Consider the following 288358-nt stretch of genomic DNA (forward strand, 5'->3'; position numbering starts at 1 on the left):
CACTCCAGTCTGTGCTCAAAGGGGAGTCTGCAACTTTTCTTACCTCTGGAGGGTGGTGACCACCACCTGTTTTGAGTGAATCTTGACTATATTAAAAGAGGGTAAGGGAGAGGAAAATGCTCTTGGAGAGAGGTTTATGAGACTTTGTACCATAAACTGAGACTTCATGGTGAAAATATGCATTTAGGGAGTGTTTAAAACTAAATTTACATAAAAGCACAATGATTTTTTTTAATGTCTGTTATAGGCCAATTAAATTCTTTATGCAAACATTTCCAAATTCAAACAGAGATGATCTGGGGCATTCAGAGCATGAATCACATATATTCCCCCTGAGGGCTTAGCCCTCTTTCTGAAATACCCAGATCTGTATCTCTAACTAGTGTCCTAACTGAGACAAAAGTAAATCAACAACGTTGGAACAATCGCCCTCAAATTATCCCCATGTGCATCAGCTTACCCTTCAATCAATGCCCAGCCATTTAAATCAGAGAGGAAGGAAGACTGTAAGCTGAAAATGGGTCTCAATGCAACTGCTGGCTATGCATTGGCTGGATTTATACTGGCAGAGAGTTCAACCCTTATTCAGATTCAAAACTGAATGGTTCTTACAGTCTCTGACTGGGCCATGAAAAGCTGGCATCACCAGTGTGATCCTACTCTCTGAATCCTCTGCAACTTCCCCGTTGCAGAGAAGGCAAAATCTCTGGTACAGGTTCCTTTGGAGAGGGATGGAGACAAACTTAATTTCTGTCACATACACAGCATTTGAGTGCACAACCAGTTTATTTGGGAGCAAAATAAGCAGCAGGTGGCAAGTTGTGCCAGTCAGCTTCAACATCTGCAAGATGAGTGCCCAGCTAGTCTGCGTGAATATTTCCTGCTGTTACCCTGACTTCAACCTCCCCTGCTCTCGTTCATCCGGGGGTTACGTCCGTCTTTCCGATACCCGTTCTGCAGAGGAGGAAACAGGCTGCTGCTGCAGCATCATTAAGGGCAGGGATACGGATGCGAGGAGGAGCTCTGCAAAGTCCGCATATCCCAAATGACACGACTGGGTCCTTTTCAACTCGCAGCGAGCGAGTAGTAGCCCTCCGAGCTGGCGGTTTCCTGTCGACCTTGAGCCTCCTCGCCAGCCCCGGTGCAGCTCCGGGCGGGTGCCTGCGCCCGGTCCCCGCCTCGGAGGGAGGCAGGCGCAGGGATCCGGGCTGCACGTCGGGGCTGGCCCCAACGCGCTAGTGGTGGGAGAGCCAGACCTGAGAGGGGCTGGCCTCTGGCAGATGATTGACACCAAACTGGGTGAGGTTTCATGTTAAAAGGAAAAAAAAAAAAAGAAAAAAAAGAAAAAGGAAAGAAAAAGGGCGAGAGCAGGGGAGGGGGTGACTGTGGGAAGGGGGAGAAGGAACTACTGTAAGAGTAAGAAAGTCCTGCCCAGCTGTTTGCGAAGTTTAAGATTTCCTGTTTCCCCTGCAGCGCCGAAGTGAAGTTTCAGTGAGTCACCCGCGGTCCCGAGCAGCGGAGCGGCGCAGCCCCGCTCCCCGCCAGCCCCGCCACCGCCGCCGCGGCCTCCCCGCCGCCCCCGCGCCCCGCCCGCGGCTCGCCGGCCGCGCCGATCCGGCTCCGCGATGACTCCCCGGCTGCCGAGGAGCCTGCGGCGGCTGCTGCTGCGCCTTTCCCTCTGGGTGCTCATGGGCAGCTCGGTCCCCGCTCTGCTCCGGGGTAAGTGCGCGCCGGCCCGCGCTGCCGCTTGACAGCTGCTGGGGCCGGAGCGGGGCGGGAGGGGACGGGGGCAGGCGGCGAGGGACAGGCGTCCGCCGCGGGAGGCGGGGGACACGGTTGCTAAGAAAGTTTTGAGGCTGGAAGCATTTCGGGAGGGGGTGAGCGTGTTTGTTGATGGCCCTGCGGGAGAGTAAGCGGGGAAGAAAGAACTAGGAATCTCAGGGTTGCGCGGCCAAAGCTGGCCAAAGCTGAGGTCCGTCCGTGGAGGGAACAGCGGGAGAAAGGAGCGGGTTTGGCAGGAAATCAGCAGGGTCTGCTCGGGCCGGAGGAGCCCGGAGAGGGCATCTGCGGGGCTGCCTGCGGTGGCCGGGGGAAGGGTGCAGGCCCGGCCCGCAGCTGATGCGGCGGCTGCGGCACCTGGTGCCGGCCCCGTGCGCAGGGCCGGGCCGGGCCGGGACCCCGCGGCCGCCGGCAGCGCCCCCCGGGCCCGGCAGCGCCGCTCGGCTGGGCACCGGCCGTGCTGCACCGCCGCGGCCGCGCGGCTGGACGTGCCCTCGGAGCGAGGGCCTGTGCGTGCCCACAGAGCCCGCGGCTGCGCGGGGCTGCGCTTGGTTACCAAAAGCTGGGTTTCGTGTGAGTCTCTGCTAAGAGCGGAGTTCAGCCGTGGCTGTGCGCAGTTGGACTGAAAAGCACTCATTCCTCTCTGCACATGTTGTTTGACTCACTTTAAAAGTGACACTTTTTACCCTGCTTCTACCAAGACATCCTTAGATAGGTTTTTTGGGGTCTGCAGCTTGCAGTATTCTTCGTGTCATAATTTATAATGTACTATGAGCTTAAATTTCCGCTGCAAAAACAAGATTCGTGCCCTGAGTGGCTTTCCGTCTCTGTCCTACCAGTAGTTACCCACATCTGTAAATTAACATCTGTAATATCAAGCTTAGGCCCTAAATCACGTTGCAGAACAAGTGATGAACCTAAAAAGAGAACAGGATATTGCAGCAAACAGCATCTGAAACACTTGTGAAGAATTAAGTAGCTTTCTAAGATGTCTTGTAATGGCACATCTAGTTTTAGTCTTCAGAAGGTGTGCAGACACCTGGGCTTCTACAAACTTTGCCCTGGGCCCTCTGATTCTCCTGTCTGGTCCATTCATGGTCAGTAGTTGATCCCAAATTTCGGCTGAAACATAATAACATAAAGTGGGTAACTCTTGAATAGCCAGTGCCTTTAGCTATGTGCAGTTTTGAATAACTTCATGCTTCATTAACAGCCCTGTCAAAGTCAACAGGTTTTGCATACCTGCAAAGTTACTCATGAAAGCTTAGGGCAGAAGAAAAGAACAGTGTAAGAATAAGACACAATGGTGTCCCGCAACTCAAAGTTATATTAAATTTGAGTTGTATAGCTTCTTTTAATTTTTTTATATATATTTTCTATCATTTTTCATTAACATAAATCATATTCAACTAGTGATGGCCTTTATTTTGACCCCAGCCTCAAACTTTTGCAGATTCCCATCACAAAAAACTTTAAATGGAGAGGCTCAGTTTTTGTTAATCTTGATTATGTTATTTATTATTATACTTTTTTTTTTTACACTCAATCAGTAATAGACAGTCTCAAACTGTCTATTACAGTCTCAAAAGCAGGCACGACTCAAGAGTTTTTTCTTCTTTCTTGTCATAGGTCCAGTGAGGAAAAGGAACATAAACTGGTTACAATTCCAGCATTTTTCCTACTCGTCTTCATCTACACCCTACAATAACCAAAACTGAGTAGATAATCAAACCAAAACTGTTGTCAGATAATCTGTCCCATAGCTCCAAAAGCTGTTTTGATAATCACCATAGGATTCTATTGTGCCATAGAATTCTATTATGACAGGAAGAGTTAATCAGAAAGCAACAGTTCTGTGGAGCAGAAAGTGTGAGGTTTGGATGTTGGTAGTTATTTGGCACCAGAATGAAAATTAGAGCTGCCAAATGCTTGGGGGAAAACAAAACAGAAAAAAAAATTAGCTGCTTATTTTGTAGTAATTCATCAGTATAGTGATGCTGAAAAAAAAGGAGATATATCAGTCTCAGAAGAGCTCAGTTCCCAGGTGTGCCTACTAACTAACCAGATGGCTGGTTAACAAAGCACCAGGTAAAATTTCATTTTAACGTTATTCACAGCAAAATATTAGACAAGAATGACACATTCCCATAAAGATTCCGGACAAACCCACAAATTCATGAACAGATTCAATAGGAATTATATGCTTTGAAAAAGATACTCTGATGTCCTGTACTACATGGAAGTAATTGACTTTTTTTGGCTAAAGGGGCAAGGTGTGATTTTTTTGAATGGTTTTGAATGATTTATTGAACATTTTATCAATTAATGGCAGTGCAAAACAGCAGTTGCTCACATAAGAAATTGGTGTTAGTGTGTTCAAGTGAACATGAATTTTTAGTTTGTCTTTGGGTTATCATAACCAGAAATTTGTTCCTTGGAATCATCCACATAATTGTTCATCTCTGAACATCAGGAACTTAATATTTCCATTCAGCCAAACTCTATTTGCATTATTGTCTATTTTTTTGAAAGCCATATCAGAGTTAGTTAATTTTATAGTATGAAAATCAAATTAGAGCTTCAGATGTTTGCAAAAGGGAAGTAGGAGCGCAAACATCTTGTAATGGGATGGAACATGTTTGTCACAAGATTGAGTCTAAAATGCATTCCTGCCCCCCATTAAAACTGGCATTTTTCCGGGTATTTCAGGTGGGAAGTAGGGATATATCAGAGACGATATTTCATTTTCTTCTATTTATGGAGTATCCTTGAATTGTGAGACTTTTATACCTAAGACTTTGAAAAACACTTTTGTTTACTTGCTATTTTTAGTTCATTGGCATTAACATGCTTCTCTAATACTCAAGTGGTGAATTCCATATCACAATGGTTTCTATTAAAAAATTATGAGCCAGATCTTAAGCTGCTGCAAATGACTATAGTTCCATTAGCAATAGTAGAGTTATACAGAGTTATAGCAGGTTTCCTGAAACAGTTTCAAAAGTAATTCCAAAAAAAAGGGCAATGGAGTAATTCAGAGTTTTTCATATTTGTAGTATTTTTTCACTCATATTTTATAAACACTTACTCTTATATGACCTATATTTAGTCAAACAACATTGCTTCAAAATTAAATACTCCTTTCTGGGATGAATTGTTGCAGTTTGAAAGATGCAGCATCCTATAATGTGCCTAATAAAGTTGTCATTGTGACAAGGTTAACTCTGACCATAGGAGGAAATATGGTGTCAGGCTGTTACAAGAAGGAAAATTCCTCGTGGTTTGGTTTGTGGGGGTTTTTGCAATTTTTTTTTTTTTCAAAGACTTTTAGAAAGCATTTGCTCTTTTGAGGGGAGAAAAAAAGAGCATAGTATCACGGTAGCACCAGTTGTTGGAGTTTCCGATGCTTATATTTCCTCTGCAAGATATTTTAAAGTGATACTTTGTTGTTTTCTGGGGTTTTTTTTTTTTTTGCATTTGTGGCATAGGAACTCTTCTCAGTAATGTATGTATGTGCTATGTGCACTTTGCTAGCATTCACTGCCACTTCTCCGACCTCAGAAGAGCTGTGTCTTACACCCAGTACTGCCAAAATGAGCAAAACCAACAGGTTGTGCCCAATCTGTTACTCTTGGATCTTGCATAACAGGGTGCATTTATATCAGCTAGGTATGAAACATGCTCACTCGTGCACCGACAGATTCTGAAGAAAGTGATCGTGCAATCTCCACCCTGACTGGCATGGCTGCACTCCAGCCCTCAGTGCAAGGCAGGGCTTCCAGCCACCTCTGTGATCCCGGGATCAGCAGTGGGAACATGGGCTGCTACAGCCCTCATTTGCCCATGGTTCCCACAGCCCTTCTGGCACCTGACAAGCAGAGGAATGAAGGGGTGCCCTGAGGCAGGTGGTGACAACAGCGTCATTTCCTTTGCCACAGAGGAGCCTTTTGACTCAGGGGAAATACCCAGGTAGGCACATCCCGGGAATATTAGACATTCTGTATTGCCAGAGCATTGCAAACTCACTAAAATTGACTGAGGTATCAGCCTGTGAAGATGTGGAAGAATAGAAGGGGCTCCCAGCATGAAGTAGTGGAGAGCCAGTCCTGATATGAAAAAGTTGGCTGAATCCTAGTCTAAGAGTGCTGAGATTTGGGTTACTTAATTGGTCTTTAGCTTTATATTCTGTTGGTGTTAGAGGGGTTTCTTGTTGTTTTGTGGGGTTTTTTTTCCTATGGGATAATGGGAAGTGATTTTTAAACCCTTATAAAATAGTTTCAAAAATAAAAGGTGAAGAAAAAATACTTGCACTTTTCTATGAATTCTTATTCTGGAAGGTTAAAATAGACTAAAATAAATCAGAAAGAGTATGTCTTGGCTTTGACAGCCCAAGTCCTTTGGAAGTTTAATTTCACTGGCAGGTGTTGTATTAAGAAACAGCACAGAAGCTTCTTACTACAGGGGATAGATTGCTTTTACAGCAAGGAGTGGGCGTACACACTGGGACAGGGCAAATGCCATTGTAAGCAATGGGTTGGCACTAAACATTTGCAGAATTGGGTTCTCAGTGACCCAGCTAAGTCTTCAACAGTTGTTTTTCATATTATGTCTGCACTCTGGCATAGCAACAGAGCAGCCGCACTGGCATTTGTTGAGTACAGCATTTTATATCCTACTGCCTGAAAGAACACAGTTTTTAGTTGTGTACAGATGTTTAGAGTAAGATATGTAAAGAGAGCAAATTGCTTCAAACACCGTTGACTGATGGAATCTCATCCAGAGGAGTAGTTAGAACTAACAAATCTCACCAGGAATTACTTAACTGTATTTTTTCCTGGTGACAGCATGCTCATCATTTGTATGTGTCCATTAGCTTCTAGAGATTTAAGCAGAATTGAAATTGAAGCATGTTTTAAGGGCCCTGCCCAGCAGTTCATATAGGCTAATGTCAGCTTGTTTGCATTGCTGCAAAGCTTTAGCAGCTGTTCTAGATTTTAAGAAATGATAACATTAACAGTGTCAGGGGAAATACTAGTTGCTGATTTGTCCATGTTCGTGCATATTTTTTTAAATATGCCATTTCCTTGCTCTTTCTCTTGCTGTGAATACCATTGTAGTTGTTACAGCTGGAACTACCTGTCCTTTTTTTCATAGGGGTTTTAAAGCCTTTCCACCTCTGGGAAGATCGTCTCAGGAAGAAGTAGTTTTCCCTTGCTCAAACAACTGGTATTTAGCAAGAACTTCCTGCTGGCATTCATCCCTGAGTTAATCTGGTTAGAATTAGACCTGGTTGAGAGTTTTTGACACTGTTTTTCATGGGAAAATGCTGATTTGTCAAAACTGAGACAATTTGTGGAAATGTACCAGTTTCCATTAAAACTTTCATCAGGAAACATTTCCTTTTTTTTTTTTTTTGTTTCTTCCCTAGTCCACAGTAGAATTTCTGATACAGAAAGATAAAAAAGTCATCATTGATCAATAACTAAACACTGGTCAGTGGAAGAAAGGTGGGATTAAGTGCATGGGCCTGACTCACAAAATGCACGTTTGAAACTGGAGCTCCCCCTATCCGCTCTCCCCAGGATATTGGAGGGCCGTCGCTCTCACTGGGCATGCATACGTAGATGTCCCCATATATAACACCTCAAGTGATTTTGGTTTCACTCTGTTGTGAATATGAAAATGTATGAAATGTTGAAGCACTTTGTGGGGCAGGAAAAACATTCCTCTGACAGCCTTTTTGAGGTTGACCTGTAGCCACGTGTTTGTTTGCTCCCTCTTGGGTGGGAATGGCAGTGCTCTGAATGGCTGGTGACTTCTAGTCTTTGTTTCATATTGTAATAACAAGCTGTATTCAGAAATTTGTGTCATGCAAAAGAACCACAATTTTGATTATTAACAGTCCTGTTAGTCTGATTTCAGGATTTCAATTCTTTGCTCACCCAGAGTAGTGTTTTGGCAAAAATTGGACTGAAATTAATTTATTTCAGTAACAGAGGAGTCTGCTTCCTCACGCTTGAAGTACTTGCCTCAGCTGACAACCCAACAGTTACATCCCTACAGTGACACCTGGGATTAACACTGTGCCTTTGCAATGGCAATCTGAAATCAGAGGTATCAGAAAGCATCTTCTGTTCCTACTGTCTTCTGTTTGTACCCAAGCACTTCAGCCCACACCCTCAAGTGAGCTGTTTCCCTGTTCTCTTAAGTACATACCTGAGGTTTTAAGGTAAAAAAGAAAGATTTTATCAAGCAGCCAAAGCTATACATTTAGCCAGTGATTTGCAAGTCACACCACATTCTTTGTAGTGTGTTTATAGTTACCAGTAACACAAGTTTTGAAAGATCAATTTTGCCCTCTCTGCAGCTGATCAGTTCTTCCAAAACATTGCATTGATATTCCCATGGGCTTCATTTAATGTAGTGTTAAAGCTCAGTTAAAAAAACTAGTGTATGTAGGGGATATTAGAAAATGCATATTTGTTCCCAAGGTCATGGTGGCTCTGTCAGGGCTTAGAGACTTTCTTCTGTGAATTTGAACAGTACACCCAGAGAGCAGCAGGAAGGTCTTGCGGTTCTATTCCTCGGAGCAACATTTTCCAAGCAAAGATCCGAGCGTGGTTCTTACGTGCCTGGGGCACTTTAACAGGTCTCTTTAAAAACTAGCATTGTGCAAGTGGAGCGCGTGCAGCCAGACTGTCAGCTGGCATAAATCAGCTTCCTCTGTTGAAGCCCAGGAACCTGCCCTGATTTATACCAGCTGGCAGAATCTGGCCACAGAATAAATAATAGGCAACTGTATGTTATGAGGCTGTAATTCCCTCGAGGGGGCTTTTGTGGTATCAGTCTTACAGGAGCCAGAGTGATCTGGTTCTCTTTCTTGGAGCTAAAGAGTAATTTGACTGCAGTTTTTTGAAGTCCTCAGAACATTAAGAATGGGTGATTTCAGAAAGAGAACACTTCCAAACTTCTTGTAAGGTATCATTAATGATTTTTGCCCAGGAAGAGTCATGGTAAGGGAATTTGGGAGGATGCAGATGAATTGATGTGGGATAGCTAGTCCCAAAAAAGGATAAATATCTAAGAAGGATGATTTCTCATCAAGACCAGGCCTTTCCTTTGAAAACACTTGTGTGCATTTCCTAAGATGTATGAAAACTTAAGCTCCTTCATCACTGATAAGCTTCTATTGCTGATGCAGTTAATAAGGAAGAAAAGTGGAGAATGCAAAATGAGGACTAAAGAACAAATGCCTTCTCAGAATATGGATGTGGTTTTTAATTTTGTTAAACATTTTACCCAGAATGATCATAAGTGAGCTGGTACTCAATTTATTGACTTAGCAAGAAAAGGGGGTTCAGTTAGATTTATCAAGTGTTGACCTGTAATTCTCCTGGATCTAAATATTATAGATGTGAGATGCAGGTGAACCATCTCCCTCCAGTTTTAATTCTGCTGTGGATTCTGCAGCCCAGAATGGGATTAAGTTCATCATGCCTATACATCACCTGTTGGCATGGTTTGATGGTGCCTGGGGCTTTTGGATGATAATGTAGCAATTTTGTAGATTTCATCTCACTAACTAATATAAGAACATCTTTAATGTTGCTGTACAAGGGGCCGAACTTTGAAGCAGACCACAGATGATTAGTAATGGGTTATCTCTTCTGGTTATTTTCAGAGAAGAAAGCAGAAGCAGCTATCCAGGATTCTTGTGTGTCTTGAGATACTGATCTGGTTTGATCCCTGAGCCTAATTAGCAGCTTTAGATACTGCTGAAAACTTGTTATATAAAGTTGCAGTACATCAGTGGTTTGGATAGCACCACTTGGGCAACAATTCAAAACAGGTCTTAGTTCTCAAAGGAAGATTAAATTTCCTACCATTTTGGCTGGCCTCCTAATTTTAGGATTACCGGGCTGTCCTGACCAACTTCCATATGCTTTGGGAGCTCTGTGGCTGGAGCAAATGTGAAGTCATAGTTACAACAGCACTCCAGCGTACCTTCGAGTGCTGGAGCCAGCAGTGTATGTGAATAACTTCTGGCTGCTGAAGTCCATGCTTGGGGAAATAAGATACATGTAACTGCATCTTTTTCCTTTCCCAGCTTTTTTCCTCCACCTGTCTAGTCTCTTAAAATATTCCCTCTTTATGCAGTTATTATCCACTGTGCAAATTCAGGCTCCACTTAGGATGCTCTCAGTTCTGTAGCTATCTTAAGCTTTCCTTTAATGTGACTGGGTCGTGATTTCAATGTTCCATTCTTCTTGAGAAACTTACAGAAAGGGTGAGGGAAGTAAGGAGTAAATCTTTGTGTGTTTCACTAATGGGAAACCTTTCATGAGATTTTGAAAAATTTTGAATAATCTGCAGTCAGGAACCAATGGAGAAGAGCTGTCATTTGCAGGTGGTGGTTGATCTTTTATTCCCTTTGACCAGTTCTGCCCACCAGCATGCAGCAATTACCCTTCTCATTTGTCTCTGGCATAGAAGGAGATCTGTGATTCTGCAGTGACTGTGCTGTGGCAGGAGGCCAGCTGCCCTGCTGTGTACCTTCTACCTCGCCACAGCTCCTATTACCAATTTTCACGGTTGCCTTGCCTCCTTTTCCAAAAGCAGTTAGAGCTTTTGCCCTGAAAGTGGGAGACCCATGGTCATGTCACTCCTCAGCCTGAGAGTATCTAAACTCCATCAATGAAAGCTCTAGGATGAAGGATCCTTGCTGGCTGAGACAGGGGAAGGCTTTAGAGGCAGCACTTTGCAGAAAAAGGGTTGACATGTGTGTGGGTGGTCCCCCAAAGCATGTCACAGGAGAAGAAAGCCTGTTCCCTGATGGATTCATTCATTATTCCAGCCCCTGCAGGGTGACTGATATTCTCTCCGGGGAGTTCACAGCACAACAAAGAGACACTCTACATACAGAATCTTTTTTCATTTCTAAACTGAAAACAACCATTTCTCATCCTCATGAAAAGATCAGAGGGGACCATGTAATAGTCATGACTTCGTAAGCTTCTTTATTTAAGCCTTCACAAAGTAACTAGGTCAGCAATACATGCTTCTGGGCTATTGAATTTCCCTTCTTCCCCTCAGCCTATTCTTCCATTTCCTCACCCAGCTTTACCACAAGGGAATGCCTTAAGTCAAAAATCTGGGAAGCTGATCCTTTTATTGCATTTGTAGTATTCTCATCTGGTAAGTATGGTGCCAGGCCATGAGGCTTTCAGAGCTATCATAACCCAAGTTTGCATGTAAACAGGAATACCACACTGTCTGGTTGTAACTAAAGCCATATCTGCTATCTCTTTGCTCTGGATAATAGATATAGGAAGACATTCAGCAGGAAGGAATTGGTAAAGTCTTCTGGAAAAGAAAATACAATCAAAATGTGTTTCCTTTTTTTTTTTTTTCCTCCATCAGCTTCTTGCTCACACACTCCTTACTTCTCACATTTTATACTTTTGCCTTAAGATTTCTGGCTGGCTGGGGGCTTTGCTGTTCTCACTTTTCCCTGAGGCCACACTGGCATATTTATTAGTTCAGGAGCAGCCTAGAGATTCTTGTACATATATGTCCCTTGATTTTAATGTTTATGAAGGAAAATAAAAATGTGATTCCAGCTAAATCACCAATATTTAGGAACTGGGGTTCAGAATGAAGAATCAGCCATATCCTGTTATTTAAAAAAAATATTCACTTGACCCTAAAAGAATTTCAAATTACCTGTATTAGACATGAAAGTTCATCCTATACAGACTGGAAGGGATTAGAGGCTCCTTGTTTCACATGGGAGAAGGAGACAAGATTTGTTGGTGACTTACAATAATTTTTGCATCTAAGCCTATGGTTAAAGCAGTGAACTAGAAGATGAGAAGCCTCTTAGAGATTCAAACACAGATTTCCAGCTTCCCATGATTTCATCCATTGTATTTTTGAGGCCATAATTAAACTTCAGTACAATCATTTATATTAGTATTTCCATAGTTCCAGCTTGTGTTGTTTAATATGTGGCAAAAAGTAATGCAATGATATGTTAATTACAGTTTCTATAGACAGTTCTAGAAGTTATGGGAAACGAACAGAGATTGTTTCAACACTTGTCTATTGTGATTGGGAAACTGAGGTTCAAAGAGAGTCATAACCCATGTTCTTTCTCTACAGAAATTCTGTATTAAAGCCTTTAGAGCATCCAGAAATTCTCAAACACTCTCAAGTTCAAGACAGTCTCAAACACTCTGTCAAGTTCAATAATATATTAGCACTTTTTTTCTCCCCTATTTTTCTCAGGTTAAGAGGCTGTGTGCCAGGAGCTTGGTGAGGCACATGGAAGCTTTGATAACTTTCTTCTGTTTGACAACTGAAAGCCTAACTTTTCTCTTGGTTGTCCACATATATATTATTCATGGTTCAGCCAATTTGCACATTCCCAAACCAGGCTTTGTTCTTCTGGTGGCTTATAGTATGATTATCAGGCATGTACCTACTGGTGGTTTGAAGGCAGAAACTCACTGGCCTTCTCATGGGTGAAGGTGGGTAGCAAATGCTAGAAGCAAACCACTAATTATTTGAAGTATCTTACTCTTGAATGCTAATGACAAGGCACATTTACCACTATCATAACCACATACCTAGAAATAGCAAGCACTGACACCTGCTTTTCCAAGCTGTTGCTTAGCATGGATACTTAGACTGCCCATACAATTATCACTTTTCCCTTTATAAGGTGGATTTTGATTTAAGTTTCCACTGTGCTTTTGGAAATGAGATATAGTTTGCTTTTACCAGGGCGTCAATTTCTACTCTATTGTCCTTAGCCTGCAGTGGGTAAGGAGGGAGGAGGTGCTGTTTGTTTGGAACCATGCTGTCTTTTTCACATTTTCAGGTGAGAGTTTAATGTTAATAATTTCCTGCTTTTTCAACATGATGGATTGTTGTGGTTTTGGGCATAGGAAGAGCTAAAGAATTAGGAGTAGTACCCACAGCTGCTGTTCTTTGGCTGGATATGAGATATGATTGGTCAGATTGGTCAGATATGCAGGCACTTTGCCATGCCTTGTAAAGTTACCATAAATAACATAAACACCATTAACTGGGGTAATTTGCCTTAAGGCACAGTTAAGGTAGTGCAGCCTAGCTAAATCTGCTCTGCCAGAATGCTTAGCTGTATGCAGCAGAGCTCACATGGAAGTTTGCCACAGTTAGTTGGTGGAAAATAGGGTTTTAAGCTGTGCTAACTTGATATTTTAGACTCCATGGGGGAGGATATTATGAAAGGTGAAAAAGCATCCGTTCTGAAAAATGGAAGCTGTAGGTGAGTGAAACCACCCCAGACACAAGGTGTGCATTTTTAGCAAACAGGATGCTTTCATTATTAGAGTACGGCCAAGGCATGTGATGGACTTTCCAATATGAAACTTCAAATTAAGACAGGCTTTGGCTTGTTAAACACATACCCAGGTAAGTTAGGACTTTGCAAAACTAGCTGGGTGGAATAGCTTCACTTTCAGAAGGCCAGACTGGAAATACCATCCATAGAGTCACAGAACTCTTGCAACCTTTTAATCTTTGATGCAGCAGGTTTCCACCACCAGGCTGTTATCACTCACATCCCTGTCAGAATTAAGACTAGCATCTCCAGAAGTAACAAAACAGTTAAACTGCTCTGCTAACTAATGCTGTACACGGATATTTCAAATATGCATGAGTTATAAAATTTTACATGCAAGGAATTAAAAAAATGTCTCTATTGCTATGGAATACTTTCCTCTGGTATAGTCTAAGCTATTACTGTGTTGGGAAAGCTTGGAATTGTTTTGCCTTATGAGCACACTTTTAAAAACAAACAGTGTTCTACATGAGTGCAGTATTTGTGAGAAATGCCAAAGTGACGGGTTTAGAGAATGAGCTGCCCATGTCACTGAGCAGTTTTGCCAGAAACCATAACAAAGCATGTAACTGGCTCGTGGTGTTTAAAGGGATGCCGAGTGGCTCGGCTGCTATGACCATGTTATGCACAGCTTCCTCAATGACAGTTGCTGAAATAGTATTTTCATGATGTAATTATTAATCCACTTGGCATTTGATTAAAAAGATCAAGGCATTTCATAGAAGCCCTTAGACATCCTGCAGACTCCTACTGATTTGTACAGTTGAATAAGTGCACTCCAGATTAAGGATGGCGATGACCAATATCCAGAAACATTTGATGACTTTAAAATATTAAACATCAATGAGTATAAGTTGACATAGCAACATGCAGAAATCACAGCATCTGGTGAAGATCTTATCATATTAAATTTAACTCCTGTATGTGACAATAAACATTTTCTGTCCTGCAGTAGCAGGAATATTATGTAGTAGGAGAGGAACATAATGCTGTGCCAGAAATCAACTGCACAATTTAAAAATTTATCAAGTGTCATTATGTATTGCTTGTCACAGTTCTTAGTTGTTAGGAAAAAAAAAAATAGTTGAAGTAATTGGATGAAGTTTGAGGTATTCAGATGGAAATTGAGAAGTAGTGGTGGGTTCTGAGCTGCTGCTTGGCACACTTGCTCTTTGATTCTGTCTTATCTCTTCCCAACTTTCTCTTCAATAGAAGAAATTGTTTTTTAGAGGCTTAAATTAGTCTTTTCCTTGCAATGTTTCTTTTAAACAAGCTTGCTGGTGAAAGATTATTGTCTTAAGAATTACTGAAGAGATAGCTGGAGGGCTGAAATAGTGGATTTAGAGTAACAACTATTAGGTAAAGCAACTGGGAGGGGAAAACCCTGGAAATCCAACTTGATATGTACTTTTCAAATTCACAATTATATTCTACCTCATAATAAATGACATGTAAGAGCCTGCAGTCCCTCACACATCTTCAGGCAGGTAGACTGAACACTTTAGATTGGCAAGTCCCTTCCTGCTGAGCAGGACCTAATGTGGGAATGTCCTCCCCTTACATTGTAATGCAAGTCCTGCTGGGGGCTGGCTGCTGCAAGCAGTGAGTAATGTGTTGTTGTATGGAATGAGAAGTGTTGTATTCCTACACGCAGATCTTCTGGTGTCCACAGTTTTTTTTTTAATGTAGGTGGACCATGAATTCATATTGATGCAAGTGTCCTTAAAATACTTAGTTTTAAGATATAGTGAATGAATTCTCTTTGCATGTGATTTAGAAATAATGGCAAAGGTAAGAACCTTTCAGTGGAGTTTCAAGAGAGGTATTTAAAGGTGAAAGACCTATTTATTTCAGAATGGGCAGGTTTCACTCATGGCTTTTATTTTCCTTTAAGGCCAGTAAAATTTCAACCTCAAATAGAAATGAAGGAGCTGATCATTTGTGCCCTTATTTCAGCAGGGTGGTATTGCCAGCTAGTGATTTACTGTCTCAGAGGTAACTGGGGGAATAATTTGCAAATGCATAAAAAGAAACAGCTAATACCTGGGGGATATGTTTGGCAGACAAAGGAGGTGCTGCTTTGTTGAGAGAGATACTTCTTTTACCAAGAAATCTGATAATTCACTAACAGTGTGCCACAGCAGTAGGATCTTTGCAACACAAGTCTGAAAAATAAAGTTTTCCTAAGGTTGAATATCATTGGAAGTGTGTAGTTTTATGCATATGCCCTTTTCTCAATAGTCAGTATATAATTCCCATTAATAGTTGTGGCAGTTAGATGCATCTATCAAGATAGCATGTCCCCAGGGTATTGAATTCTGTTACTCTGCTTCTTTGCATGTAACTTGACAGAGACAAATATAACCATCCAAGCTACTGAATTTGAGAAGGATATGTATTTTTCTTCAAATCTATTCAAAGTGATTCTACTCCTAGGGGATTACATTTGTGTCTAACTTTCCTCTGATTTACTATTTTATCTGAGCTGATGGATTATGAAAGAGAGTAATTTCTTTTTAATACTGTTTTCCTGAATCTGTCATTCAAAACTTGCTGTGTGGGGACAGAATGGTTCATAAGCACCATTTTCCTGAAGGAAAATGGCTTCTCACAGTGAAAAGGAGCTCTGAACAGAGCTTCCGCATAAGCATGTTTGCCCATCAGTGGCTGACAGAGGAGCCTCTGTGTGTGTGTAAAGGATGAGGACTTGTTAAATGAGTCTTCTTATTTGGAAACAGTTTTTCAAATAGACTAGCAATGATGGGTTATATTCAGGTCTAGAGAAAGAAATTGCATAGAATTCTGTCTTATCATAATCAGTAGATTATATTGTAAACTAGTACCATAATAGCATCCTCTAGTCATGGAATGTGCCTTAACTTAAATTCCAGATCTCTCAAATATTCTTCAAGTTCAGAGGTCTTCAAAAACCTAAATAAAATCAGGTCTTTCATGCTGCTTACAATAGCAAAATGTCTTTTTATATTAACCTTAAACCAAAATCCCCAAGTAACAATTTTAGAATTATTACTACAATTTTTGTATGCATAACATCCTTGTTTTTGTTTTGTTTTCTTGTTTGTTCATTAATGGCTGGGAGGGACAGATAGTGGCAGTGAATTCATTTTTAAAAAATCCCGCTAATATCCTCCTTTTATCTGGAAAAACAAATATTTATAAATCCCTCTGATTTATGTAGCTGTGTAACGATTGCAAGTTTGAAAGAACAGTTGTCTGGTTAATCCATTTAAATGCTTATTTTGATTGGGCAGCTGTGAGCCTTTGTGTGCACACAGCTTTCTCCCCACTCTTACTGGAGTGCTGCAAAATACCACAGAAATTCTGGTTTGGTTCAGCAGCAACCGGTGCACACACGTACAGCTTTCTGTTGTACAGATAGAGACTCTTGCTGTGCAGACCTCGTCCTTGTTTAAGGTGGCCTCAGGAGCTGTGGCCGAAGCCAGTTTGCTCTGTCAGCTCCAATCCTGGCTGTACAGGTTGCTGAGATCATGCGTGAAGAATGTGGGTTCTGGTTGGAGGCACGAAGCACCCCTAACTCAGGGCAGCTGGCACAAAAGGTGCCAGTGCAGAGGCTCACTATGGAGCTGTGCATGGAAAGAGCGAGAAAATTCTGTTCAAATATCTCTGCCTAGGTGAGAATAGAACCCTGAATGGCAGGCCTCCAATTTATGTGCTCCAAACCATGCCATTGGACATAAAAATTTTTAATGTCTTAGGCATGCTATTTCTGCCCCTTGTGCTTCATAATTCTGCAGTATTTCCTACTTGTAAATATGATGCTTAAACTGGTATTTGAACATCTGCAGCCCATTCCAATTACTGTGTTATATTTTAGGATTGCTTTTGATTTACTTTTTTAAAATTTAAATCCCAAATCCATTATTTGTGTTTGGCTTTGTTTGACTTAATTTTGTTCATTGGTCCACAGGATTTTGATTCCAGTTTAGAGAAAGGAATTGTAGTCAGAAGCAGGATATTTGAAATCAGAGATACAAGTTGCAGTTCAGCAGAAGTTTCAGAACAAAAGGTGAAACTTTTGTCTGGGTTTACAGAGTGTTTTCCCAGACTTGTGGCAGTTTCAGGTAAATATTCATCATACTTCTCCCCTGAAACAAAGCAGAATTGGGGTGACTGGTTGAACTTTGTTTTATGTGTTCACATTACAGAACTGCAGCAAAATCAAATTTTTCATGTCAGACAGACGATATATGTGCTTCACATACTCTTTCCCTTTAATATCCTTCCTCTTGAAAAAATTCTATTCTAAAAACAAGACTGTTCTGACTGTTCCAGCATCCTATGAAGAGGAGGCATCTGATAGGTCTCTGTACTGCTGAAGAAACAGTCACAGAGAGTAGTACCTGTCTTCTCAAATGTCTCCTGTAAAATGTTAACTTGAGACACCAGAAGTCCTTTTTCTATACTTCAAAATCAAAATAACCTTGAATCCACTTTTACAAGTGGATTTAAACTATGAGGCCTGAGGTGCTTTTGCAGATATGTCTGGCAAGAAGCATCAGTCCTTGGAATGCTCCCCAAAGCATCGTAAGCCATGCTGATGAGTCCTAAGCAAATCCCATCTGGCCTTGCAGTGATGATGCCTGGCAGAAAAGACTAACTGCAGAGGCCCTGTTTCCTCTCCTGGAAGGGCTGTGACATCTCCTGTCTCAGGGTATGTAACATTTGAAAGCAGACTGTGGGTTGGAGACAGCAGCAGAAGGCAGGTCCCCCATGTCCCTGGTGTGTTGACAGGCTGACCTTTCCCCAGAAGTAGCTTCAGCCATAGATCCACAGAGACTTTTCTCTGCCCTTGCTGCTGCAGCTGAAATATGCAGTTTTGCCTTACCCCAGCTGTGGGTTGCCACTCCTCATACCACATTCTTCATTATGTTTGTGTTGTCAGATAGATGTCTAGACTGGAGAACTCTTCTGGGTCAGGCTGGCCTTTGGAGGGGGAGGGAGGTGTGGTAAGGTGCGGTCTGATTCCTCTGGGAGGCAGGAGAAAGTGCATTGGGGGGTGTGAACACATAACAAGCAGGGGAGCATGACTGATGTTTTTTGCAAAATTCTTTGTGCAGATATTCCTCTATGATCTCACTAGAGAAAAAGGGGGAAAAGGGAAGATCCATTGTGTTCACAGTGCTTTAGATACAAATTTGTCATTTTTCTGAAAACAGTCTGAGGATTTCTCCATGAGGCAGACAATTGTTGTTCTCAAAATATGTTGGTTTTTTTTCCATCAGAAAGGAACACTAAAATCCAGATGTCAGATGTGTGTGTGAGCTGGCCTTTGCAGTGGCATCCGCAAAGGAGGGATCTGATGAGGGCTCTGTAAAGCTGCATGTGGCAGGAGCCTTTCAAAAGGGAAGATGGGTATGGCTTTCTGACTTCTAAACCTGTCAGGAAAGTGTGTGTCAGTAGTTTTTAGGGCATGCTAGTAAAGCTAATAAAAATGAGAATTAAAAGTATAAAATGGCAAATACAGGAGTGATACTTTTTCTGATTCACCAAGCAACCTGGCTGTATCAAAGGGAAGCTGTGGGAGTCAGACATAACTTTGAATTTCCTGTTTTGTGTGATTTGTCACAGTCTTTATGTCTGTGCTTCATTTTCAGTACTTTAAAAAGCAAGCAAAATTCTTCCCCCAAAGTAACCTATTCTCATAATGTTTCCTGAAGGCAGGTCTCTGAGACTAGAGAGGGTTTGGAAGTGCCTGCCAGTCTTCTGGCAGTGAACAAACAGTATTAATAAACATCTGCCCACCTGTATTAACTCTTGTCAAGCCACAGCAGCTTCTGTTTATTACTTTCAGTTTCCTCTATGTTTTAGTTATCTTAGTGTGCTCTTTTGAGTACAGTAGAGGATACACATTTGGCAGAAGTTTAGCTGTAGCAAGGGTTAACTAGAGAGAGTTAACTGTAGTTTCAGCAGAAAGATTTGGCTTTTTGCCACCTGAGTTTCTGTATGCTGCCAGTGTAGAGAACAGTCTTCAAATAATTTCCATTTTGCATTTGGAAGAGATTATTTTCTGCTATCTATCCAGCCTTTCTTATTACTGCTGAAAATGCTGCAGATAGATAATCAAGTAACACAAAAGCTTTTTGCATACACGGAATTCAGACCTCTTGAGCTTATAGCTGATTTTAAAGTAATTGAATAAACCACAACAACTTTATGTGTGGTAAGTCTCAATTTTGAGTCTGACTAGACTTGTTCCTAATACAACCTGTATTGAGGAAACTTAACAGGATCCAGCTTTAACAGGATTTGATGAAAACTTTAAAACCTCCCCTTCTTTAATTAAATGCAATAAACTTGTGTGATGGTGTGTGTGTGCCAGGCCAGCGCTTAGTTACTTGTGGCCATTCAGAAAGTTAGGCAGGATGAGGCCTTATACAGCAGGAAGCTCCTAACACTTTTGAAATTTGCTTTTTTTGCCTGTACCATGGATCCTAATGTGTTCTACTGCCTGGAAGTTTAGCAGAAGGTGAAGTCCCTTGACCTGAGACATAGCCTTTCAAAACTTCTCTGCTTTCCTGTAACCTGTCCAGTGAGGATGCAGCTAAAAAGCAGACCAGATTGCCTTTGCATTCAGCAGATATCCCAAGGCAGGCATTTAGAACTGCTTGTAAGTAAGAAAGTGATGCCTCCCAGTAAGCAGCACTGTTACCTTAAGGATATGATCAGTTTCTTTTATGATCTCATGGGCTTTTCAGTTCACATGTGACATTGAGCACACTCAGTAGCCTTGCAGATAAACTGAAGTGCCAGGGTGTGTCTCTATGGAATACTTCATGGGTAATAGAAATAGCTTAGCCATAACATTTTTAGCAAATAAATTCTGTTCCACCTGTACTGGGTGGGCTTCTGAATTTCCCTGTTGGAAACTGGGGGTTTAATAAATAGAACCTTGAAAACAGGGTAAATAGCTCTTTAAGATGGATGTTCCTCATTACTTTTGTCATAAGAGACATAAGGGGAAGAAATATAAATTCAGCTTTTGGAGGCAATATGTGCCTCCATCTGGACAAATGATTCACCTTCCCCGTTGCTATTATGAAGAATTAAGAGCTCTATCATACTTTGAAGCAGGCAGGCAGTGGTGTGACTACTGAGGGAACTGGAGTGGAGAGAAGCAGGTTAATATAAACAGGCTTTCTTAACTGCATGAAGGAAGAGATGCAATGGGTTCAGAAACTCCATTCAAGCTACACAGAATGTTTGTGAAACCTTGCATGGGCAGGAACCTTGCATGGGCAAGGTTCTGTAGCAGAGAGTAGAGGCATATTTGTGTTTTTCTGAGTCAGAATTGTTCCTAAGTATATATGTTCTAAATGTTAGGGGGTCTTCCACAGAGACTCATCTGTCATGAAAAAATATCACAGAAATAGCTGTATTATGCTTGAATGACTGCTGTCTATTTTCAGACCATATAAGTTGGAAAAAATAATATTTGTACAAAGCTGAAGTGTTTATACTCTTTCAGCTCTGTTTCAAGTGAAGTAATGACAGCTTTCACTGAGCGGAGGAGAATACAAAAGGAGGTTTAGATGCAGAATATGCTTCTTAGTGCACAGGTCAGAGTTAGTTATGCAAATGTCAGTTCTGAACCATGAATCATGCTTATTCCAACAAAGCAGGAAAGCTGTTCTTGCTAATCTTGAGAACCAGATGAACATTGTTGTGTTCCATGTCCATTGTATATTTGAAGTCCCAGGAGGGGTTAACCACTGAAGACAACTTCCACTAAATTCCAAACTCCATGCATTATGCAGGAAAAAACCTAGACCCTATAGTCATAATAAATTGAATAAATTTATTGAATAAATTGAACTTGCTGTTATATCACACATAACTTTGTTAGGGAGGCTGTGGGTTAAAGTCAGGAGAAGATGAAATGTCCATTTCAGTGCCCTATGGGAAGCCATCATTTAGATTTTTTTTCAGCCTCTTTGCTTGGAGACAGTATTCTTTTGTTCTGCCAGCCATGGAGTGCTAAATAGTGGCCAGAAAATGTGCTGCAAGTTAAAGATCCGCAGGTGAAAATCTACCTCATTATTTGAGGCATCACAATAATGTTTTCAGAATGCTTTCACACTTCTATTTTAAGTGCTGAGCTGGAGTCTTCTCTCACCTGCACTGCTGTCAGTCAGAGTCATGACAGCGAGCTCTGTTCTTAGGCATGTTTCAGGCACTGCCATGCCCTGTACCAGAGAAAAGAGCCTAGCCCATGATTAAAACTGCTAATGATCACTCATTTTGGAAATACTGGATAAAAATAGTGGTATTTTAATGCTTTAAATACAAAAATTATCATCATCTTTAGGATCTCCAGTGTGCTGTTCCCTCTCTTATTTTCTCCGGTTGTGTCCCCTTCCCCCAGCTCCTGCCAGATTTGATTCTGTGTCTGTGTCAATGCCTGCAGCAATCCCTACAGCAAAGTTTTGCCAGTTCCATTTGCTGTTAAAAGCCAGGCACGTCTTCTGCAGAGGCGAGTTAAATGAAGTTTTCCAACTCCTGCTCCTTTTCCTTTTGTCTTCTCCCTCTGCATGTACCTTCCTCTATACTTTGCCTGCTGGTAGATGAGAAATAGTGGTTTCCAAAATTCATTGCAGTTCATCAGTACTTTTCTGGCTTTCCTTTCTTTTGCCTTGGCCTTCCTTCTGCAGGGGTGGCTCAACTACTCTTGCCTAGATCTAGCTGGTCAACATGGCTTACCTAGTCTGCTTTCTTCTTTCCTAGCAGACTTCTCAGTCATGGCTGGAGAGCCAGTCACACAAACCTCAGAAAAGCCTGTGGGCCACACCAAATCGTTCTTTGGTGTGATAGGTGTGACTTGCATTTTTTTCACACGATGGGCAAAAGCCTTTACATGACAGGGGGAAGCCATGAAATGCATCTCCTCCAAGTAGTTCACAAAGTACTGGCTTCAAGCAGGAAGTTATTTTAGCTTTTCTCTATTGCTGAGCCCCTGAAATTTGCAAAAGTGCAATCAGTACAGTTAAAGGCACAACTTGAACTAATGACTAAGGCAGCTGTTGTGCTCTGTGGTAGTCAGTGATCTGTGACTATGTATGATAAAGATCGAGGCTGAGAGATTCTGCAGAACAATCCATAGGAATGTGGTTTCCTGGAGTCCTGCCACAGGGGTGGTTAAACATTCATGGAACCTGTTTTCCTCTGACATATTTTAGTTGTACGTAAAAGATAGCACATGTTTGGCTTTACAGAGGCTGTCTCAGCACTCGTGATAATCACTGCTGTTAATCTTAATAGAAACAGTCAGAAAATCATAAAAGTCCTGTACCCATGGTAATCCTGCTGGGGTAGCTCATGGTTGAGATAAAGGACTGCACCCAAAGCAGTGTCCAAGATAGTGTGAACATTGTGAGCTCATACTCACATGGTGAAAATAAGAGTATGTAACACTCCATTTCAGCTCAGATGACATTAAGCTTAGAAATGGCAGCTGCAACTGAAAAACTGAAAATACATATTTCATAGGGTTACCCTGAATAACCCTATGAAATTCTACCTGTTATGATGGGAGTTACTAGGTGATCTGCAGTATTGCCAGCTCCTGTGATTTTATGATGAGTAATAGAAATACAGCTATTTTTCTTGAAGATCCACCTCCTGGATCCCAGTGATTTATTTTCATTTTGTCATGTCTTTTTTTTCTAGTTAGATGGTAATTCCAACCCTCCTACTCATGGCCAAAGTTTCAAAACATCTCTCAAAAAGCACTCTTAAGAGTACAGCCAGCAATGGCAAGTAAGGGAGAACCCAGCAGTTGTTTTTTTGGTTGCTTGGGGTTTGGTTTTTTTTGTTTAGGAGGGTTTTTTGGTTGTGTTTTTTCCCTTCCTTTATTTCCATGGTCTGTCTGACTAGTCTTGTGATTTTGTAACTCATGATTTATTTTTTTTATCTTTAGGATTGATTGTGTTTCCATCTTCACTTCCTTGTATTACCACACTGGACATAATCAGTATACTTAAGAGTAGCCATCAGGATATACATCTAGGTCTTGAAAGCAAAACTCAGGTCCTGCATTTTCCTTGACTCTCTCACTCCTGCAATTAGTTCATCAATATGTGTAAGGCAAATTTAATGAAGCTGGCAGTGTCTCCGTAACTGTCAAAGTTCCACTAGGGCTGTAGATCATGTGCTGGGGATAGTAGTCAAAACAGAAGTACCTCCTGTTTAGTACAGTTCCTGGCAAAACTTGATGTCTTTCTGTTGGATGAGAAGGCAATACAGTTTGGATGCTCTTCAGAGCTGCTACTGTGCTTTCCAAACACAGATATATGATGTCATGGAGCTATGCTCTTTGGGAGAGCAAGGACAATCTGCTTCAAGGCTCTCTGATAAAGACATTGTCCTCCTGGCAGATTTCCATGATGTAGTGGAGTGAAATCTTCAAATCTCTCCTGTCAGGTGGAATTATCTCACAGCAGCTGAGTAGTTGAGTTCCCATCCCAATGTCTCTCTCAGCTTTTTTTTTTTGGGGGGGGGGGAAATCTGCCTGCTATTTTATAAGTGTACATGTGCCAGAGACACTGGGTGAGAGAACAGAAGTGCTGTGGCAGGATTTTACAAGATAGGAGTAAGAGAAATCGGCTGCTGTTTCTGAAATGCATCCTAAGACATAAAAGGTTTTCCAGTGTAGATAATTCCAAAAAGACAGCATGTTATTTTGGGCTTTATTTAATGCTGTTAGCTTGTGAGAATTCTGTAATTATATTAAAAATAAGAGAAAAGTAAGCTACAACGTTAGGCATCAATAGAAGTTACATATCTACAGACAACAGATGCAAAGCAAACTACTTCAAATAGACTTTGGGTGAGGTGTCCTGTTTATGATGTCCTAAGAGATCATAAATAAAGATGTGAACCACAGAAGAGAAGTGATATTCTGCAAGCCCGGCTCTACCAGAATCCATGGAGTGGACCTGTCTAATGTGATTGCTCTAGTGTCTCTTCCATAATGTCCAGCCCACATGTTGGCTTGCATGTTCTATACATTTTAACCACAGTGGCTGATCTCTGCTGAACTGGTTGGCTGAAAGTTTCATAGCCAAGAAAGCACAGTCTTGTATTTGGATACCTCTCTATGGACAAAGAAGAAAGGAAAGCTAGAATTAGGCTTCCTGTAGAAGTCAAAATAAGAAAACTAACATTAGACAGTGTGTGGCAAATTTAAATTTTTGGAGACAAGCACACACTTTAGGATGGCTTCATTCACCTGTGCAAATCTGTGATTTCTCTGTTAACTTTTTCATTATATCCACTTTTTCATTCAAATCAAAGATTGCTTCTGTCCACAGTCTTCAAGTGACTTTGGTTTTCTTAAGAGGAGAAAATCTTGAGGAGGTGGCTCATGTAGTATGAAGTGTGCAGCAGGATAGTCAAATATTTTTAGAGGTGAACAATTAAGTGACTACAAGAAGAAGAGCAATCTGCTGGTCCTGAACCACTCCTTGCTTATGAGTCCCTCAGGGAATGAGTGAATACACTTTCCTAGGGAAGAATCCAACCAAATTGTCATTCTCCAGGCAGGACTTTGTTGATTAAAGATAGGTGTGATTTCATGTGACTTGGAAGAAGACCCATCCTTTCAGGGTTTCTAAGTTCTCAGAGTCTAGTAGCAGTCTGTAATCAAAATTCCTATCTAACTCCAGATTTCCTCTCAGGCCATCTGCAGGGTGTGGTTTCAGCATCAGATAGAAAAAGTCAAACATGGCTTTAGTTTGGAACTAGATGGGTTATCACAGTGGACGAGGCCAAGGAGTAATAACAAACAATAGACCAACATCTGCTAGAGCGTTATGACAGTCTTAGGGAAAGTAAACTGTGGTCTCACTTTAAACCAAATGTTGAAGCATGGAATAAAATTTGTCTACCTGGGCAGTTTAGACAGTTTTTGAACTGCCAGAGGCATGAATAAAGAGTCACTGATCTGTCAGCCTCTGTTAGAAGAATTTTGGGGAGAAAATACAAGTGTAGTCAGTTCTGGAAGTCCAAAAACCCCATTATCTTTTGATAGTAATTAAATCTGATCAGAAATTACCTGGTCCTAACTGGCCAACATTTTGCTACTGTTGCTGGTCATGAAACTAATGCCTACTGTAGAAACCTAAGGTTTGTGACCTTACAGGGGAGGGGATTGCTGCTTTCCAGATGGCTTTTTTCTTCCTTTTTTTTTTTTTTTTTTTTTTAACAAATAGTTTGGTTTGGATATCCCTCCTTGGAAGAGGTCCAAACATATTTATTTTCATCTGTTTGTTCAAGTGGGTGAGCCTTGGCAGAACCTGGCACAGCCAGGGACAGCACAGGAACCAAACCCTTTCTCTCAACAAATACAATGTGCTTGAAACAGTTTACCTAAGGACCCACCTTCATGTGGCTCTTGGCTCCACTGCTGTGGGCACTGGAAGGGACTGAGTCATGTTTATGGCACAGGCATCCATCGTGCCACAGCTGCCATGTGAGCTCAGAGCTGAAAGCAGCATAGATGCAGCTGATTCCTTTCCCCCATGCTCAGTTGTGAGATGCTTGGCACCCCTGCCACAGGCTTCCTGTGTACATTTGGGTGAGTCACTTCACCACTCCCTCAGTATTTGTCTCTAATTTTTGTTCCAGGCTTTTGGGACCATGAATCGGTTTTGTTTTTTCTTTCTGGGTAGAGGGACAGTCCCTCACTATCATGTTGTTTCAATCATTACTGCAACCTAGATAAGTTGTGACAGCTATTAGTTTCTCTTCAGCACGTGGTAAGTAAGAAGAGAAGTACACCATCCAGAAGAGATGTACCATTTGCTATAGTGAGGATTATGTTGACACATATTTCATAGAATACTACATTCAGGACCTTCTGAGTTCTTACCACACCTGCTTCAATGAGGCTTTGTTCCTCTACACGGCTACCGGGAGTTGTTGCAACACATGTAATTAAGAACAAGAAATGTTTACCTGGGGCTTAAAATTCTGCCAGCCCATAATATACTGCCAGTGTTCTCCACCCATGTAAGAGCTCCCAGTGTTGCAAATGGGGTGACACTTGCCTTGGAAAAGTTGCAATGTTTATTTTGACAAAATTTGATAGTAAATGTGACAGCGCTATAACAAGCTTTGATGGCAACATACACTTGGTTATTTACTGCATAGGGGACAAGGTGGGACAAAACTGTCAGAGACACCCTCATGTTGAGTCATGAGGTTCAGAAGGGACCCCCCTCACATTCTCAGGCAGTTTCCAGGTGTGTCTGGATCCAGACCTAGTTGCAGGCTAGGAACTTAAGTCTAAAGGATTATATGTGCACAAGCAGTTCCTTTATCTCACTTAGCTAAGATTTCAAAGTTTCAGCATGCTTATTCCCCTTTCACTTACTGAGTATTTAATGCAATAAGGATTCTCGCAACCTCAAGAGGTATCTCTGTTCAAGGGGAGATCCTGGCATGCAGCCCACAGCTGTGCAGGAGAGCTCAGCAGACCCTGGGCTGTTCCCTATTTATGGAGTAAGATGACTGACTTATAGTGGGATTTGCATGCCAGCTGTATTTTGGTTGGCGCATGCTCAACTAGACCTCAGCTGCTGAGTAAGTTTTATGGCCCTCAGCTATTGTGTTGTTATCTGTCTTCCCAGAGTCCAGCTTTAAGCCAGGTGCAGCCCTCACAACCACCCCTGCTAGCTCTTGCTTGAGCCAAAAGCAGGGAGGAGCGCACTGCCACACCCAGTGAGCTCATCCTAACCATCCCCTCTGTGTAGCATCTTCTTCTATACCATTAAATCATTGGAAGTTTTGCCACTGACTATAGTGGCTGTTAGATCAGAAACCTTAGGTCAGTACCAGAGCATACTTGTGATGAGAAAGATGTGTGGTTTGGATGAAGAGAGAAGACCTTTCTCTCAGTCTCACAATGGTTCAGAACTCAATTGAAAATGTTAGCAAGAGGCTCTTTTATTTCCTCCTGGAAAAATCAGGTATATTTATTTCCTGTAGTAAAATAGTCTAATGGTAGTAAAAAGTGAAGTTCTAGAAGGAAAAAATTGATTTCTCAGCTAATTGAGTAGAGAGGGGGAAATTATAAATCCCTGGTTGCCTATAACAGGTTGACTAGCAACTTTTGGCTCCAGAAAGCAATATGAACACAGTTTTAACATGCAGGTGGCTACAAGAGAAGGGCTGTGCTGCATGTAAGCCCAGTATCTCCTCAAAGTGGTTCACCCTACTTTTCCAATTATATTGCAAAGTGAGTCAGACTGAAACCGTTGTTGTCTGCTCCACTTCAGATAGTTGCATGTTCGTTTTAGCTATAGAAAGAATTTTGTGTCAGCATTTTCTGTTCCTTGTAGTTACACTGTCTTTTCAAAATAGTTTTTGAGCTAAAAGTATGTTTCCTGAAGTTCAAACACTGGCACAAAAAGTATCTCCTTAGTGCTGCCACACTGAAGCAGATGGTAAGTACTGAGACTCGGAACCAGTAAGCATGTAATTATTCGATTTCTGGGTGCAGAAAAGTAGCTGTTGGGTCAAAGTAGGCATCTACAAGACAGGCTGTCATTGCAAGTTAGTTTGAGTTCAAGTCCCCTGCAGTTAGCCCAGTTAGACTCCTGCACTAGATCACATGAGCTGCACAGATGCCTATTGCATTTCTGGCTTGAGTTTCACCCACATCCTCTGGCAGACCATCTACCTGAAGCTCAAAGTCTGTTCCAGCTCTGTGATTTTTATGTGTGAACAATAATCAGATTAGGAATGATGCCTAGGTTGTGCCTCAGGTTAGTAAAGACAAAATGGCAAAATTCATGCTGATCCATGTTATAATGATGTCACACAGCTAATGTGCATTCTCAGTGTGGAATCTGCAGTTACTGTGGCACACAGACCATGATGCAGTGTTACACATGGAGCACAGATACATTGCCTGTAAGCAATGGGAATAGCTGAGTGCAGAGGAGCTATTTCAGTGCCAACTGGTTTCAGAAAATGCATAATTCTGCAAATTACGAGGCAACTTTTGCTCCCTCTGAAGTCAATAGAAGTTCATTTCACTTTTCAAATTCACTTTGATTAACCTGGTCTTGACACCGTGCCACTTACCTTGTTGTAAAGAAAATTGGTAGCTGTGAAAGATCAAAGATTTTCTAATTTAAGGTAAGAGGAAATATTTGCTCCTGATGAAAACCTTATCTTCATAATAAGCAATAATGCAATCTTATCATCTACCATTATTGAGTTTCCTTTTTTTTTTCATCCTTAAGCTGAATTTACATCGCCTGTAGAAAGAAATAAGGAAGGTGGACTGAAAATGTCAAACCTATGCAAATTTTGTGATATTAAAGTAACAACCTGCTCAAACCAACATCGGTGCAAGAGTAACTGCAACATCACTTCTATCTGTGAGAAGAGTAGTGAAGTCTGTGTTGCTATATGGTAAGTTATTTCTTCATACAGGTGGGGACAGGAGCACACCCTCATTCCTCACTCCTTAGTACTTTCCTTGATTGCTCTGATATTCAGAATGTCCCTGCTCCCTCACCAGGCTTTGCTCTCCCACTTCCAACTCATATCTCTGCACAGCACACCAAGAGTTGCTTGAGGTTAACAGTTCTGATATTAAATGTTCTGGGGACTTGTTTTTTTCTAAAACAGTCCTATTCCAGCTTACACTGTTACTGGAAAAGAAGTATGGTTTTGTGCAAGCCATTAAGCTCTATCCACCCACAGCACTCAAGATTAGAAACAAATTTGAGGCTCAAGAGAGGATTGTAGTGACAGTTGCTGAACAGAGACAATTCTCTCTCAGGTTTCAAGGGAACTAGATTATGTAGATTTATCACAAGAGGCTTATTGCCATGTATAGGTAGAAATACTTCCTTTTAATGGGAAAAAACTTCTGTGTAGGTAGAGACTTTGATGTAGGCATGATGCTTTTTATGTAGCCTCTGTCTAGATTCAAAGAAATCAAGAATTTATGAAAATGAGCTGTAATACTTTTTTAGGATTTATTGCTTTAAGCTTGTGTTCCCTTGGGACTTCCCTTGCTTTTCATAAATGGGAATCCAGTCCTACTAAAGAAAGCCAGAAACACTCTTAATGAGCTAATAACTGGACTAAAGGAATACAACTGAGTGTTTGCAGCATTGCTGCTGATTTAGTAAAATAATTACAACCACTTACAGGGGGACATAACTAATTAATGTACTGAGGGATTAGTTGTGTCCATTGACTTGAGATGTTCAGCATAATTGGAAGTAGGCATTTCAGTTCAGGATCAGTCCAGTGTGCTTTTCCATATTTCTCCTGTGATTCTTTAGTAAGTCATCGGTGTCTGTTATTGCCATAAAAAGGAGCTGTTTACAATTTAAGATACATGTTGGATTTTTCATAACCTTTATCTAAAAGACAAGTAAGTTGAGAACTGTAAAGTGCTTTTTGCCTATAATTTTTTTTGTCAATGAAATTAAATCTGTGAACCAGGCAAAACACAGGAATATGGTCCAGATTATCAGCTGTAAATATTTCCCTAGCTGTGAGGCAACTCTAACTTGCATCCGTTTTTATGATTAGTATTTTGCTGGGGTGTTTTTAGTTGGTTGAGGGGGTTTTTTTGTATATAACTCCTTCAGTGCACAAACTGTGCTGGTTGTAGGCTTCAAAAGCAAAATGAAAAGACCAACTGACTAGAAATTCTCTGATTTTGAGGAAATAATTCAGTTTTTATCATAATTTCCCACAGATTTTTACTGTCTGCTCAGTGACCACAAAAACCAAAAGTATGTTCTGAAGTTCACAGGAGTTCATCGAGCATTAGCTTGAATAATTCTAAGTGAGATTTTCAGAGGCACTCTTGTGAGCTTAGCAGCAATATGATACAGGAATAGCTGTGCCATTGTACAAATATGAGGAGCCCAGACAGTGCCAAATTTGCCCCATTCAGGAAAGACAGAGAAAAACATACGATGCTCCTTAAATGCCATTTATGTTCTCAAAGGAGGCAGATTTTGGCCGGGCATGGTCCTGTCTGCTCCCTTTATAAAATATTCTTTTTTTGATTTCAATTTTCTCCTTTTCATTTTTAGGAGACAGAATGATGAAAATGTGACATTAGAAACAATATGCCACGATCCCCAGGAAACACTGTATGGTCACTTTTTGGATGACTATAAATCAGAGCAGTGTTTGATGAGGGAAAAAAAGGACGATGGGGGATTGATGTTCATGTGTTCCTGCACAGGTGAAGAATGCAATGATATGCTCATTTTTACATCAGGTAGGTTTAATAATTTACTTACTTTTCTTGCAAGTAGTATTAACTGTGTGGATATTAACTGCGTTAAACCAATGTCCTTTGGAATTGCATTTTGTGGGGGAGAACTGGCAGGTGCTATTTTAGTCTTTCTTGAATCTTGCAAAATCTCAACCTTTCTTTTCTGTGTTCTGAGTACCCTCAGAAGTTCTTCCTGCCAGGCTGTCCTCATTTTGAAGTAAGTCTGATATTCAGCTCAAGATACTGCACTTAAAACCCGATAGAAGAAGAAAGAAAGATGTTTACAGTTGTTCTATTGGCACACCAAAATGCAACACATGCTAATTATGTTATAAAATCTAAACTAAAGGCAAATGCCATTTTTGAGATCCTACCTCTTCTAAAAAGGCTGTATTGCTGTAATGTGTTATCTGCAAATAGAGATGTTACTGGTAACCTGGGATGTGAATTTTAAGTCAGCTTCTCTGGTGTAACTGACCATCTGCACCTCTCCTGTGGTGGGTGTGAAGAAGCTGGGTTCCTTCTCTGGGGAACATGTTCCCTCACACCTATATGGCACAAGGAAGTGTACATGAGTTCAGTTAAACCAGGGAAATGTGAGTGCAGACCAAACCACAAGTGCATAACCCATCCCCATCCTACTTTGTGAGCTCTGATGGGGGCCGCTGCAGACACAGTGAAGGCAGTGCAGGTGTGTGCAGTGCTGGTGGACCTCCTACTGCACACACAGATGTGTGTAGCTGCACACACCCCTTCTGCTTTATTTTGTCCTACCTGCTGTGATTATTTTACTGAGGCAAAGTCAGGTTTCTCACAGGGAAGAGTGAGGTCTTCTATTGAGAAATTAGTGTATTCACACTTCTAAAGGTCTTCTATTGAGACATTTGTGTATTCACATCCCCATCACCCATAAGTTCCTCAGAAAGTGATGTAATTAAGTCCTTGTTACCTCAGATAACGAAGAGTTGGGATGCTCTTTCCACTCCTGGGAAACATGGTGTGTGACTGCACTGAGGTGAACAACTATGTGAGCAATTGTAGCTCTCCAAGCCTCCAAGAAGGCCAACTAGTTTAGGTCACAAAACCCCACCAAATTAGCCAAGAGCAAGCCAGCATGTCTTTGCTTCCCTTGGCCCAGACTATCCCTTTCTGGTGCCACCCCTCATCTCTGTCTTCCCCATCCCCTCGTCAAGCTTGATTTGAAACCAGACAACCTGACTGCTGATCCATGGTTGTGTGACCAACCCTTACTTGGGTGATCTTTAAAGGATTTGGAGTATATACTGGTATTGATATGAGCACAAGTGGTAGACCCAGTACCTAATTCTAAGAGATTGTTTGGTTTTATTGAAGAGAATGTGTCCCCAGAGAAGAGATCTTAATCTGTGTCAGCTGTCTAGTGTTTTTTTACAACATGAACCACACCCTTGTGGATTTTGGCTAAATTTTTATGAGTTAGCCATGTTATAGCTGTTCTTCCTGGAGCTATGTAGCTGAATGCAATCACTGATAACTGTGTGTCTTTGGTGTGTATGATTATGAAAACCATTCTAGAAATTCAGTACCAAGTGCCTTCATTCCTATGAATTCTGCAGCTCTCTCACACTTCCAGATCAACTACAAGGAGGAGTAGACGTTTAAACCCAGTCTTTTTACCCAAATTCTTTCCACTCTTCCTTGTGGAGCCTGTCCTTTTAGGTCATGTGCTGTGAGCACTTCAGGTGACTCATGAAAACCACGTGCTGCATTCATATGTATTAAGTGAATAACTACAGATAAAAATTAAAGTAATGTAAAACTTCAGTTCGTAACATTTCCATTTCATTCACAAACACAGGCATTAACTACAGTCAGGAGGGGGGAGAATTGAGGCTTTGCCATTCCTTTTTTATTGTTGTGGATTAGTGTTTCTTTTAAATGAAAACAGCCCCTTTGGGTTGCTTGCCTGGTTAGCCATGGCAGGAAGACAAACGATTTTTACAGTATCAGACATGCGGTTTCCTGTCTGTGTTTAACTTTGAGCAGAACATCACAGCCAGCTGGTCCATGGCTCCTCCAGACAACTAGATAATAGCCTGTAATAATTTTGCCTTTGGAATGATTGTCATCCAGACCTATTCTGTACATTGTTCTTGTGTGGTTTTTTTTTTTTTTTTCCTACATTTCTTGTACACCAGAACAAGAATTTTTTGCAGTGGTTTTGCACATTCTAGTTTTAGAGAGCAAGATGAGAGCTACTCTAAAAAAAGCCTGATCAAACAGTGGTTTTAATAATTTATTAGCAGAAAAGGAGATAAAAAGGATTGCAATTTTTCACCTGTTGATCACAGTGTTTCCTTTCAAGCTACTGTTATAAAAGACTAGTGTTTAGTGTTTTACCTCTTCTTCCTGTATGCACACTTAAGACAGACCAGATTTAGTTTGTTTCTGATGTTTCTGAGGTAAGAAAGAAAACCCTGGTTAAAGCAACAAGTTCTAATTTCCACCAAAGGTTAGTCACTGAATTCCAGTGATTCACAGCTGAGCTGTTATTGCTTCTGGAAGAATTGGTGTATAGCACTATTGGCTTGCATAAGTCTTGACTGTGAAGGGCAAACCTCCTGACTCCATTTTTAGACACAAACATCTAAAGGTTTTGGGTATTGGAGGTGTTGTGACTCACTCAAGATTGACTTTGGAAATGTTTGAAGTAGATACATCAAAATAAAATGCCTGTTTATTGTATGGATTTTTATTTAAATTGCCAATCTGCAAGATAAGCAAGACAAAGTCAAACACGTGCCTAAATATGCCTGTAGTTCTGCTGTGTCAGGGGCCTGACCCTGATTCAGATCCCTGGCATTCCAGGCCACAGGCAGCTGGTGGAAAATACTGAGTGCAAATCGCTCCAAAGAATATTCTGTAGTTCTTGGAGAAATAACATGCAGGAGACAGGTAACCATTGTAAATCTGACTACTCTGTGTTTATTTTTTAATCGCTCTCTTTTTTTGCCAAACAAAATTGTGGGTGACTGGCAAGCAGCTTTACACCCTTGTGGTGGAAAAATGCTTCTCACAGCAAATCTCAATGCCAGTGTTTTGTAATTATTATTTATTCAATAGTCTAATGTTAGTATTACCAGAAGGCAAAGCCAGGGAGCAAAACCACTGGAAAAGATTAGGCAGAATTGGGGTAAAAGGCCTGGGGTGGCTAGAGGTTGGCTAGGTGGCAGACAGAGGCCTGGCCCTTCTGTTGTGGAAAAAATGAGAGCAGGACTAGACTATGAGGGCTTTTTGCACCCTGATGTCTGGTTGTGTCTGGTGAATCTTCTGAATCTTGCTTTACCTTCTTCTACTTTGATCTGCTGGGATGAATCAGGTCTGTCTGTAGTTGTTTGCACAGTCCCAGTCCTCCCGTGGTGTTTGGGCAGCTTTGTTCCTCAGCTTTCCCTTCACCACATCTCCCAGCCATTAGCCAGTGTGAGCATGACAGCTGCCTAACAAAGCTGGGCTTTATTAACAGTCTCAAGTTCTTTGACTGAAGTTAAGCCTGGTTTACCCCAAGAGACCAAGCAGTACTGTGGCCTTTCCAGCCCCACATCTGACCTGTTTTCTGTGGACAGAAATGACAAGGTACTCATTGTAGACAGGAATATGGGATTTCTGCATGTTACTTAGTGCATGACCTACCTATGTGGTGTGCCTTGGAACTGCTTCCTCTTGTGCAGCTCATTTAGGCACAGTCATTTATCAGTTTGCAAACCAGCAGTGTAGACTGCAAACAAGAAAACAAGTCTTTTAAATACTGTTGTCGATATATATGCAGTTGTTATCCTGGGCATCAAATTCAAATCCAAGCAACGGTGCAGAGAACTGAAAAGTTGGAACCAGGATTTCAACACAGTTCTGTTTTGTTTGTAGTTGTTTCATTCTAATAACTGACATGGTGGTAATTTTTTATCCTCACCTGTCTCTATGCAAGTCTCTATGCAGCTTGCAACCAAGGTGTCTGTGGGATTGTTTAGGTAGACTGTGTTTAGTGCTCACCTACTGCAAGATGAAGTCATTATTTTGGGCATTCCCACCACGCCCAGATATGAGAGAAACCTTAAGCATCAACTCTGAACCATCCAGACAGTTGCCATGAAATACCAAAACCTCAGTGATAGAGAAGATTGACAGGTCAACAAGAGTTTATGAGAATAATGAAGCTAATTGGGGAAGTGTGTCAAGGGAGGGTGGGTGTTGTGCTGCTTTTTAGCAGTTTCTTTTTAACTTTGCATTGACCATGGTTTTACAGAGTTGGTTAATTGAGAGTGTTAGAGACATGCCTATTTGATTAATCAATTGTAGCTGAGTCATTTGCCTGAACAAATTACAGCCTGTGGATTTGCAGTGCTCCAAGTGCTCTGATTGCTCACTGTGTACAGTTGTTATCTGGGAGAGCTGGTGCTGCTCTGGTGCCTGAATCACCACAAGCATGCCTGTGTGATGCCTTGTCCTGTGCCCGGACTACAGGAAATACGGATAATGTTTCAAAATGTCCTTAACTTTGTACCTCTCATTTGTCTCTAACATGTTGATCCTGTCTTTTCCTTTCTTTCTCTCCTGTTCCTCTCCTTACTAGAGTCAAAGTGTTAGTGATTTTACTTGACTCCATAGAAGGATCTCAGACTTAAGATCTGTGTGCAAACAGTCACCAGCCCATAAATACTTATGTGATGAGTTGTCCGGTGCTCAAGGAACATCAGAAGGGAGATGATTACAGCTGGACTGCTTCCAAGTGAATTTTAACAAAGGCTTTCATTAATCTCTCTTTCTGTTATCCAACTAACATGTTCAGAAGGTAACTGTCTTCCAGCTGCCCCATAAAAGAGGTCAGTAACATTACATAACATTGCACAGAGCCTCACTGCTTGTATGTTGGCTTTGTTCTCTGTTTCCTCTTAGGTATTTGCAGGCACTAGAGTCCCACCCAGTGCCTGCAGCTGTGTGTAACCAAAGGAGAGGCTGTGTAATGCTGAACATCTGATTCACTTAATGGGATAGAAAGGAAATAGAATGAAAAGAGGCTAAAGGAGCCAAAATTTTGTTTTGCTCTGTATTATTTATATTGTTTGCTTCTTAGGAAAATAACCATGCTCAGTTACAGATTTGTGTAAAAACAAACTAGGCAGTGCTGTTCCAGTCTGGTTGGCATATTTGTTACAATTTGCATCACTTGAGAGCTTAATAAGTATGGGAATGTGGCCAACCTTTTATCAGGTTGTCATGGAAGAGACTTTAATAATTACAGACAGAAACAAACTGTAACCAACACTGGCAACATAATATTTTGGGAAAGGTTGGAGGGTGAAACTCAGGCTGAGAATAAAAATAGTGGTTAATGTGTGGCATCTGTTGAAACATATTGAAACTGGAGAGATAGATTTGTTCCAGAAATCCACCAGCAAACAGCAGCAAACACCCAAGCCCACAGAAACACTGTCACATCATGTAAAGTTAAAATATGTTGGCTTTCATATTGCTGAGTAGGAAAGCTCAGCTGAAAAAATCAAAGTGTGTGAGAGATGCCATGTACACACAGTGAAGGGACCTATTAGAATGGGAGAGATAAGAAGGGAATGCATTAGTGGGGTGGAGGATTTTAAGCAAATGGGTGCTGTGCCAGCAAACCAAGGAATTACACTTTCTAGCCAGCAGAGAGGGAATAAAAGCAGCAACAAGCTATTTGTTCTGTCTTAGAGCTTAAGAGTTTCTTAGACCTCCTGGGTGCTGAATAGCATACTTGGCAATCAGTTGAAAAATGAAATCTTGCTTACAATAGATGAAATATCCATTAGGTCATTGCTGCCCAGCCTTTTTGCTGAAGTAAGCCACCCAGAGGCAGTCAAGTTGCCTGCCTCCCAGCCCTGTGACTAAGATGCAGTCATTCCCATCAGGTGACAGATGTATATGCATGACTCTTCCAACATGTAACACATCTAACTGGGGATTTTCCCTGGGCATTACAGAGAAGTCTTGAGTCCTGATCCCCTAGATAGTTGTGTGCCAAGGCCAAAGCTGCAGGTCTGCAGGGGAGAGCAGCAGTGGGTGTGCCACTGGTCTTCAAAATAGCTCATGCTTACTACCTTTCAGGAAAAGAGATAAGTAGTGGCACTGAGCAGTGACATGCATTGAGTGCTCTGAGAGCTGGGTTTGCCAACCATTTTTTGACTGCAGAGAACATTTAGGCAGTCAAATACCCAAAAGAACAGATGAATGGGTTCCCATACCTTTAAGTAAACCCTTAGGGCACAAAGTGCTGGAACCTGCACTTGGGTCACAGCACCCCACTGCAATGCTGCAGGCTGAAGGAAGAGGGGCAGGACAGCTGTCTGGAGGAAAAGGACCTGGAGGTGCTGGTCAGCAGTGGCTGAACACGAGCCAGCAGTGAGAGCAGGTGGCCAAGAGGGCCCATGGCATCCTGGCCTGTTTCAGAAAGAGTGGAGCCACCACAACCAGTGCAGTGCTTATCCCCCTGAACTCAGCACTGCTGAGAACACATCAAATCCTGTGGGCCCTCACTACAAGAAGGACGTTGAGGTGTTGGAGCATGTCCAGAGAAGAGTGGCAAAGCTGGGGAAGGATCTGTAGCACAAGTCCTGTGAAGACTATCTGAGGGAGTTGGGGTTGTCTAGCCAAGAGAACAGGAGGTTGAGGGGGAACCTTTTTTGGCTTTCTACTACTGTCTGAAAGGAGGCTGTAGCAAGGTGGGGGTCAACCTCCTCCCCTGAGTAAGAAGCAATGGAACAAGAGGAAATGGCCTCAAGTTGTTCAAAGGATGTTTAGATTGGATAGCTGGGGAAATTTCTTCACTGAAAGCATTGCTAAGCACTGGAACAGGTTCCCCAAGGAAGTGGTTGAATGAGCATCCCTGGAGCAATTTAAAAGCTCTGTAGATGTGGCACTTAGAGACATGGTTTAGTGGTAGACTTGGCAGTGCTGGGATAAAAGTTGGACTTGATGATCTTTCCAACCTAAACAATTCCATGATTCTATAGCAGGCCAGGCAGACCTGCCAACTACCGGAGGTGGTGCCTCTCCAGGAGAGAGATCTTCTTTTGGATACCCGGGTAATATCCTTTTCAGACTAAAAGCTGAAGACATGCAGCTCAAGCACATCTTACTTGGCCTTGACATACTTGGTTTACCTAGTCCAAAAAAAGATCCTGTCAAATACAGGAACTTGCTGAAGGAATTCAACTTTCAGGAAAGTCTGCAAGAAATGCCAGGGTTTATTTTCCACTGGATAGTAATATAGAGCCCACTCTGGTTTTAAAAACTAGTAATCTCTCTTCTGCCATGAGTTGGTTCAGCATAGAGCTGAGGGAGGGCTGGAACTGCACAACAAAACTATTAAATTGGAAAAAAAAATTGTCTCCAGCAAGTATGAAAAATTAAAATGTTTCCAAGAAGCTATCATGGTAAAAAAAAATGCAGGTTAATTTGAGGTGCAGCATTTGAATTTCATTATTACCGAGTCTTTTTTTGTCAGGATGAGCCATTTTCCTAAGGAAACACCCTCCACCCTGAGTAAAAATAGCTCCCTACCCCCCATCTGCAAACCCCCTAAAACAATGTCTGTAAAACCAGCAGAAATTTTTCAAAATTACATCAACTTTCAGAGCACTTTTGTCCTTAAGATAGAAGTTTCAGGGAAAAGTATAGGAGTATCAGAAGCAGAGTTTCTGATTGAAAATCAGTATTTCCCACCAAAAAATGTTTTGCTGAAGATTTCCAAGTCATTTTAATTCTAAAAAGGCCAAAATCAGGAATGTACATGAAACACTGAGCTACAGAATTTCATTTCCACTTTAGGATTCTGCAATAGAGATAAACTAAATTACGCCAAACAGCTGTTCAGAGTAAACTTCATGTCACTGAAAGTGAAGCATTTTATGGAGCTAGTTTTCATCCAGACAGCACTAAAGAGATGGGCAGGCTTTTCCATATTTTGTTGCCTAGTGCCTTGCTCAGAAATCACTACACAGGCAAGGTTCAAACTCCCATTTTGTAAAAAGCTCTCTCTTGATTCAGAGCGGGTCTTGAACTTGAAGCTGCTGTACCCCACCCTTACCAGTCCGCTCACTGCTGGGGATTCAGCACTCACATACATCTCTTGCCAAACTGCAGCATTTGAACAGAAATTCTGTTCAGGCAAAAGCATTCAAAAAGTGTTGGTTTTCATTCCAGTGTGGAATTCAAATCAAACTTTGAAACCTCAGAATTTCTACAAAATGGAGTTTTCCTCCAGTCGGCTCAAAGGGCTGCTTTGTGTCTTGGGATCTTGCAAAATAACTAGATCACAGTTCTGTGTCTGGGACCATGTTTTGTGACTTTCTGTTTCTGGGAATTTTTAAGACACTGCACAAGCTTGCAATACATCGGTGCTGATATATTTAACTTGGGTTCTGCTAATATCAAATATATTCTTTCTCTGCTCCGTGGCTTTGACTAGCAGTTGAATAGGCAACAGCTTTAGAGCTCACAGGAGCAGCAGACAGCAAGGAAGTAGTTCTGTCAGTACTGGCTGGGTATTCTGCTGCCCTGCCATTCAAGTGTGTGTCCTCATTTCACTGCCGTTGTTTTACTTATTCCTTCCAAAGTTCAGTGACACTAAAGCTGTATCAAAGGCATGAAAACCGACCTAAAGAATTTGCAAGTTCTAGGGCTTTGAAGCTCCCTGACTGAACAGGGGCTATACAGTGCTTCCATTTTCCTTGGCACCTGAGCTCTATTCCCTCAAGGCTTGGGTAGTGTTAAGGGTTATGCAGATGGTTTGTGCTTAGTTTAAACCACATACAGGAAGCTTTCTTTTAGCTCAACTTCTCCATTGTTATGCTATATTAATAGGCTCTTTTGAAGCCTAAGAAAGGACTGATCCACCCAAATAACAGTTGTGGGTGGGTAAAGTTATTTAGGAGCACGTTTGCAAAACATGAAAGGCTGTTTCATTTAACCATTTCCTTGCCTATCTGTGCAGCCAGGTTTTGCTCATTCCAGTGCTCAGAAAGAGGAAGCTGCACTCCCATTTTTTTAAATTATGAGGTTTCAGTCATAGGTATTTATTTATAAGTCAACATATTTATTCTTAGATTCCTCTAGTCAAGCCATAAAATGTTGGCTAGCCACTATGCAAGCATACAGGTGTGCTCTGAATTTTGATCCTGTCCTGATTTTGTACACAGATTTTGCAGAGAAGTACCCCATGCTTAGTTTGTGCTGGAATGGCTGATTTGATTCTGCTTATATCATTAGGCAAAATCAAAAGCAGTTCCAGAAGTGACTTGCTTGGGACACACCTCAGTGCCACCAGCTCTTTGCTCTTGCTGTCCCCTTTAATTCTCCTGTCAGGCAGCTTGGTCCCCTCCTAAGCTTAGAGTTCAACCTTGTCAGTCCTGACACTCAGTTCTCCCTGATGTGTGCTCATTCTTGCGCTTCCCAAACACTGAGTGGGATTTACCTAGTGTCTTAAATACTGAAAATTAGCACAGCCTTTGTCCCTGCTGCTTTAGGTGGGGTTGTGCAGCTCAATGTTTTTCACCCCCTGCTTCTCTGCTTCCTCCAAGTGACCATGCCAAAGCAGATGTGTCACTTTGCAGCAGGGCTGCAGGATGATACAGTGTTCAGAGGGAAGTGGCCAAAATGCTCAGCTTCTGCTTTGATTAACTTTTTTTTACATTCTTTTTCAAGTAACATTTGCAACATTGACAGTTTTTTCCCTTCTACCCAAAAATTCCCCTGCACCGCAAGCAGAGCTTTCTCTTGTGCAAAAAGAGGAAGAGCTGAAGGAGCTGAGAACTCTGCTGGAGAGTTCTCAGCTGTAGAGCAAAATAATACAACCTGCTCCAGGACATTGTAGGAATGACTGGAGATCCTCACACAGGTAGCCATAACAGTAAAGGAGCATGGTGTGTTTCTCCTCAGTTAGAGCTGAACATGCACCCAGCTACCTTCAGCTGCTTGCATTCAGGGGGAGCAATTTGAAAGACAACTAATGCATCTTAGGGCTTTTGTCACTCATTTTGAAAGATGTTTGTGTTTCAGATATCTGGTCTACATACTGCAGCTCTGTGGCAAAGAAAAAAGGACTTAAAAGGCTGTAAAGAAACATTTTCATCTTTGTGAAAGAGTATGATACAGATGACATGTTACTCATTTCCACGGGCAGAGTCCAGACTTAAGCATGCTTTTCTGTGGTCAAGAAAAAACAACAAAAATCCCAAACCAGCAAAACAGAACTCCAAATATTCAATAAAATTACTTTCTCTGATTGTTATAGGTCATGGTTGTGTCACATAGTTGTGACCTGCTTGCAGTCAAAACTCCAAAACAGCCATCCCACAATGCAGTCAGTTCTCCTCCATCAGGGTGTTTCCCAAGTTCTTAATAAAGCAGATTTTCTAGAAGCAAAGAATGCACAAGGGAATAAGCAATGCAAATCTATTTACTGACAGTGACATTTGACTTTCTAAATATATTCCTCCCGTAAGAGCCATACAAACACAGCATATTTTTTTCCCCTCTTCAATATGTTTAAAAGCAGAAGAGTTGGCTTTAATCTGTGATGAACTTTTAGGTATTGTTTTGATTTAAAATGTAATAATTTTAAAAATTCTAACATTTTGCTGTTAAGAGAAGCTACTGGAGAACAAGGATTTGTGGTTTGCATAAGTCTGGTAGAAGGGATTGCCTTAAGTTCTTTTGCATAAATAAAGGAAATATGTTTTTGTAGGTACTGCTAGTGCAAATCATTGACCTGTGCTAGGCTGGGAATGACAGTGCTAGAAAGGCACTTCTTCCTTGAAACCCTGTGAGGGAGGCTAGGATTTAATTACTCACTTGCATCTGGTTGATGAACCTTTCAAATAGAAGAAGCACATCCTGGTTCAGGATGCAAGCCTTTTTCCAGATAAAAAGAATATACTTTTCAGATGTCCTATCACCTGCCTTTGAACAGCTGATGGCTCCTGCTAATTGCCAGCTGGATTTACAATGGATTAGTGATTACAAGTGAAATTGGAGGGTCAGTTCTAATTGCTTGTTCTAATTGTAGACTTTTTACTCTTATCCGTTTTAGCATTGCTCACCTTTGTTTTGAAAGGCACAGAGTAGGGGAAACAGAGACTTGTGGCTAATGTAGTCAGTGACAGCTTCCCTTCAGAGCTTATTAAACTTTTCCTTTTCGTATTGACTTATTTGGCCTGATGCACAGAGCCTGAGTCAATGACATGGCTGTAAGCATCTGCTAGAGCACCGTGCTGCCACCACAAGCCACTTGCTTAGCTGTACCTGCAGCTACATTGGTTTCAGTCTAGGTTAGGCTCCCAGGACTTCTTCCAAACAATTCCCTCCCTCATGCAAAGATGATACAGTACATTTTATCAAAGGAAGAGACTGAGAGAGTAAATTTCCATGTGCTCAATCAAATCAGTTTCAGATATAAACTCTGGCCCTCCTTTAATCTCTTCTTGGAATTAAACTGTTCCCTTTTAAACTGGTTGTCTTCCCTAAGAAATACTGAACTAGAAGGTAGTTTTTAGAGGTGACAGGGCAGCTCTTACCTGTAGGATAATAATCTGTACTCTTCCCAGAACACATCCCTATTCTAGAATAGGTCCCTGTTGTTCTTCTATTCTCTATATGTTCCACCTAAGAATATGTTGGCGTGTGCAGTGCACCAGGTGTGGAGTTAGGAATGAACATCTTCATCACAGCAGAAAACCACTGTACAGCCCACAAGGAACTCACAGAGGAAGTTTTTCAATACATAAATCCATATAGAAGTACCTGGAGGATGGTGGTGGTGACCGTTCTTAGCCTGTTTACATGCAGGTGTTTGAATTAGTTCTAGCAACATTCACATACATCAAAGCATGAGAATGAGTTCTGATTTTTGAGTCTGTATGCAAGTATACATATTTGTGCCTAAATATTTTTGTATAGTGTGTGAACAGACTTCCTGAAGATGGCTTTGCAGGGATCCTACTAAAATATACTGGATCTGGAGTAAATGGGCAAGTGGGAGTTCACAGACTTCATTGTCTGTTTATCTATAGAAAAATTAAGGTATTCTAGTAATTAGTGGTTAAAGGAGCAGTTCTGTCAAGAATACATTGACAGAGTAACTACAGGAGACTTTGGCTATTGTATTCAGGACAGTGAGGATTTCATCCATTATGTATTAAAAGTCAGAGAGGAACAAAGCTACTAATTACATTAGGATCTTACTTGTTCAGTTCTAGCTTTTTATAAAGTAAGCAGGCAGGGAAGTCCTGGTAAGCAGAGGCCTACACACAAAACAACATTTTGAAGCAAAAAAGCAGAGACAATTTTTATTATTTGCTGTTAGTGGAGAGGATAATGTATTGCATTCTGATAAAAATTATAATTATTGACGGCCTTCTGTACATATGAAACTATGAAATAACTTCATCATGCCCTCCTTCTGTTCTTTGCAGATGACCCCCATAAGCCAGAGGAGAAAGATGAAATTTCCAAAGTCACAATCATAAGTCTTGTCCCATTACTGGTGATTTCTGTTGCTGTGATTGTTATCTTTTATGCCTACCGCACTCACAAGAAGAGGAAAGTCAGCAAGGCATGGGAGAAGAATGTTAAGCCCAAAAAGCATAAGGATTGCAGTGATGGCTGTGCCATTATGTTAGATGATGACCGCTCAGACATCAGCTCCACGTGTGCCAACAACATCAACCACAACACAGAGCTGCTGCCCATTGAGTTGGACGTTGTTGTTGGCAAAGGAAGGTTTGCTGAAGTGTACAAAGCCAAATTGAAGCAAAACACATCAGAACAGTATGAAACTGTGGCAGTCAAGATTTTCTCCTATGAAGAATATGCTTCCTGGAAAACGGAGAAAGATATTTTTTCAGATGTAAACCTCAAGCACGAGAACATACTCCAGTTCTTGACAGCAGAGGAGCGTAAGACAGATCTTGGCAAACAGTATTGGTTGATCACTGCCTTCCATGCTAAAGGAAACTTGCAGGAATATCTCACACGGCACATTATCAGCTGGGAGGACCTCTGGAAACTTGGCGGGTCCTTGGCCCGAGGGATTGCCCATCTGCACAGTGACCACACACCCTGTGGTCGTCCCAAAACACCTATCGTACACAGAGACCTAAAGAGTTCCAACATCCTGGTGAAAAATGATTTAACCTGCTGTCTCTGTGACTTTGGGTTGTCCCTGAGGCTGGACCCTTCCCTCTCTGTGGATGACTTGGCTAACAGTGGGCAGGTAAGTTAGAAGGTTGAAGTGGGGGGCGGGTAATGTACCAGTTGGTCTGTCGGTTTGTGGGCTGAAAAGATGGAAAAACTGCAGGCTTCTATGGCAGCTTTGACTAAAAATAATTCAAAATTAATGTGAATGGGTTTGTAAACAAAGAGGCTCTAAACATTAAAGCAACAACGAGAGGAGTGCAATGTAGGTTTTGTTATGATTGGAGATCTGCATGTGTGTGTGATGCAACCATCCTCTCACTTGATACCAAGTGTGTATGAGCTTTTTAGCAACTGTTCATGGTGCTGCTGCAATGCACACACACAACTACAATAAGGATCTGCTTCATGTTGTGAGGTTTTGACACAATTTTCATGCCTGATGGCATTACACTTCTGTGTGACTTGACCCAGTCCTGGTTTACCCCAGCATAAGTGAAGTCAATCATGCATCCTCAAAAGCTGTAAGCACGTAACTACAGATAGATAATAATTTTAAATTTCGAAAAAAGAGACCTCTATAATGAATGAGTACATTCTTCACATGTAAGCAAATACAAGGATGTCAAATAAAAATACTTGTCCTGTTGTGATTTTTCAACTAAGGGGCATGGATAATATTCATTTACTTGACAGGGATGTTTATGAAGGTGTTGAAGATTATCTACATAGTGTCTCTTTTAATGAAAACTCCCATAGTATAAATTCAGATCATCTGTTAACTTAATTCCTAATAGTTTATGTATTTATTTGTGTATTTCATATTTGTATTTTTATACATAGGTTACTCAAATCTTGTCTATTTAAACTAACTTTTACCTCACATGGAACAAATATTTTAGCTTAGAATATTTTCAGGGACGGATCTTCCGTCTGTGGTGTTCTCTTGAGTTCACAGGAGTTTTACTGTTGTAAATCAAATGTGGATATGCCTTTGGAAGACTCCTTATTGAGAAGCAACTGTCCTGATCTCATTTTTAGAAGATCTATTAACCAGGGCCAGGAGTGAATGTTAATTACTGGAGCCATTCTTAAAATACTACAAACACCACTCTGTTACATATAGTTTCTCTCCAGTATGCCAGATATTTTTAGAGTTCAATGAAGTCATGCCAGATTGTCAATCATAAGACTGGTCCCATTTGAAGCAAGAGAAGGACTCTGAAATTCATCACCCACAGACACTTTGCTTAAAGCGGACCCTTATTGCGTGCTGATTTCTCTGGTATTGCTCAGAGGCACTTGGAAGCAGGAGGATACTGCCACTTCCACAGTCCACACCAACACTGGTGACAAAGTACAGGGCTGCCTAGATCAGGTTATGGCTTTGGAGTTGGTCTCCTTGGACACCAGTTTGTTTAGCTTCAGTGAATCTGTTTGGGGGTGACCCAGCTGATGTCGTTTTTCTCTGTGACAAAGGAGTATGAGTCAATTGATTTGACTCCAACCTCTGCCTTGTTCTTTTTGGGCTCACAAGAGCAACCCACTTTAATTCCCCAACATGCCAGCTTTAGTGCTGTAGCTTTTATTAAAGAAGTCTTGCACCAAGTTTTGCCTTATGCATAATTTCTAAAGTTTACTCTTTGATTCAAACCCTTGCTACCAGGAGATTCAATTTTAAAACTTGTATAATGGAGTTGACACAATTTTTAATTAAAGAAAAACTCAAGCTTTCAATGAAATAAATAAGAGTGTAAGTATTTAACTGTTTTTCTGGTCATCCTTAGGCACTAATATTGAAGGCAAGTTGTTGGGATTACAAAGCCATCTTCTTTCCAATCTACCCATCTACCTTCCATATCATGCAGATATAGCCATTATTGACTACAATACCAGGCTGGAAACCACCTTTTTCCCCTACAGAACCTTTGCAGTCTTTTGAGTTTGGTCATCCATGATGGTTAATATTTGCAGACATTACTTAATGTGACCGTATAAATCTGGACCTTCTTCCCACTGTGTTCAGAGAACTGGTAGGTGGCTGCAAGGCCAGCAGTTCTATACCTCAGCAGCATCAGATAAAGAGAAATATATACTGCCTCTCTGACTGATACACCTCAGGGCATGAAACTTCTCTCAACAGCTTGAAAGAAATGTAAGATCTCCAGTAAAAAAAGATTCAAACATCACAAAAATGAAGCGAGATGGTCTCTCACTAGAAGTTTTGGAAAATCAAGAACTGAAAGCAGACTGGTATCTGCAAAGGAGAAACATATCCAGACCCTAGCGGGGGCAATCAGCTTGGAATTGCCAGAGTTCAGATACCTAAAAATGCCTTTGAGACTCAGGAGTCACTTGTTTTCAACATACAGAAAAAGTGTCTTTGACCAATAAACGTGATAAACTAAAATGCAGATAAAACGACATAAGCAGAATGAAATACATGATAATTCTAAGCAGGAAGGATATAAGATTGGCTTGATAGCATTCTTCAAGTTAATTTTTTTTTCTACACTTTCTTCTGTGCATTTTAGTTGTAGGCCTTCATCCTCCACTGTCCTGCAAAAGTGCAGAATCATTTTCATTGCTGCAAAGAGTGTGTTAAATGCCAGACAAGAACAGAACTTTGTGGCAATGTGAGGGACCTGTGTTTAGGCATCATTAACTCTTGTTAAAATCTGCAAGGTTTGCAGATGTTTGCCCATGTGCACAGGTAACCTTCTTAAGCTTTGGGTGGGATGGCTTGGAGAAGAAATCATGTGCTAGAGAGTTAATGGTGGGTAGCAGCAACCTCTACTTCAGTGTTTCCATCTGTACATTTTATGTGGGGAAGGGAGTTGGTGCTCACCTTGGTGGTGCTGAGACATGACTGTCCCAAGTATCTGTTCAGTGTATAGCTGCTATTCATATGCTTGCCCTTAAATTCATCAGTGTCAATGTAGCAGGGAACTTAACTTTGAGACTGCTCACACTGAATTTTTTTTTCTGTCCTCTGTTTATAAAGGCTTTGATCCTACAACCATTCGGATATTTTTGACACAGAGATTTTCTGCTGTTGCAAGGTCCTATGACAAAGCTATGTTCTTGATCTTTCCTTCTTGTTATGATACTTTCCACTTTTTGTGGAACATCTTCCCACTTGCCCTGAGCCTGAGGTGATAAGACATGTTTACAGAAGCTTATAAAAAGGGTGCCCATAGGGCTCTCTCAAGACTGCACATTTACTATGTGGCTGTCTGCAGTTGCAGACCCAGTAACTGAAATGATCTTTCACAGCCCTGCTTGCCTCTGGGCTCTGGAGTGATTGCTGTAGTGTAAACAGCTCGTTTAAATCATATGTCCTACTGCATCACCCACTTGTGTTTGTTCATCCCTGCCATTAAACAGTCTTCAACTTGAATCTGTCTTTGCCTGATGAAAGACTTCTGTTTGCAGTTTTTCAAGGGGGATACGTTATTTTTGTGAAGAGTTTGTCATTTGAGAGCAACTGTTGAGTGATCCAAGAATTCTTCCTTAAATCCTTTCTCATGATAAAAACAGACTTTTAAACTTCACTTTCTGTAATGCAAAATCATAATCTAGATCTCAGCAAAGCTGCTAAAGTCATTGCTGAAAATTGCTCAGTATGAATAAAGTTTATGAGAACGTTTTTTCAAAGGGCAGATTTTTGGTTTCAGTTCAAATGTGTGGTTCTGCATTCAGCATTTGTGTGTTTTCTTTCTTCTCCCAGGCCTGCATTTACTCTCCTTTTAAGCCTACCATGAAAAGAAACAGCTAACACTGTAATATGCTGTGCAATATAATACAATGTTTCTTGCTCATCTGAAAGACACTTGGTCAGCAGCAATTGCTTCAGGCCCAAAGGCTGGAGTTTATCTGTGAATAGCCAAAGAGTGAGAAAATTTGTCAGTGTCAAAATTATTTGCTTAAGGAAGTAAAAAGGGCTATTTTTTTTCTTCCTCACCAAGAGAGGTGCAAGTAAGTTGGTAGTCAGGACAATGCCAGATTCCCCTGGCAGCAGAAAATATGGCCTGTGCCAAGTATAGCCTGAATTTTTGGATACATGTCAAATGGCACTGTTTCTGTGAAAGCTGAAGTTAAATCACAGTGGAATCCAAAACATGAATTGCAATTTCAGTTTGTGAGCTCTCCCCAATCTCTTCTCCTGTAGGTTGGCACAGCAAGATATATGGCCCCTGAGGTTTTGGAGTCCAGGATGAACCTGGAGAACATGGAGTCCTTCAAACAAACAGATGTGTACTCCATGGCTTTGGTCCTCTGGGAAATGACATCTCGCTGTAACGCTGTCGGAGGTAAGTGCCATCTGTTTTCTTCTCTCTAAAAGTATGTTGAGACAGACATGCTCTCATGGTTGTCTGAGGAGAGGGCGATTCTTTTTGCCTATCATAAGGTTTTCTAGTGTATCTGGATGCTGTAAATTAACAGTCCTTCAGTAGTGTGAGATGCACATGTGCATGGGCAGGCTTGCACACTAAGCACTGAGCACACGAGTAAATTGATGCTCCAAACTTAAGGATAAGTTTGGTGTTAGGCAGGTCACTTCTAGAGATTATTAAAGTCTGGTTTCCCTATGACATCTTGGGTAGCTATGGATTGACTCAGTCTGGTTGATCTCATTCAAAATAATTGGAAACATAAGTCAATTTGAAATATTAAACTGAAGAAGTGATAACTGCTTTCTGTTTACTTGCATGGAATGTTAATTCTCAAACCTAGTAAGGGCCAGTTAAGTGTCACATTTACTAATTGGTAATTTCCGTAAGAGGCATCATAGTGGGATGGAAAGTTTGCTGTTTTCCCAAAGTCACCAGCTGCTGCACATCATGCTTTGTGATTTTGCAAGAGATCATCCATATGAGAAACCAAGGGATGTTTGCGGTATAAAGTGTAGTAACAAAATAAAAATGATTGGAACTGACTATCAGAACAGCTCCATGAAAAGCTGCTATGCTTGTTCATGTTCGGAGTTTCTTCTGAAACAAAACCCTCCATTTCTGCTTTACCTAAAGTTGACCCAAAATTCCAAGTGTGCAACACTGGTATGTGCTAGAAATCAGAAAAGTTGCTGTTGGGATATCTACAATACACATTGCCATGTTTTAAGTTTTTCACCTTCCTTCAGGAACTAAAATAAGACAAAGTTGCATGTCAGATTCTTCAGCTTTCTGGAATTGTCTAAGAGTCATTCTAAAAAATATTGCTGCACAGTTCAGGGCTCACACAAGCAGTCTAAGGAACAGGGCTGTAAAAGGTAACACTAATGTGGATATTACAGTAGATATGCAACCGTGATTTGATTTGTTATCCTTCTTCCAAAACCACAGAGGCTCCCTTTTCATTGGACTTGGCACAGTTCCACCTTGAAGGGCTGCCATAGACGCAGAGACAGGAGAGTCTTGCAGGCTAGAGCACTGTGCTATGAGGAACACAGTGTACAGGGGGGAAACCAATGTCCCAGGGGAAGGTGTGCATAGCTGCTCCTTGTTTCTCTACCAGCATCTGTGGGATACCACAAGGGAGGTCTCTGAAGCCACTCTGCACAGTGACTGTGTGGCTGCACCACGATGTCCATGTGCAGAAGGGAGGAATTGCCTCCATCTCAGTCTCCTGCTCTGTCTGACCAGCTTTTGGTCTTGCTGGGTGGGCTGCATTGTGGGCAACAGATTTGCCCCTGTTTGCACCCTGCCAGGAAAGCTACAAAGCGAGTATGTGTGCTGAATGTGCTAGCATAAAAGCATGAAAAGAACACCAAATGCTTTTCTAGTCAAACATTTAAGGGTAAAACATTTAGTGCTTCAGGAACTGAACCTCAGTCTGACATATTACAAGGCAAACCTATCCATATTTAATGGATCATGGTCATGCCTGTTTCTAAGTGCATTGGCACAACCTCAGCCTTTCATTAGCACTTTTGTAAATGTGGCAGAGGAGATTTAAAACCTGAAAAAAAAGAACTGTGCCCTGTCTCTTGATCTGTCTCTGTTTCTTGCATTTAGGAACTCACCTGATTAGTATAAATATGAGCTGTTCACTGTGGAGTCTTTCATCTTTGGTGATGCCTGAGTCCCTTCCTGTTCAGATTTGCTGAGTAGGGCAAAACGAAGATTGCAGCAAAAGCAAAGCTTATTGCTGCTGTTCTCAGAAGGCAACTGCTAAAAGAGGATATAAAGGGAGTTTCATAAGGAAGGAAAATCACCAGCATGTTTAGCTAGAAGAGATTGACCCATTATAACCTTGAGAAGAAAAGCTGAAGTCATTTCAGTAAAGGGAAATATTTCTCTGGCCCGGCATCCCCTTTCAAGTGATGCTTAACTGCCACCCACATCCTGATTTTCCCTATTCGTTTCATCCCTCAGTCATTCTCATCTCCAGAAACACATTTCTTGAATTTTATTTCCCTATTTCAGTCATCTTTCCTGAGGTGAGGTCCCCAGCAAAACCCCAGGAGCACTAGGCCAGATCTGTAGGGACTGGAACTTGCTCTTAGCATCTCTGGCTAAAGCACTTAAACACAACTCCCAGGATGTAGATCCCTTAACTTGTCACTGGTACTGAGCTGCAACAGCAGTGTACCATTACTCTAATTTCCTTCTCAGATTTTCCCCTGGTTGGAGCAGTCTGGTTGTCTTTGCAGCCAGCTGGTGAAATACCCTTACAGTGATTCATAACTACAGCTCCCCCTCTGCTTTCCTTCTCCATCTGTCACTTGTGAGACTCCCTCCTCTCCTCACAGCCTTCCTGAGGAGCTGCCTCTGCTCACGCAAACCCCTCTTTTACTCCTAGACTGTTTGGCAATGAGAAAAATGTCTTTGCATGTGAGGCAGGGTAGGCTGACCTCATTGTAGACAGTCTCTTCAAAGGAGCCTGGAAGATCGAGGCTCTGCCTTTGCAGGGCAGGCTTGGCTGTGGTGTCAGCTCAGGGCAGTTTTTAGGGCAAGAGTGGGGAGTCTTAGCTGAGACAACAGCATTAACAACTTTATTTAGGGAGGGAAGCATGCAAGGAAGGGGGGCTAATTGCCATTCAGCCACACAGAGGTACAGGGACTTATTTCTTTTTCAAAGGGAGCTCTCGGGATTCATTTGTCAGCATGCAGGTGTTTGGTGGGAGGTGATACAGGCAGGTCCTTTCACTACAGATGCTTTGTCAAACACAGCCTCCACACTATGCCAGGCCCCTTCAGTCAGCAGACATTTAAACAAAAATACCCAGCAGCACAACCCATACTGTGAAGCTGCTGTAGTAAATAAGCAGGTGGGGATCGGCTTTTGTGAAAGGCCACGCTGTTCGTTGTTACTTTGTTGTGCTAAATATGGAGAAGCAGAAATGGGGCGCAAGGGAAAGGGAGACAGAGGCAAAGATCGAGGTTGACTGATTTTTCACTGGAGTATAATTTAAGAGGCATATTTAGAAACTCAGCAATACTACTTTGGGGAGAACTTCAACTGTTCCACGCTGCTGTTAACTTGGTATTTCATTCAGCACAACAGCTGTGCACCAGATGCTACACGTTGCAAGAAATATAATTTTCATCTCAACCACTTGCTTTCAGAGTGACACAGCTTTGGTGACTGTGACAAGTGTAATTTCTCTGACAGGCTCCTAGAAAGAAAAGAAAACCATCTGGTTTGAATCGCAACTGCTATGGGTGAGGGACTATTGGGGGTGGCAGGGGAGAAGGAGGGGAAAGGAAACTTTAGGCTGCATGGATTTGGTGAAGAGGGAGAAGACAAACCCCTCAGAAAATGGCGATGTTGCTCGTGCGGTATTGTACTGCCTGGAGTGGTGGCTGGCTTCAGTGTAGTAGCAGAGCTTTGTTTAAAATGGCAGCCTTGCTTTACCAGAGCTGTGTTTCACGTGACTAAAATCAGGAGTAATCTTATGCTTATTTGGGAAGAGTCAGCCAAGAGCCACAGTTTGGCAACTAAACATTTGTGCATCCTGTACCTCATGAAGTGCTCAGCTTTCATCACACTGACATGGAGCAGTGACATTCCTGGCAGCAGGGAGCAATCAGATGGCCTGTGCAGCAGGGCTGTGCCTGCCCAGTGGGCCCTGAGGTGGCTGTAGCTGGGGGCTGATTTAAAGTTCTTCTGTGAAGCAGAGCCCAGTCAGGGCGTGTGTGTACTGTACTGGCTTGTAGTGGCATACAACCCTGCTAGGTAGATCCACACAGTGCAGTGTCACCCCATGACAGGCATCCCTGTCCTGGAAATTCTCCCAGTGTCACCACAGTGCTACATGTAAGGTAGCAAGTGCTGTCCTTCAACAAGCCCTTGTGGCAGTGGATAAGGTCACTGCACCACACCCCGTGTTGAGCACTGATGTGCTCTGTGTTTGCCACTTTCCCACCTCAGGATTCACTGTGCATTGGCTGAGCAGCTCCTAAGCCTACAATGATGGCAGAGCTCGTGCACTCCCAAATCTGTAGAAGGGTGATTGTGTTTTTGATCATCAGATGTGAAGTCACTTAGGAGGTGTGTGTGCACTCATCCCAATGCATCCTTCCTTCAACAGGCAAATCTAGGGAAATTTATGAAGTAAGCATTTGACAGCATCTTAAACCTGGCCATGAAACAACTTTTGGGTCTCTGCTTTGGGCATTATTTTCCCTTTGTGCAATCAGTGTGAGTTGGCAGAATCACTACCCAAATTCCTCTAGCATGAAGAAAGACACTCTCTGAAGGACTCTTACCTGTGTTTGCATGAGCTGTCACAGTTGCTCCACCATCAACTGATTTATCCTTTCTTTCCCCTCATAAGCTCTAAATAAAGGGGCATTTCAAAGGAACCTAGAAGTTCCCAAACACAAGCTGACTGCTGTGGACCATGCCTCACAGTTGACTTCTGCTGGCCTTTCACCTCACTCCTGCTTTGATTCTACATATAAAACATCATCCAGCATGAGAAGTTGTCCCACTGAAATCAGTAAGACAGATTACATAAGGGAGTGTCAACAGGGTTTGTGGTATGCTCTTCTGACCCAAAGAAAATTTCACTGCAAAAAGCTTAGAGTAGAAAAAGACCACAAGTGAGCCAAATTTTCCAAGCTTTCATCACACAGAACAAATAGATTTTCAGTAATGTCTCTGTTTTGGGTTAAAAATCAAATCCCAGCCTTTCTGAAAACTATAGCTAGGCCAATGTCAAAAGAAACTAGAGGTACAGCAATTAGTAGTGCAAGTGAGCTCTCAACCATAAAGATTAAATGGTGGAGGTTAAAGTTGAAGGAAGTCTGCAATTTTTGAATGCTGAAGGTTCTGTAGTTCGTGGTTCCTGATGTATTTATGGTACTTCATCCACTTGTCATTTTTGGTGCCCAACCAGTCTAAAACCAATGAAAAGAAACATATAAGGCATGAGAAATAGAATCAGCATCTGTGTACAACCACACACAGGCATCTAGCCACAAACATCTTAACCTACCTCAGAATGACATCTGTTACATCTACTGCAGCACGTAAACATGATCCATGAATAACACCAGCTATTACTGCAAAATGTGTCTGACACTTGAGATTCCACAGCATTAGGATGACTTACTGCATGAGGATTTAATGGGCTTTTTTTACTTTCCAAGGGAAAGAGAAGCATGATAATAAATAACAAAGAGATGCCACATGCTTTTCAAACTGAGGGAAGGCATAACTGTATTAGTAGAAAGTCGTTACAGTGAATTGGCATTTGGCCTAAATTTCTCTTTGTTTACCATAAACAAAAACAAAGCAACAACAAAAAATCCAAACCTGAAGAACCTAGTAAATCCTTGTATTTGGAAGAGGAATGGTCATAATTTAAAAACAAATTCTCAAACAGAAAAAATGTATTATGAAGCTGTCAATTCCCAGGAAAGGTTTTCTGTTCTCCTGCTTGAACCATCTCATTAATTTAAGTAACCTTGAGATTAAATTAGTGAGAGGGAACAACAAGTCAGCACCACAGCACCAGCTTCCCTCTGTTGGCCATTGAGACTCTTTTAATTCCTCACCCTGCAAGATCTCAGAACCTTGGCTGGTGTCCATGACCACTACCACAACTGAGCCATGACTGATGGAGATGGTGCAGGAGATGGCCATCTAGGTCATGTGATTAAAATTCTCCTGGTGAACTTTAATATTTTTGTTAGCTTTGAACATACAGGTATGTATATTCACTGTGCATCTGCTGCATGCTAACCCAGGTCTGACTAGCAACATGGGAACTTCCCAATTCATTTCTAGGGCTAAAGTCTTCTAAATTTACTTTGTCTGAGTCAGCTCAGACTCAAATTAATGTGGGTGAAACTGGTTTGCATTCTTGTACAGGAAAAAAAGCAAAGCAGACTTTGGCCCTTGGGTCTTAGGAGATGGGAGTTTTGTTTCTGGACTATAGCCATTCTCCAGAGCATCTTGTGGAAAGTGGCCAGCAGCAGATGGCTAGGGAGAAGGAAGAAGAGCTCTGCAGGAGGCATCTGTGGGGTCGTCTGCTGCACTGCACACAGTTGTTTGCAGCTGAATCTCTAAATGCTGAGCATTTGAAGCAAAAGGTTTAATATCCCTTCCAAAATGTTGGTTATTGTAACTTGGCTATTCTTTTTAAGCATTAGCCTGATAAAGTCTTCATCTCATGGCCATCACATACAAGTGGGATCTACAGCTTGACTTCAAGGCTTTGGAGAAAAATCCAAAGATATTTGTCTTCAATACTACCTTGCTTTTATCATGAGATGTGACAGAAGGATCTGACCTGTGTTGTCTTGATCCTTAGTTTTTTTCAGTAGCATATCATACGACCCCATCCTTACCTTTCTCTCCCAAAGTAAACAAATCCAAGTGTTAGATGTTCTTCCCATTTCTTCTGGGCCTTAAATCCTTATTCATATTTCTCAGCACTTTTTAGCCCTTTAGAGGAGTAAGCAACACTGGGCTCTGCAGTTGAACTTGGTTGTAGCATCCTGCAGCAGTGGTTTGTCTCTCTGCTCATTTGTCTCTGTTCACACATCATCTGGGTATTCACATGCTTTCTTCAGACTGCTTTGTAGATTATACTTCAGTTTTTCTTGCCCTCAATTAATTCCTAGAAAGAAATAAGAGGCAGCAGAACAGGCCAGCTTCATAAATCTTTTTCTGATAGCAGCAAGTCATTAGGCCTGTGAGTAAAGTCTCCATCTGTTCCCAAAGAAACCACAGCATTTTCTACACTGTGTCAGCATCTACTATAATATTTCCGCTCTCAGAGATTTCTTGAGTTTTCTCCAAAGGTCCCATATGTCTGCCTCTTCCTTTCTCTCTCCAAAGAAAAGCAAAGAAAATATGCAACATGCAAACAAAAACTAGAGTGGCAGCAGCCCCTTCAGAAAGCTGTGCCCCTGTATCACAGGCCAAAACTGATCCATTTTGGGAAGGAAATCTAAAATAAGAGCAGACTACTACTTTCTACAAAAGAATGCAGTTCAGGAGTAAACAAGGGCAGTATGGCAGCTTCCAGCATTGCTTCTTAACTGTATCTTTGCCCTTTCCAAGCAACAGTTTTGTCCTAGCAATCCACACATTCACATCTACCATGACCTAGATAGATTTCAGTTTATATTTAACCTGATAAGTGTGTGTGGACTCCAGGAGAGCTAAGGGTGACCAAGTGTTCAAAAGCTTGGCTCATGCAAAACTCACCTTAAACCTCCTGTGCATTTTACCTCGGCAGAGATTGAAAGGCTCACAAACCATTATAGATTACTCTGCTTCTTGAACTGTTGCTAATATTATTATGTACTCAGGAGTTTAAATGAGAATTGTTTTGTTGGCTAGGAAACAAAAGGGGAGGGAGGGAGTGTGTTTGAGAAACACATTTGAAACATTTTTGAAAATGCCAACTGGCTTTGCTTTGTTTGGAGCTGGTCAAGCAGAACAGTGGCAGCGAGCAGCTAATCAGTAGCTCCTACTCCCAGAGAACAGCCAGCTCCCTTCACTCTTGGCACCAGCACAGCCCAGCTAAATACCCTGTGTTTGCTTCTTTCCCAGAAGTGAAAGAGTACGAGCCCCCATTCGGCTCCAAAGTGCGAGAACACCCCTGTGTGGAAAGCATGAAGGACAATGTCCTGAGAGACAGAGGGCGACCCGAGATCCCCAGCTCCTGGCTTAACCATCAGGTAAGAGCACCACGCGTGGGCAGTGGGAGCTGCATTGTGCATTTAGCTGCTGCCTGAAGCCTGAGCCTTACCTCAGTGCCCTGCCCAGCAGGCTGCACCTGTCTTTGCATGGAGAGATCTGTCACACATGGAGAAACTCCATCGCAGAGAGGCACTGGTGCTGACGTGGTTCAGACACCACAGTGCTCTGCAGCATGCCTGCCCCAATGCCCTGGTATTCCTGCTGCACACCAGTGTAATCTAAAAGCAATCAAAACACACACATTGGAAGCCTGAGATCCAAAAATCATCCAGAGAGCCACGGAATATTTAGGCCCTTAAAACACACTGTGTGTAGGCTCTGAAAGGGCAAAGAAAACAACTTCACACATGGGCCTCTGTTGCAGGCAGAATGGGAGCTTCAGACAAAATTTATTAGAGAAGCCCTCCTGTTGAGTCATGAGGTACAGAAAGGATCCCTTTGCTTTCTAAACTCCTTCTCAGAGAGGTGTCTAGGTGTGGCTGGGCTCAGTCCTAGCCACAGATTTTGTCAACAGTTTACATTTTAAGGATTACACAGGTGCAATTGAACCATTATACAACTTTGTCCCACATGATTAAGGATGCCAAACTAGTTATAAAAATATAAATTATTTATTATGATAATGACTAGACTAAAAGGTCTTAGAGTTATATACTACACAGTATAGGAGCTGTAACTACTCGTATGGTGTGCACTATGAAGCAATATTGAAGCAATCATATTAAAGCAACTATACTAAAGGTAGCAAAACCAATGATTAACTTAAGATTGATGTCAGCCACCCATGCCAACAAGCTTAGGAAAATCTCTTCCACTCAGCCTCGAGGAGTAACCTTGAGGGCATGGAAGTAACCTTGAGGCATTGGACCCCTCAAGAGGAGGAATCTGTACACTTTCTCCAAGAAGGGTTATGTTAGAAGATGCTATTGTTAAAAAGTTGGACTGGGCTTTCATAATATAAAGCTGACTGACTGTCAGTCAGATGTCTCCAGGCCAGCTCAGTCAGCTCAGCAGCTTTAGATAAGTTATTAATAGTATCACTTGTTTGTTCCTTTGTTGGGCAGTTCACCAGGTCTACCACATTTTCACCTCACTATCAAGATGTTTAACTTTGATTCAGGCTGGTTTCAGCATTATTCAACACCAAAAGCAGCGTGGTGCCCTTCTCCATCCACCACTGGTAGCTTTGCAAACAGGGGACTGTTCAATTTGTTTTACCCCATTTCCAGGGAGACCATCCTACTATATAGGATCTTCAGCAGAGAAAGCAAATCTGAGTACTTTACCATGGAAACCAGTCACAGTTGTATCCCAGCTGTTGACAGGTTAAAGGAAATATGAAATTAGTCTTCAGCAAGCCAGTCTGGTTTTATTCAGGTTGTGCATTAGCAGTCCGTTTCCCTTGCATATCACAAAGTACGTTGTCAGCTTCCTCCATTCACGAGCACCACGGTTGCACTTCCTAGGCAATAGCAGATTTTTCAGTAGATGAAACTGAATGGAAACAAGCCAAACACATGCATTTCTTCACCTTTTCTCTCAATAGTTTTATCAGTAGAGATATTAGAGAAGTGAGGCTTGGTCATTCCACTTCTCAATGAAATAGTGGTCTTTAGTGACAAAAGAAAAGTATCACAATCGTTTACAAAAGCCCAAGCAGCCAAGAATATCATCTACTATTTCCTTCAAGAGCAATGTAACACTCCCTTTTTAATTCCATTTGGGAAGTTAAAATCAGTCTGACAGCTACTTAAAAAAGACCAAGTGAGTGGCTAAAATCAATCATCTTTCCAACCAGGAACACCTGCCACCTGATGACTATGGCAGAATGCAGCCCCTTCCTGGACTGCAGGGACTTGCTCCTTATGTACTCAGCTGTGAGGAGCAGGGCTATCAAGGAGGAGCATTTAATGAGGGAAGAAAGTTGAATTTTGAGGGACACCTGGATATCTAATACTACCAGCACTAAAAGCCCTTGACAGCAAGGCTGAGTGTGCAGAGAGCTGCAGCTTGAGGTGCTGGGGTAGAGCTGTAGGATACACTGTGGATTTCATCCCCTCTGGGTTTATAAAGCAAGTAAAATGATAATGGATTTGAACCTAGATGTCCTGCATTTGACTTCATAAGTTTCTTCCCTATATAAAACCCACACCTTAAACTTCCCCCAGCACAGAGCACCCCACCAACTGGGAGGGCCATGCACTTGTGCTTAAGTGTCACCAGAACGAGCATAGCTGGTCCCAGCAGGGTTTAGCTGAGTCTAAGGAAGAAGATGCCTGATAACATGCTTAGAGGACATTTAATGAAGGTGGATTTAATTCCCTTTGCCTGAATCCCTTCAGCGTTTCACATTGTGCTGTCTAAGATGCAGTGATGCATCAATTTCTGCAGGGCTATGATGGTTTGCAGCAGCTGAGGATCTGCTTTGAACTCCATAGAAGTTGTTCTTACTGTAATGGCTCTTCCATATTCATTTCCTTCCTCTGCAGTTGTGTTTTTGTAATGAACTCATTATTCATCATGATAAAATTCTGGAATGGATTTACATATTACAATTACCCCCACACCCCCCTTAATGAGATTTGTTGCACTATTGATTTCAAGTTAATGTTTAATATTTAATTTAATTTACTGCTTGTAATTTCAATGCCAGCAGAAAACTAATGTTATTTGTATACAGACAGTAACATTCTGCTATTAGCATTGACATCAGTCAACATCACCAATTAGGTAAATTATACAATTAATGCAGTGTTGTGAAATGTTATTTTTTTAAATAAGTTTAAGATAAATCCTACCTAATGGGCTTTTAGTGCCATAAAGCAAAACACAGTTTCCTGGCAAATACTTCATGTTTATAAAATTCATTACAGAGATGCAACTGTTTTTTTGCTCCTGCAAACATTTGCATTGGAATTGAAGGTTAAACAGTTACAGCTGTGAGTGATGTGCTTAAGTGTTCATAGGACTGTGGCCCATATTTGCCCATAGATTTAGGTAGTCTACAAGAAATTAATAAAAAGCTGATGTACAGCTCAATAGTGCTGGCAATCACAATTTTTTTGTTTGAAAAACTGAAGCACTGTTCAGGCTTGCAAGGGCATGGGTTTAACAGGAGGTCAAGTTATCCAAGAATTTTGATCATATTTATTAAACAAAAACCCCTGTTTGATTCTATATCACAAGTCCGAAGCATCATTGTTCTTGTTACAACGTATCAGACCACGTGCCCAGAAATGACAGTTCCAATTACAGTGCTGAAAATATTGTAGTAGGGTTTCTTTAAAACAAAACAAAAAGAAAACAGTGCCCCCATGACAGAAGCAGCAGATCCCATAAAGAACCCCCAGGACACACGTGAAGTAACGCCCAAAATTCGGAGGGCACTGAAGCAGCTCTCTGGGAGAGGCTTTGCTGGTGGCTGGCCCCCTCACGGCTGCTGTCTCTGTGCTCCCTGCAGGGCATCCAGATGGTGTGCGAAACGCTCATCGAGTGCTGGGACCACGACCCCGAGGCCCGGCTGACGGCGCAGTGCGTGGCCGAGCGCTTCAGCGAGCTCAAGCACCACGACAGGCTCTCGGGAAGGAGCTGCTCGGAGGAGAAGATTCCCGAGGACGGCTCCGTGACCACCGCAAAGTAGCGCGTGCCCGAGAGCTCCGGAACGGAGGGAAGTCGCTCCTCGACGTGTTCACCTTGGCAAAGGAAGAAGTGCCTTGACTTGCTTCCTGGAGGACTGAGGCTGTCACTACTCCCTTTAGGCTCCAGCTCTGGAGAGGGAGATGTATTCTGGGAATTACAAGCTGGGGGAGTAGCAGTCATACCCTAGCACTGGCGGCCAGCATCATGTCGTAGGAGGAGCTATATATGGTAGCACTTCCTCAGGAAAAGGATTTGAAAATAGCCAATAACATTATGCACTTTATTAATGCCTGTATATAACTATGAAATTGCTATTTTTATATATATATATACACATATATATATAAAAAATGTGTATGTATGTATGTGTATATATATATATATCTATATATATATAAAGAGCCATGTCCTGGGAAAAGAAAAGTTATTAAAAAAAGGGCTTCCAGGAAATTACCAGTGCATTAGAAATCCCACCCTTTAGGGAAGGAGCCTGGGGAGACTGGTATAGCACCACACCAGCAATTGTGCACTAAGCGTTCTGCCAAAAAATAGGAATAATATGCAATAAGAAGATGACTTTCAAAGCATGACCTGGCTGTTATCCTGCTGTTCACAGTTGCAGGAGCAGTGTCACAGCAGACAGGCCAAGTTGACTTTGCAGTTGTACTTGCATGGTCCTGTCTGCAGCACATTGTGGAAAGTTCAGGAATACCTTTTCCCTCTCATGCTAACCCCAAAGTCCTCAAAGTGTTCCAGAACAGGCATGTGAGGAGGTTTGGTCCTTCCCACATGAGTGTTTTGTTATCAATTTCATTAATGTTGTATGTTTATTGTTTTGAATTTGTGCTGCTTGCAAACAGGTTGCAAAATTTCAGCAGGATCAGTTTTTCCCTCCTCCCATCCCCACCCCCAAACCATACAGAACAGGACAGGGTCAGCAACAATCCAAGCAGATGTTTTCTATTTGCTGTGCATTCTGAGTGTGGGCAGCCCTATTATTTTCCCCCTGTCTTTTACCTTGTTTGTTTTGCTATAAGAACAAACTTTTTTTTTTTCCCTGTACAGTGTGTCTAATTGCTAGGCAAACCACTGTGACTGTTCCATGCTTTCTAAAGAAAGAGGCAACAGCTGTTGCCCTTATTTTTGCAAAAAGACCTTGGAGGTGAGGGAAAGCTCCATAGCAGTAGGTTAATGGCATATCCTGCCCTCAGCATTGCTTGCATTTAGGGCTGCCTCAGCAAGTCAGCAATTCACAGAATGTAAAAAAAAAAAAAAAAAAACCAAAAACAAAGAAGGACTTTCAACAGGATCTTTCAGACTTTGCTTACATTTTTTCAGTTCCCCAAAATGCTTGAGACAGTTGACATCACATTGGACTTACATGTATAACAGCAGTGTGTTTAAGAAGTGCTAAAAAATTTGTCTTTAAGTGTTTTACAGTGGTTTATCCTCTTTTCTCTTCCTCATGGCATGTCAGCAGGCCTTGAAAGTTAGAAATTCAACCAGCACAAAACAGTCACGGACACATGTATCTGGTGTGGCTTATTAAACACCTTTGACAGATAAACATCAGTATTTGTCTCAAAAATGTTGCCATGCAAGTTAATAGCAATCATGCTTATTCAAATAGGAGTTAAGATTTATGACGGCAAATACTTTATTTGAAATGGTTTTGTAAGTGCCTTTTTTTTTTCATTTTAACCAAACTGCTCGGAGATGTTAAAACAAAGTGGGGCAAAACCTCCACACCTACAGTGGAACTTAGCAGATACTATGGCATTTTTGTAGGGGTGGAATGTTGTACATTCACAGGGCCATAGGCAGAGGTAGGAGATGTGGGTGGGGAGTGCATCCAGGCAGGTGGAAGGTCTCGGCCCATTTCTCTTCCTCCATCCACACAGAAGGTCAAGGAATGGCAACCAGTAGTTCCTGACAGTACTGACGTTTTTATGGGGGTTTTTAACACTACATGTAAAGGAAAATTTTTATTCTTTTAAGGAATACTTCACCTGTACATCATGTATGAAATAGGAATGTGAGCAATATATACTCTTGTATATCAAAAGTTTCAAACACTTAACTTGCTTTGTAAACTGTTTTGAGGGGGGTTTTGTCTTGTTTTGTTTTGTATAAATCAAATGTTTATTGGAGCAAATAAAATAACACCAACACAAGTTCGTCTCTGGAGCATCCAGGCTAGGGAGAGGCCTCTTCCTAAAATGAACCCTATCCTAAAATGATTCAAGTCCATTTCTTCCCACTAGGGGCCTGAATGTCATTCTCAGTCTGTACTGCGTGCATGTGTCCTGCTTTGCTAATGACTCCTTCCCCGAGTCTCCACCCTGCCCTTCAGCAGAACAGCACTAGCAGGTGGCCAAACTTGCTGGCCCCTTAGCCCCTGCGCTGTTATACCTTCACTAGTCTTGAAGGGACGGAGAAAAGGCTTACAGCTGGTGCTTTCCTACTTCTGGATTGCTCAGATTTCAGTGTGGATGTGACTCTTCCAGACATGGTTTAATTGTGGATAGGCAGTTTAGGGTTAGTGGTTGGACTCTGTGATCTTAAAGGTCTTTCCAGCCTAATGGATTCTATGGTTCTATGATAAGGCCAGAGTTAGACCTCAGTCATTTTGATGCTGATATTGAAGTGAGCCAGAAGACAGCACACTAAATCTGTGTCACTGAGAAGTGTGTGATTAATGTGCTTGTGCCTTACATCTACTGCTCTCCACAAAGAGCTTTCACCTTTTTAAGGTAATACCCCTCCCATGGAAAGCATGCAGAACACAGATCAAAAAAACAAAAGAGCAAGATACCTCCCTCTGCCCTCTTCAAATTGTCTTGAATGTTACTTGGGTTGAAGCTAAGCCTTTGCACAGGGTGCCATCCACCAGAGTCTGATACCGGCATTTGAGATGCTCCAGACATCACCATTTTTTTCATAGATTATATTTTAGTGCCAAAACCTCCACTGACCCTCATACTTGGCTGCACTGAATATCTCCTTTTGACCCTTCAAGTGTGGATACCTCAAAGAGGCACCCACATCATCTTCGTTCATGAGTCAAGCCAAATCACAGAATAACTGAGGCTGGCAGGGGCATCCGAGTCTGTTCTGTTCTTGTTTGTCACCTGGCCCAGGGTCATCTTCAAAACAGGTACCTTAAATCAGGTTGCTAAAGGCCTTGTGGAATTTTGAGCATGTCAGTGATTTCAGTGCTCTGAACAGAACAGCCCACACAGGCAGTGTCAGGTGCACAAAGGACAGTGGCCACATCTGCTCTAAAACTGGCAAAACGAGGGCTTTGTGGGGAGGCCTTGCCTAGGTGCCCCTCAAGCAGACAGCCACAGGTGAGCAGCTCTTCCTTCAAGCCAGCTGCCCTCTGCCAAGTGCAAGAACAGCTCTCAGCTTCCCAACAGGATGCAAAGGCTCACTGCCCACACCTCTGTGGTTTCCAGCAGTGTTTGCTGAGCCTTGGCAAGCCAAGCATCCCTGTGGCTGGCCCTAGCGTGTGCCAGTGCACTGGTGGCAGTGGCCACCCCTCAGCAGTCCCCACCACTGGCCACATATTGGCAAAGTCCTTCAGGCCCCGACATCCTGTTTATTCTGGCTCAAAGTCTGAGTCCTTTTGGCATAACACAGCAAGCAAGTGTTGCAAATGCCTTTTAAAAATGTAGCAGGCAAATTCCACAGATCTTTTGGTCTTGAAGTACACGATATCCTTGAAATAAAGTATATACTTCTAATTCATTTTTTCAGTTAAGGTTTTCCCCACCTTTCTTGTCCTAAATATTGTATTGTACATCCCACTGTGAGCAGCTCTTAATTAGCATGTCGGTCAGCATTTTATCACCAGGGTGCACAGCAAGGAGGCTCCAGCTGTGCAGTGCAGAAAGCAGTCCTTGGCTTTGCTGCTGAACCTTGCAGTGGTCTCTACTGGATAAGGAAGTTTCCCAGTGCAGCCTGCCTCTGTGCCACCAGGTCACATAATTTCCAGCACAGTGGGGATTTCACCCCCTTCTAGGATATTCCAAATTGCCACTGGAATACACATGAATGATAAAAGAAGGAAAAAATCATGACCCAGCTTCTGAGGAGAAAAAAAAAAAAAAAGAAATAGAAAAGCATTAAGACATCGTTATTCCGAATGCACCTGGAAACAAACTGGCCCACATGTAGAGCACCTGCAGTATTGTCCTCTTGTCAAGCCAGCTGTACTGGGACCCAAGGGCTTCCTGTGCTCCCAGAGGAACATTGATTAATTTGTTTCCCAATCCTTAGTTCTCTCTCTGTCTCCTGCTTGCGGTTTTTTTCGTTTGCTTTTTTTTTTTTTTTTTGGCATTATGTTTTTAATAAAATTCTGCCCGTGGCAGTTTTTCCCTCTGGCCACAAAGAAGATGGAGTGAGTTCAGTTCCAGACTGTCTGCCTGTTCCTGAATGCAGTTTCAGTTTGGCTGCTTTCATGCTGCTTATTACTTGGCAAACACTCCTGCAAGTCGGTGCACACCACGTGTGTGTTGAGAAGGCTCTTGCTGTGGGGGGGATGGCAAAAATTCGAGTCTTAGCCTGGGTCAATGTAAGTGATGCCCCTCATTGCAGGATTTTGGTGCTTTGTTGTTTTTTTTTTTTTTTCTTTCAGATACCTATGTCCTACTTGGTTACATTTCCCAGCATGACCCACAAGACTCAGTTGGCTTGAGCCCATGGTGCCCCAGCCTGGTCATCTGGACCCCATTTCCTTTCCATGTCTTGACCTACTGGCCACTCTCAGCTACTTTTAACCTCTGGGTGCTGAATGGTGCTTCTCATGGGCAGAAAGCTGGAGACAGTCATTGGTTTGTTGAAATACAGCCAAATTGTGAGGCTCCTGAGACAACCATGCCCAGGAAATAGATTTAAAATTCTTGACTAATGAATGCTTTGAGCACCATTTAATCACTTCATGAAGAGGCAAAGGCAAAAGGCAGCTCATAAATTATCTGTTGTGAATTATTTGCTCAGCTGTAATGGTGATAAAACAATCTCTTCAGATAGTTTCATTTAGGTAGCTAAACTCCTAAAAAGATTAGACAGTCACCTGATCAAGTTTGGCATGGTCAAGCCCTCACTGGTAAAATGTCTCTCTCACAAAGACGTTGCCATGTGAAACCAGGGAGAGCAAAGATCCCTGGCATTTCTTCCCAGGCTGACCCTGTCCTGTGTCACAGGGGGGAGCACTCACAGCTGAAAACACTTCTCTTTCTCCTCTGCTGCAGCAAGGATTTTCTGTGGAAAAAAAAAAAAAAAGAAAAAAAAAGCAATTCACCTTGCTCTTTGTTCTTTCATCCATGGCCTCAAGCCCAGGCTGCCGGCAGCCCCTCCCAACCACTCCTCTTCCCCAGCACCTTCAGATGCCCAGCAAGGGCTGCACAGTGACCTCCCTCTCCCCCCGGTTTTGGATCAGGGTGCTGGTCTTCCTCTCACAAAAACTCTCCTCTGTGTTTGTGTTTCAGAAAAAAGACCTGCAGCAGATATTGCATGACCTCCCAAAGGGCACCTCACCTTTGTTGCTGATCAGGCTGGAGCTGTGCCCTTCCTCCTGCACCCCTCTATCCCCCAGCCCCATCTTTACCCCAGCAGAGACTGCCCTGACCACCAGAGTCTGTCCTCCAGAAACAGGCCCTGAGCAAGCAAACCCACTGCATGCACCTGTTCAACACACTGCCCCTTGGCTCTCTTAGGGCAGAAGCCGTACAGAGGAAGCAAAGCCCAAGAGAACCACACATTGGATGTGTTTTTAACAGGCTTGCACAGACATGGTGATGAGGTTTCTAGCCAAGTTTGCTGTCTTTCTGCTCCCATGAGTGGTTGCATGAGGCTCCCTGGCCCACAGTTGTCTTCTTTTTCTGGAGCAGCAGACAACCACATAATCTGCTCCTGGTACTGCTGGGGTGAAGCTTCCATCAGTTTGTAACACACATAAGCAACTTGCATTAGGTCCCCAACCTCACTGTCAACTCTCAACCCCCTCCCCATGAATCCCAGGTGCTGAGCCAGAATGAAAACAGTCCTACAATGCTTGCAGGGTTTCTGGATTTTACAGCTCAGCCGCCTGCCAGTGTAACATAAGGCTCTCTGAAATGTCCCAGTTTTTACAGAGTGCTTCAGCCACCAGCTGGCAGTGTGTGGGGCATAGGCAAGTGCTTTATTTTGGATGAACTGAACAAGCTTGAGATGCAGGACCTGTTATCAGAGCTGTATGCTGAGCTACAGAAATGGAGTTTCCCCTCCCCCATCTCAATAAAGCCTGTGCCACACAAAGAGCTCCAAAAATAGATCCCCTTCCGTTAAAAATATGCCAGGATCTTCATGATTCAACCTTTCAGGAGACTATTTAAGGTTAGAAATTTTTTTACAGAATCTATTGATTGCATCTAATTCCTGCTGTTGCTTGAAGGTGAAAGCTGTCTTTCTAGTTCTCAAACTGAAGCCAGTATAAACTTCTCCTCAGATAAACATCTGTCTATCTGTGGCTGCAAATGTTCAGCTCTTAAGGCTGGGCTTTATCTGACTTCCTTATACATGTATGTGAGTGCTCTGCACTCACTGATCAAAGCTGTCTTTGCTATGACTACTCAGTAAAAAAGGATTTGAAAGATATCCATATTAAATTGGGAATACATTGTTTGGCAACATATAAGAAATACTTCCCCAGAACCAGAAGTGCCAAGGGTTGTTGCTTCAGTGATTGAGATGGAAATACAAGGCCTATTCTGGGGTCTCTCAGAGCATTCTCACGTGACTTTTTGAGAATCATTTCAAGTAAAGTACTGTTTTTTGAAAGAGCAAAGCTTTTTGCATGCCTAGAATGACAAAAACCAGTGTTTCATCTTTGATCCAACAAAACTGAAATAAAGGCTGTCAGGGAAAGGATCCAGTGAAAGAAAACACAAAGCCCATCTGCTCAAAACTGCTGCCACCAAGGAGAATTACAATTTGCAGCACATGGGTTAGCAGACAGCACATTCAGGAGCAGACCGTCAATAAGACAGGCACTAAGCAAGTTAAAAATAATAACTGCTGATACTTGAATCCAGACATTTCTGGAAAGATGAGGTTTCCTCCTTTCATCAAATTAAAGTCAAGCTACTGATTCTCTTCAACAAAAATACTTGCTTCCATAAGCCATCTGGTGCTTCTGGAGGCAGAAGAAAACAGGCTATATCTTTAATTAGCTAAAAAAATTTAGACAGGACATAAATCTCATACCAAGACTTTTATTTTTCTCATTGGTAAGTCCCGTACAATTCTACACAGACTCACTGATGTACTTTGGCTACCACCCCTTTTGCTCATCTAATCTCCATGTGAGCAGCAGGAGCAGTGTTTCTGTGAAATCACTGACACTTCAGCCCCTACACTGAGGAAGAGTCTGCAAAAGCAACCTGCAGGGGATTGGATAACAGGAAGAAGTTCTTCATCCAGAGTGTGATTGGTCACTGGAACAGGCTCCCCAGGGAAGTGGGCACAGCATCAAGCCTGACCGAGTTCAAGAAGTGTTTGGACAATGCCCTGAGGCACAGGGTGTGACTCTTGGGGCTGTTCTGTGCAGGGCCAGGAGCTGGACTTCATGATCCTGATGGGTCCCTTCCAACTCAGCTTATTCTGTGATTCTATGATTCCAAGTATTTCTTGTAATGCTTAGAATGCCATAGTGGAATGCTCCTGTGTTTTGAGCATAAGAACATCTCCCATTAAGCAGCAGGTTGTTCAGCTGGTGTACATCTGGAAAGGACATGTAAGCCTTATTAAATAAGAAGGATGGGGGGGGGTAATAGCCACCATAATTTCATTTTAATGTAAGAATGTTAACATTCATTTTCTTGCCTTGAAATAATTTCTGGAATAGTTGCTTTAAGAACCTCACCTTATGAAAGCTGTAGGAAATGGAAGAAAGAATTTAAATTAACTTGTTTCAACATTTCTCAATTGTTTAGGTTAATCACAGTAAACCAAACAGGATCCAGCCATACTTAAACACAGCCTTTGCACAAGTATAAACTGTTTACTCTAGCCATGACACACAACCAGACAAAATTAATTCCTGATCTGGAGAAGAGTCTAATTTGCTTTTATTAGGTCTAGATGAAAACATTTTGGCAGAATAAGGTTTTCTTTTCAATGTGAAAGATTCTCAAAATGTCCGGAGAGCAAGCAGGCGATGCAGCAGTGTCATCATCCTCACCACAACATCAGCTTCGCCCAAATGTGGCTCCTGTGGCCAGGTTGGAGCAGGGATGTGCAGGGAGCCAGGGGCAGCCTCAGCATGGGCAGCAAAGGGTCCCACAGCTGAAGCTTGGAGAGGAGAAGCCTGCTCCCTGTGCTTTCATGGGGGTGGTTTGAGATCATCCCTTTGGTTCACCAACACTGCTCAGGTCAGTAGAGATTTGACTTCAGCAATTTGTCTTTGCATGCAGGCAGGTTTTCAGGACTGACACCATGCTTTGCCCACCAACACGTGGAGGGTGCTCACAGAATAGCTTAAAGACTGGCTGTTCTGTCCTTTGGAGGCCTTCACATTAGTGCTAATAGTACAAAGTATTTAGCTCAAAAATACGAACAAGAAATACAATGGATTTTTACAAAAAAACTTTTGACTTTCAATTTTCCAATGTGCATTTTGACAATGCTTGCTGAGGCCTGATTGCCACATGGGATGGCTAGGCTGGAGCTCTATTTTTGCACTACTTGTCCTGATGTTCAAAATCAAACATATTAGCTTCTAGAAGAGATGGATTTTTTTTTTTCATGAACAAATGCATGAAATAAAGTTTGGATACAGGGTCAGAAAGGTCAATGCTGATGTTCATATTTTTCATCTCCTTTTCCATGTGCACAGCCAACACATTAGCAATAGGAATGTATGAATGCTATGAAGTGAATACCTTGTCTTTACCATCTAGCAACACACTTCCTGCTTGAGCTACATATCTTATCAATCATAAAATTATTAACTTGAGGATATGTGCTGGGTATGGCTGGGGTAATTTTCTTCCCAGTGGTTTGTACAGAGCTGTGTTTTGGATTTGTGCTGAACACAGGGCTGACAGTACGGAACGTGTTTGTTGTTGCCGAGCAGGGCTCGCACAGAGCCAAGGCCTTTCCTGCTCTCCGTACTGCCACACGGGCTGGGAATTTGGGAGTGCATGGGAGGCTGGGAGGAGACGCAGCTGGGACAGGTGACCCAGGCTGACCAAAGGGATATTCTGGAGCTTAGGACATCATGCTCAGTTTATAACATAGGGGAAGAAGGGGGAAGCAGGGGACATTTGGAGTGATGGTGTTTGTCCTTTTAAGTCACTTCCATGTGATGGGGCCCTGCTCTCCTGGGGATGGCTGAACAGCTGCCTGCCCATGGGAAGCAGTGAATTAATTCCTTGTTTTGCTTTGCTTGTGTGTGCAGCTTTCACTTTCCCTATTAAACTGTCCTGGTTGATTCTGGCTGGATGCCAGGCACCCACCAGAGCTGCTCTATCACTCCCCTTGCCAGCCGGACAGGGGAGAGAAAATGCAGTGAAAGGTTCATGAGTTGAGATAAGGACAAGGAGAGACCATTCATCAATTATCATTACAGGCAAAAGAGACTTGAATTGGGGAAATTAATTTATTACTAATAAAAATCAGAGCAGCATAATGAGAAGTAAACCAAATCTTAAGACACCTTCTGCCTACTCCTCCCTCCTTCACAGGATTTACCTCAGGATTTACACAGTGGCACAGAGACAGGGAATGGGGGTTACAGTCAGTTCACCACAGGGTGTTCCTGCCACTGCTCAGGGAGAGGAGTCCTTCCCCTACTCCAACCTGAGTCCTTCCCATGGGCTGCAGTTCTTCACAAACTGCTCCAGCATGAGTTCCATCCATGGTGTGCAGAATTGCATTTTTAAATGACTGCTTTAATTGTCTTCCAGTGGTAATTAAAATGAAATCATAGGTATTGTGAGCTGCATGTTGTGCTTTCATTAAGACAGTAATTATGGGGAAAGAGCTCTTAATTGGGAAGGGGAATGGCTTTTCTTTTTTAATGCCATATCTCCTACCGTATTGTCTCATCAGGTTCAACACTCCAGGTCCAGAGCAACATTTTTGTCCTCCAGTTCTAAAGAAACCTAAATAACTAAATGCTGAGGGTATGCTTTATGAAGAAAAACATTTTAAAAAAATCAAAAAACACACAGAAAATAAAAACCACCAGGAAGAACTGAAAAAGAGAAAAGTATCTGGAAAGGTCAAACTGTTTTGTACTTGTTTGGCTATATTAGTCTTCCCTCTAGCTACAATCAGACAACAAATTATTAATTTTCGAAATAGCACAGCATAACAAGAAGGTGAAGAATGCATAGTGTGTCTTATTGTTTCAGCCTGACTGATCTGGGTGAGATGCATTCTCACAATCTCATACCCAGCCACGCTTCTCTTTGACTACTCTGACATTCATGCATAAAATGAGAGTATATGTCTGTCTCCAAATCCAGATGCATGTCCCAACCACATCATGACTCTGTATCAAGGCAGGATTCCAATGTTCCCTCATCTTCCCCCTCCCACGACCTTGCTTTCCCATGGAGTCAGCAGCCAGGCACACGGCCTCAAAGCCCTTCCTGCACCTGCCAGCCCCAGCTCCATCCACACCCAGCCTGGGGTTCAACCACTTCAGGAACAAATTCTCCAAGCTGCACCATGCCCCCAGATGTGCAGCTGCACGTCTTACTCCCATGTTGTCCAAGGGGCAGAGCTGCTACTTGTCATTTGAAAGGGTGCAAGAGGAGCTGGGGAACCCATTCAGTCCCTTGTATCTCAGATAATTACAAGGGGTGGGAAGGATCAATTTATAGACAACTGGAAACCAATGAGAGAAGAATAGGAGACAGCATGGATTTAGGCAGCATTTGAATATGGTTCCACAGTGACTCTAATTCTTATCCATTGTTTTAAATAATAGCCTAGGTGATGGACAAAAATATCAGCTTATTAAATATGCAAACTGCATCATGCTGGGGAGGCTGCAATTGTTCTGCAGGACAGACAGACTGACAATTTGAATTGTTCTTGGCAGATTAAATAAATATTTTGAAAAGACATCATTCTCTTTAGTGGAAACACTTACTAAAGACTAATTAAATGTACAGATATCTAAAGGGGAAAAGCCACTTAGAGCAGTTCACCAAAGAAGCTCTAATTCCCAGGGAGGATCACAAACCTGGCAAGAATCAATCATGTCTTGCTGTTACGAAAGAAGGTGAACTGTGAACTGTTTAGCCACTGTGATGGCTAAACAACAGTGGTTGCTGAGAGATGTACAGAGTGATCCTGCAACTCTTTTAAATCATGGTAAGGTTCCAGGGGACTCCTCTGTCTTGTTTTGGACATAATAATCAGAAGATTTTAAAACATGGCCTCTGAGGAAACATAAGAGCAATTACTAAAATGCAGGACCAGACAAGAAGACAATTAAGGATTAATAAGATTAGAATCTTTGATGATGTAGAAAACACAAAGGGGGAAAATACTTGTTGGCCCTAATCATGGTGGTTATCAAGGATGTAAGAAAAAATCTGAAGCATCCATTACAAAAACCTCATGGGAAGAATGCAGATTTTCCAGAATTTTTGGTTATGAATTATAGACTAGGAAAAGGTTGGACACTAGTTCTCTGATATCACTGATCTTGTTTCAGGATGGAGGTCATATTTTCTCAATGAGATCTTGAGATCTTTTCCTGATGCAGATGTTCCAGGGCTGTGTTCAATCAATGCCTCCAAATGTCTGAGTTCAGAGTGGCCAAGAAGCTGGAAATTTTGTTCTGTGGGAAATTGCAAAATGTTCTGGAGCATGGGGGCAGGACATCCTCTTTTGCAACTCCCTATAGAACATTGATATTTCTCACGGAAAGGAAAATTAAAAAAACCCCTGACATTTGGATTGCTTCAGAATAAAGGTCCTGCACTTCTCTGTACTGGTGCAGACTCATCTGCAGTTGTGGGAGCAGATTTGGTCACCACAATGTAGAGAAGACATTAATCTTTTAGAGAGTGTCCAAAGGAGAGCCACAAGGACAGTGAAGAGTCTTTAGCGGAAGTCTGGTGAGGAGTGGCTGAGGTCACTTGGTCTGTTCAGACTAGAGAAGAGGAGACTGAGCAGAGACCTCATTGTGATCTTCAACATCCTCAAGAGAAAAGAGGAGGGGCAGCTACAGATCTCTTCACTGTCATGACCTGTGATAGAACTCAAGGAAATGGCATGAAGCTGGCTCAGGAGAGGTTTAGGTCGGATATCAGGAAAAGGTTTTTCCCCCAGAAGTTGGTTTAGCACTGGAACAGGCTCCTCAGGGAAGTGGTCACAGCACCAAGCCTGACAGAGTGCAAGAAGTGTTTGGACAATGCTCTCAGGTACCTGGTGTGACATTTGGGGTGTCCTGTGAAGGTCTAGGAGGTGGACTTGATGATCCTGATGACCCTTCCAACTCAGCTTATTCTCTGATTCTATTATAAAATCAAGCCTGGAAACTGAGCATTCTGAAGCCATAAAACATCAAAGTGGTTTGTAAACTCCTGAATTCCTTTTTTTTTTACCTTGGTAAAAAGCAAGGGTAAGGAATTACTGCTTGGCTGGGGAGCTCAGAATCAGGGAAGTGAATTTTTCATTGTTCATTTTGGTTGCCTCAAATGCACCAGTGTCATAATGGGTTACAAGCATTCTGGTCACTACTTAGGCAGGATAAAAACAAGCAATCACAGGTCTGCATATTTTCCCCCAAAGTCCATCAAAATACAACGTTTTTAAAGGAGACTGCCAAAATCAAAGCAGCATTTTCTGACAAATCATTTTTGCCAAAAAAATCCCAAGATATTTCACTTCCACTCCCTCCTCATCTGCATGTGGGAGGCCCAGGAGTGCTCTTTGGAAAAGACCCCCCGGGTGTGGTACAAGTGGGTTACCAGAGGATACACCAGTAAATGGAGCACATGACTCTGCAGAGCCATGCTTTAGCTCTGTAGCGCCAATCAATATTTTCACTATTCACTGCTCACAGCTTGATGTACAAAAAGAGCTGGACCAGCCACTGAGCCTGCTGCCCAGCTCGAGTTTCCTTGCTGCTGTTCTCCAGATGACATGCTAGGTCTGCTTTGATAGCCACTGAATTTCTTGGCTGAGTTACTTTATTTACATGTCATTTAGGCTTAACTCATACATGGCTTTTTATTCCATCATTATAGTTATCTTCATAATTTTCTGGTTTGCAGGTGTTTATTTGTCCTACCTTAAACAAAAAAAAATGCTTGCTGCTTTTGCAAGTCCCCAAAGATTCTGCACTTTTTTTTACTGTCTCCTCTGCCACACATACTTAGAAGTCACCTAGTTCTCCGTGTACATCGAACTCTAAAATTTCCAAGAAAATTTCATCAGCAAATTTTGTGAACATATGTCTGATCTTTCTGGAAAGGTTAGTGATGACAGTATGAAGTTAGATTGGCTCAGAATCAATACCAAAGTATCATTCTGTCCCCATTACTCATCTTTCACTAGTAGTCCTACTCACTTTACATTTTCAGTCCTGCTTCCCATCTTATGTAGATTGTCCCAAATGATAAAAAAGTAAATACTTGAAGAGTCTAGTCTAGAAAATCAACTAAAAATAGCTCTCTGGCTAGTCTAGCAGCACTCCCTCTCCCAAGCCCATATCAGAGTATGCCCCATTTTTCACTCACTGCTGTCTCCTGTTAGTGACTTCTTCCACAATTTTTCTAAAGCTACGGTACAAGTTTTTGCAAAAATAGAAGTTTTAAGTTCCTTGTGTATCATTCATCTGTAAAAGAGGACAAGTAACATTTCTCTCTGTCACTCTTTGTCTTACTCAGTGTCTCAAGGCCAAACTAGTCTCCCATGTGAAGTCTTGATTTTGGTGATACCATAGTTCCAGCAGAAGCTGTGGCTGCTCATCATCTGAGCATCTAGACAAATCCATTACTGGAAAAAGGAAGGCAAAGCATCCCACCAGGATAACCTGAGCACTACATTTGCTTCAACTTTCAATCTTAGCCCTTATGCTACTCTGACATTTTTCCTATAGCTCCAAATACTGAAAAAACCCTCTGAAAAATAACTTTACAGGCATGAGAGAGGATACAGAACCAGAGAAAGAATAAAAATCCATATCAACTGGCATGAAAAGAAGGGATAGATAAAGCTGCCAGTGTCAGTGCCTGACAGATTTAAGGAGTCACTTCCCAGAATGACAAGCTAGCTGAGAGTTTTCTTAGAAGAACGGTGTTGCAAAGTCCTAAAGAAAAATGTTACTTTCCATGGGTCTGTGCTGTTTCATGGCAAGTGCTTTCATCATACTTTCAATTTTTAAATAGCTTTGTACAAGTTATAAGAAATAAATTACTGAATGAAATCAGAGCATCTGTGTTTGACAGAATTATTGAGTCCAGATCTTTCTATTCTTTGCCTTTGTCCTCGACAAAATTAAAGATTTTACAAGTTTTCTTTCATGAATTTTAGAAATGTGATCTATTGTTCTTTAGTTACACATGAGGTACCAACGCTGAAAGTGGTCCTCTCTTTTGGACTTTTTAAAGATAACCCCTTCAGTGTCACTTTTCTTACTAAGACCACTTTAAAATGAACTTTACCTTGATACATACAAAAATCATCAATGTACGACAGCGTCCAGACTTCTGGAAGGGCTTCTTTAGGATGTTGGATGGGCCATGGCATGCTGGGGCAGATTGCTGCAGTGCCAGGGCAGGTACAAGTTCTTTGATGACTCCATGAGTGGAACAGGTTCCCTGCTCTGCTCCTGCAGCACAGGCACACAGCAATTCACTTAGCAGAGGTCAATCATTCACACAGCCATTCTGTGGGCTTGCCTTGAAACCTTTGACATTCTCTTTTTTATTCCTCTTGCAGAACTAATTTCCTTGTTTTGTTTTATTACTCAAAGTAATTTTTTTGTTGATTATTGTGCAGTTATAGAATTACAGTAATAACATCTAATTGTATATCTGAAGAAAAAACATGTAATTGTGGGAGAGTAGATTCAATTTAAAGAAAGAAAACCCCTCCACCAGAGTTTCTTGTGGTGTACACAGTGCATTTGCCAGGCAGTGCGGCTTTGATTGCATCTAACCAGCAATTAGCATGAGCAATTAAGACAAAATTAACCTGTGCAATTGTATTATTTCAGGATTTAACAGTAGCAACATTTAGCAGTTACTGCACTAGATGCAGTGCTCATAAGCTCAAATAATTACTAGCATTTACCAGTTACACCACAGAAAGGAGGACAGGAATGAGTGGGCTGTACCTGTAACATCTGATTTCCAGCAATTGATTTCCCACACGTTACTCAGCCACTGAAAAGCCCTGAAAGTAGCCAATGGGGAAGAGAGGCTTGGCAGATGTGGCACTGTAGAAAATGTGGGACTCAAATGTCACTTTTAGCTCACTTTTGGCTTGTCACAGAACTCCTGTGTGATTAACAGAAGAGATCAAACTCAACATTTAGTAATTCTGAATTGTTCTCCTCTGCCTCCAACATTTCATATCAGTTTTGTAAGCCCTATCACAACACTTGGAGATTTAAAATAAAAACCACTTGAGCATGAATCAGTGCTGTGGCCTATCTGTATGAGGAAGCCACATGCACATAACAAGTTTTTACAAACCCTTACTTGGCATTCTGGGAATGCAGCTCTACCAGTTCTATTAGGCTTTTCTTAAAGAATATTTCTTGTTCTTTAAGGACAGGTCAAATGATATTTGAAAAGCATCTTAATGCATCACTGAAGGATACAAATGAAAGTACGCTTCAATTCAGTCTCACAAAAATAAAGATAAATCTGAATTTCTAGGCATGAACATAGAGCAGATAAACTGAGGTGCTCAGAATGCCATACTGCTGTTGAAATGAGAGATCCCAGTGGTAAGACTTAGGGTCCAATCCAGCAAGGGCTTCCAGTTAAATCAGTGGGATTTAGAAGAACTAAAATCATATGCAACCAGACTGTGATGATTAGCACTCATTTATCACAGAAAATCATAATAGAAATCCTGAGACAGGGACTGCTGACCCTAGGCACAATAATTTATGTGGATGATTTTGCATGTGGACCCATAACAAAATGCCCAAAGTTTTCACAAGATGCAGCCAGACAACCAAGAGTAAAATCTACCTCTGTTTCCCTTCCAAATATTTACTTCCTTTTCGATTGACAAAATTATTAGAGGTAGAAACAAGAAATTACAGGCAACAAATGGATCAGCTTCTATACTGATTTATGCATGCACCTCACTACTTCCAGAACTTTGTTTAGCATCCTGAGTGATGGAGCTTGCCAGTATAAGAGGGAGCTCGTGGGCCAATCCCAGCTAGCTAGAATAGCAAAAAATAATAAAAATTAAATGTCTTTGCACAGACAATTTAGCTTCTGCATTTGAAAGCAGGAGTAAGATAAATTGTGACATGTTTTCACCCAAAACGTTTATTAAAGATGATGTGGGCACAGCACACAGATAAACCACATCCTGAAGCAGGCTTAAACTAGGTTTCACATTTTAAAGCTGAAGTGCTATTTATCTGGAGTGCTTAGAGGTACCTTCTGTGTTTGTATATGCAGTTTTAGATTGACAAATGACAAAGACAGCCTGTATTTATAAGGGTGTCATTTACTTCACTTTTTATTAAAATCACCAGCTACAAAATAGACATTTTGTACATACTACTCCAACATAAGCAATTATGAGAAAATTACATTAGTCCTGAAATGAAACCATCATATTGTGCACCTGGGACATGGTAAGAGGTCAGAAACAATGGAAAATATATGGAGATTGGATAAAGTACTCACATCACACTGGAAGGTTAACTAAAGCTTCAAAGAAATCAGTGCACATGTTGATCAGAAACTTATTTTCTTCAACTATAAAAAAGTTCCAGTTTAAAATTTAAACTCATTTAAAAATACTATAGCCACTACTGCTACAGAAAGGAACTGTGTTACTTCTGCCTGACATGTGCCACAAATGTCACAGTGTCTGGAGAACAAGAAGAGAAACAAGACAGTAACACTTTTTTGATAGTGGTGGTGTAACAAAACACCACAGACCAAATTCTTAGCTGATGAAAGGTGCTATAACTTCTCCATGAATCAAAAAATCAGGTACTCACCAAGAATCTGGACCATAAAAAAACATCCTGACACTGTATTCTGTCTTTGCCTTCAAGGTCAAAGAAAGAGAAGGAGAAGGGGTAATGGTCCTGTCTAACTCAAGATGAAAGAGCAAAGTTGTCTCCTTTATGCAGCATTCCTTGTGCACTCTGCACTCCACCCAGAGTGACTGGGAGGCAAAAAAAAGCCTTATGGGCCCTGCATTTAGGCTTTCCAAGATCAGGATAACTGCTATAGCCAGAAGCACACTCCGTCAACAAATGATGGAGTGATTTGTAGGTATTGAAGAGCAAAACCCAGGGGCCACATTGTGATATTTATTTTATTATCAACATGAGTTTTGCTTAAAGTCTAGTGTGTCACAATGATAGCACAAGTATATCCACTTCCAGGACACTGCTAAGGGCACCTGTCAAGGGCTGCAGGTGACCCTTGCTTTTAACTGCTGCTCTGACTGTGTGACCCCCTTGGTTACCATGACCTTGGTAAGCTCTGCACACCATCATCCTGGAGACTGGAAGTAGGAATTTCATGCAATATTGGATCCTAGTACAATGTAGGAAATGAAAACAGGGAAGCTTTGTGTTTATAAACAGCTTTCAGGAGGACAGAAAACATTATAGCAGGAAGGTTCATAGTGGTCAGTGCTACTTCAAATACAGAATAAGGAACAAACAGCAAAACATTAACGTTGAGCAGATGTTGATTACAAGGTGAAAGACATGGCTGTTTCCACTGGTTTGCTGCAACAATTTCATCACAAGAAATACATTTCTATCTTTATAAAATGTATTATTTTTACAGAATAAAAAACAGATGAAAAGTATATTCTAATTATTAACACAAAGTGCAGAACTTAATTTTGTAATTTAAGATTGACCAAAAATGTTCAAGCTGTTAATACCCTAAAATCACAGGAAGACCTTCTCTGATCACCACTACTGTAATAGCAGAGTAAAATTACAGACTGATAACATAAGATTGTGTCATCTCAAATCTGTAGGAAAATACAATGACAAATAAGCAATTTTTCTATATTATTAACATAAAGAAATCATGCATAAAAATAGGTATCTTCCATGTAAATATATCTTTTTTCTGCGTTAAAATTTTAAAGTGCATCTAAAAGCTTCTAAATAAATCTTTACACTTTAAAAATAGATGAAGGTGAACAGCAATTCAGAAATGATAGGTAAGTCCTGTTGACAAAGAAGTAAGAAGCTCTAAATGTTATTCCAATATTTTCAGCTCTCCTAAAGTGGTGATATTTTAGATGGGCAGCACTGGCAAACACTGACTGGACCAAATGACTGTGTTTCATAGAATCACAAAATCCTATGGGTTGCAAGAAACCATAAAAGGTCATCTGACTCAGCCTGCTCCTAGCAGGGTCAATATTGGTTACTCAGGGCTTTGTGCAGGAGCTTCCTCCTGGTGCAATGACTGCACTGAGCCTCATTTTACTGACTGCCTGTGCTCACAGTGGAAAACCTGGCCAAGGCACCTAGTTAGGTAGCCCTGAGGAAACAATTTCACATGAGTTCACAATTTCCAGTCTTATCATGTTAATTACCAAACTAAAATATTGACAGAGTAGATAAGAGAATTAACTAGCATATTAAGGCTCACTGACAAATCCACTTGTAACAGCAACTTCAGAGGAATTTTGCCTGCATGCATAAGTGACCAGTTTGAGCTACACTGTGCACAGGCACCCAGTAAATAGCTGCCTTTCCTGGGGCATAGACACCATTCTCAGAAGCACTCCCTTCTTGAGGAAACACTTCCTGGAATGGCAGCAACTGTGCTGGAAGCACCAGCCTGCCCCCCAGCCCCTGTCAGCAAATGCTTTTCTGTGAAGGGATGTTCTACCTCCAGAGTTCTCAACACCAACCTGCAAAATGACAGTTTCCAAACTATAAGTCAAGCTTTTTACTACCTTTCAGAAAACAGCACCAGAATGCTGCTGCCACTCTCTCCATAAACATCACACCTGAGCAGCACCTGATGCTGTGGAGCTACAGCTACAAGTCCTTAGCAAGAAGCTCGATTTCATCCAGCAGGAAGTCCATGTCCTCTCGGCTAACTTGTGGGCTGATAACCACCTGGCGGAAGAAATTGACTTTGCCCCAGTGAGGCTGGTACCCAAGCATCATGCTGCCCTTCTTCATCATCCTCTCCTTAATTATAGGAGCAACCTAGAAGTAGAGACAAAAAAAAAAAATTGTTTGGTGTCACACTCAGAAATACAGCATGTTTGGGCAGGAATTGTATTTTGTGACTTACAGAGTTTTCTGAACTGAGTTTTGCACTCCTTGCCTGACTTCCCTGCAGCCTGCCCCAAGGAAAGCCAAGCCCAGACCTGCAAGTTTAAAGCACTGAGACCCTTGTGTTCTGTAGTTCCTGAAAGAATTGGAGCAAGATCTAAACCCTGGTGCTTGAGGCATTCATCAGTGACCTGGGAAAGGCTGGGTTAAGGTCCCTACTCTTCCTCCTTTAGATCAAAGGTTTGAACTCAGGAAGAACATCAACTGCAGCTGGTTAAAAGCAGGGTTTTTCTCCTTGTGCTAAGCAGGTTAAGCATGACTTCTTGCCCTTGATGACCCTTCACCACCACATCTGCAAAGCAGCTGTTCCTAGAGGACATTCTGCTTTGAACCCCTGTGAAACTCAAGTTGCCAAAAAACTCAGTGTGATGCAATATTAAAGGACAAGGCCTGATTCTGGCACATAAGATTTCATCTCGTAGATTTACGATGTGAGTAGCTTTTGGCTACACCACTCTTGTGTTGCATGGGATGAAATCTTACTACAGAAAAAACCCCATGAGAGAGACTGGCAGTCAGGTCCTATGGCAAAGAATTTGATCTCATCCCAGCAGGGCTCATGACTTTGGCCAATCAATCTTGTGCATAGCTTAAATCATGTGAGTAGTTCTGCATTGTCACGCTTGAAATAGGTCATAAGCTTAAATGCATTGCTGGACTAGACCTTGGAAGGCAGAACTAAGTATTCTGACAGGAGTATTTTTTAAAAGAGCTTGCATTTTAATATATTAGTAATAACACCAAAGCATTTCAGAAGAGTGAGTTCTTCTTCTATTTGTGATTATTTGACTTTGAACTAAGAAAATAGGTGTGTGACCTAACCTTGCTTTCTGCATTAATTTATTTCAGCTCTTAAACTTTGTGCCTGATTTGCAAAAGAAAAATGAAATGCCAAACCTATCTAATAGCTTTATTTTTACATTACATATTTCAGTAGCTTTTTTGCTCAGACAGAAACAGATTAAGTTCTCAACACTAATAGCCTAGCTTTACTGTGTTTCTTTAGTGGCCAAGTCCCCTGAGAATGGGTCACAGCAGCAGAGGAGCAGCTGCCATTTCCTCAGAACAACATCCCAACAGCACGGACATGAACTGCAGCTAGTTACTTCTAAATGTATTCATCTAGTTTGCTTGTGGGAGTAGCATGCAAATTAATAACAAATTTAATTTAATTTATTTCTTAAAAAGCAAAGTAAAATCCTCTCCATTTCAGACCAAACATATTCCAAACTGCACTACACCAGTTGTGTCCTGACATTACCTTGACACTGTGACATCGTGCCCCAGAGGTGGTGTGCTGGGCACCATGTATACACAGAAAAGAAAAATTCCTCCACCTCTGTCCTTGACAGAGCCCCCGGGTGACTTCTGCTCATGGAATAAAGACACTACAAGTGCAAGGGGAGAAGTGAATTCTTCTTAATACACTTTCTCAGGCTCTTCTTTAAGATTCAAATCCCTATGGCAGCTTTTAGCCTTTATTGATGTTCCATCACAGTTATTTCATCTTTTGTATCACACTATTGATTCTTTTCATCCCAACACCTGATGCTCCATAATCCATCATCCCAAAATGTGCAGTAGTACAAACAGAGGCCATGAAAGCAAAAACATTTACAGCTTCAATAATTTGAGGACGTAAATATACTGCATTTCTGTAGGTCTTCTCTCATGGTAAGGAAAGGTAGAAAAACCTCATTTACATTATCTCATTTATTATCTCATTCATCCTCCATGCTATGAATCTGTCCTCTTAATTTGAAATGTGTTCATCCCTTTTTGAAAGCAAAAAAAACTCTTCCTACACAAATAAAGCAAAAAAAAAACCTACCCTGATTTCTAAGCTTTTGATGGGATTGGTTTTGGAAAGACTTTCCATCACATATTTTGCATGTACTTTTTGCTAAAGTGGTGCAGTCAGTGTAACAAAAGTGTCAAGGATCCTATCCACAGAAAACAATAAGGAACAGAATCTATGTTCAAATGTTTAAGCACATGTCTCACAAAAGAACCATTAAATGATACCTGCATGCTGAGGCTGGGACTTGAGTGGCACAGGGTATGACTGCTAACAGAAGGGAAAGGCAGCTACCACTTTGCAGCAGAAAAAATAGACCTCTAAGAAACTAATTGCCTAGTGAGGAGTTCAATGAGTTTAATTCTCACTGAAGTCAATGAGAAATGAGGATGCTCAAATATCAGAAAGAGCTGCACAGTCCCATTCAGGATAGGCTCCTTGGAAAGCAATTTAGTGAGAGTGAGATTGCTTCACGAGTCCAATTATTTTCCTACGGAACTTTGTTCAAATTGTAAATCTAATTCTTTATGTGGCTCATCCGTGGAGCAGTCTCAGAATTTTAAGTGTAATATACACTAAACCTGAAGGTCTCTTCTCTCCTTTGCTCCCTTCACTTCTTCCTTCCCACTGCTAGTCTCCCCTGCTAATCTGCCCTGGGGATTATTGTTTCAAACACTCACTACAGCAGAGTAAAAGCTATCAGACAGGTTCTTCTTCCACCTCAGAATGTGGGGAGGAGGTGCCGTGTGTGCAAGGCCATTCTACACCAGAGTTTCCCACAGCGCACTGTGCAGCCAGAGCCCAGGGAGCTTCTCCTAAGGATTGATGGGTGCATCACAGTCTGCTGTGCAGAGCTACACAGCTGCTGTAACAGCTCATACTTCCCTTTCTCCTGACAGCAGAGCTTTTTAAAACAGGACAAAGATTGCAGAGTAGTTTAGCTGCTTCTCTACCTACTTGAGTGACAGGTTAATCTCTTTTCCCACTCTCAGCCAGCACTCAGCCACACTACCAACAATAAAAAGTTTTAGCCCTAAACTTTAAGCTGTTTCTATTAAGAGTCCAGACCACAGCTGATCCTCATACATATTTACATGGAAGATGTCAATGCTTCTTCCCAGCACATACACACACAGAGCAGTATGATAAGTAGCTGGGATCAGCTTAGACACTACAGCTGAAGTATCTAGTGCACCACAGGGACCAGAAGAGCAACAGATGTCCTTCTCCATATCTCAAGTATCCTTGAGAAAAGTGATTCTGCACAGTCACACCACAGTGCAACATTTTTTTTTTACCTTTAAACCACTGTGTCCTACTAATTGATCCATCAATGAAATTTAATCCAAATTTCTCCAACACTTTAAGAATCTCCATCAGGCTAAGGTTATAACAGCATAGCAAACTTCAGCAACCACCATTACAGTCTGACTCAACAAAAGGATAGAGCACACTCTCACCAGGAGAATCCCATACCCAGTGTCTCCAAGAGTTAGCTCCCAAATTTGGACAATAAAAATCTATTCAGAGGACTTGATGAAAGTCCTATTTGAGAAAATTTCTTTTTCCAAATAGCAAGTCCTCCAAAACCATTCTCACCCTTGGTCAAGCTATGCAAACCTTTTTCTTCGGCCAAGAACATGGGTTTGTTGTGCAAAGGGAAAGAGGCAGAGCAGCTCTGTTAAACAGGTAATGTTCTCACTCTGTTAGTCATGGAACAGTATTATGTTTTGGAATTCATTCACCATTATCTGCCTTTTGGTGAACATTATGGACATTTGTAAGAACTGGTTTGTAGATTTTATTCTAATAACAAAACAAAAAAGAAAAATCACAGTATAGGTAACAAAGTGCTTAATTTGTTCAAAGCATATAATCTCATTGACTTCGGAAACACATACCCCACTATCACCAGTTTGTAGTTCAAGTTGCACACTTGGTCCAAAATGGCAGATACCTTCGGATGCGAAAGAACAAAACAGAGTGACCTGGCTCCTTTGTTCACAGGAGGTAAATGCACCGAGCCCCCAGCCCCAGCTGCACTGGTGCTGCTGGGCATGGATAGCTAAATAAGTTGTCCCAAAGAGAGGCAGAATGCCCCAGAATATGCTATCTTGGATTTATTTTTTTTTTCTGAAGCGAAGAAATCAGCACCTACTGGTTTTAATTAACCCCCTACTTTTCTAAGTTAATGTTGCCCCTGGCAATTGCAATTAACAGATATGCTGAACGTGCAAGAAATCTCAGGCTGGACAGCTGCAGACTGGCTTGCTGATAATGGAAGACCATGTCAACCTTGATTATAAATTTCTTTCTCTAGTATCCTCCTTTAATGTAAGTGACCTCATTTTAGACCTAATTGAGTAATTTCAAACTGTCCCATCACAAATTATATTCCCTGCCCCTGACACATCTGTTACCTGGATGCCACCAGTTACTGCTCTCATTCTCACAGACTCCAGCTGGATTTCTCTAGTCATGCCTGATATTACATATCACAACAGTTTTTCCAAGCTGTAGGCTAGAGGCTATAAGCTTTAAAAACAACATTACGTTATTTTTTTTTTTAACACTAAGGCAAAAGGAGTGAGTTGAAAAATTCCTAACAATGCTGGGTAAAAGTATTCTGCTAAGCAATGATTTTATGAAAATATAGTGCTTTGGGGGAGGAAAAAAAATGTGAGTTTGAAAAATAGCCTAAGATATAATCAGCCAGAAAAAATAAAGAAACCAGAAAAGACTAAACTTTTTCTAAACTTTGGAAACAAACATATTTTGAGTATTTGTTTCAAAATACTGTTTTCAATTAAAACTTAAATTCAATTGAAAATTGACCCATTTTTATTAAAGCCCGTAGAAAAGGACAGAGAAAATCTAAACTATGCGAATTGCTTCATTTAGCTTGCCTGAAAACAACTTTCTGATCAACTCAAACCAAGAATTTCTTCCAGTTTCTCAATTCAATGGCCAAGCAAAAAAGAAATTAATTACTTGTACAACCATAAGTATGTGGGATCAAAAGTGCTGACACTGCTTAAATAAAACATCTGCAGAATTGTCGTCCCTCAGAAAAGAGAAGAAAGTATGAGAAAACTCATGGGACTGCCCATTACGTTGGCCAGACCTGTCTGGACGTCCCCTGTGAATAGTTTTGAGTAGAGTGGATGAGTCTAAATGTGCTAACCCAGCAAGGACTGCAAAGACAGAACGCCTACAAAAACTAGTGTTGATATTGGCAACTGCTATCAGAAACATTTTTCCAAATCTTTTGAATAGTTCCCAGGTGGCTGAGCATCTCTGCTACATGAAGCTGAAGGGCTGTTCCCGTTGCTGCCAGCAGTAACTCACGGGACCCCATTCTGCTTCCCCTGATATTAATTTCCAGAATGCCATGGACTTCAATGGAAACAGAATGCAATTATCTAAATTTCCTGCTTAAGCCTCTGCTTCAGGTGGCAGTTTGCAAACAGCTTTCAGCTTTTTCTACAGAAAGCCACATTCACAGTAAATCAATAACCTTTCTAGGGATCCATAAAAGCAGGCTAGACAGCTTCGGAAGAACAGGAGCATATCAGCAGCTCAAACTATTTCTCTTCCTCAAATACAGCCTTGATTAAATTTTCCAAGGTACAGAACACCACATGAGGAACTGGCTGAAGATTCGTAGCTAAAAGACAAAAAAGCTGCCCTTTTGACAAAATGGAAAGATCACATTCTCACGATTTCACAGATATGGGAAACACATTTTGTGTCCTTGTCTAAATTGTTCCTTGCAATGGAAGACAAGTTTATACAGAACAGTCCCTCTCATCTGACCACAAAAATCTATTTTGTCTCCCCCAGAAGGGGCAAATTTTCATTTGGAAGTTCATGATTTTTACTTTAAAGGCAACTATTGGCTGTTCAAAGCCTGACAAGTTATTCTTTCTGCTAGAAATGACCAGTTTGAATTCATGCATATTAAGAACAAAACAACTATTGTACAGCAAATGTCACCAAAAAATTAAAAGTCAATAAAACCCCAATTTATGAAGTATTTTGACACAATCTTAAATTTTTACATAATGATCTATCAGTTTCAGGGGTTTTTCACAATACAATTTCTTATCTTGCTTAAATGATAGAACAACGGTTTGAAGTACTGGATACAGATTCCACAAATAGGACTGGTCCCAGACCCTGCCAGAGGCTGTTTGGACAAATTACTACATCTCTTTTGGGTAACACACTTCTTTTTTCCTATATAACCATTCTTCATTCCAGTGAAGTCTTTGTGTGGTCATACATTGGTGAGGGTTGATCTCTTCTCTCAAGTAACAAGCAGTAAGACAAGAGAAAATGGCCTCAAGTTTTACCAGAGGAGGCTCTTAGATGGGATATATTTGAAAATTTCTTTACTGAAAGGGTTGTCAGGCACTGGAGGAGTCTGCCCAGGGAAGTGATTGAATCACTATCCCTGGGTGTATTTAAAAGCTGTGTAGATGGTTTAGTGATGGACTTGGCAGTGCTGGGTTAATGGCTGGACTCAATGACCTAAAAGGCCTTTTCCAACCTAAATGATTCCATGATTCTGTGATTCTGTCTATTGAAATTAGCCAACCCACTACACCATGATACAAGTGGGCAGAGCATTCACAAGGTATGATACATGCATTTTATAATTTCTGTGTTAAGCAGGTCTCACAAAGACCTGACACAACATGCCTGCTGCATTTCCCAGCGTGGCTGCAGAGGATAAGCTTGATATCAATTACCAGTCAATATCATGTAAGAACAGTAGCTGACATTTTAATATCCATCACTGGATGCAATACAAATGAACAAAACACTTTTCTTGGTTGGCTGTAATCACAAAACTAGCTGAATAGTATAAATATTTGGAAATTATAGTGCTTTCATCATATTTTAACACCGAGGAAGTGTATTCCCCACTGTTAAATATCTTTTCTTGCCTTTTGCTGCAGCATCAGTTGCTGGCTTTAAAACAGGCTTTTCCCCTCCTGGTGATAATTAAAAACAAACTCAGACCATTTTTCAGCTGTCACAGCAACCAGGACAATCGAAATACCAAATATTTGCACACCCAATCACAGCTTTGTTCCTGTAGCCAAGGCTCTCTGCAAAACCCAAACATGTTTTTCTTTTGTCTAGAATTTGTTCTGGGCCCACATCCCTAAACCACTAATAAATTATTGCCTTACACTATTGCGCCAGTGTTCCCTTGTGCCACACCACGCAACAAAAGCAGAAATAAGTGCATTTGTCAAAATAGCACTAACCACTTCCACGTTCTTTGGGCAACTAACATACCAAAGAAGAACAGATGCTGCTGCATTTTTGTCCCAGAACCAACATTCTCTGTGCACCTTCGACTCACACTCAGGGCTGCACACTATGTCCACACTACCATACATTGTACATCATCTTCCCATCCACTGCTTTTTGCCAGAGGACTTGTTATAAATCCCAGAAGTCCCTGAATAATAGGAGATGGTGGGCTGGCTTCAGATTTTGATTGTCTTCAATGACTTCTTTAGGCTGGTCATTTATAAAGAGATTTATACATAAAGAGGCAAGAGAAAATAGCCTTCAGACAAAGTATTGGCCTCTTAAAAGGAGGAGCCAGGACAAACAGCCCTCAGAACAGAATCAGAACTTGAACAAGTTTGTGTGTGTTTTTGCTTGCAGCTAAAAAGTACATTGGTGAGCAACAGGTGCATAGTCCCACGTCTGCTTCTGCCTGAGCACATGTGGTTTTTCAAGACAATTCACATGGAATTCTTATTATTTTTCTGTCATTTCTGTGTTGCTTTACCAAGATCTTATTAACAAGCCATATAGAAAGTGCAGGCATTAAGATAACACCAGAAGCTAGCACACAACACTATGATTCCAGTGTTCTGATCTGTTCAAAAGAGTTGAGCACTACTGGTTTTATAAAAGTAATTATTTTAAGAGCTTTTGAAGCTTACACAAGGCTCTTTGTGCACCATTTTATTAAGTTCCCATTTTAGTGACTAGGATTTCCAGTCTTTCAACCCTGCCAAAGCTCCCCTTCTCCATCCAGGATGAAAGGGTACCATGTCATCTTGAAAGCAAGAGTAACAAAAAAACCTATCCTTTTGGTTTACACTCACAGGGCTGAGATTCCCTTCCACTCCATTGAGGGAATAAAGAAATCATAGTGCAATGTGAATGTCTGGGGCTGGGAGAAACACTTTACAACAGGAGATGTTTGCATTACGTGGTGACACAAGTTCAGGAACTCAACATGCTTCTAGTGTAGAAAAAGTAATGTCACTTCAGAAACTTGGAATTATTCCTTGCTGTCAAGATCTTATTTACTATTTGCACAAGTCAGCTTCTGGTATAAGATATCAGCACCTTCTACAGTAAGAACTACAGAGCAGAAATGCATATTCTTTAACTAGATCTAAAGACCTAAAATTAGGTAACTTTCATACCTTCTTTTTTTCTCCCTAAAGTCATCATACTGACTCTCAGAGGCTGCATGCAATTCCTTGGGGAGCATGAGGGATGGTGCCTACCATGACCCAAAATGCTAACACAAAAGCAAGGTAGTTGTCTAAATCAACAATTAGGTAGTCACCTAATTTAATATAGCAAATGATCCCATTTTCCCCTCCACACAGTGAAATACAAGACCAATAATTGTTAGTTATCAAAATTGCTTTTCTACCTGTGACTCCATTTTGTGAAGCCTGATATGGCTGTGAAATAAAAGCCACTGAGCCCTATCAAAGTCAACACAACATTTTTCCCATGTACATCTTCCCCCCAGACAATGTTCACTCCAGCTCAGCCTTGCTCCTCTCCTCGTTCCCAGTGAGCTGTTTTATCTTTTTTTTTTAATCCCCAACTGAAACCCAACATATGTTACAAACCTCTGTGATTAATGCATGGACAACCAGGAAACTGAAAGAACAAAGCAGGATCTCTAGGGTGTCAAAATGTGCAATTCTATTGCAGTCTGAAAGGGTGAAAAATGAAAGGAAAATAATGATTTGCACCTATGAGTATTTGCAAACTAAAGACTCACAGTATAGGTAATGATGATTAATAACAGTCTGAGGTAAGTAGAACTAGACTGCATTCAATCCCTAGATAATTTAAGGTCAGTTGAAGGGGGAACAGCAGACTGGGCACAAAATTTAGAATCCATTTTCCAAGGATTTGTTACCTCAAAGGAATACACGAAATAAAAGATAAAAGATCTGCTAACCTTGGGCCTAAACCCTTAGAGATATAGATATAGCTCAGTATTCAGAGGCACAGGTGAAATTTTCTAGTCCCGTACACCAAATTGCTCTGAGGACCTTATTTTTTCACCAGTCTGACCAGGTATTCCCTACTTGCCATGGCAAATGACACAATTTCCCTTAGTGCCACATCTACCTATAAATCACACACAATCAGAAAGAAAATAAAAGCAGGGTAAAGTACTTGCATGTTTTTGTCAAGGTTCTGCACCAGCATACATAATCTTACAGAGAAGGAGAGAGAGCAAGAACAATGTTTTGAGTTTTGAAAGCAATTATGATCTGCTATACAAACCTTATCCATTAAAGTCTGATAGATTCCACTTCTATTATTGAAAAAGTTCTGCAGAACTCAACAAATACAAATAGTGTTCCTACAAAAATTTATAAATTTTCTGATTGGTCAGTGTGTCTCGAAAAGTTTCTCTACATTAATCAACATTCACCTACAGAATTCTGCTATTGAAGTCACTGGGAGTTTTATAGCTAAATTCACCTTTGATAGAGTTAGACTAACCTATGTTTCCTTATTAATATCAACTACTAAATTATCTATTAAATTTGAATGCAGGGTCTAAATATCTGCTGAATGGATATCAGTCTCAAGGATTTTTAACTGGTTTAGAGGAATGGTTCTCAGTTATAATTTTTTTAGACTTGTAGATATTTCTAACCATACTGACCCCTTTGGAGCGTAACAATAAATTGCTCCCTTGTAGGCATGAAAAAGAAATATATTCCATCTCTTTCCTCTTGAAACTCTTACACCTAGAAAGGAATCTGTGCTTAAATATCTGAAGCACAAAATGAAATCCGAAATCCTAGAAACAACTTTGTATCTCAAAAGGAGCAGGATTGGTATGAAGGAGCAAAATTTCCTCCCACTCAACCCCAAAAATATTTTTGACAGCACTCACATAACACAAGTACAAAGACTGCTTAATCATGCAGATGATGCAAGCTGTACACCTTTTCTGTGGCATTAATAGTAATTGATTTTTTCTGAACATTTCTGAAATTTCTTATGAAGCAACAGCAAGGAAGGACAGTTTTATGAGAAGAAAGGACAGTTTAGGGCCCAGATCCTTTTTCTTCTATCTGCAAATTCAATGTTTACCTTCAATTCCTGAAATAAGTGTTTGATACAGAAGGAGAGAAGTGCAGCTGCCCTCTCCTCCTAGTGAAGTTGGTGATAGGAAACAGAAGAGTGCTAATGTAATAAGTAGATACTAATTTAAGTGGACACAAGCTTAAGATTTATTGACCTGAGAGCAAGAGGTCAATATTTATTCAGAGAACAATAAATCTTTATACTTTGTTCTAACAGATGTTAATCCAATGTATTATTAAATCCATCTTATTAAAGTTAATTAGACTGTGTGTCCTCTTGGGCCTTGTTGCCAATAGTCATTACTATTGCATGGGTCATTATTACTGTGCTTTGATAATTAAATCATATAATATTCAATAAAATTAAATGTATGGGGATAGAAATATTTTTCTGTATCATGACTATTTTGTTGCACATTTCATTAGGTTCTCCTTAATGCTGCTATAGACCTTTCTTACGTTCTTCTGTCATGTTCAGCACAATAAAGGAATCAAAGGTTCTATTTGAACTACACCATATTTTAAACTTTTTCATGTGTCTTAAAAACCTGATGCTCTTAAAGCCACAACCATCTACTTGTCATGCTCTAGGCAGGTAAGAAGGAGAGACACAAATCAGTAAGCGGCTACTGCTAGGGAAAAGAAAAAGAGAAAAGGAAAAGGAGCCATAGTCCTAAGTATAAGTGAAAAAATCCTTCTATTTTGGAGTTTTACAGTGCTTTCCATCCTCACATTTCAATGTACTTCTTAGATAAGAAGAAATACTATTATCTCCACTTTAATCTCTGAAAGGAACTGAGTCACACAGAAAGGAAATAATGACTGAGATCTTAATCACAGCTCTATACCAAAGCTAGACATCGCTCAGGTACACTAGTGAGCAGGACAGGGTATTTTTAGTGCAAACTGGCCTTGCAAATATTCTTGCAGAATGCACATAAACTCATCCAATTTGGGTCAGAGAGGTTTTCTTCCTGGAGGAACCTCAGCAGCAGGATGCAATGTAGAGTGCCCCCCTTGCAGTGCAGATGCCAGCACCCCACAGCTCACACCCAGGGCTGCTGACTGCTGTGAGCTTCACTCTCAGTGAAGGTTTAGTGAGGGACCACAGAAAATCAAATCCTGGTCACTCCATCTTCTTTATACCACACACATCACCAACACAGACTACTATTTCCCAAGTTCCACCTCTGTATATTGACTTAGATTGATCTTTGACAGTATTTTTCCTTCAGGACCCACACTGTTTACAGACTGTAGCTGGTTATTTTTGTAAGAGCCTTGCACATAAGGGGAGCTTGAGAGGAAGTGTTAGGTACATTGAACTTTACAACATGTTACCCAGAGACACAGCCTTCAGCACTGAAGATAAAATGTGGAAGTAGGATTCTATTCCCATCATTTTGGCAGTGCAAAGGTTAGACATCTAGCCTATACTAGCCATATAGGCTTTGCCTTTAGTTAAGGGAGAAAAAGAGGCACTGCTAGGGAGCGATTAATCTCATCCTAGAATAAGACAGATGGGCTCAGTTTGGAAAATCTTCTCTCCTCCTACATAGGCTTCAGCAGAAGACCTCTGCCTAAGTTTTGCTAAAGCAAGGTGAGATGAAGTCCACGCAGACAGTTTATCTTGAATCAAAGCTATATAAAACCCATGTTCCTCTGCTGTTCCCAATCTATGGTGGACTGCCCCAAAAGCTGCACTGGATGAAACACAAAGGGAGGATATCCAGAATACAAGAAGATTCAAGGGGAACCAAGTGTGAAAAATGCATTATGCAATGCTTAGGTGAAGAACCAAAGGTGTGAACAGAGAGAGGTCAGGAGGTCTTTTCTGACCTAAGTGATTTTGCACATTAAAATACAGGGAAAATGAGCAGATACAAACAGACATATGGTCAGCACCCTTACCTATCTCAATCCTGCACTTAATCATTGCAGACTATCCTTTATTCTTATTAAATCAAATTTCTTTCTTCTGTGTGGGTGTGTAAACATTAACAAACTCCAAGATGGACAAGCCAGATAGCAGGACAGGAGGTCTGAATACCTGCAACCAAGGTGTCAGCAACTCTACTCAATTTCCAAAACCAGCTACTAGAGAGATGGGAATATACGTATATTTCAAGACTTCAGTCCTTACCAGCTGAAGAGAATATGATTGTTTGCAGTGCCCATGTCTGTATGATGTGATTTTAGATGTGTTCATGGGGATGTCAGTAAAGACACTGCCTTCTGTGCTGATCTCTGCAGCCAGCTGCGTGTATATCATGTTTGGGTTTGGTTGGTTGTTTTTTTTTGTGTGTGTGTGTGCGCACACGTGGGCACCACTTGGAATTTGTGTACTTACTGGACTAGAGGACAGGGAACCACAGTGGTCTCACACCTACTGGGCTGAAAAAGGAGCAATGTTGCTGGGCCCAAGGCCAGCCACCTTCTGATATTGTACTGAATTGCCTCTGCTCTCAAGTCTTTTTTGTGGCTGATGAACCAACCCAAACCATTCTATGACTCTGGGGTTTTCACTGAAATGGTAGGGATCTGTGCTTTGAATAATTTTCTGTATATAAGAAACAATTTGCATTTTATCCCAGGGGCATCCCATTGGTACCACAAATGCAAACTGATCATTAGAAAACTCTGGGGTGGAGCTTCATTTGGCATGAACTTGAAATGGAGCTTCAGACTAGGATTAAATCCACATATGTTTCTACCTCATTATTTTGGCATATGTTAAATTCTCTAAGATCAAAAACTTAAACTGCACAGAATGAGGCAATGTGAGGTTTGCATTTCTGATGCTGTTTGAGCAAGAGCCATCTTTAACCAAGAACAGTTGTGAGAATACGTGCAAACACCATCTAAGGGTGTGCCTCAACTCTCTTGACGCTCTTTCCTTTCTATGTTTGGAGCCAGTTTTTATAAATTTAGCATATATGAATTCCTTCGGTGCACTACTGCCAAGCTGGCCATGTATACATGCAAAGATCAATTTTTCCTGAAACCACAGATTATTTGCATGCATATGTTACATATATGTATACATGCAGCTGTGAAGGACCAATTTAGAATGAAAGCCAGGGTTGCAGTGGACGCCTCCAAAAAACACAAACACAAAAAACAAGCCAAAGGAAAAGCTCCATCTTGTACATGGAACAGCTCTCCAACAGGCTGCAGAGCAAATGACTCTTACATCTAGCATGGCTATAGGCTACTGCCCTCCTACGAGCTTCAAACTGTGGTTATTTTACTCCACTCAGATGATTCTCATTATAACTGGGATGAGTGCTGAGTGAAAAAGTCAGTCTATGAATCATTTCATCAATTCAGATGTCTGGAATTCTGCTTTTCCATGCATTTCCTCATTGCTACACAGATCACCAGTGTAAAACATGTTGTAGCTGCATCAAATTTCCTTTTGCTCTTTTAACCCTACAATTGCCTGTGAGCAGATATGCACTTGCTGCTATCCAGCTTCCTAATCACTGATGATCTGTGCCTTCACTGCCTGCCTCACAGAAGTCACAAAGAGTTACAAATATTTACACAGAGGTTAAATCCACGGGGGATCTCTTTATCCAGCTTCTGGGCTAAAGAGTCTGTACTGAGTGTCTGTGTTCTGCTCAGGAGGAAAAAAAAAAAAGAAGAAGGAAAAAAAAAGACTACCCAGATGTTCAGTGTAAGCCTAATTTAAGCCATGCCATTGCTCCGTGCGCCATCAGATCTCATCCATCTTTCCATACATGGAGGTGGCTCCAGAGCACTGCATCTTCTGCCATAGCCATCATCCATGGTACCTCCTCCCACACGGCAGAAGAATTAGGGTTCTTTCCACCAGCTTTTAACCTTGCCAGAGGAAGGATGTATGCATGTGAGTGGCTCTGAACTCTAGTCACAAGACAGGCTTCTGCTTCCTTACAGATTTACACAGAGAACAAAAAAGAACTTTTCCATGCTATTAACATTTACTGTTCATGTGACACTCTCCCTCTTTTAGTTGTTTATTTGAACTATATTTTTTGGCACATAATAGCTATAGTACAGTCCAGTGTGTGTTGTACATCATCATCTTACAGTCCTGTGTTTTGTACATTTCCCTCTTGCTATCTAAACACTGCACCACTGGTATTTTCTACCTACAGTTACTCTGCACTGTACTGCACTAGATTTCCCCTTGTCCCAGATCTATCTAGGTCCACCTATCAGCCTCCATTCCTGAATATTATACCTTGCCTTTTCCAGTAAAAGAATATTTTTGACTGATTCCCTTCAGTGGAATACATTTTTTTCCAGCTACAGAGTCCAAAACATGTCTTGCAATCTTCCCTTGAAGCCAGTAGTAATCTGAAAGTACAGAACTAGAGCAGGTTTTATAATTTTAGGGTGGGCAGTACAAAAATTTTTTTTGCTTGGTTCGTTTTTAATCTTATAAAAGACTGTAATCATGTTTTCAGAAAAATGCCCTCCTGCTTTTTCATTACTACCTCATCTTAGCCAATGGTAATCAACCTGTACATTCAGAGACTTAAGTTTCAGTCCATAGCAATTATTCCAAAACTAGTATATCTGAATTCCTTTATTATGGAAACAACACTAACCCCAGCTTGAAGTTATGGAATATTTGATGAATGTTTTACGATCTGACAGAGAGAAGCATTTCCTACACTTTTATCCAACAACTGATTTTTAAAAAATCACAGAACAGGACATATGAATTTAGCAGCACCTTAATCTCTAAGATGATTCTACTAAGTAAATTTATCATTACTGGACAGCAAGAAAAGTTTAAAAGCTTGGTAGGAAAAACTGTCAGTCTTGTGCTTTCATTTTCCAATGTCAGCTGTGATTTTGGGAAGAGAGAACACAACTTGGGCTGCTTTTGATCACCATCTAGTGCATGAATTAAAGAACTGCACAGTTTTAAGGACTGACTGATTTAAAGTTAAGCAGCAGCAGGATTAACAATTCTTTTCATCATTTCTAAAAGACCTCAAATAGGCTTAGTGAACTTGAAAAAGCAGAAATTTCCAGATGCCCCTAGCTGCCTGATGAAAGTCAGTTGTTTCATGAAAATACTGTTTTCTAGTAGTCTTGACTATGATGGTCTAAGGACATAAAGAAAGCAAGACCTGCATGGTGAAATAGTGTCTTTTTCAGTCCAGCTTACTTAGTGAAAAGGAGCAACGTGGTTTCAATCAAGGAATCCTTTCACCAAGCCTCTTCCATATGTTTAAATGCTACATTCATTTCACTGTTTTCTGATTTTTTTTGTCAAGTCAGAAACATTATTTGTAAAATTCTTCACTTACAAAAATTAACTGTGTTCATTGTTACAACTAAAGCCCAACATTTATCCATGCAATGGGGAGGACTTCAAGCCTGGTAAATCAGCAGGATGACTGGACAGAGGAAGACTATGACTACCACTTTGGATAAAAGCCCCTGGCAGCTTTAGGTGTTGACCATTGCATATAACTCAGGACAACTTGGACTACACTTTTCAACAGTACCAGCCAACCAAGGCCAATTCTTGGACAACAGACTCACTTTTCAGAAGTCATACTGTGGCTCCACCCACAGAAACTCAATATCTTCACCCTCAGGAACTTACTTAAAAAGACCAAAACAAAACTGAGAATATGTCTTTACTAAAACAGGCTTATACCTTCAAGATTAAATGTTAATACTGTGAATTTCCACCAAAGATTAGCAGGAGTTTCAGGAGACACTGGGAAGAAGACTTTGCCTGCACACAGCAGAACAGCCTTCTTTTTAAGGGAAAAAATGCTTCCTTTCCCCCATTTTCTTATGAGGCCAGGTGAAGGAGCAGTCAAAGATGCTTCAACACCATGACTGACCAGTAGCCTACAGACACTGTTATACAATATCTAGCCATGCTAATAACCACATACACCAACAAGCCAGAAATAACTTCTATAGGTATCCCTTTACATCTGAAATTCAGACCATCAGCTGAACTCTCAGGGAAAAAGGAAAAAAAAATACAAAAAAACCCAAAACAAAACAAAAAAATAGCACTCAACTACTGTCAAAAATGTATACTAAGTCCTCAAATATTACTGTGTTCAGACTCCATATAAGGCACTCAAATGCCTAGGAAGAACAGTAAAATCCTTACAAGTTTCATATTTTATTAGACACTGATCTCTCAATGACAATTATTCAATACATATTATTCAAGGTAAGTTTTTGGTCTAAACCTTGCAAATCAAGATATTGATATCAACTTTAAACAACGGACTGAAAGGGAGGAAAAAAAATAGAAAAGAAAAGAAAGGAAAAGCTAGTGCTGCCGGGAAAGTAGGGGATAACTCATGCTTGCTAGTTTATTCTTTAACAGCTCATGCCTTCAAAATAGAGCTTGCAGTATTACTGAGGAAATTATGTTGATTTAAGAAATGGAAGAAATTTCTTGCCCCCCTCAAACACAGGGTTTTTTCCACGGCTGAGCCAAAGAGACATTACCAGCAGCCTGAGCACTCGCGAGCAGCTCCGGCGCATTGCTGTCGTTCTGGTGCCCCCCGATGGTCACGGGCCCTGCTGCTGCCTGCGGCTGGAAATCCTCCGGGAAAGCCGCGCTCCAGAGGTGAGCCCCAGCTGCACGTGGAGCTCCGCAGCCGGCCGGAGCCGAGCCCTGAGCCCTGACACAGCTACGGACACAGCACAATTCCCATCCTTGCGATCCAGAGCGGGGCTTCCAGGGCAGGTGCTCCAGCCAGGTCCTAACCACCATCCCTAACCACTTCCAGCAGAGCACCTTGGCAGCTTCAGCAGTGAGTCCTGCACTCAACACAACCACCTCGTAGCTATTGTTGATTGTGAAAAACAGCCTGATTCACAAGCACAAATGCTACACAGAATAGTCTGAGCTGACCTTTCAAGGTCATCTGGTCTGATGATGCAGCAAGCAGGGAAACATTCAACTACATCAAGGTTGTTAAATGTCCCATCCAGCCTGACCCTGAATCTTTCCAGGGATGGGATAGCTGGAGAAATCTACATTATATTAATCAAACTGAGGCATCATTCAAGCAGCCAAGACACACGGATACCCAGCACTGGCCTTGTCTCACCTTCCTTCCCCAGCAGTCACCACATCCTGTTACCACACATGGATCCATCACATCCACAGACTCTAATTTGTCACATTTATATTTTCTGAAAAATCCCTTTGCCCAGGATTTTTCTCCTGGGAAATTGAGATGCCTCAGAGAAAAAAGAAAACAATTTTATCTCATTTGCTTCTCCTGTATTTTCCTCCTTTGGAATGTGGTTGGAGATTGTTTATCCAACAGGTTACTGTTTCATTAGTTTCTGGTGAGAATTATTTTGAGTTATTGGCCAACCAGGGTCAAGCTGTGTCGGGACACTAGAGAGAGCCTTGAGTTTTCATTATTATCTTTTTAACATTCTGTAAGTATCCTTTTTGTATTCTTTAGCATAGTTTAGTATAGTATTCTTTGATATAATATAGTATTATAAAATAATAAATTAACCTTCTGAGAACATAGAGTCAGATTCATCATTCCTTCCTTCATGAGGGCACCCCGCAAATACAATACTAATTCATACAACAATCAGTTTTGCACACACTGTCCCGACTCATCAGCAGACCCAGTATGATACATCTTCATTTCCAACCATATTGTGGCCCAAAGAAATTACTCACTGGTCTATAAATCAGCACTTCCCCCTGTGAACTCATCACAACCTAACTATACTCAGTGAAGCCTAAGGAAAAGGATGGTCACAATCACAAAGACTGCTTTATAGGACTTAATTTCCAAAAAACTTCAGGTGGAAAAGATAGATGAAGGCTTAAAGCTCTTTAAGAAAAGATTAGATGGCCAAAAGCTGCAATCCTTCAATCAAGAAAGAAGACAGCTTTATCTAAAAGCCCATCCCAATTTATTGGCAAGGGGAAGATAGCAAAGCAATATTTAACAAGCTGAAAAAGGGAAGCAGATCAGATAGCAATCAATACAAATGTGACATGAAGAAAATTTATCAGAAGGAAAAGAAAACCTTGACTGACAGGACTAAGGAAAGAAGAAGAAGTTTAGTATGTACATTAGGGATGGCTGAAGCCCTATGCATGGTTAAATCATTAAAAATGCAGGCAAGGCAGAAACGTTCAATAAACTTTCTCTTTCTGCTGGGAGGGATTCCTACCACAAATCTGATGAGCTTTCCAAGCCATCAGCAGCCATCAGGATGTTAAAGATCTACTGAAGGGAAATTTTTAGGTCTATAGGCCTGGATGGCTAAGATTAAAAACAGCTCACTGAAATTTGTGGATAATTTTTGAGGATACTGTGGAAACTTCAGAAAACAAGCACTAGTATTAGAAGTGGTAAGGAAATAGACCTAGTGAAATAAGGTTGCTTAAGTCAATGTGAACCTGAAATTAAAATGAAAAGCTCGTGCTGGATTTAATTTATAATGAGTTAAAGATAAGAATACATAGAAATTCTAAAATTTATAGAAACAGATTCAAAATGTAGTCTTTTGTGTTCAGTTATATTTATATCTTTGCCAAGCACATTTTTTTTGGGTCAGCCCACCTTCATTATTTTGCTGATATTCCAAGTTTTCTTGATGATTTATTTGCACTTAGAGCATTAATAGGAAAGCCTTACACAAGCCATTTAAATGAAAAATAGCAGGAACAATTCACACAGGAACAGCACAAAAAAATCGGGACCACACAACAGGAATGCAGTTGAACCAAGCAAAATCTGAATAACTACAATATCTCTCACACAGGAAAAACAAAATGTCAATCAAACATTACTGCTAGTGAGGCTCCACAGAGATCAGGATTAACCTTGATGCTGATCCTCACTGTTGGTTTTCTGAAAGTCAACAAATGACAGCTGATACCATTTGCAAGTGAGAGACTCACGAAGGGAGAAAAACAAGGAAGATAAGCCATTGCACAGACCTGGACTGCTCAAACTCACTCAAAAGGTAAGTTATGCATGCAAACAAAAAACCATAGACAGCTCAAAATGGATGACTACCCTAAAAACAGTGACTCTGAAAAGACTGTAGCAGTCAAAACCAAAACAAAATTCATATGAGCTTCCAGGTCACACATCAGAAGCCAAAAATCCTTCCTGGTAAGAAACTGACTTCTCTGCAATTGTTTTTGCTCTATACCCAAGCCAAAATCAGCTTTTAAAAGTTCTGTCAAGAGGCAGACTACAAAGTTTTGTAATTAGGTCATTTATGTGAGTGCTTTAAAACAGTCAAGACTGCTCTTAAACAAAGATTCATAGATCATAGAACCACTGGTTTATCTGGGATGTCAGCTTGTTTTCCTTAGGCCAATGGGAAAAATAACCCAAACCACCCAAGATGTCTTGACAATTTATTTTGTGCACAAATTAGTAATTTATACACACAAGAAAACTTTTCATTTCATCATTCATCATCTATACATATATGTATGTATGTATATGTATATATATTTTAGAGACAGAGCCTCCCAAAGAAATACAGTAGAACTAAAAATGTAATATGACCCACAATTTTATAAACAAGTGCACAGGCCTTAGGGAGACAATTTTATCTCCACTTACTGTAGTGGAAACAGAGGTGCTGGTAAGCAATACATAGTTCAGATGTTTGTTGGGGTTTTTTTACAAGAACGAAAAATGGGAAGGATGATGATGACAGCCACAGAAATAACTCAATGTCTAATGAGGACCTAAAGATATTAATGTATTTAGTTTATAAATAGAAGAATGAGAGGTGACTGGATGATAACTTATGAGCAAAAGGGAAAAACACATTAGAGAAGGCTATTTGAGTGTGGATAAGCTTTTTTTCACCACCATTTTGTACAGGAAGGCTAATTAGCTATTGAAAGGAGATACCAAAGAATGTGTTAGTTTTATCATTCCTTGATGTTTTCCAGTCAAGAACAGATGCCTTTGTAGAAGATGTGCTTATACAAAAGTCACTGGTCTACCCAGAGTCCCCAAAATACAGAGCTGGCCAAGCAGACAATGACCATACCCTAAAACAGCCTCTAAACTATTCTTTTATTGAATATTTGTGACCTATAAATTATGACTGCAATTCTTTTTTAGAGATGCTGCATTTGCCCAATTGCCCACATCCTTTGAAACTCCACTGACATGGGAGTTCCCCACTTATGTCTCATATAACAAATAGAGTGAAATATTTTCCCAGATAGGCTAAGCCAGTGGTGAAATTGTCACCCTATTTCAGACTACAGTGGAAGTTTACCTTTACTGCGAGGCAAAATAAAGACTTATTCTGTTCAGCAGCTGCTCTTTTCTGGCTGATAAAGCAGAAAAAAATCTTATTTTCCATCAGACACATAGTAACTCATGTTGTAGCAGTCCATTAATTAAGGGTGAAACTCAAAGATTTTATTTTCCTTCTGTCTAACTCATGAGAAAATGACCAAAAAAAAAATCACTATGTTATTTATCTTATGATCACTATTATTGCAATATGGTCAATTCACTGCTGTTATTTATTAAACATCTCAAACCCAACAGAATGCTAGAAGACACTTGTTTCATTCAGAAACCACAGCAGGTACCAGCTGGCAGGGCTGGTACCCCCACCAATACCACCAGAAAGATTTGTAACCAGAAGAAACTTTAATCAGTAGTGTGGAAATGGTTCATTTAAAAAATCACTACCAACTGACCACACTACTACTCACTGTCCATCCATCCACCTGCAACTTCTGATATTCAAGTACCTTTATATCTAAAGCACTCAGAGAAGGTCCTGTTACCACACCCTTGCAGAGGGAAAGACACCAAGAAATGGTGCCTTCCATTCCACCCTGCAGTTTAACTAGTGCAAAAGCAAGACAAATAATGCATTAACAATTAAACAACTGCTCAGAATAATTTTTGCTTGGCCGTGCTCTTTGCTTTCACTCTCATTAAGATTCCTCCTATGCACAGGAGCAAGGGGAGGGGTAGATATTACTGTTATCCTACACGTACCCTTCAGCACTGAAATACCAATTATTAGTGAGGTTAATGAGTATATATAACCATCATAAAGAAATATATATAGCCATCATGTATCAAGCCAGTGGCTTGGGTGGGCAGTTCCCTCACCAGTCCCTAGTGCACCCTAAAATGCTCACCTAAAAATCACTTCAGTCCTCCAACCCCATTCAGTTCAAACTCCCATTGTAAAACAGATCCTCTGAACCATGTACCAAAATCCTCCCAGGGCCAGGGAGTCACAGCTTGGGCAGCTGCAGGAAGGCAGCTCTAGGAGCAGCTTACAGGCACAAGGTGAAACAATGCAGTGAAAACCTGCTGGTCCTCGAGGAGCACCATTAAGCTCCGTAGGAGGGGACTGACCTGGGCTGCAGGGCTGCCTCGCTGGCCCAGCCCCAAGGGCTCCAGATCAGCCAGCACAGCCTGCAGCAGCCCAGTCCTGGCACAGTCCCACATTGCAGCCCCAGCACACCAGCCAGGGCGTGCCCTGTAATACTCAGTCAAGAAAGGTTCAAGGGTCTCAATCTTGGCAGGATTCCTACAGTTTCATCCCAAGTTTTTTTCTTTGCCAGGGTGCTAGAAAAGTCAATCTTCCTTCTACCACATTTAAATAGGAAAATAATTTACCCCTTGTGCAAACCACAGAACAGCAAGTCCACAAAACCCTTCTGTTACTGCTGTTTTTCTGAGACGAAACTATCCTCACCATACCCACACAGTACCACCTGTGCAGCTTCAGGCTTGCAAATTATTGCTTTCCCATCACCAGGAGACCAGTAAAGGATCCTTCAGAGAGCCCCTGAGGCTTCTCATATGAAAGGAGTAAATTCAGAGCTGGCAGACAGATAGATCAGCTTCACAGACCCAGAGAACATGTTCAGTGCTCCTGAGGGACCATTCTGCAGACACCAAGGACAAAGATGAGATAGCCATGAGTCAAATGTACTGGAGATACTCTGAAATGCTAATGTCTCTCAAGGACTGTTTTTCTCATTTGCAGAAAATTAGGAGTTGGAAGGGGCTGAAAAAGGGTTTATTGTTCCCCTGAACATCGGATAAAATAATTTAAGTCAGTGCATTAAAATATTATTAAAAATTATTGTAAAATAATAGATGATAGGGCTTTTTTCAGGTAAAAACAGCACAGAATGAAGCTTCTAGGGACCTCAGCACTCCAGTACTTAGACATTCCCAGAATGCTTCAATTATTGAGTTCCCCTGTGATATATACTGGGTTTCATCTTGATCCACAGGCTATTAAACATGATCTATGATAGTTTCAGAAAAGCAGTAGTTTGGAGTTCAACATGTAACTTGAACTTTTTTTTCTTCTATCATTGGTTATTAATGTGCATATGGCACCGAGAGAGCAGAATGAAGGGGTGCACAGATATTCAGGAGCACAGTGCTGCTTTAGGAGAGCAAAGTCCATAAAGTCAGGCAGAACAAAATGTGTTGATGCCTTCAAACTCCTCTTTCTTGCTAAAAGCAGTACTCTTCACAGAGAGGCACAAAAGGGCATTTAAAATATTAGCCAATATGTTCTAACTCCAAAATGAAGCAAAGGAAGTGTAATTAGTACCATTTAAGCAGAGGAAAATACATGCTGATTGGGCAAACAAGTGCTAAGTAGTCAGGAATCTGAATGTAGTTTTTCATTGTCAGGGTGATGAAACACCTGCCCTGGGAGGCTATGGAGTGTCTAATCCTTGGAGATATTAAAAAGTCACCTGGACATTGTCCTGGACAACAGACTCTAGGTGTCAGGAGCTCAAAGACCTGCAATGTTCCCTTCAAACATCAACTGTTCCATGATTCCTTTTACAAGTTTTTTTTACAATGAAGTTACTTGAGTAACACTATATGTTATTCCATCCTCTCCCTTTCAATACTAATTTTCCTTTATATGATCCCAGGGGGTTAATATGCACCCATATACATGTATGCATAGGAACACATATGCATTTACACTGAAACACTGCATATGGACAGTTCTAAAGAGTTTCACAGTGTTGCATTACAAAATATGAATTTGTTTTCATTTCTATAGCAGTAATGAACAAAAATGCAATACTGTTCTGTGGAGCAACATGACTCCAAGTAAGAAGTACATATTTTTGTTATGCTATTGGGAAATGATGAAAGGTACAAACAAGGATGACATTGAAGTGCTCTTAATGCAAACAAACAAACAAACAAAGAGACATGATAAACCCTTACATTCATTACAAATTCCCTTTTGTTTTCTATACTCAGAAAATAGTTTAATATTTGCTTTTTTAAAATGCCATAGTTGACATAATTTTCAGATTAGCTTTTTCAATTGTGCCCAAACACAGAGAAAACAATTTTTGTTGCCAACTAGCTGCTTAATTTCTATGAATTGCACCATTTTCACATAGTCCTCCCAAACATTTACCTTTCTGGAAAAGAAATGGGGTTGTTTTACCCTCTTGGTCTTTCCACAGTTTAAGAGACGCTTAACAATGGGTGCAAAGCATCTGCTGCTCTTGGTAACAGGTTGTATCTATTTGAAAGCCATACAAATTAAAAAGTACTGTCTTTGTTCACACAGAAGCTCTTATGCAGTGCTTAAGTGCCCTTTAGTAAATTGAGTCTGTGCAATAAAGAAGAGAATGCAGTTCCACTGAATCCCCACCACCTCTGTCAACCTATGAGTCACAAAATAAGACTTTTTAGAAGCTTCCTGTATACAAACAGAAAGATTCATTATATGTGAAGCTTTTAACAATGCAAATATCGAAAACAGGTTATTTTCAATATCTAAACTAAAAGCTAGAATGACGCTCAGGAGGCAGCCTGCAAAAATTGTAAGACATTGGACAAGTGGAACCCATGTTTTCCCTGTAAGAAAGGATTACACTTACACAAAACATATACCACCACCACAGGTGACTGTTCTGAAAGAACAGTCATGTCAACTGTTCCTTTTTTAACCTGAATTAAGTACCATGTTTAGCCTGTGGCCATATGGCTCCTAGTACTTGAGCCAGCTAAGGTATCATCACAGAACATTACACACCATGATAGAAACACCTTGTAGTCACCTCCTTGGAAGGTTTGGTCCCTTACTTTGAATCTGTGGGTCTCTTGTGATTTTATTTCCTAACCATATTTCCTTCCACTTTGCCTACTGCCCCCAGCTTCATTTCATGCCATTATGTCTATTACCACATGGAGAAATTATCGGACCCTCCATTATCCTTAAAAGCATTTCAAGCAAGAAACTACTAGTGTGAAACTTACTTCATCTCAGGAGATCTGAGCAATCTTGCTCTGCAGGTGGCTTGGGGAAGATGAAATCCTTGTTCAGGTTGAATGCAACATATGGAGTTGCAGCAGACTCCCTCCCACCAGCTTTGATCGTTTCAATAGGCTGAGCACCAGGGATCAATAGACCTCAGTCCCCAGTGTGCCTTGAACACACACAGCTCAATGTTAAGTCCCTGACAAAAGCTGCCCTTCACTCTCATCTGGTAAACCATTCAGCATCAAATCATTGGGGTTTCTTCTCTCTCTCTTTTTTTTTCCCCAAGAATTGAGGTGTAGTTTTAGCATCTGTGCAGCAATGCTTTTAAAATAGAGTTGTTTGCTGACAGATGTATTATTTAGCGACGTTGATTGTTGCCTATTTGCATCAACTGAGACAAGCACCACTGGCCTAACATATGTAAGGATTTCTGCATGAATGGGACTGTCTTTCACTGGAGCCCAACTGCTACTACACATCCCTGAAAAGTCTGTCTGCAATAAAGGATGAAGTAGAAAGCTAGGACAGAAATATGTCTGAAATATGTCAGAAATATGACTGTCATGTCATGAATTACTACAGTATCACTTAGGACTATTACAGAAAGCACAGGTTGGAAGCAGTTCACAGCCTTGTCTTATCTTATTACATCTACTGTAGTTACAATACAGGCATAGAAATATACTTCAGTTCTAGCCCCATACACACACCTCTGACATCCCACGAGACAGCAAGTATGGGATCACATCACTCTCACACACCACTATAGGTGGCTGAAAGTTAGGCAAGTGTACAACCTCACCAATGTAAAATATAAACTGAAGTGCCCCTAACACCTGGGTGGAGTCCTAAGGTGAAATGGGCACTGTCAAGTGCATTGACTCCTACTTCTCTTGATGAAGACTTCACCAGCCAATTCAGACCCTTAGACTAACACCACTACTTCAGTAATCAAGCAAGAATAAATACAAAAGAGAAAAAAACCCCATAAATTCCAGTTATAAGCAGCTACACACTCAGAAGCCAAAATATTTTACTTTGAATTAACATTTTTTTAAAAAGCATGTTATTTTTATATTCTTATAACCCAATTCTATGGAGAATACATTTAAAACAAAGTAATGTTAAATACCCTGTTTAATTAACAGCTACAGTCACTTTTGTACTGATGAGTTATATAAAACTGCAGAAGAAGACACATATTAAAAGGGAAAGTGTGCAAATCCCTCATTAACGAGGTACTGAAACACTGCTATAATTTTTCTCTGCTATTATATTATACTGTACTATTTCGTCTCATTTATCAAAGCTTAGACCTTTCTTCTTAACAATAACAGTCATTTATATGCAGCCAAACTACAAAAATTTTATTCATCTGGTATGGTATATTATGCAGTATTAGTTGCAAAATAAGAGATGTTGCTACTTTAAAAAAATCATGCCTATTTTATTATTAAACTTCTAAGCATCACCTTCTACTAAGGAATGGTCACACTACAACCTAAATCCTGATTATTATCTTGTTATTCATTCTGTGGCTTTAGTGCTTGTTGAGCCTCTTTCTCCTAAGGTCCTTGCCTGCCTCCATGGGGCCTCCTGATCTCACCTCTCCTGGAACGCTGCATTTCTGCCCCTCTTGAACACAAAGATGAGAATGTGGCTAGGTCCATTCAATCAGGAGGAGGTTTTGCAGCCCTTCTCCCCAGAAGCCTGTGAAATAGAACTCTAAAACAGCACACAGCATGCTGAGGATTTAGTGTTAGGTTCTTTTTAACTGTATTAGAAAGAACACAGCCAATCAGGGGTCGTGGCACCTCTTAGGTTCCCCTTCTGAATAATGAAGTCTTTCCCAAGGGTGCTTCTGACTGCAGGTTGCCTAAGTCATGATCTGGGAGCTTCTTTCTTGTTCTCTGTGTTAAAGATGGTGGGAAACCAGCTAGTTCCTCAAGCAGCTTGCCTGGGTAAGTGCCTTAAGTTTTACAGAGTGAATCTGAAGCTTTTGTTCACCTTGATTTCCCTGACAAATCAAATTTCTTCAAAGAGCCCCATCAGAGGTCTCATCTGATATGCTGAAATGACAATTCACCAATCCCCTGTCTAAAAGAAAGATTGCCAAAGCAGTCTCTTCCTCCTGCGGATTTTTGTTTCTTGAAGTCCACAACAGATTTGAAGGGTACTTTAAGAGAATCAAAGACCTTGAGAGACGGCACCAGTGAAGTGCAGATGGACAACATCCATGCCCTTTCCTTCCTCACTAAGCTGGTCACCTTGTCATGGAAGCCAATGATTCGGCCAATCTAACTCCTGTATCTTTCTGTGTGCAAATCTTACCATTTGTTTTCCTGTCATTTGCTGTGGCCCTCCACCAAAACTGGTGTCAAACTGAGCTAGATGCTAGAGACAGTAGGCTACTCACTACCATAAAAGTTACTTAGGTAAGGAAAGTTCACAGAACCCTGTCTCTGCCATTACTCTTCAAATACACACATTAAAGTATTGTTTGTTTCCTTGTTCGAGTGTAAAAAAACCTCAAAGTGTGGTGCACAGGGATGCCAGCAAATAAAATAACATTTTGCACACAAATCCCAATCAGAAATACACTTGTAGTGACATATATAGGACCTTTCTTATGCATAAATCTGACTTCACTGCATTTAATACCGTGGTTATAACTTATGTGGTTTTTGTCTTGTTCTTCCAAAATGCAGAGGACAAACTTTGTCAATATAACCAACTGGAGATATTGTTTTCCCTTCCTATTCAAATCTTGTATCATAATCAATAGGTATTTTAAATACATAAATATTGCTGAATCTGGTCCTTGATTAGGTTTCGGGTTTTTTTATTTATGTTACAAAGACCACAAGATTCAGGGGTTGCCAAGGCAACACTTCTTCAACCTTCTTACATTTATGCTTTGATATGAAATCTCTCATTACACAAATGTATCACACCATTATTCAGGATGACAGGATATTTTACAAATATGCTTTCAGATAACAGATACATTCTTCTCCTAGGTAGGAGAGAAAGACTGGAATAAGGTTACCTTTCACTAAGGTGAAGAGAGGAGGGGCAAAATGGCATTCCAAGCTATACAGGCTTTAGTAGGACATTACTACTTTAATATGACTTTGCATCCTGAGCCTTCTATTACAGCCAATAAATCTTGTATTACTTGACCAAAAAACCTCAAAAGAAAAAGAAGGAAACAAAACCAAAAAACACCAACTGCATTACAGAAGTGGAGTCTGAGATTCTAGAATCTCAATTACTGAATCTAATAACTGTGTATAAAAGCTTTACTGAACCACTGGAAATCGAATACTCCAGCATATGATTTTTAGAACTACAAAGCAGGCAAAGTTTAGTAAATCACAACAGGCTTACTAGGAACCTACTGCGGGTTTTGAACCTAGATTTTGAGGTCTAAAGTGGCACTTAGCAATAAACCACTAGCCTTCTTTACTGAGCAGTATTCATTACATAGTTACCTACCTACATTCATGCTCCAGGATCGTTTGGCAAGGCCAGGATCCTGCAGGAGGAGGGGTCTGTTAAAACAATTATTTTTGCGTTGTCTTTTAGCCTGCAAGACCAAAGTCTGAGTTTCACCAGACTACAAACTGGTCCAGAATGAGTAAGACATGGCTAGCTGACTGGGTTAGCAGCAGGACGGCAACAGGACAGTTCCAAATGTATCCCTCCAAACTCTTCCTTGTGCCCTAGCATTCCCTGCGCTGCCAGGAGGCTTTCCAGAGATGCTGTCACTAACAATCAGCTAATTCTACATCATCTGCATGCATTTCAGTATAAGGTGAGAAAGCTGACTTTTCTAAAGAGAAGACTGTTACAAGAATATGCATGGATATTTGTAGGTATGGAAAAAGCACGGAAATTTAAATGATATCTGCGTATGTGCTTTTACTTCTTCCCTCACTCCCATTTCTGCCTTGCAATTCCGATTTCAGCTTTTCTCACCCTGATTCCGTGATACACCGACCATTCTCAGCAGTAAACAAAATAAATCCTACGGTGTGTCACCAAAGGAAAAGGAGCAAAATTCCCACTGGGGGGCGCATACAGTACTGGCAAAGCCATCGCTCCTTCATCCCGACAATTATGCCAGCTCCAGGTCAGAGGCAGCAGTCCCCAGTCTGCATTGACAAAATAACACTGCAGACAGATACTTCAGTTGGCTCTACCAGCAACTCCTCAATTACCACAGAGGGCCTGTTTGCAGGGTTTCTACAAGAAGAAATCTCTCTTCACTTGTGAAGCATAGCACTGGAAAACGCTTTACAGGGGATCATTTATGGGCTATACCGTCTGCCTTGCCTCAGCACGCTGCTCAGTGTTCAGGGCATGGGCTGTCTTGGACCATCTGACTGCATCCAAAGCCTTGCTGCTCTGTTTATAGAACTATAGCAAACTGCTGCTGTAATCCCAAAAGATCAAAGCGGTGTCAGACTGTGGATGTGCACAGAATTCCCAATTTCACGCACAACAGAGGCATGTACCATTCATGCTGTTCTTTACTTCCCCCACCCTGTGTTGTTTTCTCACTCCCTAAATTGTTCAGGTGATTAATCAAATGACCAGTTACTGGCTGCTCCAAATCCTTCAGGCTTCTATCACCTTTCTGTTTTGAATGTAGGAGACTCCAAAGAGCTCAAATTTCACAGCTGAAGGCTCCAGAATTTAAAACAAACAGCTGACCCCCCAAAAAAAAAATAAAATTAAGCTTCTGAGACACACATTCTATGTAGGACAACAAAAAGGCTGACATCAGAATCAGGTATCACGCTACAATCCAGTCAGTCCTGACACATTTCCATTTAAAATGGGCCATGGAAACTGGAGAAGAGCCAGGACAGCAGAAAACCTCCAAGGTTATTTTGCATAGGACTATGCAAATTCTTCACAAAGCTGAGGACTTTAGATCTGAACAATTTGCTTATCAACTTTCAGCAGCACTAAAACTCCTATAACTAGCTTTAGAAGACAGCATGCTATTTTGAACAATATTGCTGAACAAGTAGTTGAATAAAATCAATTACTTGCCCTAGGGATTTTTAAAACATATGTTTCCTTAATTATTGTCAGTTATGCAGGTCAACAAAAAGGAAGATTGATTTCTGGATAAACAGAATAACTGTGATATTAAAATGTGGTGTGAAAAGAGAAATTGTGAATGAAAGCATTTTAGTGACATTATGGGAATATTCAAGAACTGCTTGCAATCAAGAAACTGTCACAGCCCCATCTGTCAATCAACAGCACCATGTAACAACCTCTCCAGCCTTAATGCTCCTATCATTTACACCTTGCTGATCAGGATGGATTCCTTCTTGTCCAGCAATATATTTGTATTGATTAATGTAATATAATGACCATGCAGACTGGATCAGCTATGCTAAAACATATTGATCTTAGCTGAAAAAGTCAAGTCATTCTTATTTTTTCTGAACCAGTGCTGTCATCTCATCTGCTCACTGATACATGTTGTGCCCCAAACTGGCCCTCAGCATCCAAAAAGCAGAGTAACCCCAGACCTATCCCTGTAGAGAATCGGGAAGGTGAAATAACATGTTATCACTGTGAAACAGGCTCACTTCTGTAGTGTCAAACTACTTCCCAGCAGTGGCAAAATAACGCAACTAACAATAATCATTTGTTGTTTCCTCCAGGAGAGAAATTTGTGCCATTTCCTAGGGAGCTTTTGTCTGTTTTGCACTAGATTTTTTTTCTTTCAGGCTTTTGTGGGGAAGACTTTATGTCTTAGAATTTGGGATTTCTTAGCTTTTCCTCAGAGGAGATATAAGAATCAAGAAAATGTCACCTTGCCCATGAAAAGAGTGGGCAAGGTGACATTTTGAGTTGAGATCTGCAGCAGTGGTCAGTTCTTGGAAGAAATTGCATGCAAGCTTCTTTCCCTCCAAGTTTCCAAAAACACTGGCTAGGAAATCTGTATTTCCAGAATCAATCTATCCATATTGGTACATAAAATAAAGGCAGGTATCTATTCCCTACCCTGACCAGAAGCACCATAGAGCAACAGAGCAAAGAGCCAGTAAGTTACACTCCATAAGCCACTCAAATATACGTGCTGAAAGCCATTTGTTGTGCTTCGTCCTTTCCCTCCTTGGTCCCATCTGTAGCCACATAAATCAATCAGTGACAGTTGCAGCATTTTTTCTTCTATGCCTTCCAGTCGCTCATTCCCAAATCCTCACTCTTCCATGAGTAGATGAGCTATTATAAAGCTCTGTATACATACACACATGCACATATATACATATTCACATATAAGCCTTCTACTCTGAGGAGAGGACGGGAAGACCCAAACAAAAGGAACACAACTTTGTGAAAGGATGGTAAATGCCAAGCCCTTGCATCCATACTATGGTGGATGTAGATCCATACGTGGCTATGCATGGATCTGGACTACAAAAGTATACTTTCCAAAACAATACACATGGAGTTAAGGAAGATATTTCTCCTAAAGACAAAAATTGAAAGCAATTCCTGTGAAAGCTGCTGAAATGAGGGCAGATGTTACAGGAAGCATGTATATAAAGTATGTATGCCTATTTACATAGTATGCAGATGATATACACATCATTCTTCTAGTTTAAACTTCTAGTAGCAAATTCTATTAAAAAATAAACACAGAACACCACAGCTCTTCCAGAGATGAGCAAACAATGAATTCAATTCAATTCCTCACAGAATAATTTATTCAGTAAAACATAATACCACAATGTCTAGCGGTTTCTTAATTAAGTCTTAACTAATGATTCTCCACTTGTAAATTCAAAATTTGACTGCTGCTTTTTTTCTAAGATGTTCATGATTTTCTATCAGCATGTCAAAGAGTTACTAAAACACTCATCTGTGAAGCTTTTCCCACAGCATTTTCCCATTGTATTCCTGTTGCCATTTATGTTTAACATCAGAAATATATTCTTAAGCACTTCCTTGCTTGCATTATTATAGATTATCACAGATAATGCAAGCCAAGTTCCAAGGACAGCACTAAGTATATGAAACAGGTAATGAATAATCTGTCTAGACAAGAGATGTGCCAACACTGTTCCTCTTCTCTCTGTTCTGCCAGCTGCTAACAGCTTGGATAGCAAGCCGAATTACTTGTTAATGCTTACATCTCTTATAGTAAGAAAAAAAAAAAATTAGATTTGTCTAAACTAATACAAAACTTAAATCTTACCAACATCTACTTAAGAATTAAATCTCTGGTCTACTGACTGATTCTAATGGTAAGCAAAGCCAAGGGCTATTTCTTATTCTTACCTGGTACACAGATTAATAAGAAAGCCTCAGGTAACATGGGACACTCACCTGGTGCAGCTTTTGCCAAAATTCAGGTCCATCCTCCATTTTTCTTAAGCTTGGTGGAATGTACCAAAAGCAGACATTTGCATACTCCGGCTAAACAAGAGAACAAGTAAATGTTTATAAGATGCAATAGGGACATATATCACAGCTTTTCAAAGAGTTCTGCTTTATTTTCTGTGGGTGTGAAACCTTTGAGTTTATACCCTTTCCTTTAAAGCTTCCTTCTCAAAGTCACCTTTTGTTTCTTTTTTTTTGAAACTAGAAATAATTTTTCATATCATCCATTCCTCTTCCTGCTGCTAGGGGCTCCTTTTTAATTTCTTCTTCCTATATCCATCTTTAACTGTGTTTTACTCAGTAAAACACTTTGGCTAGAAAAAGTATAAGAGAGGTGCAGGAGGTAAGTTACAGAATTCATATTTGAAGCAATTTTAAAGAATACAATTTCTTTTTAGTGTTTTGGGGTTTTTAAATGGAAATTTCCAATTATACCGTTTATACAAAATATAAAAACTCAATGTTTGTGGCCATTTAAGACTTTCTCACCTCGTCATTTTTCTACTGAACAATGCCAATCTCCTCTCATATCATAGAGCAAACTATACAGCACTGGACTTAATGCTGAATTTCTCAATTTACACATTTTATAAGAATTTCAAGACCCCTTGCAGGGTATGCACCATATCCTGAATGTATCCTGTCTAATATCTAAGCAGGCCTTTTGAGCAAAGACTAAGACTTCACATGTCTGTTTCTCTCCAGGGAAATTTTGCCTTTAAACTCAGCAGAGTTAGCTGCAGGGCTCCTAGCAAAAGTGGCTGTTCACCATGCATTATAAAATAAGGCATTTTGTGCTTATGAGGTTTCTGTATCACATATGATTGAGAAAATGTTCCCAGCAGGCCAGCCCAATGTCTCTACATTTCCTGCTAATTTGGAACTTTTTTTTGTTTACCTGTATAGAGAACAATAATATGAGTAAGAGATACACCTTGCGATGCCATCCCACACAACCCATAAATCCCTAAGTCAATCTTGATCTCCACTATTTGCAGCACAGCATTCAGATGGCAACTAGATTATAATATGGATTCTGATAATTTGGATTGTGAACTCACACACCCCACTCATCTCCCACATGCCATCCTCATCAGTACCAGAGGAAAGAAAAAAACACTGTTAAAAGGGAGCTAGGTAGCTGAATCACACCATCCCTTTGCCCCACTGTGGATGTGGCTACTATTATAATCCCAGGCAGTCTCCTGAACGAGGAGATCCCACCAGCTGAGACGTTCTTCCATGAAAGGCCACTGAGAGCTGCTCATATCATTTTCTGCTTCATTCAAAGAATGCATTAAAGACAGTGAAATCATCAAGAGGAATATCATTGTCAGCAGGAACTGAGTTGCAAACCTGCCGTGTGCTGCTGCTGAATGGAATAAAGATCAGTTCTTAAAATCCCATTTCTTCCCCCAAAGAGCTTGCTTTGAGTACACATGTAAACACAGACTCTGAAAAGGCAGTGCCTTCCCCATAAGAACAAGGACAAGCTCAGTGTTACAGGGTTTATTGCAAAATTATTTAACTATTTAAAACTATTTAAAATCTGGCAGGAGCAGACAGATGGCATACATTACCATATTGCCATTGCCTATATTGCCTTCTTGATTATCTCAGTTTCCTTTCACGCATCAAATACATCATTGCCCTCTGAAAATACCATTCATCCTAGAAAACTACCCCCAGCTGTGCTTCACACTCTATTTCTGGGTATCTTGTCACAGGTCTTACTCAAGCAGGTAAGCAATTTTACCACAGAAGAGTTCAAGATGACTCAAGCACAAGTGGCAATTCCAGGCCATAGAGCAATTCTCATTACAGGTTTTTCCTCACTGCATGAATCAGAGGATCATTTTCCTAAGATCCTTGTCTGAAGCCCGTCTTCCCTTCAGAGAGACCTTGCACAGCTGGGCCTCTCTGCCTCATAGCATCTCTTCTTTGAATTCTCATTGCTTATCCCCTGAACTCCTGAAAACTTTCTTAACCCTTTCAACTTCTCAACTCACAGAAAAACTCATAGGATTCAATAAACTCAACTTCTTTCCCATAGCCCATACTACAACACTCCTTTCAAAACCACTTTAAATCCAGGTGCCCCATTCCTGCAGGAGCTACACAGCAGCCTCTGCTCTTACCAAGAGTTTTCACAACTACAACAGATCTGGGCTCGCTTCTAAGGTCTGCAATAACAAGAAATGGACAGCTTTTAACAGAGTTGCCACTTTACTGACTCCATCCTGTGCTGCTGGCCTAAAATTCTTCAACTGATCAGCAGTCTTCAAAGTCAAAGTTTACATTGTATGAATAGTATAAAATATTTTTCATATTTTGTACCTTGTCTAGCCTAACCTGGAATGTTCATGGTGGCACTTACTCCATTTCCCATCCTTCTCCATGTACTCCCTTCCTCCTGATCCCACACAGCTGCCTGTCTTTCATACAAGCACACTTCCAACAATGCAAAGGTTTTTATAAAAATGGCAGGTCTTTGCAACATCCTCCAATATCAGCCTCATTAACCAAAAGGTGAGGACTCAAGCTCTTTTCCCTTCACCCACTCTCCCCCAAGCAAGATCTCCTAACAGGAAATAAGCTGACAGGTTTAGTAAAACAAGTGAAACACACAACTTTCTGGGTAGTTTTTAGGAAGATGGGAGTTCAAGTAGAACTAGGAGAAAAAATATGGACTTTAATCATGAAAAGTCCATTTCTAGGATCAAACTATTTTTTCATCCAGCAGCCAATCTTATTTGTAGGTCTGACAAGCACCGCTTTTTTACAGCCAGCCTCTTCACTCTCACAGAAAAGGGCCCCATCTACACCCCCTGAGGCAATACAGGACCAGAAGCTTAGAAATTAGGTAGAATGATGGTAGAGAACACAGCACATGTTATGTGTGTTGAATCATATCTGTGGATCTCTAATACGTAAACTTACTGGATTAGATACTTTAAAGACAATTTGGTAATTGACTAAAAAGAACAAAATCAAACAATTGGGGCTTCCTAACAATAACAACAACAGTTCAGTTCTCATTTCACTTACCTCTAAAAGAAGCTGGAATCCCTCTCTTTTTTTAATTTCCTCCACTAGATATCTGTAATTTAAAAATTAGGGGTTTAAAGCATAGAACAATACACGCAGACAACAGCAAAAGAACAGGGTCCTAAACGTATTCCTTTTTCAGGTTGGTTTTTTTTGGGGGGGTGGTTTTTTTGTTTGTTTTTGGTTTTTTGTTTTGTTTTTTTCACACTTAGTAAACAACAGAAGTAAACCTCATTTCTACCTGCTGTGAAAATGCAATAGCTATCAGTTTCTGGAAACAAAAGAAGGCTACAGCTAGCTAAGGAGCACTAAGGAGAAGCCAAATTCTGTCCTCAGGCACAGATTTTCATCAGAGCCACATGTCACAAATTGATCCTATTTGTATCAGGTTGTGAACTTTCCCACTGCAAATTAATACCTCCATCCTTTGTTCTCAAGTGCCAATGCTGGGCTGCCATGTTATTTCATGATCACTCTGACACATCTTGCATTCTACTACCACCAGGATATCTTAGCTTAGCCCAGAATTTAAAAATTTGAATATACTTCAAACTCAGCAATTTTCCCAGTACTGCCCACATTCCATATGGTACAACAGCACAACTTTCCATTCAGTGGGCCACTGCTGATGTACAACAATCCTTGGACCTCCTATGCTTACAGGGTATTAAAATGGGAATTTCTTTTCTTTCTCACCTGCCACATGTGAACGACACAGAAGCCTTCAATGGAGAGGTGGGTTTGAATCAAAATTTTGGATACAAACAGCTCAAATTTACGGAAATTTTTTAAAACATGACCACAACTTTGCCATGACACATATCACACAGGAATTCTGAAGCAAAGAGGACATAGATGGGAATTCTCTCTTTCCCCCTCGCTCAAAGCCTTACAAAGAAAAATTTCAACAAATTCACTTCAAATTCACACTGCTTTTCCATTCCAACAAAATTTTAGTCTTTTACATGAAGATATTGCTGTCTAACATTAATAAACCTGACACAGTTAAACTACTGAATGTGCATAAATCTGAATGTGTTCTTCTTTTGCATTCACTATTTGTCATTTTCCTGTCTGAAACTGCATTACTGCTCATCACACTAGTAATTCTTTTCGGTGAGAAATATTGTGAGAATAACCTCCCTTGGTCCTACCCACACACCTGACACTTGCCCCCAGCAGGGACACCCCTTGCACGGCTGTCCCTGCACTGCCTTCTCCTCAGCAGACATGCTGCAGGAAGGCTGGCTGGGTAGGCAATAAGCAATACCCTGGATGGCACGCATTTTTGCAAGCAGCGCCTGGGGAGTTGTCACGCTGTTTGTCATTGCCAAGTGCTGTGCCTGTGACTCACTGCCTGCCAGCACACATCCCAGCACAGGCAGCACTGCGGTGCAGGGCCAGTGCCCACAGCACACAGCCCAGGGGTTGTGCTGTGCACTGGGGAGGGGTTTCCTCTCCCTGGAACAAGTCAAGGTTCTGGTCCTTTCGGCCATCACTGTTCAGATCCTCCTGTGTGCACTTGTTTGTTATCTGGCTGTTAATGTCCACACTACTGCTTAGGCTGAGAGACGTGATTATCTGTAAGGTAATTATCTTATGTCAAACAAGCTTGCTGCTTCTGTCCTGTTTATTAGAAGATGCTTGTCTGTGCCATAAAACCAATATTCAACAACATCAGCAGGCTATTCATATGGCAGTGGCCTTCAATTAATTTTTTTCTTTTAATAAATTATCAAAGCAAAACCTATGCATAATCACTTTCCTTTTTCTTCTTTTTTTTTAAGGTCTGGAATTGTTAGAGAAATTTGCAATGCTTAATATCTTTCCCTCTTACCTCAAGTGCCTTTATTTTATATTCCTTAGGTATAAAATCTGACATAGGCTACCTGGTGTCAGTCAGGTTCACAACACTGTTAATCATGTTCTTAACTACACTGCCAATAATCTAAGAAGGCAGCTGTTAGAAAATCCATTGCCCATGATTTATCTTGCCAGGATCATTTGATGGCAGTGGAGCAATTTACTTTGTGCATCTCTCCACAGCTGACAGTGAAGTTTTATTATCATGTCACAATTGTAGTATGTTAGAGGGGCTTGAGTCTTAGTGAAGACCAAAGTACACAGAGAAATGTCATTTGCTGTGATTAAGCCTTGCAGAAAATGAGGGGTGGAGATCTGCCGTGGAAGTAGACATATGTCTGCTAACAGTGGGTGTCAGAAGAGGAAACAGGCAGAAAAATTCCAAAGAAGATGAAGCATAAAATGCAGAGGTGCTTATGTAGTAACTATAGCTGTATTGTAAAAGCAGTTTACGTCTCTTTTCTTTTTAGTGTACTTTATAAAGCAACATCCCTACATCAAAGATAATTGGGGGGAAGAAAATATGCAAAAAAATTCTGAAGCAATCAGCAGGATGCTTTACTCTACATATTTAAAAAGCTGGCCTTTCCAAATAGACAGCATCACAATGTTCCCGGGATATTCAATACCCTGAAAGCATGATTCATCTCCAGAACAAGAAGATACTACTGGAGCAGCCAATAGGCAAAGTTTGCTGCATCAGAAATTCATGCCTGCAATTACCCTAAAACCTTTGCAGCTCTGCTTGACTACAAGCAAAAAATAAATAAATAAATAAATAAAAATAAAAGCAATCTTGCCCTTAAATTCTATAGTCAGTGGACTAATTCCAGAATTAATCCAGGTCTTTGTTCAGGAACAATGAAATACTACCCTTGCAATTGAAGTAACATCTAATGTAACAAATGAGGAGAAAGGCTGCACAGCTGCACGTCTGAGTAGTTGGTAAACCTGGTACAGTGCCCAAGTCCATACAAACTCAAGATGGCAATGCCACCACTGTGAAGAACTTATTTCATCAGATAATGTCTAAAAATTAAATTTCTTCCTAATGGAAAAACAAACCAAAACCAGAAGAGACAAGCCAGTCACTCCTTAGAAGTGTTACCATCTGAATCCTAATGTAGAACAGAAATATTGATCCCAGAAAGGTCATTAATCACTACACAGTCAGTCAAACGACCTTGGCCAGTGACCTTGATAAGGCTGAATTCTCCAACTGATAGTGGAAAGAATTATTTACTCTGAGCAGACAAAGAACAGTACAATGCTTTGCAACAAAAACAAGATGCAATTTAACCAGAACATATTAAAAAAGACATAGCCAGCCAAAAAACCGAGTGGCTTTAAAGAAACCAAACAGAGAAAAAGTCACAATTTTTTTGGTTCCACTTGTTCTGTTTTTTTTCTTTTTATTCCTTTCAAATCCACTCTGGGTTTAGGCTGAGGCATTTTTATATTTTTATTTTCTCTTTAAGTAACTTCATTAGAGTCAGACTATTCCTTTAATTTTGATTGAAGTAAACATTCAATTCTTTTCTACTTGTTATTTCCTATAAAAGTAAAATGTCAATACCAATTATTTGACTTAAAGCAGTGTGTATCTAGCTTGGCGTAATTTTCATTGTGCTTTGTCTTGTATAAATTCTGAACAAACATTTTACTTAAAGTGAACTTTTTTTAATGGGTCGTTATCTTACTTCAAAATTATTTCCTCTAAGAGAAGAGAAAACCACCTGTGTATGGAAGTCTCTTCCCAGAAACGAAGACATCACAATCGCTTTATAAACACCTTCTACCAAGAATTTTGCTGAATTCACTTGTGAAACTCAGTTCTGCAAGACCAAAAACTTAATGAAATTGAAGAGCTCAGGAGTGGGGATGATCACAAGAAAAAGCTGTTTCAGTCCCTAACAGAACATACTGTAAGCATTAAGAACTTCAGCAAACTTGAGAAAAACCACTCAGTATGTCAGAAGAATATTGCTTACATACTAGTTCCTAATATTAACATAGTGTCCTCGTATGAGTTTTTCATTATCAGTTTTTTGCATTTACTCTTTCACAAGGAATGACATGAACAGCAACTTTGGTTTCTGCCAGACACAACTTGGATTCTGGCACATAGAACTTCTTTTACACCAACACCAGAACACATAGTTGAACTGAAAAGAAAGTGTTTTAGTAACTCTGTCCTATGTGTGTAGTGCAGGTGACATAAATGCTCCACAGTACAGACTGAGAGCCTAATTTTGACTTCCACGTTTGCCAACATTTATGCTTATTGCTAAAAGCAATAACTACTATTAAATATTGTAGCAAATGTAATAACATTAATTACTATTGTTATTAGTTCCACCTATTATACACAAACAAAAGGATAGAGGCAAAATGTAACAATGGGGTCTCTTCCAGGATATGGAGCATGAGCAGTGCCAATATTTCAAACTAGACATACTTAAAACTGTGAGGTGATACCTTGTCAAAGCCAGTGCCCTGTTCACTCTCTCCTCAAGGCCTGTAGTTCCCAACGCTTTCCACATCAGCCAGAATTTGAATGCATCCGGACGCCTGCTGCACTGGATGGACTTGTCACCAGTGTCGTAGCTGACATCGTAGAATTTGTCCTGCTGGAACAGGTAGGCAGCCTCGGCAGAGTAGCACTTCTTCAGGAGGCCCTGCAAGGAAACAAAATAGAGGCTTTTATTGGTGATAAGCATTTTCAAAACTCCTCACAAGCCAAAGCCTTTCTTTTCTTGTCTGTATCAAATGCTTATTAAAATAGATCTGGATATGCAGGATACTATCCAAAGTTTATAGTGGATAAGAATCCTGGATGAGCCTAAAGTCAGTGAATTCACACTGACAACCAACATTTATTTATGATTATTTTCTTCATAATGTCATGGAAGAGCAGCAGGTGGAAGTGGAATTTTGACTCAGATCTCAAGAAATCATGGGAGTGGGTACCACAGAAACAGTTGCCCTAAAACATATATGGATGTGAAAAAGAGAGAAGAAGGAGACACCTGTGTCCACTGCTCCAGTGTTTAGCTTACAGAATCACAGAGTTTTTTAGGTTGGAAGGGACCCACAAGGATCATTGAATCCAATCCAAGTGAATGGCTCATACCAGGACTGAACCCACAGTCTTGGCATTATAAGCACCATGATCAAGAACAACCCCTGAGAAACTTCCTACATGTTCACAAATGGAACTTCCTACATGTCCACAAATGGCTCAATCCATTCCTGCTTTGGTTAGTTGCAGATAGGGAAGATTTTAGCACAAAGACATAAATGTTTAGCCCTTACCACCAAACAGTCACTGTGGATTTAGCATAGGCTGGCTGTTTGAGCAGAAAAACCACAAGGAGATTAGTACAACCCATTTTTTTTCTCTTTCACATTTCAGACAAATGTAGCATTTGAAAATAAACCTAAGAAAATATACTTTCATATATGCTAATCATGATTTCTAAATAGAATTATTTTTATTCAGCAATCTCCAGCCTACAGCTTCTGAGGGACAACCCGGGCAGAGATGAGCAGCACAAACAGACAAAGATTAATGAGTGATGCAGCATGTTCCAGCAGAGAACAAGGCTGGGAAACAGAAAGCACAGAGGCTCTTACAGATTTAAAGGTGCAGAGTAAGAGAAGAGATACAGCACTGGCCTTTGGTTGAAGAATGAAATATCAAAATATCCTCTGTAAAACTGTGAAGTAGAGAGAAGGGCTGGTAGAAAGCAGGTCACAAGAACAGCGATGAGGGTGGCCCTATAAGAGGCCCAGGAGACAGAAAACGTGGATCTGTCAGTGCTAAGAAGAGCACAACTCATTTTCCAACTCAATCTCACTCTTCAATTTGAGCAAACAAAAAAGCATTTCTCATTTTGCCCTTTTCTCTGCAGCTGCTCCAAGTTTGATTTTAAAATGGCACAGTGTCTGATATCACTCTTAATCAAAGTGTCCTATTCCCACAACAGAGGTACAATTCTTGATCTACATTCCAATATCCTACTTATGACTTTGGGACTGGCAATAAAATGGAGTAAAAAGGTCAAGACAAAAAAAAAATTAATGAACTGGCATACACAGAATAACTCTGCCTCTCTCCTAGACTTTTCAATTCCTTCTAAAAAAGCAAATCAAATAAAAAACCCCACCTACACACGTATTAATAGAGCACTCAAGGAGAACACCACCAAGGTTTCTCCACAACTTCTGTAAGGGTTTAAAAATCTCATTGTAATATTTGATAAAAGTACAGCAAATTTTGTCTGAACTGTTTAGTCACACAAGCAGCACGTTTGGCCTGATGAAAAGACAGTTTTTATGACAGCTTGGGGGAAAAAAGTGTCGGGTGTCTACTCTCCCTTTGCAGAGTGATAACGTGCAGCTGCAGCACAGGGTAACCACAGCTGGAAACCAATGATGGATGCAGTGTTTCGCAGCATATAAGATTCCAACACCTACTTTCCAATTTTCTCAAATAAAGAAAGGCAAGAAGATAACATTAGAAACGACAGAATAGTCAAGCACTGAGTCATCCATACTTTTCCGGTTTTTTACAGCTTTTTTTCCCCTCTGGCTTGCAGCTGCACAACAAGAAACAGGAGTCATTCTGTCAAGACATTGTGCTCCATTCATTTAGACCTTCTTACCTTCACTTTCAGGAGAATAACAAGTTTACTAGACATAGTGTTTAAAAAAAGAAAAAACAAGCAAAAAGGCAGCAACATGCACAAATTTAAACTAATTGCTTTGTCTCTTACTGACTTAAAATGTTGAATGATGTATCTGCAGCGTGTGTACAGCGGGGTTGATCAATGAGGCACTACCTTCTGCCTTATCAGAATGCAATGCAGCTGCACAATAGATGTCACAGAATAGTAGCTCCCCTCCTGCCTGTCATCTGATAAATAGTAACCATTGTTTATCACAAGAAACCTAAACACAGTTGGCAATATTACAAAAGACTGAGAAGTTCACTTAAGATCACAGGACATTTGCAGAGTTACATAGTTTAAAAAAATGCTCTAGACGGAAAATCAACAAATATTTTGATGGCCCTGAGTCAGCTTGTATTGTTGGTAATGTAGTTCATTATTTAAAAAAAGAAAAAAAGGCAGGTACTGTCTTTATCTCCTGGTGCATCTGAAGCTGACAATACATGTGGCTTTATGATCCTTTTCCACCTGCTTATCTTACTAAGAATGCAACATGCTCAGGAAATCCTGCTGAAGATACTGATACTATCAATCTCCAGAGGCAAGTACAGTGACATCCTCCTGCATGTCACTAGAGCAGAGAGGAAAAGAAACAAAAATCATCCTTTGTGAGAAAGAGAGAAATATTCGAGACGTGGAGGAGAAAGAGAAGGGAAAAGAAAGGGAATAGAATACAAAAAGTAATCTCAATTTTCCTTGTAAAATAATGGAAAAGTAGAAGGAAAAAGAAAGGAAAGAAATATGCCTTAAATGTGCTTTCTAACTCAGCATTCTCAGTCCCAACAAGAACCCAACAGTTTTCCACACAGTAACTGAGCTGCTACATCTGCTCAGAAAAATGGCAAAAGTTTCATTAGAACTGCCCCATCGGACAATTTTGAGTTCCTTTCTTCAGCATCTTTTATCTTTCTACCCTTTTTAATGCAAGTTCTCAGCCTTATCGTCAGTCTGTCAAAGTTTAGGAAATGGAAATACTATTTTCATAGAGGCCCCAGTCCACTATGAAGTTTCAAAGAGCTTTTGATTTTGATGAAGTCTATGTAGAATTTTGTGTGTTCTGATTAATAGAAAATTGATGAAAAAATATTGATACTGAATACAAGAGCTCCAGTTTCATAATTCAATATATTTTTCTCATTGAAGAGACTTACCTACAGCAAGTCTTCTGATCTCTTTCCATTTCCATTGCTAGTTAAAAGTGAATTTCAATTTCATTAATAAAATATCTTTTTCCCCAAGACAAGCCTCTCCCTGATTTGCCTTTTCTGAGGCAATAAGGACAATCTTTTGACTAGCATACTTGAAAATTGTCAAAAGCAGTATAGTATTAGAGGACATTATAGCAATGTGTTTCAAGGGGTGAGAAGGAGCTCTCAGTTGTATTAAACCCAAGCAAAAGCATTGAGAATAGAGCATTTCCTGCAGCTGCTCTGGAGGGGAACCAGGGAAGTAGATATCTCTATGATATTGCTAATGACGAGGAAGAGATTGTATGTGGATGGCTGCCATCATCACCTGCACTAAAATATATTCTGCACTAAAATGAGATTTCATTAGCTACATTGAGACTTTATTCTAAACTAATAAGTAAAAATTCTGCTTATCACCTAGAACTGATTCTTAATTACCTAAACTAGTGCTTCACTCTCACGAGTCACAGAACTTCAGCACTGGTGATAAACAGTAGTTCTCTATTTATGTGTAGATAATATTCACACAGACATGGATGACAGCAAGGACAAATGGGAGTAGCTCTGTGGTTTTTAAGGGAGTATGTACAACCCAACACCAATTCCTAGCATTTTGAGGACATGTAAGACCAAAACTGGCTTCACCAATGTTTTGAGATTATTGGCCCATCTAGCTTTGCATTTAAACAGTCACTGCAATTCATGATTCAGCAACAGCAGTGTTTTCTGACTAAGACTATCTTAGAGAATTGATGAAAGTTACTCAGGGCATGGCAGTGAAAAAGGAATTGCTGAGCACTTCTTGAGTACTTTAAGCACTGAAGAACTACAGCCATTGATCTGAGCTTTTACAAAGGATTAGCCAATCTTTCTTTCCCTTTGGTGAAATTGCTTCTCTCTTCTAATCAAGTCAAACACTTATATCTCTTTTCTAGGTCTACCTTCCTTGGAAATATTCCAATTTTGTTTCACTAAGGCTGGAAGATATTCTTTTATCAGCATTTCACTGCAGTTAATCTTTTTTTCATTTTTTTTTTTTTTTAAATCTGTAAGGAAAATATTTAATTACAATGTTTCATTCTAACAAGCCAGTTGCAGTGTTAGTATACGAACACTCTAAACCCCATTGAACAAATATGGCAAAAGAAAAACCCAAAGGAAAAAAACAGCCACTATTACCTATGTTAGTAGAAAATTACAGTGTTACCAGAACAACTGAAATGTGATGATATCTTCTAAAGATTATCTTTCATACAGAAAGTATGAAAGAGAACAAAAAAAACTGAAGGGGATTAATTTGCTCACTTACAATCAACTAAGCCTAATTCTGAAGTATTCTAAATTTCCAAATGGACCTCAAAGCAAATGGGAAGATGGGCTAACAAAACTTCCTTAATCAGTCTTCCAAAGGGTAAGGTAATCCATAAATGGGACTTAACATCCATAATTAACATTTTGCTGTTTTGATTTCTTGAAGAATTCAGAACTTCAGCATCTACCTGAGGTTCCTTGAACATTCACTCACAGAGCAGTGTGTGCCAGACTCTTCCAGCACACATCTCAGCATCCAGTTCCCACTGATACATCCTAACCACAGTGTGAAGGAGCTATAGTCACATATAAACGTGTGCTTCATCTTAGACATAGGTATTTATGTGCTTTATAAGAAGTGGAACAAGCTCCCAAGTGAGAAACTGATACATGTACTTTTCCCTTCTCTTACTGGTGCAAAAATAGCATTTTTAATGGGAAACTGGATTCAGCTGCCTCTTCTGGTATGGAGAGGATCAAAGTGAAGCAACACTTCTCTGTCAAAGTGTCTCAAATATGCATTTGATCTTTTTTTCTTAAGGATTTATATTCCAGCTAGTTAATAAGAAAGTACTCAAATCTGTATGTGTGTCTGTTTGCATATAAAGACTTCACTGGCACATACACAGGATGAGTAAGAGCTGATTTTCCAGGAATTAGACACAGAGTAAAACAACCTTTCTTCCCAATGCAGACAAATCTTCTGCATTCCAGAACATGTCTCACTCTACAACAGGATCTGATGCTGTGATCCATAATACTTCTGTTTTCACCCCTCAAAGACCTAAGATTCAGCTTTACAAGTATTTCTAACACAATATTGTCTAGCTGTGGTTTAACCGGGGAATGGGATCACTCTACCAGACCTTACATTGCACAGAAGGGAACCACAAAAAGGCTGCCAGAGCCCTGAAGTTGGAACAGTGTTCATAAAGCAACTTGAAAGGCTAGGACAGCTAGAACACTTCCACCCTCTACATTTCTTTCCTTTGTCTTCCTGAGAAATTTCCACTATTCCGTCCAAGTAGCCTAATCATTACCTGGGGCGATATCTATGTACTGGGCCTAATTAGTTAAAAATACAGCATTGAAATCTTCCCAAGTCTGCAATTAAGACACTGCATTAATCTTAGTCAATAACTTTATTCTGTTTGTTTTTCAGCTCGGAATAAAGATAAAGTGATGCATGGTAACCCTGAAATCTAACCCTCTTCAATCCCACAGGCTCTAATCCAAGGAAATGAGGTGGCACACTTCTTCTTGCTGTCCTGCCAGGTCTCACCCCTGGCCTAGAGCAATCAGCTCCAAGAGAGTGCTGATTAGCAACTATGTTCTTTGGTCCTCATCAGTTCTTACCAACAGAAGTTCATAACAAATTACAAGGACAGGTAACCCCAGCAGCTGAATAGAAAATATCAGTTGTTTTGACAGAGATTTATAACAGCAATTTACGAACCATGGCCACAAAATAGTGATGCAAATCTTAGGGGCTCAGTATCATTGTGAGGTTCAGACTCCTACAACCTACTGAGTATAAGGTAAAACTCACCCATAATGGTGGCCAGTTGGCATAATTTTTAGCAGGTCTGATTTTTAAATGAATGTTGAGATAATGAACCTCTTACTGTTTGTTAGGGGTTTTTTTTAAGACAAAAGAATGCCACAAAGATGCAAGGGATTTTTGCTACATTGCAGTCATTTTGAGATCAGAGCTCTGTTATTTTCTATCTAGACCTTTAAATTAGTCATGGCTTTTGGGAAGTCTAAATCACCCTGCTGATGAGGAAGAGTTGATAGTGTGGACAGAAGGCTCAGCACCTTTACCTGCATGTGCTCTGACTGCCACCCCTCTCCCACCCTGGTGCTCCCTCCCGTACAAGGGGACGTGCAGATGAGCTCTGCCTGCCTTAACCAGACGCAGCACTGCTGCAGTCCCGATGGATGGCAGCTATTCTGAGGGCTTTGATGAGCTCAGTGTCTCAGTGTGCCAGGCCCAGGTGACAAAATACTCCATTCTGAATGCAAATTATGTGCACAAGCTATCTAGCAAGGGCACCAGCTGCAAAATTTGACCACTTGTGAGTACAGTGACTTGGATCGTTTTCACCCTTCTCTTTTATTCACCCTCTATTAATTAAGTGGTGGAAGTCAAAATAATATAATTCAGCCTTTGTACTGCAGTATAGTAAAACTGACTTTTAGCTGTTTCCTAATTATTTCCACTTTCATATTACAACAATGACAGCTTATTAGAATATTAAAAAAAAATAAAAAAAAGGTCAGGAGGGCTTACAGAATTGTCTTTCACCAGAAGAGCACAGCACTGGATTCCTGCCAACAGCATTTTATGGGGATTCCAGGCAACAGAATCAGCCCTGAAAAAATCATAAATGGAGAAAGGGAGGTGAAAATTGCATCTATAATCATGAGTACTTAAGAATCAAAAAAGACCAAACAATCCAAGCAGACAAATAAGATTTCCCATACACCCACACCCACCACAGGTTCAGAAATCTCTCCAACTACTTTTAAAAATGCAGCACTTATGGAAGCCAACAGGCCACATAAATTCCACCTCAATCCCTAGTAAATGGATTAAATTGATTTACCTGTGGATACCGTGAAGAAGTCTGCGATGCTTCCTTGATATCAAAGCTGAGCCACCCCAAGAAGCCTGTTGGAACATTTATAGAGCCAACAAATATTATTGGCATAAAGTTATTTTGATATTATTTCAACTAATAATTTCTAAAAGGTGTCTTATTTAAAACTTTGTTTACTACACGGTCAGTGGGCTACATTTTGCTTTTAGTTACATCTCCTGAATTAAAGATGACAGCCTGGGACTATGCCTGAAATAAAGGAGGTCGTGGTCTGTGCCAGAACATGAGCCACAAACCAGACTGGCCCTTCTGTGTAAGCAAAGGCAATGAACTGGAATGTCCTTGCATAGCCAGACTCACTCCTGATACCAAAAAGTGTTGCTTCCTTTCCCCCAGCCTTAAACTATCAGTAACAGCAGAAAGCCCCACTTTGCACATCTTCCTCCTGCTAGCCAATTCCTTTCTGAGAATCTCACAGGGGAAACAGTGGGCAGTGATAATCTCTGGCAATTGCAAAGGCCAGGCTCAGATTTTGCAGAGGTATGAAAAGCAAAATCTGTCAGTGGGCAATAGCAGCATTTCTGCCACCAGCAACCCAAACGAGCTTAAAATTACTTAAGACTCCCTCAGCTCATCTAAGAGCTAAGTGTGTGCTCTAAGAGTCACTTAGAACTTCTCTGTAGTGAGGAGCTCTCCACTGAAACTCCTTTTTTACTTACATCTAATCTAGACACCCATCTTTGAATGATACCTTTGGCAGATGTGTCTCCAGGGACTATAGAAGGAACCCAGACAACATATTTTTTATTACATATGTTTAATTTCTGGACAATTTGAATTGGGGAATGTGATACTTTTTCATGAATTCTGTAAGGATCATCGGCTGCTGTGACCCTTCAGCTCCCAAACAATAACATTTATCCACAATGGAAAGGTGAGATCATGCAAACACTAAACATGTCACACAGAGAATTTGAGAAGTTACTGCTACATAAATAAATATATAAAACTATTTTTAATATTCATGAAGGCAGAATGCACTTAAGCAAACCACCTATGAAGCAAGAAAAGCTCCTCAGAGACACACAAAAGACATCAGTCCACAAAACATTTGGACTCAGTTTATTTTTTTTAATTGCAAAGAAAAAGAAAATCACTGATGTAAAGATTCCTGACCTAAGTATAGAAAATATATGCTTGTTTGGTTTTTGTTCTTTTTTTCTTTCCTTGAGATAAAAATATGTGATAGCTGATACATTAATTTATCATGGGTATGGCTTCACAGGCCATACATTAGGAACGAGATCAGCCATCTCTGGGAGACAGGATGGCAAAGGCTCACAAGGGAGATGAAAGTTATTAACTTGTCTTAAAAAGGCATCCTCATTAATGCCACACATTAACAGATCACATCATATTTTACATTGTCATGCTCACAACATCCTTCCTGAGACAAGGGCTGCTGCACAGACTACAGGTGGGACCCAAGGTAGGAAATTATTTTGCCTCAAACTTCATGGCAATCCTGCAGCACTATGACTTGCAAATTTTTTCCTCCAGCTAGTCCAAATTTTCCATGCTATGGGATGACAATCAAACTGAACTTCCTATTCAGAGACAAATACTACTCCTCTCATTCTATGATTCTATAAAGTCAAAACAGGCCCTAAATTATTCCCTGATTTTCAGAAATTATAGACAACACATTTTTACAAAATTTGCATCCAAAATTTGTGTTTGAAAAAGTTGACATTCTCACATTGTTTGTGAAACACAGGACTAGAAAGGCACTTGAGAGGTCATCTCAACAGTGAGCCCCCCCAAAGGCAAGATCAGCCCCATTCTTCTCATTTCTCTCAAGCCCATCTTTTTTAGAGATTATTAATCAATGAATCAATTACACCTGTAATTAGCATTGAAGTGAAAAATGAAATGCAGAGAGACCAGCAATTGCTGCCTTCACAGCATTATCTGCCCTACTTTTTTGCCTTAAAAAAAAATACCATTGTAGATCGAGATGAGAAAAATATTACTCTCCTTGAGCCACAGTAATACAAGACGAATTTATGATCTATGTTTCTTTACCCAAAGAGGAAGTGCTTAAGGATCCAGGGCTGGAAAAAACAAACAAACACAAAAAAAAAAACAACAACCAACAGCAGCAATAACAACCAACAAAAATACCTAAAAATCCCAAAATCAATCAAAAAATCCCACAAAAAAACCACAAAACACCATGAGTGAGAAGGCATTCAAGGAGACTGAAATCACTGGCTTTGTCTGGTATTAAAGGCCACTCTAATGATGGAGGCTGCACAATTCCACCCCTTAATTTGTGTGTAACAGGAATAACACCTTTTAATTTAGAGTGTCAGTCCTAAACAATGTTACCATTTGTCAACCCCCCCCGCCCCCAGTGGTCAGGGGAACAGATTAGTTCTTTTCTTTTAGCAGCACCTTCTGAAGCTTCTGTAGACTATTACGTTCTGTTTATTTGTCTTTTCTAGTTTGAATAACATCAGTGCTTTCAATCTTTCCTCGTTGGTCATCATTTCTAAATATGATTCTGTTTATCTACATTGTTTCCCATTTTCTAATCTTTCTCCTGTAGGGCCTTCTTGAACTGCATCTTTTTATTTGGACAAAATTTAGATGAAGCAGATAGCATGTGAAGCAGAAAGAAAGTATCATTTTATGTACCTCCTTTATTCAATTCTGAAAAGTATTTAACTCTATTTGAAAATATCACTGATTTGTGAACTAGGAAAATATCTGGGCTTTACAGTAAAGATCTGCTATCTAGTCAACACTCCCCAGCCTGTCTTTGTGCACTTGATTACTGCAGCTTAGAATTCTATCTTTATTGAACTGTAGCCTAGTTTTTCCACTTTTTTCTCCAAATTGTCAAAATCCCTTTGATTTCTAATCCTGTCTTCCCACTGCCTTTGTCAGAAGTCTTATGTCATTTTCAAATTTGTCAGCACATTCTTTTTCATCCAAGTGGTTTAACAAAAATACCAGATAATTTCTACCCTAAGACAGACCTTTGAGGAATCCTGCTCAAATGTTTTTCCCCCTTCAAAGAACCACTGGTAACTGCTCTGTGGGAATGGTTTTCCAGCCAGGTTTTCACTCACTACCAGAACTGCAGCTTGGCAGGTTTCTCTGGCTTTTTGATGAGTTGACTGCTTCTCCTCCATCCACAGGACTACAGAAGGAGGGCAGATTGATCAAACTAGAACGACGCATTTTGTTTAAGACAAATCCAGCTGAGAGCAAGACAGGGTAGGTCAAAACAGGACTCTTATCAACCTGTGTCCCACACAATGTAATTGGCAACAAGGTACAAGAAAATTGCTGTTTCATATGCAACAAATCATTTACAGCTGAATGATGGGAATCACAGTGTGCACTGCCTGATTAAGCTAATTACCTAAGCACGGGCTAATAGGTCAAGCCTGATTTTCTCTACAGGCCTAATAATAGGAGGGAAAAAAATAGTCAAAGTCAGGACCACCAGGGAAAAAATACTCACACATAGCATTTAAAGCTACGTGAAGACAATACATGACAAACACAAATGCTGGAGGGCATACTGATGATACAAAACCAGTTATTAAGAAAGGCATCAGAGATGGAGGTTAAAATACAATAAGCAACTGCAATGCTGCAATGTGAACACAATAAGCTTGGTATAGCCTCTGCTCTTAGGCTTGACTGAACAGCTTGACTGCTAGGGCAGTTTGGACCTACTGGTATTATCTTCTTAAAACATTTTCCTTAACTCGCTTTTCCTCTCTGGTTTGTCTTCATGTCAGAGCTTATCTACTATTTCTGACTTTATTGAAATTTATCTTCCGGAAGCTTAGTGAATTTCTGTTGACATTCTCCCTTTTGCCCTTCCTAAGAATCACAAGCTTTATCATTTCATATTTAATGAAAAGAGTCTCCCTAAGGCAAACACATCAATTTTGGGGATCAGAAAATATTCTGAAATGAGATAAATCAGTGTAAATCTGGAAAAAAACACCACTGACATTCATATAAGATATCCTCAGTAACAGCTTGAGAGAGCACTTACAGTAGATAATCCTGATGCCTATTAATGATACATGAAAAGTCCTACATTAGACAGCACTTAACCTGGGTTTTACTCTTTGTTTTAATTGTACTGTACATTTTTTTTCTTGAAAGTTACAGCAGGCCTTAACAGCAGTACACACTTGTTAGACTGCATAATGTGTAAATCATTCAACAAGAAGCCAGGCCTTTCAGCAGACTGTAGATTCTCAAAGATTTCAAAAATATTACATTCTATCCTATAGTGGTAAGAGGTATGCCTGCTTGAAAAAAAAAAAAAAAAGGTAAAAGGAAAATCCAACTCTTCTCTGTGTTTCTTATAGTCTTTCTGAAGGGTAGAGACTCAGTCTCACTGTATCTGCTCAGATATAATTTGAGTAAATCTCTTTCTAGCAGTGCTGTGAGGGGAAAAAATTTTACACTAAGAATCACAGTCTGTTCATTTCACCATAGCACACTTGCATGTACATGTGTGCCTGATATCACCTCTGTGGAAAGCTTTCAGTCCTTTCAGTCTTTCCCTATATCTTATCCTCTTATAAATACAGCCAGAAACTTTTAACAAAAAATAGAGAAGCAGCCATCCACCCAACCCTTTATATAGTGTGAAAGATAAAGAAAATGCTGACAGAAGTTCTGAGAACCACTGAAAGGTTCATAACATGAACCACATATTAAAAGAACAATTGATATTCCAGACTGTAAACCTAATATATTACTGGACATTTGTCCTTCTACTGGGAAACAATTAACATCTGACACCTACAGTCATTTCAAAACAGAAAATAACTTAAAGATAATCCTGGACATGTTTACCTTAGTTTAACATGAGGCAAAATCAGAAGAATAAAGTTAGTTCTTTTCAAAACACTAACAAGTCACTAAGGTTCAGAACAGGACCCAGGCTTATCCCACCATATTTTAGTTCAGCTACAGGGAGACTGCTCACTGTTCTCCTACAGCCACTGGAGATGGCTCCAGCCACATCTGTTTGACTCACCTAACGTCCAACACAGATTCCAGCCACATCCCCCTTTCCACCAGCTATACACAGACACACAAGAGAGCTGTGTAACAGGAGTGTTGCACTCCTGCTGAAAATCTGATGAGTTCTCAGCAGCACACAGCCGTGAGGAGGCTTGGCAGACATTTTAAATATTAGGCCTAAATTCTGCATTTTTGTCTCCAAGAATATAAGAAAACTCTTTTGACTCACACATACAGTGACTTTATTTATTAATGTCTGTGAGACATTTATTTGAAACATACATCACTGCCTACGTGATCTTTCTTTAGATACTCAACATTATACAAACACTTCAGAAATTTAGAGCGGGTCTGGAAGTCTCCACAAATGTTGCTCCAGATTCTCGTATTGCTCCATGACTTTTAATCTAGCCATTCTGGATTTGTGGCATTGCAATTATAAAGAGAATGCAATTTTAAAAATTTGAAGTGGCCTATCTTTAGAAAAATACATTTCCAGCTAACTCTTTCAAGTCATAAAAAAGACACAGTGATTATTCAAAAAGATTCATTACAGGATTTTAATATCCAAACCAAAAATTACAAAGAATTTTTTTTAAAAAGAGATAAATTTCTGAACAGTTTAGGAGAATGTAAGGACATATACACGAAATTAAAATCTGTAAATATGAAACAGAATAATTTATGACTGGTTGAGTCAGAAAGCATACCTTTATTTTAACCTGTACGAACCTCACACCACAATTCTAATGTGTCTATTCCCCAACAGAATGTGGGGAAAAACAAAACTTATGTTTGTATATCACTCTTGAAGCATTTTTAGGAGGTAGCAAGAAGAAGAAATTGATTATAAAATAGTTTTGAAATATAACCTGACAATAACAAATTAGCTTTGGCTGCTTGTCAGAACCAAGTTATTTGCTGGCTTTTAGCATATGTAACAGAGTCAAATCAGAACATATTTCTGGTCCCTATGTAAGGAAAAAGAAATGTTATTAGAGCCCAGCTTCTAAAAAAGAAATATCAACAGTTAAATAGCAATTATAAAAAAAGCAGTGCTAAACAAAACCATGCAGTATACAAACTCACATCAACATGAAGCCAGAGGCCATTCTTTTCACAGATATCAGCAATTTTATCCAGAGGATCAAATGCTCCCAGCACAGTTGTGCCTGCTGTAGCACAGACAAGAAATGGTGCTGACCCCTGCAATAGGATTCAAAACAAAAAAAAAGTTATCATTTGCACTGCTCATCTCTTCCTTGTGTACTTGCAGAGCTAAAGTATAAAAAATATCTAGGAATGTAGGACAAAAAGTGACAATCCATATTTTAGTTTCCCAGCAGAAGGTACTGCATTTAATAGTGCTGATTTCTTTTTTTTTTTTTTTTTTCATTAAAAAAAAAAAAGGCATTTTCCATTTCTGCTTAACACCATTCCAGGGCAGACTTCTGCAGCTTCAGACTGTTTTGACAGATGCTAGTTTTGTCAAAATCAAAACATACCAGATATATGACATCTCTCTTTATACACTGATTTTCAACTCTCAGTTTTTCACATCTCACTACCATATAGGCTGTCATTCTGACTGATAAAATAAAGCAATTAGCTCAGCCAGCAGACTACCCATGCAAGGAAAGGGCTCATCCCTTTAGGGTTTCCACCTGCACTGTTCTCTGCCTGCTGAAGAGGAACCTTCAGCTAGGGAATGTGATTTGCCTTCAGCCACATTGGTGCGCACCGTGACAGGGACAGTCACCGCTGTCTGATCCCACGCCTGACCTGCAGCTCAGTGCTATTCCCTTGCTCCCACTCCTGTTTGGGAAAGAAGAAGGGCTGTAGATGCTAACTGAATGTTAGGAGAGAGACTACTGGAAATCTCAGATGTTAAGGGCAGCCAGGTGGAATGAGGAAAACTTTTGTCAGGTTGGGTCTCAGACAGCCACTGGCAGCCACCCATCTTTGCTTCCCTTCAGCTAGCAGCATTCCAGCTCACCCTTGGAGATCTGTGTTGGGTCTGCTTAGGAGCAGGAACTGCAACAAAAAGAATGGGCGGAGTCTCTAGCAGCTCAATGCAATTGGGGGTACCTGCCCAAGCAATGACTGCACAGTCTCACTGCTGCTAAGTGCCTGCTGAAGGAGCTGCTCTGCACAGATCAGCATCAGAATAACGACAGACCCACTGCAGAGGCACTGAAGGTGTTATTAAATTGTGCAAGCTGGGATCACTGAAGTTCATTTGCAGTGAATTAGATCTCTCAGATGATGTGTGTAACTCAATGGAGCTTTAGTGAAATCAGACATCAGCTGAAAAATCAAACTCCACACAAGTCTTCCATGTATCTTCACCCAGCTGCAATCTGATTTTTTTTTAAGGTGTTGCTACTTTAAGCGTCTACAGAGACAGTCAGGCTTATATCACATTTACACTCTGACAGCTTTATCCTTCTTTACAGTGTAGAGGACTGTTAGAATGGTGCATAATTATGATTTATTTGTGTTTTAGATTTTCTTTACAAATGGATAAAGCAGTGAAAAGTAACATTGGAATGAACTTAAATTAATCCCATACATTCACAAAGACTTACCAGCCCTTAATTCACTTCTTGGTCATTTATTCTGAGTACAAGCTACCACAATAGTTAATCAAATTTACAAATCAGCCTGAATCTTGAGTACAGAACACTTGCAAGTGAGGCAAAAATGTATCCAATGCACCTATTTTCTATTAGTATTCCCAGCAATTTTGCCCCACAGCTACATCAAAGTCAAAGGTTCTCAAGCAGCCAATTGCTAGCACAACTGAATACAGGGACAAGTCTCAGATATCTACAAATTCCAGTAATTGCTACCATTATACTTTTCCCACAAAGAAGGGAATTACATTTTTATTACTCTTGACAATATAGTTAAACTAATATTCCTGCCTAAGTTCTCTAAAAAGAGAACTCTTGCCTTTCATGTTCAGTGATCATTTTGTGCTTCAATCACTAGACTACATCCTGTTGTCTAGAATCATCAGAATATTTACTGTAATTTACTGAAGCATCCTTCTGTAAAAGTTGTAACAGACACAGTTGGACAGACACACTGAAGCTCTGATTAAATGAAAACCTCCCAGTACTCCTGTAACTTCCTTTAAAATGCAAGTGAATTGCATTCACTTCATGTTTTTCTGCAAGGAGAGCATTTTAATATAGAACATTTGTTTTCAAACTGCAGGGTACCATACTGAGGTTGACCTTTTTAAAAAAAATCACAAATGCCAGATGATTTTTTTTCAAATGATCATTACATGTATTGTTACAAGAGCAAACAGGAATACTGTTTTTGCAAAAGCAAAGAGATTGTTCTCCTGCAAGCCTGCTTCCCATTGCTTTATTTTATTTCAGTACCTTTTAACCCCCACAGCTTGCTCAAATGAGTAAAGTACAGGTTGTCTTTCTCAGAAAATGCAAAGTAGAGAAAGAGGCAAAAAAGAGTTTGCTAGGTCATTAGGGCCCCCATTTATCAACAGCTATGCTGTCCAGCATCAAACTCAAATAAGAGATGGTTGTTTGGCAGAAAATGTATCCAAACGAGAACTTACTGTAAGCTGTTGTGGCCATGCCAGTGCAGGACAGGACAGGACTGCCTTGGCTTTTCTATCAGCCACAAAGGCAGATTTCCCAAGATAGAATTCCATGGAAGGTATCATCCATGCCATGAACATTGCACTAGCTGCTTTGTATTCACCCATCATGGACTAAGGGCTGAGCTCTGAATTCTACTGCTCTGATGCATAAACTGGAAGTGAGAAATAGGGTGAGCTTAACCAAGCCAAAAGAGGATCCTCTTGGAAGTCACATTCAGTCCTTCAAGCTCTCTAAAATAAATTATGTTTGCTATAGGTAAGAACTATCTTTCAGATTGTGGGAATGTACGTTAATGTTGTCCAAATACACATCAGTGCCTGTCCAAATTCTTGCCTTTGACTTTCTACTTGGCAAAGCCCCTAGGGGAAAAGAGGCACATCTCTGCACTCTCACTCAAATTTAGCATTTGAAGCTTGTAAGATAGTTTTAGGGACTAAGCCACATGTACTTGTTCTTGCTCACTGCAGAGGCAATAGAGCAATAGCTGCTGTAATTAACTGAAAAACCGTTTTAAGAAAACATAGTGTATCCATTTGAAAAAGGATCGAGGGCAAAGGAAATCCTATAAGAAATGTGCTAAATACTTCAGAGCAGCATTGTACTCAGGACTTTCACCAGCAGTAAACACCCTGTGGAATTTTCCTCCCTTCTAAGAGTGTAGAACGCATAAGCCTTGGCTTGTTCCACAAGCTTGTGGCAAAGAGATTGCGTCTGGAAGAAAGACATTGTTACATTAACTGCCCTACTTTTAAGATTTTGGTCACTCTTAGTTTTCCTTCATTTCACTCAGACACAAGCACACAGTCTGCATACATTCCTCTCTCCTTCACACTCTCTCTCCCCCTCTCACCTCTTTCCTGGCCCGCTGGACTTGTTTCTCCAGTTCCTCAGGTATCATCTTACCTCTAAGGGACACAGATTTAAAACTTTTTCAGTTACATTCAAATAGGTTAGTTATGTACAGCACTACTGCATTTTAAAAAGGCTGAGAGATCAGAGTCATGGCTTTTGCTTTCATACCTTTCATCTGTTTTGATGAAATACACATTCTCTGTACCAATTCCCAGGAAGGAGGCTGCCTTCTTCATGGAGTAATGGCACTGTAAGTGAGAGAGGCAAAAAAAAAGGACACACAATTAAACAAGAGAAACAAATTCCTGAACATAGGGAACAGTGGCAAGTACAGCAGCACCTAACAGCCATGACAACAGCACATTCTAACAAAAAAGAAAACTGATAAGGTACATATCACAAAACCCATCTTCTACTTAACACACACAGAAAACTGGAGAAAATAAGACAACAAAAATGTTGTGCATCATGTTTAAAATGCAGGCTTAAGAAAAAAATTAGAAGCTCTATTTCATACAATTTTTCTTACACATTGTTCTGCATTAAAATGAAAAGTAGAAGCTTTGAAGTGTCATCAGAGAAGAATTATTAATTGTTTCAAAATGTTTTAATAGAACTGAGTCAAAAATATCAATGAGTTTAAGAGTTAGGAAATGCATGAAGAAAAGAGACTTAAGGCTCTTTAACTCAACAGCCTGGAAAAAATTAATTAGGTCTGAAAGTCCAAAAGCACCACTCCTTGGAAATCAGACCCTTTGTTAGGATGTATAGTTGAAGCTTCTATTACTTTATGCTTGTAACAATTCTCTATGCTTTCTCTAATCCTCAGCTGATGGCCACTGCCAGAGACAAGATACTCTGCTAAACTGACCCATGGCCTAATACAGCAACCCATGTTCACAGGATCAAGGAGCTCAAGTCCCAAGACCTACCAAAGCTTCAGATGTGGTAAAATGGAGATTTGCAAGGCTTTCAACGTCCTATCTCTGCAGAAAGGTCTGGAAATCATGGTGGTGTGAAGATAGTGCACGTGAATGTGAGCCTTAGAAACTACAGTGAAAGCAAGCAGACCTTGGACAGGACTTCATACTTTACTGTGGATTTTGCAAAAGGTTCCAGTGTGGACCAGTCTGCATTTTTCCAGAAAATTAAGTTACTATTTTAGCAAAGAATTTTAGCTAGGTCTCACCACAGGGACATATCTGAATGACTACACAGACATGCAGCCCACTTCTCACTCTGCACTGAATAAAGGGCATCAGTCTATGAAGTCTGTGGAGTGTAAAAGAGCATTTTAGAAATGGGTGTTTATTTAATCAGAATGTGGTAAAATGACTGAGGTGGGAATGCTATTCAAGCCTACAAACCACTATAAGCTTTTTACAAACTTTTCTCTTTTCAACAAATAGTAATGGTTTATCTAATCATATTTCCAACGTTCACCTTTATAAGGACCTGCTCTACTGTGGGTACTATTGTTCCAGCACAAGAACACTTTGTCTTATTCCAGAACAAGAGCACACTGATCTCTGCTTAATTTGTCCTCAAGATTAGCCTGGGAATTCAAGATACAGTAACCTTCTTAACCCGAAGTTATTCAGACATCAAAACTACCCACTTAGAGCAGTGGAGTCACTTTTGAGAGTACACCACATCCTACAGGACTAGACAGTTCTTCTCAGAACCAAGACCATCCAACCCTTGGATTATCACTGCTCTCCTCAAAAAAAATAAAATTGTCTCTTTTACACATTATTACTGAAGAGTTAAAATAACGCATACTCCAGCAAACACAAAGATGTCTAGAATTGCTACTTTTCATACAGGAGGTGAAGCCAGGTGGTTAATTAATTCCATTTTCTTCCTGAGAGTTCACACAAATGCAGTTACTGCAGAACATAATTATGAAAAATGTACAACATTTTAATGTGTGGGCATGAATATATTAAGGGTATTAAAGCCTGTCACGCTTATTTTGATGAGATGGATGATCTCGGAGGGCTCTTTTTCTTTTTGACAAAGAGGTTTCCCCCACCATCACCCACTTTTTAAACAAAGGCATACAATGACATGATGCTACTGAGTAGCTTTAAGAAAGCTTAATTTCTAACATGGCACATCCGCAAGGGCTTTAGGGCTCAGTCATTTAGACTGCTACAAGAATAATAACATACATAGGTGGATAATTAGTCTTACATTACATCAACAAAGGTAATAATGACTGTAAGTGACTGTGTGCTGTTCAGCAGAAGTTTGGAGATGTTTTTGACTGATGAGTGACTCACCTAAAATACAAGTTGACTCCATCACTGATTTCTAGCCATTAGTTTCAAATGAAAGGTATGAATCACCAGGAATAATCAGATCCTTCCAAACTGAGTAAGACATGCAAATTCAGTGTACTAGTAAGCAGACAATCAGTAAATTATATATTTTATTATAAACAATGGTATGAGAAACTGGAAGAAAGATAAAAGAGGCTTGAGTACCTGAGAGATTATACCAAAAAGCAGGGGAAAAGAGAACAACAGAGGGAATACAAAAACAAGCAGTCTCCAAGACAAATTATTTTTCCTCCAGAAGAACCTCCGTGCTTCTTGGAAAATTCTGTCTTTCACTAGGACAGACTAATACTACATAGACTTGGAATATGCTTTCTTTGATGAAAAAAGAGGTCTTTCAGTTATATTGATTGAAAACATGTAAGATTTTCTCCCCCCCTCTTCATTACTAGAAGCCATTATGTTAAACTGCATTGCATCATTTTAAGAAAAATATACCGAAGAGCATTTAGCAGCTACAGTCACAAGAGCACCAACATATTCACTTTTCATAGTTCCCTTTCCAAAAAAAAAAAAATACAGGAAATATCCAGATTAAAAGTATTATTTTAAGTACTGTGAGTTCAGGTTACTCTTGCCATGTCTTCCACAGTTTAGTTTGTTTGAACAAATTATTGAATCTGTTGCCATTTGTAGTAAGAAATTACCATCTTAGAGCACAAGATCAAATTGGACTATTGGTGCATTTAAGATGTGCTGCTGCACTATTTTACCTATATCTAGGCATAGTTTTCATTTCCTAATAATGTTTGCAAAGACAAGGTACTTTCTACCTGTGCTCATTAAAACAGAAGATAAATTTATGTTTTCTTGATTTAAAAAAGTTTCCTAGAAACATGATTGCATAAAGCAATTACCTTATTATGAGATTGTTTTATTACCCATTTTTGTCTGTTGTAATTTCAACAGGGGACAACATGATAAGTTAATGTTGTGTTCTCTCGCTTTATTACTTTCATGATCAAGTTGCACCGGGGAGGAATTTAGTTTCATTTCATCTAAAAAACTGCTCACTTCAGCATGTACATTTCAACTGTTTACACATCCTCTTTCTACCCTTACTTACCTCAAACTTATCAGATTTCTACCTTTCAGCTCAATGTAGCACATACTTGTGCCAGAATAAAGACTAGATGGGACTCAGATAGCAAAAGGGAATAAAGAGGTGGGCTGATATCTATAACTAGAACAGCATTTATCTCCTACAGAGCCACAAATCATGCCTCCAGAAAGTGGGATAAAACAATTACTCTTCTGCTGCTGCTTTCTCAATGGGAATCACATTGCTATTGTCCAGCAAAAGTATTACAGAGAAGCAGCATAAACAGTGTTCACTGCTTATCACCACAGCTTTGAATATTTAAGCATTTGCTTACAGGAAAAAGGAGCCTTTTTATTTCTGAAGGCCAAGCAGAATATGTGAGGATCTTGGGTGGGCTATGCATTAAATATACATCTTTATATTATCCAAGAACATACAAAAAATACATAGCCCCAGATCACATAAGCCATTGAAAGTCTGTGCATCCCCCTGCTTTGCAGCAAGGCAACTCTTTCAACTTGACAAGTGCCAAACTAAAACTTAGAGACTTTGATTTTATTTCAGCCAAGCCCTAAAATGGCACAAGGCCCTTGAACAGTCATGTCTTTTGACTCCTTATCAATATTCAGTTCATTATAGCCTCATGGCTTATCATGTCAATGGTCTTGCCTGATTCACGATGAAGATAAACCCAGGTTTTGTTTTACTTTCTGTTTGTTTGTTTTGTTGGGGAGGAGGTTGACAATTTGCTTCTCCAGGTACCTCTTCAGTTAAAACAAAACCAACAACAAAAATCCAACAAAAACAAAGGATGTTTGGATGAGGGGATTGAGTGTACCTTCAGGAAGCTCACCGATGACACCAAGCTGGGTGGGAAATTGATCTGCTGGAGGGTAGGAAGGATTTGCAGAGGAATCAGAACAGGCTGGATTGATGGGCAAGGCCAAGGGTGTGACACCCAACAAGTGCCCAGTCCTGCACTTGGGTTACAACCCCAGGCAGCACTACAGGCAAGGGGAAGAATTGCTGGAAAGGGGCCCAGTGGACAAGGACCTGGGGTGCTGGTTGACAGCCAGCTGAACACAAGCCAGTGTGCTCAAGTGGCCAAGAAGGCCAATGGCATCCTGGCCTTTATCAGCAATGCTGTGGCCAGCAGGAGCAGGGCAGCGATTGTCCCCCTGTGCTCAGCACTGGTGAGGCCACACCTCAAATCCTGTGCTCAGTTTTGGGCCCTTCACTACAAAAAAGACACTGAGGGGCTGGAGCATGTCCAGAGAAGGAAAACAGAGCTGGGGAAGGATCTAGATAGTGAGTTCTATGAGGAGTGGATGAGGGAGCTGGGGGTGTTTAGCCTGGGAAAAGGCTGAAAAGATGAGACCAACCTTATTGCTCTCTGCAACTGCCTGAAAGGAGGGTGTAGCCAGGGAGGAGTCAGGCTTTTCTCCCAGGAAACCACTGACAGGATGAGAGGACACAGCCTCAAGCTGTGCCAGGGGAGGTTCAAGTTTGACAATAAGAATTTTGTCACAGGAAAGTTTAAGCACTGGAAGTTTGCCCAGGGAGGTGCTGGAGTCACCATCCCTGGAGGTGTTCAAGAAACAACCAGATGTGGCATTTAATGCCATAGTCTTGTTGACAAAGTGGTGGTCAGTCAAATGTTGAACCTGATGATCTTAGAGGTCTTGCCCAACCTCAATGATTCCTTGGTTCTGTGATTCAAAGTTGCAAAATGTTAAATAAGACTCAAAATAAAAACAATAATAAAAGAACTAGGATTGTATGACACCAGCGCTTCTGTACTTTATCTCAAGTGTGGACTACTGATTACAAATATTCTCAATATGGCACATCCAAACACAAGATTCCAAAAAATCATCTAGCTTGGACTCAGCACAGGTGGAACTAAAATAATTATAAATTAATACGCCCATTTCCTCCATCATAACACTGAATAAACACTAGTGATCTTAGAAAATAGTCACACTATCTAGCTATTAAAAGCATCAGTTTCACAGTAACTGATTATTGAGTACTAAAGACTACGTAGTTCTTTGAAGCAAACAAAGTATTAGAGATCAAAAGCATGGCCTTACAAATAATTTACCAATCTATTTTTCCTGGTCATCTTTATGTTTTATGGTTTCGGTCTTCTTGGTGAAGCAAAGACAAAAATAAATGTATTCTGGCAGACAGTTAAAATTTGTTTTGACATGAAATTAAATGTTTGCTTATTTCAGAATAAGAAAATACATTGTAGTTAAACCATGCAAAGAAATAAAACTTTACTTCATGATGAAAGTTTCATGGGCTTCACTTCAAAAGCATTTATGGAACTTGCTTCAAACTCATTTTTTCTTCCTTAACTATTTTGAAGATGTAACATGAGGGATTAAATATGAACGGGCATGTATTTTCATACACACACTTTTCAGGGGAAAAAAAAAGAAAGCAAACAAGAAAAAGTATTTTTTGGGGGAAAAAACCAAACAAATAACCTTTATTTAGAACATGTGGGCTCAGTTCCAAAAGACATGTTATCTTGGAAAACTTACACAATGCCTTCATCCCTCAGGCTTTTTCAAAATAAGCCTCTCACCTATTTACACTGCAAACTGTTTGGAGCATAAACGTCTGAGCTAAAATTATCCTAGTAAGTCCATATTTTCTAATACAACAAGGTTCTGTGCAGGCAGAATTCTGTAGTCAGAATTTATAACAACTCTACACTAATCAAATTATAAACTCTCAAAACTGAAGGGACAGGGAAGAGAAAAAAGCCTCCAAAAACTATCTTCAGAATAAATGTATGAATGTAACTCAACTTCCCACAGGCATTTCGGATTGACATAATTCAAAAACTTTAAAAGCTGGCCAGATATTTTCAATTATTTAAAGAAAAAATGTCTAAAGGTCCAGATTTTTTTTTTCTGGGAGGCATATGGTGGGTTTGACTCTGTAGCACAACCAATCTGTATATTCAGACACAGGGCAAAATGGGAGAACTGAGAGCCATCTCACAGGCCCACAAGTACTCAGTTTAGTACAAATTAAACATGCAGAAAAAAACCTTTGACATCCAAAACCTACCTACAGTTCCTGCTAGACTTTGTGCTGAGGGAAAACAAATGCTGCAGACTTCCACAATACAGCACATGCATTCTGCTTCAGGTTTGCCCCATGAACAACCTATTCTTGTGTCAGCAGTTTTCAAAGCAGCAACATCTGTGTTTGTTTTCTGAAAGCAAGAAAGCTTCTGCAGGGAAATTTACCATCAGACTTCTCCACTTCACTCCAATATTCCACATCATACACTGATGTCAGAATTATTCTACCAGTGCCTCATCAGGCCTGTAAATTATATAATTTTGCAGCTACTGAAAAAATAAAGTTCAAAAAGCTTTTCTTTGCTTTCGTTTTACCTCTTCTGAAGCGAACAGAACTAGTCTTGGCAGACCTGAGAGCCCCTTCTCCTTTATCTCAGGGCAAAATCTGTACCTTGCTAAGTTCATAGCATACATGTTAGAAACGGAGCCACCTGCAAAAAAGGACATACAAGTATTGTATTAGCCACAGCATGAGTACCTTTCCTGCATTTGAGTGCTTGACCTAGTAAGGGAAAAATAAACCCCACAGGCATCCTGGTGATGAATCCATCACAGTTTATTTCCTCCCTCAAAGGCTACATCCATAAAATGAACCTTGGGCATGCAGCAGGCATGGAAGCAGAGCCTGTTTGGATGCTCTTTGAGGATATTTTCCTCTTTGAGGAATAAGCAGTCCTTCCCCACAGAGAAAGCCCTGCCACAGCCCCTTCCCCTCTATGCTGAAGCAGAGCAAACTCAGCTGCCTGCACCAAGCTCAGAGCCTTGGAGATCTCTTGGGCAACCAGGCCTCAGAGGACCAAGGGAAAAAAACATCTTTGGGAAAAAAAAAAAAAAAACCCACAAAAATAAACACAGTGAGTGGGAACTGAAAGATCTGCAAGGTAAGATCTGGACAAGTTTTGTTCACTTGGTTTTATTCACCTAGAAGAACAAAACCAAAGCAGTAAGAAAAACTCTTAGATAAAACTAGAACCAAAACAAGGACAATTAATCTTCTCTCAGTAGATCACTAAGTATTAAGCCAGAAATTATTCTGCAAAAGTAAGGCTTCTACCAAAAATACACATCAAATTTGATGTAAAAAGAAAAAAAAAAATCCATACCAGCAATATATTAAAAAATAGGGATTTTTAGTTTATTTATTTTTCTACTACTCATGTGTAGGCTAAAATTACTGATTTTTGGTTTTGAACTGAAATTTGTTGGGAGGGGGAGTTTAAACTCATGTACTCATTTAATTTCTCTTCTCACCCCCAAAATAGATATAAAAGCTTCACATCTATCCCAATTATTTGTTACCTGAATAATCTGTGAAATATCACCATTATGCTTCATTATTTCAGTGTCGTGGGCTGAAACACTGCCTTACAGAACATTTGAAAAACATGGATTATCAAGCAGCTTAAGAAATATATTTTGGCCTGCCTTATTGTAATGTTTAATAAAATTATAAAAATTCAAAGGAGTTAAGAACATGTAAATTCTTGCTCCTACAGTTCATAGGCAGGATACACAGACCTATGCCCCCAGGCACCATGGATTGGCATCTAGCACATAAATCAGCTCCCTGTCTGTCAGCTAAGTTGACTCCTTCCAATGAAGCTGTTGGTATTGTTAATAAGGTGAGGAAGAGCATCAGTTACAAACAATTAATTTCAAATAATTCCATATAATTATATTTAGACGTGTTTTCATTCATTCACTGGTCAGAATCACCAAATTATTACTAGAAAACATAAGCCTAGAAACAAAAATAAAATAAAACAGTTTTGTGTATCACTACACTCTTGCATGCATTTTTAAATATGCCATTTACATTACTCCAATGTTCATAGAATTAATGGTACTAGGCAGTTTATAATGACTCAGCTTGAAGTCTGAACTGTTCCTACCTGGATTAAATATACCATCCCCTTCTTCCCAGCCTATGAATTCAATCATTTTCTTGATGACTGCTTCCTCCACCAACAGAAACACAGGGGATACTTCATATGTGTATCTAAAGAGAAATAACAGCATGATAATTGGTATTAAAACTACATAACTCATGGCACAGGGCATTACTAAAACTAGATAAAGGCTTCTTGCACCTTTCTCTAGTCTATCAGCAGCTGATCACCACCAGCAGTAGGACTCTAAACTAAAAACATCATGGATCTGATACAGTAGAGCAATTGCTTAGTTTCTGGCAGCATCTCATTGACACTTCCACTCTCAAAGTGGAGTTTTTATTAATGTAGGTCACATGCTTAAATTTCAGCTTTACATTTGCAAGTGAACAGTAGACAGGTAACCATTTGCATTCAACTGTGTCCAGAATTCCTCAAAGGAATGAGCAACTAAGTCTGATTATTTTATTTTTATGTACTAAGATAAAAGTCTAAGTTTATAAGTATTGAAAAAACAAATCTCTCCTCATAAACCCCAACTTCAGCCAATCTAATTCAGAGGGTTTCCTCTCCCAAAGTCTTACACAATTCCTGCCTCTTCTGTAACACTGAAAACAGAAATTAGAAGCAAGGAAGCAAAAAAGCTGTTATTCCAAAAAGCATACTAATTCATCATCAAGAGAACAAAGAACCACACTTACACACTGGGGTTCAGTGCTTCTGTAATGAAACGAGCCACTAATGAGTAATAATCTATTCCAGCATACAGCTGATTGAAAAATCTTGGATGATCTGGAAATACAGATGAAAAACAAGTGACAGGATATACCACAAAAGGGAATACATCACACTCCTCTCAGCTGAATGCTGATCATTGCAAAGCACAATTGACTCCATTCTCTCAGTATTCTCTGGATTTGCTGTCCTTTCCTAAAGTTAGACATTCCTTTGAAAGTAAATTTAATAAGCACTTTCAAACTTCAAAACATGTCTTGAGAAATGCAAGTGCTGTACAGAATAATTGTGAGTTGTTAACAAGTTGTATAAAGCAAAAAATAAAAGGGATTGACAACTGAGTAGACATAGTGCCTTTAAACAGTGGTTTTTAGTGGCCACAGTCAAAATTTTGCTCAGCCAAATTTTGGTAAGCCATAGAATACAGGATCCCAAGGAGCTGTGCCTTTTCTCCCACCAGAGTTTCAACACAGAGAGAGAGGGAGGCTTGGAAAATTTTGCTGCACACTTAAAATGAATGAGAAGTTAAGAGAATTTATTTACCCTCCTTTAAACACTGAGATATAACTAATTTTAACAAAATTCTATACTATTGCTGACTATAAAAACAACTCCGTCCAACAGTGGGGTCACCATCTAAATTTTAATGCATAGCAGAGGATTTTTACATGCAAAATCAGGTAAAGAGTACGGCTCCATTTATATTATAACTAGGGCTTCAATAAATGTCTATACTCAAATTAAAGACTATTTGCACAGCATATTTTTTATACACAACATCCTTTCTAAGGTGACATATAATAATCTAAATGCAATTTGCAAAAGTAAGATAAACAGAACATCTTCCACTAACTCAGTAATTATATCTGCATATTATTAGTCCACTACCCCTGCAGATCAGTATCACTACTCTTCTGCAGTTTTCAAAAGCATAAGTTCCCCCTCAAAATTATTTTACAGTTTTACTCTGCAGCAACAGTGATTGTAGCAGGGAACACAGCCCAGAAATGCACAACAAACTATATCAAATGTCTTTCTTACTTAACAAAATACAGCCTGAGCCATTCAACATCTGAAATGTTGAGCTACTGATTCACAGTGCTATTTCCTGAACAGATGTTGTTCATCCCCTTTCACCAAGATTGAATTACCCTGCACACGCTGCAGAAAGGTTAGCTATAGAGAACTAATCCTGCAGAGCTGTGGTGTACTGTCTCTGAAACACTGCAGGCTCTCTTCTCATGGTGTCTGGAACAGGAATTACTGCCTATCAGTAAATTAACAACCTACAAGACTATTTCTCAAATAGAACAATAATAAATGGAGGGTAATCATCACTAAGAACATATGAGGGCAATGATGGTGACTCCAAATCTCATCACTCAGACAGCAGGAAATTACACAAAAAGGTCCTTCTCTTGCCTGTTTTGCTAGACTGTTATATCATTTGTCTAGGTGACTTTCCCAAGTCTTCAAAATGACAGAATCTACTATTAATGCAAACGGCATTACGTTAATTACTTTTGATTAGTTTGCCATTATGACACGTATTAGTCAAGCCGATAGTGACCAGAATTCAGTCAAACAACTGTTTGCACCCTTGTATAGGCAGGAGGGAAAAAAACATTCACACTCCCAGTTCTCTGAAAGGTGACAGAGGTTTGTAAACATTATCCCATCTAAGTTAGCATGCAGAGCAACAGTGCTTAAAAGCCCATTCCTACTGGTTTTGACGCTGTATTTTATAACATCACGGCAGAGCTGCAGGATCTTCTGATGACATTCTCCGGTGTCCCTCATTTCCAGGTCAAGAATCTGCTTAAGCTTTTCAGGGGCTTGCCATTCACAGACCTAGTGATGGGGAGTAGGGCAGACACCATCAGTGAACAGCTTAGCCAGGAGCAAGAGGTTATAGAGCACAAAGTAATCACCCCGTTCAGCTCTGCTTTCACAAAACTTCCCATGGCAGGGCAGCATGCCACCAGAAAATATATCCAGTAAGCTGGCCTCATGGGATGTTGGTTTTGTCATGTCTCAGGCAACACTCAAGCATAAACATTAGAGTGGGAAATACTGAAAGGGAGGAAAGAAAGAAGCCTGCAGTTCCAATTCTGTCGTTAGCTAAGGATTTGTAATCACAGCATTTCAGATGCTGTTCTGCCAAGGGGTGGGAGCAAGCAGTGCATGCCCAAAGACAAGCATGGTTTATTTGCAGGACCTCTTCCCATACACCCTCTTAAGGAGGTTCTGCAGAACCCACAGCAATCTTATAATGCTGTCCTCTCACGGTGGTACCACACCCACTTTCTTCCTTCTCCAACACCAGTGTCTCCGATGAGAAAACAAATAACTCAACCCCACTCCAAAGATGAAAAACACTACAGCTATTTGTGATCTCAAAGAAAATGACCTTTGTATTCTGAGATTTTAAAAAAATCAACATTTTCTGGCAGATATGTATGCTAATTATGTTATTGAAAGGTTTTATAATACATTCTTTATTAATTTGTAAGGCTGTATGTTATTTTGGAGCCAAGTACGGACTGTAAACAATTTTGAGGCTACTTAGAGTGCAATAAAATAGAGCTTATAAAAATGGATTTATTGTTCATTACCTTCACTACAGTCTCAACAACATGCTCTGGCTTTACCTTTTCTGTTACATCATCCGCTTTCTGGACAACTTCTTCCATTATAATCTTACAGGCCTCTTCCACAAATTTCTCTCCTGCTTTTGAGTCCATTATTGGACCATTTAGGATGACCCCATCCACCAAAACAGCATTCTTCTTCTGGAGCATCTCCTGCTTGCAAACACCAACTGTAAGAGAAATAACTCATCATTACACCAAGGATAAATAAATAATAAACTAAAAAAAAAAAATTCTTTCACTGCTGGAGATTCAGTCAACTTAAGAAAAACCTCACACGGACTTTTCACCCATACAAAAATCCTAGATTTTGGTGGAAGAATCTTTACAGACAAAAAAAACCCCCACATTATTTCAAACAGAGACTGTTATTCTGCAGGCAATAATAGCCTACTTGTATTGTATCTACTGCTTTCTCTAACATACAAAAGCATGCAAGGAACCTTCCAAACACAGAGGAAAACACAGTTCTGGCTTAGAACATGTTACAGCTGTCCAAATAGAAATACAGAGAAAGATAATAGGCATTTTTCTTAACTGAAAATGTTTCCCTCCACAAGCAATCCCTCTGCTCCCACTTTTTAATGAAATTACTTTTAGCTTTGTTTCCTGTATCTTTATGCTGCTCCTTCCCACCAGCCAGTCCTCTTGCTCAGAGTCTTCTGCATTCTTTGCAGAGTGCTTCACTGACCTACACTCCCTGAAAAAAAAAACCTTTTGATGCCACATACCTGTAGTTCTTTCTGCCCTTACCCCATTAAGTGCCCTCAGTCACTAATTACTATAATCTGCTGGGCAGATTATCTTGTTTATTCCTTTCTCCAGTGATGATCTCTTTCCCCTCCCTCACCTTTACCCAGGAGATGTACTCTCCTCCGTGAACACATTTTTACTTCCACCTCTGCATTACCCCTGAGAGCTCATCCAAGATGCTTGTAAGACACTGGCCAACAGTGGCAACTACGTATCTCTTTCATGTATCGATTTCATATGGCAAGATCAGGACTCCAGTTTTCACCAGCATGAGGATGAAGATGAAATTGAGACATTTGGAGATATGGAGGGAATAGATATTTGAAACAGTATCGCACTGAAAGGAGAAGCAGTAACTACCGTAACCAAATTCTCTGGGTTACAGACAGGATCTGTTCACTGATCCTGCTGTAGAATAGCTGAGGTCTGTAGAGCCAGGCAGCACTGCCACCACAGGTTGTCTTCATTTACCGTGAGGATGGGGCAAGGCTGAGGTGTATGGAGAAATTGTGCCCCAAACAGCTTTATCTTTTTGCTTTACTTTTGGTTCCACTTACAAAGTGGAGAAGACAGGTGGCTCTTTCACAGATCCAAACAACTGAATTTCCAGAGGACTGCCAGGCACTGCAGTCTCACACATTCATCATGCTTATCATAATTACAGCTCCTCATGCACAGGAGGACTTAGAAGAACAACAATGCTGCTTAGAAATGTGCATCACTTCAAGGTCCATTGATTGAAAGAAACCCTGCTAATCCCATGAGCTTTTGTTTTCTGGTGACTCAGAGAGGCTATTCAGTCCACTTTGACTTATCCGGAGAGATATGACAAACAAGACAAAATTCTAACATGAGATGGGACCTCACACTTCTCATAATGCTGCCAACAAAAATAACATAACCCCCCCCCAACTTTCTGAAATTACTTCTATTTTTAATCCAAATGGGCAGCATACTAAATTTTTCTGAACAGAGTGGCCTTCAGCCCATTGTTATAGGAAAGACATAAATATTCCTACTGGACACATGGAGAGCAAGCAGGCAAACAGTATTAAATCTTCAACAGGCAAAGAGGGAAAATCACAGACATCAAAAATGTCAATTCTCATCATGCTTTCCAGCACACCACAGCAGAGGCACTGTAAAGAAACTGCAGCTTTGAAAAAGTCTTAGATGTTTATCTCTGGAAACACAAGCTAGTAGGTCAGCTTTATAAGATTTAAAACCCTGGGTATTACCAGGAAATGGAAGGCATCAGGGCTTTGGGCAGAGAGAACAGAGACTAATTTGGTGTTGAGACTTAGTTACTTGATGCATAAATAGCTGCCGTAAGTACTATTCAGAGTTTAACATAAATACAAAAAAGAATTTCAACCCTAACATCACCTGGAGAGTCTGTGATCTCTATGTATGCCAAAGGTGTTTTGTTTCTACGAAAAAGAGGACAGGATCTAAAAAAAAAACCTATAATGTGGGAGATTAATATCTATTGCAGAGCACAGTTATTGATACTTCCTTTGACTACAAGCAGAATAGATGGCAGAGCAAGAGAATTCACTAACTCTTTAACTCCTTTCTTTGTTTGTTTCAGGTATTTTTGTTCCTGTTTGATGGATTGGTTTGGGGTTCTTTTGTTCTCCTTCAAACTCAATGCTGGAAGCAGAGTTGTGAAAAAGATTTCTATTGGTAACTCCCTTAGTCCTATTCCTGTCACTTTTGCACAGACATAAGACATTGGTATTTCCATTACTTTACAATGATCAAAATATCATTACAGGAATTCTGCAACAGCAGAACTTTGCATTACTTTTTCTACCAGGTCTTTAGGGAACTGAGTCATAGGTCTAACAGCTTCCTGTTGGAAGCAGGTCTGTTCACCTCTACACACAGGTTTACAGTCTCCCTAGGATGCTTTGTGGATCCTGAGGATCCACAAGAAGATATGATCTGGAAAATGGGTGACAGTCTACCCTTAATCCCCACATTTGTTTCAGAACTTGAGCACAGCCTATGAAAGAAAGGCAAAGCAGAGAGGTTAGAAGGAAGAGATCGATGACACATTTCATTTCAACAGCATTTCACCTGTGTAAAGCTCCAGCAGAGAGTTTGTAACTCTACCCATGTTTTATTTCATGGAATAATACTCCGTGCAATTATTTACCACTTCCTCAATAATTCTTCTGGTTATCACTTATAATTTCAATCTGAATTTGTTGCAAATTCTGCCCTGGAATATACCATAAGACCATCACCTGAAATTAGCAGAAACAATTACTTCACAATCAGGTGTTAAATCAAGCCCCAACACATTTTTTTGAGGTAATCTTCAGGTATCAAAAACCACTGCTGGATACATACACTTTTCTCATCCCTCATAATCTTTCTGCAATTGATGATTAACCTTCTAGTTATCTGACTTTGGGAGTTCTTATGAGATGACCAAATTCTTCCGTATCAAAAAATTAATGTGTGTCCTCTTGGTTGCAGTAAAACCCTGAAGATGAAAACTAAGTAGATGATAAACATCTGAAATTCCATAATATTTTTTTTTCTTTTTATCACATTTTTAAAAGAGGCCAATGATTAATTTATTATGCTTTAGATAGATGAACCTCCAGAAAGATTCCAGGTTCACATTCTACGTCACAATTAAATAGATGCCTTTAACACATTCTCAGAGCTCAGCATCCAAGCTAAGAAACACACACTATGCTGATGATATATATTGTGTCTTAAAAAAAAATCAGTCATCAAATGCTCACATTATTTTCCAAAAATTTTGGGCCTTTTATATATGTGTCTCAGACACATCTGATTGCACTAAAGGAACATCACTTCCTTTGATGTGGGAAATCCCACTTCATAGAAACAGCATCTTGTCACATACACCTCTTTTGTTTTCAAATATGATAGGGAAAGCATCTAGAGATGTGACTGTAATAAATGTGTTCTTTCCTATTTGAGAACACAGAAACATACTCTGAAGCAGACTCAGAAAACAGACTTCCAGAAAATACATCAAATACAATTTCAGCCAAATGGCTCCAGGCTTGAAACAGAACTAAAAATTTAGCAAATAGAAGTGCTTTAACACAGAGATTAAGAATTACTGACTGTTTAAGACATTTTTCTGCAAAAGAGAAGACTCAATACTGCTCCAGTTGAAGGCAATTGGGCATTCAGCCACTGGCTTCAGCAGCAGCAAAATCAAGCACATAATTCTCATATTTCATCCTGAAAGAAATATTCTATTATAGAAGCCTAAGTATTTCCAACCAGCATTTCATTTTTATGATCAATATTATTTTCCCAGCAGCAAACATAAATTAATTGGAGTTGGAATAAAGTACAGAAAAAAAAATTTTTTTTTTCAGATGTTTCTATATCTTAATGTAAGTCCTAAATATATTTCAAAAACCTCATCTGTTTCCGTATTTGACTGCTAAATTCTTGTACTTCAAAAAGAAACTGAAGCATCATACTTGGCTCATTCTGACATATTTGGGAGTGTAGCACGAAAAGATCAAAAAGATTTACTGTTCACAAGGTGAATGAGGAAACAGAAGGGGTTCTTGTGAAAGAGTAGCTTGTGCTTGAATGCCAGAGCCAAATCCTGTTCAGTTTACACTGTATTAGCCCCACTGACTATTCGAGGGAATGCAAAAAGCTGGCTTTGACTAAAGGCCTACTTCTGCTTGCAACAAATGCAGTAGTAATTGTCAGCATTAATCAGAAAAATGAAAAAAAATTCATTCTGTATAATCTAGTTGTGTGTCTTCTTTTAGTGTGTCCAGCAAAGGAAATTAAGTGCCTTCAGTGTCAAGACTCCACTCCACCATGTTTAATGAACTAATGTGGTGCCAGATCATGTATCAAAGCATTAAAACTTACTTGTCCCACACTATGCAGCTATTTTGAGTCCCTCGATAGAAACAATCTTTAAAGCCACTTCTGTTTCTTTAATCACTGTTTTCTGTACACATTAATAAAGCAAAGCTACTACAGTCTTAGGGCAAAAACATATTGTTTCTTCATTAACTGATTTCCCAGGCCTGTCGCCAAGTAAAGGAGATGCAGTTCTCTTAAAATCCAGTATATAAAATTACTTCTTGTCCTGGAAAAACTATCCATATGAAATAAAGGAGTAGGCATGTGTTTGGTAGGGCTTATGCAATTCCCCCTATATTACATATTCTTGTTTTGCAGATTTATGGACCAGGCCTGTGGATAGAGAACAAGGTGGGCGCTTCCCCTCAGAAGGTCAGCAACAGACACCCCCACACAGGAATCTTCTGACTGTGAGAAGGCAAATGTGACCTTTATAGAGAAATGACCCAAGGAAAACAAAAGTGCTTGTGTCTGGGCTCCAAAACCCCTGAATAGACTCATTGAACTCATTGCCAGCACTGAACAGTAACAGCACTACAAATGGGTCCTATTCTCCATCCCACACCTGAATTTCCCTTTCCCAAGGGAAGGGTTGGGAGAATGAAATGAGGAGAGGAGACCCAGAGATGAATATCTGACAGGGAATGTGAGGACCACACTAGGACAGAGGTCCTGCTTTCAGAGGTATTTCCTGAGTTGGGGAGGGACTCTTTCTAGTTGAATGCACACAACATGTCATGTTGTGTGGTCCTAGGCAGGATCCGCTTAAAAAAAATAAAATTAAAAAAAGGCAAGTAAAAGTTTAAATATAAGATTCAGACATTTTTATGCAGCCAGTCCTTCGGAACTGATGTCAATTTTTCATAACAACTCTGCAATGTCTTAACCAATAAGTGCAGGAATGATTTGTGCTGTAACATTTCCAAGAAAGGCTGAGGAGAATCAGAATCCACCTTGCTGCAAAACTGAGAAACGGCAAATGCCAACTATGAAATGGAAATCCCAACTCCCCGACCCCAGTGAGATTCTTTCTCACATGTCCTAACACTTAACACCTGCTAACAGTGTAGGAAGTATCTGAGAAACAAAACTCTTTTCATTTTAATTAAAATTATTTCAATGTAATTAAAAATTCATTTTAATTAAAAGTTGGGTATTGATGATGAACATGTAATGAACGTTCCTTTTTCAGTGGAAAAGTGATTGAATCTGCAACATTCAATCAAACCACTGTGTATGTATGGGAAAGTTAACTTCAGGAGGCTGAGTTCAAAAAGAAATTATGAATACAGGTGTGACCCACATAGAACAGATAGAATCCCTGAGACTTTTATGGTCCAGTGGAAAAAAAAAAAAAGATTCAATGAAGACCCAAATAGTTTTTTTTATCCAAATAGAAGTTTCACAACTTGTTTTATAAGGTTTCCTGACAGCCTGCAATTTCATGCAAGAACTATATTTTTAATCATAATATAAAACTAGCTTTTAGCTCCAATCTTTCAAAAATCAACTAAGAAGGCAGTAATTTACTAAAACTCAGTTTTATGGGATTCAGTGGAAGTTAAAATGCAGAAATAGATGAAAAGTCTTAATCTCATTTTAGGAAGTTTTACCCGCACATTCAAGTTCCAGTCAAAACAAGTCTTTTCCTCACACTTTTTCATATCATAAACACTTCCACATTTTCTGTTTCCTACAAAGGATTTCCAATTGCTGTTCAATAGCTCATGCCCACAACATAATTCTGAGATATGCCCTTATTTACTAACATAGGGAAGTTAGTGCATAGCTAATCAGGAGGTAACTTTCCAGAGCACTAGGTTCTCTGAACTAGTTCCTACATAGATATTCATAATTTATTAGCCTATCAATTCAATGCAAAAGTAGTTTAAAGTAGCTCAATGCACTGTCAAAATGGAGCAAGCTGCCTCGCCCAGGCTGTTATAATGCTGCTGGTCACATCAGCAGAGATGGGTCATACAGATGAGGGACCCAGCAGGGCTCTGGACACACCATTTCAAGTTGTGCCTGCTGTAGGTTTACTACCTGATTTCGGGAAAACACTCCTGAGCTGCAAGAGGCCAGGCTGCTGCATGGCACTGGCAGGTGCCAGCAGAAGACCCTGGCAGTCCTTTTCTAGAGCATTAGTCTGGATGGTGCCTCGTGGAAGCCCAGATCTGATCCTACTGTGCACGCTAGGGCTCAGCAATGGCAAGCTGAGAGACCCAAACAGAGCCACCACACTGCCTGCAGTCTGACTGCACCCAGAAAATGGATACCTTATCTTGTTTGGGGTTTGTTTGTTCAGACCATGCCAAAACTTATATCAGTCATTTGACCTCAGCATTAGCACTGCAACCAAATACCAGGTACATCCAGCATTTGTCACTTGCTCTTTCCCCTTCAGGCTGGTGCCAGAGCTTTTTAACATGATCTATTGGCCCCAAAGAGGGCTCAATAATCCCTGAACAATGGAGTAGGGCTGCTTGTGAAAAATTAGTTTAAGCAGCTCAATGAGACCCTGTAAGCTGTCTTGCAGTGTAACCAGCAGAAGGATGCCAAGCCACTTAAAGACAAGCTTTCTTGTTGAAACCCAGACATTTGCCAATGGACAAGATCATATTTATAAGGCTTTTCAGCATACATAAGATGAGATGTGACAAAGGGCAGAGATAGCCAAGCTTTAGACACACAAGCATTTCCAAATTATAGAGATTTAACGAACTACTTCACAGAGTCATTGCTACTTTGATGACAGAAGACCATGGTCACTAAGAACCACCCTTCTCATGACATTCATGGGACTGAAAAGCTTCTGATCCAGTGGCTTTTACTTTGAAAGACAATTCTATCTGCTGACACTTGACAAGTTTTTCATTAAAAAAATAAAGATCACATATACTCAAGAAATTGTAAGAGAGATGGACATTCATACATTTGAATCAGGTCAAAGACACCTTTTATTACCCTTAGATGAGGCCTGACAATAAAATCAACATAAATAACCATTAGTGATGCGCTACAAGGCAACAACAATTTGCCTTTTCAATTTATTATTCCCTCACTGCATATGTATAAAGCCCAGTAATGCTAAAATAAGATTACTTGTGTGCACAGATGGGAGAAAAAAAGGGGGGAAGTGGCCCAAAATTAGCCATGCCCTGACGAGTATCCTGGACTTATCAATGCTTTACCAACAATTACCTCTTACAATCTCTGCAGTTTGTGACACAAGACAAAGCAAAAAAGGCCATAAGAAATCTAACTTCTGATTTCTGCAAAGCTTGAAGAGGTAGTTTCTGTAAACATCTGGCATGAGCATAAAAAACTATCTCAAATTGGACCACAAAGTGGGAGGAAGTCAGAAATACAGACATGTACTTCAGTGTGTCCATTTTTTCTGTCTTGAATATGGAATAAATGCTTATGCAAATATAAATGATCTTTAAAGAAGCAGGCAGCTTAAAATAGTCAAGAGCAAGGAAATTAAGGCAAACGAAATCTAAACTGTTTAATAGGCAATAATAGCTGAATCAGTATGCAGCAAGACCTCATAATGGATTAAAAAGTGACAATTCTTGGTTGTATAAGTGACAGTTTAAAAGATGCCTTAATCAAGAAAGAAAAGTTATTTATTGAACTTCTCAAATGTCAAATTAAGCTTCTTCACTAAATGTTCATTAATTGCCAAGAAAATTCTTATAAATTTTAAAGCACCATGAATGCACTCACACAGAATGACTTTATTTGATGCAAGCTTCATTTCTTGCAAAATGATGTCTCCCTTCCTTTGATGAAGTGATATTAGAAAAGATCCAAGTACCTCTTTTATCAGATCAGATTTTAAGACACAGGAGAGATCCCATCCCCCTGCTCTGACCAAAATACTAACCTGAGTGTCACATTACCAGTGCCTTAAAGTCTCCCTAACTCCCAGGGTGTTTTATCACGCCTCACATTACAGCTGCTTGAGATGGCAACATGGCAACACCTTACACAAAATGTTTGCCAGCTCATCTCGCCAGTCTGCTGGTGGCATAAAACCACGTAACTCCCCATTCATACCAAACACACACTGAGCCACCAGCAATTCAGAAATGTAAAAGCAGCATATTGCACAAATTCTGGCTGCTCCCTTCCTCTTGTGATTTCCAACTCCGACTCTGTTGATGAGCTAGCAGCCTGCTTGAAACTCTGCTTAGCACACTCAGATTCATGTCCCACAAGAAAACACCTCACCTATTTTTGTTTTCTCCAAGTACAGAATTTGCCAAGCCATGCCATATCAACCTTGGAAAACTACCCTGATGCCAAATGACTGAAGTGTATATGCAGTGAAGATTCCTTTATGCAGCTAGGAGCAGGAATTTACAACTTGGTCCCCCCTCTCATTAATGGGATTTTGCTGTCTTTTGTGTGAATGAAAGCATAGCCAAAAAAAAAAAAAAATCCTCTTACTCATCCATGCATAGTCATTAGGGCTTCCCTTGTGGACAGTGGTGATGTCTGAGAGAAATTAGGCTCAAGTAGCAATCATAAAGATGAAATTCAAATGGTCACTTTCAGCTACACTGAGGGGGTATAAAAAGGAAAGGGAAAAAACCCAAAAAGAAGAAAAAGAACCCAGAGTGTCATCCCCTCAGAGTGCTCCCACTGAGCTCCCCACAGCAGCTTCTGCAAGTGTCATTCTCTGCACATTCAAGTCTCCACTCCACTTTGCCAGCTGCTCCAGCTGTGCCAAGCAAACACAGTGCTAGTGCTGCAACAGGCAGGTGCCTTCAGCCTCTGCACCAGATGCCTTCCAATAGGACTTTAAAAGATAAGAGCCCATAATATCGGTACTGAAAGGAGTGCACTGAACAGACCAGGTCTAATTTTAACAATGGACTCACATTTGCTTATGAAAAAAAAATAAATGTTTCAGCAGGCAGCAAAGTTTTACAACCTCAAGAACCACAGAGCCAAATTTCTACAATAACTTGAGCTTCTAGAGAAAGCTACAATGTAGCCTAACCTCATTCACCATCCCACTTAGGAGAAGCTCATGCACCAGACAGAACCTGGCAGAAAACAGCAAATCACCAAAGACAAAGGAAAGAAAGGTCTGTGAGAGTAAAGGACTCCTCATGAGAGGGAAAGTGCAAAGAAATAACAGATGCTACTCATTAATAAGGTAGAGAGACTGGAAAACCTGCAGCAACAGGGGTGGAGATCACATTACCATTAGACACATTCTGTTTTACCAGGACAAGGAAGGAAATTTACCAGGATTTTGGAAGGAAATTAGGACTTTTGGTAGCATACAGCAGGCAAAATTTGAACAAGAGCACTACTACCCAGCTAAACCACCAGGATCTCAGTCTTAGTGACTGCTGGCAACATATCTCAGGGGTTGTTTTGGCACAGGATATAAATACAAGCTGCATCTGAAGCAAATGGCTTTGGGAGCTGCTGTCACTCATACAGTACAGCTCCTGCTACTCACGTAGTTCAGCTGTCCTTACAGTACAGCCTGAAACTACTACGGGCACCAGAACATATTTACTACACACCAGAACTGTCATATAGCTTTCCAACGCTCCTTTAATTTACATCAAATAAAGAAAAAAGGGATCCACTTTTTAAAAATATTAAGTTTATGTAGTTTTCTTTCAAAAATACGATTTTGTTCAGAGTTTTTTTAACTAATATAGTATTAATAATTTGGATGACCCATGAATGCAAGAGACTTCTCAACCTAGGAATAAAAGCTTTTTCACTGTTTCGTCCATGTTTAGGGTAAAACATAAAGTAAACTTATTAGGTCTCAAGTCTATTTTGATGATTTTCACAAGAGAGTCACAAGTTGAGATAAGTTAAGAAATTCTTATCAAGAATATTGATCTTGTGGGAGAGGGGGAGAGCCATCTGCAAACACTTTTACTATTTTCCGCCTTAGCAATCAGCTTCCATTCACAACACCAAGGACTTCCTCCTTTCTTAACCTTGCAAATTTAATCTCTGCATTTTCTAAGCTCCTCCGGCAGTGTCATTATTGTATTAGCCATAGTTCATGCACAGTCCCAGCTTTTATAAACACATGGCAAATGTTCACTTTTTGTTAATGATGCAAGGCCTTCCTCTTCATGTGGGCAAAGGACTTGATAACACATTTATAAAACAGGATTAACTTCTCCCTCACTGAGGGTGCCTGATGAAAAAAAAAAATATATATTGCTATATATCACTATGGTATTCTGGTGCCTGATGAAAAAAAAATAAAATTAAAAATTTAAATTTAAGGCACCCCTTTTTAAAGATGATAACTTATTTCAACAAAAAAAACCACTCTTCTGCAATGTTTTTATGACAACTGTTGCAAAGTCTGTACCTTATTAAGCCACCCTGGCTACACCCTGCTGCGCTGTAGCAAAAGGAGGCTACAGGTGGATCCCCGGCAGGCAGCCCAGCACCTGCGCTGAACCGACCCTGCCCTTTGCTCCTGCCCCAGGCCCCTCTCCTCGCCCAGCCCGAGTTACCCGCGATGGGGAGGCTGCAGGAGCCCCGCAGGACGAGGAACGCGTTAAACGTCCCGGGCGGGGCACGGAGCGCTCCGCTTCCCTCCTCCCCGCCTGTCCCGAGCCCCTCCGCCCTCAGCCCGGGGACAGAAGGACAAGGGCTGTGTCCCCAGCGTTTACCCTCCATCCCGGCGTGGCGCTGGCACCCGAGAGGAGCGGGGGCCGCTCCTGCTGTGCCCGGGCCGCTGCCGCAGCCTCCGCGCCGCCCGGGCGGCCGGGGCCGCTATAAATACCCTCGGCACGGCCGGGCCGCGCCGCCCCTCCCGCGGGGCAGGGCGGGCGGGCACGGCTGCCGGGCACGGCCCCGGGGCTGCCTTCCTTGCCAAATCGAGGGGTTGTGGCAGTCGCTGCTTGTGATAATTACGGGATTGCTTGGCTGCCTCTAAAGCCCGAGCCGGGGCTGCGTGGCTCCCCTGCAGGCAGGCAGCCCCGAGCAGGCCGCGCCCAGCCCGGCCGGGCACCGCCGCCCGCCGAGGGGAATTTTCACACAGTTTTCACGCAGAAGATTCTGAATTGGAAGGGATCCACAAGGATCGTCAAGCCCGACTGTTAGCGCTGCACAGGACATTCCCAAGAGTCACACCATGTGCCCAGCAGTACTGTCAAATCTTGAACTTGAATGGTCAGGCTGGTGCTGTGACCATTCCCTTGGGGAGCCTGTTCAGTGCCTGATCGCCCTCTGGGTGAAGAACATTTTTCTAATAATATCCAACCTAAGCGTCCCCTGACAACTTCAGGCCGTTCCCTCGGGTTCTGTCACTGGTCACCATAGAGAAGAGATCAGTGCCTGCCCCTCTGCTTGCCCCCACGAGTAAGCTGTAGGCTACAGTGAGGTCCCCTCTCATTCTACTTCTCCAAACCCAAGTTTTAAGGGCTCTGGATGAGTTGTGTTCAATGAGCTGTTCCAGTTCATTCGAGGACACGTGCCCCGTACAGCGCAACATAGGCCTTCTTAATCCTCATCCCTTGATTTCCTCCTAATTACTGCCTCTCAAAATAAATTTCCTCCTAATTACTACCTTTTCAAAGAAAAAGGTAAACAAGCTTTGGTTTTCAGCACTGTTGTAGCAAGAAGGTCTGAAAATGTCCAAAAATTAATGACCAACGTCCCCAAAATGTTATGCCTCCCCTTAAAATTGGATCATGATTAATATTTGACAGAGATGCTTGGAAGTAGTGAAATATTCACATGTGAATTGAATATGTATTCACAGTAGTATCCTAATTTTTCTTATTTGCTGGGAAACAAGTGTAGCCCTTTTGTAGCTTAACAGCAGATTCTACCAAGCCATTAATAACTTGTACAATTGGAGAAGATAAATGTGTAGCCCAATAGATATCCTGCACTGCAAGAGTTGAGTATTTGAACCTCATTTTGATAGATAAAAGGGATTGGTAACACTAAATTAAGAGTTTGTAGTTGCCTGGGAACAAGCAATTGTGGTCTGATTGTATTCAAGATGGATAAAAGAAAGACAGCCCCAATCAAAACTATGCATTTCTGCAGCTTCAAAGAGCTAATTTCCCCAAACTGAGAATAACAGTAGGGACAGCTGACAAGGAAAAATGTATTTAGTGTGAACGTCAAAAGAGGGGCTCTCATAAAGCATCTGTTAAATGGCCAAAAGACTGACTTTGCAATCACAGAGAGCAGTAACTTTACCATAAAACCTCAAAGGTGGCAATAAGAAAGCAAATTGAAAACAAAGAGAAATTATATAAATTACAGTTGCTATAAATTGCAAGTTACAATATCAGAAATTAGTAATTTAATAGGGAAGAAAAAATATCCATGGTTGTGATAGCTAAAGACAAATAGGAAATTTCGAGTATGTCAGGAACAAAAGAAAACCTAGTGGTGATACTGGCCCATGTAGTGAATGTAGTTCATAAGTGGTTTTGTGCTGATGTGTAAAATGTAAACATGTTCTGTAACTACTTCTGTGCTACAAAAGAAACAAGTAAATCTATCTCAAGGGGATTATTATTGAAGAACTGCTCCAACCTGCTAGTAATTAAGAACTATAAGAATCATGATTTGTGAAATTCCAAACAGGTGTTAATCTTATAGCAGTAGTCAAAAAATTAGCAAGTGCATGAGAAGAAAATGCAGCCAACACTGGCACCCTAAATAATAAAGGGAGAATAATTTCATTCCAAAATATTTCAAAGTAAGTAATTGAAAGAATTCCAGTCTTTTTTATGAAGACCAGGTCTAATCAAAGTTCTCTAAATTCATTCTTCAGTGAGATTGCTTGTTGCATGCATACTGATGGTTCAGATTTTAAGTCTGAAAGAAAACATGATACTCCATGATACCATTAAAGCAGATGTTAAATTGACTAGGCCTTGCCTAGTCAATTTAACTGATGACAAAAAGCAACAAAATGTAAAGGAACCTTCTTTGAATGGGTATTTTTCTCTGAAAATTACCCCAAAAGAAGAAAAATGGCAAAAGTACCAAGCAACCAAGCGAAGTAGTCTGAATTGAGTGGCAAACTGGATCTTGTCAAACAAAATACATCTGCTATAGCTAAATCCCTGTAATGAGCCTGAAAGCTTATTCAGGTGTTGTGCACTGAGCAGGTGATGGCACTCCCTTGAAGCGATTTAGGGGCTGTAGTCACCAGCTCATCCTAAACACTGACTGTGATGTTGCTAAAAGAGGGATTGACCTGCATCAAGGGAGTAGCAAATAGGGAATATAGCTTTCTCTCTGGGTGTATCACTGATTATACCAATCTTGCATACTGCGTTCCTGCCCGTGTTTTGAAAAAAATGTTGAAAAATAGTAGAGAGGGCAGATTAAGAGCTGAACATGTGATTTGAGAGTTGAAGAAAAATGCTGCTAAGTGAGACGTAAAGAGCACAATCTGTTTATCATATCAAAAAGATTGACTTGATTACAGCATATAAGTACCTTGATGCAGAAAAAAAAATACTGGATTCTGAAGGGCTCTTTAATCTAGTGGAGAATGGCATAACAAGAAGCTGTGGTAAAACTGAAGTCAGGCAAATTCAAATGTAGCACAAAATTTTTCTTTTTAAGGTGACAACACATCACTGAAGCAGCTTATAAAGGCACCAAGAAATTTTTAATGGTTTTATGTCCCTCAAGCAGGACAAGATGCCTTTCTGGAAGACAGGTTTTAGCCAAATGCAGGCTACTGCTCTCACTGCTTGTACATATGTGAAATTTAATGACACAGGATACAGAGGAGATCAGACCATATGACTAAATGGTCCTCTGTGTCTTATTTAAATTCTTCTTCTTATGCTAAGTAATTATAAGAAGGGTTGGCTACTGGTGAGCATCTGTTCAAGATGATATTCTTTGTCAACTGACTGCAATCAGTCTGAAAAAAATTACTACCCCGGGTGTGTAGGATTCTAAATGATCGCAGCACATAAGACATTCTTGGCAAGCAGCATATGAAATACCAGAAGACAATCAACATTAGTCACCTATTTTCATTTGTCAGTGCACTAAGCTGACAAGATTTCAATTCATTTGTGTCAAAAAGGAGCTCAGAAGAGCTTGAGGAGAAGCTGAAGGAAAGGGCAGCAGTATGAATCCATTAAAAAGACTGGCCATCAGACTTAGGTAATGTGGTAATTAAACACAAACTTTGAAATGCTGGCAGGCAAACCAGACAACTAATACAATATGCAGTATTGCACTGGTAAATATACATTTTCAGTTTTAAATATTTATGGATTTCTTGCCCAGTTTGTGCATAAATGAATCAAATTACCTCACCTGAAGATATGATCCCCCATAATGAGCTGTGGTATGCAGTGAAGACTAAAAGGTTTGACACAAGAAGTAATGCCTACCTCTCTGAAAGCAGCCAGGACCACACAACTGAATTGTGTTGCACATAAACTATTGAGAACTGCATTAAAATATTAATGAACTAATGTTCTTCTTAAATTGTTGTATTTGCCAGGATGTGAACTTGCGTCTTCTCTCTGCTGCTTACCAAGCTGATATGGCAAAGTTACAACATACACTTGCTGATGTTACAAAGCTGAAAACTCTCAGCAGCCTTCCTGATCTCGTTACCCATCCCCCTGCCTGAAGTTTATTCTCTGAGCCCAAAACCTTTTCAACAAGTCAGGAACCTCCTCTAAACTATGCAGAATGCAAATTCTGTAAACAAATAGTTAACACAGAAGATCAGAATAACAATTCATTCTTTACAGAAGAAAGAAAGAATTGTGTTGAAGAGGGAAAGATAATTTTGGAGATCAGATGTAATATTTCTTTTTTCAAATCCACTACTACAAAATTCAGAACAAGGGTGCTTTCCAAGCAAAAAACTTAATTTTATCCAAAAGAGGCTCAATGATTTTGTAATATCTAATACTGGTATGCAAATTCTAATACCATGTGATTGGTCCTGACTTTTACAAATTCCTTAGAAAAATGCTAGGGCCCTTAGATGGTCTTAAAGATGGAAGCTTTTAAAATTACCATATACTCCACAAATCTAGCCTGAAAGGTGCATAAATTAGGGTCTCAGATCTTCCTCTGCTTTTCCCCAGAAGAAGATGTGGGCTTCATTTTTAGAATGAAAAAGAATTCACAACTACCAATGGAGAAAAAAAAAAAGCTGCAGGATCCCTGAGCTTGTGAAAATCAGATCCAGATCTGAGGGCATTAATAATTGACATGTCATGGTTACCTCCACTGGTGTCAACATCACCTATGGAACTCAAACATTAGTAGCCTGGTGCAGGTAACTGAGACAGGGAAGAAAAAGCTTTAAGGAGCTGAAGGGCATTCATTACCTTTTTGATGCCTAGAGGAATAATGTTGCTGTGCTAGTGGAGGCCAACCAAAGGTGAAGACTGCTCATTCTACACAGTAAAGAAGTAGTAGGCTCTCAAGTTGCAGCATCTGATGCCTTCAAAGGAACAATATGGCATTAGATGGCTGGCAAAACACATAGTTCAGAACATCAAAGCAACAAAACAGCAGCTGCCAAGGTTTGGACCCTCAGGGCATCTGCAAAGACAACAAAGTCAGCAGGAATTTGAGAGTACTGAATTTAAGCTGCAGTACGGGACTCTTTTTAGAGATGATATTTTGCAAATCAGAGATGAACAAATGTCATTCCCTTGACACAAAAATAGGCCACATGTTCTTTTGGACAGCACATCTGCAGCTGCCCAGAGGTCACCTATATAATAAAGACTGGGTGGAAGAACCAAGGGGAGCAGTTCACAAATAGCAAAACCTCCTGGATCATTATAAGGCAGGGCAAGAACATGACAAATGCCAGGTCTCAGTGGTGTCCCTGCTGGTGGTGCCAGGGGCAGGATGAACAGGAAAGAGCCTAAAAGAGTCAGAGGCACTGGAAGGACTTCTCAGCATTCCACTGAAGGCCTAGGCTGGACATTCTGCTTGGGCCTGTGGCAACCTCAGGCTGCTAGTTTTATCCAACTTACTGCTCAAATGGAAACTTACTCCGTTTGAGTAAAACTCCTTAAAACTTTACTTACTGAATAAATAAAACTCCACCTCTTGGCAAGTCTTTCATGGTTTCATAGACCCAGCTTAGATACCCATGTTGTGCATTTAAATCTGTTAAATCACATCTGTATTTTATTGAAAAAAAAAGAGTAGGGTAAATCCAAATAAGTCTGTTTATAACCTTTCAAGGCTGACTGTTGTTCATTCAAGTCAATAATGAGAATTACAGATCTGTTATTATTCCTGTGTTTAATAAAAGTAGCCATGCAACATATATTATTAAACAGCAGACTGCCTACAGTGCCTGATCTCAAAATTGAAATACTGTTTTTGAATAACTGGTATGTCTTGTACATTGTCCTTTAATCAATCTTGGCAAACCAGGTCATGTCATATCCCTTCTCTAATGTTGATTTTGGTGGGAGGTAAAAGAATTTAAAATCTCTTAGGAGGAGGAACCTCTCAAGATTTGGGAATCGGCATACAGTTTCACATCTTCATGGTGAAATAATGCTTAACAAATCTCATTATTCAGGTTTATGGAGTTGCTTGCCCCTTCTGTAATACAGAAGGATTAAATCACTCCTGCAAATTAAAAATAGGATAAGCAACCGATTAGAGCAAGGCTTCTGTTTGCCATTTGAATCAGACAAAGAGGGAACCAGCATAATAAGAAACTCACAGTTGAAAATTGCAAAAACAGTGAGGATATAAAAATAAGACACTAATTTTATCTGAAGATCTTATTGATTGCAAAGAAAATGTCTAGACAAGCTTAATTCCTATGATTTACAATATTACCGAAATCTTTTCATAGATATATAACACCCATTTTTGCCTATTTCACTGTGTTTCACTAGACAGCAAAACGTAGGGGAAAATAGCTTAAAAAGCAAGGTAGTTTCACCCTCATTATGTGTCTGTATTTGATTTATTTTAATAAACAAAAATATACAGACATGCACATGGCTTTTCTCATTCTATTTTTAATGCAAGAATCTTAACCTATTTTAAGCCAAGGGGATCACAGAGAGGGATAGAAGAAATTAGAGAAACAGTAGATATCACTCTACTGTGGTCACTGCAGCTAGTGTGGGTGTGTATGAACTATCTCTAAATTAGCAAGGTTAGGTATTGCTAAAGTATACCAAAAGTAACACAATTCTCCGGGCAAGCTGCAGACCCTTGCTGAAGGATGGGTATTTGGCTTGTGGCCCTCACACTGCTGCAGCTGCAGTGCTGCCTTGCACAGGGCAAAGGATCCTATATGCTGGCTGAACAGATCTAAGATCAGTCCTTGGGTCATCTTGGAAGTTAGAAGACAAAAGCCATATATGAATATTAGAAAAGTTGAAGATTAAATTAGTAAATAAACAGGGTTTCTCTCCTCAGTCAGCTACATCATAATTAGATTCTCCCACAATGTCTCTTTTCCTAATTTTTTTATAGATACTGTTGAATTCCTGAGGCAATAAACTCTGAAGGGCATGGAAGTAGAGATAGTGAAGCATCATGGAGAAGAGGCAACCCTCCATTTTGATGTTTTGAAGGGTCAAGAATCTTAAGAAAACCTTATATACACATAAAGTAACTTACATGTTTATTCCACGCCTAAAAAATAATCCTTTGTGGTTTTCCAAAAAAAAAAAAAAAAAAAGAAGCTGAGAAATTTTGAGAAGGCTGAGTACATGCTACCCTGAAATACCTTTGCAGCAAACGATGTAATTTTCACATTAGCAAGCCATAAAATAAAAGGCATGAATATTGTTTCTAGAATCAAATTTATATCCTTTGTAACATGCAGCCCCCAGAAGGTAACACAAGTTCAAAAAATGCACTCAGGTCTAGCTCTCCATCCAGTACAGCTCGTTGTGTGGAACCATTTGGAAGCAGACAGACACACCAGACTGTAAGTGAAAGACATCCATTGTCTTCCAGAGCAAGTAACCATGCTAAGGAGGGTTAATGCTTCAGCTCCCACCTCTGTAATCTCCAGGAAAGAATGAAGTTTATATCAATTCAAGACAGATTTTACATGAATTCTCTCCTGGTGCAAAACAAGAGTCACAGACCACATAACATTTAAAAAGGATGCAAAGCAGCAGGCGATTTCAGAACCACACTGAGCAATGTTATTTAGCAAAAAACTAGCCTGTGGGTTCTGCAAATGAAATTGCTCCCAACTCGCACTTCCATGGAAAATGTAGAATTCTGTGTACAAACAATGCACACCAAGCAGCATGAAACTGCATTTGAGGACTAAAAAAAAGCTTCTTTGAGCCATCTTCAAACCTGATTTGACCTTTGACAATTTCACTGCAATGAGCACAATTTCTTCTCTTCATGTGAACACCCGTTTGGATAAAGAAGTCTCAGGTAAAATGAAATTGCTGCATGCAGGGATTTTAACAGTTGATGTCATGGCTGGGATACAAAGACTGGGAACAGACAAGAAGCAAACAGCTGTCACCATCCCACACCCAGAACAAAGAGGTTTTTTAATGGTGGCATGTTTTAGATAATGTAAATACTGCATGTAGATTAGAGAGACAGTTTCAGTTGAGTGGCTTACTGCTTTTCAGTCTTCCAGGAGAAATGGAGCAGCAATAGGGAAAAGCATAACTTCAGCATAGTATTAGCTATGTGCAACCAGAAGGCACTTTTGGCTCTCCAATGCTAGCACAGGCAGAAGTATTTCAATGGCTCCTTTTTGTCTAGTACACACTTTGTTAAAAAGCACAGCTACACCACACAGTGCGATTGTGACAACTAAAAGTGGTTCTGATGTCTAAGTCCCCCATGCAGAAAGAGAAGTGACCACTTATTTCCAGTGGACACACGTTCAACTGTGATTCAAATCTGTCCTGTTGCATCTGGTTTTCACACAGCTTTCACAACACTGAGCTGTATCCCTGGTGCAAACAGGTAGCATATACAACAAGCTGACCTTGCAAAATCAGGCTTAAGACCAGGAAAGAGATGACTGGAAGCTGGACACTGTACAGTGCATATCAGTAATATTTGCAAATGTTTTTGTTGTTGTTGTTGTTATTTTTACAACAGATTTTTACTAGCAAAGGAAAAGGTTAGTTGGTGACAAAGCATCTTTTCTGAGATCAAAGAAGATAAACAAGAAATAAAAGCCCCTCTCAGGCCAAGAATTATGCTAAGCAGCTCACTCCTCTTAGTATTCTAAGCTCTTATATAACTTTAAAAGTCCCCTTTGTTAGAGTAAAGAAAACAACCTTTCATGCAGCCAATACAGGGGACAGGAGAGTCAAAGCAACACCCATGTGTTGCTGGAAGTTAACTACTATACTCCTGAGCAGTCAAGGATCTGAACTCCCATCTCCTGCATCCCTGCACATGGAACACATTTCACACTTTGAGCTTGGGAATGAGCCAGTGAATTTACATTACGACAAAATGGGGGAAAACAGAAGTGGAAATCCCAGCCCCTAACTAGGAGAAAAGCCGAATTCTTGTTGCCAAAACACTATAATCCCTCTTTCTGCTTCTCAAGGACTCAGAAGACCACGTCTTCCAAAGAAAACACCATGGAGAGTGCCAGATGCTTCTGCTGATGGAGCTGAGGCAAACCTGGGACAGGTTTACCTGAGGAAGGTGCTGATACAAGATGTGGCACTTACTGAGGATAGCACAATTTTATTCCTGGACTGTATCCTTCTGACATGGATACCTTTAGAGACCTTTTGTAATGTGAACATTATATAAATAAATTATATAAATAAAAAAGAAACTGGAGTTTTTAGGCAGAAATGGCAGTGTAAACATGAGAAAATAGAAAAATATTGAATAAAAGGTTGTTTTCACTGTTTTCAGCTCCACTTTCAATTTGGCAAAGACACAGCTGAAGGGCTGAACTGGAGCCTGTGTGCTGCCATTTCATTCTCACCAAATGCTTTTAAAGCACTCTTAGATATTAGGATTTTGTGAATTGGTCTCCTGAAAACAGAACTTCATACAGTGGTTTTGAGATTTTAGGGAGAAAAATAGAAAAAACTTAGCTGAAAAACAACAACTGCAACTTGAGGGAAGTGTTTTAAAATCCTGGATCTTTTAATCATGTAGAATTCTTCATGAGATGTGCTGGTATTAGGCTGCTCAGGCAGGAAAGAGGAATCATTATTCCCAATACTATTTTTTTTAATTTAATCTTTTAGAACTGATTTTCTCCTTAGACATCATCCATTCAAACTTTAGTTGCATTCTCTGCCAAGACATCTTTTCTCTTGGGGTCTCTCTGGATTGCACAGGTAAAGAAATGCCAGTGACTGCTCACTCAACCAGTTGTACTAAAAATAGTAGAGATGACAACACTGCACAGTCTTCTGTACTTGACAAAATGGAAGAATACAAAGACTTATTCTACAAGCACATCAGAAGGAAAGGAGACAAATTAGTCACAAAATACAAGGCTTGTCATCAGTGAAATGGAAAGAAAGCAAAAAGAGTATTTAGAATCTTTTAGAAAAGTCCCTGGTAATATTTTACAACTAAACTGAACTGTAGGGAATATCTGACAAATATATAAACCAGGATGGCAAATATATAAATCAATGTATAAAGCAAACACTATTAAGAATTAAATAAAGAGAAGATGCATAATTTTAACATATTCTTTCAGTACTACTTACATAAAGCAGTACAGAGAAATATATAACACATTTAGAGAGAAACACCATTAAATTCTATACTTCACAACCAACTATAGCACATTAAACCCATTGCATTCCCTTCTGCATAACAACTACCCTCAAACATTTAATACCAAGAGCAACTTAAAACCAAAATATGTAATTTTACATCCTCTGTATTGCATCCTGTACAAAAGCAACCCATTTTGAAAGGTTTGTCTAGATACACTTCTGGTGTATCAGTGCAGCAGTTCAGACACAGAAAAAACCAGCACAACCACTGAAACAGATTCTCTTACCACTGGTATTTAAAAGTGTTAAATCACTAGATTAGACTAGCACATTTTAAAATAATTTCTTTTAAAAGGAAGCTACATATATTGACACAGATAATGCTTCTTAATCATGTAGATATTTGATTTCTCTTCAAAGGTCAATCCCTATAGTTTAAACCTTCTCAATAAATAGTATAGCTCCCTAATATAAATTGGCTTATTGTAGCAAAATTAGATATCTCAGATTACTTTCATTTTTACAAGATGACTCTTTAAGGCCATTTGCTTTTTATTGCAGTGTTTGGCCATCATGAGATAACACTGCTAATATTTTTGACCCTTCTCTGTAAATGCATGAATATACTCCTTAATCCTAGCCTCTTGTAACTCAGTTCATTTACAGGGGCAGAGTGACAATGAAAGCTTTTGTTCCATTCTGGATGTCTTGGTTTCTTTACAGATGTCAAACAAATTCCTGAGTATTCTTAGTATTGGAATGGATGTAGCAACTGTGACATTAGAGTTTTCAAGAAAAACCTCCATTGACAGCAAAGAGGACTTTTTGCTTGATAATCCCAGCCCTGAGAATCTTGCACACTTTATCGTTCTCATTTTCTCAGAGGCTAATTTTAAGAATGGGTTTAATGAAAAAAATATCCCAAAGAGTACTCTCTTTTCCTTTCCAAAGCATATATATGTTTGCTGGAAGAAATACCTAAATGTCTGACCCAGTCCAGAATCATTGGGGAAAACCCATGTTTATAATTTTGTTACTCTGAGGCTTTTTTCAGTGTTCTAATTCTCACAACAATAAAAATTAGACACTAATTTGTTTCATAATTAGGCAAGCTATCAAAAATTGAGAGAGTTAATTAGTATTTCTCCCTTACCAGTCCAAGAAAAAATTCTAATAAAAATGTTGCAGCTCAATGATAAATAACAGAACTCCATTCAGGGAGTTTCCAGATTCTAGTCAGCACTAAAAGGAATAGGGAACTTTTGGTATATTGAGGCTTTATAAACCAAATCTTTCCCACCTGTTGGGAACTATGGATGAGACTTTTCATAGGTTTGCAACTCAGAGTTGAGTTTGTCTGTTTGGAAACTACCTGGTGATTTGTGTACTGCAGTGACATTTTCTATCTAAGGACAGCATAACTATTAATGCCTCTTTCACAGTCTCCTCTTCTCTGAGTCCTGCTCCAGAGTGCAATATAGAACCTCTTAGTTTAAAGAATGTGCTGAAGCTTTTCACTTGATTTCTTGTTTACAATGTCAACACTTCTGCTTTCTTCTCTTTTGTTTAAAGGCTAGAAGCATATGGCCCTTAGTGGCCCTGAAACCCCAAAGGGTAATTTTAACAGACATTGTCTATGATAGAGACTCTAAAAGTTAACCTAGTTTGACAGCAGCCCCACCTGAAGGAGTTTAATTTATAAAAAATTTATAGGAAAGGACAGATTTTTCATCTGATCCATGCTACTGTAGACAACAAGAGAGAAAAATAAGACAGATGCATAGAGTGACAACATGGGGAAACAAGCCTACAAGACTCCTGTGCTAGTCTCTAATGAGCTCCTTCTCCCTCACCCTGCAGAAAGATCTAACAGAAAAACAAACAAATATTTTTAAAAAAAGAAAGAAAAGAAAGAAAGAAAAAAACCAAAAAGGTTAGCTTATTTTCAGAATATTATCTTTACGAGGTTTGACACAATCTCTCTAACAGTGGACCAACATAAGATGCATCTGAAAGTCTGTGTCCAGTTTCTTGTGTGTCTCACTATCACTGTATCCAGGATCATCAATACTAACACAGAATCTAATTAGCTGTCTCAGAAGATAGAGGCCAGTAAAAACCAAAATGGACATGGAGGATGAACAATTGTCCAAATCAAGATGCATCTTGCTCAGGCACCAAGGGTTAAACTGGTCCCCAGGAATGAAGCCAAAAAATCCTTCCAAATTAGATTGGAAAGAAAGGCTTGGAAGGTTTTGGTCTGTATCAATAACATGATGGATTGTTTACTTTGTAGGACCTTCTAGACTTCTTTAAAGGACAAATTCTCCTGGTACTTTAGAGTCTGAACACACTGCACTGCCCCAGTCTCTTCTGCTTTTTTTCCTGTCATGTGGTGTGTTTTTGTGTTTCTGCCTTTTATATTACAGCCTTTTGTTAAAACGAGTTTGGGGGGAAGTTCTGTGGCTCCCAGGATGTACACAGAGTAGCATTTCTGTGACTTACTTGTATTAAACATTTATCACAAGGCTGCCTGCTACTGCAAAGGACTATATTTGATGGCTGAGGTGATTCCTTCAAGATTCTTCTTCCTTCAAGGTGGTCTTTACAGATTATGCATTAGGCAACTTACTGCGCAGCTCAAAGGGAGCATACTGCAAACCCACCCTGCCCAGCCAGCAAAAAGAAAGCTAGACAGTCTCCAGAGCCATCAACACAACATAAACTCAATATTGCTGTTAAAATAAACAGCACAAACAGAGATTTTTTGGTCTGACTGCAGCTGCTGCTGCTTCCACCATCTCCTTTCTTACCCCAGGGAATCAAACTTCGCACTGCAGATATTTCTACAAAATATCCTCCCGCCCAGCTGCCTGGTGTTTTAACACCAAACTCAGAACAACACATGGTCTCCATCTACCTTTTTAATTGGGTGATTGTAACCCTTTGGCTTCAGATTTTAATCCCTTCCCTCCTGAAATTTACTATCTTACTTTACACATTTTTTCTCCTCAAGCTGTCATTGTCACATGCACAATTCCAGAGCCAGTGCTGAGGGCAAACAGCATAATCAATGTGCTACCTAGATCCTGTCCTTAACCTCTTCAGGAATTACAAGGAGAAATGCTGTCCCCATATGAGTAAAAAAAAACCGAATTACTACTAACTCTAACAGAGTCCGATTTTTCAGCCTTCGTTACTGAAGCTCCAAGTAAAGCACTTTATACTGAAAGCTTCCCCTGTGGCTGCCACCAGAGGACCTGAATCAATTAGCAAGATATTTGTAGGAAAATACAAAGGCAAAAGTGGATCCACATTCATACACAGCCTCCTTCATCCATTCTCCTTCTCCAAACCATCAATATACCTGACCCACTTTCCAACTCCCTGTTGTTGCAGATGTTGCTGATGCAAAGCCTGCTTCAGCTTATTGGGAAGATACATTCATCAGAGAAATAATGCAGTGCAGCACTGTCTTCTTTTGTCAGGAGCAGCTGGAATTATTGCTTATTTGGTGTCACCCCAAGGCATTCATAATTAGGAGCAGAAGATGTGTGTGCCAAGATAAGCTGTAAAAGACACATTTTATGCCAAAAGCAGGTTGGGAATGTCTTTGAAAGTATGGCAAATGGTTTAATTTATACCTTAATGAAGGCAGTTTTCTTGGATTTCATTTTTGCCATTTGCATAGGAGAATTTGATCTGCTGCAATAAAGATTCAAGTAGCATGTATCTATGATGGCGAAGTACCAAAGTTCATTATTTCAGTCTGCAACAAATTCATAATTCTATGGTAAAGAAAAAAAAATCTCCCTAACTGCTCACAATTCTTAGTATTTAGATATGAATCTGAGGATTTAATTTGACAATGAAAGAGCATTATTTTACATGATTTTCAACTAATTTAAAATTAATTTCAGCATGAGGTGTATTAGTTTCAACTCTGCTCAAAAAGTTTAAAAAAAAATCCCATGACGTCCCAACGCACCTGATTGTTGGCAATACCAAAGGACATGTGTTTTCACTAAGATGGTAGACTGTGGATGGAAATGGCAGAGGCATGGATACACCTTTCTTTTTGCCAGGTTTGCCACTGCAGTAGTAACTGCTGGCAGAGTAGCAATCAGCAGGGAAACTATGAGATCTTAAACCTCTGCATCTGTTTTCTTAGCAGTAAACTTAGTCTTAACTGCAAACACACAGTTCTATCAGCCTCCAAACGAGTGATAAACTGTTATCCTGTCACATTTCTTTGCTTGGCCATGATCTGAGTAGAGGTATCTGTGAAAAAAGGCTGCATCCAGCTCAGGCTCACCACCAGGACTGTTCTGTGTGGTTTCCCAGTGGGACACCTTCCTGTCCTCTTCTCTCCTGAGGACAGGCTGAGTAAGCCAATTCATCAGTCTCTGAACAAGCCTGTCAGGAGCCTCCCCACTCTCAGAAGGAATTATTGCTACTTATTACTAAACAAGTCCTGCCAAACCTCTGTCCAGGACTATCCCCATGCATCTGACAACACCAGCCATTCCTGTGAGCAACTTAGCTGGGAATACTGTGCTGCAAAAGTCTTCAGTGTGACACATTGCAGACTACTGACCACCAACCTTTTTAGTCCGAGCCTCACTCTAGTGACCCCTTTTGCCACCAGTCACAGCCAGGAGCTCTTTGGCATAGTGTCTTGGTGGAGGGCTCTGCAGAACGCTGGGTGAGCATCTCTGCATCATCTGCATGTGAGAGCAGACCAGTCATACCCCAGAGGTCCAAGTGTTGAGTTTCATTACTTAATACACAAACATCCCCCATGACCTCAAGTGCCTCTGTACAGTACTCAGATAAATCCCTCTGCCAAGATCAAGTTGCAGGGGCCAGAGACAATCGCATACTACACAATGCCATAAAAAGCTCTTTTCTCATATCTCTTCCTAGATAAATAAAACTTAGACTCCAAATGATAAAATATTTTTAATTTTTTTTAATAAAACAAACAAAAAACCTATATATTTTAAATATATTATCAGTTTCATTCTTTATCAGAAAGCCTTTTAACGGGAATTTTCCAGAAAAAAAATATTATCTGGGATTCCCAGATGACTTTATATTTTAACCCAACTGAGTGGATGACCATTATTCTAAAAGCAGAAAAATAAATTAACAGTCACAGCACAGAGGAAGAAAACACTGATACATTTTGACACTTACGACTTGCAGATCAGAGACCTATGAAAACAGTACTGTACTGTCAAAATTTAAAAAAAATGAACTGGATGAAGATCACCTACAGAATTCTAATTAGACCTATGCTTCTCTGTCCATCCCTGACATGCCACATGTTGAACTTCTGCTTCTTCCCTCTGCAATTGAAAGTGAAAAAGTGGAATGTCTGACATTTGTTGCTGGGCTGTGCTGACCATTAAACAAATAAATGAGGTGACAGGAGATGTATTTGTTGGGTCACCTTATAACTGAGATGAGACCCGTGCATTTTTAGGGATGAAAGGGAAAGCACAGGATTATGACCACATGATCAGGGTTGTACAGGACAGAATACCTTGAGACAAAAGCCTGAAAGGACTTGGCTCAGAGCAGCGATGTGCAAATGCAGAGTTTCCATGGGAATAAACTATTTTGGCCCAAAAAGAAGCTACTTGGAATTCAAAGTGGGGCAACCCTTCTAAGGCAAAAGCACCACAGTTTTTTCTCCCTTGAAGGAACAAATTTTTTCCAATCTTACTCCACTTCCACATGCATAGTCACAGAATATGTAACAATTTCAAAGACAATGGACTTTGTAAGTGGACTAAGTGTTCACACTTTCACAAAGTTTCCTTACTATTGCTGGAAATTGTTAGGCTTTGATAGCAAAAGTAATTTTCCTTGTTGGTCAGCCTTGTTGCTAATTTGCCTCATTGTGGCACTACCATCACAGTGATCATCATTACAATGTGTTGCAATGGAACATAAAACACTCAAGAAGTTCAATCATAATAACTAAATACTGTAATATATAGACAGAATAAATTCTTTACTGTTGAAGCTGGCCTGGCGCTGGACACATTGCCCAGAGAAGCTGTGGATGCCCCATGCCTGGAAATGTTCCAGGCCAGGTTGGATGGGACATTGACCAAACTGGTCTAGTGGGCAGTGTCCCTGCTGATAGCAAGGGGTTGGAACAAGATGGTCCTTGAGGTCCTTTCCAACTCAGTGCTGTGGTTTTTAGCCATGTGAAAATGAGCTAAGCTACACTACCCGGCCCCAGCTTTGACTAGCTTTAGAGGCACTGCCCCAGCACAATATTCACAGTACTGTGCAGCAGAGTCCCATCTTAAGGCCAAATTGCTGAACTAATTGCCACCTGGAAAGCCCTCTGCATTTGTTGGTGTTGAATCTAATGACAGAGAGGGGAGCTGACCTCAGATGCATCTTAGGCTTTGCACTACTCTTACAGGTGTGCTTATCTACCAGATGAAGAGCTCTGAACTTACTCTGAGCTCACTGAGTCTCCTCACTGAGAATGAAGCAATTTTAATCATTGACATGTGGCCAAGAGGGTCTATTTTTAAAAAAAGTTTTCTGAAATAGAATAGGTATATATTTAGGTGTGATAAAACTAGAACATTTTTCCAACAATAGAAATCATTTGACACTGCTCACAGAATCTGTAAAACTTTCACTGGAAGAGTTCAGATCATCAAAGTTTAGTCACCAATTTTTTTTCTTTTTAGGAGGAAGAGAAATAAAAATAGCTGTTGTATTTTGGAATCATTAATGACCTCATGTAAATTTTTCCACAATGTTTACTCCAACAAGGACAATTTCAGCTTCAGCAGTCTATGCCCAAGTGCAATGGATGTGAATATATAGTGGGTTTAAAAACAATAATAAGACATTATATAATAACATATAACTTAACATATAATAAGATAACAGTATCTCACTGTCTTGTTTTGATTCATCTTCAGGATATGTTCTCCATATGGATGTTTTCCTAATGTTACAACTGAATCAAGGGCCTGTAAGACATTTTGAATTGTTTCAACATCATCAAGTAGATAAAATGCTGTTGAAGTTGGCAAAGTGTAAAGTTGCATGAGATATTAAATTAAGAACAAGAGAAAAGGAAGATGCTGAGTACTTGGGAAAGGAAATGGAAAAAAGAACATTGAGACCAAAATTTCTCAGAGATCTCATTCTCTGCAATATCAGTGACCTGTGCAGATCACAACTAGGTCAGAGTCCCTGCAAAACTAGAGGACAAAAGATGAGAAAAATCACAGAGTTCTCACAGAGCTCTCCTGAGCTAAAGGCAAGTCTCAGGAAAGAAGAACATACCCTACAAAGGCTAAAGGCCAAAATAATAAAGCAGAGGGACAGTTTCGAATGTCTCTGCCAAGAATCTAAAAGAGCAAATTCCAAGTCCCAGAAATATTAGACAGCAATCCCTAAACAGAGATACCAGTTTAGAGCATATAAGGACTGGGTATGTGCACACAGATGGAGAGGCCAAGATCGTGAAGTTCAGAATCAAATTTCCAGAATTCAGTGTTTAGGGTATCAGTGCTCAGGTATAATAGGAAAGAGACATGGTCATGAATCAAAGAGCCTGGATTTAATTTCCAGCAGCTAACTGGAGGAATTCAGGGCCCTCTGCATTACAGTCTCTGGACTTGAAAAAAAATTTTTTTTTGAACTCTCATACATCAGAGAAGTCTGTACAAGATCAGTTTACAGAATGGAAATATAAACTATATTCTCTATAATAGAGATAATTAGCAGGGATCTGTACAAAGGAGATTAAGGAAAGACCCTGGCAAAAGGCTCCTGAATACTGGATCTCATGAGAGGGCATAGCTGTGTTCCACGTAGTGCTGTGGCCTTGCCTCTCTACCAAGCCACAGGTGCCACAACAGGCACACTGCAGGTCACACTGGTCATGCACATCCTCCACCAGCAGCCTCCACAAGGCAGGAGAAAGGACAGGGTGTTTCTAGTGGATGGCTAAGGCGATGGACAGTCAGGTGAGGAAAATGAGATGCAGTGCCATGGCAGGAGCAGGCAGGAGCCTTTGAGCAATTGTGAGATGTGACAGGTCTGTGATTTTCTTAATGTAAAATAAAAAGAACATGTTATCCTTTTAGGAGGAAAAAAGCTTGAGGCCCTTAATCACAGTGACAATCATCCTAATAACATCCTAAAAATAATCCTAATAACAAACCACAATAACTGAAAGGTCAAAGAAGGATTGCTGCTAGGTTTGGCTAAGGAAATTCTCTTGTGGTTTTAATTAATCATATGCAACTGGCTTAAAAACTGTTATTTGGGCTCTTTTCAGCATGTCTCACAACACATTCACGGAGCCTTCCTATCCTAGACTGCAGGAGAGGAATTTATGATTGTCACTGAAGAGTTAAAGGTGCAAACACCAACATAATGGGTCTGCCTGAGCTCCTAAACTTGACTGTACCCCTCATGTATGTGCAGCTATGGATATTGTGGGGGCTGGTTCTCAGTTTCTCAAACCACTTGCCAAGCAGGAGATAGTTTCAATGAAGCATACAAAGAGGAGAAACCAGGACAAGAGGTTTCCTTGATGGAAAATATCTGATCAGATTTCTCCAGTATCAAAAGCATACAAACAGATCTTTCCGTATTCATCTTGTCAATAATTTACAGTTAAATTAGCATATACTTAAAATCTCCTACACACAGATGGACTGGAAAACTTCCATGAAGCATTACACAATCAAGAGGACAAGTGGCTGTCAGATTCAAGAGACCAGGGATCAAAAGCAGGAAGCTGCAGCCAGTACAGACAGAAGGGTCTAATAAGAGACTCACACTAACATTGACTGAAGCTTCAGCTCGCAGCAGAGAGCAGCACGAAGCCACCACTGAATGGAACTTGCTTTCTGAACAGAGACAGCTGACAGGGCTGAAATGGGCTCTGTCACAGTTAAGGGACCAACTTTATTCTCCCACTGGTGCTATAAATATTCCCTTGATTTAACTGTTTTCCAGCAGTTAATGCACAGACATGTCAAGAGAGAGATAATGCTTTTTTTTTGCAGGATTTCAAAATTGCAGTCTCAGTGGCTTGCTTTTAGGGGGGCACATAAGTGTCAATCCAGATTGGAAAATCATGTTTCTAAATGGCCTCCTTTGATGTCCCACACTAGAAAATAGCACATCTTGACAAGCAGAAGAGAATTATGGTATTTACTAATGTGCAAAAACTCACAGTTGCTAGAAATATGTATATCAACATTTTTGCTTTACAATGTATGGATGGAAAGTGAAAAATGCTAGGCAGTGCTCAGTTAGCCTTCTGCACTGTGAAATGCACTGTGGCCTGTTCTGTGTTCTTGTGCATAGCAGGGTAACAGCTCCCCAGGCAGAGCACGGGGGATGTTCAGTGCTGCCTCTGACATTCTCACCCGCCTTGCACATTTGAGTATGCGCTGTACTGACCCTGCTACAACTATTAAAGATTACAGGAAAGGTCGTGTAGACTTTTATAGTGACAAATTCAAAAATAAGTCTGATGTAAGAACCATGTGAAGAGAAAGAAGTCAAATGTGAAACTTTCTGGCCTGCAACAAAGCGGGTTCCAATATCCAAAGCACTGTGCACAAGCTGGAGCTGTCTGAGGAAGTGCTGCTGGATATTTCAACAACTTCACTAGAACATCAAAGCTTGCATCCCATTAAAAATAAACACCTGTCTCAATGCAATCCACCATGTTTTCAAGCACTGCACTGTTACAATCTGGAATCCTACTAATTAAGCCTTGCAGGTGAAAAAAATAACCCCCTGCAGAAATAAATCAGATCTTCTAAACTTTCTTCTAACTACTTTTCTTTGTGTAACTTGTAGAGCTGGCACCAAACATATATTACTGTGGTTTTCTTGGCACAAAGCTGCAATGGCAGAAGGCCATGTTGTTCAAGTGAAATAGATACTAAGTACCAGATGCACAGAAGGGCTGGGGCATATACATTTCACTTCTCTCTGTATTTACCTCCCGACCCTGAAGCCTGGATACGTAAAACTGCTGCCTGTCTCCTTCCCTCTTGGCATATAAACCCTGAATTCCCTCAGGGGACTTAAGCGTAAATGTGAGCGTTCCCTGAGTCTCTGGCAAACTTCTGGCCATGCACACAGATACTTAACATCACTTGGCAGTCGAGTGCCAAGCCCTGCTGGGCTCCACCAGTTGTTGTTCCATCTGAGGGGTGATCCAGCTGGTGGACTATCAGCATGTCTAAAGGAGGAGTGTTATTGCTGCCTTTGGAGGCACAGCTAGCTAGTAGCAAACCACTGCTCCCACTTCTGTACCACAATCTAGTGGTAAATTCAGCAAGTGAAAACATAAATTTACAGCCATCCTCTGCCGGATGGGATTCAACTGGCCCCTCAAAAAACTTCTCTTACCACAAGTGCTTGCCTGTTTTATGGGGCAGAAGTCCTTACAATCTCTCTGGCTGTGTTAGCTTCAATTTGCATGAAAAATTAAAAGCTCGTTGAATGAAGGAAATTAAGTTAATTCTGTCACCTAGTGGTCAGGATTCTCTCCATGGAGTTTGCAGCCCCAGGTCAACAGGAGTGATTACAAATTTTGCAATCAAAACTTACAATAAACAGACAACACTGGTGAAGGGATAATGTCCCAGAACTTCACAAAGGGGAATCATTAAATACAAAGCATACCCCTAACATCTTTCATTATTTAAAAAAAGCCAACAAACAACAACAACAACAAAAAAAAAAAACCCAAAACAACAAAACAAACACTAAAAAGACAAAACAAATTAGGGAGTGTCAAACAAGTACCATCCCTTATCCTCAGACAAGGACAGTTTCAGTGAGAAAGATGAGTTACATTCCACTCATCAGAGCAGAACAAAGTGCCCCAGTGTCTCTGTGTGCTGGTTATTGCCTCTGAGCTGTTTTGCTGCTGTCTCATTCTTCAAACATAAAGGATCAACACAAATCTAGGCTTAAGAAAAAATGCATCCTGCAAGCTGAAGGGTGGCTGAAACACAGCAAATCTCACACTCTCACAATGTACAAATTTGTATTCTAGCACTTGTACCCAGGGACACTGGGAGCCTCTGAGCTTGGTTAGTTTGCCACCCAGCAACCATTTTACAGGTGCAAAGGACACCTGGAGAGTCACTGTGCTGTTCTGTTTAGACAATCATCTTCTGCTTGTTTTTTTCCACACGGAGAAATCTCTGAGTCATCAGCATCATTACTGCCTCCTTTTTGCTTACCTAGCCTCATTAAGAGGATTAGACAGATCAGCAAGGGGCAGCAATTTAACCAGTACATACTTTACAAACAAAGCTACACCAATTTCTTCCACCTCCTCTGATATTTTTTTGCCACATGAAGAAACACTGTGGCCTGATTTTCCCTATGCAGGACTTCTGTTCTTGAAAAGGCAGTGTTTTTTATTTGATGTCTCAAATAAAAAAAGGCCCACATATTTTAATTCTTCCCATCAGTCTAGCATCTCTATCTATATTAAGCTGAAGATGCCTATCATGCTATTGTCCAAGCAATTACCCATACACAGCAGAGAACATTAAATGCTCCTTAAATCCCATTACAGCCAGAGGAAGATGAGTCACTGGATGGCAACTAAAATAACCATGGTATTCAAGTTGTTTTCAGTGACTGTTGCACAAAGACTATGGAAAAAGTCAGGATGAGTGACATCAAGAGCCTACTGGTAAAATCTGCCTCTTTTCAAAATAAGATAACAGTGGTTGAGATTAATGTCTTAAGGATCAGAAAGTATATATATGCTCACACCAAGGTACACTGCAAATATCTGAAATACAGGGAAAGCCACTTTGCAAAACGGTCACAGAGTCCAGAGCAGTGTTAGGGGACATGAGTCAAGTCTTATACAGCTGAAGGATAGATTTGGCCAGGGAGCATTAAAGGTGAGGCCTATTCTGCCTCAACAATAAAACTGATGTAATAGTTATGGGCAACGACAGCCCTTCCCTCCCCTTCAGTAGGGAATTCAGTCTAATTCTCTTTCTTACTCTGCTAGGGCAGCGTTTGATGCTGGCCAGGAAGGGGGAGTATCACCTACTGCCCTTAAAAGCACCATTCCATTTCAGATGAAAATTATTTTCTTGCCAGTTTGCTGTATGAGCAGGCACCCTGCCTGTCCTGCCAATTTACCTATAAGCAGCTTGTAAGCCTGGTGTGATACCAGTGTTTATAGCTGAGGACAGGAGCAGAGAATTCTTTATCTGTGGGTCCTGACTAAGCTGATACTTGCTACTCTTAAGTGAATGCTGAAGTCCTTATTCCTCTCATCTTAACAGGATTTCTGCAAGTGAGGTATCAAGGCATAGGGATGCAGTTCTCGGGGTTTCTGCTGTTCTCAGCTGCATCTTAATATTCTACAGTTATTGTTAGAGAAAAACTAATGAATAAGACTTGGCACAAAGTAACAGAGCAAGCTTTAGATCTTCTGTTTATTGCATTTCATTTAATGAACTTCCTTACATGGGATTAAAGATTTGGCTTTCTACAGCAGCAGCAAATATTTTGATTTCTAATAAAAAAAAATCATGTTGATTATTCAGGCCAATGGATCCACAGCAACCGTGACATTACTTATGACAAGTGATGGGAAGAGTGGATATTTTTCGCTAGAGATAGTAAATTGGAAGACAGCTGAAAAATGGAACCAGCACTGGAAGAGATTAATGAGGAACTAAATGATTTACAAGTACCATGTCCTCATTTGACTGGGAATTAGATAAATTAACCAAAAAAAAAAAAAATCAATGCATTAATGAAGTTGAAGGGCAACTCCACAAATATATTACAAATGGACTTGGAGACAAAGAGAGGGGAGAGGAGGGAAAAAGCAAGCAAAGGAAAAAATGACAGCCTACATTAAAATGTGCTTAGCAACCCAGTGGAAATGGGAACAATTCAAGCAGAAGCCCTTAGTGTTGTTTCCTGAGGGTGACAGACAGGGAAGGAGAAGCTGGTATAAGATAGTTGATACGTCTGTTAATAAGAGGAAACTTTGTATGTGGGGAAATCTTAAAAGATAACTGAGTCATGCTACCAAAATGATAGCAGAAGTTTAATTTTAAACATAATAAGTTGGATGGATATAGTGTTGTAAATGCCAGAGGTAGAGGGAAATTTAGCCTATATTACGGAACACACGTTCGAGGATCTTTCAGGATACATTCCTCTGGCAACAAAAAAATGCAAAAGCCATGTAACATGTCCTACTTCAGCAGACTTCCATAGCCACAAGATGAAAAATATTGATTCTGCACCAAAAATAAATTCTATATGAAAAGGAATACTTCTTGGGAACCCGAAAAACGTTACCACATAGCAGGATTGTTACAAAGGAAAGAGCAATGTTGTTCTTCAATAATTATCATCACCAGTTCCATTACTTGGCCACTGAATTCAATCTTATCCTTGACAAACCAGAAAAGGGGCTACAGCTCAACAGAGAATGACCAGTTATTTATACATTAATGGTCATCCCTCCAGCCTGTTGTTTCAGTAACACAATTTTCACTGACTCTTGAGCTGAGGGCTGTTCATACTTAGCCAGCTTAAGCATTTTAACAGGCCTACTTATTGGTTTGCTTCCAGCATTCGGGTCCCTGGAAACTGGGAAAGGATTCACAGGAAATTTTTACAGACCAGATTACCCCTGCAATTCATTAATGTAATCCAGTTATGTCTTGGTAATAAAAACATCTATAAGATTTTACTCCCACTCCTTTGGTGAGAGTTTGCAACTGCAATAGCCATGTTTGCATAATACACTCTATACTGTTTCACCTGCTTAAAACTTCCTGCTCTAATGCTTAACATAATAATTAATATGTACATTACTAAAAGCATATTCTTCTGAAGCTTTGCTCATTTATGAATAAAACTGAAAGAAAATCCAATTTTTCTGGTTCATATTCCAAACCAAGAAATGGGAAAAATATTTTAACACTAATGTATTTGTTTTCAATTTGAATATCATCTTTAGCACAGACCATATCCAAATATTTGCTTAACCAGAGAGGGACAGTGAAAATTGCTCTGTATGGCTTCAGGCCCTTTTGTAAAGGAAGCTATCTGGCTTGTCTCATCTGCTGCAATAAATGTTTCTGTATTATGCACACTAAAAATATTATGTCAGGAAGAGTCAACACCATCTTAGAGGTGGCTAACAAGTGCTGTTTCAAGATGTGAGAACCACTGTTGTAATTTGGGCTGAACCTAGATTTAACACTTCCTCATACAAAGTCCAAGCAAGAACCACTGGATTTTGGGCTATTAATGGAGAATGGGATGATACCTTCCCTTTCTTTATTGTTGTAAGCTCCCTTCTGAATGAAATCTCTGATTAATGGTAGGGCTTGATGATCTTGGAGGTTTTACCCAATCTTAATGATTCTCTGATTCTGTGATTCTAATCCTGAAAATACTCATGTTTAGAAAATATTAGAACTATTCTTGTGAACATTTTCATCTCTTCTTGTTAGGCTTTGTTGTTGTTGTTGCAGCCAACAGAATTTGCTGAATTAATCTCAAATTCAAATATTGTTCTGACCAACAAAATACGACCTATTTGTCATTGAAGGAAGGAAAGTAGGAAGCAGGCAGTGTGCAATTTTGCTCTGGGTAAAAATATTTTATAGGTTGTGTATGTGTAAAAAAAGGTTAAGGACAGGTACCATAAGATGAGCTGTCCTTTTAGTGTGACATATAGCAAATTTTAACAGCATCCTTAGAACTACTGGAGAATGAAATTCATCTCTGTGTAGAAAATTGCACTTAAGCCATCAAAACAAGGCTATAAGTGAGAGATAATGGTCGTATATACCTTTTCCTGGCTCATGAATGGAGCTGAATTTCCTCCCAAGAGTTTAGGATAAATATGAATACTCTTCTGAAAAACTGCAGAAATGCCACAAGTAAGCACAAAAACTTTGTTTTCATGAAGGCTTTTAGTGAAACAGAGAGGTGTTGTGAATTCCTGCACTCTTGCAGAAGTGCCCTTAGTGTACATGATACTTCCTGGTAAGTGTGCTCGTGCTGTGCCACTTCACTGCTTGGTAGGCACAGCCATAAAAGCCATGTGGATTTTTTAGTGTTTACTCTTGAGGATTTTCCTTTCTATTCAATTTCACTGCTTAGGTGGTACAGAATGGAAACACACCAAAAGTATCATGTGTTACTGGTAATATTTCAAAAAAAGGGCAGTTAAAGAGAGATTCCTCATTTGGTTAAAAAGTTATGCTAATTTTGCTGGACATATAAACATAATCAATGCTTTCAGTGGGGCTTTCTAAAAAGATTCATAGATTCTCTAAAAGTGAAATCCAGTTTTTGATCCAATCATCATGCAAGCACATTTTTTTTTTCAAGGATTTGAATATCAAAATAATGGTGTCATGGAGCAGCTCAAAAGAATATTTTCCCTAACATGACATCGAGTGCCCATTAAAATCCAGTTTTGCAAGGCAATGAGTAATCTGATGAGAGCCTAAGTTGTCTCCATGCTTTGCATAAAGGTTCTCAGACTGCAGCAGAAGGATCAAATTGAAGGAAAAACAATACAGAGATGATAAGAAGAGAAGAAGAAATACATTACCCTCCTGTTCTGCCTTAAAGATATTTGCTATCAATGTTGATAATGTTGCAGTGAAATTAAATCTATTCTACGATATCATATACTCAAAACAAACAAGTTTCTCAAAACAAACACATATTTATTTATCCTCTTCATAGAAAGTGTCATGCCTATCTGGAAGAATCAGAGTTGTAAAAGGAGTGTCTTCCAAAACACAGGGAATGCTCTTCCCACATCTCCCTGAAAGTACACAATAATCTGAACTCTTGGTCTCAGCAGGCAGGCAGTGAAGGAGCACTAAAGCCACTGCTCCTGTGGTAAGGAAATTATTGATCTCTGTGTGCAGAGGCAGCAGTGCCTCCTCCTTGACGAAGGAGCTCCACCTGCCAGGACACACCGGGCAGGGAGCAAACGCCTCCGACACAAACACCACCAGGTGGGCACTTACTGCATGTGAGGCATCCCTGGGGCTGCTGGGGAGAGGAAACACCGGCAAGAGAACATGAGTGCATGTGAAAAGGAAGCAGGAGGAGGAAGAGGAGAAAGGACAAGGTCATCTACCAGGTCAGAGGTGTAAAAGGAGAGATGTTTGTAGCTTCCCTGGGAATACTTCTGTGATTCTTTCCACCAAAACCAGCAGGACCAAAATGTTTCCTGGTGTAATACATTGGAGGCTGTGTGAGAACCCTCAACATGAAATTGCTCTGTTGGACTAGTGAGCTGTACAAGAAGGAAAATCATGTTCTGAATGAGTGAAAAGCTGCAGTTGCCCTGCCATCAATATGCTAAATGAGCCATCCTTACTCTCCACTGGCCCTGGGACAAATGACAGACATGCTGGCAGATTCAGAGGAGTGCCAGCCACACATAACATACACCTGTGACTCCTTATCCTGTGGGGGACTCGGGACTAATCTCTGCACTACTGGGTGACACTGCTGAAACTTCATAAACCAATCCATCTCAGGACAACAATTTTTTAAAACAAAAACAGAGATCAAGAGAAGGAGATCCCGAGGACAAATTATTTGAAGTATTTAGGCACCCCACTGAATTCATATTCTAATGAAGATCACACACAATATTTGATGGAGCAACCAGAAGTGCCAAAGTGTAAAATGTTCACTTCGCTATTAAATTTTAAAGATTTAATTATAAAAATATCTGACCAAATCTAACTGGCACCTTTACCTTTATGGTAATGAGAACAAAAGCAATGGAACTTGAGAGAATTAACTACTCTTTCATTTCTTTGGATAAAGGCAAAGGCATAAATCTTGTAATTAAGAGAGAGTTTGAACTGCCAGTGTTTGAGCCAGACAAACTAGATCTGTCTTGCACGTAAGCAAGGGGCTTATAACCTTGGCATGATAGTCAGGGCACACACTCATTAATGTCTGTCTAGAGCTATAATATGAGTATTCCTTTACACATCTGTGCCTTTCATTCTCCATTCACAGGCTTTAAACTAGCTTTTTTTGGCTTGCCACCTGCCTTCTCATCTATTCAGGAAACCAGCTCACTTTGTGGACTCAATGCCAACTTCACGCCGAGGGCTGGCACATGGTCTGTGGACTATTTGAAGCAGGAAGGGAGCTCAGATCATACAGAGTCCTTGTACTATTTCTCCAAACACAAACAACATCAATCCGTTGTAACTACACCTGAGAGAACACTTAGAAATGTTCCATGTAGTGGAGCTCAGGAATGCAGTAGCAGCTGATGGCAGGTGTGTCCCAAGGTCCTTCCTGCTGGAATCCTCTCTCTGACAGGAGCCAGAACTGGATGTTTAAGGAAGAAAAGAACAGAGATAACATGTAGAGAAACCATCCAAAAGTGGATGGAAACCATTAGCATTATACAGCTTCCTGAACTATTGATCACACATTTTTATCGTCCATGCATTTGTCCTGTCACTTCTGAAACCTGCACAGACTTGCCAGGTACAGAATGACACTTTGCCTGGGCAGACCTAATTTTTACCTAACTTTTGTTGTATAGGTCGTGAATGTCTGGTCTGGGGCAATTTTTCACGTTTCTCTATCAGCTGGGAAAAGCAGGGTTTTCGGAGGGAAATTCCACTCATCATTAGATTAGTTATTGCAGATGCTGGGGATGCATGGAGATGTTTTGCAGATGCTACTGCATGGAGATGTTTTTTCCTCCATTAACTTAGGAGAGAGCCTGATGAAAGCCTCACTTCTGACAGCTATAGCTAGGTGACAAAGATGCATTGCCCAAAGCATGCTTCTGGAATGCAAAGACACTTTTGCTCTAAATGGGTGAGCCAAGGAACACAGAAAATAGAGTTAAAAGAAATCTTGAAAGGGTCCCTTTAACCATACAAAAACTCTCTCAATATCTCAACTGAGTGATGCCATTGCTCTTTAGGATGGAGCTAGTTACTTGAATGACCTACTCACAGTATGTGTTTTCTTAATAAAGTCCTTGGCTCTGACACAATGAAAACTGAAATTAGTACAATATTTGACAACATACTTGACCTTTCCAAGAGAATGCACTAAATAACAATAACAAAAACAACAATAAAATGTTTCAGAAAAGCTGAATCTGATTATGCAGTGAACTGCTAAACAGGAATCTGAACAGAATCTTTAAAGGGGGGAGATAATTAGGCAAATGTTCAAGAGACAGATCCTCATAAGAATGTCAAATGTCACAATTATCCATTTACTTGATAAAACAAGTGCTCTGTTGATTAAATTTTATTGCTCTCACTGCTTCCTGCTTTAAAGATTAAAACATCAGAATCAATTCTAAAACACCATTTTTTGGGGAAGGGAAAGAAGATGACTGTGTCAGCAGAGGTCCTCAGACAAAATCTGAGCCACTCCTGAGGGCCTGTAGTACCTGCTGCCTATCACAATCACAAAACCCTGAGTTCTGTGGCCTGTGCTTGTGGGAGGGACTGCAGTTTTGGTTCCATCAGACCTTCTTTTGGGAAATCTAATCACCCACCAACATCAACCATTCAATGTAGCAGTCCTCACCAGCCATAAAAGCTGGCCACTGCAGGAAGCCAGGTGAAGAACATGGCACTTATACTCTGTTTTTCTGGTTCACCAACAATCATCTGGCTTTAGGCAAACATGAAAAAGTCACAACCATTTGTGTTCCAGTCTGGCTCACCATGATATTTCCATCCCAGTGTAATTTTATGCATCAGCACAAACCTGGACTGACAGAGGAGTTATTCCAGACCTGGCTATTTAAAGTTTCACAGAGATGAGCTGTTACAGTAGGTCTGTTTACATGAGAAGAGGGACATTGTGATTTACAGCTCATGACAGAATTTGGAAAGGCCAGCTGCTTTCACTCTGTATTACACTATCGCTGGCTCTAGCATGAACCTGACCATCAGTTTTGGAAATCCCTCTGTTTCTAGACAAGACTATTTTCACATCTTGCTAATCATGTGTAGCAGCAACAGCTACTGCCTCTGCCACCAAATCCAGATGCACCAACTCCAGGCTTCTCTCCTGCTTGGTCAGCATTGTCACTGAGCTATGCCCTGCATGGTGTGGAATGGTGCTGTCATACTACGTTGTCTCTGAGCTTCTTGGCTCAAGCTTTCAGAAGCAACTTCAAGCTTTCTCCATCTCTACAGTGGAAGAGGAGGAACAGTGCAGCAATAGCAGCTGAGCAGTAGCAGCTGCAATCACAGTATCTGTGGGGATGCCTGGAGAGATAAAGCAAATATAAGGAAGGGGAGGGAGAAATTAGGAGTTCCTTCAATGGAATCATCTTTTGATACACCCAGATGCACAGGAGCTGAATGATGCTCAGCCTGATATGTTGGTATTACGAAGTATCTGCCAAAGGACAGTGAATAACATTACCTCTGCTGTGCTAGGTTTAGTCCTTAGCAGCACAGTTATAAACTCCCAAAGACTTAGGCCAGTTTTCAGAAATAGAAACCTGAAGTTAGAGCTACATTTAGACATTGGCATCAAATGGTGAGTGGCAGCTCTTGCAGGCTCAGAACTTTTCACAGTTAACCCACCCATGTCTCAACATAAACTTAGCTGCTCAGGTCGGTGTTTCTATTACTAAAATCCTTGTGTGGTGAATCCACTTTCACCATACCCCAAATCCCAGCCCTGCCTGCTCATTAGCTTCTGATTCAGTAACCTGCCAACTAGCCTTGTGTTCACAATTCTATCAGAGCCTGCTATCCCCTCTCACTGTGATTTCAACTGCTGAGCAGATTAACATTCAGAGGACACAAACAATAAGCATTTTGCTTCATTACTTCTAACAAATAAATAAAATGGAATCTAGAAGTCCTCCCAGCCTCTTCCTCATTCTTTATTGGTTTTGATATACCTAAGCCACAGTGTCTCAACCATGGCATATTTCTCTTACATTCCGCTTACTTCACCGTGAAATGACTCAATTCAGCCAAGAAGATTTGAAATACACACTAAAGGCAGTGTAAAACAGCACCCTTACCAAGTGTGAAAAAAGAAATATAGTTCATAAACAGACTAGAAAGCATATTTAAAATAACTTCTAATGAACTCCAGAGGCAGCAGAGCTTGAACCAGACAACATACCCCTGACATCAGCATCGGCTTTCAAAAAAATCACATTGTCCACAGGTCATATATTTCACTGCATCTCTGAAGAAATGCTAAATCAATAAAATAGCTAAAGGTTGACGATGAATCAGGCAGTGTTCTATAAAAAGCCAAGCATTATTGCTGCGGGGCAACTTAAGAGCTGAAGAAATATTTGCAAGGAAAAGGCCATCCCTCCCACTGGAGCCCATTCATATTCAGTTGTTTGACACATTCCAGCGGACAGCAGTGAGCAGTACCAGGAGCTGGAGTCATGTTGGCCTGCTTGCTCTGCTACAGCAGCTTTTCTTGATGGTGTGGGGGTCCTTACACACTGTCAGTTTGAGTGTTGCCCCTCCCTGAGCCTGGGTTTTAGCACCCTTATGAAAACTCAAGCTTGCATTGGCAACACATTCACCAATTAATGTGTATGTTACCTCAGCACCCATATGTCCAGATTGAGCATTCCATACTCAGCCTTCCAAGGCTGAATTACCCACAAAATTACCCACACCTGGTAATTGTGAAATCAGAGCTGGGACCTTTTTAACAATTCACAGTACATTATTGGTTTAGTTGTTTCTGTATAGGCCACAGGATACAAGTCATCTTCTTGCTGAGGGGAATATACAGAGGAGAATAAAATATTAGGTGAAAGTAATTTTGATATTCTACTGCAAACCTAGAAACTAAGCTTGTTGGTGTCATAGACTACTTTTGTTTTTTGTTTCCTTCATGTGCTGACATCCATCTTACGGAGTGGAGCCCTTAGAAAATCAGACTATCATACTCATCTCACTCAGTTTTCATAGAAGTAAAAATAAAGGTCTGTGTCTATTTCCTGAACTCATGCAGAACACTTTGATCTTTTTAGACTATCAATTTTAAACAAGGGAAAAGCAGTCTAAAAGCCAAATCAGTGTTGATAGGGAGGCTAAGAACTACTGGATCTAAGATTATCTTAATTTCATGCAAAAGCTGGAACTAGAACTTTTATCTCTCAGTGTAAACATTCTAAAAAGTACTCTCTTTTCAGCCATGGGAACGTACGATTTCTGCAGTAGTTTCAGAAAATAATCATCCATTCCAGAAGTATATAGTACATATATCATGTCTTGGTGACACAGTTCTCTATTCTGCTTTCCTGTTGCTAAAAATAAAGATTTTTCCACAACCATACTTTCAATATGCATTTAATATTTACATACAGGCTGTTTTTGACAAAACAGGGCTTTTGGATAAGCTTCAGTGTGCACTGTGTTCAGCTCCATTACCTACAGTATCACAGCCCTCTGCAGATATATCCTCCCACTGTTACCACCAACACTGACACAAAAAAGGGGTCCTACTCTCCTCACAGTAACTCTCCTGAAAGCTTCACAGTTGGAAAAGGCCAACCTCACCCATATTTCATTACTCACCTCAAAGAATTTGAAAGTGCAGGGCAATGTCAGAGAGAATTTAGGCTTTAGGCATGTTTTACTCATAAATGTTGTTCAAGTTTGGCCCTACATCTATACCTCTCTTCCTCTACATGCTTCCATGCTAGATTCACTTCTCATAGGCACTCAGCAATGGCAAAGACAACATTTTCAAGCAGATGACTTTGTGGGTGACCAAATGCTCACCAGCTAAACACATACCAAAACTGTTTTCCTTATTTTTCAGGAAGGCAGCCCAGAAAGACTTATGGATTCCAAAATGTTTACCATAATGTGTATTTCAACATTGTGCTTGCTGGCAGATGGTGATTAAAAACTTATTTTCAGCTACCAGTTCTGTGGAACACTTATTTACATCAGTTTGTTCTTTCTCCTGTGACAGACCCACTGGATCCTCACAATGTATGGGTTACAAACATTTTCCATTTCTTTATACCTTTCTGATATTAGACTCTGAGATACTGGACAGTGAGAAGTAATGTCAGACAGTATTTGCCTAATTAGTCTCCTTGTAAATTCATCAGGCATTTCCATTAATCATTGCTGTGATTTTTATCCCCTTGAAATTATCTGTTTGATTCCAATTGCTTTCTATCATTTTCCTGAGCAGAGCATTTTTCTTGTAATAATTTTAAATGTGTTTCTGCAAAACAGTTGTCCTTTTAGCCCTAATATTAAAAAAAAAAATCTTCTGCTGCATAGTATTTTTGTCATTATGCTGTATCCCTTTTGTACAACACTGATTTCTTTTTCATATTCAAACCTGACACAAATGGCATAAGTGGGTGTGATGATGAGCAAAATTCAGTCCATGTATCTTCAAGCACAGAAAGATTAAACCAAAAATTAATTAGGCCTAAGTAAGTAAAGCTGTACTGCAGCAATGACAAAGCAGAGCATCTCAAATGTTGAATACATTTCTTACAAGTGAACATTTACAGATGCAGAGGGTACAGATACAGATCTTTTCTTTTCCACAAATTCTGATTCCCAGAATGTCATTAACAACACAACTCACTAAGTTTAACAAAGATAGATGTTCTTGTAAAATTCTCATCAAATGTAACATTTATATCCTTCACCCATACGAGTCTTTAGTATTAACACAATAACTATTCCCACAAAATAATTGCAGATTAGTTTGCATTGTTCAGCATTTATCAGGCTCTAAAATGAGCACAGAACATACCTAGAGAGAGACATTTACCCCTCCAAGTTTTTGTGGAGTGCATCTTGTGGGTTTTATTGTGGTAGAAGGAAAAATCTATGGGGAGCACCTTAAATATTGTATTTTAGATGAGCACTATATATATGAACAAGCTCCTAGCATCAGGGTGAATCTTGCCACTGATTTCAAAAGCTGTAAGACAAACCCTAAAAAGTGCATTGAACATATTCCCATCTCTTTCTCATGAGTGCAAATAATGCTGGGCACAGCATGACTCCCCCTGCTCGGGTGTTAAATGGAGGCTGGAAAAAGCAGATGGCTTTTTGTTACTGGGATGCTGAGGGTACCACAGGGAAAAGACAGTTAAGGATCCAAGTAAATCAACATTTCTGCAGTAAAAAAAATGAGCCAGTGGTAGAATGTGTGCAACTTTTATAGCATTATTTGTGTTTCTTTAGGCTTGGGATATGGTATTGTAGTGGTATCACCTCTCTGGCTGAAGTGTGTCAAATCTTAAGTGTACATGTTCTGAAAGAAACAGACCGTTTAAAAAGATATATGAATGGTGAAATCTTTAAACAGTTGATGACTATGCCTACAAGACCTTTTCAGATGATTTATTATGGCATGTATCTCCATCTTTTTCTCCCCATACTATTCAAAATGTTAAAACTGTCTCTGATTATGATTTGTGTCTGAGCTAAGAATACAGACTCTGATCAGCTACAGATGCTTTATCATACTTCTCAGTAGGTGTAAACTGAGATGTTTCTACTGTATTTCTCAGGTTGAGGTTTGCTCTTTTCAGCTCTACAAGAACACTGGCTTTGCAGCTGGTGACTTGGAAACCTGCTGTGGTATCAGGACAAGGAAAACAGTTCACAGTTGCCAACCACCAAGGACTGTCAAACTTTGGACCCTACTCTAGGAATGAACCGCCCAAGCTCACACACTGCTCTACTGGACAGGCCACTGAAGGCTTGGCTACCACTGGACTCTCCCATTAGCTCCCTCTGATGTGAGCATAAGAAATTAAGTGCTCCAGCACGTTCAGTCAAGCAAGGTCAGAAAAAAGGAAATTAATGTCACTTTACATTTGATCTGGTGTCAGCAAAGTTCATTTTCAATAGAGGTTGTGTCAGTAGGACTCAGGTTATTGAACTCCTCCAGCCACTCCTCTTGTCTGATTAATTTTGCTTATTATTTGATAGCTTTCAGGTGTGGTGGAGTTTGCTGAAATCCTCTGGCCACTGTGGAGTAGAATAATGCACTGTAATTTTGCCATTTCATTTTAAATCTCAGCTGAAAACCAGCTGTTCCCCAAGTCTATAATTTGCTGTGGCTGACTACTCCTTCTACTGTTATTTATCCAGGTAGCTATATTATTTAACTCTGTGAAGCACATTGGAATACAGTTTACCTGGGGAACACTACTAAGTAGAGAATGAAGTGGGACTCTTAAATCAGATTTCACTGATGGCTTTGAAGAGGTTCTAAAAATTCTCACCTGGTGCTTCCCAATACAGTCATTCTTTATACATCTATTCCATAATATGACATGAAAGGAATTTCCAACTTCAGTCCTTCTACTTTCTGACTCCAGCAGCTCCTGAAAATCTTTCAGATCAAAGAACCAATGGCAGTTTGTCATCTTTGCAATGACGCATTTTTAAAAGGTACAGCTGGTGCAAGAAGTTACGTGTACCTTTTCTGCATCAGTGCATTTTCCTAATTAAGTAAGATTCCCTGTTTCTGCAGGCTTGACTGGTCAGATAATGGACTGCAGTGAGATATGTCCTGAGCTGAATGCTGCAACAGGGACAAAATTAATGCTGGGAGAAAAATTACATGAGAAGTAAAATTAAGCGGAATGATTGCAGTGCAACTATATAATTCACTTCTAAATTGTTAGAAAAATTACAAAAGTGTTAATCTTTTAGCAATTAATGCGCCAAATTAATCCCCAGTTTTTATAGTCTATTAGAATCTAATAGAAAAGTGGAAAAAAAATCTTGTGAAGAACCTTTCTTTAAGCAAGCTACAGAACTTGGTTGAAAATTATATCCTTACTACAAAACACCACAGGATTTTTTATTCTTAGGGTATAAAAAAAGGATACATTTTATAATGCCATTCTGTTGTTGCAAGGCTTTCATATCTAGGGATTTCTAGCCAACTCATTCCTGCCTTGTGGAGATGGGATCTTTATTTGGACCCTGCCTGCTGGTAGCGTACTAAAATTCTGTCACTGTCTGCAGTGTTTTCCTTTCTATCCTTCAGATACCTGGACAATTCATATTGAAAATGAGCCCAGGACTGTCACTTACTGCATGCATTTACAGTAACAAGGCAAGTGGTGTGCTCATTGCAACTTGTTCTTTAGTTAATTTTCAGCAGGGATTAAAAAAAAAAGAGAAATGTGAAAAACCATCTTAGTTTGACTTTTACTTTGGCAGTGTGGGGTCATGATGAGTAAATTGATAAAGTAGGAGAAAAGAGATGGGCAAAGAGATGCAGCAGAGTAACCAGTGGCCATAGAATCCCACAAGTGTGCTACAGAAAGGCAGGCTGCCCAAAAATCCTGGTCAGCTTTCAAGCTGGATTTCAAAGTGCTGTTTCAATTTCAGTGATGTACCATGCCCATGATAGCAGACCTTCTGATCAACCATGAGGATCAGTAGCTTCTCAGATACGTAGCAAGACACAGATTTAAAGACCTTATAAGGAGCAAAGGGTCTTACTTAAATATTCTTTGTGGGAAGGAAAAATGCAAATGAATGAGTCACGGCTTCAATTAACATCAAGTGCACTCTAATGGGCAGCTTCATTCTCTCTGACTCATCATGTACCCCTGCAGAATGTATAACTAGGGGTTTACTAGTGCAGTCACTCAGCTTGCAGAGTTCCTCTGCTGGTTCAGGATGTGAAAGTACTCTAAACCCACGACTGCCATGACACACCAAGATTCAGGGTTTATACTTACACAGTGCAGCACTGCATCCCCAAAAAGTCCTGTCCAGAAAGATGTGGTCATGATGGATAACTGATAAAGGTAGTCTTACTTTGAGAAAATAAGCCTCTTTGCAAGAGTCATAGAGCAGTGGAATGCTATAAATAGAAAGAGAACATAATCTACATAGAGAAAGGTTCTCATTTAAAAAAACAGTATAGAATTAATTAATACATCTCTGATCCTGTTATCCACTTACAGTAAGGTTTTGATATTGAGGCAAGGTCCGTACTCTGATACTGTTGACCATACTCTGACACATATTAGACTATTTCCTCTTAGCAATAAACCAATTATTTTAGATTAACGATTAATGAACTTCAAAATATTAAAAGCCATAAGATATCCATTTCCTAGTTACTGCAGCAAGACCAATGATTGTGTGCAATTGAAATTGAACAAATCTTTCAAAAGAAAATGTTGAATTCTGATTTTCTAAGTTAGAAATTTTCAAGAACCCAACACTATTCTACATAAATTATTTCCAGTGAATAATTATTCTCCTCGTTAGAAAGGCATACCTTATTTCTCTGAATCCCAATATCCACAATCACGAATAAGTACTACAAAATTATCCTTTTTTGGATCATTCCAGGATCAAAAATAAAGCTAGAAAAACAATTGATATCTGGTATGGACAAAAGAGATCCCCACACAGCTGATAACATGTACTTATACCTAATGTCTAAACTGGAGATGGGAAATCAGCTGCTGCGATCTTTTTCTTTCAGGAAGGAAGATATTTTTCTGCTCTAAGGAGCAAAACATAGTGACTGAAAACCTCAGGTTTGATTTTATTTTTAACCAGCAATTACTCACAAAACGGGACAAAGCTGAACACAGCACTTGAGTACCAAGGAAGGGCTAACAGGTAAAAATGTACAGATCCACCACAAGGAGAAGGCCTGATTGAAGTGATGGGGACAGATGGGAATGGATTTTGAGTATGCTGCTTTTGAGGAATGCTCTTACAAGCCAAAACACAACACTAAGAGACAACGTACATGTGTATATTACATCACATTGCAACAGTTTGCAGAGCTATTCAACCAGATTATATGCCAATTTTAATCCCCAGCATTGACTGCAGCAAAGATATGCAAGCTTCCACCAGTCGATGCCATAGCTCATCTTCTAGAAACAAACAAAAATTAAAATGTTTTCAGGTACTGCATTAACATTGAAAATTACCATCCTACCTTTTACCAGACCTAAAATTCTTGAGCATTATTTGTGTTTCTGGTTTTAAAATCTGTAAAAAAAACCAAAAGAACTTTCCTTAGAAGTAAAAGCCATCCATGGAGAAAGATCAAATCTGAGAAAGAGAATGCTCAATGGGGAGCCAAAAACTTCCCTGTTTATCCTTGGCTGATGCTATAGTAATAGGGAATATTGAATGTGTTGGAAAACTGCAAGGATCACTTCCCCTTTGCTGAACCTCTTCTCACTCAATGGCCAGCTAAAGGGATACTGTCACTCCTTCATTAACACTGCTGACAATCAGCCTCTGCTTTGGATGAAAAAGGCACAGGGTTGTGCTAAGGGGAAAAAGGCCATTTGGATCAGGTTTCCAAATCAAGAAATTCATAAGAATCACTGATTTTATCCCAGGCAGACATACTATTAATAAACTCCAACACTCACATTTATTCATCCAGTTTCTTTATGGACTTCTCAAGGATTCACGTGATAGGAAATCAGCAAGTAGTCACAATGAAATCTACTTTTAAAACAAGTATTACTCCTCCTCAGCTCCTTCCCACTTATCAGCATTTTTAACCTGCTCAGATACTCAGAATTCAGAGCAATCTGTTTTAAAAACAAGATTAATTCCTTTATTTCACATTAGAAAAAACCAAGTTGTCAAGCACAATCAAAATATTCTTCATTTTCCAGGAACAATAAAGCCAGCCTACCTAGATTCACATTGTTTTGCTTGTGTGAGATCCAGAGGGGCTGTCTTCCACCTTTGGCATGGAAATTCCAATGCATCCTAAATTTTATTAACACACGAGACAGCAAGACATTGTTTGTGGCTAAATTCTGCTAAGATCTCTGCTGCTAGGCAACCCGCCTTAAGCACAGTGTGAATAAGGTCAGTCAAGTTTCTAGGTCAGCAGGATGTATTTTCTGTGAGCAGAATTTGGTGGCAGACTTGATCTCACTCTTGAATCCAAGTTATCCCTTACTTTGCATCCCTCCCTGTCTTGTATTTGGTCAGCTCTTTATCAGCTTTGAAATACAGCAAGGATCAGACACCTCCTCACACAGATTGGTGCTCTGACTAACACAGGCATCATGGGGGAGGCTGGTTATTGCAACCTGGAAACCTGCTGAACATTGTGCCATGCTGAAAACACGCCTTGCAGACCCTGGGCAGATGCTGGGACAGGGAATTAGTAAAATATGCTACGTGCAAATAGAATGGCTGCAACGGCTATGTGATTACACCTCTCACACCAGGTCACGTCTGAGGACAGGCTGGAGCCACTCCAAGCCAACAAAAAGCCTCTCTGTTTTTTCTCCAGCTCCTCAGAACCTCCGAGTCTTCAGGAATCCACAACTCAGTGCGAGGAATACGTGCAGTGCCACTGCCTTGGCACTGGCAACAGAGAAATTAAGGCTTCAGTGCTGGAGGCTCAAGAGCCAAAGGACTTCATGTTATGGGCCCAGATTCACCACAGCTAACTTCAGGTCCTCCACTGAGGCATCCCATCCCTAGGTTTCCTCTGTACCTGCCTTCAGGGAGCAGCTCAGACGGTGTCTGCAGGCAAGTTAGGTGTTTTAGCCCACGCGCTTCAGCTGAGTGTCTCTGATGGAATGGGGTGAACAAGGAGCATGGATCCCTTGCCTGATAACTGAGCAGCTGCAGGGGTTGCAGTAACAGCTCACTACAGCCTCATTCAGTGGTGACATGATGTCCCCTGACTCGACTAGCAACAGTTGTAGGTCTCAGTTGCTGGATAGCTAAGAACCATGTCCTGTACTGTATTAGAAAAAAACCTAAACAACAGTTCCCAGTTTATATGCCATATTTTCCAAAACACATTTGTCCTGAAGCTATGGATGGTTAAGAAAAATGGATTACCTGCCAAAATCACCCAAATACTTCTTTATTTTGACAGTGGAACTAGACAAATATTAAGTAATGAATACACAGCATATGAACATATATATGGTTGAATAGTAAATTTTGCTACTGTGTGGCAAAATTCATCAAGGAGATTTTTGATCTAGCTTTAAAAAGTGCAAGCAGTGAACTGTGTCTGTGCATTTTAAATAGTCTGAATGTATAAAAGAGTGAATTTTTTTCCATTATTTCTTATATGAAAGACAGGTGAAAGGAACATTCATATAATACATATGGTGTGGGGGGTTTTGCCTCATGTCATATTATGCTATGAATAATATGTCTGAAGTTTTAGTCAGAGTTTTTGCCACTTTAAACAGAGTTGTCAGATTCATGTTTAAAATAAGTTTGGCCATTAAATCTTCAAATAAAAGCAAAACTTTAGCTATCCTCACTATAAAGCTGCACCTGGTAGACTTACATATGAGAAGTGCTTCCTGAAAGACAATGGACCAAATGGAGATGGCAATGAAAATCTTCTGCAAAACAGGAACAAAAAGTAACATGCATAAAATCCCCTTGTTCTGATGGCCAAAACAGCCACTGTTACAGTGGGGGTACCTGAAATCTTCATGAAGTCAAACAAAACACTTTGAGCCAGTGACTATGTGCTGTCTAAATTACATCATTCCAGGGCAGAGGGGTTTTTTTACTACCAGATGGTTGTTGCTCCAGTTGTGGTAGCCTAGATATGTGCTGACATCTAGTGGGCCTTTACAGAATAAATACACTTATTAATTAGCAATAAAGAATAATGATCTCAGATTCAAAAATGTATTTTCTCATTTTTCTTCCTTCCCCCCCACAGCACATGGAATAGCGTTCTAGATAAGTGAATTTTAGTGATTATTATGTTTTTTGATACTTGTTCAAGCTGATGTTTTCTAAAGCACTGTTCCCATTGACACCATGCTGCGTCCTTTGGGAAAATCCACCTGGAGGCATTTCTTGACTGACAATCACCATGTGTTTAGCACAGAATTTAAAATTGAAAAAGAAATAGATGGGAGTGCAGTTCTGCATATCTGGAGCCACAGTAGGATCTGTATTACACCTGATTTGATCAGAGGCTCCTTAAGCTATGCCTACTAAATTCAGATCAAAATTTGTCTTTAAGCAGTTGTTTACCTATTACTGTAAGTAAATGGCTACAAATAGCTTTTAAATGATCATTTAGTTTACTACTATCTTGAAAACACCTTACTATATTGTAGACATCAATGAATATTTATGAGATAACAGTCAAAACTCTACTTAGAAACCCAGTTTCCATAGTATTTAAGTATTTACTCCATCTTTATTTAGCACATATTTCTGTTCATTTGCAAAACCATGCATGCAATGCACTCCTCAGTCAGGATAACTAAACAAAGGAGAAACTACTAGAACCTTAACTACTGATTTCAAAGTAAACTGAAAGAGGAAACATGACCAGAAAATCAACTGCCTTTAGGAAGAGCTGATTTGGGATACCAAAAACTCCTGCTTAGGTTTCAGTTGATTTTAGAGTCCCCACCAATGAGAAAGGCTTTTATTACTTGAAAATAAGACAGCTGGAGGCTTTACAGTGATGTATGTGGTGAGAGAACCCCAATCATATTCACACCCTAAAAAGAAGGTCTATACCACCTCCAAGGAGTCCCTGAGGCTGTCTTTTAACCAGCTTTGATTTCCAGGACATAGAATCTTAGGCTAAAGGAATAGGCTGTTGCAGAAGACCCCAGGTCACAGAAAGGGAGAGGAATGATATGCTGAACCAGCACTGAAGAGATTTATTCTGAAGGAAGAAAATGGAAAGCACCCTCATAGCTGGCATATATGTGCTGTCACTGTTTCCCACAATCACTGGGGCCCCTGACAGGTATCCACCAGTGTCCCTAATAACCCAGCATGGTCAGATCCTCATGAACAGGTCATTACTTACCACTTGCATGACATTCATTTTGGGGGTATTACAATTCAAATGGCTACTCAGCTGGTACCCTATAAAGAGTCTTGCCACATAATGCTATTTTTCATTTTTTGCCTCAGTGTAAGACCTGCTCGTGATTTATTGGCTGTAGCAAAGCACAAAGCCATAATTTTCTTTTATTGAACTCGCTCTGGGTAGCCATCACTCTGCAGAAATGCAGATGGTCATCTTATTCTTATTCTTAGCAATGGGATGAATGCCACAACTCTGCTGACAAAGACAGCAAAGCAGCCATTTATAATAGTAAGAGAAGCATTCAATTTAATATCTGTGTTAGCTGCACATAGTTAGGCTTTTTGGATACAGTTGTTATAGGATCCTGCTCTGCTAATACTTCAGGACTTTACAGCATTTAGGCAAATTTGCATAGCATGTGTACTGGCATCCAGGTGCGACTTCTGTGCTTATGGCAAATGAAACTGAGCTATACCCTACCATATATATAGCTGGCCTCCAATTGAACTCTAATCATAATCTTTATGATGTGTATTTGAGATAGTGCAGTTTTGTAATTTGTCCACCTCTTCTTTTACTTCAATTTTCAGGGGAATCCACACAGCGCAAATGAAATTCTGGTTCTGGATCAGAACCCATGAGCTTGAGTGAATTAGATGTATTTAACTATTTCATTGTCAATGGAATTAAGGAGATGACTTGCAGCTTTCCTTTTGTTTCAGAAAATATGGATTTAGGGAATTTCTGGTGCCAGCATGATATACAAAACACAGTTTCTCTTTTCTAGGGTGAGAAGAGTGGCAGTGAATTATTCACAGCAACTAGTGGAGTGCCCAGAGACTTGCCCTGTGATAACCAGTGAGTTTGTGGAGAACAAAAATATGGTGTTGAATATTAAACAGAAAGGGGCAGGTGTTTTCTAATAAGCACCCTGCTGGATCCTGCCAAAGGGCCCCGTACAGACCTTAACAGCTGAATCTGGAATGTGCTTCATTTCATCACAGAACTGGCTATTGCCACAGCAACAACTCTTGACTAATAATTCAAAGAAACAAAACAGAGATGTAAGTCAAATAAAGAAATTAGAGTATTTAATCGCTTAGAGTAAAGGGAGATTTACCTAGCATTTTCAGTGAATGGATTCAGAGCAAAAATTCATCCAACATCTGCTAATGCCACATTTTAGTATTGCCTCTTCAATCAGAGTAAATTATATAGCTTAAGTGTTCATATCACCAATTAATCTCTTGTGAATCAGATCTGCATATTAGTTGCTTGAAATAGGCTTAATATAGCCATAATTGTACAAAACATGAATACCATTTTTCATAATAATTAGGTAGTCACTTTGCCCTTTTTCTCAATTTGTCTAAATGTTCATATTTACATTAGAAGTTAGCAGTTAATTTTATCTATACAACCCTTCTCAATTACTCCATTGGTCTGTCAATAGAACCTTCAACTTAAGGCACCAAACCTGTGCAAAGTACAAGCATTCAACGTTCACTGTATCAATTTCCTAAGAGGTCCTTTTGAGAGGATTGGAACTCTGCTCCAACAAGCACATGGCAAGGAAGCAAATAAGACACTTCCCACTCTGGAAAAGGCTCAGTGGGAGGAACCAGGCACAGTGACCACCAGATCCTTTCCTCCTAAGCTGAGAGCAGGCCAGGATCTTGCTGTGAGAGAGACATGGAGCCTTGCAGAGCAACTGCCTTGTGCCAAAACTACCCAAGCATTACAGTGCTCTTCCATAGCACAATCTGCCTCGTTTGCTACAAAGACCCCAAAAGTGACTAGGAGATAATTACTCTGACCTCTGCTTGTTGGACATTGATAAAGAGTTGATAGCAGCATCACGAACTGTGCTCATGTTTCATTTCTTGATGTGCTGTAAACCTTTGCCTTGCTGCAAATTTAAGGTTGCCTTATGAGATAATCCCAGCTAAAAGGTTCCATTTCTGTGCATCTTCCTACCCTTCTGCTGGAGACAGGGGCATGATGTAGTTAGCTAAGAAAAGAAACACAAAAGCTTAAGGACTATGAATAATGATCTTGAATGTTCTTGCATTTGCAAAACAGAGATAATACTATTTACCCTCATATTAAATTTATAAAATACTTCTCCCCTGCTGGAGTCTCTAAATCCCTTATTAGACCACCAAGAATTCTCTTATACATTTCCTGCTGGTTTTAATCGCCTATTCTCAATTTCAAGGATATTTTCCTAAAAAAAGAAACAACAAAACCAAACAAACAAAAATCATGCATTTCAGAAATAAACACAGCAGCACTCAGTAAAAGCATGAGACTTGGCTTGCAATAATAACTTAAAAGATACTCTAAATGCTTTATTAATCCATGGTGTTGACAGCTTGGAATGCCAAATTATCTGTGTTGCACTGAGCCATGAAACTACCCCACGAGATACTAAAGTCCACCTTGAGACAGCATTGAAGCCAATGCTTTGATCCTCAAGTCTGACTTGAGTAAATCATTATTTTTAAACTCTTTAATCCCTCATGCATCCATAGCACATAATTTTAGTAATGCATTTGACTTAAAGTTCTTATTATTTCAGAATTCAGTCCAATTCACTTCTATGCAAATAAAGTCAGAACTCCCAGGGGCTGCAGAGAGAAGAATTACTCCTGCTCTACTGCAATTCTCCATTGAACTGATGAGACAACAAAAAATGTATGTCACCAGACACCATCATTTTACATTCTTTAGGTGTTTTTTTACTCCTTCACTGTATTTCAGTGCAGCATTTTCTACAGAGGAGGAGTACAAGAATTAAAAATCCAGAGGTCTTCAATTTCAGTTCTTGCTCCCACACAGGATCATGAGATGACTGCTAGAAAATAACCACAGGTATCACACTTAGTAGCAGACAGTACCTTCCATCAGCTCAGATACACCAAGCTAAGGTTTGAGACCTTACCAACACTGCTAAATAAAGTTCAAGCTGTGTGGCGTTGCCTCATCACTCTGCATAATGTTTGGCCAAGAGTTCCCCTTTGGTCCCCTGTGGTTGCCCCATAGCCTGATTTCATAAACACTATTTAATTGTGTATTATTCTTTGTTCAGAGCATTTTAAATAATGCTATGGCAGTGTCACAACTCATCAAAACAACACTTTATCAGTACAAAATGCAGGCTATAGGTTGCATTATCTGTGGTTTAACAGAAGCCTTGAAGGTGCAAAACATCTTAGGATATCATTAGGGAGAGGGGAAAACAAAACTGGTCCTGACAGCACAAAACAGTGCCAGACTGCAAAGCAAGCATTAGCAGCCCCAAGGGCTCCTTCCCTGTCCCTAGTCTCTCCTGCAGTAGAGACACAGCCCTGGATCCCTACACACTCCAGCTGCCCTGGTCCATTCTGTAGGCTCTACCCTGTACAGGGCTGCCTCAGGCTGCCCCTCCCTGTAGGCATACGTCTTGTGCAGCCAAATGCAAGCTCAGTTTCTGCCTGTAATGCAATGATAATAACGTTTATTCAATTTCTCTCCATAAAGTTCACCTTATCAATGCCAATATACCGTTCATTGTATTGAAAAAATATATCTTCTTTGTGAATACATATCTTCAATACAGAGAGCAAACAGAGAGATGTTTTATATCACTGCAATTGCAAGCTGTACCTGTGATTTAGGCAGTCATTTGCCAAGTGCTGTAAAACACACCCACTTCTGAAACTGCCCTATCTATTAACTGTCAGCTCAAAATCAAAGGCCAAAACGAGCTCCTGCTGGCAAAAATAATTAGTGCCCGAATATTGCCGCAGCATTCTGCTCTCTCTGCAGTTCCTGGAAGGACAGGTTGGAGAGGGAACACGGGGTGCTCAGCCACAGGGTAACCCCTCAAACATGGAAAGTATCACCAGCAAAGCTGAGAGGAGCTGTCTGTGCATGATCAGAAATCCTGCACACTTACTGCTTGGCTGATCTATGTGTCTGTTAATTTTCATGGTGGCGGTGCTGTAACTCAGACATCATTCCAGTTGAAGGAAGCTTATTTTGTACGATATGCAGTGTCCTGAAATAAAGCCTGTCACTGCTGTCTCAAGCTTACACTGGTACCAGGAGTCAGAGAATCTCAGTGAACTTGACAATGTCTTTGGAAAACAAATTTCTTGCTTCTCAGAAAAACATCACGTGCTGAGTGTGAAAGGGATGGATAATACAATCCCTTGCTTTGCCTGCTCTGCTCTTTTCAACTCACTAAGTCTTCAAAAATCTCCTTGCTGGAAAAAATGAGCTGAAATGCGGATGATCTGGTTCTGTTTACCAGAAGTATATATTGCACATATGTGTCAGTGAACCTGTTTTCTAGATAGCATTTTTAAAAATCACAATCAGCTAAATGTTTCAGAATTTTGCTCTTTCAGGAGACAAAAGAGACAGATTTAGGTAGGGAAAAAAATTTTAAATAGTCAAAATTTACTAGCTTAAAGCATCATTATTATTCAGGGAACACTTTTCATTTAGTACTGCACACATGGCAAGGGCAACAAATCCACTTAGATCAAGCAAGGGAAAGCATGCTTTCACCTGCTATCCTGAAAAAAAGATGAACGCTTGTCCTCCGGGTTATGTCTGGCAGACTCCATCCCCTCAAAACAAACTTGTTTCTATCAGCTGCACAAAATTACAGTTCTTCTATCGCCACCACCACAGAGTGGTGAAAAAATGACCCTCAATAGAGGGTCAACCAAGCATGCACTAAGTTCTCAGTGAGCAAGTCGGTGTGCTTGCTTTTAGGTGTTTTAGATGCTGTACATCTCCCTGTTTACTTGAGAAGGACCTAATTTTTACCATAAGAGACACTTCAGTATAATTAAATGCTTTTCATGGACTGCTCCTTCTGTCACTAACTTCTCCTGTGGAAAATGCAGAAATCAGTGCTAACAAAAATTCTGACATCATTTCAATACATTGCAGACCTCCCTGCTTAGACATGTGTACCCTAGCAGCACCTTTCAGTGTAGCTTTGCAACAGCAGATTAAAAATACGACCTCTGAGTCCCATTTGGTTGGCTAACAGACTAAGGGCTAAGAGGGAGACAAAAATCAGAGCTCTCCAGAAGTTTGACATGCTGAATTTCCATATTGGTGGTACTGAAAAGATAGAAATAGGAAGGTAAAGAAAATGTAGTGAGACTTTCCTTTCACAGCTAAAATGAGCCATAAAATAATTGTTAATGAAGAAATTCACTTCCTATGAATACAGAATTAGCAACTGTAATTCTTATGAGAGAATCAATTAAGATCAGCATAATGGTAGTAATATATAAGTTTATATGACAAAAGAATTATCTTCAGCAGTTCATTAATATTAAAAAGTGTCATTAATATTAATTTAGAAAACGTACTTGACATGATTGTAGGTATACATTTTTATGTTTTCTGTGTAGTTATAAGTCCTTAGCACTATAGAATTTGAGCACCTTACAACTTCCAAAGGCAGTCCATTGTTTTTTACTTACTTTTCTTCAAGGATGGGGGAGTGTAAAGATCACAAAAAACAGTCCAAATGCTCTACATTTTGTCTATTGCTTTGTATATTCACTGTAAACACAGTCCTAGTCTTCCTAGCATAATAATGTCAATCAAAAGCTTTGTTATTTCACAAAAAGAAATCCACAACCAACAACTGTTGAAGCCAACTGAGAGAAATAAATGTAGCTCTAGATTCTATTTCCACCTATAGACTCTGCCTCTGACACAGCAAGGAGCAAGCTGAACATGACTCAGAAATGTCTGTGCTATTTGTACAAGGAGGTGCTCACCAGTTAACACACAGCAGAAGCTTCATGCTCTGCATTCTATGCAGCAAGGGGAAGCTGCAACCTGCCATTCAAAACAGTCCTTGGAACTGCAGGCAGCTGTGGGATTTGGGGAAAACAGTGAGGTTGTATAAGCCAGTTTGTGAGCAAAGGCAAAGAAAGAGTCTGTGCAATTATCTTTAAGTCAGACAAACTATGGGCTCACAGCTGTGTGAGGCCCAATTGCAGCCACAAGCTGAGTGGAGAGAACTGAAGGCTGGTGAGACATTTCTTCTGCTGTTGGAAAAAAGTCAATGACCCTCCAAGAGGCCTGAAGGCCTATCCAAGAGGACTGAATATCAACCAAAACAGGAAGACTAAGCTGGAAAGAAGTGGCAAAATTTCATAATGAAAAAGTGTGAACATGGGCAGCAGGGAAAGAGATTTATAAAATTTCTCTTCTTTTCTCTATCATCTCCATCATCTCTACTTCCCTCACAGTTTTGCTTATTTGAAATACCCTTTCCCTCCAGTCATTGTCCTTCACCATTCTCTTAAAAATGCTTCAATCCTTTAAAGTCCACAGCTCTAACCTAAGATATTAAATATATGCATCTTGAAGATGAAAGAACATGTGAGAAGCCAGAGATGGAATAATTTAAATAATGGGAAAAATTCTGGCCATGAAAGCAAAAGGTGAGTGAGCTTATCCCACTCTTAAAAATTCATGAACTTTTCCAACATCCTCTTGAATTCAGATTGTCTTTTATGTCTGCTCTGTCCATATGATAAACTAAAAGATTACTCTAAAAATGTTGTCATCACTCCCATGAACCCTCTCAAATCTACAGTAGCTTCTGCATTATTTGTAGGATGCCGCTTAGAAAACAGATGTGCTACATCATGTTACTTGGGAAGTCTGAAAGATAGGGTGAGTAGGGACATTCTTCACATTAATACTTGGTTACCTGAAGCTAAGAAATGTACATGCAGAAATGCAAAAAAAATTTGAAACACTGACTTTTCAGTTTAAATCATTACAGGAAGGGATGTGGGACTGTAGATTTTCTCTGCTGACTTGGATACATAGATACATAAATCACACTGCTCTTTCAGAACCACCTCATAAAAAAATCAGACTTAGACTCACATGTGCATCAACGTGCCTTATTCAGAGTCAATAAGTTATTTAGTAATAGCACATTCTGAGGTGTTTGAACTCTACAATAGCCAATATACAGAAAAAGGTAATAATATCTTTTTAAGCAGTCCACAAGCTCTTTAACAACCTCCACTCTTTTTCGGTGTCCAGAAGGCTCATGAGAGCAGCTGCACAAAAAAGGAGCTAGCCTTCACCTGCTCTGTGTGATTATTAAATGCAGTTACTGGTGATTACTACAATTATCTATATAGGCAAAAAACTGTTCTGTTTGTGCAAGTCCTTATCAGGATTATATATAAAAAGACAATTATATCACGCTAATATAGCAGAATATAGCTAGTATGATTAATATATGCTAAACTTATTTGATTTAATGCTATTATAAAATTACATTATTTATATAACTGTATGATAAGCATATATTATATTGCAACTATGCTTATAAATAGAATATCACCCAGTTCCAGACATCAGTGTTTGCTTTTGAGCTGCTCATGTTTGCTTGGAAAAGATGTTCCTGAGGCTGCTTTAAACTACCATCTCAAGTTTTTGCCTCTTGCTCTTTGGACTCCTCACAGACCCTTGAATCTCAAGCAGACCACAGGATTCCACACTCTGAGAAGATTTACCACTTACAGTTAAAATGCACCTTAAGATAAACTGGGCTTTCTGCTTAATTATAGGGCAGTATGGAATAATTCTGCACACCATGCAAGTACAGACAAGTATAGTGGAATATATTGTCATCTTTTAACTACAGAAAAAATTATATAATGGAGGATGGTCAAGTCTCTAGTTCTTTTTTAGATGGATGGAAACAAAGTAAGGCATTTTTTGACACACAGGAGAAACACATCCTGCAGGACACTGTGTAGGTATTCAGTAGCTTGCACTAGCAAAGCGTTGATGTAACATGAGTAAATGTGGTCAGACTGCATTTCGGTGAGGAGATAAAGAAAAGTTGGGATTTTAATGGTGTTTGTGGCATCTTGGTACCCCATTCTGTGAACTGTGTATTTGAACTTGAACTTCCAAAGCTTTATTAGTGCACTTCTCATCTCAAAGCAAGGGATGACCTGTAACAAATAACATTCAGAAGACATTTATACACCCACTTGCAACATTCACAGATAAAACTGATATAAATATAATACCATTTTTAAGATTCCAATACACACATCTCAAAATTGAGTTCTGTAGAAAGGAGACATATGGGTAAGAGCATAATTTCTTTCAAACTACATAAATTCTTATATTGGAATGAAAACATGGCATGCTATCTGTGATAGATACTAAATTAATTCTATTTTTTATATACACAAATATTTCATAATTTTGCTAATTTAAAAGGTTTCTACCTTTTCAGTTTCCCAGTTATTAAAGTAAATCAATTACTTATGAAAGGTTATACATTGCCAAGACTGTTCACACAGGACCTAGGACTATGTTCTTTATTTTCTTAAGCATCAGCCATTTTTATGCGGGCCTGGGTGGCCTAAAAATAGCAATGGCTGGGGCCAGATCTGTGTTACAGAACCTCTTCACAAGCTGGGATGTCTCTGTGATGCATCCTGGCAGTAAGTCTGTCAGAGGTAGAGATGGAGGCCACAAATAGTTTGTCTTCTCTTTTCCTATGGAGGCAGTTGGTGCAGTAGAGATTCTAGCCCTGAGCTGGTACAGATGTTTGACCAGCAGAGTAAAACACGGTGCCCCAACAGCTATTGCACACCTCTTCCAAGGAAGAATTGGCTAGCTTCATGGAAATATCTCACAACCTCCACAAATCCAACACTCCACAAACCCAGCTGCACTATACTGCAGGTTTTGGACTGGAAGCATCAAAATACACGAGGAATTTTAAGCATGTGAGCATGTATAGTTCTCTTCTGAGGGAAACATTAGAAAGATACTTAGAGTGTATAAAAAATTCGCAAATATTCTCATGAACATGCTGAAACTTTGGCATAGAGACACTAACATAAGAGAGTTATAAAAATTCCAGCTATATTAAACTTTCAGTTGCTTTGTTTACAGTTTTCTCAAAACTCATAGTCTTATTAGCATTTCATTTTTGTTAGTAATTTGACTGACACCATATCAGTTACTAGCAGACACCAAAACATTACAGTCTCTATTTCTAGAGACTGGCAGGAGCCACCCTTTCACTGGCTTTAATACGAATGTGTCAGGTTATTCTGTGCAACAGCAAATACACAAAGCACATTTTTTTCATTATTCCTGTTCACCAAAGATGCATTTGGAATCACAGAAAAAACTGCAGCTGCTTCAGAAGCAGAAGATACATTGCCATGGTAGGAATCACAATACAGACAATACTGAAAGAAGAGAAAAAGAAGCCGGTAGGGTTAAATTAAAAGTTCAGTGCAAACACTGCTTAGCAGTGTGAATACAATTGTCTGTCAGAAAAGGAGCATAATTTCCAACACTGTCAGTCATTTACCACAGAAAACTACAAAGTTGCATTTTGAACTGGTCATAGCCCAGGAGACTTCACATGAAACGAAAAGCAGAATGAAGAAATGCCAAGGAGGCAGCGAACTGTTTAAAGATCTTTCTGTTCAAGAAAAGAAAAAGAAAGGCAGATAGATATTTAAAGGTAAAAATAAGAAAAAAAAGACGGAAAATAAATATAATTTTAAATAATTTCTTATGTGCAAACATTCCAAGTAGCCTTGTGCACATAGTAATCTCATAAGTGCTGTCAAATAATGCTCACCAGTCAAAGCACTTTCCCAAGTTTTATTGCAATTCCTTAAATTTTATAGAGGCAGTTAAAAAGGATGTGAAGCAAAGGCAGCATTCTCTTAGCCTTTTATGACAGACCTCACAAATTGCTTTATTCTAAGGAAATAGCTGTACCTATTTCCTACTGTATACAACAATGGTGCTTAGGAAATAGTTACTTGAGTAAAATCAATTGTAAACCAGTATTCTTTTTATTTTATATCTGAATTGAACTCCAAAGATACTGCCAGCATTAAATCCTCAACATTTCTTGGCCAGGTAGAAAATTAGTAATAGGTAGGAGTATCATGCTGTTTTACTTCTAGAATTACTGCAAAAGACTTAGTAAGACTGGGAAACAAAAATATATTCTAAGGGGAAAAAAAAGATATTTAATCCAGAAATATAATCAGAGATAGAGCTTGGGGTTTAGAGGGTTTAGAGGAATTATTAAAGATTTAGTCCTTCTTTATATTTAGCTAGTCATTAGAAAGAAAAATGCTTCTGGAATATCTTTGCAGAACATAAAATCAAAGTACAGGTGAACAGCAAATCCAAACAAAAGGAGGAAGTGTTTGCTATTCAGATCTGCATCTCTGTGAGGAAGAGGCACTCACTATTCCAGGATGTGTGTGTCAGATGAATGTTAATCTGCCTTGTTAAGATACCTGGCCAGGTTTTCTTACATGTGACCCAAATAATAAGACTCTAATTCGCAGATGCAGCACCGTGCACAGATATTCAGTCAAGGATTTCTAGAAGGTCAAACAAAAAGATGCCAGCTTCTGCAGGACCTCAGCAAGGGGATGCCTAACTTATCCAGGTGCCTTGGCAGACCCAGACCGAGGCAACCCTGAATTTGATGTTTCAGTTGTACATGGCAACAAAATATTTGAAAGAGTACATTTGGGGAAAAAAAATAGCCCTTTAAAGTTTTTTCTTTATTTCTTCTACAATCATTCAACAGCTATCTAATTTGCTATAAAAAATGCATCTGCACTCATGAATGAATTTTTTTTTTTTTTTTAGAAAATTGATTTTTTTTTATCTAGATAGAACTATTCATCTCAGAAACAGAGTAAATTTCTCATTTCTAGCAGTGATATTAATTCCAGGACCCAGGAATGGAAAGAACAGCTGCACCATGCTGGATCTCTGCCATATCATCAACTCTGCCACTGGTCAGTACCACTCTCCCTAGAGCTGAGTGTAAGAAAATAAACACTTACCCACAATACTGCCCCATCTTCCTGCAGTTTATTGAAGCAGATGTAAGAATTTTCTTTAGGCAGCCTTGCTTAAATTTTCTTTCATGAATCTGTCAACTACTCTATAAAACCTTAACATTTTTCAGCATCTTGATAGCTTTCTTGGCTGAATTATCCATTATATTCATAAATGCTTCTTTTTGCTGTGAAACTAACACCTTCTAATTTCATTTCAGGTCTCTGTGTTTTGCACTGGAAAGGATAATGAACTCTACTCACCTTCTTTATGTCAAGCTTCAGGGACTTTTAGCTTGCTGTCCCTCAGCCAGCTTTTCTCCAGACTAAACAGTGTTAGCATACTTAACTTCATATTATGGAAATTTTTCAATACCCGTGATTATCTTTGTTATTCATCTCACTAACTTTTTAAGCTATTTTACATTTTATTTGAGACGGGGGAACCAGAATTGTTTAAAGCATTCAAGATCCAAGCCTAATGCGGATTTATACAGAGGTATAATAGCATTTCCTTAAAATTGTGAAGACAGACTGCTTTCATCATATCAAAATATAGAGATAAAGCATCAGAACTTAGAATTCAGTATCTGTAAATAGATTTAAACAATATTCTTAAATATCCTTGATGTCCTTAGGGCAATCTTATTTTCATATATATCCAAGAGAACCTACAAATCACTCCAATCCAATAACTAACAGAGACTGACCTGCATTACTTCCTGGTTTTTTCATAAGGCAAGAATCCCGGTCCTTCTGCTGAGATCCATATTGTAGTTGCTACTAATTTTTACAAATTATTAAGTGATGAGATAAAACAATGATCAGCGCATTAGAAGAACCATAAAATCAGGCAGAAGACAGTAATAACTCAACTTGTTCTTCACCCAGGCAGTGCTGAGGTCCAGTGTGGGACTGGCATGGAACAACTGCTTCTCCTGTCGAGAAAAGTCAGTCAAGCTGATCAAAGACTATAAGGTCCATGAGTAAATTTCCCTTGCAAAGCCCTGCACCCAACAGGTGGCAAAAAAAAAGTGTTTTAGTTCTCATTTTAGTTCTTTCAGGTATTTGCATAACAGAAACAAATGTTGTAGGACTGTTCTAGCCTGGGCACTGCAGCAGCTCCTGGCAAATGGCAGAGCAGGCAAATGCTCCACGCTGAGGTGCTCTGGCTGTGACATTCCTCATGACAACCTGATGGAAGTTGTTATACCTGCTCTATCAAGCCTGGCAGCAGTAGACTACATCTTCCACTTTGAATGTTGTAAAAGTGTTATTAGGTCGAAGGGAGTATTTCATTTCATAAACAAAGCATGTGTGAGGTAATACACTGAATCATAATGCAGCTTCTCTGCATCCCTTCCTCACAGCAAACTACTGAGTTGTGTGTTGACAGGTCTCTTCAGATTGAAACTTTATCATCCTTTACTTATCAAGCTCTCAGCAAGCCACAGAAGGAATAATCAAAGGCCTTAAGGCTTTGTGCTGGAGGGAGAAGACAAAAGAGCTGCACTAAAATACACATACAGATGGTGTGCACGCATTTATACACTCCAAACTGAGGTTGTCAACTGGTCTGCAAGACGTAACACCAGACTGTCATGTTCCAGGTTGCAAGGTCAGCCAATAAATACCCTGGAAACTCAGGGTATCCCTGAGTACCCTGAGTACTCCTCAACACTGGAGAAAATCAAAGGGAAAATTAACCAGAATTTCTCAGCTTTTGTGAGCTGTTCAGAATTGTTTTATGGAGGGGCATACATCATTCCTTCTTGTAAATAATATCTATGGTACCAATTTCCTACCAACACTATACAAACTGAGACAAGAAGCAAATACCTGGAACTAGATATATATTACTTGGCTGAGCAGACTAAATGCAATAAAACTGAACTGAATCCCAAGAGTATTTTAGTTATTGTGTATATACCACCTTTAACCACTTTTCAGTCCTTCTTCCAGTAATTTAATATAAGTTTAAAGATTTGTGTGTCTTAAAAGAAATAAAAAAAGTTAAAATTAAACCTAGCACTATGAGAATGTTTTCTAGGGAAAGAATAGTCAGGATATATATCAGGATGTTCTTACTCAGATGTCTAACAAATGAGGATTTATTTTTGGATGAAGCCCCACACTGGAACTGAGAATGCTTACATTTAATCAGCAGCACTGCCATCAGCTTCTTGCATGACCTAGGGCCAGTCAGTAAATTACTCTTTTATTCAGTTCTTGTCAGTGAAGACAATAACAGCTAATTTTTCCTACTTGTATTTATTTAGGAAGCCATTGGAGGCAGAGACCCTTTCCACCCTCATATATATAAAGCACCTATTGCAGAAGAACTGTGATCATTTGTGCTGCTGTAATAGGAGTAATTGTACCTATTATTTCCTCCAGGTATTCCCCTGTTCTTTGAAAGCAAACTCCTGGATCTACAGGATCACTATGTAATCACCAGCAGAGGCAGGGTGGAACTGTGTACAAAGGAAGAAGCTCTGAGGTAATATGAGTATTGAGTAACATTCACGGTGTATATGACTGAAGCACATCTTGGCAAGATATTCCAGTTCATTTAAGCACCACATTAGCCTTGATTAACAGTCAACTTTTGCTATCAAATACCACCTATTTAATTAAGTTATCCTGTAAATTACCCATAATAAGAATTCTAGTGGCTTAGATACAAGATGTAGCAGCTGTAGAGAAAGTCTCTCTTAGACTGGTGATTGCAGTACGAAGGCTTGATGTGTGAAGATATCACAATTACATGGTGGCTTTTATATTATTTTTATGCATTAAAAGCAGAAAGCAAGTCCCTGTTTAAATTATTGTTCTTGCCCTATAGTATTTCCTTTCTCCAATGTATAGTCAAGAAATGCCTTTGGGGGTGTGTTTTTAGATCCTAAACAAAGTTTAAGAAAATGTTATTCCAAAGAGTAACTACTACAAAATATACTCTTGACAGTCAACACAAAAGAGCAGTGAAAATTGTTCAAGAAACTGACCTATTGCTGTCTTCTCTATCTAGAAAATGAGATAAATGTGACCAAGTGTCTTAGACAAAAGAGGGGAAGTAAAGGAAAAAAGATTCTTAAAATACATCAGCATGATTCTGACTCAGCTGCCTTTAACTTTATTTCCCCTTCTGTGTAAGGCCAATCCCCTTCAAATCTCTGAAAAGTCAGGTGGTCAAGTAGTTTAAAATTCTGTCATCTATATCTAGAGTACTCCAAAAATTTCCTGTATAGACTTTTTGTTGTCATCAGAACAAACATCTGCTCTGGGATGTAGCTGCAATGTCAGACAAAATTAAAACAGAAAAAAGAAAGGTGAAGTAAAAAAAAAATAAGTTTTTTTTTTTTAGAACTATGTAAAATATCGCATGATTTAATCTTATCAAAATTTTGCAAGACTTTCATGAGCACTTTTACTTTGATTCACAAAAAAAAAGTATTTTGGTTAACACAAAAGACTGAAATTAAAATACACCTGACAGGATGTCAGGGGTTTCATATTTGTCAAGTATAGGATATATTATCAACAATTGACCTTTTGTATTTATATTTTAATGATCTGTATTTCTGCTGATTGATTTCAGAATCCTAGAAAACTGCACTTGCAGAAAATCCTTTTCCTTGGGAATTATCACTAGCTGATACTGAAACCTGCATCCCAAGAGTTTTGTTCCATTGCTTCAGTGGATTTTCAACCTTTGTTTGTGATTGACTTTTTTGTCAGAATTTATGTAACCTACAAATTGGATCTAAAAAGTGTGATATCGCACCATATTTTCTGAAACTATTCCTAAAATAACCCTTCACTAGGATATTCTATGTGATGAGTGCTTATGATACTATTTTAGATTGTAAGTTGTGAATTGAACTTCAGTGTTCAAGCATTGCTTCTATATCCTATAAAGGGCAATGTTTGGAATATGAACAAAATTATGGTCTGTCACTACAAAATGACATTGTGTTATCAAGTAATATCTGGCAAGATGAAACAGTTGGATGGGGATCTAAACACTTTTGATATTCATCCAAAGTGAAGAAAATCATATCTGTTCTGACTGGTTGAAAATTGTTTTGAGCAATTTATCAGACTATCAATGTCAAAGTTAGTGTTGTGAAGTACAGATTGAGACAGTAATTTTGGTCTCAAAGACAAACTTTAATTCCAGCTATAAGAAAATATAATATTAACACACATTGTTGTAATTTAGACAGCTGTCAAATCAGTTGTGCCGTGAAATGAGCTTTGAGAGTCATTAACATGCGAAGATACTTTGTTAATTACATCAATGGTAGATGATGCACTGAGTATGCCTACCAATGAAAGCATCCTTAATGGAAAGCTGTAACATGTAAGCTAATGCTGTTTGTTTCATCTGAATGGCCCTCTCACTGGAAATAGCTGACATATAAAATCACAATTTGCCATCAGAAAAGTTGCTTCAGCTGTTACTTATCCAGCTCATCACAGACCTTTTTTAGGAGCATAGAACTCTGATATTTTATAAATTTGGGTTTATTCAAGAATGTAGAGCAATAATCTATGGGCAAACCAGATTTTGGTACAAGTGGTAACCCAATATCCAACAGAAAAAAAGAATTGCCTGACCCCAAGGATTAATAATAGCAACCCTAAAAGACACCAATTTGTACACTTTTCATTAGATCTGTCATAGCTGTATACAAACTGAAATAGGTTTAAATCAGAAGATTTAGTGTTACGTGCTTGGTAGAAAAAAATGAACTGCAGCTCATGTGATGATCAGAGTCACTGAATATTTCACATCTTCAACATAGCTATGCTTTCTACAAACTTCTTTGGCATTTACCAAGCTTTTCCTGGGAATTAAATTCTCTGCTTTGCTCTCCAGTTGTGCTCACCACCCGTTGTGAGCTCCTCAGACAGTCCCATTCTACAACTAGTACAAATTTTATGATTTTCTGCCAGTTTACGGTTACTTTGCCTGCCTGTATCATGGATTTCCCTATACCATCCTTTAAAATTTCTTTCCATTTAATGCACTTCTGTGCATTCAGAAAAATCCTGTACTTCAGGATATTTTTTCATGTTTGTCCTTCTCTGTGAACCTACAAGCTCTGGGCCATTTGTCCTAATGGCTCTTTACACTTCCTCATGCCCAGAATGTTAAATCCCTTCTATCATGCCAAAGGGCACCATTTGTTCTTCCTAATCCCATTGCAAATATCCTTTCTACTGCCACCATCTACCCATCTCATCTGCTGTTTTCTCTCTGCACCACTTAAAATAACAGTCACATATGGAAGATAAGAAAATTAAAATAATGCCTCAAAATTAACAGGATGCGTCCATTCACCTGCATGAATTATTACTTTTATATTCCACCCCACAAAGCTATTTTTTTAACCCCTTTCTGTTCTGCCACACAACCAGAATTCCTCTGTCACCACTAGTAGCTCACTTTTCACATACTAATTCACACTGCAAACCCATTGAAACAAGGATTGCTCTATTTAAACACTTTTTAAAGGCCTTTGGGGCTTAATTTCTCTCTGCCTGCCATGCCCTGATTCTCTACCCTAACATCACACAGCCCTTCTCTTTTACCTGTGAGAAGCCACAGCACTGTTTCTACCATTGTGTCCCTCCTCCTTCTCAGAAGCAATGAAAAGATAATGTTTGTTTACTCTGTGAGCAAAGGTGAAAGAGGATGTCTGTCTAGAATCAGGGTGGTCAGGAGAAAAGACTTTAAAACTGAAATATCAAAAGGATAGGCATCTCATTTAAAAGCAAGGGCTCATTTCAAAGCAATATAGGTCTCAGTTATAACCCTGTAAGATTTTTTAATTGACAGGAAACCTAAGGAGCTGGGAAAGAAATCCCTCCCTTCAGAGTAACTGAAGTATCTAATGGTGCTTGCTTATTTGTGTTATCCACTCAGTAGGATGGAGGCCAACCACCACAACGTAAAAGAGGTGCAGTATTAGAATTACATAAAACAAACTATTAGAATGCTTCACTAAGTTATTTATGATCCAAAGATTAAAAATTATGTACAGAATCACACACACACTCCTGCACAAAGCTGGCCAGATTTCTGAGGTTGGATTGGTCTACTGGAATCAGCTATATAATTCAAGGCTCTCTGGGATGAGCCAACTTAAATATGCAAATTTACATCAGAGTTGGAGATTGGGTTCAATTTGTATCACTAATGAACAATGAGATGAAGCAAAATAGATTAAAAATCACCTCACACTGAATGAGGTGTTCTCATTCTTGTTTTTCCCTTCACATTTGCACAAGAAACACCTCACAAATTAACAGCTATAGATATAATGATACAAACATACACAAGAAAAAGAAATAGAATGGGGTCAGTATACAGAGACATGTACTGCACTCAATGTCTATTTTAGAGTTATATTTTAAGTTTCACATCTTATATCCACCAGTGCATTCTTTATCTCACAAATGGAGTGAGAGCTAGTTCTATGTCTGAATAAATTTCTTAGAAATTATTTTGAAACATAAATTACAGCATACTTTTTCTTCAGGCTTGCTCACTAAGTCTTCTAATTTTGATTAAAATAAAACAGTCCCAAATAAAGTTTATTCAACCTGGAAGAAAACTGAATTCTATCAAGCCTGATGAGCATATGAGATCTATAACCTTTACCTGTTCTAATCTCAATTTCTGATCTATAAAATATTGTACTCATGAATTCCTATTGATTGTTAACAATGATTTTTTTCAAAGGAGTTTATTTTCAGCATGCCTTTAATGGTAGTGTTCATACACACCGCAAGGACATTGAGCACTGAAATCCCCAATTGCTTTTTTCTTTCTAGGCCAGTCCTGTAGTGATGTTCTCCAGAAAAGCTGAAGAGTGGTTTAAAAGAGAGAACATTTTTCTCTGTTGTTCAGGCTTTGATTTTTGTCTGCTCAGTAGAATCAGTAATACGCTTTGTTTCACGTATGTTTTGAGGAGCTGAACATCAGAGTTCAGATTTCCAAGCACAAAAGATTAACACAGATCACTCCTATTGAACTCCTTCTGTAGGCACCAGGCACAGAAGCACAGCAGGACATTTTGTTCTCAACAGTTCTCAGAGCCTGTTTATAGACATATGTCTACAGATGCTTTTCAAAATATCTAGTGCTTTTAGATGTTTTACTAACCTCCCATTTCATGGGGGACCAACCTTTTCCTTTTTCCTCAGAATGAAGAAAAGCCCCAACATAATATTTTATTTATGTATAAGAACTTACTGCAAAAGATAGGAGGGTCTTGCATGAGAATTTAATTGAATTAGCCTTCAGTCTTGCACCTCAGGTCTCTAATTGTCCTGTGTGCTGTGCATGACTACCAAAGGGATGCCAAGGGACAACTGATAAACCATCACCAGATCTAGAGGATCCAGTAATGCATGTATTCATCTGTTCTGTTTGTATAGTGTGTGGAAGGGACTTCACTTCTCAAACTGGAGAAGATTTATAGAGTATTGCCTCAAAATAAAACAGGGAATTAATTTGTTTCCTTTCTTGCCCACTGACATTCAACATTGGCCTGATATTCAACATTGGACCAAACCCACAGCTTTGAAATAGACAGCTACCTTTAGCAAAAGCAAATGCTCAGATCACTAGGTGCAGAGTAGATTATAGACTAGCAATCCAAGATCGAAAGGAAGGAACCAATAAAATAATTTACGACTCCGTACTACTTTCCAATTTAAGTCAGCAATCCAATACAGCTAATTTATCAAAGCATACAGAGTTGTGACAGATGGGGCAAAATGCCATCAGCTACAGACTTTGTTGACAGACTCATAGCTAGGAATACTTAGAAAAATAACATCTGAGAAGCAGGAGAAAAATCAAGCAGTGGCAATTGGATTTCTTTTTCATAGGAGAGATGCTGAAGAGAAGTGTCATGGGAGAAACAGGAGATTACAAACCATGTACTCTGCATAACAAAGTCCTTTTTTTCCCTGGAGTAAAGATGCCAGTCAAAGCTCATTCGCCAATGACATATGGCAAGCCGACTCTGTGACTTTATTTCTTCTACAATAGAGGAAATATACGCAAGAAAGAGAAAGTTACAGACAAATATACAACAGGATAGCTCCTGTGAGCAAAATCACCAGAAGGAAATGTAGGTGTATTACCAAAACACGATGTGAGAGGAATCATTCTCAGTTCATAAAACTTCCCTTCCATCTCCCACACCTGCAAAGTTCTGGGGTAGGAAGAAATTTGTGGAGTCAGTGGGACAGAAGAACTCTAGTGTCATTGTCACCTCCTCCCTGACCTCTCCAGTACTTTTCTTTATTGTGAGGGCAACCCTCTGCAATCCTGTTATCTTTTTCAGTACAGCCAACCTCCTGCCAAGAGAGCTCCAGGGACAAGGACAGGACCTCTGCCTGGATGCAATAAAGAACAACAGGAAAAGTTTTATCCTGTAGACTGAGAATTCATCCAGGGGAAAAAAAATCCACTGCTCTCCCTGATAATGAAGAGTTATCTCTTTCCCAGTGCCCCAGACTGAACCAACTTCTTTCTCAAAAAATCCTCAGTAGAGTTCATTTCAGGAGTTACTTTGCGTAAGTAATGCTGACAAGTCCATATATTTGGCTCCCTTTATCCACTCATGTCATATTAAATGCATGCAACACAAATTCTTTGTGCCATACTACAAATTGAGAATTGCAATGGACTGTAAGGCTTATTATGCAGGTCTTACATTGCTTCATGGTATCTGAACCAGGGGAAAAATATCAGGATATTTCCTGGCATCCAGGAGAGACCAAGACCAAGTGCCCAGCAGGATGAGCTAACCCTGAGGGGAGCATACTCAAGGTGCTCTGTACAATATGCTAGACCTTCTAAAATGCTAAAGAAACACAGAACAGTGCTTCCCACAGTCTTGGGAGAGATTTGGCATGTATATATGATTCCCTGAAAGGCTGGGGCAGACTGTGCTGTCTTGTCCACTGCCCATTCCTGCCAAAGACTCTCACAGTTCTCATATAACCCACAGCCTACCAGTACTCCAGGCAGCACCTGGTTGTAAAACATAAACAGGATTTAGGAAGCAGAAAAACTAGCTGGATGTTCCCCATTGTTGTTATATATCTCCACAAGGTCAGGCAAGCACAGTACAACCTACAGACATTAACTTTGTGCCAGTTGTTCTCTTACTCCAGGAAAATAATGTCGCTTTAATCTCATTTGCAAGAGTCTGATAAAAGAGAACCATTTATCATCCACTTTAAATGAATAAATCTCATTTAAAAATCATTGTGATGCAGCTTATATGTGATCTATATTGCTAACTTATCACTGCAAAAGGTGACAGGCCTAAAATAAGATCTTGCAGGTGCATATGGATATGGGGAAGATTGAGCACCACACTGCCCGTTTGCTTCACGCTGCTCTGTGGTGGACTGAAGTCAGGAACAACAACTCTGCAAAGCAGAGAGCAGGGTCCTTGCATATTTCAGTCCTTTGAAAAGTGTTTCAGGGCCCTTCTGAAACAAAAGGAGAAGATGCTGTGGAAAATAAAACAGCACTGAAAAAGTCAGTAGTGTGTTTGAGCATGTGTGTGTTGGTGGTAATGGTGAGTTGTCTGTCTGAGAAGCTAAAAATGTTATATGTTACAGCCTTATTTCATTTGTGTATACATCTCCCACACTCTTTAGGAGCCACAGGATGAAAATTGTTGGTTAGTTTTTAGAAGGTCACAGGAGTTTTAAGATTGCCTACATATTGGACATGCAATGGTGCCAGTCAAAGCTCATTATCATGTGGTAAGCCAACCTTGTGACTTTATATTTCTCATTTAAATAGAGGCAACATGGGTAAGAAACAGAAAGCTATACACACATATACCATAGGATATTCAGCCTGGAAAATGTTGCTGTAAAATGGCATGGGTAACAAAATATGTATCAGGACCTGAAGACTAATAAACCAATGGACTGCTAAATGTAAGGGTTCAGAAGACGGAAAAACATGAATGTCCTGTTAACCAGACACTTTATTCAGAGATTATGTCTTGTTTTCAGACTTAGTAGAAATAATACAATATGACTTGTAAAAGCCAGGGACCTTTCCTAAAAATATGATGGTAAGGATTAAAATAACTTGAGTTCCTAGTGACTTGTGTTCTCTGTGCCCTGACTGTCCCTCATTTTATCTTGGGTGCACACAGAGTGCTTCAAGCTGGCATGGGTGTGTAAGTACATTACAGCAAGTGTGTGTACAGGCACCCTCTGTGTAAAGGAAATGAGACAAACAAGGATGCCAGGATGTCAAAGTGTCCAAAAAAAGTATTATGTATTCCTGTTTTGACCACTACATTTGTAAAGGCTGCTAATAATCCTATGTACAGAATCATCTAAAAAATATTAAAAGAAAAAGCAAGGAAAAAGCCCCAAACAAACAAAAAACCCCCAAACCACTGAGGATCTATCTGAAAAAATCCAAGGATAACAGTCTATGCAGTGTTTTGAAACAAGTGCAAAGACAAGCACTTCCTCATGAAAGGCCTCAGTGTCTTTATGTATTTCTCCCTACTGAGGAAACTAATGGAGGATGCTTAATGCTGTGCTTATCTGTCTGTAAGATGGGAATTCTGTGCAGTGAAAAGTTACCAGAGAAACCAAAGGAGGTTTGTAATGTAAGAAGAGAGAGCTCTGGGAAGGAGATAAGAGAGAAACATTATTTTCTAGCAGGAATGCTGGTCTAGCTCCAGGAAAGACTGAGGTTAAAGTGGAGCTAAACTGGGAAGATTCAGCAGCTTGGGAGACCAGTTACAGGCTACAAAAAGCAATTCTGGACTATCCCAGAGGGACAGATCCAAGAGTCCAAAATACACTTCAGAGTAGTAAGAAAACTGAGTTACAGGAACATATCCAGGATTTATTGTTTTCTGGCTCTTTTTTAACCCCCAAGCAATCAAGGGTAGTGTCACTTCCAAAAGACACACACATAGCACTTACCTCAGTTTCCCAGAGGAGTTATGGTCCAACTACATCTGTAGTTGAAATTGTGAGAATGGGTGCTAAACATACACAAATCTTTGGAGATATTATGGCAAATTTTAGACCTAAGCTAGGAAGTCATCAGAGACACAAGGGAAGAAACAGCACTACAGTCCATCTGTACAGACAAAAGCTTTCAGCAGGTGAGCTCAATAAAATAGGGTCCAGCAGTCTCCCAAGTGTCAGTACTGCAAAGACTTGATTAGATCCCTGACAAATCATCAGGTACATCTTTTCAAGATAAAGATTCTCTGGATGATACAACTACACAGTTAACCAAGACTCAGAAACACCCTTAATTAACTTTCAAGGACATTGCATGTGCTTGAACCACTTAACAATGCCTCCTGTTCAACTTTTGACATGAATATTTTCTGTAAGTGTTATGAGAATATTAGGAACAAAATAAAATTATGCAAATGTGTCTCTGTGTCTTTCTATCAGTACTTGTGTTACCAATTTCCATTATACAGTGCAAACAATACGGTTCATTTTTTTTGGTATTACTTCTCATGCAGTCCCTGCAAGTCATTTTGCTCTTCACCAAATATCTGAACCACCCCATACAACAGTGTATTCTAAGAATCTAGAGTACCAAAGCACTCTAATTTTACACACAAATACAGCATGCAGTGCAGATATAATCTCAGCCCCATTTTCTCAGGTGTTTCGTCTTGCTCTGTGCTGGTGACAATGAAGTTTCTAACTGAGTTCACACCAAATAAAATGCTTGTCAGTAAAAGTGGGGGTTTTTTGAGTGGATGCAGCACAATGGGTACAAATTCTCAGCACAGTAGCCACTCAGGTTTAATTGCCTCTACAGACACTCTGCAGAAAGCAGGAGGTAACCTTCTCCACCTCACATAAACCAGCTCATATGAGCTGTGCTGTTAGTGTGCACTGGAGTGGTCTCACAGAGACAGCATGGCATGCCTACAGCACTTTACACTCAGAACCTTCACACCAAAACACCAACTTCTCATACAGGTAATCTTTAAGAGACACCTGGTACAGACTAGGAATAAGAGAAATAATATGACAGCAGATTATCCACAATCTAGACAAGAACATAGAGGTCCATAGAGAACTTGAGAGATCTATTGTACTTCTCTAATCTACTTAGGGCAAGCTAAATAGCTGTTAGCAAATCTCTAGACAAAAGCTGACAAAAAAATTGTTTTAAATGTAGGATAGGGACTTGTTTATAGTCCATATACATAATTTTAAAAAATCTATAGAACAAGGAAGAAGACAAAAAAGAACAGTATGTCTTTCTTTGTCTTCCTTTCCTTTAACATAGGATGAACGTTATTAACTTCCTTATTATGTTCACTGTTTGAATCTAAGTTCAAAAACAGCTCTTCTGAGATAAGGTCAAGGTCATGCTCCACCTTATTGTTATGGAAACAGCACACAGGGTCAGGACTCGTGTCTTGTTGAGATTTTGCTTTCTCATTGCAAGGTCCCTATTACCACAGCTTCTGATAGCTTAATGCTTCATAAAGAAACTACTGGAATGACTGCACACTGAAATCAATAATATTTTTCTCACCACTGATAGAGATGTTGAAGTAGATTTCATAGAACTAATTGATTGGAGGGAATGTGGAGCAGTAAAGATTAGAGAGAAAGCAAAAATTTTATAAAGTGCCACAATCTTGGCATGTACAAGAAAGATCATTAACTATTCTACACCATTCGGACTAATCAAAAACTGAGGTCAGAAATGCAACAAAAGGTAGAACAAAAAGTGCCCAAGCATCCCAGCCCTCTGCACAGATGTTGAAGACACAACAACAAATACTTTTGCTGTTATTTTGTCTTTACTTTTAATCAGTGCCTGTTTACTGTTTTCATCCAAAATGAACTGAAAGTTTTACTAGACACAATTTTGAAGTTCAAGAATCTGATAGACTTAGAAGCATAAGAGAAAAGAAAAACCACTTTCAGGAAATCTTTCTTAGGTGATCTTTTAATGATGCATTAAATTTCTGCATACTGCTGAAAACTGGCAATTAGTCAATTTTAAATATGAACAGATAAAAATGGGGTTGTCATGATGCCAAGTAGCACTGACACTGAGAGCACAAATACCAGCATGACAAGTTTATAGCTCTGTTATTCTTATTATTATTCCACTCAGTCTTTCTAGTCTATTGCACCCAGGCATGCAGGTCAGCTTTACATGATCATGTGTAAAATGAGAAAGAATTTATATAAATCAAAATCATGATAATTTACAAGTGTTTGGCTGAAAGGCAGACATGTTTTTCTTTTTCTGAGCAAGACCACTTAAATGAGCTCCAGATTTTTCGATACCCTAAATATAAACTACTCTGGTCCCAATTCTTAATTTTCATAAACTTATACTGTAGGACAAAACCAGCAAAGAAAAGACACAATCTGAAATGATGATCTGGAGCTCCTAAAGCAGAAATTTGCTGTGGTTTCGCAGACATGCTCATGCAGCCCTAAGCAAGGCTGTGAGTGAATACATGAGTTCTTTTTGTTAAGATACACCAGCAAGGCTAAACAGCTCTTGGCAAGTTTATACCTCAAGGTTGCTATATTGCTTCCAGTAGCCCAGTAACTCATGATCCCACAGACATATCCTTATGATATCCTCAGTGATCTCATTAGAAAATTGCCTCATTCTGTGTGTTAAATAATATTCAGGCTGCTGTGCCTCAGGCCTGCACTACACCACTTGTCTTGTTCTGGAAGTCAGAAACTGAAACGTGTACTAGTCCCTTATTGTAAATGGGCAAGGTTTCCTTTGATAAATCAGAACCTTTTTCTTCTGCTGGGACTACCTAATTCAGATGCCAGATGGTTCTCATCACCACACAGCAAGGAAAAATCTAAATATTGGGGGAGAAAAAGCAGCACTCAGGCAGGATACAGCAGTGATCCAAAAGGATTGCCAGCCACTATACTAAACAATGTTCCAATTGGTACAGAGAGGCAAAATTTAAATAAAATCCAGATTCCACTTAACCTCAAGGCAACATTTTCAGAAAAGATCTCATCTTAAAAAGAAAATGTTGAAAGCACAACCAGTTCAAACCTGTCACAAAAATCATGCGTAAGAAAGAAGTTATGAGTAAGAATAACCAATAGGACTGGAATAATTCGGACTCTGAGCCTGCACTCGGTTCCCTGTTCTTAAGCCTTTAAGTGAGGACATCCTTTGAAAAGAAATGGCACTCCCAAATGGCAGGTGTCTTCCCATGTGACTATAAGATTGAAAAGAAATATTATAAAATGCAAGTGATCTGAAATTTGATGGTGGGGAAAGTAAATGGTCTTTTTTGAGGGGAGAGAGAACCTGTTTATTTTCTTCTAACTTACATGGTTTACAGAATGATCCGTGACTAAGGAACCTAATGTAATTAGGGAACTGAATAACCTAGTAGCAAATGCATCTTAAATGGAGTTGAATGCTGAATAATGAAAGGAACACGATGAGCTCCTTGCATGCTCTGATGGCTTGTGCCCATAATAATTTAGAAAAAGAATTAGACATCTTTCTGAATAGCACAAAGTCCAGTGGCAGTATGAAAATCACAAATAACCTCTTAGCCTTCATTTAGAAACAGATAACAAGCAATCTGGAAAACATCAAAGTGCCATTATATGAAATCAACAGCACAATCACATTTCCTTTCTGGTCATCCAATATCTCCAAAACCAAAGCACAAGTAGTACAGAACAGGGAAGGGCAATAAAAACAATCAAATACACAGAAATATCTCCATTTTGGAACAGATTGAAAACAATGAAAAAGAAATACAGTTTTTGCTTGAAAAGCAAAAGAACTCAAAACCTGGGAATATAATATATCTATGAAATAAGTAGAGAAAGGCAGCAACTGGATCCTAGCTAATAAGGAAACATCCTAAAACAGAAGAGACTTTTAAAACTGATAAAACACATGAAATTCAGTTTCACAAGATACTATTGAAATAAAGATTTCACTAGGATGAAAAAGAAGCTACCTGAAAAAAAACACATTTCAGTAACACCAATCTGTTTGCTTTCAGATATCAGTGTGCACTGAGATATAACTGCAAATCTTCCAATGAAAGGTTAGATTTTAATCTTTCTTTAAAAGATGCAGTATTGGATGGTCTTAGGAAATATAGCTCTAAATGGATCTTGAGGTTGGTCAAGATCCCAGTGTTACTTGTGAAACTAATAAATTAGAATAATTTGGAAATAATAATTTGGAAATTACCCATTTACTTCAGGACAAAAAAAGGTTAAATGTAAAAGATAACATCCCAGTGAGTTATTTGTCAAAAAAAAAAAAGGAAATTAACCATAACAAACAAATAAAACTCCCACAAAGAAAATTTGGGGTGCATGATTCATATCAATGAAGTCTTGTTGCTTTGAGTTGCTTAGCACAAATAACTTTTGCCAATATGTTCAAGACCTACAAATGATGAAAACTTCTGAAAAATATGATTTATAACAACTCCTCAAAATGCAGTGCTTTAGCTAATTGCTAAAAAGGTTAATAGTTTCTCATGTCTCCCCCACCAAGGTTAGCAGTTGATCTCACCTGTAATTGAGCTACTACTTCATGTAGTGAAGCACACTCTCAAGGTATTCAACTTTTTATGAAAGATCAGAACAAGGCTTAATGATTCCAGTTTTTCTACCCCCTTCGGCTTAATGTAGGAAGCTTCACACAGTATAATTGAAATAAATGAGATATTAAACCCTAAAAGTCAAGGTACATATAATTAAAAAGTAATCACTGCTCACTTCAGCTACCTGCTAGGATGTCGTCTTGTAAGTCTCAAAAGACACATCATTTTAAGTGACTCATTTCTGTCTGCCCTTTATTTACAAATTACCAGCACTATTGAAGTTTGTCTACTTTGATTATTCCACAGGCACCACCTAATAGAGAGGTTTGAGCTTCCCAAGCTCATTTGACAGAGGTTCACAGATCAGACTCAAACCAAGGACTCAGAGATAAAATGCAGTAAAGCCATCTACTGGAAAATCAATATCTCAGATGTAATGAGTTGTAAGACAAGTAAATTAGAGTAGAGATTGCTCTATCAATTGAAACACATAACTTTTCTCTGTAATTAAGTATTTCATATGTGATGCACTGCATTTGGCACTGGTTGCTTTGTCTAATTACTGTACATTTTATTTTAAATGAACAAGAAACTTCCTAAAATACCTTGGCTTCCAACTCCAAAGGTGCATGAGCCAAAAGAGGCTCTGGAGTAACGAGAAACATTTCCTGCCCTAGCAGGAGCTGGCATTGGAAATAAAGTGTGCTGTATAATTAATGTGCCTGTCCTTTCCCACTTCAGCCCTGCCACTGGTATGAAAACAGTTACTTTTAGAATAGCTCTAATCATCACTTACCCAAATCACAGAAACAGTGTGAATATGGAAGGCAACACAAAAAATTATAGCTCAAATCCATAACTCAAGGAAATATTTCTATTTAAAAGTAAGGCTAAGTAGAATACACAATTCCTTCATGTTATTCTTAAAACATTCATTGATTAAGAGCTTGCAAATCCTATTCCAATTTGCAGTTAACTAAGGCACCTAAAATCTGTTACACCTGTACTTCCATGGGACTATGCTGTGAGCTCAGGACATACACAGGCAATTACATCAACTTTGGAAGAGGAAGATCTTGGGGTGGGATGGGATTCTGGACAAACAGACTACTCTGAACACTTAAGAAACCCATACCATAGCTAGAGCTTCCATACTGCTGACGATGAAGAGAGAGTTTGGAATTTGTCCATGTTAAAACAGAAGCATGAAGTACCAGCAATAATCTGAGAGTTCTTATGTAGTGCAAACCTCTGGTCTCAGAATGGAGACACCAGAGATTATATGGTATTTGCATGCCAAGAGGTGGTCTGAAGACTTGTGGATATGAGTAGCGCCTGAAATCTTAGATTTAAGAGTCTGAAAGTTTTCAACTATCTCTAATCAGATTTAAACACAAAAGACTGATAGATAGCATGCTGGCATTTGAACAGATTTGCATCTGTTTTTCAAGAAGGGGCTAGGAGACTGTAGATGCATGAGTGTGGAGGGTTATATACCAGAAGGACCAACTGGAAATACCCTATCACCACGTATGCACTGATACATACTTCTTATGAAAGACATTTCATATTATTCTGTGACTTTTAGGTACTGTATATAGAAAGGTTTTGTTCACTCTAACAATAAAAAAGAACTGAATATCTTCAGTTCTAAAGAACATCTTTGTGGACAGAGATGAAAAGTTCACTTTTTTTATGTTGTTCATTTATTCTTTATCTCCTTCCTTCTGACTGCTGCATCTGATCCACTACCCAGAGAAATCAAAGTGAGAGTTTTCTGATCAGTGCTCCACTGTTGGTGTCAGATGTAATCAAAGACTGGGACTTTATTGCATTACAAAGTGTTGGGATTTAATAACAGATCTGATCAAACCAGTTAGAGGAAAGTGCCACAGATCAACATATAAAGTGCATTGCCTTCTTCTTGAGTAAAACCTGGGCACTTGTCAGGGAAGAAAACTTTTCATATTTTGATACCCACTTTGTCTTTTTAAACAAAGTCACATAAAAAAAACCCACAGGTGCATGAGAAAACAGTTTGTGGACTGTCTGTTAAGAAGGAATTATTATGATTTTATTTAACATGCACTATAGAGAAGATTTTTTTTTTTGTGAAGGAACCAAAAAATATTCTAGACCAAAGCCCTCCTGTACCACCAGTAATAGATAAGAGAATCTGTGCACTTTTGAGCTATACTTACCTTCATTCTAAGTTCATTCTACATTCCTTGAGAGATATAAAGAGGTCATGGTGTTAATTAAGATAGGGTCATTTCCCATCTTCAAAAATCTTTACTCAAACATTTTCTAGACACCTAATTGGGAGCTGGTGTGTCTCCTTCAGGCCTAACTGCACCATGCAATGCGGTAACACACAAGAGTTTCTAGGAAGAAAATCTAAAAGCACGACACAGAGCTGTGTGTGGTAACTAGCTGAGGTCAAGAAGATGTGTCTGATGAGCTCAGGCACCACACTGAAACAATGAGCCCATCTTGCTTCTGAGGCCAACATAGCATGACACTTTCTCTCAAACATTTCACAAGGCACATATCTTTCTCATTCTTTCAAACCCCCTTACAATCAAAAATAATCCATCTCCAGCAACAGAGACATAAGTCAATAAAGCAAGGATAGCTTTAGGATGATTCTCAGAATCATGGTTTAACAGATCTAAAAAAGCAGCAGCATAATTTTGCATTATAATTCAGCTGACAGGAATCACGACTTCTTCACATGACAAGTCTCACCAAAATCAGAAAGATCATAAGGATTTTAAGCACTGATATCCCACACAAGAGCACATGGACCAACTGCTGAGACTACACACTGTCACACTAAAAATCAATAGATGTGCTTTCACAGCCCCCCTTCTACTCTGGTGCTACCAGTTACTGAATTTGAGCTACATACTGGAGTCTTGTAGTAGGATGTTCCAACAGGAGCAAATACACAGAGAAAGAAAATAACTTACCTGCTCATGCTTTTAAATAGTAGTTATGATTTTCTACAATCCAGACCTTTAGTCAGTAAGCTGCATTACACAACAGTTCTCAACAATAAGCATTTTATAGTTACATACACACTGCGCTAAAGAGCTCATAGTGTAATTTTCAACTTCGCACCGAATACACATTTCTTCTTTTTAAAGTGAGAAAATTAGTTTTTTATTACTGGCCTGAGAAAACAAACAAATACAAAATAAAATGAAAACAGCACTGTATTTTTCTTTTAACCACAGCATAGCTAAGTAAAGTGAGATTTGCCACAGACTGACCAGATCAACTGCAGAAGTTCCCAGTACTTTGTCTCCATTGGGATTAGACCTACAAAAGTGGAACAAGCCACACTCCTTAGAGTGAAACTGCAGGAGACAAAGGTTCTGCCACACTCATGCAAAAGCCAGGGGAGCTGGGCACACACAGTGATCTCTCCACCTGAGCAGCCACCAGCTCAAAGTCAAGATACATAATAGAGAAGAACTTCAAAACTTTCCCAGTCATTCAGCACTCAGCAGGACTTAAGGTACAACTCACCTGCTAACCTTGAATAGAAGAAAATCAGATTACATAAGGAGGATCATAACACCTTCGAGTACTCTGATCCTAGAACAATAAGAATTCAGGTGGTTCAACCTGCCCACCCCTTATGCTACTTCCATCCAGTCTGCTGCTAAAATTAGATGCCTTTGTCACTCTTCACATAAGCTTCCACAGAACAAACACTATTAAAAAAGGGAAGATGCATAGCCTGGAATGCTTTAATTTTGTACATCAAACTTCATAAAAATCTATTCACTTTATTCATAGCAGCCATGTAGGGATTTTCCTGAGTATTATTCATAGGATCTAATCTTAGTGTCAGGTTCAGCCAAGACCTGAAACACTGAAGAAGGCACAGGTAAAATCATTTATGTTTTAATGCAAAGGAACTAGGGAGAGTACTCAAGAAAAGTAATCCTAATTCACTTTTTAATAAGATTAGTTAAACTGCATTAAGTTGGCAAGTGGATGCTTTTACTCAGAATGAAAGTGGCCTTAACGTGGTTTAGTTTAATTGTCTTTGGAAGAAGTTCAGGAATTAATCTGTTTTAACTAATCCACCTATTAAATCCATTAATTACTTCCAATTCTTGAGTTTTCCTGTGCAGACAAAACCACTTTCACCTTAATTGTCAGAGTCTGAGCTTGAAGATCTAGATGGAGCAGCTTAAGGAGCACATTCCAGATACAGATTAGTATCTCCATGGCTAAACCTCATTAAATAATCCTGTGATCTTAATGCAATTATACTGCAGAACAAAGGAGATTAATCACCTTCAGTGGTCTACAGAACAGGTCATGTGTACACTAAACACAACAGACTCATTTAGGGCAGGCTCACCAGATATTCTGTTGCTCAAGGTCCATTTTAGCTGACAGTGGTTGGAGGTATTATGGGTGAGATTGTTTTAATCAGCTGAACTGGTACACTGAAAATATTGAAAACAGACCTCAAAATTAAGAAGATGTTAAACATTTCTCTCTGACTTTATATTCACTTTATATTGGCCTCCTATCAGGTTTCTAAGAGTTGATATGCAAACAGGATAGATACTCTGAGGCAGAAACTTCCAGGTGGCCCTGGGACAGCAATACATCACCTGGTGCAGGTATGAGCCTTGCTCAGTGTTTTCAAAGCTTTTCCATCTATCATCTGAAGGAAAGTCAAATAGATTGATTACTTTGCCATTCTTCAGAGGATGGAAATTACCATTAGATTAGGAGAAATCTGAACAAGTGACACAAATACAAATGGAAATTCACTCAGGGAAAAGCATGCTGAATTCAAGCCTGCTGGAGTTACTCATTTGGGTTTTGTGACACTTGTCAGGCAGGTATTACAAGCTTGCTGCAGGGAACACGTAGACAACAGCCTTACTCCTTCCACCCAGCCCAAATATTGCCTGTAGCTTCCACCTGAAAATGCTTCGAGAAGAACTCATGTCTCCACACATCTCATTGTCCCAGCTATCTGAGAGAAAGGCTTCTACTCTCACTGCCCTACATGTTCACTGACCCCAGAAGGTAGGACTGGGTGCAGCTGGGGCCAAGCCACTTTGCTTTCCAGAGGATCTGTTTAACCTGGGTATGGAACAGAATTGTGGGGCAGGATATACTGAATCCATGCTAGTGTTCCTTCTGTTCCTTTCCTCCCAGAAAGAGGGACTGGGAGGTGCAGATTCCAGCACAAAACTCAGAAAAACACAAGGACGTGCGAAAGTCACCAAACCTGATCTACTCTTAGCAGGAAAAGTGTCTCCAACCCATTCGTGGCACAATGGTCTCAGGCTGCCTACCACGCCTACCTGCTTACCATGTCACAGAGCCAATGAGCTGATTCCCAAAACACGACTAATGACACATTTCACTACTCAGAGGGGTGTAGGACCTATTCAACCTGAGACTGAGCAGTGTCTGTCCTATCTGAACATTACCACATACTTGCCAGCCAGTTAAAAACATCACCATCCACTGGTTGTGACAGACTGAATGGGAGAAATCCTCTAATCCCACTATGAGCTCCTACATCACCATAAGGCCTGAGAGATGCCTTATTCCTGGTTTGCTGAATATGCACAACATTTTCTTTCACTGCAGAGTCTGCCTAGGTGCCCTCTGAAGGTGCAGAACTGATGCAACTGATCTACACTTTGTCTAACACCTTTTGGCTAAATCCAGTTGCTACAGAACTAAAGCCATCATGACATAGTCCCAAACAATTAAAGTAAACTCACTTGTTTTTCTAGGAAGTTAACTCTAGAAGGTTGTACCAGACCTTCCTGCCACTGTTCAGAAAATACTTTTGTGTGGTTAGCCTTTTCCAAGACTGTTAAACTTCTACAACAGCAAAACTCTAAATTTAGTACTGAAAAGACCTTATATTTTAAAGAATATTTATGACAGCAAAAACTACTATCTTACACACACACAAGCAAGTGCTACTTCTGGGGTTTCTTTATTGACATAGAAAAAGAAACATTTTCTGCTAGCCTCACATTAAAGCAACAAAATAAGAACCTCACCTAACCTGTAAACAAAATATATTGGCCATAAAAGCCAAACTCTGTGATTAATAGAGAAATAAAATCTTATGTCTTAATCATATTATTACCTGACTGGCAGTTACAGCAGTGGGCTGCAGTAAAGTTAATTTTCCTCACACTAGATAGCGTGGGGCTGGGGTTTGGATTTATCCTGAAAACCATGTTGATAACAGAGGGGTGGTTTTGCTACTGCTCAGATGTTCTCACACAGGCCTTTTCTGCTTCTCACACTGCCCCCACAGTGAGTGGGCTGGGGGTGCACAAGGAACTGGGAGGGGATACAGCAAGGACAGCTGGTGATACAGCCAACAGACCAAAGGGATATTCCATGTTGTATACCATGATGTTCAGCATAGAAAAAAATCTGGGAGAAGGAGAAGGAAGAGAAAAAGATTCAAAGCATTGTTGTTTGTCTTTCCAGGTAACCATTAGATGTGATGGAGCCCGGTTTTCCTGGGGATGGCTGAACACCTGCCTGCCCACAGGAAGCAATGCATTAATTCCTTGCTTAATTTGCTTGTGTATGCAGTTTCTCTTTACCTATTAAACTGTCTTCATCTCAACCCATGAGATTTCACACTCTTACTCTTCCAGTTCTCTCCCCGATGCCTCTGGGGTGGAGGGGAAGAATTAGTAAGTGGCTGTGTGGCAGCAGGAACCACCTGAATCAATGGAGGATAAGCCATACAAGAAGTGCAAGTGCAGCACTGACAAGACCCAGGCTGGCTCTGTTGCCCAATAACTCCGTGCAACATTTCACTTCTCCTGTCCTAAATGACCACCATGAGCAGCAGACAACAGGAAAACAATGCTCACAGTCTACAGCAGACTGCAGCAAGATATTGCTGTACTTACATGCAAGTGATAGGTAACAGACTATCTCCATAACTCTCTAGTGCGTTGACAATCTCCAGCTCACCTCCTTTAGCTTGGGGATGGAAAAAGAACAAGAAGGAATCTGCAGTTGACACTATTTTCTAAGTCTGGTGTTCTATGTGTATTTATCTACTCCACAACAGAGAAGAAGAAGGGTGAAAGTATTTTCCACAAGAAAGAATAAAGGTGAGGGAAGAGCCTCTCAAAATTCTGTTACAGATGGATAATTCACCATGTACATTCTCACCAACAAATTGTCTATGTTTTCAAATAAATTATATGTAGATATATAAATGATATTTCCTGACAACATAATGCAACACAAGTTTTCATACTAAGACCACATTAAGCAAGAGAGAGATACACAGGAATTTGCTACATTAACTAAGTCAGATGCTATGACTTTTCACAAAGTTTAACAGAATATAAACTCAAGACACAAAGCAAAGATTATTTGTTTTCTGCATTGTTCTGTGCCAGGCCTGAAGGCCCACAGGACACCTGTGGTTGTGGAGGCACTGGGCTCAGCAATGCAAAGAAATATCTTAACTCAAACTGTTCTTGCACTCTTTCATGGGAAGGGTAAAACACAAGTTACTCACTACTGCCACAAAATCTATTCCTGCAGAGCTGTGAAGCCAAAATGCAGCTGCCAAGGTATGTAAACAAGAATCAAAACTCAGTACAAGTCCTGGATGACATTGAAGCTTCTTTGTGTGAAACTCTTTCGTAGTTACCTTCTCTCTTCTTAGCAGTAGCTTCTATCTTCATACTTTGATCAGCCTGAGCACTTTTCCCTATAACCTAAGGATTACAGATCAGCTCCCCAAAGTGCCTAATCCCCTCAGCTACCAGCCTCCTTCTTGCCTGTGCCTAAACTCGTTGGAGTTTCTGAGTCTTTTCTTCCATTGCCTTTCTGGATCGCAGATTTGCAACGCTATCCACATAGCTTCCAACCAGATATTTTCCAGGCTTCCTCCCTTCCATCACAAATCCTACTGATCATACACCTTCTCATAGTCCATCTTTCCTACCAGCAATCCTTTTTCAGCATTTCTTGCAACTATATTTCCCTTATCCTCAGCTCCTCCATGTTCTGTTAAAGATGCTACTTGCTTCCTGACTCTCCCTTTTCTCTTCTGAACTTTTTGGTACTTACAATTTCTTCCTTTTCTTTTCACAAATGGTTCAACATGCCCTTTTCTCCCCTCTCTCAGAGGCTGTGTATGCTTCTGTTCTCCACTCATCCTACACTCTGATCTTTCTTTCTTACATTTGATTTTGAAGCTTCATTCCAAAAAAACTAAACAAAAGGCAGAAAAGAGAACAAGCACTAGTAAAGCCCTGATCAGAGCTCCATACATTCTCCAGCAAAGTTTAGCCCTAGTGGCCTTTAAGGAGGGCAAACAGACCCTATTCAGGTAACTCACCTGGAAGAGGAAATGACTGCACTCAGCTGTCTTGGCTCTCACATCACTGTCAGACAGACACTGCTGTGCTCCACAAAGCCAGGCATTACTCTCAGTGTAGATTATAAACACCACATAAAGCAGAAAAACCTTAACACAGGGCAAAACTACTTACTTAATATTAGTAAAGCATCCTGGAAAATAAACTCCCAGAAGACTAATGCTCTTCCAGATGTGTGGCCTGCAGCATGAGCCCTTCAGGTATCCAGCTGAGGCAGTCAATAACCGCTTTGAAAGACGCTCCTGCCCATGGTGAATTATCACTTAATTAGATGGAGCCAGGATGTTCCATCACATGAGCAATGCTTTATGAATAAAATCGAGTATATCCTGCTTTCTAAGCATTCATCTCACTGCAGCACAAAACCTGGGAAGTGACAGTTTGCTACCAGGAGGAAATCTACCCAAAAGAGATATCTCTTATGCTTCAAAAAAGAGTACAGCTATAAACAGCTCAAACAACTCAATAGTCTTCAGTGCTGTCAGTCATAAATGCTTATGAGGTGCAGGAGCAGAGAAAAGCTCCAGTCAATATCAGGGCCCTACTGTGATGAGCTGTATGGATGTGGGAAAACAGCCTGGCCAAAGTTTCCCCACAAAAGCAGCTCCATGGCCCTTCTCCTCCTGTGCTCACTCTAATGCCCCAGTAAGGAGGCCTTTATGCTAATCCACTTCCAAACTAGCTCAAAGCAACTTCAGAAAGAGCCTCTGTTTGGATTAAGAATGGCCACATGAGGAGCTGGTGCAAAAATAGCTGGCATGTTTCAAAGTCACATTCTAGATTGTTTTGAAACAGCTTTCACGTACAAATGTATACTTTAAAATAAAATTTCTGCCTTGAAGGATTTATTATCCAAAAATCCAATCTTGCAAACACTTATACACCTTCTCAGCTTGTGATACATAATTAAATCCTTCCTGTGTGTTTTAAGAAGCTTGCATAAAGTTTCATGATCTGAAATGCTATGAACAGTTTTTAATTTCTGAGTTAATTGGAGGTGATCTCCCTCACGTCAAACTCCTAACAACAGGTCAATAAATTCAGTAGGAGGTCTTTTCAAGCAACATTTAAATTTCCAGTTCATAAGAGAAGACTCTAAAATCAGCATATACTTGAGTGAATATTGCACTTCTCAAGAGGATAAAATCACTTATACTTCCCACATTTCAAATGCTTTGCTACATCAAATACTATAAAGACACATGTTAACACTTTAATTATTTGGTTAGTCCAATAATTACTGAGAGCTTTCTACAAAAAATTGGCACAACATTAATTCCCTGGTTAATTTAACTCTTAAAAAGGTAGTGCAAAGGGTGAACGGGAGGATGAAGGAAGATTGTAACTAATATTACTGCTGAAAGGTTTAGTAACTTGTGCAACACAGGAAAAGTCCTACAAATAACATGGGATGGGATGGGATGGGATGGGATGGGAAGGGATGGGAAGGGAAGGGAAGGGAAGGGAAGGGAAGGGAAGGGAAGGGAAGGGAAGGGAAGGGAAGGGAAGGGAAGGGAAGGGAAGGGAAGGGAAGGGAAGGGAAGGGAAGGGAAGGGAAGGGAAGGGAAGGGAAGGGAAGGGAAGGGAAGGGAAGGGAAGGGAAGGGAAGGGAAGGGAAGGGAAGGGAAGGGAAGGGAAGGGAAGGGAAGGGAAGGGAAGGGAAGGGAAGGGAAGGGAAGGGAAGGGAAGGGAAGGGAAGGGAAGGGAAGGGAAGGGGTCCCCTTCCTTGCCCTTCTGACCACATAGCTTTGGATGCAGGCCAGGATAGGACTGGCTTTCTGGGCAGCAAGCCCACATTCCTGGCTCATGTCCAGACTCTCATTCACCAGCACATCCACATCCTTCTCACTAGGGACATAGGATAGAGATGCTGATAGTGAAAAATTATTCCAGCCTCATTCAGTACAGGGTTGAGAGCATCAAGAGCCACAAACGGGTGGCACTATCCACAGGAGGAAGTAACCCAACTGAGAGCACAGATAGTGCACCAATTCTGCTGAGCAGCTCTATTGGTAGCTCTCTGCCAAAGGTGCTGACTAGATAAAGCTGCTGTTCTCCAAAAGGAGGCCCTGAGAAAAGGCAGTCAGAGGCTCTGTAGTAATGAGTGGGAGATGGACTGTATGGCACTGAAGGTACAAACACTAAAGGTAAATGTGGATGATATGTACTGGATTATTTATTTTTCTGTGGGAACAGTCACCACTGATGTGTCATGTGAAGAGATTTTTGAAAACTGGTAATACACTAGAGACCATGAACTTAGAGAATACATGTGTAATTCATCTCTTCTATAACACCACATATGTGATATAAATAGCTCCCACAGGATACTAAAGTATAAATTCCAAAGCCCCCTCTGAAGAAGAGAAGCTAGCCAGCCAGCTGGCCCCTGTGTGTGTCTCCAGATCAAGCAACCAAGCTCCCACATTTTTATTCCAAACCTCAATTCTCAATTATATAGACCACAGGTGATTGAAGACACTCAAACCTTTGAAAAAGATGAGAGGAGATTAAGTTCCTACAGAGAAGAGGATGAGAGTCCTATTTGCTACTCAGTGCAAACCTTGAAGCTGAGGCAGTAAGTGGGGAGTGACAGTGGAGGGAGACTGTCCAGAAGACAGACACATTTAGGCTCTGGCTGAGAAAGAATAAGTGTGGCTACCCTCTTACTCAGACTAACTGGATTCTGTGTGTGTCTTTGTGTGTGTGTTTATAACAGTTCCATATTGGCAGAAAATTGTAGGGCCTTAAATTTTACTTGGCCTTGTTTGGCTGGTTAAGTTTGTCTGAAGCTGTCTACAAGGTGGCTTGGCAAAACCCTCTGAACTGAGCAGGTAGTAAACATTTTAGTGTGACGATGACCATTGTGGACCTGATGGCACTTTTAGGAGACCCAGTTCTGAAGGTACTTCTTGCTACACTGCCAATGACCCCGGATTTGCAGTTGCTACCATTACTGCCAAGGCTTGGAAAGTGTGTTCCCTGTGGCAAACACAAATCAGCATTTCTCTTGCAAAGAGCAGATGGATGAGCAGTATCCTGGGACTGTAGGCAAAGCCTGAGGCATCACATCTGGGAAATTTCCAGTTATTTTTCTTTTCCCTGCTTCCATAATTTAGGGACAGCTTAAAAGAAGCCAGGCAAATTCTGACATAACCTAAGTAACCTTTCTGAAAATCATATGGTTACACTGCTTAACTAGTAACACTATAAACCAACCTCTTTTTTTGTTAATAGAAGCAACTGTTGATACTTCTTGTTTCCCTGAAGTGGTGATAACTGCCTTCGTTTCTCAGCATACTAATTCATACTGAACCCTCCAGAGTACTGCAGATAAATCAGCTGGATTGCAAGAAGAAAGAGGAGCAAGAGATGCTGCTCTAGAGGCCACTGCATTTAGCATGGTAGTCTCTGTCCTGATTTACATTGTGTGATCTTTCAACATTCATATATACAGTGGGAGATACCCTGGACAAGCTGGTTATGAAAATAATTGAGGTTTTTATCTCACAGTCTACAGCTGCCCATCTTGGATAGAGAACCACCACTCTCCAAGTGAGCCTTACCTTAAAACAAGATTTTTTTATTTATCGTGTGTTGCTCCTCATCAGCTAACATCTAGGTTTCTTTGGGTTACAACAGCTCTGCCAGGCATGTGCTTTTCCTGGGAACTTTGTGCCAGCAGCCCCACAGAAACAGTCTGCATGAAAAATTCATTTGCATCAAATCTCTGCAGCATCTATTTTATCAAAGCAAGTGCTTGTATGCTCAACCAGCACAAGCCACAGATGGGAGGTTTTAGGCAATCAGCTGCAAGATTAGGAAGAAAACCAAACATATCCTGCTTATGCATTTCTGAATGTAAAAGAAAAAAAAATCCAGTAGCATAGGAACAGTAAGAAGCAGGTCACCAGTGTCCATCAACTATTCTATCAACTTCAGTAACAGAACATGGATATTTATCTGGGATGAAAACACATTGCTATATAGTCTGCTTTGATTAATTCATCACATAAATCCTCTTTTACAGGAATTTTCAAGTGGTATTGAAAACATTATCAGAAATGTCAAGGCTAGAACTGTCAGGAACTAGATTGTGGGACAGCCTCAACTGAACAAGGCAGAGTGTAACAAGTTAAAACCCAACTGAATCAAAAGGTTTTTATTAATTTAACTTTCTTATAGGATATCAAAACTCTAATTTGTTCTTAATCTCCCTTTTGCTGATCAGGAAAGTATCTTCCCCTTGGACCATTATTTTTGTTTCATTTCTGGCAAAGATTTCTCCAATCACCTTTGCCAGTTGGATGTCTCAGGTCAGATGGATTTTCAAGAATGACTGGACTGCTAATAAAGTTAAAGCTTCTTATAGTGTTGGTATTGCCTCAATAATTATATATCCCTCACAGATCCAGAAATAAACATGATTTTTTCACGGAGGTGATAGCATACAAAGAAGATCCAAATCAATTAGAGTCCTATGGATGATGAAAGGATATCCCACAGACTGAAGAAGAAGCAACACTGTTTTGGACTTCCTAAGAAACCTACAAAGACTGCAGAAACACCAGGGAAAGCCATTAGACCCTTGCAAGGAAAAGGAATTTTATGTGTTGTTGCTACTAATAGACCATAATAAAAATGAATAAAATTAGAAATAAAGTTTTGATAAGATGCTCTCGGTTTTTATTTCAAATTTCTTCCAGTTTCTAGATGTAGTTTTTGTGATGCTAATCTATATTTTAACAGCTACACAGCATTTTCATTTAAAAATTTCCTGTCTTAAAAAATACTTACTTCATGTGCAAAATAAAACAAACATATCATAAAGCTGGAAAGGTCTCCATTTTTTGTTTATATATGAATATCTAACTCTTTTATGTGGTTGTTTTATTACAATACCCCATGGAATCCATACACTGGTTGCTGAATGCTCCCATTCTCCCCCACACATTGTGCTCCCTAGCTGCATTTTCTCTTCCATCATTAAAGATCTTCTCTCACAAGGGATGAGACTGTCACGGTCCCATTATGAGGAAAGGAAAATATGAGCCAACAGGGAAATATTTTTGAATCCAAAATATAACTGATTTTAATTAAATGTTCCATATTCAAGTGTTTTGACAAAACCCTTTTTTTCAAGACAACGTAAACAAACTAAAGCCTCCATAGAACTATACTCTAAAATTTTGTCAATAATGTATCTGGCAATGTAGCAACAGTGTAAAGTATCTATAAACAAGGTGTAGTTTTGTCTGCCAGTATCAAAAGGTGGGTTGCCAAGAGGATGGAGCCAGGCTTTTCTTGGTAGTGCCAAGCAATAGGAAAAGAAGCAACAGCCAGAAAGTGATGCACAGCAAGTTCCACCTGAACACAAGGAAGAACTTATTGGCTGCATGGCTATGCACTGGAGCAGATTGCCCAGAAAGGTTGTGGAGTCTCCCTCACTGGAGATATTCCAGAACCACCTGGACAGAATCCTCTGCCATGTGCTCTGGGATGGCCCTGCTCGAGCAGGGAGCTTGGGCCAGATGACCCCACTTTGATCCTTTCCAACCTGATCCATTCTGTGATTCTGCGAATGGCAAACAACGAAACAGCAGAGTGTTTGCCCATATAAATGTCTTAGGTAAGCTAGAAATCCCCAAATTCAGTCATAGGGAACCCAGATATTTCTGTAACACCAATAATACTACTGAAATTCTTACTGTTATGGCCTAAATCATAGTAGGTCATACTAAATTTATTCCGGCAGAATTTGTTCTTCCCATAGGAACATCTGTGAGAGAGACTGATGACAAGAGACAAGTATCCCATTCCTTATTCTGTTTTCTTCTACTAAACCAAATGTATTTACCTAAGGTAGGTAAATATCAGCATAGTACAGCCAGAGAGCCACTGCAGCCAGGGAATGCTAAACTCTTTGCCTTCCCGAGAAAGAGAGCAAACAGGATCTGTGAGAAATAGCAAATGAGTGACTCAGATTCTCCAGCATAAAGCAAACATGCCCCTAAGTGTGTCCCACAAGTCTTTTGGGCACTAAAAGCTTTCTTCACCACAGCATGCCAATTGAGAAAAGATGTGATACTGCAGGGTGAAGAGGGTGAAGAATGGTGAATTTTGAAGGAATAATGTCATAATAACCCTACTAAGATTCCTTTCCTCTGTTAGCGCTACAACCATGTGTTCTTTCAAAGACACGTTTTTAATTCTCTTGTGGTTTTTTAACGTATATACTGCTTGTTTCTCTCTTCCCACACAGTTTGGCAGGTAGTTTCTTTTCCTTATTTTGTTTCTCTTTCATCTGTCGGTTTTCAGGAACAAGAACTGTGTTTGTGTTTTGAATTTATAGCACAGTAAGAACATATTGAATTTAAAGCCATAATCTAACGTAAAGACATTAAATCACCACAAAAAATAAAAAGGCTGATATAAATTGTCCTAGACTGCATAGCAGTAAATGCAAGAAATATGAGTCAAGATTAAGTTGTAGTGGCATTTTGGCTGTCTCAATATAGACTAAAGAGAGATGGAACACCTGCTCTGATCTTCACAAATTGAATTTCAGCTCCTCTGAAGATTTTGAGCTCTCATCTGCATTAGCAAAGGACACCATAGTTAATGTAAATTGGACATTTATTCACATAGCAGAGTAGAAAATGTGCAATATGCCTGCACACCATTAGTGCAAGCAACTGCGCTGCCAACAGGAAAACACAAAAGACAACCTAATTACAAGAAACTACTACTAAATAACTTCCACATCAATGTTATACTTCTCAAGCTTAGCATGCAGTCAATGACATTTCTTTAACACTTATTTTCAGAAACTACCAATAATCCAGTAAGGGGGAAATACTAATTTTTCAGGTACAAAACAGTAGTGATATGACAGTCATATCTCTCACATTGAGACAATGGGAAAAGCAGAGATTGTTTGACTCTGTATTTCTGAAAGTAGTTCTGAGACCCCTTGCATTCCAGCAGACCTGAACTAACATCTTTTCACCATCATAGATCACTCACTATTCCCTGGTTACAGTAAATCCTTGTCCAGCATCTGTACACGTACATGTGTGTGGTTATGAACAGGTAAAAAAGACAATGTGAAACATACTAAAATTCCTGCAAAGCAATTCATCCTTTTACTTCAGTTATTAATCCAAAAGTAACAAATACATACAGACTTCAAGCACATCATGCAGGTTAGAATTGGCAGGGAGGCTCTGATAAGTGAGTGAAACACTGAAAAAAATCTTTTAGAGAACAAAAACTTACCTTAAGATAACTTCAGAAGTATCTTTCATATCATCTTGAGATGAGACACATTTCTTTACTCTCAATTTATTTCTCTGTGGTGGGTCCATTCTGAAGCACCAGCAAAACAGCAGCCCCACCGAGAGAAAAGGAAAAAGAAAGGAAAAGTAAGTGTCTTATTCAAAGAACAGAGATACTTTAACAATGACCAGAGCATCTGTGAATGAATGTTGAAGGCACATTTTTGATCTGAGTTATTTAATCTTATTTAAGAAAGATTGATACAGCTATCAAAGTTATCATATATAATAACTGCCATTTTCATGGAAATAAAGAGTGTTCATCAAGTCATTTGACTCTGCCAGTCCTCCTTTACTCATAGTTAAAATGAGTAAGAACATGGTTTGACAATGAAGAGAAGCCTCTCCCCACCACCACCAGACTATTCTTCTTGAGCACCCCGACAGGTCTACACACACTTTTGTCTTTACACTTCAGCAATAACACAGCTGTTGCCCAAATGTGTTCAACAACTGTTCTCTAATGCCATCAGTTTCATAGTGTAAATGGATCCTAAAATAGCTGGAACATTATGTCTTTTACCATTCTATCTTCCCGCTTGGCTGCCAGATTGTTCTATTTCTCTTTTTTTTTGATGGATTAAGTAGAATCACAGCAATTTGTTGATTTGAAAACTAAGCAACCCCTTTAAACTGTCTCTGTGCTCAACTACTGCTATCACTGACTCTACCTGAATTCATTTTGGAGCCTGCACTACAAAAGCTTTATTCATGAGGGATTTGCATATGCAAGCAGTGTTGATGAATCCAATAAAATAGACTGATTTCTTATCTAGAGACAACTTTGCAGATTTACTTTTGGTTCAGCTGCTGACACTGACCCTCTTCCCTTTTCTTCTTGCCTTTTTAGGGGCATGGACTGATTCTGCAAACACTTCATTGTAAGGGATGTCCTTTCACAAGTGCCCCTCTCGGTGGACTGTGCAGGAATGTCAGCAATTGCTCTAGCTTTGCACCCTTCAAGCTTTGTCAGCAGCAATGGGACTCTACTCAAGCTCCAGCGTGATTTTTCTTGAAACCAGCAAAGAAAATAGGCCCTATTCCACTGCCAGAAACCAGGAAAAAGTTATTTAACAAGAGAGTTGACACTTGAAAGGCATTCTTCTCTGTGACTTACAAGCTCCCTTCTGCTCCATTGCGAGGTGTGTGGGACAGCAGGCCAGCTGTTAAGCTTTGTCTATGACAGTTTTTCAGCCAGGGAGCATAACTACAGTCGTGTTGCACTCTCTCACACAGAAAGATGAAGAAAACACAGGTTTGTTACCCCAGAACCTCAAAATGAAACAAATACTGCACTGGGTACAGAAGGGAACATCAGCAAGGTCAGATCACTCTGCCTCTTCCCCTCATTCACCAATAGATGGTGGCAAAGGCCCCCTCCGAAGCTGCCACTGGACTTGCACAGTTGTTCCTTCAGTTCTTCTCATAACACAGAAAATGGGAAAGGCAGATGCAGACGTCTCCTTTGCAACAATCACCTATAAACAAGTTAATAATTTTGTCTAACATACCTGTAAAAATTACTCTGTTAATGCCAGCTTTCTTTATCTTCAGATATGAACATATTTGTTCCTTCTTTTGTAAAGTAACAGTAGGGTTTCGCTTTAATTTCATGCAACAGAGCATAGAGAGGCACATCAAAACAAACTCTTCTAAAATAGGTTAAGAAATGGTGATTGCTCCCAAGAACTCGGCATATATCTGCCTGAAAGAAAATTAAAGAGAAGAAAGAGAAGAAAAAATTTTATTTCAAACTCTCGTTGCAGAATGCAGCATTTTGAAGAGCAGGCTGCTCTTTTCCAAACTGCCAACAATCAAGGCAACTTCACATCACTTCAAGAGACTCCACAGAGCTGCCTGACGCTTTTGGCCACCCGTGTCAGGCTCAACAGAGTTCTGATGGCTCAGGGGAGCCAAGTATCAGAGCCTTGCAAAGCAGTATTTGGTGGTAAAAGTAGCAAACACTATTTTATTTTGATTGCAAGGCTTTTTAAGTACCATGCTTGTGCTTCAGGGAGTTGTGCAAGAAACCTACCTCCACCTGACCCAGGAAGAGAGCAGGATGGGTAGAACATTAAGGATGGCTGCAAAGCCACTAGCACACTTGATACAGAAAGCAGGAGCTCTGGAGGTTTGTAAAGTACCTGTCATGATCCCACCTGAAGTAAGCCAGATGTGCTGGCCCAGTTATATATCACACAATAATATCCTGCCTATCTTAACATGACACTGTTTGCACTTCATGATGATATTCACCACCTCATCTCATGATCCTGTGTGAGGTTGCCAGCAAATGACTGTCACATTCCACATCAGCTCTTGAGAGATGGCCAAGGTTTTTTAATCTTTAATTTGAGAACAAAGACCTTTGAGTTCCTTGGATTTGAATCAGTTTAAAAAAAAAAAAAAGTTATTTTAGTCTATTTGCTGTCAGGTTCACCTCTGAACACCCTGTGCTAGTTTCTTTTATCATATACCTTTGTAGAGCACTTCACAAAGATTTTTCTGTATTTATATAATTCACACAGATTCTTTTTAGTTCTTTGCTTATTTGCAGTAACTCATCTCCAAGCTGGGGATCTCTGATCAACTTATTTGTTTAAGTACCAGACTGTAAGTATAAATAACCCCTTGTGCATCAAGTTTTCCATCTTGAAAATAACAGTAAAAAAGATATTCACATGTCATTTTTCTCCTTGCAAGCACAGTGAAGCTTTCCCCAATATTTTGCCCAGTTAATAATATTTTGATTTTTGTAGGGAGGCTCTAAACTAGTTTTTCTAAATTATAAACCTTTCCCTCCTGAGTTTAAAATATAGGTATACAGAGAATCCAAAAAGACATTCCTAGTGACCTATGAGGCTCTACTTCTTACCAAGAGACAGAAAAAGCAGCTAAACCAGATATATTTTGTGTTGGATTAGAAAAGCTTCAGACATCACTTACAACCTAAATTATTCTACAAATCTATGACTCTGTAACTCATTCACTTATTAGCTGTCACCTCTGGATTATTTATGAGAGAAGGATTATATTCCTAAGAAAGAGTAAATTCAAAACAGAGAAGGTGGATAAGTAGTTCAATTTCTATTCCTATCAGTCCTGAGCTGATATAAACATAAAAACTTATGGTTCCCAAAAGGCAGTACAGTGCAGGTACAAATACTTTGCTAGGAGCTCATCACAGATAACACACAGATCTCCTAACACTGAAAGCCTAGACAGATCCTCTTTTACCTCAGTAAGCTCTTCCTGTCTTACTGAGTCTTCAGTGTGAGTTTTTCATTGTCTGCATGAGGTAAGGTGGCATCTCTACTAAGTTAAAAAGTGGATGCTTAGCTGTAGGATACATTGCAGTGGCTTCATTCATGCCCTCCAGAACCAGCTCATGCTCTTTGCTATCATCATGCCTTTATCTGAGTCAAGAGGATGCCAAGAATTTGAACCAGGATTTTTCTATTGCTATTACTGTTGTCACTAGTGCTAGTAGCAGTAGTAGCACAGCAGGTTGCAGGGAATCCAGTTATGTTCCCAACCACCATCTTATTTATTCTTCATTGGCTATTACAGATTTTTGGACAGATTTGCGATGATAAAATGTATTGCTGAGGGTTTCAATGCATATCAAAGTGGGCAGTAGTAGCAAAGAAAACTAACACTGGCCTGACCGCCAAGGAAAAAAATCATGTAAGGGTCCAAACAGTTGAGAGAAAAAAAAAAAAAAACAGGTTAGGGAGCAGAGCACTGGACTAGTCACACTTTTTGCCACTGTACTTAAAAGAGATTCCTTGGGAAGTGTAGATTAGGGCAGTTTTGGGGGAAAAATAACAACAGTCTGAGGGCAAGAATTGAAAACATGAAAACACACCTTCAGAAGTCCACTGGTTTCCAAAGCCACCAACTGTGCTCCTAAGATCATATGCAACAAAGACATACTTTACACATGGCTTTCCACCCAGCAGTATTTTCTGAGTCCAGACTACTGCTTCAATCTAAAAAACTTCAACATCTGCCAGCTGGTTTGGGAGTAGTGGTGGGAGCACGATGGCTTCAGTTTGTGTCAGAAGGAAACGGGGAATGCTTGCTTATTTTTTGAACTCAGGGCACACAAAGGAGGGAACAGCATTCAGCCTGAAGAGAAATACTGGTAACTTCGGTATAGTGAGTATAATTATTTGTAAAAGCTCAGCATTTGAACCAATGCCTATTTAAGTCAATGGGCGTTTTTCATTGACTTGGGATGATAGATAAAATGGGCCATTAGTGCACTTTTTAAAAGCTCTGCTGAACAAATACATCACTAGGTGTTTCAGGACTTTTTTATAATGCCTTGCCTTCTCTCTCAAATAATGCATTTATTTCTAGTCTTGTCCTTTACTGCAGCTTGTACTGTCACACTTTCACCTGCCTCACAGGAGAAGAATTCACAGCCTCTTTTCCTCCTAACAGAGAATCTGCTCCATTAGTGGCCTCATACCACTGCAGCTCTGAATGGAAGAAACTTTACCAGAGTATACAAAGGTAGTTTAGAGAACATCCTCAATACTGTATAATTTACAAGCTTTACAATATTCCACTTTTTTTTTCTTTAAAATTCTGGTTAAACTCTTTTGTGACAGAATTTCAGTTCCTCTCACTTAGAAGCACAGCAGAGTGAAATAAGTGGGCAATCAGTATGGATTCATCAAATGAAAATTATTTGGAACTTTTCTACTCATGGACATTTCCCAGAGGAGGAAGAAGAGAAAAAGAAAAAACTTTAAGAGAGTCATCTGCATTATGCCAAATTGCCATTCCATTCAGCCTTCTACAAAGGTCTTGTTATCTGATAGTATTATGATTTAATAGCTACAATTAGGTAAAAGTAGATACCGTGGAGAAAACACAGAGCACACAGCAGTAATAAAATTTAGCAGCAATAAAATACAGCTGTGGGTTGTCATTTGCTGCCCACATACTGCAAATTTGTTGGTAACTCCTTATGTGTTGAGCACCCTGGATTCAATTCACAGAGAAACAGAGCCAAAAAAAGGCACTGTCTCTAGCTATCTGGACCAGGAATGCCTCCCACCTGCAATGGCACTGACTTGTTTGCTTTTCAATTTTTAAATTTTCTATTTACTTGAGATGCAAAACCATTGTCTATAGGAGGGAGCAGAGCATGAACAGACAGGTCAATGAGAAATTCAGTTTACCCACCTGTCACTGCTGGGCTAGACTAACAAATACAGATTGCTGAAACTTGTTGATTTACTTGCTGTTGCACCACTGGAATAGAAATGTTCCAAACTAAGCAGTCCTTCTGCAACATCATTCCCCATAACAGCTGGAATTCCTGCAAAGAAAACATTATTATTTCTTATTAGTACACAGAAGAGGTAAGTCAGCATTTCCAGAAGCATTTTGGTTAGTTAAAGGTCTGTGTGCTGGTGAATACCATTTTTACTTGAAACACAGTATATAGCACTTAAAAGGAAAACCTTTGAACTGAAGAATAATTTGATTTTCAGAAACATTGACAATGTTACTTAAAACAAAATGTTGGAAATGAGAAATTTTCAGATAACACTGCCTTTCAGCTCCCTTGTGCTTCATGAGGCAGCAGTGAGTCACAGCACAAAGACCTTAGTGACAAGCAGCACTTGCTGACACAGGGGTATCACGATTCAAAAATGTGTGGCACCACATAATTAGAAAATTAATAGCTGCTGGTACTGCTGTGGTGTCTCTATTCAGTGCTAACTGTGTTTCTGCCCCTGTTTCCTGCCCAAGTAAGCCTGGGGTAGCAGTGGCAGATCAGCACACAGCTGGAGGGGCTGGGGTGGCTCTGCCTCCCAGTTAACTGGATGCTCTCCTTTCCTCACCCAGGATGAACATCAGTGCTGCCACTCTTGTGAGCCTGGGGGACCTGAAGGTCTGGGGAAGAGAGGAAAGAAGAGGAGAGGAGGGAGGCATCTAACACTTTTGAACCCTGTACTGCAGCCTTCTGGCAGCCTGTAAATCTCTCTTTTGACAAGTCCCAGCTCACCAGTTTTTCTCCCCAAGCCTAATTCCTAGACTGAAATCAACTGCATTGCAACAATTTGTGGCAGCATATTCCTTCTATTATCAGTATTATTATAGATTCACTAGGTAGGTACTGCCCCTCCCTAAGCCACTACTTCCCATACCAGTAGCAAATGAACAAAAATGGAGAATGCAGGACTCCAGAAAGGGTGACAGCAGGTGGGACACACGCAATGCAAAACACCTTTTTTGTTATTAGCAAAAGAGAATACTAATTCATCTTGAATTAAATAATGAGGCTTTCTATTTGCCTGAATCACAGCTTTTTGCTGATACCCTCTCTACTCACCATGCCAGAGTTTCTGATTTTCCATCTGGGAATTTGACAAACAATATAATTTGCTCCATAAATCTTTGTTAAGATTTTTGAATGCTGGCTATTTCCCCACACACAGGCATATAAATACACTCCCATTTCCACAGTAGAGCACTGCATCTCACAGCAGGAGAATGAAGGGGGAGAAAACCAGCTGTAGCACAGTCCTCAGAAAATGAATGTTACCAAAGCTGATATATATTCAGCTTTTCCATGAATTTTGTGGTTTCTCAGAATTAAGCCAGACCTACCTACCTTGTCAGGGAGCAAAAATAATATTTTTACAGGAAATTCAATATTTGAGCTGTTCTGAAACCTCCCACTTTCAAAAATCCTTTGCTTGAATTGGAAAGATAGGTGAGTGTGGGAGGGCTTGTAAGAGCAACAAGAGGAAATCAAGGTATTACCCTTTCTTATTTAAAAACTGTTGCAAGCTATTTCAAACAGCATGTGTTTGCTCCCTCTCTCAATCCCCCTCCCCAGCTCCTATGTCATCATTACTGAAATCAATCACAACATTGTCTTATCACAAAAGTTTAAACCCTGACCTTCACACTCTCCCCCACCAAGGACAAGCAGCTCTTGAAGCAAAACTGTCAGTGTACCCTTACAAGAGTGCATAAACAAACTAAGGATTACAAGCTCCTAATGAGGTCTTTGAGGCTTTGCAGACCAGGTTTCTCATATTTCTGCTCTCTGAACAAAGGAATCTTGCTAATCATTGGACTGGTGCTTTCCAATTTTGAGAAGTTCGCGGTGTTGTTCAAATTATATTATCTGCTTTTAGATTTCTTTCCTAAAGAGCTTAACAGAACTATCTGTCCCTTGTCTTGGCCCTGCTTCAGGAAAGTGTTTGGTCACATAGTAAATCAGCTCTTATTCATAAATTCATAGGTATGAGTCTGAAAATATTGCATATAAATCCCAATGGAATTTCAGTATACATTGCCTGCAAAGTAAATTTCCTCAACCAAAGCTTTGCAAATGGATTCAGCAACTAAAAAAAAATTTTCTGGAATATGGAGAATTCTGCCTGCTGGACAAGCATCTAAGAAGGTGTTATTTTGACGGTTTTGTTCTTTCCCTGTGTTAAGTTTCCTTTCCTAAGTTTAGATATGCTGAGGTAGCAGGTCCCTATAATGCTGTCTAGAGAGCTGCAGAAACCTCTTACTCTTGCTGTGTGTTGACCTCATCTGATTTCATTTACATATTCTGCAGATTTTCAGCTTGGCCTGTCAAATTTGCTTGATATATACCTAACTCTCTCCCTGGGTACTCTTCCAAGGGTTTTATCACCTCTGTTTACTTCAGTGCACCTACTTCTCAATAACAGTTTCATTCTCACACAGAAAAATGCAGTTCTTTCCTTGCCCCTCCTCTTCAGCCCAGCTGTCCTCCATAGATGTGGCTGCTCCCAACTGCACGGGAATTTGCCTTTGAGTACATGAGGTTTTTACACCAACAAACACCACAAAGTGTGAATCAAACCCAAAGGGTGTTTGACTGAGAATTTAGAAAGTTAAACTGCTGAAATATGTAGTTTATAATTAAAGTACTGAGAAAGCCTTTACTGAAGAATCACTAGAGCAACACTATAATTATGCTGTCCTTCACATCCTGCCATTAGCATTTCTAGAAGTGACATAATAATAATGTGGTCTTTTTTCTCTTTAGGAACTGTCAGCTCTCTTTACAGGATTCAAATAAGTTTATAAAGAATATAAAGTTCTTAAATGGAAAATGCAAATGATGATTTTTGTGTAGAGGACATGACAGTCACATTAGTAAACTCATGAATATCATGCCCATATATGTTTCAAGTCTGTAGAATAGAACTCCTTTTTCCTTTTCCATTTTTTCCCTGTCTATTCAGGGTCCAAGAAAATAAAAAGAAATTTTTTTTAAAAAAATAATATTATTTGAGCTGTCCAGTTAACTGTTCAAACCTTATATTTTTGTAGGAACACAGACTGCCTGTACTTCCAGGAGCACAGAGAGCCCATTTCAATCAATTAGAATCACTGAATTATCAAGCTTGGAAAAGTCCATCTCAGACCATCTAATCCAAGCATGAGAAAGGAGATCCTGATCCCAGATACCAAAAAGACTCTATGCAGGTAACAACCTGCTGAAAATAATAGAAACATTTGGTGGATGTCCCAAGGACATCCTTCAGTCTGCAGCTGCCAGCAGACCATGTTTCTTCACTCTCATAGCACAGAAAACGCTGCAGCAGCAGCTGCAGCTGGTGAGTGCCTGGGAGCCTAATTGAACACGTATCCTCTGACCACTCCATCCCTCAGGAGATGTCGTTTGATTGGCATTCCTACACACTCAGAAGAGGTAAAAGACAGTATACGGCCCTGGGTTACTACTTTGGGGACTGTAGTGACCCCGCTGATTCTGAAGGAGAGCTGATATACATTCAAAGCACAAGCTCTCAGGAGTTGTGGCTCACATGAGGCCTTGGCAGCCAGTTCTGTTCTGTTGATTCCCAGTCAATTCTAAGTGTTGATACAAGAGAAACATGTTTATGAAAAGTGCCTTTTTTGTCAAGCAAGCAGCACAAGTATAATGGAGTTGAAATGAGATACTTGAATGTTTTAAATCTTTTGTGGAGTGTGGAAGAGAAATAACTGCTAAAACAGATCTAAATGCATTCTCTAGTAGATTTTAATAACTGACTGCTTGAGAATAAATTATATTCAAAAATAAACTATGTCGTCTTGACTAAATTGCGTGAAATTATATGGTTAGGATATTTCAAGATCATCAGATGTTACAGTGAGGGCAAATATATCTCACAACAGTTCTGGGAGAAGGCAAATGTTTTATATCTGACATAGACAGATAGCATTTACCTGTTATATATGTATGTTATATATTATGTTATATATGTACATATAAGGTATTGACTTGCAAAGAATAGGCAAGACTGAGTAAAGTAAAATTACTGGGAAAATGTGAATTAGATGTGAACCAAATCTCCATTTACCAAGTTAGTGTAGCACCAAGCTCATCTCATAAACTTTATGAAAGTCAGTGTATACTTGTTTGAGTCTAGTACTACTTAAGTCTGGCTATATTTCTTTCATAAATCAGTTCTCACCAGCTGAGAGCAGCAATAGAAATAAGTCACAGCTGACAAAACATGCCAGGAAAAATGTTGCTGATAAAACCTTGTAGTTTTTCTCTCTTTAGAAGCCTGGTCCAGAACCTGTGTACTGAAAGAGGCCAGGGACTCTCATTCCCTTCCAGCCAAAGCTCCTTCTTCCACAATAGAGGTCACAGTGGTAAAAGATGACCTTCAGTGTAAGACTCTTTCAGGCTGTATACAATGGAAGAGATAATTTGTCTTTATACCACAAATCAATTTGCAGCTCAAAAATCTCCATTTTCTGTGTATAACCCAAACTTCTCTTTTACCATATATGTGACAAAGGCTTTAAACTCAAGGTAGTTGGCTTTTAAGACCAGGGAACTAGATCAAACCAGGAGAACTCAGTTATCCATCCAGTCATTTTGGCTAAGGTCTAGTCTACATCAGCTGGGAGGGGAAAGAGTGAATAAGTGGGTTGTTCTGGTGTTTACAGTTCTAAATCTGTAAGATTACAGATTTAGAACTGTAAACATGTAGATCAATGTAAACATGTAAATCTGTAGATTACATCTACATGTAATCATGCAGCTTCATGATGGAGTTCTCCCAAATGAACCAGAAATTTCTGCCAATTGGAGAAACCCTTCCAAAGGGCATCATGATGAGTTGAAGCAGGGGAAGGAAGAGTTCACATGGTTATATCTGTATATGTCAGATGTCATTTTTTAGACTTCATCAGTCTTCCCACTGCTGTGCTGACCTTTGGTGTGTCACACCATGTCAAGTTTGTCAGATTACCTACCTGCCCTGTAGTGCACCAGAGTCAAGCTGACCAGCTGCTCACTCACTCTTTTTAAAAGCTGGTATGCAAGTCCATGCAGTCCACTGGTGGCCACACACTCCTAAAGGCTGATTATCCTACTCAACATCACAGCAATCATGTACTGTGTAACTGCCTAGAAAGACGCAGAGACCCCAGATTTCTCAGGCACTTGAGAGAATAAATAATTTGCCTTTAAAAGCCGTCGCTGCAACACAAAATGCTGTGAAGCAGGTGTAAATAAAGGTAGGACAGGGTATTTTCCTAGGACACATCTTAGGTAATGTCAAGAAGTGCTACTTTTAAAACAGCACATGAAAGAATAAGGTCTTCTGATAATTGTGCAGGTCCTCATCTCTACCCTGGGTTGGGCATTATGGAAAACACTAACACTGATGCTGAAGACTAGCATCAGAATTCTGACAAGTTAGAGATAAAAGTTAGAATAATCTTTCTGTGAAGGAGCCAAAATATAACAGAGAGAGAGGGAGAGAGTCCCAAACTCAACAGGATTGTGGAGGAGACCTGGCAGTAGATGCTGCATTAAAGTGCTTGAATGGTTGATCCAAACAAAGACAGACCCTCTGTGCCTGACAGAGGCTGAGTTTCAGGCAGGTGTTAGTGAAAATCCTTTCTGAACCTATTTGGCTCTATCCTCATATTCTCACATGTATGCTGGAAAATTCGCATCAGCAGCAATTATTTTCCTTCTATTTTCAGATCCCGCAGCCCTCGGCAGCATTAGCACTTACCTCTCAGCTGTCTACTTTCATTTGGCTGGCATCCAGGGCATACTCCTTCTGCACTCCAAGTGCCCTATGTAAGGCTTCATATGACAAAGCAACAGAGGATAAGTTGGAAACCCCAGGATCACTCATGGATTAACGAGCCTTTGGCAGACCTTTGTACCTTCTGTTTCAAGTGCAAGGCAGAATCCTTTGATCTTCTCTTATCTGCATATTTGTGTAGAAGCATGTAAACTGAAAAAGAAAACAAATAAATAAAATCCCTCAGGTTCATCAAAATAAGAGACCTAATTGGACAAGATTTGTCTCCTAGAAGAAGAATCTGACAGTAAGTGTGTCAGAGATGAGTAAGATGTATGGCTTAATGCACTAATAGAAGGCTGTCATGTGCCACAGAGATGAGCACAGTCTAACAGCTTGGGAAAATGGAAACATTCTTAGTAGCAAAACTTTCAATATATACTACAGTCTGTATGTACACTGTATATTTATAGATATATAAAAATATGTTTGTTTCCTCCTTCTTTTTCATTAAAGGTGTGATTTTTCAAAATTACCTAAGTGACTTTCCCACTTGAATTTAATTGAATTGCATAATTACTGAAGATGAGAGCATGAGACCAAATGCTGCTTTTGAAATCATTGACTGCTCTGGGAATTTTGTGTGTTCAGAAGACCACAGACTTTTTCAGAGGCTGAATCTGCAACATCTGCATAAATGTAGCAGCCTGGGCTGGCCTTTTGGAGCCAGCCATCACTATTACACCCTCCCAGGGACTGTTGACAAAGCCTTCAACATATACAGAATTTGAAAAAAAGAAAAAAAAGCCTTTACAGAAATAGTTTATTCTCCAGATATCTGTTCTGTGCTTTCCCCCAGCACTTCTCCATGGTTTGGAGAGAGTGTCATGAACAGGGCAGGTGCTTCCCTGAAAAATAGCAGAATTTCTGATTCCCTTGCCTCTCCTGCGACAGTGCCATTTTCAAATCACAACCAAACACATTGGAGAAACACTGCCGTGGTCTGTGACTGTGCTAGTTCTGACAAAGACCACTGAACATTCACTTCTGACCATGCAGCCGTGTGGCATTAGCAGGTATCAGTCCAGAAGACCTTTTCACAGGGAAAAATGTGGATGCCTCATAGACTTCCACCAGGTTTCGTTTTTCCTGAGGTGGGAAAACTGGTTGAAAAAACATTAGCTTTTATTAGGAAAGGGCAGTAATTTGGTCATGATAACAAAATCCAACAAAAAGAAAGAAACAAGCAGATTGTGCCTTGCCTGTGGAGGGTCCCCTGCATCTACTTGTTTATGCATTCCCTAACCTGCTTTGGCCACAACGCCCACCTGAACATAAACAGTTTACATTGCAAATGTAGATGGACAGGATTCATTTTGATACAAGAGGGTTAGGCATTGCTGGCAGCCCTAAATGAGTGATAGCATCTACACCACAAAGGGTGATGATAAGCAGTTGTGGCATGAGCTTCTATTGATAACTCCTTCCTACTGCAAGCAGATCACAGCACCTCTCTCTAGGTTTAAGAGTTAACCTGTTTAAAACTGGTAAAAGAGTACTAATTATTTATTTTTATTTAATGCAACAGAGCACAAAACTGATGCCAGCACTCCCATGAGCCAGCAAGTAAGAGAACGAAGTGCAGACCCTTGGGTTACACTACATTCTTATATGCCACAAAGATGGGGGGAAGGGATTCAAGCTGCTGAAGCATCTGGTAATAGCATTTGTGGAGTATGAATGGGGAACCAAATCCCAGCCTGCTTTACTCATGCGAGTAGTTTTGTGCAGATCTGTTCTTAAAATAATCATCAATTCCCGCTCAGTGCTTCCCCCCATAAATTAGTTCCTATGATGTATAACAGCCACTAAAAGAAGAATTGAACAGGGGAAATTAACTTTCTTTTCAGTAGCAGAAATTTATCAAGGCCACACTTTTTACTGGGACAAAAACAATTCATTTAAGCCTTGTCAAGATTTCTAATTAAAAATCCTCTGCTCCCAACTGCAACTCACAAATACTGTGCTTAATTTGGAAGTTAATAATATTTCCATGCATTTCTGCTACACTCTGCTATTGCAGCTATGACTCTAGTCTGATAACAAGAGCATTGTACCCAAGCCAGCAGCAAATGACTTTCCTCATTTCTGTGTATAAATGAAGCTTACTTTGTAAAAGGGGGATGGGGAGATTTGAAGCTGTATTTATTGTCTGGGTTTCAGCTCTATTGTATGAGATAAGAAAGATTTTTCTCATTATGTGTCGGTTAATGCATCAGATATTGCAGATATGAAAAGATACAATGATTTATTTGGCCTCAATCATCTTACTCCAGGCCACCTGCTGCCTGGCAGGTCTGCTACCCTGAAGTGTTTGTGTGAACAGTTTGGGCCACAGGTCACAGCAATGGAAGGGGCAACCAGCCCACAAATAGAGCTCAACTCTGCTTTTCACCAGTTGTGAGCTGGAAGAGGTCTGTTCCATCAAAGGCTTCGGTAGTGTAGGCCTTCATCATGTTCAAGGACCAATTTTCTGTTCTAGCAGAATCTGAGTAAGATTCTTCTGTTCTGTGATGAATGACTACGATTTCATAGGTGATTCAGGCCTACCATACTTTGACTGGTTTTCCATGCAAACCACAATATGAATGTGAAAGAAATAAAACTTTCAATCTTCACCAACATGTAACAGCTCATCTTAACTTCCTCTAACTCTACAGGACTATTCCACTGAAGAACTCGATCTGTGATAAATCTCCAATAAAGTCAAAACCCAACACCTCTCTTTCATATCTTAGAAATATTTAACTTTGAAGCAATTAATATTCTGTGTTCATTATATACCAGTAACATCATGTGTCTACACCATCTCCTCTTTGCCTACCAGTTGCATCCTTGCTTATAATCTGTGAGACAAGAACACACTTAAGAACATTTCCTGACCATACAATGAGAGCCACAAGCATTTATTTTCCTGTACATTAGCTTATTACATCTGTAGTCAGTATATTGCCAGAGGTCTTAGGGGATATTGCTTTAAAATAGACAGTTTTAAGGAGAGATATGAAAGAAAAACAGGAGGCATTTTCTGACATCTACAGGAAAGGGTTTTCTAATTATCAGAATAAAAAACAACAGGAGCCATGAGTTAAAAAAAAATCAGACTAGATGTAGTGTGGGATGGGATTCCTGCATGACCACAAGGCCATCATTAAGTTTGACCCAAACCATACCTTCCAATACAAAAAGTAAAAACCAGACTTCATTTTCCCAATATTAAAAAAAGAAGCATGAAAAAAGCCTCTTAAAAGGAGGATCAGACTTTCTGTTCTTAGTTTTATATAAGCTGGCTATAAATATATCCAACAATCAAAAAGAAATGGCAGCATAAACATTAAGGAGGAAAAGCTGCAGTACAATGATTTTGTCCCTTTTTTTAAGCCAAATTTAAATATTATTATCTGTCCTTGAAGCTTTAGAGGAATTTTGTTGTTCATCTTTCCATTTAACCACTTTAGGAATCATTAAGAACTAAAACCAAATTAGAACTAGGTATTAGTGAGACTTTTTTCTTCTGTAATCTGTGAAGACTGGCACACACACCAATTTTTGTACTCAGAGTTCCAATGTACATGTGACAGACAGGGGAGCTAGGTCCTTCCTAGCTAATACTGCTAATTCTCTCTTTAAAAATCATTAAGATACAAGATAAGAAAACTCCTCATGTTGTTATAACCTGGACTAAAGCCACCTGTGGTTTGCAATGGTTTCAGATCAGGCTGAAAATCCTGAAACAGCACCATCTCTTGCATCTTGAGTTTGATGAGCTATGATTCTTTAGCACTTGTGGCAACATGCTGTCACAGTGAAAGTCACATCAACCATGAAATCCAGGCAGTCCTAGTAGCCAGCCTGCCTTTGGTGCACAAGAGAAACTCCAATGGACTATGGGGCTTTTCCTATAAGAGGGAAAGAATCAGTCTCAGCTCTGCCACTCTAACTGATATTCTCTGGCTTTTTTTTTTTCTTCTTTTTTTTTAAATTTAAATACTGTACACCTCATATGATGGTTGTTTTTACTTATTAAAATTCTAAGATGCATTCTCTTTTTCCACTCTGTAAAACAAAAATATTAGGTGTCTTGGGCTATTGAGCTGATATTACTTGTGTAAATAGGTTCATGTTGGAAGACCACAGCCTGACATTCTGTGTGCTGCTATGTAGTTTTTGGGATGTAACTTTGTTAGGTAAAGCGCAACTAGACAGCAGTAATGAAAAAAGAATTATAACTGACAGAAATAGCAGAACTAATTTAGCCAGGAGCATTTACCCAGCAACTTACTAAAACATTGAAAGAGCAAAAGCTCACAACTGTCCTTCAGCCACAAACTTCAAACAATCTGGAAAATGCTCTCCACCTCATAACACTCATTCATCTCAGTCCAAAGTGGCTGCAGCACAACTGTTCCTCTGGGACAACCTGACCTTGAGCTCTGAGATCATGCAGCCCACACCACACACCTAATTCCCTACTCCTCTTCTTGACAACTCCTGCTCAAGTAAGCAGCTAAACTGGAAGTAAGCACAACACCATTTCCGTAACTTTTTGTTATTTTCTATGCATTAAGAATTACTCTTTCACACAGACAATAAATATCCAAATGTCTTCATACATTTCTAATTATTGCGTGGTATTAGATGGACATCTGAGTTCCATCCATTCTGACCTAAACCATAATCACAGGAAATGCACTTTGAAACTCAATAGTCTAACTGAATTAATATTAATTCTGATGAACATGAAAATAAGCAGAACTGCTGCAAAAGTTCAGAAACTCTTGAAAGGGTTTCATTATGTATTTCAGCTATTGTAAAACATTAAATTAATAAATGCAAACCTTCTTCCTACATATTAGATCCCATTAAAAAGAGTTCCAAAATGTATCTCTTCCTCTCCTACTGCTTTGATGGGGGGGTGACATCAGAAATTCAGTTTCTCTGGAGTTACAGGTTTATCTTCTTGCCACAGATGAAAGACTTACTGATTCTGAAACAGCTTTTAAAAAGAGTTTTGGTCAAAACTATAAGCAAACTTGCATATATAAAACCAGCAAAAATATCTAGCTTCCATAAATTTTGTGATGATAGTTTTAATAACAATAATAAATTTTCTGCTTTTGGACTTAGATCTGTATCTAAGCACTACTCAGAAGGGCACCAAATGCAAAGAACGTATTAACTCCATTTCTATATGAAGCAGGTGGTTCCTTCCACCTTTCCTCTGAAACATCTGGTGCTGGCCACATTCAGAGACAAGTTTGCAGAGCAGATTGATATCAAGCCTAATTTGGTATGGTAAATCCTCTGAGACAAATTCCACCATAGCATGCAGATGTATTGTGACTCTGAAGTCAACAATTTGGCATAATTTATATCATTATAGATTTGTCCCAGGTTAGCTGGATATGGGTTTTGAGGTTTTATTGCAGTCTTTCTCTTTTTTAACTAAGACTTTATTGGATTTTAATTTTAAAAAATATACACAGTTGTGTTTCCTTTAGCATATTAACTCCTGAATATACAAATGGGTTTTACGCAGGAAGACTGAATTCAAACAGGGGGAAAATACTCTGTTTCTGAGATGGTTACATTAGTCATGTCAAGCAGTATGGTGCAGTACTATGGCCAGGAATCTCATATATCTGTAAGTACCTGTTCTCTAGATCTCACAGCCCAGCTGTTTCTCCTTCAGCAAGTGCTGCCATGACCTACAAACAAAACTGAGAAGTGTTGTCTCCAGCTGAATTGCTCAATGGAAGGAACACTTCATCACTAAGAATGCTTTTGATCACCTGCAGCCTTCCCCGACGCTCATAAATGCATCTTTCCCTTCCTTAAAAAATGCACAGAGAAGGGAATTTAAAGCAGAAGCTGTGACTTTTTTACCTGGGAACAATTTGAACACTTGTGTCCTGTGTAGACAGGAAGCACACAGATGGTCCAAAAAGTCCTGAAAACAAAGAAAGAAAAGAGAAGAATTAATAGCCTTGCCCTCATCCTCCTCTGTCTTTTGGGAAGGCACCTGTAGATTCTATTTATTTCCCAAATAGAACTGATTTATTTTTATTCATTGCCTGCTAGGAAAGATAAGAGTTCATGTTAGAATTAGGAAATACTTTTTTCTTTTATGAGAACTATAATCCTGTTTCTCAAATTACATTAAATTATCTGTTTTCTGGAATTTGGGAAATAACTAATGGTCACACAAGCATTTCCTCTGTGTTTACATGTACAGCTGGCAATGATAACACCACAAAACAGCTGTCATACAAAGGTAAACTTAAAAACCAAAGAGTTTGTATAGTTAAGCTGGTGACAGACCACTAAAAACTGAAATCAAGCTTCCGTGAATTCAATTGCAAGCTGTAGATACAATCAATCTATATTTTACTTTTGTTTCTGGATTAAAAATGGATTCCTCCATGCATCCTGCATACAGAAAATACCAAGTATTCATTACAATCAATAGAGTGTATTATATTGTGACCTCTCAGCTGTAGCAAGATCTTTCACACAGCAGAAATCATTCTATGTGAAGGGCCCTTGAGCCCAAATTAAATGAAAGTAGACTGCAATCGAGGGAAATTATAGACATAACTGCTGTAGAAACAAAGTCAGCTCTTTCTCTGCAGGATCACAGCAAACAGTGCAGATGCTCTCTACTATCAGCATTGATGTAGGTGTCAAAATTCCTTCCTGCTGAAGGAGTATTACTAAAAATTCATTTTTCCTAAATGGATGTGTCATCAGTACTACACAAAGACAAAAACAAGCCTTGAAAATACAATAGGAGCCCAGGAACCAATTTGATCTACTATTGACGTTGTATTACAAATTAGTGTCTAATGACAAACACCAGTTATGAATAAGAATTCACACATTGCATGCTAAGTGATATATGTGGAATTGTACTAAGTACACTTAGAGGTCTCCTGCTCCAAGAAGTTTGACAGAATCACACTGTTAAAAACACAAAACATGTGTTTGCTTAGAAAACTGAATGTCTTCTTTTTCCACCCAGTTGCTTTTTCAACATAGATCCTACAGCATAATTTTTTTTTCTACAAAGCTAATAAAACCAAGTCACTCTGCAAGGCAGTAAAACATCAGAATCCTAGCTAGCTTGACCATAGCCAAGAAGTTAAGAACAGATAATGGAATCTGTTTGCCAACAGCTACAATTAAAAATACAAAATATTATTAATTATGACCATGTTTATCAGAGAGAACTCACTAGCTGATAAAATGTAATACAGTTAGGAAAGATTCATAAGGGCAGAGATTCTGTTCTGTTGAGCAGAGACACCAAATTCAGAGCTCTAAGCCTTTAAATAGAAGATCCAGTTCAGCCAAGATTTTGAGCTGTCTAGGAGAATAAGTAGGTATTTCAGGAAGGTAGAAATCTCTCAGCTTTCCCAAATAAATGAATGCAAAATGCACAGTTCTCCTCTAGGACTCAAAGGCATTAACTTTAGATCACTAAAGGAGCACAGTCCACTTTATTTCGAAGACACCAGTGAATAAGTAAAAAAAAACAATAGCAACTTTAGAAAATGGTTAAAATCTATTTAAGGATATTTTCCTTTTAAAAAATGTACTTCACAAACATATCAACTAAAAGAATCCTCCTTTAATGCTAACTCTCAGTACGTGTTAAAAATTAATTTACAGTGCTGACTTCTTAAAGAGAAAAATGCAAGTAAAAAGAAAACATGTTGTCTTAATTGAAGTGCTTGCAGGAAACATACCCATTTCCATCAATAAGAAGCAGCATGCTCTGGGGACCAGGACAGATGGATGACAGGCAAATGGTGAGAAGTCTGAATTGATCATCTCTAACATCACTTTAGGAATCCCTTTTCTATCCATTCTGAAATTATTAAAAACTGAGAAATGCAGAAAAATATCAGAGGAACGGAAACATCTTTTTGCCAGTGGAAAAATAAATGCAAGAACATACCATCTTTTTTATTTATGGCCCCATCTCTTTATTGATTCAGGAAATATTTGCATACATATATATAATTTTTCCTATTAAAGATTTTGAAAAAATGTAAAGGAAATTCAATTTACTATTTATCTTATCGTGGCTGAGTCCCTTTCACAGGGAAACATCAATCTGCAGTAATTGGACCCAACAGTTGCATCCCACACATTTCCAAGCCAGCTGAATCTGGAAAGATTCCAAATACTGCCTTTACTCTAGGTCTCTCCAGAAAAATTCTGGATATACAACTCCTGTATAAAGCCCTCTGAAAGGGATATTTTAGTCTTAGAGCCGAGGACCAGGAACCAGTGGTAAGGCCCAATTCAGGTCTGCTGATAGGCACATTTTTCCAGAATTACACCTAGTTGTAGCTGTCCTCGTTCATGTCAAAAATAGGAATAAATAAATAAATAAATGGAATTTCCAATGAACACTTACTTCAATTTTAGCTAGTGCCAGAGCATTGCAAATTTGCAAAAAAAAAAAAAAAAAAACACAAATACTTGAAAATCATCTTCCTCTGGAGCACTGATCCCTTCCTTTGCAGAAGGATGTTGGACTAACCTTCTTTTCTTTTCCAGATATGTCTCCTTTACAGCATTGGAGCACTATCATTTTTCTTCATCATCTACTTGAAATTTTCCCATGTTGGCCTCATCTCCCCCTCTTTGTCACCAGCTGAGCAGGGATCACATAAAAATCAGTGATTCTGCTAGTAGTAACCCTTCTATTCTACCACAGTGGAAACATCTGCTGAGACCTTGATTGGCCTCTTATTGCTTCCTAGATGCATTCACCACTACCATAAAACAGATACTTTTCCTCTGCATTGAAGGTCACAGTCATAAATGATGCTCATAAAACAAAGAAAAGTTCTTGTCCTGACAGGGGCATGTTCCCCACACTATTGCTTCTGTCTTTCTTTCTGTACCAGAGAATCAACAGACTCTGCTGAAGGAGAGCTCCTGCAGCAGGTTATGGATAGGTTCCTTCAGCAGAGCACAGGTCCTGTGTTATCCTAACAGCACCAGGATGCTTCCAATCTCAGTGTCAGCCACCTGTGATTGTACCTCTGTGGTACCAGGTGCTTTCTGGCCACCAAACTGCTGCTCCTCCCTGCTTTTGCTAATTGGAATTTAGGGGAGCAGGATGTGTGTTGCATGGAATTACAGGAGCATCTCTACCTTTGGGCCTGCAGTCAAAAAAAAAAATCATTTAACAATTTTGTGCTAATGTTTCCTTACAAAGGGCATTGTCATACACAATAATTCATCAGCGCTGTAATATAAACATGAAATTAAGGCATAAGGAGCCTCTCTAATGTAATGATCCGTGAAACAGATAACTTCACAAGATATTGTCGAGGGCTTTCAGGCTAGAGAACACCGATACTCCTTCTTGAAACAAGAAGTCAATACTTATCCCTGGGCTCTTCATTTGTCAATTTCCTTCACAAATCTCTGTGCAGCCACAATGTGGGTCCCAGCTAATTTTAAAACACCTTGAAAACTGAACCTTGTCTGAAGCTGAGCTCTGCAGATCAGGTGGTGAGGTCAACTCACCAAACATCCAAGCCCCCAGCTATATAATCAGTCACGAAGTCAGGATTTCAGGCTGTGTGTATTTTAAAGAGTATTTTAAATAAAACAGTACTGAAACACTCTTAGCCACCTGACCTGCTGGTCCTAGTAATAAATAGATCCATTCAGCCAAACCCTGCTGTCACAAAGAGATTAATTTAAATTAAAATAACCCTTCCTTCCTCTTCTCATCAGTTACCACCTAATAGATCAGCTTATAAGACATAAACCAAAGAGCAAGTCAGAAGCAATTAAGGAAGATTTTGTGCATGCTCAGAGGTGGCCACATATGAGACCTGAGAATGAAATTCTGAAAATTGATCACACCACAACTCACAAAACCTGTAATCTGAACATCACCATTTATTTTCTCTCCCCACTAACAAATCAGTTTCTTAAGATTAGAAAATTATACCTTTGCCTATGAATTACATAGAAAATATTTGCACCCTTTATGTATTATTTCTGAGCTGTACATTGTTATTAGCTCCCTTCAGATTGCTCAATACTTGCACCAATTGCCTCCATTCCTTGCTGCTGACTCTCATGGCTCTTGCCATTAATTTGTTGCCTAAAGAAATCATTCTGGAAACCTCCTGAAGTATCTCACTTTTTTGGTGCATAAAATTAGGCACTTCTACAAAAAGGACTGCAGCTTCATCATACAGCCAAGTTCTAAACAGGATTACTTGAGTCTTGATTTGATGCCTTTAGGCTCTACACTGCCATGTAAAGGAATCATTAATAAAGCGAGTGTAATTTTTACACCTAGAACAATTCACTCTTCAGCTGGGAAAAAAAGCATTCCAATTAATTCAAGCTAAATTCCCAAGAATGTCTGGGAAAAGGGCCAAGTAGTAAAAATAAAACCATTTCAGCACAAGACTAAAGAAAGCAAAGTAGAACAGGTTTTGATCTTATCCTCTAGACAGCTGTTGACCTACAGCAAAACAAATTATAATCACTTTTAACTAATCAGATTGTTGCCTTTTTCAGTCTTAACTTTTTCTTTATCTCTGCAAATATAAGTAGGTGGAACACTGGATTCCTCACTGTGGTCACCTTGTCCCACAGCTTCAGGAAAAATACAAGAGCATTATTTTCATAAGCAATCAACAAAACAATATTATCCAGGAATGAACTTTTACCTTTACTGTAGGACAGGAGAAATTTCACTCTATCTTCTCCACAGTAAAATTATTAAATTGCTTCAGCTGAGAAGCTTTGTTGACTGACTAGAGGACAGTTGGCAATTTGCTTCAATGGAGTACAAACAATGGAGTACAAACTGGAGAAGCTTCCTTAGATCTATAACATTAGCAAGCTACCAAATAAGTGCACTTAACTAAGTATATGTTAAGTTAAATATATCTGAAAGATGAGGCATAGGAGGTGTCAGAGAGAGAAATCACAAATATCCTTGTCTTAGTATTTCTTCACCTCAAAAAGCTATCAAAAGGATCCTCTTAATAAGTCAACATTTTTACTTGGAATGAATTTCAGCCTCTTCTCTCTCCTGAAACACTGTTGGGTTTGGCACTTTTTTTTTCTGGGGAATTGGAAGAACAGGTCTATAAAATTCCTTCCAGGCTGAACAGCAAGAACAGCAGCTGCAGGAGGTATGAGTGGCTTCTTGGCAGAAAAGCATTCTGTCATATATCAGACCCACACTCATTAGTATTAGTGAGCATTGCTGCAGTCAGAATTAACTGTTATGCACAGGACTAAAGGATATTTGAGCTCCAAACAACAAGAAAGCATATGTAATTTAACACTGAACGTAATGTGGCATCAGCTTAGCTGTGCTCCTAATTCTTTTGAAAAGGATGCAAAACTAATGCCCACCTGTTAGTTTAGCTGAAGACTTACAAAACATTAAATAGAAAATATAACACAGTCTTGTAATGGGGCGAAATAAAGAAAAACGTGATGTGAACAAAAAAAGAAAAAAAAGGATCATTATTTGGACCTACTTCTACACAGTACTGAGCACAGGCTGAACATTACTAAGCATTAAGAGGTGGCCTCATTACCATTCAAGTAACATCTAACAGAATCAGGTCTTTTACGAGGGGATAGTAGCTACAGAAAAGGTCATAGTAGCATTTTTAATCAGTACATCTCAAAGCACCACAAGAAAGGTGTTGGTATCATTATGCCTGTTTTACAGATTAGGAAATTGAGGCAAAAAGCTTCATCAGGATTTGACAAGCTACTATTAGAGCTAAAAACAGAACCCAGTTCTCTTAAATCCTCATTTAGTCTTGTCACGAGCTTTTCAGGAGAAAAAGGAGACAGTTGTTCTTGGACAATGATAAAGAACTGACTTTTCAGAGGTGCAGTCAGCAAGGGAGACAGACACTTAAAGCCTACAGAAAAAAAAGCTCTTATTTTTCCCTTCTTACAGCCAACACAGTCACCAGATCAATAAGCAGCCTGGAGTGCTAAGACCATGTTTCTTGGCCTGGTTTCAGGTGGCATCCCAGACAAACAAATCCAATTGTCTCCAATGGGCTGTTCTGAAGTGAGTGGGATTCCCTTCAGACAGAAAAGTTGCATGCACAGGACAAGTTATAGGATCAAGACATAATAGCAAGATGAATTATTAATTTTAGAATGTTTAAAATTGCAACATCCCTTTAAATATAAACTATTTCCTACTTAGTCTTGACAGTACTCTCATTAAATGCTAATAGATGATTCTGTAATAACAGAATCTTAAAAATTAATCACATTTATATACCTTGGGATGTCATGAGTAACAGTGTTTTGTAACTCAGGAGTGTACAGAATCTTCTTTTTATGATGCATTGGCAACTCCTTGGTGTTGAACACCAATTCATTATACTTCATGACATAATATTTTTCATAGCAAAATTTGCAGTTATTCTATACATTTCAAATGTTAGTTGCACATTTTTTTCTTTATGAGGACTCAAGAAAATCTCTTCAGATTGGCCTTTTTATTGTACAGGCAGAGCAATCACTTCCATGTGAGCCATAGCAATGACAAACCTACAGTATTTTTTCTTACATGCTAAAGTGATATACCACTCCCTTAATTAGAAATGCAAATATGCAGGCTGAAGAGAAAAACTGTAAACAAGTAATGTTTTCAGAAGGTCACGGCCCACTCTAGGTGCACAGACCATAATTTACTTCAAGCAAAGCTGCTGGTAAAGCTGAGGTAGTGGTTAATTAAATATGTTGTTCAAAGATACTTTGAAATCCTTCAATCAAAGGCATCATGCAATTTCAAAAACAATTACATTCAAAAATCACTGTTATCAGCTACTACAACAATAGAAATTACATTAACACAGACTGTAGGCTTACCAGTGGAAACAAACTTGAATTTCAGAGGTATCCTAAAATGAGATTCTGGTGTTGGGACAGAGGCAGATGACTCAGCCATTAAAAATGCAGTACTGGCTCAGCTTTTTTTTTTTTCCCCTCTGGAACAAAACCTTGGAGCCATACTATGGGGTACATCTCAATTCTGACACAAAAAAAACCCAAAAAACCTTAAAGTCAATAACTGTTATCACTGCTGTTCACACAGTTCCACACTCATCATAGTCATTTGCTAGGGAAACCACATGATCTCTGCCCATTCATGGTGTTCAAGCTGGAAATAATAGCAGAGCAAAAAAAAAAAAGGTTTTATATGAGCTTTATATTTGAGATTCCAAGGGAAAGAAAACAAGATGAGAACCAGGTTACTGAACTAGGTGCAAAAGGATGTATATTGAGATCCATTTTTAGCAATGAGGTAATTTACTACCCTCAGCTATGAAACAAAGCAGACAAGCATATCATGGGAGCTCTGCAGTTTAATAGCAATGTTGATTTTACTATAACAATGATGAATTACCTGATTTAATTATTAGTAGTTACCTTGCATGCAGGGCTACAGCACAAACACGAACCAGAATTTCCAATCTCTTTACATCTGCAGTTACTAATTCTGAATACTGTGGGGTTTTACACAATGGTGACACACAAGTATTATTATAGCCAGCTATGACAATATCTGCATCAATTTTTTTATTTATTTCCTCATTTAGATTTTAAAAACTGGCAAAACACAAGTTTTGTAGTAACTATCATATCAGTTGCATCACTGCAAAACTCCTAGAGGTATGTGCAAACACACAACTTACAGCGATGTAAAGCAAGAGAAATATTTAGAGTTATTCTAGATTAATAAAAGATTAAAGCAGTGAAATCTAATTTGGGTATATGCATGTCAACAGATGAAAATAGATTCCATTTAATTTAGGCTAACATTTTAAAGGAGTTTTCTCAGGTACACAAAAAAGCTTCTCTGGAGACCCTGAGAAATTGCTACACAGGCAAATTGCAGTAAGGGAACAGGCTACCAAGTATCAGCTGACCCATGGCCACAGTCCATGTCAGCTTTCTTAGACCACAGCAAATAGTGAGGCAATCAAAGGTAGCCTGGCCATCTCTCCATGAAACCTAAGCTGATTCACACAATTTATCATCCTCCTTGGACAGGTGCACAGTCACAGCACATCAGCTGATGCGCAGTATCTTGTCAAGGTGCGTCACTGGATGAGGAATGGGAGAGCAGAGTAAATTTGTCTGGCCTTGCACAAGAAAAAATAGCTAAATGACCAAGGTAAAATGGGATAAACTGCATTTTGTTCCAGTTGCTGCATTTTTCAGGGATCTGTGCTGGCATGAACTAAGTGGTACTGGTGCCAATTTTCTTTACCTAAATGAAAACCTACAGAGATGTCTATAAAATGTAGCAGCACCAGTTTGATTAAGTGTTCATTATAAATTACTTCATGTAACTCAGTTCAATCCACTACATTTAAAGCAGGATTATTTTAATTTGCCTTAAACTGATTAGGAATGTGTTTAAATTAAACCAACATATTCTTAAATCAGAATATCACAACTCCAGTATAAACTTCTATTTTAAAATAACCTGTAGGGTTAAATACTTTCTAACATTCTCATCGGACAGGCGAAAAATTAATACTTCCATTTGTAGCCAAGTTTTTAACTCCAATAGTTTTTTTGAACCTACAAATGACCCAAAAGTGGAAACATTTCCATATGCAAGATTATTATAAATATCTGATTTACTCATGGCTGAAATTTAGTCCTACCTGAGGAAGTACTCTGAGGTAACTCAGGAATAGTTAGTTATTATCCTTGGAAGAAATGAAGTATTTCTACAGCTTCAGCAATCCAAATGGAAAATGAAAAACCTTTTGCTCCACAGACTCAAGGACTACAGCTAATTAGACTGAATTATAATGCTTTTTTAAAACAAATACATATTAAAATAAGCATATTTAAGACTAGAAAAAAACAGCTTAAAGTAACAAAACCAGTAAATTGTTCATGATTCTGCAAATCAGTATCAAAGGGTTTGCTGTCAGTCTCTTTTAAGATCAAACTGTATAAAAGAGAATTTCTCTACATGTTTTGACGCAGGAACATCTCAAAAGAGTTTTACCCAGTTTATTGCTTTGGTTCTAAGTGCCAAAATATACAGAAAAAATATTACCGTCCAAGATGTCCAATTTGATTTCTAAATAAAACAAGTAATAGCCTGGGTTTCATCCATTACAGGAATCCCAATGGGTTAGGGAATCAGACTAAAATTTCAGAGAAAAACATCTCGGCACACACAGGAATAAACAAGGCCTTGATCCAGGAAACTGCTCCCTGTTGAGATGACTTGAGATCAGTTAGACTCAGCATTGACATGGGATGCAGCTTATTCAGAGCAGTTCACAAGACTGAGGCTAAAAATCTAAAAGAAAACAGAAATTCCTCTCACTTCAACAAAAAGCCCCTTCTGCATTTTTTCAATTTTCCATTTTGGTTGCACCTTCTAAATCTTACAGTAAAATATGAGGAACACCAAGGTTTATTTTATTCTTAACATTTTTCAATAGTAACAAAGGGGGCATTATAAAAGTACCAAAAAATTGAAAGAAATAATTTTACATGTATTGCTAATATTCAGTAATTACTTCCTAGGAGGAAAGAATGTTTTGAAGGGCTAAGAAATTTAATGTGGAGGTATTCTCCCAAAGTCAACCCAAAAATTCCTCTCCTCTCCTCTCTTAGTGGCAAACTTCCCAATATCTTTCATTTTCATTAAAAAGTTTCTCAGCTTGTCCTTGTGGGTATAGAGGATGTGAACTGCTGGTTATGGTGAAAGGTCATTCTGAGCTGTTGTGATTTGAGTGCTGGCACAGGTTCTAAAATAAAGCAACCTTCTCAGTGCTGTGATAAAGGCTGAGTCTTCAACATTTCTAGTTTAGCTGCTATTGAAGCTATTGCTGATCACAGTTAGTTATTCTCGGCAATTCATACTACCCTTGGAAAATTTGCAGGGAAAATTGAGAGAAGTCACACTCTACTTAAAAATTCACACTATATCTACAGTTTCCATCCATTAGCTTAATAGAATTTAATTTATTTAAAAAAAAATCTGCTCCACCAGAGAGCTTGTATGCTTCTCCTCGTTTCACTGCATTAAGTGAAAAGCAAAAGGCAGACACATATCCAGCAGGCAACAGCACTGAGATATTTCATGGCTTTGTAAAGTTTTAAATCAAAGGATACCATGAGATCATCCCATCTGCTTAAGTTTCATCATAAACTATTATTGTGTTTCATCTGGTCACCCCTGGACTGTGCCTCCCCTAACCTGTGTTTGTTGATTGATTGTCTACCCAAGTAGACCAGGGCTTTTGTTTCAGTCATTATTAGCTAAACTGTGGCTTCTGTGGCCCCTGCTGTGTCTGCAAATTAATCCCGGGTGAATAAAACAGCACAGTTTTGTGTGGCACTCTCTGCCAGGGCACTTCCCCCACATTGCAATTCCTTGTGTTTGTGTGCTGTGGCAAGGCTGCTGTGAGGATGTCCCTCACACTTCATGGTACTTGAGGATTCTGACAGCAAGAGTGGCAGGTATGTCATGGTGTAGAGACAAAATCTGAAAAGATACCTATTCCCCCTCTGCTGGTGCAGATGCCCTTCAGGGTGCCTGGTCATCAGAATGTTTCCTGAAAGTCAGCTGTGAGGAGTTCAGGACTATCAGTCCAAAAATGACCAGAGGGCTGATAGAACCATAGCATCTGATCAGCCAGGAGTAACTACAGAACAGGCTTTTACACACATCAGAGGGTTCCTTCATGCCTATGCAGATGTTTGAAACCAGGACACCAGGAAAGGCATTTATCTGTACTGTAGCTCCAGCACAACTGAGACTAGCAGTTGGCTTCAGGTGAACATAGGACATCCTGCACTGTCTGCTCTTCCTCCGTCATTTGATCCAAACTAATAATGCCCTTCCTTCCATTTGAACTTTCCTGCATCACTGACACAACTGGAGTCTGGATTAGGGAGTGAGTATCTTAACATACTTGAAAACCTTTGAAGGCAGCCTCTACACTTTTTCAATCCAGTTTGCAATTGATGTAATCATGCCCAGCATGACAATACAGGTACAGCCATGAAGAGAGGTATGTTCACCAGCAGCAGGTGGAAATGGAGCCATATGATCATGGCTGTCAAAAAAAAAAAAAAAAAAAAGGTGAATCAAAGGACTTCTGAAGAAGCTAGAAGAGCTTTAATGAGTGGATGTAGTCATCCCATCTTTCTCGTTCTTGAATGAGAACATGAGGAAACACAGCAGGGGCATACTTGTCAAGTGTGAAAAAAATGAACTTCCATGGGGCTCAAGGAACTGAGAAGTCCTGATGCTGAATTAAAAAAGAGGTAAAAGCACAGATGTTCAGATAAAGAGTCCCATGTGATTCCTTCAACTAATTAATTCTTTCAGTAGTGAGATTGAAAATAGCAATAAAGAAGAACCACATTTCCATACAGTTTCACTTTCTAGTTCTCATCAGCACCACTGTGACTGCACTGCCTGCAAACCCAGCAAGGGGACCTCTCTTCCTCTCTGCTTTTTCCTTCACTCAGTCATTTCTGACTTTCCTTGAGGTGCCACTGAATTCAAGGAAGAAATTAGTCAGTGAGTGAGTAGGAGTGTAAAGGAAGGGAGGGGTAAGAGAAGGCAACCAACTCAAACCAAACAAGCAAAGGAATCTATGGCATTGTACAGTATCAAAAGAGCAAAAGTCACAATGGCTGAGAACCTGAGGCTGATGTGATTTACTTGCATGCCTTAGGACATTCAGTTCCACATAATCCACTGTCAAAGTAAATTATAAGTATTACAGTATCTGCTACTGGAACGGATCCAATTCATTCAGAAGGAAATATCAAATGCTGCCTGTAAGGTATAGGAACACTTAATGACAAGGATTTATACCAAGATACAATCAAAATGAACAAGCTGTACAAAAGAGCAAACCAAAGCTAGGTTGCTTGTGTGTCTCTGTTTTTAATAGCTACATCTTATTTCTCAAGGGATTATTTCAAACTAACTTCTTCAAACATAACATCATTAGGAAACAAAGGAACAAATAATCTTTTTTTTGTAACACTGGCCCATAAAGTTACTTTCCTAAGGCCATATTGCTATATCAAAGCAGACATAATTATACATTTTTTCCGAATTTTCAGATAATTATTAGATTTTTTTCAGATTTTTCAGAGCCTGACACTTTCTGTTGAAATCAGTAATACCATCTATCTCTCACCACATGGCTTTACCACTACTGTGAGGATGATCCACTCCTGACTGTGACGAAGTAGTGCTATTTGAAGGAGGAAACTGTGCTGGTAGGCATAGAATAATGCTTTGAAGAGTTTGAAATCAAAGTACAGTCTCTTTTTGTCAAAGATATACAGAACTTCAGAACTATTTATTTAGGACTGGAACTGCTCCATGGATCTTGCCCCATTTTTAGGGCAGACGGTTGAATAACAATTTTTACTGTGTCTGCTTGACTCAGAAACCTCATCCCATTCTGGCAAGAGAGGACCTTGGCCACATTTACTTCTGTCTCTGACCTTCCTTGACTTGTGTACAATTTCCATGTACTTCAGCACAAGCCAGCTAACATTTTGGAAATCCCAGCTGGCACGGAGAAGAGCAGCATGCTCCCTCTGAAACATGTGCTGTGAGTGCATCCAGTCCATTCTCCTCACCTGAAAGTGGCTTCACAACAGGCAAAAAATGAAGCCCAGTTCTACCAGATGCCAGAGTGTCTAAAAGAGCAACAAAACTTCCAAAATTTACATGATGATTAATTCAATCCCATGATCCAAGCCAGCACTCTGGGAGCAATCCAAACCTCAGCACACAAGTGCAGGCTGACTTTCTCTCACCTTCTCCTCTTTCTAGCATAAACACACAGCAGTTGGAATAGTCCATATATTCTAACCTTAAATTCCATTGCACATATCTCATAATTCCTCAAGGAATTATGGGGTGTGCAGCATGGTCAGGCAGCTGGTGCCCTAAAAGGGAACCAGGAGGTTTAAAGGCCATACCAAGAGGTGACATGGGTGGAAAAGGCATAGGGGCTTGCTTAGCACACCCTCACCCAGTGTATCAACTCAACAGAAGTAAGCAAGGCAAGTAGAGCTAAACAGCTGGACCTGATCATCTGAAATGTCCTTTTCCAACTTTAACAATTCCATTATTCTGTGGAAATTTCTAGAAGGTGCACAGACATGCATTCATTACAGAGAAGAGTCATGCAATCCTACTGGAAAATCAGAAGGTAAAATAGGAGACTGGACCAGATTTTCATTTCTAACTTCCAACACCTCATGGCACTAGGCCTGGACAATGATGGTGCACTGGTGCAAGAGTGGGTCATGGGAAGCAAGCTGGTTTACTAGATACAGTTTGCTAGCAGACAAACGGGCAGGATTAGGGAAAACAAAGCCACAAGAACAGAAAGAATCCTCTAAGTTGATATTCCAAATAGCTGTGAATATCCTTTATGAAGAAAAATTGTGCTTCTACTGTTCCTCTAGGAAACAGACACAAGATTTGTTTCCAGGGCTTTCATTTGACTTCTCCTGAATATGTCAGCAATGTATTCCTATATTTTGTACTTCCCTTCAGGAGGAGGATTTCACTGTGAATTGTGTTTAGCAAAAGAGACTAGTTTTAGAACTTTTTACTACAGTAAAAATATTTCTACACTATATAATTTCTTTTGCTACAATGAATCATTATAAAGTCAGCTGTAGTTCAAGATAACATATCTTAAGAACCTTAACAGAGGAAAAAAAAATGGTATCTACCTAATTATACATCAAAGAGTACTTTTGGAATAAATTCTGTTATCTGCAGAGTTAGAATTTTTTAAGCGTTCTACTTTAGTAATAAGAACACTGCTGCTTGAATTAACTATTCTGCATAACTGTGCTCAGATACCAGGGGTGTCCAAATGTACTTTTACATGTCCACTCTATTATTATCACTAGTGATTCTCAGTCCATATTTCCCACAAAAAATATTCAATTCCTAATGCAGAAGTACTTTTACTATGGTCCTTTTTAATAACTTCAGTCTTGCCACAGCTCAGCATAATATTTTATAAAGCTTCTTTTGAGTTAAAGGGCATGAAGTTTCAATAATAGAAGTAATGTATATTGAATTTGTATTTCAGTTTTCAATTATTTTCACATTTTTATTATAATTTTCTTTACAAAAATGTCTACATGGGGGCAGTCTCATTTTCTACACAAGAATATATCTAATTCTGACATCCATCTGCCTGGAATTTTTTTTATTGCATTTGTCACAGCATATTTAGAGGTAAACTTACTCTGTGACATTTCAAGATATAACAGCATTTTCTCAGGCACACTAATGAAAATCCTAAAAACCTCCTATACTATGTTGAGAATTTGCCCTCGATCATAGATATTATGTTTTTCAATGTATTTTGAATCTGCATGTTAATTTTCATTTAAAACACTTACTTAAAGATGATCAAAGCTGACACTGGAAGAGAGATCATCTGGACATTATCTCATCCAATCCCCCAGCCCCAGAGCAGGGCCACCTAGAGTTTGCTGCCCAAGCCCATATCCAGACAACTTTTGAATATCTCCAATGTGTGAGACTCCATAACATCCCTGGGCAACCTGTGCTGGTGCTGTCACCCTCACTGGGAAAAAGTAGTTTCTGGTGTTGAGAGGGAAACTCCTGCATTTCAGTTTGTGCCCATCAGCTCTGTTCCTGTCACTGGGTACCGCTGGAAAGAGCCTGGACTTATCCTCTTTGCCCTCTCTCTGTGATTATTTGTATACACTTGTGAGACCCCCTCAGCCTTCTCTTCTCTGAACAGTCCCAGCTCTCTCAGCCTTTACTCACAGGAGAGATGCTCCAGTTCTTTAATAGTTTTCATGGCACTTCTTTGGACTCTCTCCACATCTCTGGCAACGGGGAGCCCAGAGCTGGACACAGCACTCTCGGGTGTGGCCTCAGCAGCGCTGAGTAGAGAGGGAGGATCACCTCCCTGGACCTGCCTAATGCATCCCAACAATAAAGTAGCTTTTCTGCTTCAAGGGCACATAGCTGGCTCATGTTCAATTTGGATACCATCAGCACTCAAAGGCTTTTTTTCTTCCAAGCTGCTTTCCAGCTGGGTGGCCCCCAGCATTTATTGGTGCAAGGGGTTGATCATCCCCGTGTTTAATATAAGCCAGCAGTGTGCCCTTGCAGGAAAAAAAAATTAACATTTCCTTGGGCAGAATTAGTGTGTTGCCAGCAGGTCAAGAGAAGAATATAAACACTTCAAGGGAGGGTATTGGATCCATATCAATCATTGGGACACATTGCTTGTTACTGGCCTCGAACTAGATTTTGTGCCACAGATCACAGCCCTCAGGGCTCAGCTCTTCACTCAGTTTTCAAGCCCCTTCATTGCCTGCTCATGTAGCCCACACTTCAGCTCCTCTGTGAGCATCTCTGGGAAGTCAAGGTATACAGTACCTACTGCTCTTAAGTGTACCAGAGTCATGATTTCCTCTCATATTCTTTTATTGTTTATTTACACATCAATATTCCCAATGAGCTGCGGTTAACATTTGTAGTAGACAGTAGGTTAGACATTTGGCATTTATCAGTTAGTTCTTTGGCCCTGAAATCAGTTATTCATTACTTCTTACACACTAGACCAGGAATCAGCCTTTAATACTGGGAAGAGAGAGCAAGAAAAACACAGAAGCAACCAAGATCATGCTTTCTTTTTTACTTTGTTAACCTTTTCTTTTTATAAGTTCACTTCTTTGAGGTATCCTTGAGGATGTGTCTATGAGATGTCTGAAAGAACAGAGAATTATGGGCTGGTAATTGGAATGTCCTGTACCCCACAGTCCTTGAAAAAAAGAAACAAAAGAGCAGGACATGAAAAGCTAAAATCACTAATAGAACAAAAGAAGGAATGTTGACACAAGACTATTCAGAGACAACAGCCTCCATTGCTACTTAGCTTTGAATAAACCCCAGATCAGGACCATCTTGTTTAATGAAAGAAACAAGGGGTCCTTTGGGGAAAAAAAAAAAAAAGGGAAAGTTTTGGTGACACAGAACTAAAGACAAATGGAAATCATATATCAAATAATAAGTCATTAAGAGCAACTTAAAACTGTATATTAATTACATATTTTATCCCAGTGCATTTCTTTCAGACAAATGCCACATTCAAGCTTAGGTATGTATACAAATGATTCACCTCTTTACATGAACATCCAAAAACTGCTAAATATCTGCCTTTAGAATAAGAGTTAAATTCCTTCTTTTTTTAAGATGTTCATTCTCAAAGCAGGAGTGTCATAGGAGACAATTATGAAATCTCAAAGTAAAATCCATCTTTCAAAGGGTAAAAAGTAGTACAGTTACATAATTCAAAAGGTAGACTAATAAAATAATAATAACACAGGCAACTTCTTTCTAAAGATCTCAGAGAGCCGTACAAATATTGATGTAGAGGTAAGCATTATAATTTATCTGGAAACAAGCAAACAGTTTCATTTTCATGTCAGAGATAAAAAAAGGCACACAAAGGTTAACTTTTTAGCTCAGGATCACTGTGCTTGGCTACTGTTTTCAAAACATAACTGAAAATTGCTCCAAAGTCAGATGCCTTGCTTGCTGGATTACATTCCGTTCAGGAGTATTGTCTATCCAGAAAATGGATCACCTTGTGCCCTACACTGACAAACAAAATAAGTTATAAGTCTGTCAATACAGTACCTTGGTAATGGAACATATATCATATACAATATGGAACAAATTAAAAGGTAAAATTCTGAAAATGTTTGGGGTTTTTTTTCATTTTCTTACCTGCTTCCGTTACTGCAGGCAAAATTGAACAGACTTGCGTAGAAAGACTTAATTCTTTGAAAAAATGCAGAGCAGAATCACCCAGATAAAATTAAATTCCAGTTTAAAAATGTGGCTGATATTGAAGTGAGAGGAAGAAGGTGAATGCTTACATGCACTCATTTTTCCTCAGTGCAGGACTGGATCCATTGCACAGCATTACATCCCAAGGTGAGAAGTAATCAGATTCTATCCCACATCTCTAATAATGGGATAACATACACACAGGGCAATACTGCAACACAATCAGCAACATCCTAGACTGGCTTCTCTAAAGAGGAACCATAAAGAGAGTAATCCACTGTCATTATGCTGAGATATTTCAATAGGAAAAAAAATGAGAAATGAAAAAAAAAAAATAAAAGAGGTGAAACTCTTGCTCGATATGGCATTAGTCACTGTTTTTATCTTTAAAATAGGATAAGGGATGAGGCACATCTAGCATTGGTTATTAACCTGTTTGTTACCATTACACTGAATTTAACAGTTTATTTAACAATCAAAGAATTTTAATTCCTTTTGAATGTGACTCCTAAATCTAATGGCACTTGTGAATCCAATCTGTTGCTGAAGAAGCACTGCTTGCTCAGGTGACATTTGTGTGGAAGTAGCTTTAAATTTACAATTCTGTTATTTCCAAAATGTCATGTATTTCTAAGCAACAAGAACAACACTAGATCCACGTGATTGTGCATTTTTTTTTCCCAATTACCAGTCCAAAACACAGTGGGAAAAATAAGAGATGGTTGGAACAGCCTGAACACTGAATATCCCAGGATAATTCAGATGATATTGCTTGAATGTTTTTACCTACCATCAATGATGAACACACAATTCTTTCTAGCCCTATGGATCATGTGTTTTGGTAGCTACTTTGTATTGCAAAAGAGTCAAATAATATTAGAATGATTTAGTGGAAAATGTTTTGATTTGTTTTGAAGATAATGTAAAGTTTTGACAGATCTCATAAACCAAAGCCAAAAGGGTCTGTATTTTAAAAAGCTATATCAAATTTTCATTTGCACTAACGTCAGTCTGTTAATCTTTATACCAATTCTTCATTTCAGTAACACATGTAGAAGATTAACACACCCACATACATTCCTTTCCTATAATTTTTAGCCATTCACCTAACCAAAAAGACAGATCCTGAAGTGCACTGTAGCCAGAATTACACGGATCTTAACAGATCTAGGCACATATTTTGGTGGCCAGATAATAAGGAATTAGAAAATAGAGCTACAAAGGCTATCAGTGTAGAAATTTGCCAATTGAGAGGTTTGGTTAAGGCTGTATCAGAAACTATGGGAGGGGAGATTAATTTTTTTAATTTTCCGATATTAGAAAATATTAATTTGTATCTTAGAAAATAAACAGCAAATCAAAGTGAATTTTTAAAAGTTCAATACACTATATGACTTCCTTTGTGTGTTCTAAATGCTGTACAGATTCTCCATCATCCTGTGTTTTCTCAGTTCCCTTATTTATTCCTCAGCAGAACAGTGTCAAGGCAAATCATATCAAGACACCTCCACAAAAAAAATGACCATGTATATTCAGAAGATATTAATAAATGTTACAGCCTTGATTTATACAAGGCAGTGGCAGGGGTTTTTTTATATCTTGCACACAAAAGAGCAGTTTATTATAAAAATTCCAACTGCTTTCCATCTTATGACTGCAAGACCTTTCTTATATTTTGAGAAAAACCTTAAACTAATATCTCAATGCATTCCTTTTTATGAGCTTTTTGATAATGCCAAGGCAAGAATATTCTCATTTCAACACAAATGAAAAATAATTTGGATCATCTGAGACTCAAAGCCCACACAATCTACTAGAGAGAAATCATATGAGAAAATGGAAAACAGGAAACAACTTCTGTGTCTAAGCTAAAATAGGTATTTAGAAACAAGAACAAATCAGGTGTTTTACTTCAGATATCATGTGAGTATTTTTCCTGCACAAGTTACAACATCATTAATTTACACAATATTCAGAAGCCAGAATTCTGAAAGAGAAGCATGCAAGGAAAAGCACCTCCCATCAACATCCTGCCAATTAAGGTAATAGAGCTTTTACTATAGCTTACAGCTCTATAGAGCTGATAATTAAACCAACTTATGCCCCGAACTCTTAGTATTTCAGATAAGTGCCATCAACTGATGACAGGAAAGCGGAGTCTTTGTCTCTGCACCTGGAAAGCTTTCACCCAGCAGACACTTCATGAAAATGAGTGTATTTCTACAGAAAGTTCTAGTTTTACTAAGTGACCCCTTTTTTGCAAAAGAATGTTTCATCAGAGAATCATTACCCATTTTCTTGAGCATCCTTATAGAAATATTTTTTCCCAATACCATTTTTCATTAGGGTCCTTCCACAGAAAGATTGTAATATATTCTTAACAAAACAGTTACCCGAGACAGACAGAAAGACAAACACTTTAGGGAACATGATAACAGCACACAAAGAGGACTTAGGAGCCTGCCTAGGAATCTATACTGAGCAGCAATCAATTATCCACAGTATGCATTACACAGTTTTTAGATGGAGAGCTAGGAGCATTGCTTAATTTGGTCAACTATGGTCCCAAACCTGATCTCTGTTTTTTGAGTAGGCTGCATGGACAAACAAATTTTGCAGACCTGAAAAGTATATACTGAATCTGTCATAACTTTCCCATTGTTAAAGGTCCACCATAGGCCTCCAAATCCTTTTTTGGCACCTAATTGGAGTGGTTAAGACTATAATGTCATTAAAGGAGTCCAGAGAATATTCTCTAGCTGCATGCCCCACAGCACTTGACCCCGAGTCCCTCTGGGCCCCATAAACTGCGCTTTGAGCACAAGACATAATTATTTTTTACTATGTTTATTTTTTGCTCAAACCACCTGAAATAACACATGAGTTGTGAATACAGCACCTCCAGTTTTGTTTGTTCTCTGTCTGCATAATTCTAAATCTAAAAATAGGACTTAAATAATCCTTCCATAATGATACGTCACAGTGAAAGAGCAGGCAAAAGAATGAGTAGGTATTACCATGTACTACTGCTATGGCTGGTAGCTGTACTGTAATTAAAAATTGTTAATGGATCTATTATAAGTGTCTAATTCATAGATTTTATCATTTAATCTAAAAAGATAATGCCTTCATTTTAGTTCATTTACTTGAGTAATCCCAACTTGTGAAAAGAGTCTTCTTAATGAGTCACATCAATAAAGAATTGGTCCCAAAATGATAATAACTTTTACAGTGTAAACTTTAGCTGAAAGCTACATTTCTTTCTTTTCCCTCTCTACCTCTAAACAAAAAAAGAACAGCATCATCTGAACCAAAATGAAAACATGCACATGCTCTCAGTTAACCCTGCATTTCTTTTCAGAATGAAACAGGAAATTTATCAAGTTAGCAGTCATTATAGACGTATGATTTCTTTTGAAACAAACCTTTGAAATGTAGTTCAGGCATTTATCTTTGCTCACAATCAGTGGTCATTGCTCTTCTAAAGCAAAACCCAAAAGATCTGATGGCTAGTCTTGCATGAGATGCTGAATTTATACTCACACGACACAAACCCACACTCACTTCAAATCCTGTAGTAATTAGTCACACCCAAAAGAAATGTTTGTTCCTGCATATCATGACTTTCTGTTGGCAAACAAGAGACTTGTACACCTGCTATGAATGCCTATTTGATCATCTAAGATCTAATCTTCTTCACAACTGTCAGTCCCTCTGAGTACAAAAGAAATTCAGTCATTTTGGTGGAGATCTTATCTGTGCTTTTATGCTGTGGTATTTCCCAGCTCCATAAGGTAACCCTTGCACTTAACACTTCATTGTCCTTTTTCCTACAACATCATTATTATTTTGGTCACCATGTCACTATGCATGCCAGTGCACCAACAGAGGTCTGGTGTCACTTAGCAGAGCACCACATGGAAGTGCTAAATCACAGTGAAGAATGATATTTCTTTGAGAGATATGCACTCCAGGCCAGCAAGTCAAATAAAACAATCTGGTTTCTTCTGCCAAGGTGATCTGCTTCTGCTAACAAGAGATGTGTATGAATATTGCACATGGTAGGAAAAAGTTTATGCATCAATTCTGGTGACAGAAGGGTGCAACATTTAAGGTACTAGCAGTGCTACAGGGCTAATGCAAAGGCAGCCAAGCCAATTAAGATTCTGATGGTTTACCTTTCTTTGAGCTGCTTATTTTAATGGGAATATAAAACTAGAACAGGGCTTGTAAAGGCAAAGTTTGAGCCTGATGAGCTAAAATCCTGCCACGACAAGCCAGTCCCCCAGCTTAGTCCTTTTAGCAACGCAGGAAGCTGCTCTTATCCACACATCAATTTCAGACCACAAAGAACATACAGGACAGAAATTAAACATTAAAAAAGCACAAGAAACCACAGACAACACTTCAGCAGTAAAATACAACAGAAAACGACATGAAGGAAAGTTTGACTCAGAGCTCAGTGGAAGAGACCAAGACAAGAATGAGCAAAAGTGCTTTGGTGTGCTAGCAGCTAAAGCCTTGCTCAAGACAGTAGACATGGATACATGAATTTAGAAAAAGTAAGTTAGGCATGTCTTTGAAAAACCTCCCCACCATTTAAATTCCAACAAATTCTTAAAAAAAAAAAAAAATTAAAAATCAGGAGGCCTCTGGCTGAGACTCACAGGACTGAGGATTTAATTTTATTTATATATGTATATATGTATATGCACAGAGCACCAAAGAGGCTTTGACAAAAAGCTAGAGTGTGTTGGCTTGAATTATTGGAAGTTATTCCTGAGGCAAAGATTTTCTTCCAAGTCTTCAATTACAAAGAAACTGGCTGAAATGCTCTCAATATTACCATATGATGAGAGAATGCACCAGTGGGGTGGATCCTTTGGAACAGCCTTGAAAGTCCCCAAGATTAGCAGCTTCCCTGATTTGTGACATAGGGTGAAAAACAAGATGAATAGATCCAAAACTAAATTAATGCTTCCTCAGGCTACAGAAAGGGCATTGATTTTGACCTGGAGGCAAAGGTGGATATTGGGAATGCAAGTGTGGGATGGTACTGACCACAGAGGAGGTGGAAATAAAACTCAGTGGATTTTCTGCAGCATCTACCAATTTCCAAGCTGGTACTCTGAAAGCCTTAGCACATGCATTGACATGAAAATACTTTTAATAAATGTCTCAAGTTGTCATATGAACAGGTAGCAGCATTTATTGTTTATGAAGCAGTGAAACAGAAAAAGTGATCCAGTTACTGCACTGTTTGGACCTCAGTAGAACACAGTGCTTTCAAACAGATGATGCTGATAAACAGAAATAAACACAAAATTAATTCAAGGGTGGATAAGTCCAGCATTCTTTTTTTTAAAGAGAACTGGCTATAAAAGAAAATTTTTACATGTCCTCTGTCCAGCCTACAGTAAAATAGCTCATACAGGTTTTGTGGGAAATTAATAAATAATGCTAGAGAAGAAAGATGTAAAAGAGGACCTGTTAGATGGAAAGGAAAAATGGAAATAGCCTGTTGGGTAGCTGACAGTTTGAAAGGGGCATTTTGACAGTGGCAGGAGCTTAATGGTACTTACTTAAGGATCAGTTCTGGGGTGAGTTGTTTTAAAATTTTCTTTCATGATCATGGCATATAAATAAGTGGTATGATGACTCAAACCAAGAAGCATTGTCAACACAAAACAAAATTAAGTCACTGCAGATTAAAATTGGAATCATCTGAGGACAGGAGTAATGGAAAGAAGAGCTTGGACTAAAACACTATTTACATGAGGACCTAATTGAAAATGTTTTTGCCAGAAATTTAGGAAATTACTAGTGAAAAATAACTGAAGAAAAGGATCTATCTTGGCTATGAGGCACAGATTTACTAGAAAAATAGAATATCCTTCTCTCACACCACCATTTCTCTGAGGATAAATGTACAAGTACAGCACACACTCCCACTGCATGTGATGCAATTTCAGATATTCAGCAGAATAGACCCCCAGCCTGTGACAAGAATGAAGGCAAAATCAGGATGCATTTTTGAGGTATTTTCTGTGGACACAGAGAACCATGGGTGCCATTATTTGGCATTGATAACCAGTGAAATTCTGTACTGCCATTAAATAAAAGGAAGATCAAGTCTCCACTTGAGAGGAGGCTACTAGGGAAAGAGACTACTAGGAAACAAGATAATGGTTGGTATAACAGCAGAGTTCAGAACCTGAAGTTGCAGGTCTTGGCCAAACCCTTTTCCTTGGGCTGAATTGGCAGCCTTTGTTAGTCTGTCTGTATTGGAAGCAAAGTGACAGTTCTGAACTAGAAGCAAAAATCTTGTGGTGTGATTTTGCTTTGCTGCTTTTTCTCAGGGTTTTGGGATTTTTGTTTGGTGTTTTTTGGGGATTTTTTTGTTTTGTTTTTTTGGGGGTTTTTTGGTGTTTTTTTTTTTTTTTTTGTCTCAGTAGAGCACAGATATCCTAACAGGCTTTTTCAGAAAAGCTTTGCATTTATATTTACACGTTCATGCAGAACCAAGATTTCAGACATAGAATATATATTAACAAAATAACAACTCTGTTTGCACGGTTTATGTTTCATGCCACTGTAAAGGGTGCATTGTACCATTTTACACTCAAGGGAAGAACCATTAACTTCCAAATAGCTCACTGCTGCATTTTCACTGGTTTATACTTTAGATTTTGTTTTGCATTCAATCAAAGTAACAGTCCTCCATGGTAGCCATGGGCAGATAATTCATGCAACAGTTTGAACTCTACTCCTTAATAAGGAGCAGCTTGATACCATGCTGATGCATAAAGTTCCTTCCTCACCTCTAGTAGGTAGAAGTTGGATTACAATCTGAAAATTTAGATTCCAGATAATAGCCATTCTTTGAATATTTCTAACACAAGCTACATTACTGTTGTCATACACTAAACATCACTGTTAACTAGCAATACTCATCTAGAAACATGCACTACATATGACTTGTGAAAACTGATCAAGTCTCTGTTCTCTTATTTTTCCTGAGGCACAAGTGAGGAGGGAGCTGCCAGCCACCTGAATAGCTCTATGCCCAATCTTCTTTTCCACCAGCCCAGCACATGCTAGTTAGAGAAAAAAATGAGAAAATGTCAGTGAAAGGCTTCTGTGAAAGCAAACAGCAGGGACTGGGATAAATCAATTATTCTGGAGGTGGCATTGAAAAACAGCCAAAGCTTTCCTTGATAGATACGGACAAACATATGCTGCATGGAGAATCAGCAACATTTCCATTGCTTCAGGGAAGCACCACTTCCTGCAAGTATACCCAACCTCATTGATTTGGGCATGTTCAGTAAGCCCAGTTCCACGAGGACTAATCAGACTTAAGTGCAAATCCTCTGGTCAGTCCATTAGGTGCTGAACACGTGACTATGGAAAGCACCACGACACATGACCCAAGTGCTTTCATAGGAAGCTGTGCAGCCAGCTGTATCAGAACAACTGTGCCTCACCAACATAAATAAATAATGGCAAAAAAAAAATAAAAAGGTTGTCCACATACTAAAGTACCAATCTAAAATTCAGTTTTGCTCTACATAAGATTCTGTCTGTAGTCCAAGGCAAATCATCTAGTGCTGCTGCTGTGCCAATTCTGCTCACTCAGTTAGTGGAATGATAATACTTTTCTGCATTAGAGGCATTTTGTAAGGATCAATATGTTAAGGATTCTTAAATATTCAGATCAAATGTTATTGGATGATTAACCAAGTTAGCAAGAAAGGTTGCTAATTTTTTTTTCTGCCTATTTTATTAATACTATGAGGTTCACTGCCTCAAATCTTGAGGGAGTGATGCCACATTCGTGTAAAAAGGATTTTCTGCTATCAGTTTAAAACTGAAAGGCTGTGATTTTATTGTGAACACTTTGTTCTTGAGTTCTGAGACAGTTAAATCAGTGCACCTCCTTGACCTTCTCTAAACCATTAATAATTTATACACCTCTTTCATTTCACCTCTTATTCATTTCTGTTGTTACGTAAATACCCTAATCTTTTTAATCTCTGCATGTATGGAACTCTATCCATGCCTCTGATCCTTCTCATTATTATTCTCTATCTCCTGTTTCATTTCTGGCCTAAGTGAAATTAAGTGACCAAACTGAATGAATAGTCCAAATGGAAGGTTATTATTGTTTCATGTATTGTCTATAATATATTTGGTTTGTTTCAGGATATTTTTTTTCCCTTGTGTATGTAGATGTTTTCAACAGGAAGGCCAAAGTAAGAGTATAGTCTTTTCTCTGAACATAACTGCTGGTCAATTAGGATTTCTCAGGCTGAACAAGCAGGTCTAATATTTTTTTTTCCACTGTCCGCTAATCTTCTCTTACTTTATCAGCTGCTGTTGGACTACAGGCTTCCAAAGAGTAGCTCTCTGCATTCTGCACCTTGGTGTTGTCTCCATTTTGCTCTTACTAACTTATTCTGTCTCTGTCAACACAGCTTTTTCCTAAGATTTGCTCCAAAATCCTGGGGTTTTTTCAATTTTATTTGTTACTCAAATATTTACGATCCCATCATACCTTGTATTGCTGCCTTATGCCATTGTTTTGCATGAATACAAGCCTGACCACCTGGGCACAACAATAAGACTCTCCCATTTCACTGTTCTGTGTTTAGCTTTGCATTTCCTTATCTGCCCCCATAGAGTCTCCTGCTTATCTGTTAGGATCTTTTCCTGTCTGCCTTCCTTTCTGTTTTGCATTAAATCAACAGTCTCCTGTCTGTACAGCACACCAACTGTGCTGTACCATCATTTTGTGCTACCCATGAAGAAGGTGCCCTTGTGCTCCAAGTCCTGTTGATACCAATTTAGTTAAATCCAGCTGTAGCACAGTGTGGACTATTGTGTGAGTACAGTAATCTCAGGCCAAACACATACTTTGCAAAACACCCCTGGGGCTCCCTAGGCAGAGCTCTTGCCTGCATGTCCTTCATCAGGCACTCCCCAGAAATGCGTGTTTTGTCTTATGGGTGACTGTTACCAGAAGTAAAATCTATTCTCACCTTCTGCCAGAACCACGATTGGTAAAGACTGTATCACATATTGTCTTTGAATTGTCCAGTAATATGCATGCCCTCAATTAGATATTCATGCCTGCCAAGCAGGCAGCTCTCTGACCAGGCCTAGTGATGTCTCTCATTTGAAATCTGAACTGCTGTCCATTTCATGCCAACTCCTATGATCATGACTCAAATGTCTATTAAAAAAATGTCCCCACCACACAGCACACCCATCATGTCGTGTAAGAAATAGCTTCATGTGGTCCCCACAATCTGGTTAATGCCAGTGTATAAATTTGTTCATTCCTTAATCCCCGACTTAGAGTGTGGAATTGTGTTGAGAGTGAGAGAACACATACACATCTCAAGTAAAGAAGCAAATACAGCAGTATAATCCATTGCTGGAATCCATCTCACAGAGATGTGTGCATTGTGTTCAGGAAAGCCAGTTCAGTGTCAGCTATTAACAGTGACTCTTGCTCCACACTACACAGTTCTACAGTCTACCCAACACCCAACTTGGAATGCAGTTTTTGTGATGGGATGCTCACAGTGCTGGCACATACAGGTGAGCTGGTGGAAACATTTGTTTGCAGACAACTTGGTCCACAACTCCTTAAAGCAAATTTTTTATGTCTCTTTATGCTAACAACTTCTGCAAGCTAACACATTTAGTCACCTCAGAATCCTTGCCTTTCAGCAGAACAAATACTTTGGGAAAATACTTTGGTTATAGTACTTTTATCCTTCAAATATTTCTTCTTGGACACATGACTCTTCTTACATTGGACTGCTATGTATCAAAACCTGTATCAGAGGTTATTTGTAAGAGCATGTAGCATCTAGGAAGACAGTTATTCATCCTCATTGCCCCCCCCCCTCACATTCATCAATCTTACATATTCCTAATAGCATCTCAAAGCCTGAAAATTATTTTCTAGAAGTCTACAGAGCTCAGTAGCTCTCACCCTCTCCTTGACCACATTTTCATTGATACACTTTCCACAGTATTCACTTATAATTTGTTGCACCTTCATATTATGTGTTGCCTGTTCCTTGATTCCTCATTTACCATCAAAAATGTCATCAGTACTGTTCTTAGAATTTTTCTTGTGCCTGTTGCAATTAATATCAGAATTCCTCTGAAGACAGACACTTAAATATACTTATCGTCAGCCCAATGCTAACAGTAAAGGTAGTTGCCTTATTATATCAAAACATGTACTTCACCTACAATGGTAATTTTATCCCAAAAGAAGTCCTATACCCACAGTCTTTGGATAAGTCTAACGACTTATTTTTAGTGTAACTTCAGTACAGGTTCTGATATTACCTGAATATTATCTCCCTCGTTTCTTGTGGAACTACATTACCACTGCTGTAAATTAGTCTGCTGTAAATACTGTACACAGTGTGGTAGTTGTTATGTTTGCCACTTCCTTTCTATGGGGAGCTTAAAACATTTCATTGTCTCATACAGTAAACATCGGAGTATACTTCTAAAACAACCCTGCACTGCAGCTCTCCTTTTCCTTGAAATATATTTGCATGCTGCTAGACAATTTTCATTTTTCTTTTTCATCAAGGACTTCATTGTTGTTCAACAGTGGGAAGTACAGTCCCATTTGGACTACTGGAAATTCTAAAAAATAATTTATCATTGGAGGAGGGTGGGTTTTCATGGACAATATGTACTCACTTCATTGACTTCAGAAAGATTTTACTACCTTTGATCACTTTGTAGACATTCTTCCTAAATCTAACCACTTTTTAGGCTCACCTATCAGCTAGAATTACAAGGCAGCTGGAATGGAACTGGTTGCCAGTTTAATAATATATCTTCAAGTATTATTTGACATGAATACATATATACATACATATGTATTAGTTTGAGGATCATATACACATGGCAATCACTTCAATAGGCTTCTTTCATTACCCATACTGCTGCTCCACTATGATATTAGTTTCAGCTTTGGGATAAGAAGTATTTCTAGTCCTTATACCTGTCCACAGGGGGGACACTTGTTTTTTCTACATTTCATGCTACTTTCTAATGCTTGCCCTAAACCACAATATCAGCCTCAATGTCTCCTAATTCATCACTTTCTTTACTGTGAGCCAGAAGACAGGTTTGGGCTTTTTTTTTCCTAGTAGCCTCCATAACTTTGATACTTTCCCAGGAGAATGCCACAGCTGTGGTTAGTGGAAGTGTTGCTGTTGCACAGGATAGCCTTTCCTTGCAGTCTTTCCCATAAGAAACTTGTCTGCCATATACAAATATGTCATTAACAAGGAATCTTTAATGTTTCCAGAGTTTCTGGGACTACAAGACTTCTCAGGTCTTGTTATAATTTTCTCTTCTGCTTAGCTTTGAGTAGAAAATAACAAGATGCACAACAGCCTCTTGTCCATGATCTCCTTCTGTGGGGTCACATTCCTCAATAAGTACTTTTATCAATCTTGCCAGTGTTTCAGACACAACAGCATCTTATTTGCTTCTCTTCCATCATTTCCCAGAAAGCTGGCAAAGAAAACCTTTACTGTCATTTTCTCATCTTCATTCCTTTGCGCACATGCTCAATTATATTTTAACCACTTCCTTGTTTGTGTAGGTAATTTTGTCTGGAAATCCACCATGAAATTTTTAAAAGTCTCCCCAGACCACTTGTTTATTCCTAGTTTTGTTTTACATTTAATAATATTTGAAGGAGAAGGTGTGTCTCTCTGCAATTATTGCTGCTGACACGTTTCTGCACCATGTACTGGACAATAGCACCAGAAGACTCCATGTTTATAACACCAACCTGGCTTTTTAACAAGCTACTTACACAGATGCTGAGGCTGCAATTAACAGCAAAGCCACATGCATGCAGATTAGCTTATGTGTGGTCTTTCAGATCGCCCTGCAACCCATGTTCTTCCCCCTGGTTTCACACAGATTACTGCACTCGGTTATCTTTATTTACTTTCCCAGCCTAAGGAATTGTACGTGATTTAACAGCACCTAGAGAAGTCAGATGCTAAGCACTTATCAGTAGTGGTGGCAGCTGTTAGTCCAATAAATCTGTCTTTTCCAGCTTGGCTGGAAAATACCTTATATTTAGGTACTCACTTAAGCAAGACTGAAAATATGTTAAACAGAATTCCTTTCAAACAAGCCAATTTTAAGTATTAGCTCTCACAACTTTATTTACTTCCTACGAAACTAAATTTTTGAAACTTTGTGCTCACGTTGCAAGTATAATACAAAAATACACAGATAAAATAAGCAGATTTGAGAACTGATGAGCTTTACTTGAATACATAACTGTCTTTTTAGATCTTATCTCACTTGAACTGTGTCAACCATCGGGGACATCCAAAAAGACTGTGCCTGATAAAGCAGTATATTATGCTGATAGAAGAACCTTTAGCATACTGAAATTTACTCTTTGATCATAGTCTATGATGGTATCGCCAAGCAAAGGATAAAAGGTACATTTAAAATTACTTTAGGTTAAATATTTATACATTACTATTTCTAAATTGAAATGCATACAGAGACGTTCTAAAACATATGACTTACTAAAAATAAACTCTAAGCTCTTCCTCTAGTGTTTGACTCAAGCAGCTAAACATAGCAAAATATATCACAATATTTTGATAGAGTATTAAAACATGACCATGAAAATGCCTTCTCTACTGTGCAGGGCTCTTTAGTTATTAATCTAGAAATGTCCCCTGATAATTCAGGCCAGTCTGAAATAATATGGCATTTTAGACCTTGT

General features: G+C 39.6%; 2 protein-coding genes and 4 long non-coding RNA genes across 11 annotated transcripts; 2 read left to right on the top strand and 4 right to left on the bottom strand.

The window, feature by feature from the left end:
* Positions 1-507: 507 nt before the first annotated feature.
* On the top strand, positions 508-61642 carry TGFBR2 (transforming growth factor beta receptor 2). Of its 2 annotated transcripts, XM_064415223.1 has the most exons (8): positions 508-1299; positions 1474-1719; positions 28453-28624; positions 30274-30464; positions 42944-43743; positions 47836-47977; positions 55680-55807; positions 59290-61642. In XM_064415223.1, the coding sequence occupies exons 2-8, from the start codon at positions 1626-1628 to the stop codon at positions 59467-59469; spliced, it is 1707 nt and encodes a 568-aa protein (XP_064271293.1). In that variant the 5' UTR covers positions 508-1299; positions 1474-1625; the 3' UTR covers positions 59470-61642. The 2 variants fall into 2 exon arrangements, with proteins under 2 accessions (XP_064271293.1, XP_064271300.1); XM_064415230.1 differs by lacking the exon at positions 508-1299 and having other exon boundaries at positions 1378-1719.
* Positions 52401-55411, bottom strand: LOC135297541 (uncharacterized). The gene is made up of 3 exons (XR_010359503.1): positions 55332-55411; positions 54467-54738; positions 52401-53011 (listed from the first exon to the last, which is right to left on the bottom strand). It is a non-coding gene; the product is annotated as an uncharacterized LOC135297541 (long non-coding RNA).
* A 12507-nt stretch (positions 61643-74149) lies between the features above and the next one.
* On the bottom strand, positions 74150-75887 carry LOC135287808 (uncharacterized). The gene is made up of 3 exons (XR_010351316.1): positions 75801-75887; positions 74818-74980; positions 74150-74310 (listed from the first exon to the last, which is right to left on the bottom strand). It is a non-coding gene; the product is annotated as an uncharacterized LOC135287808 (long non-coding RNA).
* A 263-nt stretch (positions 75888-76150) lies between these two features.
* On the bottom strand, positions 76151-195393 carry GADL1 (glutamate decarboxylase like 1). 5 transcript variants are annotated; one of them, XM_064415252.1, is made up of 16 exons: positions 195350-195393; positions 194124-194248; positions 146973-147142; positions 146046-146172; positions 144288-144378; positions 143590-143696; positions 142013-142128; positions 135378-135457; positions 135208-135262; positions 131812-131928; positions 125662-125726; positions 125346-125427; positions 118297-118496; positions 113956-114007; positions 110854-110943; positions 76151-78879 (listed from the first exon to the last, which is right to left on the bottom strand). In XM_064415252.1, exons 1-16 carry the CDS (start codon positions 195376-195378, stop codon positions 78706-78708), a joined length of 1680 nt encoding a protein of 559 aa, XP_064271322.1. In that variant the 5' UTR covers positions 195379-195393; the 3' UTR covers positions 76151-78705. The 5 variants fall into 5 exon arrangements, with proteins under 5 accessions (XP_064271322.1, XP_064271338.1, XP_064271331.1 ...); XM_064415268.1 differs by lacking the exons at positions 194124-194248; positions 195350-195393 and adding exons at positions 147567-147672; positions 158291-158412; XM_064415261.1 differs by lacking the exons at positions 194124-194248; positions 195350-195393 and adding an exon at positions 158291-158449.
* Positions 195394-230127: 34734 nt separating this feature from the next.
* Positions 230128-231043, bottom strand: LOC135287813 (uncharacterized). The gene is made up of 3 exons (XR_010351317.1): positions 231016-231043; positions 230387-230439; positions 230128-230215 (listed from the first exon to the last, which is right to left on the bottom strand). It is a non-coding gene; the product is annotated as an uncharacterized LOC135287813 (long non-coding RNA).
* An 11630-nt stretch (positions 231044-242673) lies between these two features.
* On the top strand, positions 242674-243479 carry LOC135297587 (uncharacterized). Its single transcript, XR_010359519.1, has 2 exons — positions 242674-242767; positions 243279-243479. It is a non-coding gene; the product is annotated as an uncharacterized LOC135297587 (long non-coding RNA).
* The last annotated feature ends 44879 nt before the right edge of the window (positions 243480-288358 follow it).

Source organism: Passer domesticus, chromosome 1, assembly GCF_036417665.1.
Source record: "Passer domesticus isolate bPasDom1 chromosome 1, bPasDom1.hap1, whole genome shotgun sequence".
Lineage (NCBI taxonomy): Eukaryota > Metazoa > Chordata > Aves > Passeriformes > Passeridae > Passer > Passer domesticus.

Excerpts from the sequence above, each read along its gene's own strand:
- TGFBR2 (XM_064415223.1), top strand. The coding sequence starts at position 1,626 with ATGACTCCCCGGCTGCCGAGGAGCCTGCGGCGGCTGCTGCTGCGCCTT. Across the intron at positions 1,720-28,452 it reads GGTCCCCGCTCTGCTCCGGG|CTGAATTTACATCGCCTGTA; the intron begins GTAAGTGCGCGC and ends TTCATCCTTAAG. Across the intron at positions 28,625-30,273 it reads GAAGTCTGTGTTGCTATATG|GAGACAGAATGATGAAAATG; the intron begins GTAAGTTATTTC and ends TTTCATTTTTAG.
- GADL1 (XM_064415252.1), bottom strand. The coding sequence starts at position 195,378 with ATGCTCAAGAATTTTAGGTCTGGTAAAAG. Across the intron at positions 135,458-142,012 it reads TTCTGTTCGCTTCAGAAGAG|TGCCATTACTCCATGAAGAA; the intron begins GTAAAACGAAAG and ends TCTCACTTACAG. Across the intron at positions 125,727-131,811 it reads GCCTCTGGCTTCATGTTGAT|GCTTCTTGGGGTGGCTCAGC; the intron begins GTGAGTTTGTAT and ends ATGTTCCAACAG.